This window comes from Notolabrus celidotus, chromosome 11, assembly GCF_009762535.1.
Source record: "Notolabrus celidotus isolate fNotCel1 chromosome 11, fNotCel1.pri, whole genome shotgun sequence".
In the NCBI taxonomy this organism is placed as follows: domain Eukaryota; kingdom Metazoa; phylum Chordata; class Actinopteri; order Labriformes; family Labridae; genus Notolabrus; species Notolabrus celidotus.
The window spans coordinates 20,599,394-20,843,186 of record NC_048282.1 but is presented as its reverse complement, the minus strand read 5'-3'; the positions used below and the strand labels follow the sequence as shown (position 1 = coordinate 20,843,186).

The window sequence follows — 243,793 nt, the reverse complement described above, 5'->3', positions numbered from 1 at the left end:
TAATGAGCCTAAGCTTTCATATTTGTGTGTTTTTTTGTTTACAGTGAATATGATGGATGACTTTCTGCTCCATGATGGATTGCTTTGTTTTCTGCTAGGCTGTTGTTTTGCTGTTTTTGTCACATGATTGATGGGATTAATGAGGATCTTAATTGTCTGCTAGTGTTTATTTTGTATTAGGGGAGTAGAAACAAAAGCCTCTGGATTGTACAGTTAAAACCCAGTATTTTATTGTATTAGAGCCTAATATAAGCCCTGAGAGCAGAGGAGATAGAAGGGGAACAGTATAGCCCTATAACCATGTGTTCATGGTCTGGTTGATGGCGTATTCTGCCTGAACTCACCCAGCACATGTTCATTAATCTGGTGCACATCACAGCACCCACAATACAATTAGTCAATGGTCAGACTAGGCTGCAATTGTCTGTAACCAATCTTCTAGTCCCCTGAATCGTTAATCCTGTATAAATCCAATTCTCTATCAGGACTGATGTGGTTCACACGCTGTTGTTTACATGCAGGACCCATGAATCACGACTGTCTCGCCTTAATGGATTCAGAATCATTCTATGTTCGATAAACTGCCTCCACACTGGAAGAAACTGAGCGCAGCTATTTGGAAAGCAGTTTGTCTCAGCACTTCCTGTTTTCTTTCTCCCTCCTCAAACATGAATCCAGGCCGTAGATGTTGGTTTTACAAAGCCATCTGCAGTGCTGCCTGAATGCTGGTGGCAGGCTTACAAGGGCTGCTGGTGTTTTTAAAATAGAAGCAGAGCTGACCAGATTTGCCCCAAACAGACACCGTCACGCTCCAGTAGCAGGTAAAACATTCACTGTAAGTACACCCCCTGCATACTGCATGAACAGGGATGGTTTTAGCTCCCCCCCTAAAAGAGAACTGTGACGTGTAAATAAATTAAAAAACACACAAAGTGAAAGACAAAGAAGTGCTTTTTTCCCTCCAAACAAAAGAGTTCTAATTAGAGTAAAAGTGCCTGTGTCTTTGAAGTGAAGAGCGATCGCTGTGAGATGGATTATACTATAGAGAGGAGGTGCAAGCTCTTCAGCTTTTCCAATCAGCCTGCCCTTTTATGTGCGTCTCCCCCTGTCAAGCAATTGCTTACATAATCATCTGCTTACTGTAATCTCTGCATCTGTCCCATAATTCTGTGCTCTTTTACACGTCCCCACTTTTCCCTGTTGTACCCCTGTTGTATACCAAAATTCAATGCAGACCCTCTCCTGGTTTTCTCCTTCAGTGCTTTTATCTGACATGCCCACTGGTGCTCTCACCCTCTCCTCTGTTCCTCTTTTCCCACCGGTGAATGGTCATTGATTACTGTGCACGGACTGTATGATGAAATGCCACTCGCCCACCTAACACCCTCTTGTCAGCTGCCCCTGACATCCCACTGCCTCTGTACTGTCTTTGCTCAAAGCTGTAGTGCCTCTCAATGATGTCAACTCACACGAGGGATTATATTTCTGTGTTTAAACTGTGAATCTATAACTACACAAGTGCAATAATATAGTAGAAAACCCTCTTATTGACACTGATAAAAGGGAAGACTGAATCCAGTTTATTCTCTTGAGCTGTAAACTGTGTGCTAATTTAAGTAAATGATGTGGATTACAGTGCAAAACCTGATGACATACTCAGAGCCAGACAGAGCCGCATCCAATTAGTCACCTAATTAGCAAGTGAATGCTGTCTGAAAAAAATCAAAGGTCTTCAATATAATTGGAAAACAAAAGGTTAAACGAGGGCACACACCTCCAATCTTCTGAATTTGGCATCATGATAAAGTGAGAAAAGTTGTTGTTTGTGATTTGTGACACCCAGTACAGAGACACTGAGTGTGTGTGTGTGTGTGTGTGTGTGTGTGTGTGTGTGTGTGTGTGTGTGTGTGTGTGTGTGTGTGTGAGTGTGCGTGTGTGTGTGTGTGTGTGTGTGTGTGTGTGTGTGTGTGTGTGTGTGTGTGTGTGTGTGAGTGTGTGTGTGTGTGTGTGTGTGTGTGTGTGTGAGACAAAGGAGAGGTTGGGATTCATGTTTGACAGAGCCTTGGGCAAGTTGTACAGATCTGTTAACTCACTAAAATGGAGACGCAGAGCTGCACAGTGGGGCTGATTTCTCTCTGCAGGAGTGTGAACAGAACCAAAAGCCTGCGCTTGTAGGCTGACTGCAAACGTCACTAACTTTCCACCGCCGTAGTCAGACATCCCTGCAGGGTCGCAGCGAGAGGTGACACGTGCCCGCATAAACTGTCCAGTCAGGAGGCAGAGAGGATGTAGAGCGGCTGTGGCTCCCTATCTTATTTTAGGAAGATCTTCCCCGAATAGGTTTGCTCCCACAGAGACAAATAATTGGCGTGATATCTTGGGGGCACGAGCATGAGGAGTAGTCTGCATTTTAATGCCAGTACTCCACAGGAAGAACCCAGTTATGCATGCCAGTGGGCACGATCTCTGGAATCTGTGTGTTTAGGGAAGACAGGCTATCAGAGCAGAGCTTGAGACAGGGTATGGAGTGTGAAGATATGCAGGTGATAAAAGTTAAATGTTTGAGGTACTGCTTTAAACATGGTTAGCATACAACATTTTGAGAGCGTTGAATTAATACAGAATAAGTAGCATATGGGCTGCTGATTGTTGTATTCTTCCATGAAATAGGCCACACAGTTGACTGAATATCAGTCAATAACAGCCTCTTAGGGGTGCTGTGGGTGCTGGTCAGTCAGCTACTTCTTTTCAGGTTAAAATATCTCAACAACTGTAATTAAATTTGTGCTGACACCTTTAGGATGACTCCTAATGCATTTGGGCATACCTTAAATTTTTCACTTCCCCCAGTGGGTACATTTTTGCATATAATTTTCAAGAAGTTTATCAAAGATTTAACCAGAAAACTTGAGATTTACATTCCGCTCAGGGGATAATGCTGACAACCCTCAGCATCTCTGTGGTCTTATCTTTACGTAAAAACTGAGTACAACAGCATTCACACATCTAATCTATCAATTTTCCTTATGACAAATATAGAAGAAATAACAACCTGCATACCAGTACTCAAGTCTCAAGTTCTGTGGTTAACACACGCTTTACAGAAAAAATCAGATGTTTCCAAGTTAATACCCTGCTCTTGACTCCTGATGCTCAAGCACTTTCTAACAAGTGTCTAGATGATTGGTTGTCAGATGCATTAAAATCTCATAAAGCATAACATACACCCGACTTCTCATTCCTCTTTAGAGCATGATTGTGTTCTCACTCCTACTCTTTCCAACTACTTGAACTCCAATTTTTAACTCATAAATTAGTCAAATCTTACGGTACCATGCTAATGGCCTATGCATAAAAGGTCATTTCTTCAGCAGCTGAAAAACAAAACCACATTCCCCTGATTCTCTGCTGTATGTTGTATTTAGTGATAATCCATAGATTGTATAAAATATGGACGTAGTATCCGTGACGTCATCCATCTGTTTCTGAAGCACTGTTTTGAGGCCAAACGGCAGCGGCTTGCATATTGCTGCTGTCGGACGATTGTGACGTAAAGAGGTGGGCTTTGAGCCTCCGAGACTCGTAATCTCAATATCTTCAAAATTGCCGCGTTAGAGAAAAATTCACCCCCCTACAGTGTGTGCCGATCGAGAAATGAGCTATCCAGACTACACTCGTCTTTTGGACCAGGCTGTAAACATGTTTATTTTTGCTGTAAAGATCGTCTTTTTTGAGTTTGTGTGTATGTGGTTTCCGGTACTTCTGGAGCCAGCCTCAAGTGGATCCTCAATGAACTGCAGTTTTTAGCACTTCCGCATTGGACTCGTATTTTTAGACTGGAGGTTGCCACTTGGTGCTAACTAGCATATTATTAGCAAGCAAACATGCTGCACTAAAATAGACCACTCATCATGGCAAAAAAAACTGCTGTTTTCGTTCAAAGATAGTTCATTAAATGTGAACATTTACAGAATGTACTTTTTTTGCATTAAAACAAAGGGAAAAAATTTAAGTTTTCATTATTCATAGGTTATTATGTTATGATTTTACTGGTCCGGCCCACTTCAGATCAACTTGGGCTGTATGTGGCCCCTGAACTGAAATGAGTTTGACGCCCCTGAGCTATACTGAGTCGAGCCTTCTGTAGAGCTCCCCCTATTGACTGGCTGCGGTAGGTCCTCAAGCCTGCCTCCTCCAGTATGACAGAAACATGAGTGAAACTAGGAAAGCGAAATTTAAATAATTATTTCTTAAATATGCTTTCTGTCATTGTAGGTAGTGATTATCATGTACGTGTTTATTTTTCAGAGAGATTTAATTGATGATGTTAGAAAGATGATTGATTGACAGCTCTGTTGACAAACGTGAGCTCTTACCAGCAGAGCAGACGAGGAACAGAAAATTTAACAGACACTAACATAAGAGTCATTGAACTCTCAAAACCAACGAGTATCCGCTTTAAATCAACACATGAATCTGTTCTGCTGTGGACTGTACCCCCCTGAGGGATCTTTGATGTCCTATCGGTGAGTTCAAAGCGTGTTTTGGTAGAGGAAGGTGCTGCAGCTGCACCAGACAAGTAGCTTCTGCACGTGCATTGGCTCCAGCATGATATATTAGCACCCATGAAGGATATATTTTAGCTTCACATAGATGGGAGAAAGTGGAGGAGTGCACTGTCCATATCAATAAAATCAATGAGTCTCAGAAACTAGAAGTAAATTCGTCAATTTGCATGTTAGCATGCTGACACTTGAAGTTAGCTCCACCTCAGTCGCCTGCTACCATGGCTGTGGGCTCTATGGCTCTGTGCCTTGATATTATGTCATAGCTTCAATCACCACTTAACTTTTAGTCTGAGTCAATTATTCCAAATATGTATTTTGAATTTGATCACAGAATCATTGGACATCAAAGGTGGCTTTCAGCAGCAACTTGAAACATCAGAAAAACACAGCCACACAGGTACAGGTGATGCTCTCCTGAGAAGCCTTATCTGAGACACAACTTTTTGTCCTGGAACAAGTGCTGAATAGGGAAAGAGTTACGTCAAACAGATTGTTGATGAAAGAATGGACTGACCTGATGAAGCTCATCACAAAGCTTGGCAGCTGATGATGGAACAGCTCTCACCCTCCTCCAAAACACTCTCTCAAATATAGAGTCTATATTATCATACGCTACTCACTGGGAGGCCAGGGACAAAGCAAAGACTGTCCCTCTCTTTTCACTCTCTGCCAACAATGTGTCACGATTTTGTATGGGGGGAAAATGTTGAAAAGAACCAGTTACAAACCTCATTTTGATACATATTTTACTTCAAAAGAGAAACCAACTGCATGCTTTTTATATCAGACAACAGCTCTGCATTTAGACTGATTGAACCGCACAAAGTAAAGAGTACGGACAATGATGGATGGGTTTTGATAGTAATTCATGTTTTTCTTCATCTGGGACATAAAACACAGAGGAAAAGCTTTAATAGCAAATAGCTTTAAGACTTTGTATTTGGACAGACAGTAAAAATCTCTGTAATTGGTTTATTTTGCGTCAACCTAACCAAATCCATCTTTACTTAATGGCTGTTATATATGGTCTACTCATTCCATGAGCCTTTTAGGAAAGGAAGAAGAAAATAATGTTCCACATTAAAGCTGTTAAACTGTCTATTTACTATAATCTTAATATTTTATAATGCACCCAAGCATCTGGCATTCTTCATTTGTCTTAACCAAGGCAGTGTTTGCTTTCAATTTAGTCCAATGGAGTTGTATTATCTTGTTGTATATATTAATCTGATTGCAAGGAACAGATTATGACTTAATGTAACAGCATCACTTCCAGCCAGTTTCATACCAGCTAAAACTCAATACAGGAGCTTTAAGCAAGGCAAGGCAACTGTATTTGTAAAGCACATTTCATACATGAGGGCAACTCAATGTGCTTTACATTAAAACATTAAAAGCATTGGAAACATTCAGACAAGCATAAAGAGCACAATTAAAATGACAAATATAATAAAACATAAAAGAAAAGGAAAATTAGAAAATAAAATTTAAATTTGCACTCAAAACGAGTTAATATAAGCTAAGCTAGGAAGGCAGTGGCAAATAATAAATTCTTAACCTTTGATTTACAAGAGGTGAGAGTTGGAGTGGACCTACAGCTTTCAGGGAGTTTGTTCCAGATATGTGGTGCATAATGACTAAACGCTGCTTCACCATGTTTCGTTCTGACTCTAGGGACTGAATGCAGACCAGTACCTGATGACCTCAGAGGTCCAGATGGTTCATAAAGTAGCAGCAGATCAGCAATGTATTTTGGGCCTAAACCATTCAGTGCTTTATAAACCATCAGCAGGATTTTAAAGTCTATTCTCTGACAGACAGGAAGCCAGTGTAGAGATCTAAGAACTGGAGTGATGTGATCTACTTTGTTGGTCCTTGTTAGGACTTGAGCAGCAGCATTCTGTATGAGCTGCAGCCGTCTGATGGACTTTTTAGGGAGTCCTGTAAAGACGCTGTTACAGTAGCCTAGTCTGCTAAAGATAAATGCATGGACCAGTTTTTCTGCATCCTGCTGAGACATAAGTCCTTTAATCCTTGAAATATTCTTAAGGTGATAGTAGGCTGACTTTGTTATTTTCTTAATGTGGCTGCTGAAATTAAGGTCTGAGTCTAAGACTACACCAAGGTTTCTGGCTTGGTTTGAACATTTCATCGTTACAGATTGAAGCAGAGCAGTAACCTTTAACCTTTCTTCCTTGGCTCCAAAAACAATCATTTCAGTTAACTTAAAAAATTCTGGCACGTGCAGTCATTGATTTGTTCAATGCATCTACTCAGTGTTTGTATGGGACTATAATCCCCTGGTGATATGGTGATGAAAATGTTTCATTTAGTTGTTTTCCATTATCTGACCAAAATCTTTAAGTGAAGATTGTATTGATCCTCAGAGGAAAACCTGGTGTTAAAGCAGCACAGAATCGTGTCTTCTTACACATACTTGTCTCCATTCAGTCATTGGTTTTTGGCTCATGGGAATACAGCCTAATTATCTGTTGGCTGTTTGAGCGGCTTCTAACTAAAGTCTGTTGGAGCACAGGTCACTGACACACATCCAGTCAGGCTTTGCAGGGTATCAAAGCCAATACATGTTGTTGAAGAACAACCATAGGAAGGCTACTACAGGGTTACAGTCCACTACTACTAAACTCTTAGAATTAACACTCTGTCTTGCTTGCTGTAATATGTGGGAAGAACATTGACAGATATCTCAGCTTAGGCTAATGAAAGAGCATGAGCTGAACAAAAATCTACCTATTCATCTCACAACACAACTACTGGCTGTTTGGTGCCCCTTTGGATTTCCACTCTTGGATCAGATGCAGAGTTATTAGTCATGGTCCCATCCAATCAGCCATCCTTAATTCTTGTGCTACTGGGCATTACTGTCGAGAGGACAGATTGTCTTTTATTGTCAGTTTGATTTCAAACTGGAGATTAGTCATATTCATGCTGCTGCTGGTGGCACATGTCCCTATGTGTGTGTGTGTGTGTGTGTGTGTTAGTGTGTGTGTGTGACTCTAGTATTTGCATTTTTGCCTCCAAACATCTGTGCGACTAATTATTCACTTAACCAAATGTTCATGCGTAGTCAAAGCTTCATAAAGGAAAAATTCATCATGAAATGGCACTTTCAAATATTGTATGTATGTTATTAGAACTAACAGTGCAGACACACCTTAGATTGGATGTCATCCATAAAACCCCATAGCTGCTCAACAGACAGTAAATAATGGTGCAGCATAACGGTAACATAGTCATTTTCCTGAGATATGGAGTATGTAGTATGTGGAGCTGCTGTAGTGTTCAACATTATAAAAGGGCTTCTGTTATGTAACCAAAACACAATAGTGGGTTTTTGCCCAGAGGCCACTGACTGAATATGAGCCAGTGGTCATCATAACCATACAATGGTTTCGATATCATCATATAAATAATTTGGTGTCCACATACACAACCTGGAGTACACACTTTGAAAAACTGTGTAATGGACTGCAACAGAGATACTAAGGACAATTGTGTGTGTATGGAGTAAGCTGGTATAGTCATGCTGATGTTCCAAATGGCAATCCTAGAGAGCACCTTTTTAAAATGACAGCATGGCTTGGATATATTCCATTGCAACTGAAAAGAAAGTTTGCCAGAGCACATAAAAGGACTGAACAGGCCCTAGGACATAGAGAATATGAGGCCAGACAGCACCTGTTCTAGCAGGGAGTCAAGTAATAAGCAGCAAAAACATTCACTTATTAATGCAGGTATAACACCCAATAACATTTACTGCAAAGTACTTATTAGCTATATTAACCGTATCGTAAAATTAATTTGTGAAATAAGAGTCACCAACATTGCTGGAAGGTGTGGTACTTGATCAAGGCAACCAGTTAATTTGAAAATAGTTTAAAGTGCACTTTAGTGAACAAATGCAATTTAACACCTGTAATGATTTTAGAAAGGGGACATAAAAGGTAAAACCTCATATTTATCATTTCATTAGCTTCCAACAGCTAATACAGTTGCTTAACATTCAACTGATTCCTAGCTAAGAAATGTTAGGGAGGAGATTTCCTATGAAGCATTAAAAACTTGTTTTCTCTTGATAGCTGGATCATTTTCTAGTGAACAAAACAAAACCATTGTCTGATCACTTGATAGGTCAAACCAGAAATGCTCCAACACCCACAACAATGACATTCTTTAATCCTATTTCAGTTTGTTCTGTAGTTCATTAACTCCAGTTATGAGTTAGTTTGATGACAGAATTTTAATCTTTTTTTTTCTTCTAAATATAGCCAAATAGTTAAGTGAAACAGAGTTTATAGGCTCGTGTTTGGATCTAGAGCAAGGTAGTCTTTTCAGTTCTTTTTTCACTTACAGTATTTCTCATTTGCTAAAACATTAAACCCTATTGTCTGAACCAAATTCTTTAGTGACCTGAACCCATGTATTGAATCAGTCACTCTTTTGGCAAAACCATAAACACTTTTCACCTGTTAGACACAACAAACACATTCTCACTCACTAAAACACATTTTGCACTGTGATGCACTTGTGTTGCATAATGGTAAGCACAGGGAGCAAAAGTTAAACAAATTTGAAGCACAGGTGTCACAGCTTAAACACAACTGCTCAAAATTAGATCACACTTTTGGCTAATGATGTGAGGAAACTAATAGAAGCCTGGATCTGGAATGCCAGGGTTTTTCCCCCCCGTTGACTGGCCAGTGAGAATGTGGCCTGTGATGTGGATGAAGTCCTGTGGCCTGACCCAGCATGTAGACCTGATGCTGTGGCTGAATGATTGTAGATACTGTGAGCACTTCAGTTTGATTTTGTGGATTACACTGTAATGTTCTTCTCATTTATATTTGTATTTATTTTAATTACAAAGAGGATTTTTTTTTATTTGCAAAATTCATTTAGCCTACTGTGAACATTCTTTCTAAAGCTTCATGTCCTGAGCATTGTGTTTTCAGTTTTTTGATGTAGTGTGTAATGACTGCTCAGTATTGCTTTTAATTTGGATTGACTCAGGGTATGATGTGACAAGATTGTTTGGTTTTGCAAGAGGAGTTAGAGGTTTGGTGAATGTAGTTTGAAAATTGAGTTTTGTGCTTATAGTGTTGAAAAAAAGTGGGGTGGATGTCAAGAAATATGTTTTAGAAATTGAGAAATACTGTAAGCTGTAGGACAAAATGAAAATGTGTTTTCTGAATTTTCAAATGAATCATGAAAAGCATTCAGGAGCATCTGATGGAAAGCCCTAAATCAGAGGACAGAACACAAAAATAGTTGTCTGACTTTGACTATTTTTTAAATCCAAAACCCAAATAGTTCGCAATTCTCCAACACCAGATATATTTTTGAATGAATGTTCCCTTTAAAGTCTCACTCCTCTCTCCTTGAATCATCACAGAGCGTCACTCCTCAATAAAACACACTCATACGCGCGCGCATGTTGCGTCTCTGTGCGCATAATGATTCATCAACCACCGTTTGCTCATAAGACCGTGATTTCGGGTCCGATGAGTTCATATTCGGAGCTGAGTGTGTTGTCGTGGGCCCTCAGATGCCCCCACCCCCACCGCCACCGCCACCTCCCTCATCCCACGTCTCGACGGACCAAACGCTGCTGCAGCGGCATCACCGGCAGCCTCCAAACTGCGTTTTCCCTGCCGTGATGGATCCGTGTGTGCGCGCCGGTGAGGTGCTATCAGAGGACCGCTGAACTGTGTGGAGGAGAGCCGAGGAGCGAGGACCGCAGCGAGACTGTGCCATACATCCAAAGGGATAGAAAGACAAACATTAAAAGGCTGTTTCTGGCAATGTTGTAGGACCGTGTTGTTTACCTTCAGACAAACAGCCTGTGACAGTGATATTACGGCCGACATGTAAGAGCTGGATAACTATTCCCGTGTGAACGACACCCATCCGCAGCTGATTACAATAACATGAAAAAGGTAAGCTTGTTGTCACGTCTGGGGGTTTACATCGGGCGTTGCGGGTTTCAGTGAAAAATACTGCCTCGAATTTGGCTCATCAGGCTGCGTTGTTACTCCATCAATACCTTCTCATGAGTTGAAACTGCCTGCTTTAAAATAGGTCGCTTTTCACCTGTCGTTCAGTGAGCATGTGGATAAGATGCTGATGTGACTTGAGAATTTCATGTCAACATGGTTGGTTTTATGACTGGCTGTGGAGCAGAGCTGCCCCCAGACTGCCTGAGCCAAAGTCAGTTTATATAAAACATTTTGCTTTCTGTAAGTGTCATCATGTAGAGTGCAGAATACGTAGGCTATGTGTAGGCTATTTCCTGTGCTGGACAAAGTTATGAAACCTGCTGTAAGGAAAGACTGAGTGGATTTACTGAGTTTTAAGAGGGGGAAAGCACATCTATTGAGAACAATTAGGCAAATCTCTGTCAGCTTTTAGCTCAGTACAGATTTTGTATTAATCAGCACTAAATTACCATTTACTTGTGCCTGGTCTAAAAAATCTCAGATTAAAGCAAAAACCACAGCGGCTTACTCCTTCTATCTTCCCTTTGAAGTTTCATCTCTCTCACTGCTGGATTAGTGAGGAAAATATTGCAGTTTTAAGGATATAAAATGTGAGGAATATGTGAGAAACATACTGTCCTCTGGATTCAGAAGGAGCACCCTTCAGGATTCTCATTTGGACGTAAACCAGCTGGAGGCTGATCGATAACCGCTTTGTATCTGAGGCCTGTGTTTCAGTTGTTGTCCAACAGTAGTCCATACAATTAAAAGCCCATTTTGTTAGTGGAAGGCTGATTAATAATTCAGCCGCAGCTCAACAGGACCACAAATTTGTGGATTGCAAAGTGAGGGATGTCAGTGCAGCAGTGTATAAGCCTTTGCTTGAACAGCCTGGAAGGTTAACACACCATAGGCTGAATGGTAAACACCCCCTTTTTTCCTGCTTTGTGAACCTCTACATGCTTTTAAATGTGTGTTGGAACTGTTTGCTCTGAGAATAAACAGCATGAGAATAAAAGCGTATAGGCTGAGCAGTGAGCGGTACAAACAGAACAGAGTCCAGGAAAAGCTCTGGGTGTCCTGTATGAAACAGCTCTGTTGGTGGTGGACCGCAGGCTCCCACTATAGGTGTCAATGTCATATCTGCTGCCAGGAGGCCAACAGCCGCGATGTTACTGTAGCATAGAGTTTGAAGAAAACCCAGCTGGCTCTGGTCCAGGATGGTGGGTGTTTTTAAAACTGGCTTAGTCAGGGCTACTGCAGGGAGTGATTAGACAAGATGCTGTTCAGTATCACACACATCAGCGTGACGTCGAAGGACACATAGCTTTAAAACTCTGTTCCACTCAGGGACCTTGTGGAGTCCTGCAGTAACTGAACCTGTACTGCACACACATTGATACTGAATACACAAGGTTGACATTCAATTCACTGTCATAAAAATGGTCTGTGTTGAAAATAATTTATTTGTATTTGTATGCAAAGATTCCCGTAGTTGTATTCATTCGGTTGCAAAACGTTCAGTTTCACCACTTTGAGAATGAGTTGGTGAAGTTTCTACTCAAGTACTTTCCTTGAGTACAGATTTATGTTATTTGTAAATTGATTTAATGCCACTTTAAATTTCTATCTCCTATCAGAGGGGGTTTCCAAACGTGTAGTAGTTCTACCTTGTTTCAGTGGCATCTTGTAATTTAGTAAAAGTTGCAGTATCACAGCGTAAAGTGTGTACTTAGTGACGAGTTAGACCTGCATTCAGTCTTTTTGATTATATTGTGTATCAGATTTTTTTTTTAACGCTGCAATTTTGAAGATATTGAGATTAAGAGTCTTCCAATGAGAGGCACAGCTGCCTGCGGGAACACTGTAGCTGTTGGCTAGGAGGCTCAAAGCCCGCCTCTTTACGTCACACTGGCTCGACAGCAGCAATATGGCTGCTGCCGCCGACTGGCCTCAAAACAGCGTTCAGAAACAGATGGGTGATGTCGAAAATATTAAACAGGTGATGTATCAGAGAGCAAGGACATATGTTAGCTAATAGGTATGTAAGCTAACGTTACAAAACAGACTGACTTTAATACACAGCACTGCACAAGCAGACCAGACAGTCAGAGAGAAGAGAGAAGATTGTAGCTACTTTTTTATTCCTGTCACTTCTGCCACACGGTGGGTATCAGACGAGGAGATAATATTGGGACACTGGTGAAAAAGACTTTCACCTTCCTTGACGAATTACTGTGCGTTACATTTCGGTCATGTAAAACAAAGAAGCATGAGATTAATTTTGTCACAAAAACATGACTTTGCTTGAACACAAGCAGGACAAGTTCAGAGAAGAGATAAAGCTGTCTGGTTTGTCTACAGGGGGCACCAAAATCAACACAACCCTGAGCTGTCCTTGAGGCGCTTTAAGTCTGAAAATTAGAGCATGGTGGAATCTGATGGCTGCCTGAGTCATGGGAGAGTGATTGTTATTGACAGGATGTTTTTTATTTTAAAGTGAGGACAGCAACTCCCATGCGAAAATGTTTATTTTATTTAATTTAGAGACCCTTAGCTGCAGAAATGAAATAATTCCCAACACCTCTTGTATTTGACAGGTTTAGTAGCACACTTTTCTGGCAGATTTTCAGTTCATATGAACTAATAAAGGTTTACTCATTGTCTGTTATAGATCAAAGTACTCCTTAATATAAGATTAAGTTTGAACAAGTTCCAGCTCAATAGTCTGCCACAGTTAAAACAGTTAAAGTGATAATGTATAGTGAATTGGTGGTTATGCTAATTAGAATCCTGACAGGGTGAGCAGGAAGCTGATGTGAAGCGAATGGGTCTTGTCTCACCTTGGTCTCATTCTTATCAGTCTCCTTGCAGCACAAATTCACATTAAATTGACAATTAAATTCACAGTCAAAATTAAATCTTCATCCTGCCTATTTGTTATAAATAAAATCAACTGGACATTTCTATTAAAGTAAATGTTAGACAAGGCATTTCTGTCCTCATTCAGCTCTCTATCTTCTCTAGGCTTTGTAGTTGACTCACCTTTAACCCTCCTGTTATGTCGAGGGTCAAATTGACCCATTTTAAATTTCAAAAATCTTTAAAAATTGTTAAGTATTATTTCGAATTTCTAATGTCACAGTGGATGAAAGGCCAGTGATATTAGGTATGCCTTCCAAACCAGCTAAATACAGCATAAAAAACTGGGCAGCATGTGGCAGAAGAGGTGTCTCGTGTTAATTTATCAACATCATTACTTTAAAAATAAGGAATTCAAAATGTAAAATAAAATAAACAAAAATCTAAGTCATGTAAAACTATTGTATTTATATTTAAGGCTTTTCAATGTACATTAAAAAAAAGTGTTTACATGAATTTCATAAAAAACGAGTGAGTTATCCTCATTGAACCATGATCTGTGAGAATTAAAGAACATCATTGCACTAAATATTGATTTAAATGGTTAGCAATGGAGTTTATGAGATTTAAAAAATGTTTACTGGGATTTTTTGGGGTTCTGACACTTGGATCATTAAATATGCCCCGGGTCAAGTTGACCCAGGAACACTATTGCTGTCCTTAAGAAACAAACACAACAGGAGGGTTAAACAATAATGAGGCAAATGTCACAACTTTAAATATTCTTCCTATTATCACTACCGCTTATCGGTACTGCAGAATTAATCTAATCACAGTGGCCATCGGGATGTGAGAAGGTGCAATTACATAACCACTGCATTTTGCAGTTTAAGATAATGTGTGTTTGTAAACGTTACAACCTCTCCTGACTGTTTGGTTACGCCCATCAGCTGCTCTGACTGTTTGTGTGTGTGTGCGTGTATGTGTGTGTGTGTGTGTGTGTGTGTGTGCATGGGCACACGTGGTAAAGCACTTATTTTGGTCCCATTACTATCCAGCTCTCAGAGCATAGAGTGACCAACATGGATGCCAAAAATCACCCCTGTGTCATTTAGAGGTGTGAAAAAATACACTGCACTATTATCATATTATGTTTAGCCTGTACATGTTAGTCATGCCTATTTGTTGTTCTTTTGTATTTATAGCTGATGTTATTGTTATTATTATTATATTTATATTTTTATTTGTATGTCTTATTCTTATGCCTTGTACAAAGAGAGCACAGTTTACCAAGACAAATTCCTTGTTTGTTCAAGCATACCTGGCCAATAAAGCTGATTCTGATTCTAAAAATATCGATACAGCAATATATCGCAATACTTTGACCTCTGATATAATATCCATATTTCAACTCTTAATATCGATTTTTTGTAAAAATAAAAATTCATATTTTAGCCGAGTTGGAACTAAAATAAGACTTCAGTATTTCAAAAAAAATAAAGTGGAAAAGTTGTTTTCAATCAAATAGTTTTGACTTAATTTGTCCTTTCAATTTTGAGTCATATTGTGTGATTTACATATACACCATCTCTATTTTTATCTATCACAATATTGTGATATTGTGATATATCTTGATACTATCGTATCCTGACCCAAGTATTGTGATCCATATTGTATCGTGAGGTTCTTGCCAATTCTCACCCCTATGTCATTTCTGTTTTGGTATTTTCAAAATACAAAATGTATGTTTTAAATTGAGAACCATCAATAATTTCTGCATGATCCTTGATAACCAAGCAAGTAGACTCATAATACCATTTATTATTTCGCAATCCTAAATCGCAGTAATGTCCACAATTTCACTAAATCATGCAGCACACTGTTTATGGTCTAAGTGACTTTGTAGCAAGTAGAAATGTTGTAATCACTTAGAGATGCACTCAGTAGCTCTGCTGTCGTCACCTGGTTTGAAGGACAGGGACTAGCCAGTCCCTCCAGGATTTAGCGGGATTTTTTTGTGATTGTTGCGGCCCAAAAAGCTTGAATTTGCGATAGCTTTTTGAAAAAATTGCGGTGAAAGTTGAGATAATTTTTTTTTCTTTTTTCCTCCAATAACATCTCAGGGGCAAGTAAATACACTAAATTACAGTTGTTTTTAGGAAACATTCTTGATGTGGCCACTGACTGTATTTTGATTGTCTTGATTCACAGAAAAATGCCATGAAAGGACTATATTGCACATTAACAACGGTCCCTGAGTGCACCTCACAGCGACTGAGGCACAGACAGTCAGTTCACGGCACTCTGAAATGAATCTGCATCTTTGATGACTAGGATTGATCAAAACTTACTAAATGTGTCCGATGTTTCACCAAACTGGATTAAATCAAGCTGTAGACGCGGAGCTTTTTACGGTAATGGCTGCAACAACGTCAAACGTCAAATATTAAACAGACGTCCCCCAGTTATGTCTTTGTCACTAACGCACACCGGGAGTAAAAATCATCAACGAAGATGAGACAGATGCATGGAGGAGGGAGAGCTGGTTCATAAAGCACGTGTTCATGATCGTTGCGATCGCGAAATCGCAACTTCCTGGAGGGACTGACTAGCTCTTCTGTTCCCTATCACACATGGTTGGGGTCCAGTATAGCCTCTTGTGCTGCTCCTACATCTCTCAAATCTAGCCTGATATAGAAACAAACAGTTTTGCCACAGTGTCAACAGGCAGTGGTGAAATATGTCGTACTCCTTTCTGCTGATTGTTTTACTAGGACGTGTGTGATCAGGTTATCCTCGGGTTGTGTGTCACTTTTGTTGCTGAAAGTTAGTTCCTGTTGTCTTGGGGTTTGGACCCAAGCATCAGAGCTATAAGATATGTATTAGAAATGAAGAACATGTGCAGGAAGCTGTTAATAAATAAAATCAATGCTAGAGGGGAAACAAGCTATTAAACATGTACATTAAAATATGCTTTTTAAAACACTAGTGAGTGGAGCTTTATTTAGATAGAGATGTGTGGGTGTGGCTCAAAATAGGTCAAATGTATTACTCACTCTTTGCTTTAGCTGACTGAAAAGTTTATTTCAAATGCTTAAGTTAGATTTTTTTAAGTTCTGACACACTTCTAGCTCAGAAAGATCTTGGATGTAGCATTTCACTTGTGTAGGAGTATTTTTACTTTCTACTATCACTCAAGCAAAAAAAAGATTATCACTCCAACCATCAGTCAACACTCCAAGAAGAGTCTTCAGTCTGCAAAAAAGCAGCACAAGCGTTTAAATCTTCTGTGTCCAACCTTTGTGTTTCAGCATCAGCATTATAAAGCTTCGCCAAGTGTGACTGCGCATGCTGGGGCGCATTAGCCGTATCATGAGAAGGGAAAGAGCAGAAATGTCACAAGATATTTTCTTAATTGGCGTTTCGATGAACATGGACAACAGTCTCTGGAGCAAACCGTCTCTTCTCCTCTCTTCTCCCCGAGTCTCCCATTCTGTTTTATTAACTCCCCGGCTTTGCTCTGCCAATCTCTGCTCAGTATCAGCCGTATGTGGTGGGTGTAAGGTCAGCTGACAAACACAACAAGGTAATTACAATATAGTGCGCTCACCAGCCTCTCATGTCACTCATCAAGCTGTTGTATTGAATGATGGATACCCGCGTCAGGATGGATTACTAAGCTTTCTCTGTTCTAATGTCTGCTACAGTAAATACACACTTCTGTGTTTGCAGCCTGTGGGACAAGCTTGGATAAAACAATTCAAATATAGCAGATATATGATTTGAAGCTGTTGTTTTTCTCCATGGAACAAGGTTTTTGGTGTAACTTCAGTTCAGTCTTGTGTACATTTCCTCTTCACCGACGCTGAAGTGTGTCAACGCTCCATCTGATCAACGATTGTCTCACTGCGGCCTCTCAGATCTGAGGATAAGGAGGACTCGAATGGAGAGCAGAGGGAGGGAGAGAGAGATTTTATGACCTTGGTACCGCCGCTCGCTCTCAGTGCGTCTCCTGCAGGAGCTGATGGAGTGTTTGGAGCTGATTAGCGTCGGCCTCCTCTGATGGCGCTCTCTGCTGCTGAGTCGCTGACCTTTCCTGCCATCAGGTCAATCTGCTCAACCATCTCCTCTCCTCCTTCCTCTTCCCCCTTTCCTTGCTTTTCTCTCTTCTACTTTCCTACCCATTTATTACCTTTCATTATTTTTCCTCTTCATCACTTTCCTGGTTTTCCTCCTCCCTCCTCCTCCTCCTGCTCTGTCTCCTGTCATATCGTTTTTCTACTCCCTTCCCTCTATCTCCTCTCCTTACTGTTCTATCATCCTCTATCTCTCTTTTTCCTCTTTCCTCCTCTGCTTCTCCTCTCTTGTCTTTCTTCCCCTTCTTCTCCTTTCCCTTCTCTCTCTCTCTTCCTCCCTTCCATTTCAACGTATTACCTCTCTCTATTGCCTACTCTTTTTTTCAACTCAACTCTGCTCTTTACCTCTTGCTTCCTTTCTCTCCTCCTCCCCTCATCACCTTATTTCTCTTCCTTCCCATTTCTCTTCTCAGCATTCTATTACTCTGCTCCTTTCTCTTCCCCTTCATCCCCCTTTTTCTGTACTATTATTGTTAGCATTTTCTTTTCCTCTCTTCTTCTCTCCTCTACTGTCCTACAATCTTTCACCTCTCCTTATTTCTCCTCCCCATCCTTCACTTTCTTCTCTTTTTTCCCTCTCTTCTCGTCTCGCAGTTCCTCCACTTCTTCTCCTTCTTCTACTGTCATATCATCATATTAGCTCTCCTCTTTTTCTCCTCCCCATCCTTCACTTTCTTCTCCTTTTTTTCCTCTCTTCTCATCTCTTGGTTCCCCCACTTCTTCTCCTTCTACTGTCATATCATCTTATTAGCTCTCCTCTTTTTCTCCTTCCCATCCTTCTTCCCCCCTCTCTTGCTCTGCTCTTTTCTCTCCTCTTTCGTCCTCACTTCTCCTTTCCTATCATCTTGTTACCTCTTTTCATTTATTCTCTCCATTGCTGTCTTCTCTTTATATCTCCACCATTCCTCATCTCCTCCTTCTCCTCACCTCCTCTCCTTTGCACTTTCCTGTCTCATTTCTCCAGTCCTTCTTTCCTTTCCTCACCTTTCCCCCCTTTTTCTTATTCATTTCACCTCCTCTCACTCCCCTGCTTCTTTCCTTTCATCCTGTATCATGACCTCTTCACCTCCTTTCCTTTGGACTCTCCCTTCTCTCCTCCAACCCTTTCATCCCCCTTCCTCTCCTTGTTTCACCCATCCACACTCTTCTCCTACCTCTCTTCTTTACATCAGTCTTTCCTTTCCTCCCTTCTCCTCTCCTTTTATCTTGTGTCAACCCCTCTCCTCTCCTCTGAGTCCTGCTTCCTCTTCTCCTGCCCTTTTCACCCTCTCCTGTCCTGTCCTCCCATCACACATCTCCCCTCCTTTTCAGTCCTTTTTTTTAATCTTTTCCCTTCCTGTTCCTTTATTCTGTGGTCCCCTCCTCTCCTACTCTGATTTTCTCTCATTTCCTCTTTCCTCACTTCCCATTTTCTCCATTCCCAATCCGTTTTATTACTTTTGTCCTTTCCTCTTCCTCCTCCTCCTCCTCCTCCTCCTCCTCCTCCTCCTCCTCCTCCTCCTCCTCCTCCTCCTCCTCCTCCTCCTCTCCTTACCCCCCTCCCTCTTTCCAATTCTTTCATGTCCCTTTGTCTCCTGTCCTTTTCTCCTTGTGTCTCATTTTTCTCCTCTCCTCTCCTACTTCCTCTCCTATGCTCTCTCGCCTCACTTCTCATCACCTCTCGTCTCCTTTTCTAGCCCCCTTCTCCACTTTTTTGGTACCATCTATGTTTTCCTCCTCTCCTATTTCCTCAGTCTTTCTAATGCAGTAAAAAATGAAGGACAGAGCAAATCTAAAGATAACATTCACATATCTCTCTCCCCTCACCTCTCTCCGTATTCGTCAAGTTGTAACCTCTCTCATTTTGCACTTCTTGTATGAGACCTGGAAATAGAAAGAACAGTTTTACAGCGGGCCCCTGACAGGCCTCTTGTTATCTCTCTGCATGTGTCATTTTACAATAAGTCCTTGCCCGGGCGGCGTTCGCTGAACCGATCCTCTGACACAAATTTGCATGTTAAGCTGAACGCTCCTCACCAGGGACACTTAATCAGCACACAGCATTTAATGAGCGTGTGTCTCCTGGTGATTAATGTGTCTCATGTGTCCGACGTGGGAAAAATCCTGGCAACATCTGTTTGTTCAATTTAGTGTTTTAACAGTTCCTATTTCTCTTTTGGAATAATAGCTATCTGGGGGATAGTAGGCTTTAAATTTGACTTTAAATGAATGGAAATTTGAATAAGCACCTAATGAAGTTATTCCGCTCACTGTTTACAATCGAGTGCAGCTTAAAAAAATAATTGTTTTGCACTAGAAATCAAATTGAAAAAGCTGCCTAACATGACTGAGAGGCGTTTTCCATGTGAAAGAGGAGGAAATACAGAAAAGCAGAGCGGATGCTGCGGAAATAATACAGGGTGAGATTCAAAGCTCAAGGATATTTTGTTTTGCGAATACAAAGAGAATTTCTATAACCTTCACTTGAATTTTTCCCAGGCAGTTCTTGGTGATTGTTTCCGTGGGTGGTTGTGTTTGTGTGTATATAGATATATATATTACGACTTTTCTGGACAGGGACACAGCTTACAAGGTTCATTGAAATATCCACTGCCCTTGAATCACAAGCCGGCTTTAATGCCTTTAATGTAAATAAAAGACAAACAGATTTTTGCCTTTTGGTAAACTGCCTCTCTCTGGCAGGTCCAAAACAAATTCATAAATGTATGTACATATTCCAGAGAGCTGCAGGACAACAGAGGACTGCTCTTATGTTGACTCTAATGTGTTTATCACAAAGCATGTGGGAACGCTGTGGTAAACAAACTAAAAAATGCAGAGTAGATGGAGGGAAAATTATACTTTAGAGAGAATTATGCAGAGTTAAAGATCAATTCCTGCCTGCAGCATGGTTCCCTTGCTTTAATCCATGGCTTTATCAGTTGTGTCGTTGTTAATTTAACACATTTTACTCGCTGACTACTCGTTGGTTTTCTTAGCTTAAGCTTTTCTTGTGTCCCTTCACTGCAGAGGCATCACCATGTGCAGATATTAGGCTTGATCGGCAGTCAGAGAGCAGATCTGAGCCCTCTGAAGATTAACTCCATAGGAAGCCGGCCTTCTGGCTCCTGCCAACGCCTACATCCACTCAAACAGAGACCTGACCCCGGGTGTGCCTGTGTCACAGCCCCGGCTGGCCCCTGAGCACCATATGGACCCGGCATCTCGTGTTAACACGCCTGTTGCCATCACTACTTTTCAGTCACGGCACCAGAAGATTGTTGTCACCTCCTGACATGCATGGCTCTACTTAGCTGTATCAGTGCCCGCATCCAAGAGAGATCTGACCAACACTGATGTGGATTTGTGTTTGTGCAAGGAGTTGCATAGTGATAAGTTAGCTTAGTATCAACAAGGGAATGATAGCTAGTTTTACTTTTTGCTATTCAGCCCCATGGCTAGTCAAGATCATGAATCATTACTTGTCATACATCCATTTTCTTTACTTCCAATGCTACATTAAATGTTTTATGTAAGATATAAGCCCTGACTCATTTGGTCAAACCTGCAGTTTCTTTGGTAACAACATGTGTAGTTTAATACTTCAGAAAACATCACCTGAGCAGCTTCTGAGTTACAAAACATCAGAAGAGCAGCTTGTGTTTTTTTGTTTCTTGTGGAACCAAAGCCGCTTGTTTCAGTCAAATATAATTGCGATCAGATTTCATGCTACACACAGCGTGAGCCTAACAGCAGCAGGTCACGGTAAAGTTGGTTACCTGAAGCCAGGACCTAGATTACATGGCTGTGTTGCTTTCCTGTGGATCACTCATGCTGAGGAGGGAGTTCTGACTGAAGCGAGGGAATGGCAGACTCCACCACAACCAGTAAAAAATTATAGAAGTCATATCACATTGATTGAATAAAGCAGGAGAAATCAATGGAGAAGTAAAAGTTTGTTTAGATTTCATGAATATTTTTAGGGTATTATAACCTATAACGGCATGACCTGTCCAGGGTAATTAACCCTGTCTAAGCCCCGCCCCCTTCAGTTCACAGCTGATTAAGTTTGACCCCCAGCAGACTATTAATCATCAAACATTTAACTTCCTCTTCTACTTGGCCACATATTCTATATGCTAGGCTTCTGTAGCTGAAAAATAATCCATATTTTGAAGATGGTAAAAAGATGTACGAGGGTACCTACAAAACTCTGCCAGTGTTCCAGTAATGGAGAATGTTAAATTTAAATGGACAGACCTCAGGTCTTTGTGATTAGCTGTTCCAAACCACTTGAACCAGGAGTATTCGTCATTGTGTTAAAAAAACCAAAACCAAAATCTAGGTCTTTGTGTGCAAAAAGACTGACCTTTTTGATATGTTAATGTGTCTCTGCAGCAGAAACAGTCACCAGGCATGTTACCTACTGCTGAATTATGTTCCTAAAAGATCACACCACACACACACACACACACACACACACACACACACACACACACACACACACACACACACACACACACACACACACACACACACACACAGTGTTTTAGATGAAGAGTAAACACAACGTGCTAATGTCATGTTATGGTTGTGCAAGCAGGAATCAACCTCAATGCTGTCTACATGCACAGGTAAAGCAATGAGTGAAACTGCAGCACTTTCACTGACACATTCATGACATACACACATACTGAATGCAGGGAAGTATTTCAGGAAGGAAAACTGTAGCCCTGTGTGAACTGCAGATTAACCTAAGCTTGAGTCTGAGACTCAGAAATCACACCATGGCTTTGCTTTGACTTAATCCTGCCTGTGCACGGTGTCAAGATCTTGCATAATGACGTCAAGTCAGCGCCATATAGCTTCAGATAACAGGAAAGTTGGAAAGCTGCAGAGATAACGTAACTTTCAACTGTAGTGGGAATTGATTGCAAAACCAAAAACAGCATATGACTTGTGAAGCGGCTAAGATGGAAAGGTGCCGCTGAGACTAAGTGGGCTCGTGTTTGTGACACAAATCAAAATCAAAGTCCATGAAAGGTTTTCTATTTATTAACAGAACACTCAGAATGATTCAATACCAAAAAAGATCTAAATAAACAGTGATAATGACGGTGGTGGTCAACAAAAAATATTCAAACCCACTCACCCTCTTTTTATGCCTCTCGCCACACAAATGAACAGGTAGATAAAAGGTAAACCACACCCATAAACCCAAAACCGGAAATTAAGTCAACCATAAAAAGGAAATAATCATGATTAACCAATGAGACATGAAAATCAACATTATGGCCCCTACAACTTGTGTTAACCCTGTCTCATGGTAATGATACCAGAGCCAGTTGGGAATACATCGCTGGGAAACGGTCACCTTGCGTAATGAACATGGCAAACATGTAGTTCCTTATTTATCCACCATGATGCCAAAGATGAACATATCAGTCATTGAGACGAGTGTGTCCAGCCCACTTGGTTGCACCAATGGGTCTCTACTGAGTTTTCTACAAAATAGAAATAGTTTTTTTGTTAAGCCAGAAAAATTTGCTTTGCACAGACCAAGCGAAGGCCTTGTCTTTGTATCGCAAGTGTTCATGGTGCATGTCTATTTGACTGGCCGTTAGACTAAATCCATTGCTCAGCAGGAGCGTGTTTTTTAGGGATGCACAGATCCGATCCTGGTATTAGATATTGTCCAGATCGAACTCAAAAAGCTAGATCGGATATCGGTGACAAGGGGCCGATATATAGGTCCGATCCATATGGCAGATCTATTCATCTCAGTTCTATGCTTTTCTGTGTTTACAACAGCCATGTGCATTTCCTACGTCATCAGCGCCGGCCGGTGCCCGGTGGATCATGATGGAGGATAACTACAGAGGCTCGGCAGTTTAGCTGCAGGTCACGCTTCTTTTGCTAACAACTCCGCCAGAAACTTGCAACATGTGCAGTGGTAATGCTTCGACGGATGGCAGTCGAGCTGAAAAATATAATGGAAACCCAAAGGAAGAAGTTTACGTCAGCTGTAGCCTACTGCAAATAAACCTTCGTTTAATGGATTCAAAGTGTGAAAAAACTGACAGGATATTGGATTTAATTGGTCCTGATCCTTGAAATTAAGGCATTCCAGCCTCTGGTTTAGCACTTGGAACCCAGGTACAGTTCATCATCAAGTCAGAAAAGACTGAAGTTACCAAAACATGATTCTATCCTCACATTAAGGAATAGAGATTGTTAAATCAATACCAGGATCTGATCGGCTAGTATCGGTATCGGCAGATACCAAAGCCAAGGTATCGATATCGGTATCGGGACCTAGAAAGTAGGATCGGTGCATCCCTAGTGTTTTCCCACAAGACATTGTTAACAATCCTCTGTTGTCTTGCTTTTTGTAGTGTGGTGATTCGAAGAAATTAAAGACATTTTCTTGGACATTTAGATACAAATATAAATAGAGTAGTATAGCGAGAAGAACAGAACCACACAGTACAAATTAAAAACAAATATGAAGACCTGGTCATCTCTGAGAAAAAACATCTTTAGCAACCTTTATTTAAAGAACAATGTATGCAGAAGTTAAAAACATTCTGGGTTAAGCAAAGAAAGATGTCACTTTGATAACAAAGCTTCTTACCAGAAAGGTCTGTGAAGGTTCTCTGTCATCCAGGTCATGGTAATTCAAAGCTTGATCTGAAAAGACAACTGGACTTCTTAAAGATGTTTCACCTCTCCTCCGAAAGGCTCCTTCAGTTCTGAAATCAAACTAACCCCAAAAAACCCAAGTTATGCCCTGTTCTACTCAAGACAAGGTTTGTGTCCTGTTGGTTCAACCATATTATTATAAAGGACTACTTACTCACCTCTGAGCTCTGTTTTTAGTCTCCACCAACTTCGAAGGGAGGCTAAATGCACCACCAAGTTCACCAGATGGTGGAGATCTCTTTCTTCTGTACTGTTTCTGACAATTAGCACATATTTGGTTTTAACAGATGTATGATTGACTCAAACAACGGTGAGAGTGATCTAATAGAAGTAATGTTGACTTTAAAGATATTGCAGAGCATCATAGGCCTGAAGAGGACTTTACAGTCAGATGATAACTGGATGGTGGGTTCCTCTTTTTAAGTTTCCTCTTTGCCCTCTGTGAATAAATGAATTATCTCCACTTTAACTATCATGCTTTTGGAAAATTTGATAAAATAAATTGAATTTAGATGGCAATTTATTTTGCTCAAGAACATTTTGTGCTGCAAACTAAGTTAAAGTTTTTGTGACAGTCTTAAATTTCATTGCATATGAGTTTTTCTCCGTGTGTGAGGTTGGAAGGTTTGTGGTGTGATTAGATTTGAATGTGTTTTTCGTGGCTGTTTTGCTGCCCCCGTGCCTTGTTTATTACTTTGGCAACCAACCTGACCAGCCATGTTTGGTCAGGAGAGACTCTCAGGCGAAAACCCACACAACCCCTTCACTGCCAGGGCCAAAAAGAGTCAAAAACATCATTCAAACCTGAGACATTACATGCCCGCGTCCCCTCTTCCCACACAAATGAAAACACACACACATCTACACACAACATTGACTTCGCTGTAGGGAGTGATGGCGCACTGTGTCATCCTAAGTGGTGAGGCAATTTGAAGCATGTGTCCCTTTTCACAGATAGATTCCACACATCCTCAGGGACTTCTAAACACAAACTCTCATGATCAATAACTCTCACTACAACCTTGAAGCTACATACAACAGTTTACCACTTGACACCTGGTGTGCTACTCAATTATTCTATATACAGAGTCCTCTTTGCACCCCATATGTCTAACTGGGTGTTGTTTACTTATCTATTTAGCTTAAGTGGACATAATGGTTTAAAACTGCTGGATTTGAACATTGAAGAATTAGCCAGAATGCTAACTTGAATTGCTGAGTCGATGTTAGTGTACCATATTCACGTAGCAGCCATCTCCCTGTAACATCACTCTTTTGTACCAGTTTGTGCGTCTGACAAGTTATCATTTACTGCATCCCGGTTAATAAGCAACTAAGGAGACTAGTGTTGTCACAATACCAAAATTTTGACTTTGATATTGCTACTATTGTGGCTGAGAAGGACAGACGATTTGCCATGGCCGGAACAGTATTCTTCAGTAGAAACTAGGGATGTACATTTAAAGTATTTTCTGTGATCCATTTTGGAAATGTTAATGATCAATCATCAATTAATCAATAAAAAAACACATTACTCTTATTATGTCAAAAACAAGGCCAAATTCCTTTTTCCCCCCCTAAATTATATTTTCTACAGCAGCTAAATGCATATAACTGACAGTATTGAATACGGGTACATGTTTAACATGCTGAATATCAACAATCAGGCTCATAAAAATATTCTCCGCAGACTTAAGGCTGATTTATACTTCTGCGTTGAATCAACGGCGTACCCTATGCCTGGGGTCCGCGTAGCTCCTGTACCTACGCCGAGGCCTACGCACGTAGCTGATGTGCACCTCCTCCAAAATGTAACTCCCCATAGAGCCGACGCGGACCGCAAGCCCTGTGATTGGTCCGCTCGGCGGCTTTGTCTTTCCCGCATTTACAGCACTTCCGGGATCCCGGACATCGGCCGCACATTGGCCGTATATTTCATCTCCTCCTCTCTATTCTTCATGTAATCATGTCTGTATGATAAACAGCAACATGTATCAGCTGTAGATTAACATAAAACGCTCTGAATCGCTGTGGAAAAGTAAACAGAGATCGTAGCGGGACCGGAAGCAGGCGACCGGCTATCAGAGAGACCGCACTGCCCTCAAGCGTTTCGGCGGAGAGTTGCTTCGCGAGATGGACACACCGACGCACAAGTATGTGGGGCTCATGTTTGCGTCAGCCCCTGCTGCATAGGGGAGACGCATAAGTATAAATCAGCCTATAGTCTTATAAAGTGAAGGCTCATAATCCTAACAGAAAAGTACTTCAGACTCACAGTGCCTGAGTCTTTCTACCAAAGCCCAGGTATTGATATCGGTATCGGGACCTAAAAATTAGGATCGGTGCATCCCTAATGCATGTTTACAGTAAGGTGCAGGCAGGAGCCGATGGGCTTAACTTCAGCATCATATCTATCATCTATCATCTATTTGTTGATTAGTTTAAGGAAAGTGCCAGAACACAAGAAAGGTTACATGTCCATCCATTTAGCCATCTCTAAAATGTCCCTTTTTTGAATATAGTCTCTGCACACAAATCAACAACACTCAGTTCACTTACAGTTGTATATTTTGTCAACAATAAAGTTATTTTTTTAGCTAAATATCATTTTTTATTTTCTGTCAATCACTGCCTTTTAACTCCTTTAAACTAAGTTGCCACACCACTCAGCGCTCTCTGTATTATCTTAGCGATCAGCATTGAGAGATTTGCATGACAATTCGGTCACATCTTCATACTTAGCAATGAATGCAGCCTGTATGACGTCGCCTCTGCTTCCATGCCTGAGTTTGCTCTATTATATGTATTATTCACGGTGCAGCCATGTGCATTCACACTGGCTGCACAAAGTGGAGCCTGTTCTGTTTTAGTAGCACTCAATGTTGCATGAGTAACAGCCAGCACACACAGTTACATGAGATCTTGTCATACGAATCCCTTTCATCGATTATGTCATGACCAGGTCCTCAAATGTGTCCGGGTATAACAGAATGAATACATGTTTAGAGGAGAAGAAAAACAGACCCAGTAAACAAACACAGAAGTTAATAGACATACTTGTTCCTTGTTCATTAACACGGGCTAATAGGCGTTTGCTCTCTGCGTTTCTCTGGATTTAGAGAGAGGAACCGTGATGTAATGGAAAAAGTTGTGTTGCTCAGTCACTGCGGCAGGATTAGCGAAGCAGGCAAAGAACTGACTTCTGCAATTCCTCTGCTGTGTTCTGTTTGTATGAACCTAAAGTGCACAGTCTCCAGGCTGTCTGTTATGCTTAGATTACTTCAACGTGACTTGTCTCATTGTCATCTTCCTGCGCTGAGTCAACGAGCAGGTCACCCTGAGATGTCTGCTGTACAGACTTATAGCGATTACTGTAAGACAGCAGCTCCTCCCTCTCTACACTGAGGTTATACGTCCATGTTTGTGTTCCTACAGGAAGTGCGCCTTCATTGTAAACACCGCTGTTGCATAATTCACATCAGGAGGGAGGCAGCTGTTCGTGAGGGCTGGCAGGTAATGGGGCGGAGAGATGCTCGGTAGCCTCACAGGAGGCTGGAGGGCAAATCCTGTATCACTCAGAGATGTAATGCAGTTCTGGCCTTTCCCAAAGGGATGCTGTCTGGAAGCATGACTGTGGGTCGTTGATAAAGGAGCTGTATTAGGAGCTGACTAATGATGGGACTAATATTGGGCCCAGATTTTGCCACCTGCATGGAGAGCATCTGTCCGTCATCACAAGGCAATCTCACTCTTTATTAATCTGCTGGGGGTGGTAATGAATTTCATCTGGAGAATTGCAAGGTCTCCCAAAGGTCACTGTTTGCACTTTTGCTTCCTCTATCTCTTCATCACTCCCCTCTAATCCTCCTCTCTTCTATATTAATTTGCAGTAAACACCATCATGTTATGCAAGATGAGAAATCCTTAAAATGTAGCCGTGCTCTTCTTTGTGTTATATGAGAGACAAGTTTTTGTGGCTTACACAAAATGTTTGCATACCAGTGTTAATTACGTCAACGAAATTATGACGATAACTGTTCGTCATCGACTCATTTTTTCATGACGAAAACGAGACTATGACGAGCTTAAGTACATCACTGATAATAAAAACTCTGACGAAAATATGTTTTGATTTTGTTGACGAGACGATGATGAGACGAGAACTTTAGTGGCGGACCGCCGGACATTAAGAATCCATGTTTTCCCCCGCTGTGTGTCTAATCTTTAGAAATAAAAGTGATGACTTCCTGTGACAGGCTGAGTTATTATCTGAGGGGCTCAGTGTTAGCTTGGTCTCTACCTGCAGCAGGTGTGCTTTATGAACCAGCTCTTCCCAGCTCCATGCCAAGACACAACCGGGGGACGTCTGTTTAATATTTACTGTTTGCCGTTTTTGCCGCTCTCACCGTAAAAAGCTCCACGTCTACAGCTTGATTTGTTCCAGTTAGGTGATACATCAGACACATTTAGTAAGTTTTGATCAAATCCTAGTCATCAAAGATGCAGATGCATTTCACAGTACCGTGAGCGGACTGTCTGTCCAGTGCCTTTGTCGCTGCCAGGTGCATTCAAAGACCGTCGCAAATGTGCAATACAGCCCTTTCATGGCATTTTTCTGTGAATCAAGAGAATCAAAATACAGTCACAGTAGTTACATCAAGATTTTAACACTTGGTATAACCCTGATACCAATATCTGATCAGCTACATGAATTATTTAAAGAGTGAACATGTTTCGGCAAAAATCAAAGACTAAAGTGTTTTGAGTTTTCGTCAACTGAAACTAGACTAAAACTATAAAGGGCTGAAAAGACTAAAACGTGACTAAAACTAGCAGGCATTTTCGTCTAAAGACTAAGACTAAGACTAAATCTAAAATGACTGCCAAAATTAACACTGTTGCATAGAGAGAAAATAAAAATGTGCATTAAACTCTAATGAATAGGATTTCAAGTTGCATCTGTTTAGTTAGGCAGCTCAAATGAATGCTCCCATCTCACTGTGCCAGTGCCTCTCTCACACTGTTTTTGCCTTCTTGCCAACACCCTACATAAATTAATACAACATGAACTCACTGTAGTAGCTTGACGAACTTGAATTTGACATAATGTAGACTTCGAGTGTGCTCCTGATAACAGCATTGTTGATGTTGTTGTTTAGATGTCCTGCTGCTGGGGAGTCTGCAATGCGCAGGCTGTCAAAAACATTTTATAGAATAAAGTTAAATCTCCTTTTTCTTTATCTGCTTGTCTTTGTTTGCCTTCATCTATTTATTCTAATCAAATCCTAAAGCAGGCAGTCAGTGCTCAGCTTGCAGCATATTCTGAACCAACTGACCAACACTATTGCTCTCCCCTCAGTAGCATGATTGATGTTTGGTCGTTTGCCGAGGCTGCGTTGTTGTGAATGCTTAGTGTGCAGCGTATTTGTCAGAATATTTCAGAAATGGAGTGGACTGAGATGGAAAAGAGAAAAGAGCAAATAACTTTACCCCCCTGCTGAATGGAGGAGAGGAGGTTTTCCAAGAGGCAATATGCTCTGTGGTAGCTGTGTGATTGTTTCTGCCTGATCCTCCTGCATACGCTCGGTCACTGCGCTGCGTAGAGTCTCATTAGTATGGGTGTCACTACCTCTCCTTCAGCTGAACCTGCCATGCCACTACTGTAGTAGAGCCTGCTTGCCTGCCTGCCTGCCTGCCTGCCTGCCTGCCTGCATGCCGCATTGTCCCTGGATGGCCGATGTGAAGCTGCCAGCTCTGTCTCCTCCAAGGATGACTGAAATGTGGGCGAGCGTCAGAAGCTGAATGTCATGATTCAAGCAAAGGAAGTGTGTGTGTGTGTGTGTGGTGTGTGTGTGTGTGTGTGTGTGTGTGTGTGTGTGTGTGTGTGTGTGTGTGTGTGTGTGTGTGTGTGTGTGTGTGTGTGTGTGTGTGTGTGTGTGTGTGTGTGTGTGTGTTGTGCAGCAAAGAGATGCATGTTTCTATGATGTAAAATTAAATGGGAACATTAAAGAGGCCTTTACGATTATCACTGCTTACCAATGCAAACATGAGGAATGCATTAGAATAAATGACGACCACAGAGGGGCTGTAAAAAATAAGAGGGAGGACGATGGTTCCTTTTTATCAAACTGACTGTATGTATGTGTCATGAAATATAACCTTTGGAGGTTATAGACTTAAACCAAGTCAGCAGGTACAAATAGCCAATCCTGGTGACCTTAGTGTTTCTCAGAGCTGAACCTTTGCTGCATGTAATATTCCTTTTCTTATTCCATCCGTGTTTGGACTTCCAAATGTAAAATAAAGTCAACACGCCATAAAACAACTGTGTTTTTTAAAGCATGACTGACACTCTAGCAATAACTCCCGTGTGTATTTTTTCTTATTTTTACAGCCGTTCCTTAGTTGGAAAAGGATCAACAACTCTCAGATGTATGACACCGACAGCCTAGCATATTTGTTTGTTTACACTGACAGTTTTGGCTGAAGTGCTACAGTATTTTTTAGTAGCATCACAGGTGTTAAAATATGGTACAATCCAAGGACAAAACTGACAGCGAGAAGCAAAGTGAAGACATTTATGAGATCCACACTTTGCCTAAAACTAGCACATGTTCGTGAGGCAGGCCAAGCGTCTGGAAGTGGGAAAAGATGACAAAATAAGCTGGTGAAAAGAAGACCTGAGGAGCATACAAAAAATATAGCAGGCAAGAAAACCTGAAGTTAGGGATCTCAAATCATTGCAGCAGAGCAAACCACAGCATGAAACAGGCCTGTCATAAAATAACAAGTACCTGAAGCCAAAGAAACCTTGTATCCAGACCTTCATTTGGGACAAAGTGGTCATCCAGCTATCCAGTCGTCAATCCTGTCCTTAAAATATTGAGCAGTGGCGCTGGAGGTTACTGTCATAACACCATGAGGCACATTATTACCTGATGTACTCATGACTCGGCACAAACTTCACTGAGTTCCATCAAATGAGGTAGTCACACAGGTTGTAAAATACCGTAGTTGCTACCACAAGTAATGTGATTTATTTCACTCTATCCCAAAATAAGGCTCCAATCAGCCTGCTAGCTTAGTCTAGCATAAAGACAAGAACTGGGGGGAAAGGCTAGCCCAGGGCTATTCAATTTAATATTTGGTCGGGCTGGATTTTCAGACTAAGGACATGAGCTGGGCTGGAAAAACAAATACATAAGATAACAAACACACTGGATGTTTATTAACGTATTACCGCATCCAAAAGCGCATGAACATAATAAAAGAGCAGCACTTAAACTAAACCTATGCTGAAATACTGCTTCTTTAAATTTTACATTACAGTTGCTTTCAGGCCGCATGTGGCCCGCTTGCCGCTAATTGAATAGGGCTAGGGTCTTTTTCTGAAGGTGACAAAACCTGACAAAGTTTGCATTTGACCTCGTTTTAAAAAAAACTTCAGATAGGTTTGTAACAGAACTCTTTGACGGCCACAGAAGTCTCTGAAATGTTTCTTCAGTTCTGAATCTCACAGTGCCACACTTGTTTTACTGGAAACTGGCACTTAGGTTTTCATTCTCTTTTGATATTTAATGGCAGCTAGCAAACAGCTCTCAGGCGAGCTACAGCCGCTGTCTGGTAGGCTGGTAAAAAACATTGGAAAAAGAGATTTTTCAGATGAGAGTACAGTCACTTGAACAATTTGATTATTATTATTATTATTTTTTTTAAGTTTTTGGACATTTTTGCCTTAAATGACAGGACAGCTGAAGAGAAACAGGAAATGTGGGGAGTAGAGAGTGGGGGAAGACATGCAGCAAAATGGTAAACCGGACGGGAGCCGAACTGGCGACCTCTGCGACGAGGACTGTAGCCTCTAAACGTGTGCTGCTTAGACCGCTTGGCCACCAACACCCCTTGATTATTTTTTGAACACATTTTGAAGTATTTGAAAATCCCATCACATACCTCGTACAGCTTAAATTGCCTTTTGAATTGAAGTAAAAATTGGATCATGTGCCTAGCTTCTTTTCTTACCTTTTTTAAAATATATTAAATACACAATATTGAAACCTTCAGGACTGAGGTTTAGAGGAGAAGGCTGCTGGGTATTCTAAACTTTAGACAGCTAGCCAGCCTGCTTCTGCTCATTATGCTAGCTTTCCTTACAGGTTACTAGCTGTTTTTGGGCATTATGAAATATTGTGTCAAACCTCTGATTTGACTGGGGTTGCCAACTGTCCCGTATTAGCCGGGACATCTCGTATATTGGGCTAAGTCGGTTTGTTTCATACGGGACCTCAATTGTCCAGTAATTGAATATTAACTCTTCTAAATACAGCAGACTACACTTTACAGATCCTAGATCAGATAAAACGGCACTGGCAGATCATGTGCCAATCACGCTGCCTGTCACTAATTACAGGGCCCCTCACACGCAGAAGTTGTATACAGCGCAAATGCACCAAGTCCTACAAAAAAGTGTGGAGAGGATTTTCTCTCTGATGGCCATTAAATGGTCAAACTCAAGAAACAGATGCAGCACAGAGCTGATCAAAAATGAATTTCAAACATCTGTAAACTGGGACTTGTCATGTAAGGACTTCTCTCTGGCTTGAGACTGTTTGAGTCAGTCAAGAGCAGCAAAAAGTATCCATGGAAAAAGTAAATTTAGTGAGTCATACTCCTTTTGCATTTAATTTGTCTTTTGCCTGTTTTTTGATGTAAAGAGCCAAATTGTGCTTTCTTTGAGGTTTATTCATATTAGGTTACATAATGATACAATAAGGATTAAAGGGAATAGACACACTTTCTGCATTTCTAGTAGAATCAGAATCAGAATATATGCTTAATTCACACATCATGCTCACTCCACCATGGCACCGTGTACCTGTCCCTTACTTAGTAGTGAGAAAGTTGGCAACCCTAGATTTGACCTTCACCTAAGATTCGAGAAGGGATATTTCTTTATGATGAATCAGTTGAAGTTTCAAGGTTTGACCTCAGAATTATTAAATGTAGTTAAATTAGTGTCACACAGACTTGTCATAGTTATGTGGAAACACTCTTAAATAATCTTTAAAAATCTGCAAAAGGAGCCTTGAAAGCTCTACAGTATCTTGACCAGGACATAACCAACAGAACCTGACACTTACATTTGAAGAAAGTATAATTGCTAGATTTTTTTGTGACTCAGCAGTTTTTAAACTACAGTGTACGTTCTCACAGTTGACTCAGAAGTCAGTACAATTTATTCTAGTCCAGCCTCTTGCTCTGTCACTCTTTTCTCTCCTCAGCCTCCTCTTTCAACATCTTCTTTTTTCTGTATGCTTCTGCTGTGATGTCAGCACCAAAAAAAAAGAGCTATATCACGACCAAACAGGAAAGCTTGGCCTTTACAGCCAAATGATAAAGTGAAAAGTAATTGATCTTCGTATCATTCCACACAAACTACTCACTGAGCAGCTCTCTTCTGAGTTTAAGTGACAAACGGGATAGATTGGTTTTAAACCTCATTTAGACTTTAAACCCACTCTGACAGGCCTCCCAGTTTACCTTCTCCTTTAGCCCAGTGTAAAAAGTATTGTGGTAAAGTGAGGTTTGTGCTGGCAGTGAATAGAAGGAAGGGATAATTGTATAAGCACGGAAAGAGCTGAGCGGAGAGATGTTTATATATTCCCTTTCTGCGCACTTGGAGCCATTGTCCTTTGTCCCTCTTGGAGGCCAGAGGATAAACTCTCCTCTCACTCCCCTGCTGCTATGTCATCACTCCTGGCCTTCATTCAATCAGTTTGACAATAGGATGAAACTGTGCTTGCCTTTGCAAAGTCACCCGTTAATGTAATATTCTGTTTTTTAGCCTTCACAGCACAGTCATCCATTCCTGTAATACTTTATGCTTTAAAACGCCACAGAGCACAAGAAACTGCTCATAAAACGTTGTTATTATCACAGCCTCACTTTGATATCACATAAACTGTTAGAGAATACACGGCTTCGATGTGCTGTGATTGAAGTGGGACCCTGCTGTACGGCTTTCCATTACCAGAGAAATCAAATTCACAACATCATATTTTTGTCGTCATGGTATCTGAGACCCCTCCTCCTCCTCCTCCTCCTCCTCCTCATCACATGCCATAGAAGTGATAGTTTTTTTTTTGCCAGGCAGGATTTGGAGACACTAACGCCCACCAGTTTTGTTCCTCATGTGCTCACAGTGAGACATATTGACATGTTGTCTCGGTGTTTTTGATAATGCATTTGGTCCTGGAAGATAAGAGGCCCATACATCAAACCTGACAGGTCTGTCGAGCTAAAGCCTCACCTCATCACTTATAGTCTCTCATTCATCCTCTACTATATTTTTTTGTCTATGGAACGCCAACGCTTTTCTGTTTACCTACTTTTATATTTTACTCTCCACCGGCATCTTTTCCATCCTAACTGCTCCTTCATCATTTATACTCTCTCTCCTCTTTTTTTTTCTCCAAAGTGTTTCTCCTTGTCTCTGTCCTTGTTACTGTCAGTTCCTTCTATTTAACGTTCTTGCCATCCTGGCACACAGTCTGTCGCACTGACTCACTTTCCAGTTTGACTCAGACTTTCTCCTTTACTCCTCTCTCTTCTCATTGAGGCTTTAATGAATGTTGTTTTTAATAAAGGTTCAATGATACACTCTTTCTCTCACCTTGCTGGTCCCAGCAGCTTGGGAGTAATGGGAAAAGTAAACACCTGCAGAAGATGTATTTAATAAACAGGGAGGTCTGGATTTGAAATTAGCTGCGTTAGTGGGTCCTTGAGGTACACTGGGCAGCACAGGCTCATTCGTCCCAAGCTGAAGCCTTTGAGGAAGAGTAGACTTGGCTGAGCAGGTCTATACCACAGAGGATGTCCGCTCAAATAAAGGTCATTGTGATCTTGTATGGAAGTCTATTGATCTAAATATGCTGCTATTCCTGGAAATTATGTAGCTTAGGTTGTGAAATACACCTATCAATCTCCTTTTAGTATTGGCTGAACCCCTGATTGCTTAGCCACTTGAAACATTTTGGATTATACCACATTTGAGTCAAATTTTCAGTGCAGTTGCTTTATTTTTCATTGAGCTGAGACTGTACAAAGAGCAATACAGGAGCAGCAACATGGCAGGCTTCAATATGCCCCTTCAGTGTTCATCTTTTATGAGTTTAACTATATAAACTAAATTATTAGCAAAGGTCAAGAACTGATACAAACACAGATCAAAGTATAGTTGAGTATTAAATCTGTCTTCTCAGTGCTCAGCGGCACAGGACATCAGCTGGCTGCTAGCTAAAGGCTGATTTATACTTCTGCGTCGAATCGACGTTGTAGCCTACGCCTGGGGTCTGCGTAGCTCCCGTACCTACGCAGTGGTCTACGCACGTAGCTGACGTTCACCTCCTCCAAAATGTAACTACCTGTGGAATCAACGTGGACTGCAAGCCCTGTGATTGGTCCGCTTGGCGGCATTGTGTTTCCCGCATTTACAGCACTTCCGGGATCCCGGACATTGGCCGCACATCGGCCATGTATTTAATTTCCTATTCATTTTTTCTTTTCTTCCCTGTGATCATGTCTGTATGATAAACAGCAACATGTATCAGCTGTAGATTAACATAACACGCTCTGAATCGCTGTGGAAAAGTAAACAGAAATCGTAGCGGGGCTGGAAGCAGGCGACCAGCTATCAAGTATGTGGTGCTCATGTCCGCGTCAGCCCCTGCTGCTTCCTTTGATACATCTTTAACTAAATCATGAAGTCAGAGCTAATGTTTGCATAAGAAGCTAATTAGCTTTAGACGATAAAACTTTTTTTTTTTGTTAAGTAATATTTTTTGGCTTTTTCGCCTTTACTTGACAGGACAGCAGAAGAAAGACAGAAAATGTGGGGAGTGGAGAGAGGGGGAAGACATGCAGTAAATGGTCGACCTGCCGGGAGTCGAACAAGCGACCTCTGGGACGAGTACTATGGCATCTAAACGTGGGGCGCTTAGGCCACGAGCGCCCCAATAGACGATAATACTTATGACAAACTTATTTGCCAACTACATAGGGAGGCCTTCTTTTGTTTGTGTCTTGCTGAAATACATTTTGCTTTTTGATGGAGTGAATGGTCAATTGTTGGATTCTTACTCCTTGATTTTAAAGTTTAGTCATCCCTGTTTTGTTTTTGTAAATGTCAGCATGGGGACTGACCTGGTTGGATTCATGAGACACCTCCTCTATTGATGGCCTCCCCACTGACTCAACATGTGGTCAGGATTTGCATTCAGCATTTTATTATCAGAGACTTTACTGCACCCAAAATGCTGATCCCTGTTCCTGACTGATGTATCCTTGAACAAAGAAACTGTGCCTTTTGCATTATTTATGTATGAGGTGTTTAGTATGCTAATAGTGAACACTATTATTTATTTCTCCAAGACATATGGCTGTTGTTGTACCAGTGGGACGACGTCAGCTGACCGAGACCAGCAGTGCCACATTCAAGGGAAAAAGGACAACTTGTATTGTCCGTCTGATTAGTAAAACCTTCCATTGGTTTTTTAAAATTTTGTATTTATGTAATTTTTGGGGTGTCACCTTAAAAAAAAAAAAACTCTTAAAAGTCATGACTTTCTCTTGGGTTTGACAGTCTTTGTATTTTTTTTATCCATTCTCCAATATGTGCTGTGAAAAACAGCTTAACTAAGTAACCCCTTTATCTTATCAGAAGCCACTCAAGATTACAGATAATACATTAATCCCTCTTATTTCTTAAACCAGCTGCTTATCACTTAATGTATCATCCTCTTGCTCAAATGAATCTGCTTCTCTGCAGACACCTCTCTGCGATATACATAAATTTTAGTTTGCGTCAGAACTACATCTGAATCATCACCCTCTAACTAACCAGCCGGCACAACCAACTGACTCACAGCAGCATGTTGTTTGATGTGATCAACTGGTTGTGCTGATGTCAGGAATTATTCCTTGGAGCCAGACTCTGCAGTTACTGAATCACGAACACTCTCTTCTCTAATGTCTAAAGCTTATTTTATGTGACTCAAACTGATCGAGAAAAACTGTATTTCTTGAAAGCAACATTTAAAATCACACAACTAGATCTCAGTAATGTCTCTTCGTATGGGGTCATTAACATAATCAAGAATTATCAGTCTAAGGGCTTAAAGGATGCACATTTTTATGCTGCCTTTAAATGGCTACATTCTGTGATGCTTGATATAAAAATGCAGAATTACACATAAAGTACCATATATCATCAGGTACAGCACTAAATAGTTAATCTAAATATATATTTCCTCTTTTATATTTCATTAATGCATGTTTCCATACATTATTCATGCACATTGCATGCAATAAAAGATATAAATTAATTATCAAACAGAAGCACATTAAGCTACTGGAAGCAGATATTGGCTTATTGTTCTCCCTCTTTTCGAGGGGTTGTAAACATGGCCGAAGCCAAAGTTAGGAACAACAGCAGCAACAATAGCTGTCAGATTATAAATTTAAACCAATGCCACTTTGAGATCTCAGCACCAAGCCCATTTCCTTTTGTTTGATTATTGGTATTATAGCAATAAAAATGGTTTCTCAACATTCTTTAGTCCTTAATCCCCTTAATGTCAAATCTCAGTTTAAAGTCATGAAAGGCCGAGGCTTACCTTGTGTGGGCTTAATGTCAGACGACAATGCACAGTCCTCCAAAATAAGGTTGTAATTTGATTCCTTCCTCCCACTGATCAGTTTGAACCATGCAAAATTGTTGCCACATAAAGGTATGTCTTGTTGCCCATAAACCGGCTTCTCACAAATCTGTTTTTCAATAGGGGTTTGACCTCTCTGATGCCCCCTGTGATGATTAGTAAACCCATTTATGTAGCAAGAATGCAGTCTAAGCATGGGCCAACCCTCACACGATCCAATATAATGTTGATTCGTTGTTTATAATGGATGAATATGTTTGGTGTTTCACAGTGCCAGTCTCCACTCAAACGCCCAGTCAGTCTCTGAAACTAGGAGGGAAGAAAAAAGTTTACCCTACTACCCAACCACAGACCTCTATTGCACTGGCTTTTTCAAAGAGTACTCCCTGTGATAAAAAGAGACATGGTCCCTTTCCAGACAGTGGGTTTCAAGACATGATTAAAACCCTTGATCCACGATATGTAGTGCCGAGCTACAAGTATTTTAATGAAACAGAAATGCCCAAACTGTACGGCCAGCTCCGAGAGAAAGTTGAAAAAGACCTCTGTGAGTAGTTGTACTGTTTTTATTTAAAATATCAGAAGTGTTATTTGTTCGTTTGCACCATTTTGCACCATAGAGTGCTGAGTTTTAATTTTGAGTTTTGAGATCTGCACAATAAATGTTCTTAAAATTACATTATGTCTGTTTTCTTTTTTGTTTTTTTGTTTTTTTACTTCCTTTTTTTTTTACCAATATAGCTTTGCTAAGGCACTATATAATCCTTTCAGAACTTCCATTATAATTTTTACACTTAAGTTTATATTGTGATATATACTGTTACCGTGAAGGGATTCAATTTATACCACCATATGAATTTTAGGTCATATCGCACAGCACTAGTTCACCTACTAGCTTCTAACTTGATTCATTATAGTTGAAAGAAATGTCCATGAGTGAGAAACTGAACACTTCAACTGCTAAGTACTTTTTAAGTTATGTTGAGTATTTTTGATGAAATCTTTATAATTTTGGCCTTCATTTTTTACAGTTCTTCTGTATGAAATACTAGTACTTTACAATTATTCAAAATCATGTTACCCTTAAAAACCGGACTTATCAGTACAGTTATTGAAGCTCTTCTGTTTGATTTATTTAATTCCACTAATAATGTGATCACAATCAGTTGTTCACTAATGGCACTTCACCAATTATAAACCTAGCAAAGATTTTTTTCCTAACAGCAGCCCGTACTGTAGATAATGCTGGCTGTAACATACGGATGATTTGTATTGATTGCAACATCTGTCACTGTCCAGTCAGTGTTTACAATTCGCTTTCAAAGCTATAACTCAAAATGCAGACAGCAACCCAGCGAGGGAGAACGAGTAGAAGTGAAGCGCCTATGCATCCATTAAGCGATTAAGATTTCTCTCATGACATTTGTCTGTGCCTCTGATGCAGTTGATCTCAGTCCTGACAGTAGCTCTTGGCGTGAAAGGCTTGGTGATAAGCTGTGGTACCCAACGTTCCCCCTGTCTATCTGTCAGTGCATGTGTGTGCGTGTGTGTGTTAAAGTGTGTTTGTGTGAGTGTGTTGAAGCAGCTGCCCTGACAGTAGCATGATGGCTGTGTGTGATGGAGTGCTCACAACAGGCAGACCCCAGTAATGAGTAGTGCTCGGCTGCAGCAGATACTCCATGGTCAGGCTCACCTGAAATGGGTACCCACTGACGCACCCACACAGCCACAACCTCGCCCTCATACAATAAACTTAAAGCGTTTTAGAGGACGCTCATATCACTTCATTTATCTAGCTTTTTTTGACCACCCTGCCTTCATGAGTAAGATTTATGAGTGATACTATCCTGGCTTGAATTGCTTAAGCCCTTCTTCACTTTGTCAGTGATATTGACCGAGGTTTCATAAATGTTGCGCTGAAAATTGACAAGTTTAAGAGAACTGCACCCCAAGGAGATAAATTCTTCTCTATTTATCTTGGCTGTTGTCTTGTCGAAGCTTACATGTAGTTCCTGTGGTCATGGATACGGTCACTCAGGCTCACCATAAGATCAATAACGAGCTCAGAGTCATCTCCTGGGTTGTTTTCCCCCTTTGGCAGACATTTGATCAGAGGAGGTTTGTCTTTAATAGCTACAAGGGCAGATAGGTAGAGGGACAACGGTGGGAGAGTCTATCCAGTAATTAGAGCTTGATGGATCTAGTGTGTGGCCATCAAGTGTTACATGTCCTGTTGAAACAGATGGAACATGCAAGGTTCTGCTTGATTTCAGTTGGGTGGGTACAGGCTCCTGTGACACATAGAGGAGGATCTCGGCTGTGTAAGCTTGAAGGGGAGAATCAAACTGCATTTAAAGGTTTATCCAGATAAAAAAAGAACACAGAGGTTTATGAAACAAGGATTTTGCAGCTCTGGAAAGTTCCCTCATCAGATGGATGTTGATCAGCAAGTCTGGTTTTGCTGGAGGTTATCTGCCTGTGAAAAGGAAGTTTTTGCTTGTTGCTGTTGTCAACTGTGTCTCTGTATCCAGAAGAGTACAGTTAAGACGTGCCCTTGTCTTAAAGTGAAATGAGATAACTCTTGCTATGCTTTAGTACGATAAAAAAATTGTCAATTGGTTAATCATTAACCTGGCTCATCTTTTGTCTTTCATCAGAGCAGACCCAAGGTAAATTTCAAAATGTAGCAATAATGTAATCTACCAGAAATTGAGCATAGCGTTAGTTCAGGCAGGCCACGAAGTCAAGCTCAGCCCACAATACATCGACTGATCTGAACGCCAACCCATATCGGCTGACAGCTCAGCCAATTACCTTCCACGCATCAAATTGGCAAATGTCAAATTGGCTTTCTATTTAAACTGCTTTGGCCTCCCCACGCTTCCTGCTTCCTCTGCAAACTGCTTTGCAACCCACCTCCACCCACACTCCTTCTTTTTCTGCTGTGTCTGATTTTACCAGTGTCATATGTATTGTCACTGGTGCCTGTTCTGTGCCCTTGGGGGTCTTTGCTGCTGCTCTCCCTGCCTTTGCTTTTCATGTATGCACATGAAAGAGAGGGGAAGTCTTATTCTCCCTTCCTCAGACTTTGGTATTCCAAATATGCACATGGAAGGGCTGGGAGCTCGCAGAACAGAACATACCACCAAATATGACTTCTTGCATGCGAATCATATTTCTGTTTGACAAGAATGGTCTTGACTGAAGTGTAGTTATGTCCAACTTTTTCTTGTATGACCTGGCAACGCTTTTGTGGTAGCCCTGCGTATTGTTCGCACAGCTGCTAACTGACTTACCTTTAAGTATTAAAAGCTAAAGTAGATCAGAAACCAGTTGAGTCTACAGGTGTGCTAACGCCTTTTGACATGCTCACAGTGATGTGCTAACATGTCGCTGTTTAGCATGTATCACATAAACCTTGCATACTATAGTAGTTTGACATGTAAGCCTGCTAACATTTGCTGAGTCAGGTAACAATAGATATATGGGTTTAAAGCATAGACTGTGTAAAATATGGATGTAGTATCCGTGACGTCACCAATCTGTTTCTGAAGCGCTGTTTTGAGGCCAATCGTCGGCGGCAGCCATATTGCTGCTGTCGAGTGATTGTGACGTAAAGAGGCGGGCTTTGAGCCTCCTAGCCAACAGCTACAGTGTTCCCGCCTGTCAATCAAGTCAGCTGTGTCTCTCATTGGAAGACTCATAATCTCAATATCTTCAAAATTGCAGCGTTAGAAAAAAATCCCCCCCCCACCCACACAGTGTGTGCCGATCGAGAAATGAGATATCCAGTCTACACTCGTCTTTTGTACCAGGCTGTAAACATGTTTATTTCTGCTGTAAAGATCGTCTTTTTTGAATTGGTGTGTATGTGGTTTCCGGTACTTCCGGAGCCAGCCTCAAGCCGATCCTAGATGAACTGCAGTTTTTAGCACTTCCAAATTGGACTCATATTTTTAGACCGGAGGTTGCCGCTTGGTTTAAAGTTAAAAGTAACCTATGGAAAATAATAAATTGACCTTCGCACACTAAAATGACCCAACTATGACTTTACTGTGAGTAAACAATGCGTTTGTCGTTTCTTCAGGTTCATAAATCATAATCAAATGGAAATTCCCAGCTGTGATAAATGCGCATGGTCACATGACTCATCATCAATGTTTTCACAGATGCTAGCCCTCAGAAAGCATAAACTATTCAAGGCTAAATTACATTTGAAACTAGCTGCCTTGATTACAGCAACATTTTGGCATGCTTAAAAAATGCTAACATTTGATTCCAGAGTGGCCCCCTGGCCCTTAGAGTTCAGTAGAGATTTTTCGCATCTATTTTTTCTTTCTGATACAATTGGCTGATACCAAGTACTTCCACAGAGTAATGTATGAATGAAAGAACACACTGATTGCTGACAATGAATATGGCTTTGATTTACTCTCTGCTAACACTCCATTATATTTGTTTCTCAGAGTTTGATGATAGTAGGCTGTTAAGACCTGTTAATTTTGTAACAGGGTTGAATAATGTGAGGGCTGATGAATTATAACATAAGATCAGTGCATTGAACAGCAAACTTGAGATTTCAGCCAAGTCTTTGTTCATGAGTCAGATCAGCTGCTCTGCCTGGATCCAGATCCTACACCTTGTTGTAAGCGACAGGCTGAGCATTTCCAAAGCACAGTTAAGCTGCGTCTCATTCATTTGGACCAGGAAATGATATTGATGAGCCTTTCTGCTCTGCCAAGTCACTTCTCTATTAATCAAGCTGTCTCTGATCTTTTTTGGTCAGAAAATGTCTATTTGTAGTGTCTGTTGTGCTGTTGCATGTGGTCCAAAGCCTATTAGTGGAACAAGACCATCTTTTTGAAAAGCGGCCCATCTGGTAAAGGGATCCATTGAGATCAAATTAAAAACTAGAGTGAGTTCTCTATCATCCACCCATCCATTCACTCTGTTCACTTTTTTTGGACACTGTCACCAGACTATGACCATATTTAAAGGGCAAGCCTGATGTTATTCAATCTTTTTACTGCTCACAACAGGTGGACTTCTCATCACTATGACTGTACAAATACTAACTTATAAACTGAACAATATGGCGTTCAACATATGATATATATTCAACTACAATTTCACTTATAATGAGGCCTTGTGGTTCAACTATGAGGATCAGGATCACTATCACAAGAAAGATCCAACAAGAATAGAAATAAACACTTTTAGGTAAATGTTGCGTAATAATTGTTTTATGGTGTAAGAAACACTTTACAAACTTGTAAGCTGAGACCCCCAGCCTTGTTGTGTGGGATGCTATGAAAGCCTACCTCAGGGGTCAAATTATTTCATACACTGTCAATATGAAAAGGGAGACCAGAAGAGAACAGGAATATCTAATTAATAATATTGGAGTAATAGATCGATATTATGCATTAGCGAAAGACCCTAAACTTTATAAATTGAAAACTTAACTCCAGACTAAGTATGACCTTTTCTCAACACATCAAGTCGAAAGAAAGTTGAAGATGAGCAAAAGCATGTTTTATATTCACGGCGATAAATCTGGAAAGCTGCTTGCTAGTCAGCTGAGAGGACTTAAAGCCAAACAGTTCATATCAAAAATAAGCATAGAAAACGGGAACATCACCTCACCTCAGTTTCTAAATTATCTAAATATTCCCTTAATCTCTTCTGAAAGTAAAGTTAAATTAGAGGGACCCATATCAAAAGAAACACTTCTGTCTGTTAAAGGTCTAAACAAACAGAGACCTCCATACTTTGTTTAATCACCATTGAACTGTCTATTTGTGTATTTAGTTGATAGTAGCTGTTCATTTATTTACCATTAACTGCATAAGGAAGTTTCTCTTGCCCAAACACAAATAGCCTCTCTACAGGAAATCATTAAGGCTTATTCTCCTGGTCCTTCATATCCTCTTGCATCACACGACTGAGATGAGAACACCACGTCCTCCTCTTATGTAAAACATCTATTCATGCTGTTACACTTCAGACAATTCGGAGAACAATTTCTGTTGTATCCCTCTATTAATAAAAAAACACATCAATGTACTGAAACTTGTTTTGTTAATAAGAATCATAATACTTTTCCATGTCTGCCTGAGACTACCTGCAGTGCTGGGCTCATTGGTTTGTGTTGCAGCTTCCTGTCCTTTTTGAACCGCATAAGTTGGTGCTGTATGATTCTGCTCATGAAGTTACTGATCAGCAGGATGCCTGTGCAGCTCTCTGATGTTGCTAAGCTGTTTGCAGTCTGCTGTCATGTCCTCCAGTGTTGTCTTGTCTTTGCACTCACTCTCTCTCTCTCTCTCTCTCTCTCTCTCTCTCTCTGTCTCTCTCTCTCTCTCTCTCTCTCTCTCTCTCTCTGTCTCTCTCTCTGTCTCTCTCTCTCTCTCTCTCTCTCTCTCTCTCTCTCAGTCTGCTGTCACTGACACTATCCAGTCCTGCTTTAAGATAGCTGAGATAATGAAAGACAGACACACCAGATGTTTAAACATCTGCTGTCCGGATGTCTTTATTTTTCTAAATGTATTTTTATTTACATTTACCAAACTTACTGATTTCACTGCCTCTTGTCCATGTGAGCTAACTACATTTAATTTGATCAGAGATAAGAATGTAATGGAACAGAGAAACGGCCATGTTGTATCACAAAGCAGACTGGATGATTGATCTACTGAAAACTCCATCCATGGACAAACTTCATGTAGCCTAATGCTATTTTTTTTTCTGTTTGTGCTTTTGGCTGAAAAATCGATTAGTGTCCAACTCTGCTTTGGTGTGGCAGTTAAATTGCACTTTCCATGAACAGAAGCTGTAGTCCTTGAAAAGGGTGGGCCAGTTTCCCAGTCTTTGCTGCATGTTATTCCCGACTCTCTCCTCCCAGTTTCCTTCTCTGTCCACTGTCCTATCTCTACAAAAAGGCCCTGAAGCTAAAAAAAATAAACTTTAACAAAAGGAGGAGAGGAGGAGATGAAATGCACAGCCGATGTGCGGGCGATGTCCGGGATCCCGGAAGTGTTGTAAATGCGGGAAATACAAAGCTGCCGAGCGGACCAATCACAGGGCTTGAGGTCCGCGTCGGCTCTACGGGGAGTTACATTTTGGAGGAGGTGCACGTCAGCTACATGCGTAGGCCTCGGCGTAGGTACGGGAGCTACGCGGACCCCCGGCGTAGGTTACGCCGCTGGAAAGTTCTAATGGGTGTGTATTGGACTTTTTTGTACAATAAGCCTTGTTTCCATAGAAATGGCTTGCACAAATTTGAAAATGTTTCAATTCATTCAAAGATGATTTATGCGAGGCGATGCATGAAGCATGTTACTGTGTCTGATTTCTTCAGGCTTTGTGCTATCCTGTGAATTCCCCCCTGAAACATTAACAGTTCAAATTGTGGAATGTGCCTTTAAGACATACTGTGTTGCTAAGTTACTAGGGCTGCAACGTACACAGATTGGCTTTGCCTTTGACCTTGAAGTCACTTTGAGGGTCGCTTTTGCTGGTTTTCATTTGCCTTTCAACTCAACTGTAATGTTAGGATTCACGTGACTCCTGTTTGCTCATGTATGATAAGATAGTGTATGAACAACCAGGCTTTGTGAGGTTCATGTGTAGTTTGTAATAAATGAAGAGGATTGTGGAAACCCCAGACATATATGATTGGACAGTTTTGGCTAGCTTTACTGTCTACAATGCTCTCAAAAGCAAACCGGTTACAAACAGTAGGAAAAGGAGCCATATTTAGTGGGAATCAAAGCTAGTATTACCATAAAGGGATGCACCAAAATGAAAATTCTTGGCCGAAACCAAAAACCAAAAATGAGGAAGCCAAGGCCGAAAACCGTAAAACGGAAATAAATTATTATGCCAATTATTAGTAGGGAGACTGGGGACAGTTTTAACATTTCACTCCTTGGCTTTGAGATTAAGCTATGCATTTTCTGTTTGTGTTGCACAGACATTTTCTAGGCCATTTCTTAGCAGACACTTGAAGCTAGTTTGTATAGCAGTTAAAAGAGCTCAAAGTTATAGACAGAAATGTCAGAAAGGTTGCAACTGTCCACGGTCTCCCCTCCCATTGCATTTATGGCTATGAATGTGAACTAACCTCACTAAAATCAAGGATCTCATTGAACAGATCTAAGAGTGTACTTTTCATTGTTTTCACTCCGTGGTCTTTCTCAACCTCTTTGCTTAGAAGACGCTTTAGTGCTGCAATTAAAGGAATAACGGATGCAGACACGTTGGCCTTTATCCAGACATGCGCGTACTGGCCACAGTTCTCGCTTGCGTCATCACAACATTCTGTTTCGGCCGTTTTGTTTTGGTGATTAAATATTTCGGCGGAAAAACGAAAAATGCACTTTTGGGCCATTTTCGGCCTAACATTTTTGGTAACCGAATTTTCTGTGCAATCCTTATTAGCATGTTAGGCGAACTAGCTGCAACAAATTTATTACTAACTTAACAGTGAACAGCGCAGTGGGTCCTAAGAATAATGTAAGGCTTCTGACTTCTTAAATCACTTATAGCTGATTAAAATGTCTACTTCAACCTGATGATAAACTCAACATCTGTTAGATGATGCTGTATTATTGCAATATATATTATCTTGTGCAAATTTCAAATATAAAGGTTTGCAATTTCTAGTCCTGGCTTACCCCCTAGTCCTGGTGTGAGAGGACAAGTTGTACTGCCATATAGATGAACAAGAGAGGACTTTATAGCTTACTGGCTAACTAGCTATTTTATTCATGACCTTTAAAGCACCTCTGCATCCTTGTTCTTTTTTCATCTTTAACCCTCAACAAACAACATCAAATCCACGATGCAGTTTAAGCTGTTGAAATGTATCCTGTGCTTGTTTTGACGTATCAGACTTTTTGGCTGAGGATTTGAGAGTCTGTTTAAAGGATCAGTCACCCACAGAGAAGATAAAGGAAAAGACTATATTATGCTGACAGAGTTTACATATCTTCATTTTGATGAGGAGGACTCTTAATAGAATAAATGCACACACACACACACAAACACACACACACACACACACACACACACACACACACACACACACACACACACAAAGCAAAGCCTGGTGCATGCTCACATCTGCAAAATTGGGTGTTGCTGCTTAGCACACCGTACCTATTTTCTCTAGAGGGCAGTGCCTATTAGTGCATGATTGACATCAGTAGAATTTGTTATGTAATCCACGGAAAGACAAGGACGTTGTTTTCTTTTCGCTCTCTCTGTCATCTGATTTTAGCAGCCCCCCCCCCCCCCCCCCCTTTCGGTTTAGCTCTGAGGGCCAAATGATTCAGAGAAGCTGTCACATGACACAAGATAATGAGTCGCCCGCACTGCTGCAGGATGGCAGCAAGGAGGTCTGCTCAAATACATTGCAGCAAAGTGTGCCTGAGTGTCCAAGGACAATGCTTTGTCACATAAAACTGCTGTATGCATAGTGTGACATTGACACATTCTGTGTTTGGATTTTGTTTGTGTACTGTTTGTCTACCTGTATAGTGTCTTTGTAAATATGAGAAAGTGTGTGTGCTTCAAGGAAGTATACCATGGCCTTCATACAAAATGCACTTTAAAGGTGACATATTATGCAAAATCGTCTTTTTAATGGTTCTCTACCTGAAATATGTGTCCCTGGCATGTCTACAAACCCCCGAAAATGAAAAAAATCCATACTGCCCCTGTTCTGATTTCTCTACCTTTCTGTAAATGTGTGCTGAAACGAGCCGTTTCAGTTTTCAGTGTTTTTTTTTTACGTCATAACGTGTTCTGGTCTGTAGCGGAAGTCAGAGCTCGGAGCTTGTTCAGCCCAGAGACTGTTTAAAATACAACTCAACCCCTCCTCTGTTTTCATTACCTGCACACGTGTGTGCTAACAAGGAGCTTAGGAGGGAGGCATGCTAGTTGTAGGCTGTCTTAATAAACACAAAGGTCGGTTTTATTTGTCATGGAAAAGTGCTAGCGCTAGTTAGCATAGCCACATAGCTACATGTTCTTCGCTGTGTACCAAGACACACGTCGACATACTGACGAATAAAACAACAAGAAGCACTAAATCTGTGACCAATCCTTCAGAAAGGTCCTGCTGCAGGCGCCTCTCCGTCAGGCTCAGATTCTGGATCAAATTCAGAGGGTTGAAGTAACGCGGGTCTGTGAGCAGCCATGGCTATGCATGCAACATGTAAACATTAGATCAACGTGCTGGAGAGCCGAGGCCGCATCCACTCATTCTCATTTAAAGGCACAGACACAGAAAACAGCCTGTTCTGAGCAGGGCTGAAAAAAGAGGGGTTTACAGGCATGCCAAAATCTGATTTCAAAGTGTTTTTTTGAGCAATAAACTTTACAGACATGTTTTGGGGACCTCTTAGACCAATATGTTTTGATGAAAGAGAGCATAATATGTCACCTTTAATATACCGCTAAGGAGACCTGCCAGAGCAGCTTTCTCTCAGAGTGTCTGTCAGTGTCCTACATCAAGAAGAAGTTGGAAACAAGTTTTGGTTTGTTTGATCTACACACCTTGAAATGGAAAAAGAATGCAATCACACACTTGGATAATTACCTTCCTTTCCAATTTGCACAGGAGTTGCCAGATGTACTGTACACCATGAGCTCTTTAAAACGTCTCATTTTACATGAGGCGGCATGCACTGTACAATGTGTTGTTTTGAGCTCCTCTCTGACAGCCTCGAGGGGAATGATGTTTTCAATAAAAGTTCCTCTCCAGTGGATTATCATTTTGCTGTTACTGACTGTTCATCTGAGACTGCAGAAGTTTAAACGCCTCTACAGTATTGTGTTACAATGAGGTTGCTGCCAGTCCACAATATATAAACTCCTTTCTTTGACAGGCATCAAGTAAAACATTCAATTGCTCGTAATTAAGACAATCTTCACAAAAGGGTTGTGTTTTCAACCAGATAATAGATGACAGCTGCTTAGTCCAAGAGTAATCCAGTATTTAGCTGTAGGACTCGCATTAAATAAATTGAGGGAAAAAATGGTTGAATATAGATGCAGTGTATCTTGTGGTTTACTGACCTTTAGTCTTAAAATTGGGTCAACAGTGACAACACTCTGAATCCGTCATCTGTGAGGCTGTTGTACCACAGGGTTGAGAGTAGAAACTAAAACAGATATTATTCGTTCTGTCAAAGAAGTCAGAAAACCTCCTTCAGAATAAGATTTGAACAACACTGATAATTTAAAAACAAGCCTTAGAACATAGCCGTCCTGAACAGCTGCCTCCTTTATTGTCTCAGTAAGGACAGTTAAAAGAATCAAATATTGCTGTTCTCATTCAATTTTAAGTTTGGTAGTGGCCTTTCACGAACACAGTTTCTTATTAGTTTTAGACTTTCATGAGCACAAAAAAACAATGCTTGACAAAAGAGATGTAATAACAGCGGGGAAAAGGGAGCTGAACCCTGTGCAAGTTTTCAGACTGCAGAGATTACAGCTGAAATATATTGAGAGTATTTAACATTAAACTGTCCTCATTCAGCTCTACTTCTCTGAGCTCTTCGGTTCACACACCTTTAAAAAAAATAAACAAATGTCACAACTTTGAACCCTGCTGCTATCATCTCCACTGCTCATGGTTTAAGTTGCTTTGTAGAGACCAGTAATGTAAAGTTTCTCTCACCTGCTCCGCTGCCGTTGCTAATATTGCTGGACAGGATCCGATATGTAAGCGTCCGTAGCCTGCCGATTTAGCATGCTAACTGAAGCTTATGTTTTATCCAGCAATATGATGCTAACTGAAGCTAATGGTTTCCCCTCACCTTACGGTCTGTGGTGTCAACAAGTAGAAGCTAAGTATGCCGGAACTCTTTTCCGCGGAAGATAAGTAAGGAAGGTGGGTAATAATATGAGATACAAAAGTTGAAAAATTATTATTTGCTAAACGTTTGAAAAGTTATTATAAAATGATAATTAAATAACTTTGACTTGTCTCATAATTTGGACTTTTTGTCAAATTAGTATTACAAACTATCTCAACTTCAACTTCAACTCATAATTATTAGGACTTCTTTTTCTCCTTTCTCATCTTTTGATTTTTGTTGTCCTGCAGTGATAACTTGATATCTTATAATTGTAACTTTTTCACACATGATTTTGATTTTTAACTTAAAGATTAAGACTGATTATCTTACCAGGAGTCTTATTTATGCTCCTTATTGACTCCTAAAGTTGTCAGTGGCTGTAATCTTCGGTCCCATGGACAATTTCTTTTTGTCATTCCTCGGACTCACTCTGTCTTTGGTAAAACTGCTTTTAATGCCTTTGCTCCCTCATCTTGGTTTGAGCTTCAAGGTCACCTGAAACTGGATTCTTTAATTTGATTGGAGGATTTTAAAACTAGGATAAAGGATCATCTAATCAGCATGTGCACATGTTTTAGAGCTTAACACTGCGAACATATAAATCGATGTAATAGTTACTTGTCACTATATGTTTTGTCCTGTTCTATTTGTGAAACATTTTATGCTGCTGTCTTGGCCGGGACTCCCTTGTAAAATAGACTTTGCATCTCAATGGCTCTATTCCTGGTAAAATAAAGGTAAAATAAATAAAATAAAATAAAATCTCATATTTAGGACTATTTATTTCTGAATAATGGCTGAACATTAAGTACTTCTATTCATGAATGCTATGTTTCAGGTTATTATTCATTTATTTATGTACTAATTTATTACTGACAACTTATTACTTAACGAATACAAATATTAAATAAGTATTTAAATCTTAAATTAATTATCCAACATTTTATACATAGTGTAATTGTTAATTATTTGTTTAAATAAGCCTTGTATCATTTATTTATTTATTTATTATTACATGAATACATGCAGATTTTTCCCTGCAATGACCCCACACAGGAAAACCGTATAAGGTCTTTTTATGTTTCCTCTCCTTTACTTTTCCATTGCTTATTTAAAATTTGTGACGTTGTTGCCATCAAATTTCATGCAGCTCAGGTTATTCAAAGAATTATGTAATACCCTTTTAACCCTTTAAATTCTGGTCTATTTTTAGCAGAACACTTTAGCCAAATAATGGACTGAATGTAGCAACACAAACAAGCACCATCACAACAGTAATAATCTATGAACTGAGACTAATACCTGAAGTAGGGTGTAGCACTGGCTCAGCAGTAAAAGGCCACTCGTCACAGTGTTTTTTCTGTGTTCGCTAACGCTCCACTGAGCCTTCAGACAGAGTATCGGCCCGTGTTCTCATAAATGTACTATACATGTCTGTGTTCAGCATCTTAGTCTTTTCCTGAGCAGAAAGAGCGGGGAAAAGATCAGTCTGGCCACTCGTGTATTCAGGCAGAAGGAACAACAGCCGGGTGCTTTCTGTAGCAACTATGGTGACTTCTATCTTCCTCTCCACATTTAGAAAGACCATGCAGAATTAACCTGCCTGCTCAGGAGGTGAGCAAATCTTCTGTTCTCACATTCCTGTGTACACTCGCATCAACAAACGGAACACACACACACATTTATGACACTAACACAGCAGGAGTACAATACAAGGATGCATGCACGCAGCACGTGCACACTGCACACGACCCCATCATGAATATAGATAGTAATGAGCTTTTCCTCTGTATCTGGCTTCATGCTGCTGAGAAGGGATTGTCCCTTATGGCAGCAACAGCACTGTCACCAAATGAAGATATGCAGTTCATCTAAAATTGAATATCACCCTGGCTAGGATCCATAATTCATTATCTAAGTGGAGACGTGACTCTCATGAAGTGGATGAGATTTAAAGGCTCAGAGGGAGTGGAGGATAGAACAACGGCCCACACCAGGTGCCCTCATTCAAACGGCAGCCGAGATCACTCCCTTTGTGTCTCCCGTAAACCTCCGAGAGGTGAAGTTCAAGGCTTGTCATTTCAGGAGGTTATCTCAGTCTTCTAAAGCGCTGCCTCAGTCCCTGCTGTTCACTACTTATGCTAATGAGCATGAGGAAGCACTTAGAAGCTTTTCATTTACGCTGTTTGACACCATGCCATAGGTGATATGTCTAATATAAAAGCAGACAGTCGTAAGCAAGGAGAAGAAACATGCACAGTGTCACAGTTCACTTTATTTGCATTTCTCTAAGCATTTCTCTGAGAATAAAATTAATGCGCCTTTCATGTTTGTTGTACATTTATAAGTCTATAACAGGGTAGTGTTTGACTTGTACACAAGGAAATGTGGTTGTTTTCTACTGCAGTATGTAACAAGTAAGGGTGTAGAGCAATGCCTCAGGCTTTGTAAACCAACTTACTGGGAACTCTAAAATTATGACGAAAGATAAAATAATCCCTGAGAAGAACAAATATGTGCGTACCAAAATCCAGAGTAATCCATCCAATAGCTGTGAAGACATTAAACTTAAACTACATATGGCAACTTCATGGTGGTGCCAGGATACATCATCTGGGATCCATGCATCAAAGTACCAATCCATGTAGCAGATAGAACGACATTTTTACTTAATATCTAAAAGATATGAGCCAATGAAAATGGATGAAATTGATAGATGTAAAAATCCTTGGATTATTGAGGGGATTAGAATGAATCCTCTGAGGACTATGAATATGTGTTAAAATTGTTTTTTTTATATTATAGTGGTGCAAGGATAAATCATCTGGGAACCATAAATGAAAGTATCTATCTATCTATCTATCTATCTATCTATCTATCTATCTATCTATCTATCTATCTATCTATCTATCTATCTATCTATCTATCTATCTATCTATCTATCTATCTATCTATCTATCAGATGTTTAGATATTTGACCACATAATGATCACCATAAACATCTATTAAAACTGTCACAGCAATATCTATTAATGATTTTTAAAAAACTAATGAAACAATTGCTCTGATATTTTTTGGGGACTTGAACCCCATGGTGGTGTCAGGGTACATCATCTATGCACTATCATGACTGCACACGCTGTCTTTTCTTTACTTTACTTTATCTTTATTTCTTTACCTCTTTATTTCTCTACTTCCTTATTTCTTTATGTATCTATTTTGGTGCCTTGGTCCACAGTATCCTGTAACTTCTTGAGTCCTCTGCCTCCCTCCTCCTCCTTCCACCACAGATCAACAATGGACAGAAAAGAACAGCCTAAGCTGTCCCACCAGGCTCAAGAATCACCTTAGCCTGCACACGCCGATCTGTGTTGGGGGGCTAAGAGAAAATCTGGTTGGGGGGGATAGTGTTGACATTTGAAGTCCCTCTCTCTGAACAGATGTTTACTCTGTGACTACCAACAGCAGCTTTGAAACACACCAACAAAACAAACAAACAAAAAACTCTTTAACCCAAAACAACAGGGGACAGGATGCTCACAGATTTAAATTTCTAGTGTATTGGCAGGTCACTTGTCACATATCAACATATCTGGTTATTGACTTTAATGCTCGGAGTTTCAATTATTGGATCATGTTATTAATTAAAACATTGATTTAGTCCAGTAACACAGTACCCATCATTCACTGTACATATAAATCTTTATTCATGACGCATATTGTACATACCAAAATATTGCATCTCATAATTTGCTGGATTGATTTGACATTACTTCACAGTTTCTAAACCCGTTTGTTTTCAGGCTTGAGGGTCATCCAGTGTGTTATAATCTGTGAAGTGTATAGTGTTTGGTGTGCACAGAAACTGATTTAGAAGTATGTCATTAAATATGGAGTGCTGTTGTAGGCTGGAAAGCACTTTCAAAACTGATTTAATCCATGTCTCCGGCTGTTTTTCGGAGCACTATAGTTCATTAAGTATAATTTAACACTGTGGTGAGTTAAATGGAGTAATCTACCTGACTGTTACTGTTACTCTGAGATTTTCTCTCACCCTGTAGTAGCAGCTGCATCCAGTTTACTGCTATGAATAATTCAAACGATACACAAGGCCACATTTAATTTAGATATTCAGAGCTGCTATGTTTACTGCGTCATCCCTTTCACAGTCAGCATTTTTTTTTTCCATTTTGTGTGAAGCTGTGAGCGAGGGGGAGGGTGCAGGGAAGACAATAAGATGAAAGAGGAGGAGAACATGAGGAAGCGTTTATGCAGCAGGGAAGATAAGAGAGCGCGTTGTGAGAGCATCGTGAGCTGCGGCTCTCAGGTAGAATGTTGGGAGATGTGATGCTCTGTACATCTGCTCTCTGTTGTCTCAGTGACATAATGAAACAAACAGGGAAACAGACAGGGTGTAAGCATTCACACTGCTCATGCAATCTACAGCCTCACTGAAACATATCACTGTTGGACAACTTAATTGATAGTCCTGCCCTCAATTAGAACAGTAATTATACCTGCTGTTTTGTTGGAGCAGTTTAACTCTTGGGGGTTACAGGGGAAGTTTTGTCTGTGCTTTTCCCCTTGAAATTAACATAATGATGGCAATTACCTCAATATACAATTGAATAAACACTCATTATCATCTGCATACAACTTTAACTTTTTCCGATAGGTTTAACAGCTTTAATATCTGTTAATTTTTTTCGTCGTTTTCAGATTCTTGCACAAACAGAGGTTAAAAAACGTTAAATTGAGAGTGTCTGAGAAAAAATGGGGTCAACAGAACGAGATTGCAGCAGCCAAAATTGGACACAGACGGACTTCTGCTTCTATGAGCATTCCCCTCTCACTGCAGGACATGTCAGTCTGCACTCACAGCTTTAATTATCCAGAAAGATGTTTTTGCTGCACATCAGGCTCCAGCAGAACAGACAGGCGACGAACACGCAGGGATGCACGCAGGTGATCCAGAAAACATGCAAAGCTAGCCCACCTCCCAACCTCTCAACACGGATCCTGTGTCAACAAAGATCGGCCTGAGAGGGATGATGGGACAAGAGGACTCTGCGGCCTCTTTAGTGATGCCATGCGGCCTCAGTGAGCTACGTATATTTGTTCACGTAATAACTGCCCTGTTTCATTTGGAGCAGGTCTAAAGAAAGCTGGGATGACTCATACTGAGACTGTTGGCACTCAGAGGGAAACCTTAATGGTTGGAGGCTGAGCACTGTGATGGACTTAACCTCCTCTGAATCAGCACTTTTATCAGAGAATATTCCTGACTGTCATTATTTTAGGGAGCATAAAAAAGCCTTTCCTGTCAATAATTTAAAACTGAGTTAAAATAACCTACGTTTATAGTTTGTCTAGAAGACAACACATAGTTAGCTTGATGTTGTCTGAGTAGCCTAACTTAATGCTATCTCGCTATATCAAACAAGAGCTTGGTCTGTGGCCTAACTTGTCAAATTAGGGATCTATAGGCAGCATAATCCATCACATCTGAACACTGATGAGCTCTTACTCATTGATTCGATTTGGGGATAAAGTCATGTGATGTAGCACGAAGAGCACATTTTGAGCAGTGATCACAGATGATGGGGCAAATAAAAACACTGAACTTTAAGCATTGAGACCATAGACGATCCGTGACGTCACCCATCTGTTTCCGAAGAGCTTTTTTGAGGCCAGGCGGCGGCGGCAGCCATATTGCGGCTGTCTGGCGATTGTGACGTGAAGAGGCCAACAGCTACAGTGTTCCCGCCTGTCAATCAAGTCAGCTGTGCCTCTCATTGGAAGACTCGTAATCTCAATATCTTTGAAATTGCTGCATTAGAAAAAAGTTTAACCTCCGTACAGTGTGTGCTGATCGAGAAATGAGCTATCCAGACTACACTCGTCTTTTGTACCAGGCTGTAAACATGTTTATTTCTGCTGTAAAGATCGTCTTTTTTGAATTGGTGTGTATGTGGTTTCCAGTACCTCCGAGGCCAGCCTCAAGCGGATCCTCAATGAACTGCAGTTTTTATCACTTCCGCATTCGACTTGATTGAGACTGAGTTTATCTCCTATTATTCAAATTTAGAATAAGAAACGTTGATTTCTTTTAAAGTTGACTTCTTCTTAAGTTTCTAAACTTTGTCTCTTAAAACCAAAAGAAAGTGTGACATTTTATTTGAATTTTGTACTTCATGTAATGTAACTAGGTTACATGATTTATGTACATAATTTAACACAGTATTTTAGCACAAACCCACTACATTGTCACATCTTTAGCTTGTTTGTGTGAGATTATCTTAAAAGTTATAGACTGGGAAATGTTTTCGGCAAACTCTATTTCTAAAAATTATATTTTTAGTCCTCTACTTATTGCAAACCTGACCACTTCAATCTAAAACTCTGACCAAGTGTTGCAAATGTATTAGTAGGGGGGGCTAAATATGAATATTGCAATACATAGTCATCATGACCTGTGTAATACACTTGCTTTTACACCAGCGCTAGATATTATTATTTTCATTGGAAATACACTGTGCTCTAAGTTTCATCTTTGACCCACCGTGTCACTGCTTCATTACTCAACATGGTGGCGCTAATGACATAAATAAGGGTAATGTGAGCGGGAACCAATTGACCGAAGTAGAAACTGGCATCAGTGAAAATAATTTAAGAGTTAAGTGCTAGCCACATTTGAAACCAAAAAGAGTTTAAAGGAGGTGTTTGCAAATCCAACCATGTCATAAGGAAGGTGCATGGGACATGAAACTATAGCCTTTAAAAGAGCAAATCCTGCAACAATCCAACAGTGATGCCAAGCAAGAGTAGTGTGTGAGATTTTCTCTTTTCAAAACCAAAAAGAGGAAGACAGAGGAAAGAAAGAAAAACCTGTTCCAGCCCTTTATGCTGAGACGAAAAGAATGACGTCTCAAAGTCTGCAGGGAGAGTCTCATTCACCTGTGATGGGTGGACTTCATGGTCTACAGAGTCCTATGTGCCAATTATTACTGCCCATTTTATTGACAATGAGTGGAAAAAGCATTCCTCCATGCTCCAAACGAGCGTGATGCATGAGACTCATACAGCGGTGCTATTGCAGTTTCACTGAGAGCTAAAGGGGAATGGAAGCTGACATATCATGTGGTGAGTCACATGCCAATTCCACCCCATGTCTCATTTGACAGTGGAGTCCTACATGTGCTGGGCTAACACTAGAGTGGTACCAATTTTTCTTTTTTTATTTACAATCTGGGTGTGAGAAAAAAGCACCTTTTAGGGCAGCTCAAGCATTGAAAGATTATTTTACATACTAGAAGAGAGGTTGAACCTGTCTCCTTTTCTTCTGTCTCTTCGTGCGGTATCATACCTTTCGAAATAAAAAAATAAATATTGTCCTTTCCCTGCCAGAGTTCTCATCAAGTAATTTTGGCAAAGCCTTTGGCCCCATAATTAACACCAGCCTAATGTGGAACCAACTTTACCTACAACATGTCAGGCCTGTGCACTCTGGCCTCGCACATTACAGAGCCACTGTGTCAGAGCACATCTCTGTTCACACCCTCTTCTGTCCCTACAAGTCTCATCTCTCTGGCCTGCCCAGGGTGCTGCCAGAGACACTGTTTCCACCAAGTCTCACAAACTGTTAGATCACGATGACGACCGTCAGAATCAATCGCCCTCCTGGGAATATATTGACATGAAATTACAGGCATTACATATCTTTCCTTCATAAAAACTTTACTTTATTTCATCCCCAAAAAACTCCACTATGTTCTTGTTAAAAATGCCACATCCTCCGCTGCCGCACTTCCCTGTGACAGAGTGCCTCTTTAGTATGGAGGTGGGAATGGACAAAAGCGACTTGGGAACCCAGGGCTCAGCAAGATTTGTCACATTTTGACACTCGCTTTGCTCCAGTAACCCGTGTCACACTGGGTCAACGTAATCCACCCCATTTCAGCAGACAGATATTTCCTGAGCAGATGGGATGATAGAGGCGGTTGTGCAGCTGGTGTCTTTATGTGTGAACCAAAGCTGCACAGGTAGCGAGATTTAGCACTTGGGTGAAGTTGCACCTTGTGGGCCAGGCACGTAAATGTTGGGGGAAATCAAAGTAGCTAGGTTTGAACCATGCATCACATCATACTCAGTGCTGTAATGTCTCTTTTGTCTCTATTTGTACTGTCTTCACTTAATGCGATCAGTCTGTCTTAACCCTCCTGTTATGTTTCGGGTCAGATTGACCCATTTCAAAGATGAAAAATGTTTTTTCAGTATGAAACTTATTCTGCTGGGCTTAATTAGCATAATCAACATATAACAATCAAAATGGTTCATTTCACATATTAGCAACCCCCCCTGCATGTTTATATTACATAGACACTATTCGTGGGTCAACTTGACCCGGTAGTCAAAGTGGAGGCTAAAAGGGGTCAGAAGTGTCAAATACTTATTGTTTCTTTGCAACTGTGGGACATATTTCACCCCAATCACAAACACACACATACAAAAACGAGTGAGTTATCCTCATTGAACCATGATCTGTGAGAGTTAAAGAACACTATTGCACTAAATATTGATTTAAATGGTTAGTAATGGAGTTAATAATGAGATTTTAAAAAATTGTATTGGGATTTTTTGGGTTCTGACACTTTTAGATAATTAAATATGCTCCGGGTCAAGTTGACCCAGGAACATTATTGCTATTCCTGGGACAAAACAGTAGGGTTAACTGGTTATTTATTTTAATGAGCTATCCATGCTGCCAGTCAACCAGTCCCTAAAAGACATCTCAAAGTTGTGAATTCAACAAGTCTTTGTGCATTCTCTGCAAACTCCAATCAACAGAACATTTCTGCTATACTGACAAATCATCCCATTTCAATAATTCAAAAGTATTCAACCCATGAGGATGGCCATGCCAAAAAACAACGATCTGAGGTTATGTCTACTGTGTCTTTGATATCTCTGGAATGGTCTTCAGAATTCAGCCTTGAGGTACAGTTTGTTTTCATTAAAAGTGGTAAGCTGTTCACATAGCCACATCATGATGCCTTGGGTTGTGTCTTTGACAAACCAGAGGCTCTGATACCGATGTATGTTTCAGTGCAGTCTGTCTCTAAACAGTTTTATCAGCACAGCAATGGGTATGGCAAAGTGCAATAAATATTTATGCATTATCAATACTGCTTTTCACATTCAGGGTGGTAGGAGGCTGAAGACTAACCCATCTGTCATTTGGCGAGGGGCACGGTACACCAAGGCCAGGTCGCCAGCCTCTCAATTGTCTAGCATGTAGAAACAAATAATCATTCACACACACACACCTATGGACAATTGGAGTTACTAATTAACCTGATTAGCATGTCTTTGGACTGGGGGAGGAAGCCAGAGTATACATGGAGAACCAATGCATGCATGGGGATAACATTCAAACTCCACATAGAAAGGCACCTGTCTTTCTGAAGAGTTGAACCAGGAACCTTCTTGCTGTGAGGCAACAGCACAAATCACTGCATTACCATGCAGCCTTAATGCAATAAATACAACCTAAATATTCATTTGTGCACATGGACAGTGTTGTTAAGCACATGTACAGTGCAAACTGAGCAATTACCGGCTGTTAAATTATGTTTTTACACTTTTTATTTGGCTTTTAGACATTGACCTAGAGTGATGCCAGAAGACAAATGTCTGACCAAGCATAATGTGTTGCACCAAAAAAAAGCTTTTAAAAATCGTAACTTTCATTGCAATCTTTCAAAAAGCTGCCACAAAATCCGGTATTAATGTCCCAGCAATCTCAGAGAAAGCCTGAGAAATCCAGCTCACACATCCACACCTGGACGGCACGCACAGTGAGCTGCAAAGCCCAAAAAGTAACTTTGAGAAGCGGGCTCAACTGGCGTTATCACCTCCCCCTGGGATGCTCTGATTAACTATTCCTAACCACAGAGATTTATGTGCTGCTTCTTTTACATAATTCTTTATCTCTGCCGCTATGAATAATTCATGTGAAACTGGAGAAGTGAGAAGGCATTGTGCTGGAGAGAGCTGCGTGACGAGCCAGGACATCGCGCAGGGTCTTTGTTGTAAGTTTGTGACCTGAGGTAAATACTGGGTTTATAATTAGACAGCTTTTCTGGGAGGACTGGGGATAAAAAGCAGCTCTGGGATGAAATCATGTCACTTCAGCTTTAGGGATAAATAAACTGTATCGCTGTTTAGTAACACACTTGTATGTGCTGTCATATACAGATTCTTTGATTTAAGGAAGTGTAATCATGCTCAAAATAAGGGTAACCGTGACAGCAAATGGGCACCAAGGCATCATTTTACCATGTCTCTGCTTCAGTGACTCAGGTCACAGTCACATGTCCCCTTTTACTCCTCTTCGCACCATGCATGGCTAAACTTTCATTGAACTGCATTTGCATTTTGTGCTTGTATTTGCACAAAATTTCAGTGGTGCCCTTGAGCAAGGCACTGAACTCTCATTGCCCACTGAGCACAGTCTGAAACAAACCTTCTATGATATTTTGCATTTTGCCTTCATGTTTTTTTCCTCGATTTGTGTGACTGTGACATGACCCAAATATGTAATGAGGCTGAATGACAACAAGTGGCCTTATATTGGGGGAGGATTGTGAGTCCTGTCAGAGTTAAAAGCTTTTACTGATGGCTACCTTCAGGGGTTTGGCGCTCATTGTTTATTGGATAACGATACAACCTATGGTCCACATGATATGTTTACCTTATCAAAATACACACTGTTAGCTGTTAAAGGGGAATACTAAGGGAGCTGATGTGTGTGCTGCAGGCAAAGGAACATGTATTCGCAGCATCCAAGGATAGTGCATAATTGAATGGGCGCTCTCTGGCAAAGTAAAGCACTGACAAATTTCCAAATAATAATAATAAATAATAATAACTGATATTTATATAGCGCCTTTCAAGATACCTAAGGTCGCTTCACAGGGTCAGGTAGGGGGTCTGGGGGGTAGGTGGGGATATCTAATGGGGAAAGGCCTTGAGAAAAAGATGCATTTTGACTGCCTTCTTAGTCCGGGGGATGGAGAGGAGACCAAGGTCCGAAGACCGTAGGTCAGCCAGGTATTGGGGGGGCAAGGGCATGCAGGGATTTGTCGGTGAGGAGGAGGAGTTTATAAGAGATGCGGTACTTAACAGGGAGCCAGTGGCGGTGCATGAGAGGAGGGGTGATGTGCTGCCAGGGCTTGGTGTACGTGAGAACCCTGGCAGCTGAGTTCTGCATGCATTGGAGCCTGTCCTGGGCATTGCTGGGTACCCCGAACAGGACTCCATTGCAGTAATCCAGCCGGGAGGTTATGAATGCATGGACGAGGGTCTCGGCAACTGAATCGGAGAGAGGAGGATGCAGCCGGGAGAAGTTCTTCAGGTGGTAGAAGGCAGACTTTGTGACAGATTTGATGTGTGACCAGAATGAGAGGGTGGAGTCAAGAATAACATCCAGATTGCGGACTTCAGGAGATGGGGAGATGGAACAGCCATCCACATGGAGGAGGAGATCTCCAACCTTCCTGAGCAGTGGCTCGGGGGCCACAACCATGAGCTCCGTCTTTTTACTGTTGAGTTTGGGTAGTTTAGTTGTCATCCAGGTTTTTATGGCGTGGAGGCAGTTGACCAGAGACTGAGGGGGAAGCTGGGTGGATGGTGAGGTGCTGAGATAGAGCTGAGGATCATCAGTGTAACAGTGGGAATTGAGACCGAAGTGCCTAACGATCTGACCGCAGTGTAAATACAGCATACACTTATTCTGATATTAGTGTTTGGGTTGTAGTCTCTCAGAATTAGATAAATAACATAGTAGAGTTTGTTCCTGTCTGCGGTGGTTGATAGCCTAGCTTCTGTCCCGGTTCTCTGGTCAGTTTCTCAACATAGTGACAGAGCTTGTAAATGCACGCACTATTGACAAGTACCTTATTCAACCACACTTCAAAATACTGAACTATCCTGTTAAGGAGTATTACATTAGTGCTCTAAGGGTGGGTCATTTCAAAACATGTTCACATTCATCAAACATTTTCTGCAGAAGAAAATCACTGTTGAGGACATAAACCTTTTTAAAGATCTATTTAATGGGTCATATAAAGAAGATAATGACACGAGGATCCTAGGATTTTCCTGGTGTGTGACCTTTGACCCCCCCTTGTAGTTTTTAGCTGCTTTTCAGTACATTTCCTTTTGCTTTTGAAAGCACTAGAGGACACATCTCCTATAGAAACTTTCTTTATGGGATGTGTATCAGAAATTCTCAGAGCTGGCAGAGCTTTGGTCTCCTGGGAATACTTCATATAGACATTCTTCATGTTATAGCCACAGGAGATGGTCTTGCGTCTCCTGAACCGTACTGATTCAAATATGCCTCCTTACATTTTGTAATGTATTCAGAAGAGTTTTGGTGAAGGCTTTTTTTTTCTTCCTTGAAATAGATTCAGAGTCCTGGCTGTCAGTGAAATAGCCAAATGTTTTTGGGTTGGAGCTAAGCCTTCTTTTGCCTTTATGAATCTCCACCTCTAAATCTTTCACACACACACACACTTCTTTTCTCTCAGTCTGCCTGGCTCTGTATTCTCTGCCTGCTTTATTTTCCCTTTTGCTATTTTTCTCCTGCCTCAAAAGTCATTGACTCAGCCAGCTACCAGAGAAAATGTCATGGTTAAAAGACATGAAGGGTTGGTGGAGACCTTGAAGGCCTATTCATACATCAACAATGACAGAAGGTTTGCTAAGTTCCCTCCGTTTAATGTGTGTGTATTCAATCTTCTCCGTTTATGCACAGTAGCTTTAAAGTTTTGTGCCTGTCTTTGCAATTTGGTTTTGTGCCATTAGAAATTTAAAGATGTGGGGTGCTGGCTGGGTTGATTGAGTGGTTGAATCTTGCACCATATTTACAGGCCGTTGTCCTCAAAGTGGGCTGCTGGAATTCCAACCACGGCTCCTTATTGAATTTAATTTCCCACTCTCTCTTCCCAGCTTCCTTTCCTATCCACTTTCCTACCTCACTATTTAATAAAGGCCTAAAAAAGCACCAAAATAAACCTTTAAAAACTGCAGATTAACTATAATTGATGCACAATTACAAACTTAAACTCCTTGGGGATTACTGTAGAAGTGTATCAGGAGAAGTGTATCAAAGCCTTGTTTTTGTTTAGTAGCTTTAAACCTTACAGAGGGATCCAAACAGCTTTGTGATTACTCTAAGTTTCCTAAATCATTGTAGGATTAAGTTAAATTAGTGAAACAACTTGGGTTTTTATCTGCCACTTTACTTAGAAGCATAAAACCTTGACATATACAAATATATTACACGGTTGAAGTCGACAATTCTTCAGCAGTGAAGCGAGGCTAAGTAAAAAGACACATTTTTCTTCCTTCTTGATGATGTTTTTAACCTCTGTCTGTGTTAGGACTGTGGATTGACTCCGAAATGCGTTGAGAGAGAGTGGAGATGACGTGTAGCAAAGGGCTTGGGGCTGGAGATGAGCCAGGGGTAGATGTGTGGAGGACTGAGCCTGTGTTCATGGGGTGTGAGCTTCAGCTTGCAGAGCCGATCCGACACTTATACCAGGACTGTTCCCATGAGTGAAAAATGTGTCTTCTAGTCTTTGAATGTACGTCGATGCTCACTAAAATGGGTTTTACACTTCTGTCACATTGACAGTAGATGTGGTTTGAATCCCAAGACACTGACACCATGCAGAGGGGTCTCGTTATAAATCACATTGAGCTTTACTGTTTCATTTATGGCAAAGACAAAGCATGAGCGTTTTCCGTTGGCAGTAACAGATGCAGAATAAAACAGCAGCACCTGTACAAGGTCTTGCTCCTCCTTACTTTTATGTTGGCATTTTCTTCTCACTCATCCAGCTCTGTAACACTGCCAAAGACTGTACCGTGTTGCAGTTTGTTTTGGGGTTGGCTCTGTCTGTTTTCTTTAATTTGGTTAATGTCTCATTCTGCCCTTTCTACATGTTCCTGCATTTGTACAGAGCTAGACTGTCAGTTAACACCATAGACTGTATAAAATATGGACGTAGGATCCGTGATGTCACCCATCTGTTTCTGAAGCGCTGTTTGAGACCAATCGGCGGCGGCAGCCATATTGCTGCTGTCGAGCCAGTGTGACATAAAGAGGCGAGCTTTGAGCCTCCGAGCCAACAGCTATAGTGTTCCTGCAGTCAGCTGTGCCTCTCATTGGAAGACTCGTAATCTCAATATCTTCGAAATTGCCGTGTTGAAAAAAAATTCACCCCCTGTACAGTGTGTGCCGATCGAGAAATGAACTATCCAGACTACACTCTTCTTTTGTACCAGGCTGTAAACATGTTTATTTTTGCTGTAAAGATTGGCTTTTTCCCATTCATGAGTATGTGAGTTCCAGTACTTCCAGAGCCAGCCTCAAGCGGATCCTCGATTAACTGTAGTTTTTAGCACTTCTGCATTGGACTCATATTGTTAGACTGGAGGTTGCCGCTTGGTTAAAACTTGAAAGTCCTCCAATAGATACACAAGGTTCAACTTTTCTTGTTTTTTATTGAAGTTTCTCTTACTTTTGATTCTTTGTAAAACTGCAAAATTACACTGCTGTTACTGTTAGCAAGACCTAAACAAAAAAAACATGTTGCTAAAACAAAATGAAAACCCCTATTTCAAATGTTCTTTGTATGTTTCTTTTTCATTAGTGTTCTGCTGACTGGTTATGTTCTTTGGATTTTGGACCATTAGAAATGCTGATCTTCAGTAGCTGCCTGCTCTGGGTAGCTTCATATTTACCGCAAATGCATGAGTGAGTGGTGTGTTCTCATCAAACCCTAAGCAGACACAAGGTCTTAACCACACACAACCACACATTTGACTCTTTGGTAAAATAACTGGTTGTGTTTCAGCCAAAGCCTTTTTTGAGAACCAATTATATTGGTTTCTTTGATCAGTAGAAATTACTTTTCGGTAAAAATGTTCTCTGATGTGCTGGTTAACTGGGTCTTTTTTAAAAGACATGCTGATGTTGATTTCTCCCCTTGAAAAATGTGTTTTTGTTGTTTGGTTTACCAATGCATGAATGAATAATTCATCAGTGCTGCTTCAAGAGAGTTCCCACATGTCTGAGTAGATCTTTTTAAATATTAAGGTTAAAATGTGAGATGTGGTTGTGTTGTTCTTCAAACCATAAATCATAGCGTAAGCAGTAGACATTTCACGCATTCATCACAAAGATGTCTGTGCAGTACGAAGATCTTTTTTACAATCTTGAAGAGTCATTAAAAACATGATTATATATTTGTACTGTATATTTACATAAATGACTATTATGGGGACATAAAGTACTTTTCCTTATCTAACTGCTCACTGTGTGAAACCTTCTTTTGGCACTCTGGTTGAGCTTCAAGTCATCTCAGTATATAAAAAGTACAGACACATATGCAGGCCTTCATTTACATTAAGCTCATCCCAGGGAGATTAAAGTGAAGGCAGCTATCTCCAGATCTTAGTGTCATTTTAAGTGTGATGAAGAGACAAAACCGCTTGACCTGTGACCCTTTAACCCAGGGGCACTAAATGAGATACAGCTGGAGAGGATGTGAGATCTGTAGCTATGTTTAAGCTAAAGGTCTCGGCTCCACGGAGGGCTGGAGATCTGTACTTATTGAATGCTTAAGTCTCCTTCCACCACACTGACAGAAGGTTTTCTTCGAACTGATTGGCAGAGAGGTCGAGTTGATGGAGCTGTCCAGGGTCCTGACCTTTGGTGCTGCTGAGGAGGAGAGCATCTCTGAGCTTTTTACAAGTCTTTATAAGCTGAGCAGCGCAAAGCTCACAGCTGTTGCAATGGTTTATTCTGAGTGGAGTAAGATTAAGTTAAAGTATGTTCGCATACATGGTGTTTCCTCCAGTATTTGTTGAACTTTAAATAGATGCACAGCTCTTCAATACACTACCATGCTTTGTGTTCTAGACTATGGCTGTTTTCGAAACTGCCTACTGTACTAGCAGTACGTACAGATTTGGCCAAAATTCAGTAGGTAGTAAGTAGTATGCGAACAAGAGCAAAATCTGCAGTATGCCAAAACTCCCCGGATGTCTACTGATTTGGGAAAATTTCACAGTATGCCTTGCGTACTGCTTCCCACGATGCACAGTGTTCATTACGCTTTTCTTTTCCCTTCTTATTTTGACGGGGATCTCAGTTTTTAGGTGCTGTGAAAATTATTAAATTCCATATAAACCACTTCCTAGCCTTTTGAATGATAAGTGGACGCTAAAGAAGCAGTTTCTCTATCAGCTTGGCCATTGTTTACTTCCGCTTTCCAAAACTTGAAATTCAGTGAAGTCTGGCCCACTGCATAGGAATGGGAATCGAAAACTGGATCTGACATAGAACCGGTTCCAATTAATCAATTCCATCGGAAATGTACACCTCAAATGTTATCGATTCTTCTTAACGATTCATTTCCCAGCACAACGGCGCGTCACTGCGCGGTACGTTACACACTCTGCGACGCAGAACTCCTTCACCCACGAGGAAAACACTTTTCCTCTACAAATTCAAAGTGTTTTCCTCCAGGCTCCAGGACGTCCAGGGCGCATGTCCAGACTCACGCGGCCGAAAATGAGGCACCGAGAGAGGGTAAAATACCTCGGCGATGACCCCCAGAGGAAAAGCGTTTTTCCTCTCCAAAATTCAAAGTCTTTTCATCCAGGCTCGAGGGTCTACGTCGGACTCACGCGGCCGAGAATGAGGTCAACCTATTGTTCAGTATGTTCAAGTTGAATATGTGTATGTTCAGTCTTGTGCAGACATAATTTTGGAAAAAATATAAATGATGCGGAAGACTGTGTACCTTTTTTCCCCTCAAAAAATACTCAGGAATAGTTAGGAGAATTGATAAGGAATTGGATAGATAAGCAGAATCGACAATGGCATTAACACTGATAAAATCTTATCAATTCCCACCCCTAGTACTACAACACAGATCTAACAGAACAGTCTTACTACACTAAATTCAAATGCAGTAGTAGGCAGTTCTTACTGCCTACTACATTAGTAGGTAGTATGTAGCAGGCCATTTCGAAAACAGCCTATATTCTTTCTGAGGCTTTATGGTTTTCTAGTTTATAGTAATTCATCATTCATTCTAATTAAACACCATTGTTATCATTCCAAATCATATTAGCAGACCATGATATATTTCAAAATGTAATCCATGCTACATTTAATCAAGTTTAATTTTGTTTTGTCTTTCCGTTGTAATGAACTAGCCATGAGTAATGTTGGTTAAACATACTAAATTACGATGGCTAACATTACACCTGATCAACTGCATTATCATTCTCACACTAGCATGAAGCTCATCTGTGCTCAATCACACCTTATAGAGCTGTTAGCCTGTCTGTAGATTTCTACTTGTTTAAGTAGCACATGAAAACAAGTCCCATGACTAATAAATGAGCTGAAAGTTAGTGAAGCATGGAGAGCTGCAGAGAAGAGTTGTGCTACATGTTTAAATTCTGAAGGCTTTCATAGGCACACTCTGGTCTGCTCTTCCCCGTGTGCATTCTGAACGCTAAGAATTATTAGCCCCAATGTGTCTTGTTTCTCTGCTCTGCTGTTCAGCTTGAATTAGCACCCCTGCTCTAGGCCATAGTGCTGTTGTTCTTCACATTAGCTGTATATTTGAATTTGTATGGAAGCAACAAAGCAGGGCACTCCTAGCAGAGCTGCGGCGCCACAGATCTTATGAGAGCAGCCTCAGTGTTGCTGCCTCCTTGGAGCATTGTTCCTATTAATCAGAAAGCCATTTGTGATGCCGCATTAAACCCTCGGATGTCTAAAATGTGACAAATGATGATTACCTGGGGGAAATCGATGATGATCACTGCACTATTAATGGTCCCTCTGTGGGAACAGCATCCATCCACGCACAATTCTGGCAAGACTCACAGGCAGAGAAGAAGCTTTAATTCAAAACTAGCTTTGTGTCAGGTGATTCATTTAATCACAGGGGTTTGAGAAAGGGGGCTCGGGCTACTTCATGCCTCTCCAGACATCAAACAGATTAAACAAAAAAGGAAACAAAAACCTGCATTGTCTTAGCCAGACGGTGTGAACACAATCGTGTTGTTCTCTGTGTGAGCAGCTGGTGAGTCAGACAGTGTCGTATTCAGCTGCAGATACAGACACAGAGAGAGGGGAGGGGAGGGGAGGGGAGAGAAATGCTTGATAGTGTATGGATGCTGTATTATAGTGAGTGTCTTCAGGGTCAAAAACACACTCACTCATCACTTATTGCCCTTGGTCTCCCTCAGGTCAGCAACAGGCAATGAGCTCAGTGGCATTGAGTGGCGTGTCGATGCAGCTGTGTGTTCATATGCACATCACTTTTTCTCCCGGGGATAAAATCCATATGTCACCTGTAATTTATGGTCTGCTTCTTACATGATCCCACACATGAATAAGTTATCATATGAGAGTGACTAGCACTTTCAGTCGGTTAGATAAGGCTTCAGCGTGTGTTTGTGTGTCTGTATGTGTGTGTCTGTGTGTGTGCAGGATCAGGTGTGTTTAGCACCCAAGGGCCAGAGGGGTTGGCTTTTATTTATGCATGAAGCATTGCTTTTTTGTTTCTTTTTTGCAGCTGATCACTGATTTGATTTGTCAAGTGCAATCGCTCTTGAGGTCTTTTCCCACAGCAAAAATTGGTGCTGAAAAAAAAAGACACAACACCAGTTAAAACATGTACTTGTGTGTTTTAAACATCAGAATACATTTACACCTCATTTTATTTGTTCACACTTAACAAAAATATTTGTTTGTTTGCTCAAGAATGTTTGTTCTTTTTAGTTTTGTTTAAATTGAGTCAGCTGTTGTTCTGACCTCCAGGATTTCTTATGTGTATGTGGAATGGGAGGTGGGCATTTTGCAATGTTAAGTTGTTATAAAGCTGATGTACATACAGTAGATGCTGGTGTGTGAATCCAGATCATAGACTATATAAAACATGGACGTGGACCTAACTTCACCCATTGGTTTCTGAAGCAGGAGTTTGAAGCTTATCAATGACAGTTCCACAATGATAACGCTGACTCAACCTAACTTTCAGTCGACCTAGCAAGAGGCATAGAGGTGGAGTTGAGGCGGGCCTTTAGCCTCCTCACTAACAGCTACAGTGTGCCCACTTGTCAGACAAGTCAGCCATGCCCTTAATTATGCAAAACTCATAAATATAATATCTTCAAAACCAATTAGTCATTCAAAAAAATCACAAAATGTTACTTTCTGCTGCTTGAAATCTACTGTAACACTTTTCTTTGGTATATTTGGGACAGCTTAAACCAGCTAAGAACAAAAACTCAACACAGGTTTAAGTTCAGTTTGTTAAGTTCGCAAAAAGTTGCTTATTTACAAATACATACAAAGACATTAGAATTATTTGATGATGATTGAAGTGCCATAAGCTTTATAGTCAATCCAGTCCTTTTAGCTCAGAATTTGGTCTCCACCATGTCAGGGCTGTGTTATGTTCATGCTGGGTAGGGGATTTTGAAATTTGCAGTGTAATTTTATCCTTTTAGGTAAATATATCAACTACTGCTGAAAGGATTAGCTAATGTAATAAGTAATGATGTGGATTTGGAGACTTCTTGGATTTGACAAGTTTGAAAGTTTGTTTGTCAGCTGCATTCATTTGCTTTTTTGGCCTAACTGAGGCAACACGTTGGTATGCAAACTTGACAGCATATTAGTATTCCTTTGCATTAATGTTAAGGTGAAGGGATGTATGTAAGTTCAACATCCCCTACATTTACGCTTGGTTTTTGATAGATATCTAAAACTTTAGGCCGTTAAATTCCCCACTATGGTCACCAGCTGTTTGCTGACTGGGTTGTTTTGCTGTTTAATAGTCTGAGGAGTAAAGGGGATTTAGGCGGTTTTCTTTCAATTCTACTCACCAGACTATATTATGTATATCCCTGAGGTTTCACAAATGTTCACCAGGAGAAAAAGGAGTGTGTTGAAACTGCAAAGCTGCACACATTTTGAAAACCTGAACTGTTAATACCCATGTTTACCTGCTAAAGTTTTGCTCTTTACTTTCTTAGCTTTTGCATAATTGTAAATCTTGGTGCATAAGAGGCCGTTTTTATAGATTGAAAACACTGGCAGGTTGTGCATTGAAAAAGCAAACACTGCTAGCTGTCCAAAACTTCATAGGAAGAAAAAGAATGAACTGGTAAATCAAGACTGAAAACTATTGTTTGTTTCTGTCTTAATTAAAACGCTTGGTGTGATGGTTGATTGAAATTTGCCTGTGCGTGTTTGATCTTCATTGCTTATTGCTGTTGTTGCTAAACACCAATAAGGTAGAAGAGGAGGTCTTCAGGAGATGAAGGAAAAGTCTGCAGAGCAATCGAGCCACAAGATTGTATATGTGTGTGTGTGTATGTGCAAATAGAAGAGAACGGACAGAGGGAGAGAGGGGTGTGCGTGAATGTACAGTGCGTTTGTGTGAGAGAGAGAGAGAGAGAGAGAGAGAGAGAGAGAGAGAGAGAGAGAGAGAGAGAGAGAGAGAGAGAGAGAGAGAGAGAGAGAGAGAGAGAGAGAGAGAGAGAGAGAGAGAGAGAGAGAGAGAGAGAGAGAGCTGGAAACAGAAAGGACGGAGGAGATAAAGAGGGAAATAGGTATAAAAGAGAGGGAGGAGATGAAGGAACGGTGGGAAAGTAGGAAGAGAGGTGGCAGGCAATAAAGCGCCCCATCAATCTGCTAAATGAGTGTCCTTCCAGCAGAGGGGACTCTGAGAAATGCAGCTCACTCTGTGTTCATCAGTCACAGGTTCAGCTCTCATCTGCGCTATCTCAGCCTCCGCTCGAACAGTTCCTTATTGTAGATAACTGAGCAAATGCATGGTTTGAGGGTCAGCTGGCGATGAGACCTTATTTACTAATAGTATGAACCTGAACAGGCACTGCATCGTTGGCTCATAACAGTGTTAGTGAGGTTTTGAAAGAACTATCTCTCCTTTAAAGGGTCATTTCCACTAACATCAAGGCTAAAAACATGCTGCCTAGGCATGTTGTTCTTGTTTAAGTGCTGCTTCTTGTCCAAATTTGCAATTTCACATTTTTTTGTAAGGGTTGTTTGTAGGTCAAGCCAGTGTTAATGAAGCTGCTACATTAATCAATATTTTTATTAAGATGAGATCACTATGTGTGAAGTCAAATGCAGGTTGCTCATAGAAACAAACCCCCAAATGTTTTAATAATAATAATGATAATAATAATAATAGCTGGTATTTATATAGCGCCTTTCAAGAAACCCAAGGTCGCTTCACAGGGTCAGGTAGGGGGTCAGGGGGGAAACACTATCTAATGGGGAAAGGCCTTGAGGAAAAGGTGCGTTTTCACTGCTGTTTTAAAACTGTCAATGGTTGGGGCACTGCGGATGTCAGGAGGAGGCCCAGATCTGAAGACCGTAGGTTCCGGGATGGAGTGTGTTGGTGGACAAGGTCAGCCAGGTATTGTGTGTGTGGGGGGGGGTTCAGGGCATTACTGCATACCCCAAACAGGACTCCATTGCAATAATCCAGCAGGGAGGTAATGAAAGCATGGATGAAGGTTTCGGCAACTGAATTTTAGTGTCTTTCAGCCTATTATTTGAGTTTAAATGTCTGAGACTTGGCTGAGTACCTAACCACCTTCTTTCACAATCACTTTTAGCCACAACAGACAGATTGTTTTCAGGGTCTGCTACCTGCTCTGCACAAAACAGTCAAAACACCAAGTTAGCAACAATTTTGTGCGACTTTGGTAGTTTAATGAAGATATTTTCTTTAGGTATTGGAAGAGATCAAACTAGATGCCAAACATTTCTGTTGTTCCTCCATACAGTCTCAGTCCAGTTGGCAGAGTTGATATCAGAAGTCACACCTCTACTTTATTCTGATTGGTCGATGATCAAAAAGTCACATTGACCAGTGCAGTGGTGTTCCAAAAGTTGAACTGTTGTCAATTGAGAGTGCTGAGAGTGCAGCAACTTAAATTAGCTGACACAGAGGACGTTTTGCACCGAGGACGCTGAGGATGCTGAGTACTGAATGTCATTTAGTTTAAATAGAAAATAGACGCTGCCAGCGCAAAAATCAGGGTCAGTCAACGCAGCCCCTAATATATGGGTTATCTATAGTTTCAATCACAGGGTATGTTACTCATCATATTATCTGCATTACAATACAGTTTATGATGAATAACCCTCACTTTGAACACAATGTATATTCATTTAAAGGCAATACGATGGCCAAAGGATTGTTTATACACAATGTGCGAATTAGGGGGTTGGACATTATTTTCCCTGACTCTCATACAGTGCTTGTGTGTGTGCTTATGTGCGGATCTCTGCCGTGCGCGATACAGAGAACGCACAGCAGAGTGCGGCCATGTAGAAATGTAGAAAACAGAAATGCCAATCACGTCATGTAAATAAGATAAATAACATGAGAATTTAGTCTTAGTAAATGAACAAATGAAACAAGCCAACCATCGTATGGCGAAATATATATTTCCATATGAAGAACAGTTAAAACAAACGTGAACGTGGAAATAAAGGGTCTTTACCAGCTCAGAGATCTTGGTTGAGTTTTGATTGTTGTATGCGTCAACACAAAACAACTATGAGGAGAACTGTTGTAGCCACAGAAGGATAACTTCTATAAAAACTGAAATCTCTGAGGAGCCTTGGATGCATATTTGGAGAGTTTTTAGGGGCATTCTTTGCTAAATAAAACATTCTGCATATTTGAAAGCTTTTGAAATGTATTTTTGTTCAGAGTGAAGCAGAATGCCATTGTCAAGGCTGAGCTTTGTTGGTGGAATAGCTTAGTGATGATTTGATGCTCGGAGCCAAAGCAAGCCGGGCGTTTGTCATTGTTGTCACGAGTATTGTGACTTGACCACACAATCCCATAGGCGTTGGCGGTGGTGATAATGTGGAAATCAGTATTACACTTGTGAGAAGACTCCATTCTGTGCTCACACAATGATGATGAGTGTCAGTCTTACAGTCATAGAGAAAGAAATTAAGCACAGTTCAGAGTTTAATGAATGGGGAACATTGCTGTTATATCTTAATTTGTATGTGTTTTATTATCCTCTTTCTGTATTTTAATAAATCTAAACACACTTGGGGGTCTAGTGTTGGTAATAATATTTGTCTCAACGTTTCAGCTGCTATATTTTGTCTTTTGTACTACCACTGATGTAGAAAACAATGCAGTGTATTTATCAGGGCACACAAATTAAATGAATTTGTCAAAAATCAAATTTTCTCTCTCCTGAAATATTACTTAATTAGTTTCCCTCTGGGGTTTTAACTGAATAGCAAGAGATCTGATCATCACAAATATAATATATCATCCTCTCTGTTCAAGAATGAGCTGGACTGCCCCCAAAGCAGTAAATAAAGACGCAACAAAAGGCAATATGTTCTCTATTTATTTCTTAATTTGTTGTTTATATTTGTGTAACTTCTTTAAAAATTAAAACAAATGGCTGTTTAACAAGTGAAAATGGTATTAGCTGTGGTTGCACCTACATCCTTGAATAACCACAAATAAGAGCCCAGTGTTAGGTTTAACTTGCACTTAACACAAGTATGCCCAGAATCTGATTATATTGAACTCCACAACGCACTTCCCCAACAATTTGTATGCCTAACAAAAAATATAATGACACACCAAAGAATAGCACCACAACTACCTTTATTATCCATTCGAAGATTGTCAGTACTAGATTGTGTACTTGTGTTGTTCTTGTTCTCGTATGTACGTCGCTTTGGATAAAAGCGTCTGCTAAATGACATTGTAACATAGATAAAAAATATAATAATAAATTGATAAGAAATAATCTTAATGAAATAATATTCCCAGGTAGACAGAACAAAAATGATATTTTACACAAATTTGACAAAAAATCAACGAAAAAATTAAGATCGATGTATTTCACATTCCCTATACCACCGAAAGCAAAAGATACACACTTAAAAATTGTGAAAAATATCTATCCTTCTAAAGAATTACTCTGTGCACGCTTTAAATTTGAAGACAATTTATGCCCCCTTTGTGAAAATGATGCTCATGCTAAATTGTGAAAACCTTCTGGACTGATACCCATAAATGGTTAAAAATTCAAATTAAATCCATTCAAAGTTCCCTTTCAATAAATGACATAACTTTCGGTTTGATATTAAAAAATAAAAGTGATGAAATCTGCTGTAATATAATCCTATGCCTCTCAAAATTCTTCATTCATAAAAACAGGACTATGAAATCTCCCCCTAAGTTTGTTGTTTTTCTAAATGAATTCCAAATATACCTGAAATCATTGAAAATAATGAAAGGTCCAAAAGCACTTAAAATATATGATTCCCTAAAATAATTCCCCACTGAACTCTAAAATTATTCCCTCTCCTTACTGAACTTATTTTATTGTTTATTTTCTATGTATGTATAATTGTATCATTTACCTTAAATTCACAACTCAAGATGTATTGTTTCTATGTACTTAATGATTGTTTACGTATGATGCTCTTTCTAAAACACCCATTGTTTGTTATGTACATCTGAAAAACAAAACAAAAAAAAAACCTTAACACAAGTACGAGCACAAGGCCTCCCATAGCCCATCATTTTACCTACATAAACCTAAAACTTGTACAACAAAATGCCCATGACAAACATTTTAATCTGGAAACCTTGCTATTATTTTTTCATCATGGAATTAACCTTCACCATCTGCATCTTTCACTGTAAAAGATGTGAACTGAAAATGGCCCCAGCAAGAGCGCTACCTAACAGTCTTTACACTGACCTATAAAGGTCACACTGACTGATGTTCAGTCATGTTCAACAGAGATCAAACAAAACTTCTTCTATCACTTCGTGATGTCAGCTCATGCAGATGTCTGCGCTTGTTATTTATAAATGTTTCACTGATAACAGTAATTTACCCGATGCTGTGATTGCCTTTAGTAATTACTGTGTTACTGTTGCCCACACACCTATCCACAGCACACTGCTCTATATCTGTGCCCATCAGTACAGCCGGCTATTGGAGAGAAGAGAACCCAGGAGACGAGCCCTGCTCAACCCGGCTCTGTCCTGCAGAGTTTAACAGTCCCACAGGGGACGACTCACTTCACTCTGCTTTTCTTTTAAAAGGAGTTGTTCTGGGCCATCTGGCTGTAGATGACGCAGGAGGAACCTGTCCTCTGCTATGGTCTGTTTCCCCTTCAGCTTCTGTCATTTCTTTAAGTTCAAGTTAAATTAATTGACTGCTAAACCATACAGCTTATGTTATCTCTGTAAATAACCTTCACGTAATCTCCTTAAATAACAAAAAACAGGAAGAAGGACATTCATATATGTGCATGAAACTGATGGACTATAGTCAGTCAACATAAAGGAAGATTATTTTTTAAATACAGCTTATAAAAACTTTACATACAGAGCAGGAATATTGCGTTTCTGTTAGCCTGACCGACACACAGCATTTACAAGTGAAAAGCTATATTCAGTATGCTCGATAGCTCATTAGCCTCTCAGCTGCAGCACATTAAACAGCATTAAATGTGAACTCTTCTGTTAATATTATTTTTGTGCATTGCCTTTACACTGCTTGGCAGTACCTGCACCCAAATTGACTTGAAGCACTTTGTTACTCTTACTGATCTTGTTTCCTCTTGTCTAGATCTTTGCTTGTGTTGTTCTTGTTCTCGTATGTACGTCGCTTTGGATAAAAGCGTCTGCTAAATGACATTGTAACATTGTAACATTGTAATATAGCTGAAGTCTCTACATTTGCTTCTCAGGATGGGTCCTCACCCTTTAAAACCACTGCGAACACACAAAAGCGTCTGCCTATGGCCTGAAAACAACAGCACAAGTTTGTCTCCTTTTGTTGTCTGCCCCAACATTGCTCAGCCTGCTAGCTAGTGCCAGTCAAACACAGACACGCCCTTCACACCAGCTGAGTCCTAAAGGAGCATTAAATATATTCCCAAGGACCTCTTTTACTTCAACTTTAAGAAGGGCATATCTATTGAAGATATTAAAAGACGTGTGCAGTTTTTGTGTTGTTTCTTATTGAGGCTAGCTAGCTCACTCACTGCCATCCTCTTACTCATGCTCTTATTCTTTTATTTTTTTTATTTGCATTGTTCAAGATTGTTACATACTGTTAGTCATACGAACAAAGAAGAAAAGGAAATAAACAAGACAGATGGATAAAGTAATATACAACAACCAATGAAAAGGATAATAATATGATAATAATGATAATATTAAATAAAAGTAAAATGATAATAATACATTTTCAATAAGATTGCAAATTACATTGAAATCAGAGTTACATTGAATTTTGATTGACTTCTTACACTTGTAAAGTATGGGGATTTATTACCATTATTAGTGGGAGTGACATCCAAGGGGGCTTAAGCATTGCTACTTGTGTATCTCTCCCATTTCTCCCATGTTGTTTTAAAAACATAGAGCTGATTTCTGGTTTTCATCGTCATTTTTTCCATTCCATAGATTTCATTTACAAGGTCCTTCCATTTTGCCTTTACGAAACTGTCGTTTTTCAGCCAATGTCTTGTAATTTGTTTCCTTATTGCTGCTCTAAAAACTAAGAATAAGTAAGAATCGCTCTCTTTTTATCTCTCCTGGTAATTTTCCTAGAAGGAGGACATGTGGGCTATGATTCAGAGAGATGCCCAGAATGTTTGAGATTTCTTGAAGGCCGTTATCCCAAAATTCCCTTATAAATTTACATGACCAGAATATATGGCCGTGGTTTGCCATTTTCTCCCCACATTCTCTCCAACATATTGATTACTCCTGCTCTTAATACTCACTGAAGGCTTCACTAACCCAACATCAGTTAAACTAAACTCTTGGACTTATCTTTAGTGGTTGTTTTACTTTCTTAAACTACATTTTTAATGATTTCAGCCAGGCTGCAATGTGTGGCTGCCTACGGTGGCAGAATCTCTGAACTTATTGCTTGAGTGGAGAATTTGTTAGCTGGAATAATTTTGCGCCTTTGGCCTATGAGCTTTTGCTGTAGTTACAGCCCATAGGCTTGTATGCTATAATGTAATTAGAAATATAAATCTAACTGAAATACTTTTTTTTTTGTTCAGAAACATAGTCAGAATACAATTATATTCCCTGTATCGTATATATGTGTGATGTGGTTCGAGTAATCAAACATCCTCTGGTGCTGCTCAGCTGAAGACACATGCTCTACTTCTGCTGCTTCGTGCAAATACTTGTTAAGCCCTGATGCAGTTATGCAATATTACATTATACATGTATTTACAATGTCCAAGTATTTCAAGCTTGTATCACACATGAGTTGTGCCATAGTTTGACAATATGTTTTGGACTTTCAGACTTTTTTTATATGAAGTTTAAAAAGCTAAAACACATTTTAGCTACTTTTCCCAAAGCAAATTTCCACTACAGTAAATATTATCTTTTCTAAGCTAGTAATAATTCCATAATCGTTGCAGCATGATCACTTCATGGTTTTACAATGAGAAAAAATAATTGCAGTACTTTTTGTTGTTGGATGGATTCAAGATGCTTTATTATTTAAGAAGAAAAAATGAAACCAGAATCATTATTTTATGCCTTTTCTCCATTCTATTCCCTTTTATTCCTAAGGCCTTGACTATAAAAGTCCTTTTCTTCTATAATGAAACAGCTCTTTCATCACTTGGGAAGTTAATATGTAAATGCTCTACTGTACTATAACCCAAGTGTGTTGGCGAGCACATCATGAGCTGTGAAAAGATACAGTATATATAAAAGAGAGGATGAAGATGAGTCAATCTGGCGTGTGACAGAGTTGGGATCACTCTGGCAGGCTTATTTTCTGCTTCTACCAAAGCAATGTGTCTGTTAATTGAAATCTGCAACACAGCAGGTAAAAACAATGGCACCTTCTCCCTGTAGGTTATGGTGAGAAAGAAGGAAGACATTCTGAAAAAGCGTCTTTGTACCACCACAGCCTTCAACTCCAGCTGTAGGAAGCTTTAAATACAGCCTCTAAACTCTAAGAAACGTGTTCTATTTTCATTTTACCCTCTGCTCAGGCTTAGCCACTCATCTCAGTAGCAAGATGACAGCATAGTCAAGGATAAATTAGTCTGACACTGCATTGGCTAAACACTGCCCATCATGCCCCATCTTGGTCGCTGCCTTGATCCACATTTACTCTGCTTCATGTCCTTTGGTGTCAAGAGCGCATTGGATCACAGTCCAGCTGGAGAGCACTGACTGATGAGCTTTGTCAGCACCGAGACGGCAGCAGCAGAAATGGCAGTACTTCCAGCACTCCCCAAAGATGGCACCACTCTTTCCTAGCAAACTTCCGGTCCTTTGTCACTTCTCAAACTGCCCGCTAACTGGTTTTAAGGTCATGAAAAGTGTAGAAAACAATAGCTGGAGCTCCTGCTGAAAAGGGATCCTATTGTGGAATTTGATCAAACACAATCAAAGCTAATCTTTTTGCTAAGACTTTGATCCATTGTGATCTTGTGCTGGAATCACACTTGACATCACTTAAGTTAGTCTGGACACTTCCATTGTTCAACCCAAGGAAAGTACAGATCCTAGAAAATCCAGAAAACCCCAAAACCTACCAGCATCAAAGTTTCTTTTTAAAGCTGCATCCTCTAACTTCTTCTTGGCCAGAGGATAAGACACAGTGTCACTGCCTATGAGGAGAGATAAGTGTAGAACCATGGCATTAGTTATTGTGCCTCTCTCTAGCCTCCAACCTTGCCCAGTCCCGGCCCAGCTGGCAGATCTACTCTGCCCTGTGACCAATGCTCCCCCTGCTGAAGCTCCAGCGCCCTGAGGCTCCTTCAGCATCACCAGCCTGTTCGCACAGCTGACAAAGAGAGGGCCTGTCTCATCCCCCAGCAGCACTGACTGTTCAAAAACATCTTTTGAAGGCGTCTGATGTTGAGGAAACTTTTTTTTTCTTTTACATTATATTTCATTAAATATCTATGGCCATTTTTGGGCCACAAAGGCTGGAAAATATCCTGCAGTTTTGTCCACAAACTGTAGGTCCTTTGTTGACTTTTTTGACTGCAGAGATTCACAGTGAGTGATACCTTTGACTGTTAAAGGAGAGCAGAATTAGAATCTTTGACAGGATAAACTTCCTGGACTTGCACAAGATAAAAACAGCAAAGATATAAGAGCTACTACTTTGTCCACAGGGGACAAAAGTTCCTGATTGGAGCTTTAGAGATCCTGGGAAGAACTTTTGACTTGCATAGATTTCATCAACCCATGTAGACAAACTAATACTTGTCATCTCTTTGCTGTTTTTTTCCTGAACATGTGAAAGAAGTGTTTTATTCTTTGAATCGCCTGGCCTCCTTCTGGCAGTCAAAAGTATCGCTCATCAAGAACATCTGCATTGAAAATCTGGCAGCATGCAGTTAGTCTCTTTGTTTGGCACTTACCTGCAGGAACAGTTTCAAGCATTACAAAATTATAGAGATAGCCAATCTTTACACTGATGGTCTTGTTTGCTTTTGTATGCAATGATTGATGTATGATTTTCAGTCTGTTTCACAGTCAGCTAAAAACTCCTCATTGGAGCTTTAAGCAGCATTTTCAGTTAAGATATTCTGAATTAGGCCTTGTATAGAATCTGTATTTTTCAGATAAACACAAGTAACATATCTCTGAAATAGCTCAGGTTTTAGGAACATTCTCAGGACATGTATACCTGTACAATCCAATCTCCATGAGTGTCTATAGTTGCTAATTCACTCTGACACACTGCCCCTTGCTTGCTTGGTGTCAGCTCAGTGTATTCTCAACAAACCAGCTCACTGACAGTTGTAGTGTTCATTGTTTGGAAGACTCACAGCCAGATGTTCACAGGTATATTAGCAGAATACTCTTCTTTTTAAGTTAATTATGACTTTTTATTAGGGATAGACGATTCGGCAGCGATATTCGGCAGCGATATTCGGCAGCGATATTCGGCAGCGATATTCGGCAGCGATATTCGGCAGCGATATTCGGCAGCGATATTCGGCAGCGATATTCGGCAGCGATATTCGGCAGCGATATCCGGCAGCGATATCCGGCAGCGATATCCGGCAGCGATATCCGGCACCGATATTCGGCACCGATATTCGGCACCGATATACACCCATATGTTCCATTTCCCCCTGCAGTTTCTCATTGCAGGGGCTGAGCTGAGCAGCATCCGTTGTGTCTAGTACAATTACTAGTGATTTAAAACTCATACAACCCCACTTCAAAAAAATTGAAATACTCCCCATAAAACCAAGATAAGTGAAAGATTAACTTCAGTTATATTGAAATTTTGGAAAACTTTATTTACTGTAGAAAACTTTAGGGAGATATGTATTTGTTTAAGTTTTCATTTAACTTTATAAGACATGCTGCTGAGCCTGGGAGCTCCCTGTACTTTGTTAGAATTTTAAAACAAAGATGTCTCTTGTCTAAGATAAAAAAAATAAACATACGCTTAAAGGCATTTAAACGAAGTTAAGTGTTGGAATTTGTATTATTCAAAATGTTGACGCAAATATTTTCCCTTTTACTGCAAATGAATATCAGCTCCAGATATCGGTTATCAGCCTCCCTAACTACTAATAATTGGTATCGATATTGGCCGTGAAAAAACCTATCGGTCTATCTCTACTTTTTATGCCTTTATTCAGAGACAGGACAGTGGATTGAGTTCAAAAGGGAGTGAGAGAAAGGGGAATGGCATATGGTAAAAGGCTGCAAATCAGATTTAAACCCAGGACTGTAGCCTCTAGTACAGCCCCTGTAGTATATGGGGCTCACAATTTAACCACTGAGCCAGTCTTGCACCCCTGAACTACTCTTTTTTATTAGCCATGTAAACAGCTTAGTAGGAATACTGCAACATTTTTTTTTGGATAAGGAAAAGATGTTATATTTTATGCATGATGTATACCAAAGTTGTCTTTGTCTGCATCTCTGCTGGCACTTTGCTTGTCCACTTGGATTACATGAAGAAAATCCCCGAGATTCACCTCCTGATTAGTCATGCACCACTTACATTTACCCAACACTAAATTACCCAAAGAGAGACTTTCCCTTTTGTAGTAGCCTGACAATAAAATTTCACTTTGTAGCCCCAAAGCATTGCACATTTACATTCAGACTTTTCAGTCCACCTTTAATGACACAGAGAGGAAAAATGAGAGACCTTTGGAATGGGATATCATTATCTTACTGAACATGCTTTGTGTGTAAACGGACAATATGATGTATTTGCAGAGAGAGAAGCCATTTTCTTCTTGTAACCCTGCCAACAGATAATTTATTGTTTCTACCTAGCTTTACAATTTTGAAGAGCTGCATAGGCGGGGGTTGGAGCACAGTCCTATTATCTTGCAATTGGAAAGAGGTGGAGGGATCATTAGGTAGCTGGATGGTCTTCAGTTAGAGCTAGGTGGTCAGAGTTTGAGCAGCACAATAAGGCAGAAATTGAGTCAAAGACTTACGTACATATTTTTATATGGCTCATAGGTTTAAAGGGGTACTTTGCACTATATTTGCTGAACTCAGGGACTCATAAAGAGCCCTGTGTTATGGTTTTGTCATGTTAAGACATAACACTGCTATATACTCTCAACTAATCGTAATGACTGTGATCCTGTGGCTTCTCCTGATCCTGTTACTTTTGTTGCTTGCTTAACAAGCTTTGATGCTTGCTCTAATTAGACCACTTTGCAGCACTTTTTAGAAGAAGAAAAAAATTCTGCGCATACTTAATATGACCTTGGTGTAATCCTCACTACAGCCCCTTCTTTATTTAAGTGTGCCTCTTAATGGACTGATATTCTCCTCCTCCTCCTGCAGCCCTTTGCTCTACAGCCTCTGTCTGACCATGCTTGCTGCTCTGCCTGGTCATGTGCGGTACACACTGAATCCTACATCCTAATACTGTTGCATGCTCTAATCCCCTCACATTACAGAGAGCAAAACAGCATATTAATTTCATTTTGCTTTTTAGTGCCAGGGCCAATTTGAGCAGCCAGGGACAGCTGCTGTGCGGCTGGCCTGATCTTGCCTCCCATAGGATTTATGTGGGACTATCTCTGAGAAATCCGTTTAATATGACACCCCAGGCTAGCATATGATGCAGCTGGAGCCGTTGTGGTCTATGGTAATGTGAGCGCAAACCCCCCTGGTGAAGCAATATGTTGTTGTTTATATTAAAATAATTATGCAATAGGTCAAATTCAGCGCACATTTTTAAAACAAACCTTTTTCATATAGTGTTAACCAGACTGCTATCATGTTCATCCTAATCAAGAATGAATCTCATTATTACGTATAAAAAAATAGCAGAAAATGCATAAAGTGAGCAGAGGTGAGCTGCATTAAGCTGTTTTGTTTATGTGCTCATGATTTGATGATTTGTGGTCTCCGTCCTACTAAAAATTGGAGAAAGTCCAGGTCCACTCTGACTGTAAGCTGTGTGTGGTTTATCTCTTTGAATGCTAGCTGACCCCCAGAAGGATAGATTTAATCCAGCCTGTAAAGAATTAACCCCAATAGTTTGAAAATGGGTTAGCAATGCAAAGATACAGTTGTGCCAGACAGCAGATTAGTTCAAAACTCAAACAAAGCTCGAACAAAGAATCTGTGCCACTTCCTATGGTGCAGTATTGTCTCTTTTGCCTTTTCTGTTTCCAGAGTAGACTGAAGCGTTTCCTCTCTAAGCCTGAGCCCCCGGGACTATTAAAGCTCTGACAGCATTCTAAACGAGCCCTGGTGGAGGATTCACCCTGGCAGCTACTAACCAAAAGCATGCAATAACTCCCGAGGGCAAAGGGACAGGGCTCCATGTATGGAAAACGTGTTTTTAGCTGTGTAGACGCTGGGCTGTGTGTGCTTAGCATGCATGACACAACAGCACATGACTGTGGAGGTTAATGTGTAGCACGCAGCTTATCGGGTGCTTTATGTCTTGTTTTGCCTGAGACCAGTACAGTGTCAAAGTCATTTTGTCAGGAGGGAAGTTCACAGCTCTCATCGCTTGCCCACAGCTCCTGCTGCAGCTCTGCTTTACGACGACACAAAGAGAGATGCACATGTTCAAATCAATGACGTTTCTTTTCTAACTTACAATTAGCTTTTTGCTGCAGTCTGCTATTTTAACTAGTGAGTGATGGAAATGGTTTACACTTCCCCACATTCATTCTTTATTGCATGGCTATCCAATAAGGCAATATTAAGATTACAGCCTTGTTCTTTTTTAAATTAAACTCATAAATGTTGACCCTTCTTCCCAGCACCGTGACATGCATTCAATCCTGTAAAGTCACTGAACTGGATCGCCATGGTCAGGCAGCACTAACACAAGATGTTACCAGATGAACACATGCAGAGAGAAACCAGCAGCAGTACAGTGAGGATGGTAAATGGCCCAGGGGAAATGTGCATCCTCCCCTTCTAATTACACTTCAGTGCGTGCACTAGTGAACGAGGGAGAGCGCTGCACCGGGATGCTTTAATGGGCAAAGCACTGATGAGAATCCTATGAACACCGAATGCTCCTACTTCTGAATATTTCAGCAGGCTTCACATTTTGAAAGCAGCATCCCCCCCCCCTGTGTTTAACAATGTGAGAGGGAGATGCTTTCGATTTTTGGAAGGCGTGCGTGCATGCCGTTAACAAAGTTCCCTCAGTTTCCTGACAAGCCAGTTTCTGAATGAGATGAGCAGGTGTTTTGGAAAGCGTCTACCTACAGTAAATACATGGGAGAGGTGAGAAAGCTGTCAGCTGTTCAAGCTTGTGCTGTAAAGTGAAGTCCCCCATCTGCTTGACAATCTGGCTTTCCCATACACTTAACAGACTAACTACAGTGTACTCAAAAGACCTGAAAGGCTCACATTATTAACAATCTGCTCTTCATGTCAAATGTGCCATCAACCTCAAACATGGACGATGTTTTCAAATATAAAAGTGCTGATTATAGAAGTCAAACAAAACAGTGTTTTCTAAAAAAGCTCTAACAGAAACTGCAAACAACTGCAGGTTGAAGCGGCATCAAGTCTCATTACCCATTGTGTTAAGGAGAGCAGTTTCCCAGGCTGTTGTTGATTCTTTCTTCTCACCATTTTAACAACCTCTGCCTCTTTCCTTAATGTGATTGACCAACATTTGGCGGTTAGATCCCTACTGCAGAGAAAAATGTCTTAATGAAACAGCCTGCTGGGTGTTCGAAAGCTGTTTGAATCAATGGTTTGTTGGAAATGTACAGCTGCACTGTCACACTCACTCTATTAGATCTTTAGTGTCTTAGCTTCCAGCTTATTTAACACTCAGTAGAACTTAAGCTGAACTCCAAAAACTTAAATACAAAAAACAATTGAGTCAAGACTTCTTTGTGCATCAGTTACAATGTTTATCCCTCTATGAGAGAGGGGAGAGAAGAAGGAATTGTGTTTTTGGTGTAAAGGATGTTTATTTCTTCACTGTTTTTGTCATTAATGGAGTTGCTGTAAATATTTCCAAACATGAATTTATATTTCATCTCACAGAGTTGAAGAAGGAGATAAAACCACTGTCACGTCTGTCAGGCAAATATTTATTTATTTACTTGCTCATTGGGACAAATAAATTAAATATTGCTTCATAAGGAACACCAAGTAGATAGATGCATCCCCTGTCCCTGGTTCGGCTTTACAAATTATAACAGAAATTACAGAATATTGAATTTAAGATACGAAAACCCTTATAACATACAATAGGATACAATACAATGTAGGCATTTAACAAAGATGGAGACCAACATAGCAAACAGAGACAATAAAACAGTTCACTAGCAAGGACCACACCAACAACAGAAAGAGATTTGAAAGATAGTTTATTGATTACGGATTTTTGTATTGATCGATTTTGAACTCGTAGTCGCTTTGGGGAAGCTTCATAGGGGATCTGCTGTAGCACCCGGGCACGACGAACACCCTCGGGGCCCTATGGATAAGAAGGAGAGGAGCAGAAGGAGAAAGGGAAGGGAGGGAGGGATGCGGAAACGAGAGCGAGAAAGGAGGAAATGGTCAGGTTTGAATTTATGTGAAAACGGAAGAGGCGCGGTTGAAGTGTGGCCTGCTCCTGAAATTTTGCTATTATCACCACTTACACAATGACCACATGTTTAGATATGCACAAGTTGTGCATATATGTTTGTATGTGATCTGTGATTTCAAACTGTGGAGTTAGTGTTCACAGAGTTGCTTCAGTTTCCACAAGTTATTTGTATGTGTTAAAACCCTTAAGCTCTGTCAGTTTCTTAATTTCAGATGGTAATATATTCAATAGCTTTAAACCTCTCACTCAGAAGGATGATTGACCAAATGTTCTTCTATGTTTTGCTGCCAAAAAGTTTCTACTTACTTCACCTCTCGTTCTGATTCCACTACTTTGTTTATTTGCCAGTTGACAGTGTTTCTGGTGCAAAGTTGTTCACACACTTAAGAGTTAGTTTTATGAATGAAACATTAACATTATCGTCAAATGTGTATGTGAGCAGTGTCTAGTTGAAATGGCACAGAAAGTAAAAATAAAGATGATGTGGTTGTTAAATAACCTTCAACACAAAGTTATTATCCTCAGGTTCATAACACATGCAAGGAAGGTATTGTGCTTTTTGTGCTAGTTAGCTCCATTGTCTACACAAATTAGTCTCAAATATTTTACTTTCCCAAGGCAGTGAAGAACAGCATTTGCAACAGTGAAGAACAACACTTGCTGTATCCACAGGAAGCCCTGATGACATAACTTTGTGACAGAAACAAGCTATTAGTAGATTCTCACCAGACAGTGGGGATAACGGATAGCGTTGGCTCATCCAAAGTGTTAATATTGTGAACTTGGACGTTGTACTTGTTGTAGCTCTGAGGAACATTTTCACTGGTTATGAAACCGTAGAATGGTCTCATTTGAAATGAGTACACTTATTTCATTGGTAAATCTGTGTCAAAGAAACTGGGATAAAAACAGGTCTGAGGATTTAGAAAAGTGTGAAGTGAATGTATGCAAGCATTCATTGTTGTAGACTGTAGTGTAATGTAAGTGTGCCTGACAGAGAGTGGATGAACGCGAGAAGCAATGAGAAAGAAGGCGATTATTGGAGGAGACTGCAAAAGCCAATACCCAGCAGCTATATATTCACCCTTAGAACAAGGAGCGAGACCCAGATCGATATTCTCTCTCTTTCTTCGGCATCCCTCCCCCTCCCCCCCCTCCCTCTGCTCCTCACCCAAGGCTGTAGGGGAAGTGCACAGCTACAGGAGACATCTATTACAGGCCCAAGCAGTGGCTCTGTAGCATCCCCTGGTTCAGCTTGTTAGCAGGCCCCGTGTAGATCTAACAGGGGTTGTATGTCAGCAGCACAGGGGCTGCGTGACATCACCTCCCATTGGGCCGATGATGGGGGGATTTGACAAAGTTAGAGCAATTTCATGGACCCCGAGAGGAAGATTGTTTTGTCAAAGCGCAGTTTTGTTCAAGGTTGCCTCTCCATTTGTTGGTGTAAAAGCGATCTCAACATATATGAAACATATTTCCTTCATGTTTGCTGCCTTTCTTTTTTTTATTTGCCAACAAACTAGTATCCAAGAAAAAAGCCAAAAAGGTGCAAAAAATAAAGCTTAGTGTTTTTCGGGATGCAGAGGTGAAAAGGTGATTCCTCATTTTGATAATAACAGACTCAAACTTTGGGTTACTTGTTTATAGCTGGGGGGTTTTGTGTGTGTTTTGTAACCCATACAATATATATAACACAACTAGAGAAAATCTCTAGAACAGGAACAAAATGCAAAGTACCAAATGAACAACTCAAATACATTTAATCAATATTAATGAGGAATCAACCTAATTGATGCAAAAAACAGCGGCAACCTTGAATTTTCTCTGTCCAAATCATCACAAAGAAGAATCATTGGATTCACAAAATACTAGGTGTGAGCAAAAATAATCATAACACTAAAGAGTAAACATCTGTTCAGAGAGAGGGACTTGAATGTCAACACTATCCCCCCCAACCAGATTTCCTCTTAGCCCCCCAACACATATCAGCGTACAGTCATGATAGTGACGGACTCATAACCAATCAGAGGACGTAGTAGGGGCCACCCCTTAACCAATCAGGACAGAGAATTGGAGATTAGCTATGATTGGTCCGTCATAACGGGAACGAGGGGAATAATAACATTGCTTGATACAAAGGCATTGGAAAACACAGAGATTTCACAATGGTCTCAAATTACTCCACTTACCGATGAGTACTGATGAGCATTATGATCTTTTCTCCAAACCCAGCAGAAAAAAGGAACTTTTTTTACACCATTCCTACCAGAATTCATCCATAATAAGAATGCAGAGACAGATGTTGAGACAGTCCTCTACTTCATCGTCCACTTTGACATTCTAGTCCTCGTCCTCTGTATCCTCTAGCCACCTTTAATAAGTTAATATACCTTTCCATCCCTTATCTTTACCGCTTATCCCGTTCGGGGTCATGGGGGGCTGGAGCCAACTTCGAGCGGAAGGCAGGTCGCCAACCTATCACAGGGCAAACATGGAGAGACAGACAACCAATCAAGCACAAACTTACACCCACAGGTAATTTAGAGTGATCAATCAACCTGGTGATCATTTTTGGACTGTAGGAGGAAGCCAGAGTACCCGGAGAGAACCCAAGCATGCACTGGGAGAACGTGCAAACTCCACACAGAAAGTCACCCGCCCGACGGGAGACTTGAAGCAGGAACCTTCTCGCTGTGAGGCAACAGCGCTACCCACTGCAACACTGTGCAGCCCAAGTTAATATATCATTATTGAAATCATCGAATCTCATTAAGTAACACAATCCATAATCAGCTCATCGGTCAAAAGACACACACCAAAATGTCTGTGTATTTTACCAAATCAGTTTGACATGTGTGGTAACTGCCAGGCAATAAAACTGTTACAGCAACTTGCACTGCAGGACAGCATATAATTAATAGTATACAGCACTGCAATCTGACTCAGGTCAGTAATTATCAGCATTCATGTCTCTGAATCATCATTATGCAAATAACAATGAGTATTGATCTTTTTAATATTACTATTATCAGTACAATGAATGTGTGTATATATATTACACTTTTTACAATTCATATTTCCTCACACTGCTGTTGCCTGCAGTTATATCTCATTTACCATCTGTATATGATTATGTGTTTCTGTTGGTGGTTTGCAGCTGTAGATCCATTTTTATTGATAATTCACAGTATTTAGAATAATAATATAATAGACAATTTTTGCGTATAGTTAACCAGAAACATCCTAATTATCAAAAATATCTCCACCTTATAGTATTTCCCCACTGGGATTTTTTTGTGTCGTAGCAGGCTCCATATTACATAACCAAAAGCGACTTGGAAAGTCTTCGTCTTTTTCCAATAATGAAATGATTCCACTTGCAAAGCTGTATCTGCAGTTAACATTTGTGCTTGTTTGTTGTTTGTCGTCTGGGTCTTACTTTCCTACATCATAACGCGTGGCAGCAGCGTTGTGTAGGAGCCAACTCAGAAGTCCCAGATCTTACACAGGCACACACAGACCATAAAAAAGTGCTACTTCACTGAATAAATGAGTGGGTAATTGGAGCATTAAAATACCCCTAAATGATTAAAATTTCAGTTTGAAGACATGAAACATTTCTTTCAAAGGAGTAATGAGTTAGTAGATAATGTTACACCAGACAGAAAAATGAATGATCGACCTTTATGTATATCTTTTTGAATGTATTAACCACTTTTATCTCAGGATACCGCATTTCATTGAGTAATAAGAAGAAGGGGTGAGAGTGAATTCATAATGAGCTAATTTACAACAGTGTGGTGGACTACATCTTTACTGAAGCTTGTAATAAGCACCTAATGTTACTGTGTTGAAGGTGCAACCAAGTGTGACTTTGTCAGCCCCTGTGAGTTATGTGGGGTGAAAGACTTGATGGAGGAGTTGTGACCAAATCTGAAAAAATCTGCACTCATCAGCAACAGGGATGTAAATTTGATAGATGGAAAAACTGAAGTAACTGAGAATCATCAATTAGCTTTGTAGTTCCCTTTTGAGGGCCTTTCAGCGAAGTGTCCAGGGGTCTCATTTACAAAAGAGTGCGTAGAATCCCTACTAAAAGTATAGGTACTCCGAAAACCCGGAAATGGCGTGCGCCCAAAAAAAATCTGATTTATAAAACCATTCACACACCAACTTTACGCAATGTTCACAAACCACCTGGAGATATGCGCACATATAGTTCAGCCTCGTAATCCACCCTTTTCACGCCCATTCAACCATATACGGTCAATGCAAAGCACTTTATGAATGAACATGCATACAAATGAGCCGGAAGATCAAAGGTTCTCACAGTGAATCACGGTAACAACAGAGAGGAAGACGGAGAAAATAAAGTTACTGACACACAAACCGTGGTCCTCATGAAGCAGAGGTCAGAGAGAACTTACTGTTTGGTTCTTACAACAGAAGGGACACAATAAAGATATAAAATAAAATAGAAACATGGAGTGATTCCACGTCACTGCAGCATTCATGTATCCGTCACCAGAGCCAGAGCATCCATCATTCATCATTACGCACGGGTCTCACTGCATTGTTTCATGTTAACAGGACACACACTTTTTATTTCACATTACGGAGAGCTCACATCCATCAGAGAACACCTCTCTGATATTATCTGACATAAGTCTGATCTGTGAATATAAGTTTTAATGTGTTGGTTTCATCACTGGCAGCTTGACCTGCGCTCTGACTGATCATGATGATATGTAGGATAAGAAGAGAACTGGGCATGGCTTTACTTCCACACTTCTCTCAACACAGTAAACAAGTGCAGGTGAGGAAGATTTGATGAATGTGAGGTAGCCGTCGCTGTGTCTCTGAGAGTCCGAACATTTGACTAAGACTAAAACCTTAGAATGTATAATCAACATAGTGATTGGGTAAGGAAAAGAAATAGCCTATTTGGTCATTCACTGCATGTACAGTGTGCTGAATGATGCACTGAGACACATGTTAGTTCACTATATCAAAAATGTATTTTCTTTCATGAGCTGGATTCTAAACATAAGTACAGCTTGTAACCCAATACCCCCTCTTTTTGGCCTGCTCTGACTCTCTTTGATAAAGGAAGTTTCCCTTGTTACATATGTTAAAGCTTGAGACATCACAAGGCTTTTTAAAGGCCCTGGTGGATCAGCTATCATGTTTTGTTCTTAAGACTTCATTAGCACTGTGCCGTACTGTGGGGAGACAGGCAGCGCTTCCTTTATCTGCTCTGGCTTTTAAGAAGACATTATTTGTAATGTGATTTGACAGAGAGAATTTTGTTCCACACTTAAGTCAGAATTTTAACTGTAAAATGAAAGACCAGGTTGTAGTTATTATGTAAGGGATAATGTAACGTGAGTGGGTGAGCAAGACCCATAGGGGAGCCTGGGTCTGGGACAGGTTCTTGCCCCCCTTTTCCCTTAGATGGTTGGGGCCCAGTAGCTCCTCAGGCTGCTCCCACATCTGTGCTTGGAAACTGTTATTTTCTACCACTGAAGACCAACGTAAGACAGAAACTAACGTTTTTCCCACAATGTTCACCGGTTTCGTATGCTAACAGAAACTACTGATTTTGCCACAGTGTCAACAGGCAGATGGAATGTGCTATAATTCCTTTCTGTTAATTGATTTGATCTGACATTTTAGATCAGGTCATCTCTATACTATTTAGAATTAATCACTGTAGTTACGAGGTTTTCACCAATCAGGATCAAGTATTTTTTCACAGACAGGTAGTCATTACAATTCATTCATTCATTCATTCATAAGAATTTTATTTGCTCACTTCAGTGTTTGACAACACAACATATTCGTTACACATCTTCACAAAATAGAGTATACACTGTCCATGAACAAACAGGAGCAGGAAGAAGAAAAACTTATAGTACCTGCCACTCCCCTTAATCACAACATGATCTACCACTAAACCAGACGGCTAACAGCTTGATACTCACCTTCTCTTACCACCAAACATCAAATGTAACAATTTGACAACTTAGACAACTTAACCACAACAAGGTTACTTCTGTTAAATCTCTTTCTCATTACCTTTAATGGGGTTTGTGCTTCATCTTCATGCACCAATCAGCCAAATGCTTGTACAAGTTTCACTCCTCAGAATGACCTTAACAGGAGCGAAATAAACAACCTATCATAAGATCACTTTGTGTTACATAACCAGTGTACGGTTATGTCTTACACCATGTATAGAGTTGATGATGTTTGTGAATGTATGCTCTTGAAGCTGCTGGTAAAAGAGACGTAACGCTGTCACTGTCACTGTCACTCAGTGAATGTGAGACATCCCTCTGTGTGAAGCAGAAAGATACTCGACATCACACACAGTCCAAGGATCTATTCACCTTGTAAAATACACAGGAGCCTTCTGGCCACCATCACACACACACAAACACACACACACACACACACACACACACACACACACACACACACACACACACACACACACACACACACACACACACACACACACACACACACACTTTTATGACCTTTGAACATTATTTCTTTCTAGTCTTGCCCCTGCGATGCTCAACACTTGACAGGTTTCTGTTAGTGATGTTGGATGTGTGGGTTAGGCGGTCAGCACGTTAACGTGTGTGTCAGTGTGTGTTGGTGTGCCAGTATGTAGGTGTGTGTCAGTTTGTCAGCAGTGGCGCCTACAGGACATAAACACGTGGGTCCACAGTCAGCTCGGGTGGATGAATTACAACAGGCGGCATGGTTGTAAAAAAAAAAAAAAAAGAAGAAAAGAAAACGCTGGTGTATTCGTCAGCACACCGCTGTGCCCATCCAGGAACACTGAGTCAGATTAGTGGCTGCTCTCACACTGTACAGTGTGTATGGGAGGTCAGAAAGACGTATGAAGTGGCAAGCCAACACAGTGGAATGAAAATGTGTTGAGTTAACGCTCCACATTCAGCTCCCAGGCAGGATTTCATGCCTGCTGTGGGAGAGGGCTCTTACTGATCATTGAGTCACTCCAGTGTGATACACACAGCATCTGTTAGAGTGAATTTAATGCAGCATGGGTTTGTGCTGTGTGAATTATGAGTTCTCATAACCTTGATGTGATATTACTGTCTGCTCAGAGTGAGCTTTGAGAACAAGTTGGCAAGTGACAGAAAAGACAATCATCTCTTCTTTGTTTCCTCTGCATGGTGTGAGTGTTTATTTACTTGTTTGATCGCCATGTTTGCCTCTATAGTAGAAATGTATCACAAACTGTAAGACTTACTGTGACAAGGACGCCACTTAGATTCAGCTGTATCCCAGGAGAGCAGCGAGGATGACGATTAGCTATACATCAAAACTGCAACCCTCTGCCAGCTCTGGACTGATCTGTTTTCAGAAACCTCACTGAAGAGCGTTTCCTACAAAACAACATAAAAGAGCCTTTAGATAATAACAGGACAGTTAGCTGCAAAAAAAATGCATCCCTACTTGATCCTCATATTAATACCTCTGAAATTCATCAGTGAAATATTTTCTGTTGCCCCAAAAATCTTCCTTTCTTCCTGAGCATTAAGGAAGGTGTATTGTTCCCAGTTTAAGTGGATTCAAGAGTATGGCAAAGTACCAAAGAAGATTTGTGAGGGAAACGAGGTTTCATTTCTCCGGAATAAATAGTGCTCCTTAAATATAAAGCTCATTTACATGTATGAGTCACAAAATCGCTCTCCTATGCATTGTCAGCAGAGTGACTGCAGGCCTTACATCACTGTGGATCCTTAGACTGGGCTCTGGTTGTCTTGTTTCCTGCTGTACTGAAGCTGTTCAACACTCTACCAAAAAGGCTGTTCTTTTCAGTTAGAATAATATGTGATTTAGTCTCTTTGTCTTGTAATTTTTTTTTTCACTCTCATTGTTTTTATGCCAGAATGGTGGAGAAAGAAGAACGCTTGTAATCATGTGTATTGTTCAGCATTTAAAAATCAAAACAACATAGTTATTCCATTGCTAATCATGCAGTATTGTTTTAATGTTACACACACTTATGATTTATAGAATACAGACGGACATAATTCAAACACAAGCACAGTGTTCATCTCAGTGTTCCCTTCTCTTCCTTCTTGCTGCTGCTGCTCCACCTGGTGGCCGTCTGTGTTAGGAGACATTATACAGAACTTACAGTGGAGGATAATAGCTCTGTTCTCCACATTATAGGCTGTGTTATGATTCTGCAGAGGCAGTCTATTAAGTCTTTTTTAGCACAGTAACTGATCTGTAAAGTCAAGGACACACTGAGATGAACTCTCCTAAATGGGCTGTAACTGATGTTTCATTAACTTTAAGTATTGACGTGGAGAACTTCCCCCTCTGAGTCTTGTTTCATCAAATGGCTGTTTTACTGTAATGCACTGTTAAGTATAATCTCTATAAAGGGACAAACACTATTACAGAGCATACCTGAGAGAATGTGTCACAAAACTGGAATAAAAATTGTAGTTAATCAGAGAAATGAGGCAGAGATAAGCCCAGAGGTGATGTTAGATTTTAAATGTTATACATTGGTATGCTCACTCACATCTATAAGAATGCATTACTTTAAAGAATCAGAGACTTACTTCAATGCTTAGTTGATCATTTCTGTGTCTTCTCATTGCAGGATGAGCCCTTCAGGTCAGTAGACCCATTCTGATTGGAGACATGTTCTAAGGTCGACCTCTCAGCCGCCATGAAAGGGTTAGGAGCCAACCGCAGCCGTCACCTGTCCGACTCATGTGAACCAGCAGGCTGCACCCAGAAGCCTCTCTGTCCCTTAACCTCGGACCCTCACAGCTCCTTCCTGTTGAGCCCAACCATCAATCACTATGGCACCCTGGACCCCCATCTCCACCAGTACCCTCCCACCAGCCCCACCTCCCTGACCCCAGACTGCCTGCTGCCTTTCAGCCAAATCTCCAGCAGCAGCACCTTCCCTCGTCTGCACTACACCTCCCAGGCTGATCAGGCGGACTGCTCCCAGGCATGTATGGCAGGTGGTGTTGGTGGAGTCGGACAGGGCGGCAGAGCGAACGCACTGTCCACCTCCTTGTCTATGGGTATGGGCTTGGGTTTGGGCCTTACTGGAGCGCCCATGATCACCAGCGGATCAGCCACCATCTCCTCTGCAGCAGCCGCCAAGATGAACCGGCTACCCGCCAACATCCTGGATCAGCTGGAGAGGCACCTTCCCCTGCAGCGAGACGGTTTCAGCACGCTGCAGTTTCACAGGGGACGTATGTCCAAACAACGCAGCGAGAGTCCAGGACGCATTCGCCACCTGATGCACTCTGTTCAGAAGCTATTCGCAAAGTCCCAGTCTCTGGAAAACTCTGCGATCAAAGGCAGCTTAAACGGGCGTACTGCAGGAGCAATCACAGGAGGAGGTGAGGACGGAGGAAGACCAACGCGTAGGAGTAAGAGTAAAGATAGGGCTAAAACTGAGGGACCAAAGCAGAGACCCAGGCCAAATGCACTAGGCCTGTGGGGCTCAGACGACGCCCTAGACACTGACATCACCAAAGCTGGCACTATTGCTGTCGGTTACCGCAACCCGCTGACCATGATGACTCTGGGCAGAGCGGTGTCGGACAGCCAGGCCAGACACATCCCACAGGGCTACCACACCATTTCTGCACACACTCTCAAGACCTCGAAAAGCAGCAGTGACCTCAAGTTTCTGGCGGTGTGCCCAGCTACGCAGGGAGGATGCAAGGACGAGGAGGGAAGGAGCAGAGGTAGCAAGGATGACACGCTGGTGAAGAGGGGCTCCTGGTCCACTCTCACCCTCAGCCAGGCCAGGCAAGTGTTGCAGAAGGGCTCTGCTACGGTCAACAGGACGCTGCTTAAATCAAAGTCATGCCATCAAGATTTGGGGCAACAGTTTCTTCAGGTAAGAAGGACAGTGAGTATTTATTTCATCATCATTCTTTGTAAGTTTGCATGTTTTTTTTTTTATAATTTCTCTGAGGTTTGTTGGTTTAGTTGATCACTTTGCAGCTCTGGAACTCACTTTATAATTCAGTTTAACTTATAATTTGAGTAAATTGATCCTTATTCTTTAGTTTTATCACATATGCTTTACCCTTTATCATTTAACCTATTTATATAAGCTCACATTAATACATTTTTTTCATAAATCACAACTTCTTCAAAGTCATATTTTCTTTAAAGCACATGTTCAGAATCACAATGTTTATAAGTATCTCAAAATCTGAACAAAACTGTGCATAAATAATAATATACAATACCCCTGAACTATCAGCATTACATGATAATATAACAGTCTCACATCAGTATGTTTGCGACATAATCCAGGTCCCAGGGGAAAGAGCAGCAACTCTGGGTCGTGGCCGGGCCAAAGGAACAGAAATCCCCTGCCGGAGGATGCGCAGCGGTAGCTATGTGAAAGCCATGGGAGACCTAGAAGACAGCGAGGACTCAGAGGGAAGCCCCAAACCTTCCCCCAAGTCTGCCGCCCGCCGCCACAGCTACCTGAAAGCTACCCAGCACTCCCTGAGTGAGCAGCAGCCACCTCCTCCTCCTCGCAAGTGAGTCCCACTGAGAATCAAATTCATTACGCTGTAATTGTAACCTTGATTGCCATGCTCATTGTTTTGCCATAGTGGTCTTTCTGTCTTTTGCTTTGCATTCATTGAAACAGCAACAGGCCCTGAAGGGGAAATTGTTATTAAATCTGTGGGAGGATATTTTTCCTACTGGCCCCAAAGGTAGTCAGCAGGTGGCAGCATCTAGTCATAAATAGTGATCTGGAGTTGTAGCAGCACTTAAGAACAGGCTCATGAAGCTAAATATGGAGCTAGAGATACAGATTAAAGAAACCAGGGAAATTATTTTCCTTCTAATCTTTTTTTTAAAGTATGGAAGCAGTAGCGGATGAAATTTTGCCATGTTTTTTTACCCCTCGACCACACATGCAGGCCTCGTTGCTACGCTCTCATGCGGGAGGATTATCTGTGGTCTCCACTGCAGAGTGCATGCTCTATGCAGCATCTGAGGTCAGTGTCATCCTAAGGCAGGCAGTATAGCCCTCCACCCACCCACCATCACCTCCCCCAGTGCCACAACCTACCACCTATTTTTTGCCTAACCCTGCCAGTACTTTTCCCCTCTGCCTCCTTGTTCCATTGCCTACCCTCAGTGGTGTGTTACTACCTTCACCTGCTTCCTCAAAGCCCTGATTCCATAACATGCAAATTTCCCATGGAAATCACTCCAACACACCCTGCTGCTCAGTGCACACACCTTTCCACTAACACCAGGTACAAAAAAGGCTTCCCAGAACAGAGGAAACGTTTGGAAAAAATACCTGCATCAGTGTATGAAAGCATACTCAGCAGTGTTACTGTTATTGTTTCCTCTGTGCTGGTATTTCAAAGAGTATCCACACATATCACTTTTTATACATCTCAGCCATATTTAATTTCAAAACACCCAGGGGAATTAATCAGAGTGTAATTAAATGTTACCCCTGGATATCATCTATTAAACACAACCCTTACTTATTCTGCTCTCTAACTTCTGAGAGGCTGATCACTACGTTCACATCTGCAGCTCCCTGCCGTCCCTGAAAGAGCTGTCGACAAACCGCAGCCTCGATAACTTGGACTGTCTGGTGAGCCCGCTGGAGGCCCCGCCGCGCCACAGGAACAATGATTACAGCCAATGTGCCAGCACACTGGGCAGAGTCTCGGGCACTCCGGTATGTGTATATTTTCACCAAATGTGTACCTGTTACTGTCCCATTTAATATTGCTGAGCCGAAATGCCACTGTCTCTGATGTTGTTTATTATAATCACAATCAACTGACATCTTAGAACTTTTTTATGTACTTTAAAATTTCATGCCATTTTTCAGGTCCCTGAAAAATTAGCTCATTAGATTATTTTGGATCAATTCCAGTAGCACCAAAATAAGAATAAATGTGATCCAAGTCAGAATCAGCCAGGGAAACAGCTTAATTCTTACACACATTGACATGGCTCCTGAGATCTGAAGTTACTATGATAGGATATAAGAGTGTTTGTAACGTCTGCTGGGATGGTATATAGATGAGCCAGCTTGGAATAAAAGAGATATCTGAACATGTTTGCAAAGTGGGACTTATACCTCAGTGTAAACCTGAGGGAGCTTGTTGTAAATCTTTATCGGCAGGATTGCTCTGGGACGCAGAATCACACAAGACTAATGCAAACATTCTTTAATGAAGAAGCATCAGTCCCTCACATGGGAGCTTCTATATTTATCAGCCAATGACTGAGAGATTCAATTACCTTTACTGCGACAGTAGACTCAATCAGAATACAAAAACTGTGCAGGTTCAACTAGAACAGCTGATTTCAAGGTATTATTATTCACGTTTATGTTCCACCTACACTAGACTCAGACTTGCTACTTAAATGTCAAATAGAAAGTACTTCTAATGGTTGATTCTTCATCTTTCTATGCCGCTTGCTGAAACGTTTAAGACAGCGCCGACTGACATTGCTTATTCCCATCATACTATGTCAACACAAGTCCATGCAGCAAAGACTGAAAAGGCATACCTATCCTCAATTTAACACAAACTACTTATATCAGCAGTTATATATATTTTGGGGGGAAACGTTCTACACATATTTGAAACTCCAAAGTGACTGCAGCTTGAATCCCAGATACAGACAGTGGTGGAAAGAAACTCAGTACATTTACTCAAATAAGGAGAGTAAATTGAATGTAACAAACAGACATTTACATACTAATACTTCCAGAGTCTGAATAGTTTCATCTGTTCTCTACTTTTTTCCTGTATAGTGTTTATATACAGAGAGAAATGATTGTTATATAATCCACAGCAGTAATCTCACCGCTATAAGTACTTTCTAGAATGAGATTTAACTATTAACACAATTATAAGTATATTAAATAGCATGTATTGTTTAAGATTAAGTCAGTAGTTTGAAACCTCTTTAACTAATGACAACTCACACAAAAGTAGTATAGTCTGCTGTCAGGTTTGAGGCTTGTTTCAGATCCAAACAAATCAAAATACCCCAAATTAATCAGATAAACCCTCCAGAAGGGTTTTCAAACTTTACAATATAAACATGGATTAGAGAATAGTACAATCTAAGCAGAAATTTGATTATTTGGATAATGACAAACTGAAGTTTGTGAGTCATCAAACCTGCCATTATATCCAATAAAGTTGGCCCAAGCCCCAATTATGTTATTTTATAGAAAGTGTTGAAAACTTATCTCAAGCAGGTGTAGAAAACTGCTACTTGCACATCTGTGAATCAGGAGTTAAAGAGATAATTGTTATGAGCAGTTATAAATCACTCACAGGGATCATTTTTCTGTGGAATAAATATTTTATTCTGACAGGCATTTGTAGATAACTTACTTGCATTTGAGTTAACGTATGTCCTATTTACATCATTGCCATGGCACTTCAACTTAAATAAAGGATTTGAGTGCATCTGTCTATTTGAAGTGCAAAGTAAGTAAGTGCATGTTTTACAGTCTGCCCTCTGTCCTTAGCGTGTGAGTATGCACACGTTCTTTCAGGTATGCGGGCAGGGCTTTGGGCACGCAGTACCTTACTGTGAGGGGGAATCGCAGGCAGTGGAGGCTCTGGATCTGCCTGCGCCTACGTGCTTCCGGTCACGCAGCCACAGCTACCTGCGGGCCATCCAGGCTGGCTGCTCCCAGGATGAAGATACAGCCTCTGTGGACTCAGACTCACCAACCCCAACCATAACAGGATACAGCTCCAAAACACGTGAGTAACAGAGAGGACAGAGAGATGCTGAAGGTAGTCTTTTGTTTTAGAAAAGGTATCAGCTGAAATGGACCAGTTGAAAAGCCAACCACCAATACATTAACCTCAGTAAGAAATGAAATTCCCCTCCAAGGCAAAAAGGACATTTGATGGACTTCTAATTACAATGTAAAGCACATTTTCCTTATGTAGTAAATTTACAGACAGTAACATTCTGCGGATTTTTTTCACTATTGGTGCAATTATGTACCCAAGGTGTTTTTTCTCTCTTAGCTGTGGCTTTATCAGTGAAAGTCCTCGACAATCCATTCATACACCAACAGAGAAGCAGAGGTGGGCTCAATCCGCCCTCCTCTGAATAGATGAGTCAATTAAACTAGGAGAAAACTGAGAACTTTTCAATTAATCATAATGAACAGTTGAACTTCAAGGTTTTATTTCATTCAGCCCTTAGATATCATTATTCAGTGTTTGATTTATGACACATGCACTGAGTTTTGATAAAAAGACTCCATATTCTGTGAGTTAAATTGAATTTCTATCATTACTCTTTTTCAAATTGATCTGTTTTCAAGGCTGCCTCTGTAATAATGTCTCCTTTCAGAATCTCTAATGTGGTAGATTATATGAAGCATTTCGAAAGAATGTCAAATGCTGTTACTTGAAATAAAATGAATCATATTTTTTGTTTGGGGTTTGATAAAAAGTCAGAGATGTCCTGATGACTAACTACCACATTTAAGGCATACAGTCCATGTACTGTGATGGGTCAAAATGGGGAGAACGTGCCTCAAGTAACCTCAATACATGCAACGAGTGTACCTGTAGGTGCATTTACTAATTGTAAATGTACAAATTCATTGCAGATGTGTTGGATGTGAAGTAAATTATTATTATTGTTTCTAAGCAAATTTTTCAGATCAGATCATTCCCTGCGCTCTTTCCAGGTGTGGATGTGTTTTTCTAAAAAAAAAAGAAAAAGAATGAAGCAAAGATTATTGCAACAACTTCAATCACTTGATTTTATATGATCAACACCAAGGGAAGTAGTACCCTGAATCTATCATTTACAGTTTACGATGCAGATAATTGGATGTTGTTGGGGTTTTTTTTAGCTATGACATAAAATGTAACCAAATATACCAAATGCCAAACTTTTAGGTAGACATCAATGAAATATATTTATATTATTGGATATAAACCATAGACTGTATAAAATATGGACGTAGTATCCGTGACGTCACCCATCTGTTTCTGAAGCTCTGTTTTGAGGCCAGTCGTAGGCAGCCATAGTGAAAATTCACCCCTCTGTAGTGTGTGCTGATCGAGAAATGAGCTATTCAGACTACACTCGTCTTTTGTACCAGGCAGTAAACATGTTTATTTCTGATGTTAAGATCGTCTTTTTTGAATTGGTGTGTATGTGGTTTCTGGTACTTCTGGAGCCAGACTCAAGCGGATCCTTGATTAACTGCAGTTTTTAACACTTCTCCATTGGACTCATTTTTAGACCAGAGGTTGCTGCTTAATATAAACATAATTGCAATGAAACCAAATTATAGAAACACAAGTAAACAAATACAGCTGTAGTTTAACTAGTGATAAATAATACTTCATATGTTTCAGAAAGTTTAAAAAAATAATAATAGTTTATTATAGTCCCATACTGACATTGGACTTGTGCCTTCGCTTATTGCACATTTTCTGCTATAAATCATCTTCAACAAATGGTATCAAAAGCTCGACCTAATTGAATATAACAGCAGAAGGCTGTGAACTAGTTGACTGACAACATTTAAATAAATTATTTATATATTCAATTTGATGCTTGCCAACACAAAAAAAGGGGAGGGACGGAGTTTACCTCCTTTATATAGAGCAGGGGTTCCCAAAGTGTGGGTCGGGACCCCCTGGGGGTGTCGCAAGACTCAAATGGGGGCTCGTAAGATGTCTTCCAGTATTTATTTATTTTTTTAAAGTTATCTAAAATTATTTTACCCATTACAATAAAAAAAGTATCGCCAAAAATAGTAGCTTGCCTTGAATTATTACCCGGCTTTCTTACTGATCTTCCGTTTGTGTAAGAAGCTTGATTCTGATTGGTCAAAACCCCTTGAAAGCGGTTATTAACATTCACTAACACGAGCAACAACAGAATTAAACTGATCACATGCATTCATGTCAAAACAATCCACTGAAAAGAGTTCCGTCACATTTAACAGGCAGATAAGGATCCATCGCCATGGAACGCTAACTGACGTGGAATCACTGGGATTTTTTTTTTTTAAACTGTTAACATAAATCATTTTAAATCAATAAAATAATATTTTAATCAATGTTTTTGACAACGTGTTTGTATGTTAATTTAGTGGCCGGGTAATAAGCAGGATAATGTATGGTTAGCATGTTGTAATGGGAAAAAGAATCCCGACAGGGTGAGACAAGACACCAAACCATACATTATCCCTTACATAAAACCTTGAAAATAGAAAATGTAATGAGTTTTCTGCCTTTCTTTTTGTCAGATGACTCCTAAGTTTAGAGTTAGTGAACAAGTAGTAGCTTGTTCAGTGACAGACTTCTTCACCCGCTGTGTCTCACGGAGAGATATCGCAGGTCTTTTCTTCCTGCAGTGGTCAGACAATATAACCAATAATATATATATATATATATATATATATATATATATATATATATATATATATATGTATATATATATATATATATATATATATATATATATATATGTATATATATATATATATATATATATATATATATATATATATGTTGTAGATATGCTTATTTTTTTTACCTCTTCAATGTTAATTTTAATTGCTAATAACTTTTTAATAATTGTTACTTTATAGGCTCTTGTTTGCTTTATATTATTAATTTTTGCACTGTCTACTTTGCTACTGTGACACTTGAATTTCCCTGTTGTGGGACGAGTAAAGAACTTTCTTATCTTATCTTATCTTATCTTATCTTATCTTATCTAATCTTAACTTATCTTATCTTAATTCATAACAGCACAGGAAACACAGCCACATGCTCATATAGAGTGGGGCAAAAAAGTATTTAGTCGCTACTGATTTTGCAAGTTCTCCCACTTAGAAAGATGAGAGAGGTCTGTAATTTTCATCAGAGGTTCACTTCAACTATGAGAGACAAAATGAGAAAAAAAAAATCAGGAAATCACATTGTAGGATTTTTATAGAATTTAATTGTAAATTATGGTGGAAAATAAGTATTTGGTCACCCACAAACAAGCAAGATTTCTGGCTCTCACAGACCTGTAACTTCTTCTTTAAGAAGCTCTTCTGTCCTCCACTCGTTACCTGTATTAATGGCACCTGTTTGAACTCGTTATCTGTATAAAAGACACCTGTCCACAGCCTCAATCAGTCAGACTCCAAACTCAAACATGGCCAAGACCAAAGAGCTGTCAAAGGACACCAGGAAGAAAATTGTGGACATGCACCAGGCTGGGAAGAGTGAATCTACAATAGGCAAGCAGGTTGGTGGGAATAAATCAACTGTGGGAGCAATTGTAAGAAAATGGAAGACATACAAGACCATTGATAATCTCCCTCGATCTGGGGCCCCACGCAGGATCTCATCCTGTGGGCTCAAAATGATCATGAGAACGGTGAGCAAAAATCCCAGAACTACACGGAGGGACCTGATGAATGACTTGCAGAGAGCTGGGACCAAAGTAACAAAGGCAACCATCAGTAACATACTATGCCGAAAGGGGCTCAAATCCTGCAGTGCCAGGCGTGTCCCCCTGCTTAAGCCAGTACATGTCCAGGCCCGTCTGAAGTTTGCCAGAGAGCATATGGATGATCCAGAAGAGGATTGGGAGAATATCATGTGGTCAGATTAAACCAAAATAGAACTTTTTGTTAAAAACTCAACTCGTCGTGTTTGGAGGAAGAAGAATGCTGAGTTGCATTCCAAGAACACCATACCTACTGTGAAGCATGGGGGTGGAAACCTCATGCTTTGGGGCTGTTTTTCTGCAAAGGGGACAGGACGAATGATCCATGTTAAGGGAAGAATGAACGGGGCCATGTATCATGAGATTTTAAGCCAAAACCTCCTTCCATCAGTGAGAGCATTGAAGATGGAACGTGGCTGGGTCTTCCAGCATGACAATGATCCCAAACACACCGCTCGGGCAACGAAGGAGTGGCTCCGTAAAAAGCATTTCAAGGTCCTGGAGTGGCCTAGCCAGTCTCCAGACCTCAACCCCATAGAAAATGTGTGGAGGGAGTTGATAGTCCGTGTTGCCCAGCGACAGCCCCAAAACATCACTGCTCTAGAGGAGATCTGCATGGAGGAATGGGCCAAAATACCAGCTACAGTGTGTGCAAACCTGGTGAAGACTTACAGGAAACGTTTGACCTCTGTCATTGCATACAATGGTTATGTTACAAAGTATTGAGTTGAACTTTTGTTATTGACCAAATACTTATTTTCCACCATAATTTACAAATACATTCTTTAAAAATCCTACAATGTGATTTCCTGGATTTTTTTTCTCATTTTGTCTCTTATAGTTGAAGTTTACCTCTGATGAAAATTACAGACCTCTCTCATCTTTCTAAGTGGGAGAACCATTTTATACAGTCTATGGGGAGAACTTCAAAATCAGTGACTGACTAAATACTTTTTTGCCCCACTGTAGGTAGGCAAATTTTCTGCAGACCAGCTAAATGAAGCCACACTAAATCCCTCTTGAGTGACAGTGGGGGTCGCGAGTCTTTGGCACCTTATATTTTGGGGGTAGCGGGCTGAAAAGTTTAGTAACCCCTGATTATAGAGCGCTATTGTTCAGACCACAATGGATCGAATATGTATGAGCTTTATGTCTGTTTCCCGCGGCGTCAGACAACAAATGAAACGCACCAATCACGAACGCAGACACCAATGACGCTATAAAGACGTGAGAACCAATCAGCTTCTAGTTCGATGAGCTCGCGGACAAGAGCTAACCAAACAGCGGCAGAGAAACTGTTACGAGCAGAAACGTGGACTCCAATCCTCGTCGTCAAGGGCGTGTACTACAAATCTTTTCTTCACAGCGTCGCTCCTTCTGTGTATCTCACGGCAGGACTCCGTCTGTATCTCCTCTGCCTCTCGTGAATGACTCGAAGATAAGGATTGTCCAGTCAACCATCACATAGTAAGATATTTGTCGCTCTTTTCCCTTTTTGTGAATTCTTCCACTGACAGTGTAGTGTCGGTACTAGCAACAGCGAGCTAACGTGAGCTAATGGTGTGTTGGGTAAGCTAGCAAGAAGAAAGGGGATGAAACCCGGACGGCTTGATAGAGAGCAGGCGAGGCTCACAGACAGTATCGCGGTTAGTGTGGTGATAACGAGGGGAAAAAATACTAGTAGCAGCGTGTCTCTGTTGGCTCGCTCCCATCTCAGCCTTTTAACTGCCCCGGGCTAACGTTTCTCAGCGTTAAACACCCCGTGTGATCTCACGCCTTGATGAGCCTTTACTACCACAAGCTAACAGCAGCCGTGTATGGACATCTCGGTTAACCGGCCAGTCTGGCTATTCATCCACGTTTGTCACATCATTAGCTAACACTGGGCTCAGCAGTGTGTAAAAACAGGAGCCTTTTAAATATGCCAAACATTATTTGTGTATAGACATTGAAGGCGGGTCATTCATAAAAAGGGAAACTATAATCCTAGGTTTCCTCTGTGAAGTGAAGTCACATTGATTCAGCATGTGTTGATTGAGTATTTATCTATTTAGGTTGATCTATAGCAGGGGAGTCAAACTCATTTCAGTTCAGGGGCCACATACAGCCCAAGTTGATCTAAATACATAATTTTGATTTGATTTAATGACTTTATTTCGGAAGTGTAAAAGTAAAAATACAATTAAAAAAAAAGCAGAAAATAAGAGCGTTATACAGACATACAAGAAAAATAAATAAAAAGAAACAGTTTTACAAATGAAACAAAATCAATATTAGCAAGCAGTGAAACAATTTACTTTACATGTGTGAAACGGAGTAGGAAGAAGTTAAAACTTATCTAATTCTACCCCTCTATTCACTATTTTCTGCCATTATACAAGTGCAATCCCACACGTCAAATATTCATATATTATCTTCATATTTACGCCAACAAACAAAAGTAAACCCCTCGTGATTCTCAACACTAGTCTTCCTCCTTGTACCTCATGAAAATAATTTCTTTGTACTTCTTGAATTGAATTATGATCAGACATTGCTGTAGCTCCATATTGAGACTGTTCCACAGTTTAACATCACAGACTGAAATACAAAAGCTTTTCCTTGTGGTCCGAACACTCATCATCTTTAATCTCAACTTCCCTCTGAAGTTATAACCCCCCTCTCTTTCACAGAATAATCTTTGAATATTTCCTGGAAGGAGATTTTTTCATTTTTTAATAACCTTTAAATAACGACAAATCTACATTTTCCCCTTTTTGTTTTAGTGCAAAAAAGTACAAGTGCATTCTGAAAATGTTCGCATTTAATGAACTATCTTTCTACAAAAACATCTGTTGTATTTTTTGCCATGATAAGTCTCATAGTGGGCAGAATATTTTACTCTTTAAGCCCTGAAACCTGCTGCGAACACACCAAACAGATGTTACCCATTTGCCTGACACAGAGTGTAATGTTTACTGCAAAAGAACAGATAGATTATAATAATGAAGAAGGTAAAGATGATTATTCTGGACCCCTCAGCTCCAGCATTAACAGTCTGCTTGATGGACAGTGTTTTGTGCAGGGGTGCAGTGTTAGTTGTTAGTAGATCATCTTATAGTGCTCTAAAAAGTCTTCATGAATCTGAACTGGATTATGCAAACAGCAAGTAATCTATTTTCTCACTTTGAGAAAAAAAAAGCGCTGTTTAGGTGTACAATGAGTGAGGACAAATTTGAAATAGTAGTTACTTTTATTGAAAAATTGCAGTTGGGGTCTTCTCTGTAATTTTTTCACTTTGCAAAGTCGTTCCGCTGGGCGGATTGGAACCTCTGGCGGGCTGGTTTTGGCCCGTTGGCTGCATGTTTGACACCTCTGATCTATAGGATTAACATCCCCTATTAAAATAAGCTAAGTAAGGTAAGGTTAACAGGTACTGCTCTCTCGTGACAGATTCAACATGTGACGGTAAAGTGAGCTCAGAGGCTGATTAATAAACTATTAATCATGATCAGTTTTATGTATCAATTCATTAGCAGAGCTTAATCTGACACTTCTTGTGTCCTAATGCTAAAGGTGAACTATATCAATGTAGGGATCTCTCTTAACCAGGTTCAGGTACCACTGAACAAAGTTCAGCACGTTTATAATTAATGCTAGATAATACTGTCTTCATTATTTCTATGTGGACTGACGTGGTTTGAATGGATCTAGTTATCTTTGTACCCTTTCTACACAGGATTTTTGTAGACCATATTGTTATGTGCCATTTTTTACTCAGTAGCTTGTTCCATGTGTTAAGAGACCTGAGGACACAATCTATTATTTATTAGCTTCCTGCCCTGCATAGTGCTTTGCAGTTCAGCAGTAAGTACACTTAACTTGGGGTTTGAACAAGAGAAAGAAGTGCACACAAAGAGAATACAGCACCAGTAACATGATCTACCTTCATTTTCAATACTTAAAAACAGTTGTTTGTCGTACTAGTATGATAATTTTTTTATTTCATCTGAAGTATGAGAAGTGCTATAAAAATACTGCTTTACAGGCTCCTGGGTAACATCAAAAAACACTGGCTTTGAGGCTTCATTGTAGTGACAGGGCGTGTTCATTGTATCCAGCACCATATTACACAACACATGGTGAGTCTGTATATCACCATGGATAGACAGTGAGTCATCTGTCACCGTATTACACGCTCTTCCTCCTCTCACCCTCATTGATGAGGTAATCTCTTTACTGAATGGGCGAAGCAACTGAAGTTTCACAGTCAGGTCAACAGCCAAGAGGCTTCCTGATCTGTGTGGAGCAACTTGTTGAAATGGTTAGACGGTAACTGGACGCCAAAACATTTCATGTCATGATCATAGAACTAGTTTGACATAGATGTAGAACCTGGTTTTGCACCCATAACAGTTGTGGCACCAGCTGGGGAAACATATTTGTACATCAGCTTGTTGTGCGTGTATCACATATTGATATACAGTCTTTGTGTTACATAGTTAAGTATGGTATGTCCCAATAGTTAGGATTTGAGTTTCACATCCTAAAGGCTTTGACCTCAGAGGCACTTGCCACGTGTCTTTACATCAGCTGATAAGGATGTAACCCAGAATGTTGCTCCAGGTCAGCAGGTCAGAGTAAGGCCTACAGGAGGCCTTTAGGGAGTTCACACTTAACAGCAGAATGCACAAACCAACTCTACATATGAGTAAAGGGTGGACTCAAGTTTTGGGATCTAGTCTCAGTTGCAATGGCTCTTCCAAAGGCAATCTACTCTCTTCTTTTTCATTGGATAATATCAGCTGCAGGAGTCATTCATGAAACAAATGTGCTTAATGTTAAAGAAAACGTAGCTGCGGCTGTATTCCACCTTTTGTTAAGGGTGTTGTCGCTCCACTGCCAGTGTGTCTGTGTTCTCTAAAACGAAATAGGCAGCCTGCCTGTCTTTCTGTCTCACCAGAGAAGGCTGGCTTTTCATGAAGTGTGTGCACCCTACCTACCTTTGGGCTCGTTTCTCTTATTCATGAAGCTATTTTGGGAAAATGGCACAGATTCCATGTCGGAGTGTTGAAACTCTGTCACAGAATGAATACAAATCCTGTAAAGCGGTAAAATAACAATCAGTATCAGCAGAAAGAGAACCCCAATAATGTCAGCTAGTTATTTTTATAGTGACTCTCTTTTAGTAAACAGGATGCCCAGCAAGGCATCTCATTTAGTTCACTCTCTTCTAAACAAGATTTGGCCTTTGTCGGACTTGTGCTAACACTGTTAACCCTTTTTCACCGAGGCAGTTTCAGGGCCGGTTTGGAGCTGTTGCTCAATTGAGAACCAATTTTTGTGTATCAACTGCGAGAGAACCGGCTCCCAGCCAGGAAAACAGGTTCCAGAGCGGCTCTAACTTTTTGCTGGTCTAGAACTGCAGACCGCGAACCACGAGTTTCCGCCATTTTCCTGCAGTGAAAAAAATAACTAAGACGAAGCTGGATAAGTTCTCTTTGGGACCTTATGTGATAATGAAAAGCCAGGAGCAACACCAGCAAGCATGCTGCGTTGTCCCCCATCGTTGTTATTGCTGGTGCTGCTGGGAAAAGCGGTCACGTAGAAGTGACGTTATGGCGTGGCTCTTCCACGGGCTCGAGTGGTTGGAAAAACAAACTGGTGGCGAGTTGGTTTGCAAGTTCAACCAGCTTGAGCACCGGCCCGGAACTAGAACCTGGTTTGCGTTGGTTGGAAAAGGGGTATTTCAAATCTAAGTCTGGGCCCACTTCAGCTTTTACTATACTGACAATGGAACAACACTTGATAAAGAGTTCACAGAGCCTACTGTGGAGGAGAGGACGGTTAACGAGGCTAATGCTAACGTTTCTTTACAGCTGGCAAAGTGCCACTTTGCGAACTGCTCCAAAAACGAAAGTGAAAGTTAAAAGTTGCACTCGCAGCGGTGAACTTTAAGTGACCCAGTAACATGCTGTCTATCGTTGGCATGGAGACAAGTCGCGGTATACACGCGCTGACCAGATCAAAACATATAGTGAAGCAATAACAGTTTGGGGGCCACAAATAGGCGGCCGGCAGGCCGGGTTCGGCCCAGGGGCGCCTGTTGAGGGCCTCTGATAGTTACAAAGTATCTACTGCACATATGGTCTAAGACTTAGACCATATGTGCAGTAGATACTTTGTTTTACTTGTCAGTCGTTCATGTGAAATTGATTGACAATGTGTTGTAATTCCTCTGAAATGGATTCAGTGTTGTCAATAAATTCTGAATTTCTTCAGTGACACAGATATCGTGATGTATAGTGGATGATATTTCTTGCGATATAACGATATCGCAGAATCGCTGTATCGTGATAGTATCATTATCGTGGGCAAAATATCGTGATAATATCGTATCGCCAGGGACCTGGTGATAGCTGGCCACGGCTTCAGCTTTAGAACACACCGAGCCAGATTTCAGCAAAAATAACTGTTTTACGGCAGCTACGCCAACTCTCTAGGAACATATTATTCAACCGAAAGCAAAAGCACAACAAATACAAAACTGTCTGCGACACCTGCGGCATGTCAGTTAAAAAAGTGAAGTCTGGAACTACTCCGAAAAAAACAATGAAGTTAATGTGCAGGACAAGATATGTGGTGTTAAACTTGCATACCATAGAAATACTAGTTTGATGCTTAACCACATGCGCTTAAAGCACAAGGAGAAGACAGCGGAGACGGATAACAGGCAGTCTCACATCACGTCTTTTGCTCGCCCCGTTAGCACGTCGTTGTGATGAAACCAGAGCAGAGAAGAATAGCCTGCTAATAATCTAAATTAACTTTTATTTATTTATTTTTGTTTACGGTTAAAAAAATAAAACGATTGCAAGTACTCGAGTAATCGTTCATTAGGTAATTCATGTTATCGAGTACAAGGATTACTGTAAATTCCCATCCCTAATATGAGATCAAGGTTTTATACCTCTAATGCTTAATTTTATACACCGATAGATTAACGTGTCGGTTTGTAGTTTTCCCAATGAAATCTAAATTATATTGTTTTTTCAGCCTACATGAAATGACGTCTTGTACCAAGACTAGCATTATATTGTGCATTGATTTTGACCAGATTTAAATGGTATTTTGATGAATGTAACACCCTATGTGCCTAATCTGTTAGTCTGAAGTCATGCTTAGCGGCGTGTCCTGGTCTAGTCTTTCAGTCTGTAATTCCCTCTGCCTGTCAGCCTGCCATACTTACACTATGGCTGCTAATCTTTGACGGAGCTCCTGCCACCACCTCTTTTCACGCTCGTTGGCTTGTACCCAGACGTCTGGTGGGTTTGTTTTTTGCTTGTATTTGAGCGTGGCTCTTCACTACAAACTAATGTTGTTCTTCAGTCTCTCCTCTCACAAAGAATCTCCCTCTGCTGCCTAATGAACACACTTAATTAAGAGGCTTTAAGATCGCTCAACAAAGGAGCTCAGCAGTAATCAAGACTCCTCAAATCCCCAAACCAGGCAACTGAACAGGCTCGCCCAAGATGTGAAAGAAGCTGCTTCTGCTTTATGTTAAACCAGGCCTTGAAATAGTCCGTCATACACACTCCAACTTTGTCCTGCCATAGAGAGCCCATTAGTGGTCATCGGATAGCTCTCAGACAAACCTGATGATGGAGCCAGACCATATCCTGGGTGAGAGACTGCGTGTCTTTCGTAAGTGATGCGATTTAGGGATCAGAGTGGTGTTGACAGCGTTGTAATTGATCCAAATTGTTTTTGCGGGGCCCCTGAAAGAAGTGAGTCATAGACAGCTACTGTCCACAGAAGTTGTCAAAGTAAAGGTGTAGAACCATGAGGATTTCTCTTTCTATCTCTCATACAGCTTGGCCGAGAGTGTACCCTTCATGTTCGGACTTCATCTACTATGAATCAAAACTTGAATCCATTTCCTGCAAGTGTGCAAATGATGAGTTGTTCAAATTTTACACAACAGAAAGGAGACGTTTGATGAATGATTTATTTACACAGATGATATTTCCTGTTTTTGAAGTAAAGTCAGATCTCTTTCAGAAGTCCAATCAATGATCAGTTATACTTCTGCTCTAGCTCTGCCTGTTGAAAAAAAGACTACAAAAAGCATGAGATGAAACATAGCCTGGACGGCCGGCGTTGTGTGAAATCCCATGGCGCCTTAGTAGGTGGTTGGATAGATTTGTCGTATTGCCGTGGTACTTTACTTGACCTTTACATATCCTACAAACAGAGAGCAACTTATTTAGAACATCTCCGTCTTTGCTAAAGTGTTTCCACCAAGCGGCAACCTCCGGTTTCAAGCGATGAAGCCCATGCGGAAGTATCATAAACTGCAATACATCGAGAATCTGCTTGAGGCTGACGTGACGCCTGGTCGGTAACACATAGCTGTTGGCTAGGAGGCTCACACTACGTCACACTCTACCTGGTTGAGTTCCGCATTTCCAATATGGCTGCCGTTGCCGATTGGCTTCAAAACAGCGCTCAGGAACAGATGGGTGATGCCACGGATACTACGTCCATTTTTTAATACAGTCTATGGTTTCCACACACTGGACCGCAATGGTGGCTTGATCATTTCTTGCTCGCCGGCTTCTCCTCTGCCAAGCAGCCATGCTATGTTTTATTGTCTGCTGGGACGTGGTGAAGACATCACAGACAGGCAGCCTGAATTGAGTAACGTCTAAGGTCTTATCATTAAAAGTGCCAAAAAACATATCCATATAAAGTCTGCCGTGCTTAAATCCAATGAGTTATTTCCTAGTATCGATACAATCGATTTATTACCTTTTTAAAACGATGTTAGATTGATATATGTCATCTGGAAGGCCTACTTGCCGAGCACAGATCGATGTAGTCGGATCATAGGAATATAAATTGGTACATCGATGTAGTAGATGAATCGTTACACCCCCAACTAATTTCATTCAAGCAAAGGGTGTTTATGCATACAGGTAAAGATAAATGAAAGACTGACTGTCTCAAGATCCTTAAAATAATCTTACTGCTCATTGTAGGATGAAAGGAGTAGTTGCTAAAAGTTGGACACTTAAGTAAAGATAATGTGATATTGCAAATGGCACAAAAGCCACGACTTTAACTATGCCAAAAAAAGTCAAATCAGTTGTACCATCACCCCCTCTGCTGACCCGCCACAAGCTTGTGATGGATGATGTTTCTAAATGAGTACGATAGAAGTGTTCAGCTGATAGCTATTAGCATGCCCGTCCTCAGAGATCCAGGATCTGGGCAGCTTATCCTTCTCTTAATCACCTCTTGGCAGCCTGCCCCTTCTGTAGGTAGGTGATGTTGAGCCAGCCGTCACACTATATGTTGCATTAAGGTGTGAATAATCTGCATTTAGCCCACTTTACCATGACTGGATGCTCATAAACATTATTTAGTCCACTTGCTGTATCCTAGATCTCTTGTGGAGCTGAGTGAAACTTGGACGTGTGTCATTAAAGGGTGTTTAGCATAGATTAGATGATCTATTACACAGTAGTAATGTTTATAATCAACTTAATAGCTTTAGTGTGTGAGTAAGAGATGCAGAGGAGGCTTGTATTGAGACTCAGGGTGTTGCTGCCTGGTTTCAGTAATTAACCCGGGGAATGTCATGAATCTCTGCTATGAGGACGACAACCGGTACGTCGGTCCGTGGGAATAAATGTCCTGTTGTTGGTTTGATGACGAGATTGTCACTGAATGCCAAGGCTGCATGAGTGATGTATGAACTCCACAGCCATGTTTTGTGTATGTTGGTGGGATTTAATAAGGGCTTCACTGGTGCTGTGTGAGTCACAGGCAGCTGACGGAAGTGCAGCACCCTCCCAATTACAGGGTGTTAGGCTGCTATTCAAAATTAACCCACTACTAGAGTGAAATAAATACTACAATTCATCACTAATCCAGATTGGTGAGCTTTAAATTACCTCTCCGGTCAGACAGTTTTGATGGCATGTCCCATCAATCGTTTGAGAGCGTGGAAATATTTGTCTGCTTTTTGTATTCCTTCAGTCGCATGGTAATAGTCAACCAGCTGTGTAAATAGCATCTACACAAAATCCCCTCCATTCCTGCAGAAAGCCTGTGTTTTCCCTGGTTTCTCATGTTGTTGTAGTGCTGTGGTTAACTCTGTATTATCCACCACAACCCTGTACTCAGGACTGATGACAGGGAAAGAGGCACCAGCCCCCGTTCCTTGTGCCTGAGTCAGTCTGTCTCGGCCCGTTGGTTATCCGCTCTCAGACCTTATTCCAGTTTCAGTGGAAAGAGTCTGTGAACAGACGGTTCACGTGTGACTCAGAGTTACAGTGTGACGCTTAAGTAGTCTATTTTATGGGGACTTGATCTGCTCTGGTTTAAATGAACGGATACAAATGTTACAAGGTATTATTTTATTACTTTGCCAAGCTTCTCCGCGTCTGATCTTGTGACAATATTAATCAGCAGCACATTTTATAAAGACGTCCAAATGACACAACTCGCGTTTCTGTAATCTTTTACTCGATACTTTGTAGGGATGTACATTTAAAGTATTTTCCTTGATCAATTTTTGGAAATGTTACCAATCAATTATCGATTAATTAATGAAAAAAACATTATTCTTACGTCAAAAACAATGCCAAATACATTTTTTTTCAAGCGGCAACTCCAGTCTAAAAATGAGTCCAATGTGGAAGTGCTGAAAACTGCAGTTCATCGAGGATCTGCTTGAGGCTGGCTCCGGAAGTACCGGAAATCACATACACACCAATTCAAAAAAGCTGATCTTTACATCAGAAATAAACATGTTTACAGCCTGGTACAAAAGACAAGTGTAGTCTGAATAGCTCATTTCTCATTCGGCACACACTGTGAATTTTTTCTAACGCAGCAATTTTGAAGATATTGAGATTACGAGTCTTCCAATGAGAGGCACAGGTGACTTGATTGACAGGGTGAAACACTAGCTGTTGGCTAGGAGGCTCGAAGCCCGCCTCTTTACGTCACAATCACTCGACAGCACTAATATGGCTGCTGCCAACAATTGGCCTCAAAACAGCGCTTCAGAAACAGATAGGTGACGTCACGGATACTACATCCATATTTTATACAGTGAAAAAGTGAAGTGAAGGCTCATAATACTAACAGAAAAGTGCTTCAGACTCACAGTGTCCAGTTTCTGTCTACACGTTCTTATTGAGAAAAATAAACGTGTATGTTGTCAGGTGTCAGCCGGGAGTGCAACCGGGTCATAATCAGTCCAGCGGCAGAAAAGCCCAAACGGCTCTGATGTTGTTGGTCTGCAAACATAGCGTACTAGCAATTCCCAACACTCTGTTGTCTTTGTATCCAAAGGTGGGAAATGTCCTGTTCAAAGTTGTCAACCTTTGTGTCTATGTCTTTGTTGGCAGCAGTTGCATATTGATCCTCTTCAAAAAGTGCATGTGGAGATCTGACGCGCAGCCGCCAGCCACCAGCTGAGCGTCTCCGCTGTGCGCAACACCTTTAACAGCTGATTCACATTGAAACATGCTTTAAACTTAAAACACCTCCCTGATAGCTGAGTGTAATATGAGACCACATGATGTTTGTTCCACGTGACGGAAAATTGAAAATAAAAATGCGTGTTTCGAGTAATTTCTTAACAATCAATTAATTGCGTACATCCCTAATACTCTGTCATCACAACAGGAGATCTGCGCGTGAACGAGGCGCGTTCATGTCGAAGCTTTCAGTAACGATCCAAAACTAAGATAGTGCAGAATGATAAAACAATCATAACATCCACTTAGTGCTGCTCCCTAAAAGTCAATAATTTAGATAATCAGTCCAGGAACCCTCAGTGAGGAATGTCATTTTACCTGTCAATCATCACACTATGTTTTTAAAGAGCAATACAGCAGACAGAGCAGCTCAGGATGCATGGCTGATCATCACTGTAACAATCAGAGTCTAAAAGCTATCAAACAACAAATAATTCATTATTAATGGAGATTGAAATAAAGTGCAACACAACACCGGGCACAGACTTTCATTTCCTTTAGTTTTATGATCCACTCGGCTCTGCTGCTAACAGTCAGCAAGGAGGACTGAAGAACCAGTATTTCTAGAGGGAGACTCGTACAACTTCTTTTTATGCCGTCAGCAACCACACCAGAATGATGTCATGCTCTGTTTAATGCCTGACTAGTGACGAGGTAAAGCTTGAGATTTGATGCTTGATTTGTCACTTCACAAACAGTGGGACATAGTTAACATGAGAATTAAATTCAGACACTACCTGAAACATTTGACCCAATGATTAAATCAAAAGCTCAATGGGATATCTCCTTTGTTGTTTGCCTGATTCTCATGGTTCTTGCAAACAATAAGAGCAAATGGGATTTTTTTTTATTTTCTGGGGCTCAGTATGTTCTTGAAGGCAGTGTTGCCTTGTGTGAACGTCACCAAAGCAAAAGGACTGTGAAGGTGTTGCATGTTAAGGAAGATCCCTAGAGACACACTGACTTCAAAGAAACACAACCAACAGCAGGTTGATAGGAAACAAAGGTGTAGCTTGACAAACAGGCTGATGGAGGCAGCAATAAGGGCAAAGTGCAGGTTTGTTTATGGTTTTATGTTCTAGCTTTGATAAGCAGCAGGTGACTTTGTCAAGAAGCAAAGTTTACTTTTACTTTTGCTCTTTTAATGTGAAGGTTATAAGGTTTTAAGCTCAGTATTCACCCCTTTTTTTTCTATCTCCCTTCTCCATCAGAAGTCAGCAATAGGAGAGCTCCGCCTCCTGTCCCACCCCGCACCACATCCAAACCTCTCATCTCAGTGACGCTGCAGAGCAGCACAGAGTCGGCCCAAGACATATACCTTGACCAGCAGGACCGGGGCAGCGAGGCTAACAGCCAATCAGGACGAAGCAACTCCTCTGACAGTCTCTGTAGCATCCGCACGGGCAGTCTGGCTAGGGTGCCCAGGCCTCTACCAGTCCCTATCCCTGTCCCTGTTGTAACCCCTGCACCTGCTGCAGCCACTGTACCTCCTGTTCCAGCCCCTCGTGACCTCCACTCCACCACGCCCACCCCAACCACCACAACTATCTCCGCTAGCACTATTTCTACATCATCCCAGCCCCAACATGACACCCTGAGCTTTGGTGCCACCCTAGAGCAGCCCCCTACTGCACCCAGGAGGAAACTGTCCTCTATTGGAATTCAGGTAAGAACCATCTAACCTCCATTTGTGTTCACTTACAATTTTACTTCTCAAAGTGATATTTGACTGTATTTTTGTTGTCTGTGGTGCTTCAGGTGGATTGCATTTTGCCAGTCTTAAGAGAGGAACCACTACCACTGACTGTACCCCTCAAGTTTCAGTCTATTGGAGTTCAAGTGGAGAACGGCAGGCCGTGAGTATACTCACATTTTTGTCGCAGTGAATGATAGTCACAAGTGATCTGGTGGTTTATATCTGAAGCTGTCTGCACAGGGTTTACAAAAAGACAGGATGTACTTTAGAGGATGTTAGAAGAAAAGATATAAAGTCATACATGCACCATGTATACTAGTTATAAGACATTATCCAAGCAGGTTCAAAGAAGTTGGTCTTTACAGCAGAAATAAACATGTTTACAGCCTGGTATAAAAAAGGTTTTGTCCAAATAGATAATTTTTCTATTAACACACACTGAACAGGGTGGATTTTTCCTAACGCTGCAGTTTAGAAGATATTAAGATTACAAGTTTTGCATAGTTAGAGTTACAACTGACTTGACTGACAGGTGGGAACACTGTAGCTGTTGGCGAGGGTCAAAGCCCGCCTCAACGCCGCCTCTTTACCTCACACTAGATCGACAGAAATTAGGTTGAGTTCAGCATTTTTCAATATGGCTGCTACCTGCGATAGGCTTCAAAACAGCGCTTCAGAAACAGATGGGTGATGTCACGGATACTACGTCCATATTTTGTACAGTCACTGGTGACTTTACAAAGGCTTTTTAATCAACAGAGGCTAAATGACTTCATTAAAGAGGGACAGCAATGTCTCCCCATTTTTGCCGTCACCAAACAACCCCCCCCCCCCCCCCCCGAAAAATCAACTGGTTTCAACGACAAACAGTGTTGCCTATTATCCCTCCAACATGCTTATGTATTTCACAAGACTAGATGAGACGAGAAGCATGCTTTCTCCTCTATAGCTGCACACATTCACTGTTATTAATAGTAAATCTGAAGCCTGTGCAGCAGTCTTTTCTAAGGTCATCAGCAGTCAGTCTGGCAGCAGCACAGCAGCCCAGGGCACTGATTGATGTCCTTTTAATCTTGTTTTGACTGTAGAGAGCTGAACATGCAGAGAAAATTGTCATTTAAACTTTGTGGTGCATTGTAATTTCCCTTAATCACATTTGTTTGACAGCCCACCTCCTTTATTCCCCCATGCTAATTTTCTCTGAAGCAAGCAGTCCACCCTCTTTTATGTTGCATCCTCCCCCCCGCATACATCTCTCATTCTGTATGTTTTGCGACTCTTTGTGCTCCTTTGCAAACAATCATACTGCCCCATCAGCTGACATCACATCCTGTCAGTTAAATGCACTGACCTCAATCTGTTACTGTGGGACATGTTTGACACACCACTTCACTGTCTGTCAGAAGCTGATGTTTATGCATGTTTCTGCAGTCTCAGCCGGGACAGCAGCATGGCCTCCAGACAAAACACAGAGGCCGAGCCTCAGGAGCCCCAGGATGCCGCACCCACAGAAAACAACACAGCCAACTGCACCAACAGTAAAACAGAGAATACCAGCGCGCCCAGCAGACAGGATAAAGCCATGGAACAGCAGCTCCTTAAGCAGAGCTCAGTCTCATCCAGGATACCGACATCGCCCCCGGAGACTCTGGACCCGGCTTTAGACCCCTCCTCGCTGCCACCGCCTGATCCCAGCCTGGAGACCGGAAACTATGGTGATGCTGTCCAGTCCAGCACGCCAGCTTGCCCCAGAGATGGGAACTGGTTTCTGAAGCTGCTGCAGGCGGAAACAGGCCGCATGGAGGGCTGGTGTCAACAGATGGAGCAGGAGACCAAAGACAACAAGCTGTCAGAGGAGGGTGAGTGAGTTACATGAAGTGACAATGGAAGGAAAGTCACATGGGCAAAAGTTTGGTGTGAAGTTGAAAGTCAAATGTGATTAAAAACAGAAGTACAGATTAGTTTGTGAGTTAATAACTTTGAGGTTAACCAGGGCTCGGTCTCCTCTAAGCATGATGGGAAATAGCTTCAGCCTTTTTATATGTTCTGTATGATGCAGGGACGTATATGTGAAATTGAAATTAAAAGGAAGCTCTTTAAATTTAACCTGGAATGTATTCTGACAGACACTTACATTTCCCAGTGTTAGCTTCATTGATTTTCCCTCGAAATTTCAATGTAAGAGCTGAATTCTCTGTTCTTGAGAGAATAAGGATTACTTTCAAATCCCCTACAAGTAGGACGATATTTCAATAACGATAATTATCGCGATATAATGTTTCTCGGTTATAAATATAAAACATTTTCGATAAAAATAAACATGTAATTACACCCCCCGGCCACTTAAAATGGAGGGGGCGCTAATCAGCCTGAAACGCTAGTTGCCGCCCAACATTTGACAGAAGAAGAGGCATTGAACAGCCAATCATGTCGCGGGGTGAGAAGGGTGGCTTAAAGACGTTCAGAGCTGAATGTTAACACAACTGAGACAAGGGACAGCGAGTGGTTACTGTCTGACACTGTGTTGACTCTGCGTTAACTATTAACTTAATACACTTCATTAAATATACTTTCAGGATGTGGGTAAAGGAAGAGCACATAGACAACTTCTGCTGTGCATTTCTAACATGTTTAATGTCCACCGCGACCGTAGGACAATGGAGCACCGAACGAGCGTGATGCATTCACTGTAGTGTGGGAAACAATATTACTCTGCCTGTAACCTTTAGTAATCTTAAAGGGGAGAGCACTACTCAAAACAATACTCCACTTAACTGGTACACAGTACACAATTTTATATATGTTTGTTGTAAATTTAAATCAAATTATGAAAATAACCTCAATCTGAGAAAAATAAGAATCTACAAACTAAAACTTTGCAAAAATCTAATTTTACACAAAAGACCTGCTTCTTGTTAGCACCGTCCGAGATGATGGATTCAAGAAGTTTATCAGAAAACTAAATCCAGATACAAACTGTCTGGTTTCTTTAACATTCACTCAGGACCAATAATCTGCATTTAAATTTAAATGAAAGAATGATTTGATATTTATCGTGATACTTATCGATATCGACTGATGTGAAATATTTTATTGTGAAAACATAATTTTCCATATCGCCCAGCACTACCTACAATACTAAAGAAAATAGATCCTCATTATAGAATCATAATACAAAAGATAAGTAGCCCATCAAACATGAAGTCCATCGCTGTCTGTGTTGGTGAGGTTCACAGACAGGTTATTGGGTCAGACCTCGTCCACATTGACTGCAGACAACAGTCGGACACAGTCATTACAGCCATTGACTCTCTGTAACGCTGCTCATTAGAGTGGGAGGAAGCTTTGTTTTAGCTGTAACACAGCCGCCGAAGAGTCATTCCACTTTCCCATCTCCCAGAATCCCACTCAGGCTTTTAGGCCGATCCATCTCTGCAGTGTCTTAAATATGAATGAGCAAGGAGCCGTCCAGCTGTAGAGGCTCCATCCGATTATCATTCCTCCTGCTCTCTGTGGGCCTGAATTATGAATTTCCATTTACATGCAAATAAACTGCAGAAAATAGCTGCATAAGGATAATTTGTTATCCTCCCTGAGATTGAGTTACTTCTAAGGAAATCATTTACCGTCACAGAGTGTTAAACTGCGAATGTTAACATGAATATTTCATTACGAGACAACAGCAATAACTCTACAGTCATCTTCAAACAGCTCTCTAACCCTTTTATGTACTGTGTCTGTAAAGTGCTTTAGGATCCTTCTCTGGAACTCAGAGGAAGTGTTTTTATATCCTTTTTGTTTCACGTCTACATCCTCTGATACCTCCTCTCTAAGTGTCAACAGTGTAATGATGATTTCTTCTCTTTTGTAGTTTTGGGGACGATCCGCACTGCAGTGGGCAGCGCTCAGCTCCTCATAGCTCAAAAGTTTGAGCAGTTCAGAGGACTCTGTAATGAGAACTTGGTGAGTGGCACCCTGACATCCTCTGAATCTTTCATTTTCCCCCTCCCCTATTTCTAGGTTTTGGTTTGCCTCTCAAGTCTTCTACTGACCCAATTTATACTCATCCTTCTTCTGCTAACTACATTTGTTCTACACACACACACACACACACTGGCATGCAGAAAACTTCTCATTAAATCACATTCATAACTGGCATATATCCTGTTGAGCAGACACATTACATTTCTGATTTGTTTATGTGACACAATTATCCCAGTTCCTTCTGGGTAGATTTATTCTGTCACATGTCAGTTATGATGTAAATTTGATCTGCTGAGATGTTGATTGGTGTCCAGTGATGAGTGGAACACTGAGAGATTTATACATGAGGAAGAATACAATACCTTCTCTCTGTGTTTTTTTTTTTTTTGTATAAAATATTACGTGAAGGGACTATCCCTGATCATTTCAAGTCTTATTTCAAATTAAATTCACAGGTCCACTCTTACTCACCTCGTCAAACTTTATTTCTTCGTCCTCCTAAATGTTTACTGTTTAAAACTGTTTATCTTTAAAATGTTATAAAGGATGCTTGAAAAAACTTTTAACCACTGTTACTTAATTATACTCATCATGCTCAACCACATACTCATAAACAGGTGTCCATACACATTATATTCCTATTTTGTACTTTTGAATTCTGTTAATGTAATAACTGTATTTATATAAATTGTTAATTTTGTTTATTCTGATGGTTTTTTTTTTTTTAGTATTAACTATTGTCTTTTTGTGTCAATTTAGTATTTTTTAATTAATTTTTGATATTAAGATAAGATAAGATATACTTTATTGGTACCCCATTGGGGGAAATTCTTTTGTTATACAGCAGCTTACAACAGGGGAAAACAACAATGTACTAACAAAGTTAAAAAATATAATAATAATAATAGTAATGAAAAAGGTAAAATAAAATAGAACAAAGTGAAATATGACAACTATTACAGATGTATACACACTATGTACACTTCTATTAGAACACTATTTGGGTGGAGTCTTCAAATAAGCTATCTGAGTTTTCTGCCTCTTCCTGCATAGTATATTACTTATCTTTTTTGTGTGTATTTTCTTTTAATTGTGCAAATAAATAAACAGAAACAGAAACATTATGACCGAAGCTTTTCGTGCCTCACCTCTCCTCTCTCTGATTGTCCTCCGACTAGAACTTGAATGCTAACCCAAGGCCGACGGCGCAGGACCTGGCGGGGTTCTGGGATCTGCTGCAGCTTACAATAGGAGACATCAGCATGAAGTTTGATGAGCTCTACCAGCTAAAAGCAAACAACTGGCAGCTTCCCGAGAAACCAGAGAAGAAGGTGATGCCTGGTGCCAGAGAGTCTTATTACTGAGTGTACTGCTGTAGAATAATACGCCCTAATAGAGTTGTTCTGAATATTTATGCGATTATGTTGCCAGGCTTTAAATTTAGGGTTGTCAAGCTGGCTCATGGAAAAACTCTGTTTACTTAAAAAAGCCTTTAAGCTGTCAAACATCTGTGGCTAAACAGGAACTAACTACAGCATATCTATATTATTTAACCATACATACTATATTATATTATGTCTTTGTCCTTCCTCTACTTTAATGATTATTTTAACATACAAGAACAGACGATTAAGACTAGTCGGTAAAGTTTCCTGCATAACTCGACTTTTCACTCAAGCTCACTGTGCTGATCAGATTTTATTTACATGGTATTTAAAAGAAGAAATAATGGGGTAAAGACATGGAAACTTAAATATATCTCTGTACTTTTTCCTCTTTCCATACATATCCAACCTGGAAATGACTGAAATCAAATCCATAATTTCCTATACTCATAGGATTCATGACATTGACATAGTGCTGGTGTCTGTGTCCCCACCTTGTACCACACTGTACCTCATTCCTCTCCCTTCTTGACATGATTCCCTTCAGGAGGAAAACAAGCAGCTTCCATCATCTGTGCCAAAGAAGCAGTCCAAACCCAAGCTGTCGGCAGGGAAGGACAGGAGCGTGGACTCAGCTGTGGACAAGCAGCGGCAAGAAGCCAGGAAACGGCTGATGGCGGCAAAGCGTGCGGCGTCAGTACGACAGAACTCTGCCACAGAAAGCGCAGACAGCATTGAAATTTACGTCCCCGAGGCCCAGACCCGCCTCTGAGAGCGAACCAGCACTGATCATCGAGCAAAAACCCTGACTCACTTCAGACGTTCATTGACACAAACACACAAACAAATCTGAGACAAACACACAGATGTACTACGGATGCACAGAGGCCTGATCCCTGATGATGGGAGGGGATCACAAGGCACAGAAAAACAACCCAAAATAATGCAGATCATCACCCTGCTGCCATGGGACTGAAATAATCTTGACAGATGTTTAAAACTATTGTTATTGTTATTATTGACATTATAATAATTATTATCTCCTAAAGTATATCAGGACTGTCTTAAATGTGCAAGTATCTTGGAGTAAGGACATCCTGTACCTTGTGAGCTGAAGAAATCTTATCCCAGAAGTTTACTCTCAAAAAAAACCCTTCACTGCTGAGTCTACCGGCACGTCACGGCTGCCTGGTTTACGAGCTGAGCTACCATCCACACACACTCAGGACACACACATGCAGGTGTACTCATTGTCAACAGAGTCTTCCTGTTCTCTATTTGTATTAGGCTGCCACTCGTCGGGTGTGGTGTGTACGCTTTACTGTGTAAGAAAAATTTAAGGCAATGTTAATGTACTCAGAGGTTTAAAAATGCAGAGAACCAGAGGAAGGCAGTAGCATATATATTCTAAAGTATCACACTATTACAATGTTCATTTTGTAAATGTTGTATACCAGATTATTTGTTAGAAAGAGGTCAGTGTTCAGTACCAAGGTAGTTTTTTATAGATCGAGTACATGTGCTGTCATGATATATTAGCACTTGATGCAATCACTCACTCCGCCTCTCTCTCTCTCTCTCCTCTCTTCTCTCACAAACGCACACTACACAGTCTGTGTCTGTGAATATTCCCCATCGTTAAAGTCTTACATTTGTTTGTTTTTGTGAAGGGATGCGAGGGAATGACTTCCCAGCCAGTGAGCTACAGAGGAATGTATGAAACGTTAATGCATTGACGGATCATGTCGACTTGATCGCTGCACTTTTCCACTCACCTCAGATCAAGTTTGCCCCCCCCCCCCCCCCCTTATTTTGTTTGACTCATCATTCTGACTTTCACTGCATCCTCATGTGATGTAGGGGACCAAGACACTCACCACTTGATCTAGCATTCCCATTCAACCAGACTATGTGTGATAGGGTGGGGGTTTGCTTGCTTCTGGAATGGAAATGGAATAGCATAGCAATAATGAAGTCGTATCAGTGCAAGCAATGCAGTAGGCACCCAGTCTTAGATTATTTACGTCAACATTTCCAATAAGACTTTCCTTTCTTGAAGGACGAATGTTTTTAATGAACTGACTAAAGAATCTCAGGTTGAACCATTAAAAGTGAACAGTAAAAACCACTATGGAGGGATTATTTATTATATAACAACATATGAATCGGCCAAATGCTCAGAATCAATGCCAGATATCTCAATTCCAGACCTACTCAGTGTTCTAAAATAAGAGAAACGTTTGGCAAGGTTTGAATCAGAGTGGACCAGGCTTAATATGACTGCTAAAATCAGCAGTTTGCTTCACTCCCCCTTCTAGCAGCTTGAACTCCCACCCCCGTTTGTTGAGAATGAAAAACTGTGGTACATTTTTTTATTTAATTTTTTTTTTGTCTTTCATCCAAAACTAGGTCAAGCTTGACTTCTGTAATTATAATAATTAATGGTGCTGCGTGGGACTTCACATTGTGCCAAGACAGCAATGATCATCAACATTTCAGTGTCACTGATGCAGCTTTTATTTAAAGTGACTTTTTATTTAACCTGCTCATGAATTCAGCTGTCTGTGTTCGCGCATTCTCAGCAATGTTTGTTTGGTTTTTGCATCAGCTCACTCCAGATACACTATGCCCGGTCGCAGTCTAAACTCATGACACCCTGATAATGGAGCTGGTGTTTCTCATGTCACAGTTTTTCAAATGGAAACACAAGTGCCAAGGACACATGAGAGAAACTGGGCATAGCTGATACTCATGCACAAATGTAGGTTCACCCACTTCTTTTGTTTCTTTGTAAGAGCTGGCTCTCCCCCTACTGGTCAGTCCTTGCGTGACACTCCAGACATCTTTTTCTGCTCCATTTTGAGTCTCCAGTTAACATTAAACTAGAAATAAAGTTGAACTGGGAATGCTGACACAACACCAAGTTGTTGATTTTCTTATTCTCTCTTATTTGTATTGCATCAACTATGGACATGTGCATTTCATTGTCCAAAGAAATCATTAAACATCCCTTTGCTACATGTCCTGGTATCATTCTTGCTCTCTTTTTATCGCACTCATCCATAAAACTAATGTAATATTAGCTGCTGAGTTAATATTACACACAATTAGACCATAAGAATTAGATTAGACTTTCTATTGTTACTGTGTAATCTCTAAAAGCATGGCCTTCTCACATATAAAGATATACAAAGATCCTCACCAGTGGATTTTCAGTACTCCTTTAACTGGGTCTTGCACAGTGATCTGTAACTTTTGTAAGGCATTCAGGGTACGTACTGTGCGTAAGAGTTTATAACTGTGACACAATGGTGGAAACTCCTCTCTTTTTCATATGATTTGAGAGCTGGATCCCTTTATTTGCCCACACACTGAACTTTAAAGAGAGCATGACCTGATCAGGGATCTTCAGACAGTTTGTTTACCAGTACTTCCTGAGTTTTAAAGGGCTACAAAATGGACAAACTATGACCAGAAGATGCAACTCTGGAGGCAGACAATGCAGACGTGCTATTCAACCACCATGTGGGCGAGGCAATTTTCTCTGTGTTAAGTGATTTCTAAAATTTACAGAATTGCCTGAGAAGAGCTTTGTCAGTTGTTATGAATATGTTTTGGGTAATAATGGGGGTCATTGTGTGTGTTTGATGGACAGAAACAGAAGCCCATTCTGACCTTAGTGCAGTCATCTCTCTCTCTCTGGCTACATATCTACTGACCTCTCAGAGGTCAAGCTAGCAAAACGAGCAAAAACGATGTAGTTCCAGGACAACTTGTACTGAAGAACATAACTATGAAATAAGCACATATCTTACAGACGAAGGGTTGTTTAATGTTATGGTGTTATAGTTAGACACTGTGAGGCTAGTTTCTTTTAAGACAATAAATTATTGTGATTGCAACAACTTACGTGGCATCTTTTCTGTGTGAAATAAGCTGTAGAATTAAAGGGGAATGCCACTCGTTTTTTGAATGCATGTATACTTCATTTCCTTTAATATATGTTTAAAACAATTTACCTCAACCCACTTCATTGTTGTGCTTAGATCCGGAGTAGGTTATTAGTGTAAAAAAAGATAAGTCTTTGTGAACCCCAAAGCCACATTTTGGTTATTTTTTGTGCTCAGTTGTTTTAATTGTTTTAAAGCTTACAATAAAACAAGGGACAGCAAAAACACTCTCATTTGGTCCACTTATGTGGTCATAAAAAAAGGACTCTGAAGTTTCACAGGACTTTTCAAAAATACAGTCATGCATACTGTCCACACTGTGCTTTTTTTTATATATATACTTTTTATTTAGTAATTTTCACACAAAATAACAACAGCAACAACAAGGAAACAAAACAAGACAAATATATAAGACTATCTTCTGTGAGTAAACAGCTAATTTTTAACTCATCCTTGATCCACACTGTGCTTTTGGTCTCTGGATGTTCCCAAAATCATGATGACTGCCTTCCAAACCATAGATGTATGTGTTTTATTTATATTTCCTCAGCTGTGTGGAGGATGAAGGATCTTTATTCCCATGGTTTAGCATGAATTGTCAAAGAATTATATAAAAACTGGATGTTGCGGCCTCCACATTCTCTCAGTAACACAGTGAGGACAGCAATAGGAAAAACAACACACAGAAATCATACTGAGAGAAATAAACAGCTATTCAGACTTGCAGTGTGTGCAGTAGTGATTCCGTTCGTAGGCTATTTCTTTATCCATAATGTTGTGATAATATACACTACCAGTCAAAAGTTTGGACACACCTTCTCATTCAATGGTTTTTATTTATTTTTTATTATTTTCAACATTGCAGATTAATACTGAAGACATCAAAACTATGAAATAATCTGGTTTTGCCATAATCTGGATTGCAACAGCAGTCAAATAAGGCTATCCATTGTGTACTAACCCTATCTCTGAACAACACAACTGATGGTCTCAAACACATTAAGAAGGCAAGTCATTCTACAAATGAACTCTTGACAAGGCTCATGTTAATTAGAAACCATTCCAGGAGACCACTTCATGAAGCAGACTGAGAGAATACCGAGAGTGTGCAAAGCTGTCATGAAGGCAAAAGCGGGCTACTTCACAGAATCTAAAATATAAAACGTATTCTGCTTTATTTAACACATTTTTGTTAATTCAATAATTCCATCTAGTTTCTTTCTTAGTTTTGATGTCTTTGGTATTAATCCACAGTGTTTCAAATAATTAAAATAAATACAAACCCTTGAATGAGAAGGTGTTTTCAAACTTTTGACCAGTATTGTAATTACCAGCTCACACCAGTGACTAACGTAAATAATCTACTTGCTATGAGACTCCACTCTAGCACTAAATACTTCAGCCAACAATACATGTACTTTCTAGATTTAGTGGCATTCTCCTTTACTTTACTGAATACTCGATAGGGTGCTATCACGAGCATCCCCATATGTCACTACTGGTGACGATGGCGCCTCCCACAGGCGAACCGATGAGAGAGCTGCAAGCATACTTGAGCAGCTGCGTCAAGTTACCGGAAATGAACTGAAACTAAGGCTACCTTAAAAAATAAAAGCATGTCCTTGTTTTAAAAATAATGAAACTAGTCAGAGATTATTCAAAATGACAAGAAAATATATATATATTATCTATTTTTATTATAAAAAGGTTGATAATTTCTTCCACAATCAGTCGAAATTCAAACTTTTAATAAAAAAACATATGCAATGTTTGAAACACAAGTTTCCTTGCTGGCTACAAAGAGGACCTACATTTAAAATTCTGTTAAATAGTTTGAAAAAGAACCGGTTCAAAACTATATTCTAATGAAGGTATCATTTATTCCGAAGGATATTATAAATATAAATTAGCCCTGGGCCTGTACAATACGGTTTCTGAATACTGTATAGTAGTGTATGTAAGTATGTGATTGTTTGTCAAAGCTTTGTGCTTGATTACTGTTTTGAGGTACATGTTTTGAACTTAAGAAGTTCCATGTTATGCAAAAGTCCTTTGGTCCTTGACTGAAATTTCTAGGCATATTTGTTTTTTAATTCAAGTTAATTCACAGCAACATTCACCCCTCATTAAATCAAATCAAACTTCATTTACATAGCACTTTGCATACAACACAGTTGAACCAAAGGGTTTTACAACAGAAAATGAGGAAAATAAAGAGAAAAAAAAAATAAAAAACACACAAACAGAGGAAGAGAGAGGTAAAGAAGAGTGGTAAGAGAGCAATATAATTAAAAATGAAATTAACAGTAATAATAACAACAGTAATGACAAGAAATACAATTAACAGTGTAGTGAGTATCTGAGCCAGTGTGGTTAGGGGCAGTTAAGAGCTAATAAATAAAAGTTTGTTTTGCGACAACTTTTAAAATTCTCAACAGAGGGAGAGAATCCGATGGTGGGGGCAAGAGAATTCCACAGTTTTGGGGCACAGATGGAGGAGGCCCTGTCCCAATATCTCTTTGTCCTTGATGTTCAGACAGTTTTACATGTGTCGGATAAAGATATAAATGCTAAATTATTTTACTTAACATGATACGACAGTATCCCAAATCACTACACATGAGCAATTCTAAATTGTTTGTACATTGATGTACCAGCAATAATAATAATTTAGTAATATGTTTGAGAAATTATAAGACAGGGGTTCCCAAACTTTTCAGCCTGCAACTCCAAAAATATAGGTGCCAAAGACTCATGACCCCCACTGTCCCTCAAGATGATGTAATGTGGCTTCATTTAGCTAGTCTGCCGAAAATTAGCCTACCTATAAGAGCATGTGGCTGTGTTTCCTGTGCCGTTATGAATTAACCTGCAGCTACTGATGCTTTTGATAATTAACTGTTCACTAACTCTAAACTTATGAGTCATCTGGCAACAAAGAAAGGCAGAAAACTCATTAATTTTCTATTTCCAAGGTTTCATTGCAAGTTTAGCCACTATTTTTGTCAATATTTTTTTATGATAATGGGTAAAATGTACTATTTTAGATAACTTACAAAAAAAACATTCTGGAAGACATCTCACGACCCCCCCCCCCCCCCCCCCCCCCCCATTTGTGTCTCACAACCAGGGGTGCATCCGGCTCGGCTGGTGGTGAAGCTTTCAGCGGAGTGTCTGCCCCCTGGTGGCTGGCTGCAGTATAGGTAAAAAAATCTGTCTCCCCCATTCATTTGAATGGGGAGCAGTCAAACTTTAAAAAATAAATACACGTCGTACGAATGATTCTCACATCTGTATGCTGTGGTGATATGTAGTTAGTATTTGACTGTTTTGTGTTAAAGGCCTCTTTTTCCTGAAAAGTTTCTTTTTCGTTAGTTATTAGAGTTTAAAAAACAGGGTTTTACTTCCGGGTTTGCTTTGATTCACAGCCGCCGTAGAGTGAAACTTCAAAGGACACACAGCGTCTTGTGACGCTACGCTGTATGGCTGAACTCGTTACAGTGGCTTTGCAGGCTCTGGCTGCACAATGGCTGCGCCCATGAGAGGGATTTTTTGGCTTCAGAACCGTACAACGGGAAGAGGCGGAGCAACGCTGTCCATTTTTAGTTACAGTCTATGCTCGCGACCCCCCAGGGGTTCCCGACCCCATCTGTGAGACGCTTTGGGAACCCCTGCAACAAGACATGACATTTCAAAATCTTAATGCTGCCACAAACCATTTACCATATTTATTTGCATCAATTGGTTATCCACTGATTACATTTAAATTAGTCAGTCTTAAAATCAAACAACATATTTTTCTCTAAATAGGCCTACTTGACATAAATTCCAGTTTGTAAACCTTTACATTTATTTTATTTTGGAGTATATAACCGGAAGCTGTAGGCATTTTGTTAATATCCGGAAGCACCAGACAGCAGAGAAGAGGGCGGAGCTTAAATCATCCGAGCAGAAGAAGAAGAAGTCCCCGGCGGCGAAGGAACCGAATTGATGGCAGCATCGTAACAAAAGGGAAACAACGTATCAATTCATTCACCTGCTAAATGTTGGTGAGTACATGAGTTTCGGTTTATATTCATGTTTCCACACTGATGTGATCTTGTCTTTCTAGACGGCGCTTGTCTTTAAAATTAAAGAAGTTAACTTTGCAGGCCAGGAGAGTGCTGTACATACAGTGTTCCTGTACCAGGTAGCTCTACTGTAAAATGTTCTTACAGTATGACTCAGTGAAACAATTTATGCTCGGGTGGTGTTACATTTTAATTAGATATTAGGAGTACTACACTTTCCTATAACTCCTTTAACAGAATGATACTAAACTGGTTAAGTCATTGCTTGTCCTTTGACAAAGCATCTCTCATCATACCGGCCACTGTACAAGGCAGGTGGAGATTATACTTGTTAATCAGAAGTGGGTTAAGAAATGTGAACTCACAGACTTAGACCAGAAAAATGATATTAATACATTTGATGAAGTTCTTCAGGTTGCTGCCTACAACAATTATATGATTTCCTTATGCAAATATTCATATTAATATTCTTGGTCCAACTTGCACTGTGAATATCTGCTGCATGTCATCCAGTCCCCAGATGTTATACTGAATTGTTTTATAGACTAAATAGATATTATAAGTTATCTGAGGCTCTAGGAAATGTTAATGAAAACGTATAAACTAGTTTATTTCAGGTCACGGATCAAACTGAATTAATTGAGGAAAAACACAAATAATTAACTGATGACATATTTAGGATATTCAATGGATAGAGTCAACACATCCTCACTTCAATCATTCAAAAACCACATCAAGACCTACCTGTTTTAAAAAGGCATACAACACATGACCTCTACCCCGTCCCACCTCTGTCCTTGTTTTGTTTTATTTACCTGTTTTATTTTTACTTTAAAGCAACCTTGAGTATTAAGAAAATCGCTATATAAATCCTATGAATTATTGATTATTATTGGAAGTGGCAGCTCAAGAAACATGTGTTTCCAGTTTGGCTTGTTTTTTTCATATTAAGCACTGCAAGAGTATCACAATTAAAAGAGAAGAATATCCCTCAGCCAGTGCCCTCCAATGATCTCTATACCCTTCTCAATGTCTGAGAATATAATAATGTACTGCATTGATTTCTTTCTATCAAAACCCTCTTTCTCACTCAGAGAGATGCTGACCTCATCTTACCAGTGACCACAGTTCACCTTCACCAGACCAGCTGAGCCAGGACAGCCGGACTCATTCTAGACCAGTCATGGCCGCCAGACATCAGAAACCTGCTGCAGAGGGCTCAATGGAGGCCAAAAGGACCGACCTCAGGGCCAACGAGAAGAAGTGCTGTGAGTGCTTTGTTTTCCCTCTATGTGCTCTGACTGATAAACTACTCTGTATTAACCATTGGACCCTGAGCACTTTAACTGTGATATGTTTAACTTAATCCAGTCACACTGTGCTGGGATTTGTTCTCTTATCACATTTGTTGTGCATGTGTACATAAAGATCAGCAGGCACTAAGTGGAACGTTGATGCACCTTCTGTCAGTATTAGTATACTGTGTATGGTATACAGGGGAGTGTTTTCTGTATTAACATACTTTAAAAGCATGTTAATACAGAAACGAATAGATCCTTGGCTTCATTTTAATCCAGAGTCAGACTCTCAGGAAGCCTAGATCAGGAATGTGAGATGGATCTTAACAGATTTCATCAAAATATGAATGCAGAACTATCCTACATACTGTTCCCTTCCTCTTATACATGCTGCAGACCTCTGCCAGGAGAATCTCCAGTCAAGTCTAGTCCTGCCTGGGTTTTGTTTGGACATTTCTTTGCAGAACTGAGGATTAACTTCCACTTGTACTGACGAAACAGAGAGAGAAAGTCAAGTTAGAGCACTTTCCATTTCATTTCCCAGCCTACAGGGTTAGAGTTGGTTAGAGAGCTGTGTTGATGAGCTGCAGGACTCAGAGAAACATTAACCAGAAGTTAAGAAATGAGACTGGTATGACGGAAACGCTTCATTAAACTTTAGCCAGGCGGTTGATCTCAACTTCAGAGGTGACTTTGTATTACACAACTCTGCCTCTCTTTCCCTGTCATTAGCACACACACAGTATGCTCCCTTTTATTACATATGCAACATTACAAATGCACAAATTGATTTTTGCATAAATGTCTTTGCATACTTTGTGACTGACATCTCTGCTACTGTTTATGTGTGCATGCTTGTTGTGTGCGCAAACTGCAGCATGGGCCTCCTACATGACCAACTCTCCGACTGTGATAGTGATGATTGGTTTGCCCGCGAGGGGGAAAACCTACATGTCCAAGAAGCTGACCCGCTACCTCAACTGGATCGGAGTGCCAACCAAGGGTAAGTAGAGAAGCAACACATGTGTGATGCACTTTGTAACACTTGATTTGACCACCATGGGATAAAAGAATGATAATAAAGCAGTTCAAGATTAGATGTGAGCGCTGAGGTAGTGAGATATTTAATTTTAGGAGGTGAACTATAAATGATTAGGGTTTCCCCGTGACACATTCTTTCTTTTATGTAGACCCAAATTGCATTCCCGTAGAGATATTACTTCACGCTGCTCAGGGCTACACTGTTTTAGTGTTGTTGTATATACCTCAACACCCCTGATTTACTAGCTCTGTTTGTAGTCGTGCGTTCATGGCTTCACCTGAATGGAACGTAGAACCTGAAGAACCAGTTTGTCAGATGTAGGTCACTGCTCTCATACAACATATAGCAATCCTTTTAACTGCCTTTCTATGTCTCTCTCTCTGATTGTCTCCTTTGTAGTGTTTAACCTTGGGGTTTATAGAAGGGAAATGGTGAAATCCTACAAGTCCTATGACTTCTTCAGACACGACAACAAAGAAGCCATGGAGATAAGAAAGTGAGTAAAAGTCCCCTCCTCGCATGAATCGCGTTCATCCTTTTCTTTCAAATTCCTTTTTGACTGCATGCTTTGATTAACAAATACACTTATCACAGCATAGTTTGTCCTGAAGATACATTTCAAAGACTACTGCTTTGATTTCTGGATCCATTTCCTCTTCTTCTTTTTTCACAGACAGTGTGCTCTGGTGGCTCTGGAGGATGTCAAAGCCTATCTGAATGAAGAAGGAGGCCAGATCGCTGTAAGCACATGAAAAAGATGAAGTTTGCATTTGTTGTGATATTTCATGAAAGAATGTCTCACAGATGGAGATCTCAAGATGTACGCACAAGCAAACATTTCTCCGTAGAAGCTTTGTGTGTGTACAGAAGAAGTGAAGATGTCTGCTCAGAGTGTAGTGTATGAGATTTGAAAGGCAACTGAAGGAGTCCAGAGTGAATCATTAGTTTGGGTGACAATGATGAACTTTGCCCAGTGGTTTGTCATACAGTAAATTCAAACTGTGACCACCTAATCTGTAAAAAGAGAAGACAGGAAGACCACACTTTTGTGGCACCGATCTCCTTTGTCTGTTTATTGTTAAGCACAACATTTAAAAGGATCCTCCACAACAACAAATACACATCATTCAGACTCATTCTCGAAGCCTAAGCTGGCCAGGGTTTCTTTTGCAGAAGTTAAGAACTGCTTTATAAATGATCCTCTGATGCCATCCTGAGGAATGTGACATAAACAGCAGCTTATCCCAGTTGATGAGCAGCCTTTACTCATCAAAAATCAGATATAAAAAGTAGTGATCATACATCAATATTAACCCTCCTGTTATCGTTGCGGGTCAAATTAACCCTTTTTAAAGTCTATTTTAAACAATATATGCCTTCCAAACCAGCTAAATGCAGCAAAAAAATCTGGGCAGCATGTGACAGAAGAGGTGTCATGTTAATTTATCAACATCACTTCATAAAAAAAAAAAAAAAATGAAGTTGTAAAATAAAATAAACAAAAATCTGTCATGTAAAACTATTGTATTTATATTTAGGGCTTTCCAATGTACATTAAAAAAGTTTTAACATGAATTTGAATGAAAAACGAGTTATCCTCAATGAACCATGATCTGTGAGAATTAAAAAACACTGATGTACTAGATCTTGATTTAAATGGTTAGTAATGGAGTTAATAATCAGATTAAAATAAATGTGTATTTGGATTTTTGGGGGTTCTGACACTTTTGGATAATTGAATATGCCCCAGGTCAAATTGACCCAGGAACATTATTGCTGTTCCAGAGAAATGAACATAACAGGAGGGTTAAAAGAACATCTGAGTTCTTCCACTAAAGATTTCATTTGGCTGCACTATTGCACAGCAGAGGTGCTTGATGTAATCATCTTTGCTGATAAGCTAAAAAAAACCCCGATATGACCTCAATCAAAATCCTCAGCAGTGCTGTCAGCATCCTCATCCTGTCATTAAGACAGAATCTGTAACTGGATATGAGTACACTGTTCTATTAGATCAATAACAATCTGATCAAAACAGAAGACTCAGTCTGGCTGAGATGGGAGTTTTGTGTTGGTGCTGAACTGTCTGTGATTGTCAAGCACCTGTGATGGACAGCAACATCATCATTTTCCTTGCCATTTCATACACAACACTCTGTCGTCAAATGACAAAAAAATCAAGCACAAATACGATACAATGAGGCTATATATGTGAGCTTAAGATGATGAAATGCATGTAAAGTATTTGGGAATCGAAGCTGTTGAGGAAAATCCCATCTGTGCATTTATTTTCCATCTTTATGGCTCTGTTAATAAAATCATCTTGGTTTTGTCAAACAAGATTTAGCTTAAAATCCCAGCAGTGGTATGAGACTTTTGTATCTTGTTTTTTTGACATCATGTCCTGTCTTTAATCTGGATGCTGAAATAGGGTTTTAGTTGTTATCTCTTTATAGATGGATTGTACTGTGGTTTGATCTGAATATTATGTCGTCCGTTAGGTTTTTGATGCCACCAACACTACCAGAGAGAGGCGGGAACTCATCCTGAATTTTGCCAAAGATCATGCCTACAAGGTCAGTGATACACCAACTCTTATACTATAGTTTATCTTTCAATTAAGATGTGGATTTTTAATGATCATTATCTTTCATCAGGTGTTTTTTGTCGAGTCGGTATGTGACGATCCGGATGTCATCGCTACAAATATTCTGGTAACTTCACATTCACCTTTAAGCTCGTTAGGTCCTGCAGACTTTTATATTTCCTGGTGACTCATTTCTTATGAATATCTTTTCCACACAGGACGTGAAGGTGTCGAGTCCAGATTACCCTGAGAGGGACAGAGAAAGTGTCATGGAGGATTTTCTGAAGAGAATAGAGTGCTACAAAGTGACATACCAACCTTTAGATCCGGACGAACACGACAAGTGAGAGGCTGTTTTCTTTTTTTATTATAGGGTTCAGCTTTAAGGTGAAGGTTTCATATTTACCCAATCAAATGAGAGCTATTCGGACTTCACTGTCAAAGCATTCTGCTGTGTGTTTATACTGTCTGAGGATTGTTTCTTGTACAAACATGCAGTTGCAAAGAGCATCCAGCAGGGGGAACCAGGGGCTCATTTGGTGTACAGATTTTCTCTGGCTTTTTCATTTGTGAAGCTTACAAATCCAAACCAAGCTCTAATTATTATTTTATAAATTCAGGCCATGTGGGCTTAATTTTGAATCATGTTTTGTTGTAAGGAGATAGAGTGGTTGATCTCCTTGAACTTCCCCTCATACATCTGAGATAAAACAACAGGATATTTAGACTAAACTGAAAGTACAAGATATCCCTCTCTTATCTTCGTGTCACTCCTCGGCATCTTAAGTTATGTCTAAATAACCCACTCACTTTTTGCACACGCAGGAACCTCTCATTCATCCAGGTCATCAATGTTGGCCGTCGTTTCTTGGTCAACAGAGTGCAGGACTACATCCAGAGCAAAATAGTCTACTACCTCATGAACATCCACGTCCACTCCCACTCCATCTACCTCTGCCGGCACGGAGAGAGCCACCACAACATGGAGGCTCGCATCGGGGGGGACTCTGAGCTGTCAGAGAGAGGGAAACAGGTGCTTTAACCAGTCAGATTGCTCTCACAGATCTAGATTTTATAAAGAAAACAACATCTCCAAAAGTGTTTTACGACACAAAAGACACATCCAACTGCAGCAAACAGCTCAGCACGAAGACTAGTCACAGGGGGATGCAGCTGGTATGGCTCTACTGTTGGTCCTTGGTATTGATTTAAACATCACTTATCAAGCTTTACAAAGCTTTTATGTTATTTTGTAACTAAGAACACGTACAACAAAGTCAAAGTAACACGTATTAATGTCAGTTTTTCAAGCATAAATCAGTTTAGGACAAAAATGGCAGCCATTGAAACCCATTCAAAACACGTTTTTTGATTCTGTAATTACTACATCAGAAAATAAAGTTCTGAGTTACTCATTGATGTGAACCAAACCACAGGGACCTAAAATTGTGATTTTTACCATTGAGCACCAGTTAGCACCATTTCCTCAGTTTTCATCCTTTTGCCAAATTCATGCTACTCTCCTTTTGTCCACTAGGGGCACGAATCCTGCTCTATGAGTAACAAATGGGTTCAGCCTTTTTTGTGTTCACTGCATACCTTGAGATGTCTAGAAGTGGTGTATGTGTGTTTAGTGAAATTTGTGTGTGTGCGTGTGTGTGTGTGTGTGTGTGTGTGTGTGTGTGTGTGTGTGTGTGTGTGTGTGTGTGTAGACAAAATTGGAGAAATGAATTCCTTATGGGAAAAATGCCCTGATTAAATCCCCATCAAAAAGCACAAAACACTCAAAGTTTGAATCCCATTACTGTGTAGAAAAAAATCCTCCTTTTTTTCAAAACAGCTTTGTTATTGTAGGTTTGTCTTCAAAATCTATGATGTTTAGAGTTTTCAGCTGATTGAACCGCTTTTCATGTTTCCACTGTGGGCCAAACTTCATGTAGGTTTTGATAATCAGTGTTCTGGCTCTTTTAGGAATTTTAGCTATAGTTTTAAATTTTGGAGCCTTCCATGCAATTTAGAATTTACATTCAACCAACAAAGGTCTCTGTGTGTTGATATCGATACCCCAGAGTGGTGTATGTATATGTGCATGGTGAGAGTAATGTGTGTGTCTGTGTGTGTGTGTGTGTGTGTGTGTAGGGGCGAAAAGCTAATTCGCTTTTCATGGTTTTTTTCAAAACAAAGGACATCAGTCAAAAACTGGCATACAAAAAGGTTAAACTTTTGAAAATATAATTTGTTTCTATTCATGGTGATGAATGACTTTCATTGAAAGACTTTTTTTCAAAATTTGAAAAAATATATTATTGTATGGCATATTTATAACAGTTTAGAGACAGCCCACTTTTGGTCAAGTTAAGGCCAAAATCGTTACTTTAAAAAAAAAATCTGACTTTGCAAAAAAGAATACAGTCATACAATTACTGTTGCTCTAAGTCATCAACATATGTCAAAATTTGTTGACTCTTTTTCTCCAGCTTTCATTATATTATGCAGGAGATAATCAAGTTTCAGTGTTTTTTATCCCCTAAATTCCTCTCTCTGGCACTTTAACACGTGGTAATTAAAGGGTTAATTATAATATTAGTGAATACTCGGTATGTCTCACTAATACTGAAGCTGATTAAAATATTTGAATCAAATTTTAATTTTTCATTACTATATGACATATTTATATCAGGTTAAAGCAATTCCCATTTGATCACCTTAAGGCCTTTAATGTGAGTTTTTTTTAAGAATATGACATTGCATGAAAAATAGTCAGGACATGAAAATCATTGTTGTTGTAAGTTATCAACATATTTCAAAATGTGTTGTCTCAAAAAAAAATCCAGTTTTCGTTGTGTTATTCAGGAGATAATCAATTTTTAGTGTTTTTTTATCCCCTAAATTCCCCTCTCTGGAACTGTAACTAGTGGTAATTAAAGGGTTAATTATAATATTAGTGAATACTCAGTATGTCTCATTAATACTGAACTTAATTAAAATATTTTAAAAAAAATTGGATCAATTGATCAATATATGACATTTTTACATCAGGTTAGAGCAATTCACATTTTTTGTTCGCCTTAAGGCCTTTAACATGACTTTTCTTAAAGCTTAAAGAGGGTTAAGTCCATCTGTTGACCTGCTCAGCTCTACATTCTCTGTAACATGTTGTCTTTGTCAGTTCGCAGCAGCGTTAAAAGGTTTCGTTGAGGAGCATCGTCTGTCAGACCTGAAGGTTTGGACGAGCCAGCTGAGACGCACCATCCAGACAGCAGAGGAACTGGGAGTCCCGTACGAGCAGTGGAAGATCCTCAATGAAATCGATGCTGTACGTCATCTTATAGATCACATAAGTCACACACACAGGGTTAGAGCAAGAGTTGGATTTGAAGAATCTTTATTTCTTTGTGTTTCAGGGAGTGTGTGAAGAGATGTCGTACAAGATGATAGAGGAGACGTATCCAGAGGAGTTTGCCTTGAGGGACCAGGACAAGTACAACTACCGCTACCCTGGAGGAGAGGTAAAAGCTTTCTCTTTTTCTCTCGTGTTTCTGATTGGGGGCGGCTGTAGCTCAGTGGTAGAGTGGGTCGTCTCTCAATGGGAAGGTTTAGGGTTTGATCCCAGCTTTTCGCTGTCACATGCCGAAGTGTCCTTGGGCTGGACACTGAACCCTAAATTGCTCCCAGGGACAAAGTCATGAATGGGGTTAGTTAAAACTGATGGTTTCGGGGTGCTTATGAGCAAGCGATTGCCTCGGGGGCCTCGAGTGGCTCAGGTGACCCTGCAACAGCAGCCCAAACAGCGGGGAGCTCAACTGAAATTATGGCCTTCAAGGAGGAGCTGCTGTCGTCGCTACGGGCAGATTTTGCGTATGTTTTCAAGGTCGAAATTCGGTCTGTGCTTGAGAGTGAAATGTCTGCTATCAAGTCAGAAATTGTAGCTACCAAGACAGAGATCTTTAACTTTAAAACTGCTGTAAAAAACAAGATGTCAGTAATTGAAAGCACAATAAAAGAGATGGAGAAGGGACTTTCAGGTTGTTCGGATGACGTCACAGACTTACAGCACAGTGCAGCATCTTTCAACCCAGGTAGCTTCCTTGGAGGACAAATGTGAGGATTTGGAGGGAAGGTCCAGGTGCAATAATATCCACGTACTGGGCATAACTGAAGGCCCAGGTAGCTGCAGCACAGCTGCCGTTTCTGCATTGCTGAAAGAAGCTTTCCAGCTTGAAAAGGCTCCTTTATCCGGACAGAGCACACCAGACCCTACAGCCACTGCCGAAACAAGGAGCCGCTCCGCAGGCCATAGTAGCCTATCTTCATTACTTCCATGACTGCTCTGACATCTTGCACCTTGCCAGAGAACAGAGGTGAGTCAAGGTGAATGATTTGACCATCTCTGTCTACCCGGACTACACGGCAAAAGTCACTTGCACGCGAGCAGCATACAATACATCAGACAGCAGCTGTGTGAGATCGAGGGGCTCCGCTTCGGCATGACTCCGTATTACCTAAAAAAAATCATGAATAAACTTTGTTTAAAAAAAACAAGCTGATGGTACCCAACAATAGCACCCTCTGCTGTCAGTGTGTGAATGTGATGGGATGTGTAAAAACGCTTTGAGTGGTCAGAAAGACTAGAAAAGCATTCAATAAGTACAAGACTGTTAAAATATGGTATCCTCTCTTCGTCTCCAGTCGTACCAGGACCTGGTTCAGCGGCTGGAGCCAGTAATCATGGAGCTGGAGCGGCAGGGGAACGTCTTGGTCATCTGTCATCAGGCTGTCATGCGCTGCCTGCTTGCCTATTTCCTGGACAAAAGTGCAGGTAACATGCACAAAGACACAAAATGCATATCTTAACCAACTCATGCAGATGATGACACGAGACTGCTACAAAATGTTAACTTAGAATGCAGGGTTCTTTTGCTGTTGAAACTTGGGTTATTCAAAGTCTGTATAATCCTAACACATGGAACTCGATTTGACAAAGTGTTATAGCATGGTAGTGGGTCTTGTATCATACATACAGTGTATGTCCGGTGTACAACTTTTCATACGCTCTAGAAAATAGATCTGTTTTGAGTTTAGTTTTAAAAGTTTAGGCTGTTGTGATGGACCTCAGGTCAGCAGGCAGTTTGTTCCAGCAAGAGGGACCACAGTAACTAAAAGCCCCTCCACTAGACTTTGATCTGACTCTGGGTACTGTTAAAAGACTTCCACATGATGGCCTAAGGATGAACTTTATGTGACTGCAGGATAAAAGTTGTAACTATGAGAGCCACATTTTAAATGGGATAATCAGGAAACATGTTTAAAGAAGGAATTAATTGTCATTTGACATATGCAACCACAAGGGGGCAGCAAAGTTTGCACTTTTCTAAATCAACACACGATGGCTTTAACAAAACATGCCACAGAATGTGATTATCATGGTGCTGATATGACAATAAGCTTGGCACGAACTGACAAAAAAAGCACCTTCAAAAATCCTTCTTTACAAACTTTCTTTCAGCCGAAAATAAAAAATGAATGAACTGTTAGTCCTCGAGGTGTAGGTGAAAAATGTGAGCTTGACTTTAAAAACATGATATGAAACATGCAAAGTACGGTCAATTTATTGTAAAAACATGAATAATAACGGAGTGGTCAGAGTGGGAAATGTGGCTCAAATCCAAATCCATAATTAGTTCTGGGCAGACGCAGGGTTTCGTCAGGCCGCAGAGGAAGTGTTTAGTGCTGCAGTGTGTGTTTTAACCCTCCTACTATCCTTGGGGTCAATTGGACCCCATTCAATGTTTATCGTCTCTAAATTAGTGACTAACATAATTTTTTTGGCTTCATATTTCATGAATGTTCCTAATTTAATGGGGACAGCTGGAAAATGATGTTATTTTCGAACTTCCTTAAACAAAAAAAGGAAGCATCGGTGTTCCTTGGGGTCAATTTGACCCCAGGCTGTTTTAGCTGTATATAACAGAAGAAATATCAACATTTTACTCACACATTTGTTTTGGTTGTTTTGGATGATATTGAAGTCACTATAACCAAGGACACTTCCGCATGTAACTGCAGGACCTGGGATCGAACCGCCAACCTTTAGATCGAGATATAATATTTCCAGCCACCATGTCTCTAAAGACATTCAATGATGTGCCCTGTGTCATACATTTTGATAACATAGAAACAAGGCAGAGCCGACAAGAGCATGACAAACTCACAGCAGTTTGATGTTCTGTTTTACAAATAAAGTCCTTCTGAATGCTATACATTGTGTTTATGCTTGAAATATATTTTATTTAAAGGGTGTTAAGGTAGTCAACAAAGAAACATAAAGTACCTGACACACAAACCTGGGTTACAATCAGTTTCTGGAGGTTTAACTTTCTGGGGTCAAATTGACCCCACGGATAAAAGATGTTAGCAAATTGGAGGGTAACAGGAGGGTGAAATCTTTAACCACAGCCAATCCAGCCAGTGTGGGTGCAGCTCTGATTGTCATTTTATCCCACTGTACCCACCCCAGCAAACATGTTGCACTGCAATCCACAGCAGTCATCTTCTAGTTTAAGAGCACAGCATGAGCCTGAGAGAAAAATCCACAATCATTTAGGAAGGAACACAAACATGAGTGGAAATAACCACACCTTAAAGCATCTGAAGTTTGTCTCATTGTTATCTGCACAGATGATCTGCCCTACTTGAAGTGTCCCCTGCACACCGTCCTGAAACTCACCCCTGTGGCTTATGGTGAGTCTCTCCACTGGTCCAATTCTACAAGAAAAACAACAACTTATTCCTCTGTTTTTATGTGACATCATTCCCCATGTGTCATTCTTCCAGGTTGTAAAGTGGACATGTTTGACCTGAAGGTGGAGGCTGTCAACACTCACAGAGACAGACCATTAGTAAGCTCCTGGCCTTTTCATTATGTTCTGTTTATTATAGTCTTATGAAATGTGTCTGAACTTCTTACCGTCCGCCCGATTCAGTCTAGTCCATGTCGTGATTACACAAACATGATAGAGAATCCTGTTGTGAATTTAAAGACGTTGATGTTTCTTATCCAGCTTTCAGGAGCCACACAGCCAGTCCCCTTTAAAAGTCCTGACACCAGATGCATCAAACTCAATGTAGGTTCCTGGTTCAACTGTGTAAGACAAATATGGACATCTGTTTTTTTGTACATATATTTTCATGCTTTTACTTTAAGTTACACAAGTCTTAATCATTCTACAAGTGGAAGTAAATGAAGAAAACGTAATATACACGTCTGTCTGAACTAAAAACAATACAACCATGGTTAAAACGTCATGTGACATATCAGAAGAGATGTTTTTTAACAGTAAGTTGGTAAAGAAGATTGATACCACTCTAATATCTGTCCATCAGGCAGTGCAACACTTTTTTATTTTAGTCATTTTTCACAACATACACATATACATACTTACACACATATAAATGCATATGTGAGAACTCAGCTGTAACTTCTAGAAAGACGACCGGACATCACTTTGCATGTTTACTTCATCTTTACTGGGAACTTTGCAGCGTTTCATCGACAATGCATTGCATGAACAACTTCGTTTTCTGACTCGTGCTCTTTCTTTCATTCTAAGGTAACTTCTTCATTTTTACATCTCTGTTTTACGTTCCTTCTTTACGGCACTTGAACAGCAACATAAACATGGGGAATACTACCATCTGGTGGACTGCATAAGGAACTGTTTTTACCATCAGTTAACATTAAGATAAGATAAGATAAGATAAGATAAGACATACTTTATTGGTCCCCCATTGGGGGAAATTCTTTTGTTACAGCAGCTTACAACACAGGACAAGGGAATACAACAATGCACTAACATAGTTAAAAATATTATAACAATAATAATAGTGATGATAAAGGTAAAATAGAAAAAAATAAAATAAAACAAAATAAAATAGAATAAAATATCGCAACTATTATAGATGTATACACACTATGTACACTTCTATCTGATAAATAGATAGGGTAAGTTATTGCACGGATAAAATTGCACCAGGTTATTTAAAACAAACATACACAGTATGTAGAACAGTGTGATTCAGATGGATACAATAGTTATTTGTGAATGTGCCAAGTCACACAGTAACTTCCATGTAGTGGAATGGAAGATGAGAACAGATGATTAACGGGACACAGCAGTGCTGGTGTTAAACAGTCTGATTGCAGATGGGATGAAGGACATGCGGTAGCTCTCCGTCCTGCAGGGTGGGAGTCTCAGTCTGCTGCTAAAGGAGCTGCTCAGGGACCCCACAGTGTCATGGAGGGGGTGAGAGGGATTGTCCGTGATGGATGTCAGCTTGGCTAACATCCTAACTGGAGTTATTATCTGTGACCAACCATATACCTTGTCACTACGTAAAGTAAATAATATTATATCGCATCAATTAACTAAAGATACAACAGCATACATTGAAAACCACAAGAACATGAGGTGAACAAGGAGGCACAGATTTAAGTAAGATAATCACACAAGTACATACCTGATCATACATAGTCACGACAGATCTTTGTCCCTAGCTAAATAAATACACAATTTCTCCCCTCGTTTTTCTCCTAGTTCTTTTTAGAGCCGTATGAAAAAGCTCATTTCCTCTAAAAGACGTGTTTCTATAACAATATAAGCCATCAGCTTTCTGTCTCACAGCTATCAGTCATTTTAGCTCCGTTGAAATACAGCCAATCTGACGTCACAGCACCTCTTTTTCTTTTTTTTGACAGGGTCTTATCACCACAAGGTGGTGACACATGCTTCCAAGACAAGACTCAGTTATCAATCATAAACTACAGTAATCAAACACGTTCAAGAGCAAGAAATAAGATTAAGATGTGCTAGTACACAGATTTGTTTACCTTCTACAGAACACTTAGCAAGGGTGAGATACAAAAAAAATGAAAAACAGGCCTTGCATATGAATACAAGATCAACAATTTGAGCTTCCTGCATATGGAAACAACCCTGAAGACTCTAAAACATTCTGTCAAACTGAGGGGAGTCAGCGTTAACTTTTAGCAACCCCTTTCACACTCATCAGTTGATCCTCTGTTAGTATAAAGGTAATGATTAGTTATTGTATTGACTGAATCTCCACAGACACAGTGTTACCTTCTTTCTTCAGTCCCTCATCAGCTTCCTTCAGATCTGTTCCTTGTTGTAAAGTTTGTGCTGATTACTGCTGAGGATGGAAATTAAGATTCCCAGACGGAGTGGGCGTTAACACATCAACACATTTACAGAAAAAGCTTTTGTTTAATGGTGTGAGAAATGTCCTGCATGCTGGGAACACCAAAAATGACTGCTTTTTCATTTGCTACTGTTTTTCTCTGTAGTTTCTTGTCTTTCCTCTTAGAAGTAGCTAACAAGAGACCCACACTAACACAGGTTTGATTGGTATGACAGAAAAATCTCTTATACGTCCATCTTGTCTGTTTGTCCTTCACACACCAGAGTAAAGTCAGAGCAGACACCGTGCCTCCAGCTTTCCACCGACGCAACAGCTTCACTCCGCTCTCCAGCCAGGATCAGATTAAGCGGCCTCGTCTGTACAGCGCAGGAAACCCTCAGCAGGTCCGCACGTCCCAGGCGCCCAATTTACCTAGCATGCAATTCTCTGAGGTATCTGAGGGGCAGGAGCTGCTACACAGTGAGGTAAGTGCTTTTTGTATTAAAAGTTTAATGATGACTGGAATGCAGGAAAAGTGAAAAATTGTGAGGGGAGTTTTTTTTCATCAGTATGTAACAGAAATATTCAAAAATGTCATTCAAGTGCAGAGAAAATGTTAAACAAATACTGTAGATTCACTTCAGGTTTTTCATCGGAAGTCTACAAAACGTAAAACAAGTTATCCATCTGAAAAGATTTCTTGGGGGTGTCACTTGTTGGCGTACCCCATGCACTGAGGCTTTTGTCCACATCACAGTGGTTGCTAGTTCAACCCTTGGCCATGCCCATGTGTTGCATGTCATCCACCACTCTAATCCCCACGTTTCTCTACGGCTGTCTTAATTCCCCAAAAATGAATATCCAAATATCTGATAAAACAACTTAAAAATAATAACAGTAAAATGTCCTGCAATAAGATACAAGTTGAGTGAATAATACTTAGAAGACTGTGTCTAGCTAGATTTATTCTAAACTCTACAAGCACAATATTTATCATAGCCATAGTCTCTTATCGTTAGCTTGTGAAAGCTAATGATAATCTATTAAAGCTAAAGTTGCAAATACAAAACATCATTGGCGGTTCGATCCCAGCTCCGGCAGTCACATGCCGAAGTGTCCTTGAGCAAGACACTGAACCCTGAATTGCTCCGTCTGTTGTTCAGAGGTGTGTGAATGTGAATGAATGAGATTAGCTACTACTGATGGTCCCTTACTGTAGAAGCCTCTACCATCAGTGAGTAAATGGGTGTGAATGGGTGAACGTGACGAGTAGTGTAAAAGCGCTTTGATTGGTCAGAAAGACTAGAAAAGCGCTATTTAAGTACAAGTCCATTTACCATTTACAAGCTACTGAATATTATTACTATATTATTGCATGCTCTGTTCAAGTTCTTCTAACAGTAGCTACAGCCCACAGCAAGCTAATACTAACAATGTTAGCGAGAGAAGGCCAGCACATTCTCTAGTGTCTGCTCAAGGGTGTGGTCACTACTGAAGTTTAAAAAAAACAACCAACTTATTGACATTAAAGCATTAGAGGAGTGTGAAAAATAATTCATGTAAATAAATGTATGTGTCATTCTGTAGACTCATTTGAAACTAAAAAACTTAGTCTGAATGTTTTTGAATCCTCAGAATAAAATAAACATTATTTTTTACTTCAATCTGACTTGGTTTTGGTGCACTAGAGCAGGAATTCCCAAACTTTTCAACCCGCGACCCCCAAAATATAGGTGCCAGAGACACCCAGCCCCCCCTGTCCCTCAGTGATTAAAGTGATTTAATGTGGCTTTATTTAGCTGGTCTGCAGAAAATTAGCCTACCTATATGAGCATGTGTCTGTGTTTCCTGTTCCTTTATGAATTAATCTACTGCTGCTACTGATGCTTTTGATAATTAACTGTTCACTAACCCTAAACTTAGGAGTCATCTGGCAAAAAGAAAGGCAGAAAACTCTTTACATTTTCTATTTCCAAGGTTTTATTTCAAGTTAAGCTACCATTTTTGTCAATATTTTTTACTATAAGGGGTAAAATGTACTATTTTTAGATAACTCTAAAAAAAAACATTCTAGAAGACATCTCACGACCCCCCATTTGTGTCTCGCGACCCTCAAGGGGTCCTGATCCACACTAGATATTCAACGCTAACCCCTGCACTAGATATTGCAGCTTTATCAAAAAAATCTCACCGGTGATTCATGTTCTCCGCGCTTGTTCTGTTAGTGTTTGAAACAAACGACAAACAAACAAACATAACCTTCACAGGCATCGTGGACATGAGTGGATAAATCTTTCAGCATGTTGTTGCCCACAAAGTGACCTTAAATTCATTGCACGTCAAAATGTTGAGAGAAGCTGAGAGGGAGTGTTTCACTCTGGCTGGTGAGCTCAGATTTAAATATTAGCCTGAGTTCTGTCAGTGCCGGTCAAAACAAACAGCTCATTTCTCTTTTGACTGGATGTTTTCTTCCTTGCTGTAAACTTTCTCTCCTTTCGTTTTACATCCTGCAGGACTCTGTCAACGGCTTCAGTGCAGCAGACACAGACGACTGTGTTCAGAGCAAGAAAAGCTAAAGAAAAAAGAGGTATTTTCAGTCTTATTCTATCTGTTATGTAGAACATCTGCACTTTCCTCCTCAAATATCTAATTCCTGTGTTTTGCTCGTGTTTCCTAGGATGCTCAGCAAACGGATGTTTCAGCAGATATGAAGACCAGCATTTTAACCCCAACCATCTTCAGCCATTACAATATTAACTTCTGTATTACACACCGTATCTGTGTTACCATATGTAAGACATCACTTTGGTTTGTGTTTGAAAGGTTGTGTGTTAGTCTGAGTTTGCACCTACAAATAAGAACTCAACTCCTTCTTTACTGCAGCCTTAAAATTCATGGTAACATCTGCAGTAAAAAGAAAAAGGCATCCATTAGCTCCTCCTCCTCCTGTTGTAGTCTACAGTCGTTTCATGCTGTTTTAGTTTTAGAACATGATTGTGAACTGTATACCTCATTGAAGAGCATCGCCTTGAAGGAAGCCATGCACAACCCTAGCTTCTCTTCAGATGCTCCATTTGTTAGTGACTTACTTAAACATTCCCTGATATAATCCATCCTTTTACATGCAACAGACTGTCAAAATGTTAGTCATGATGTCATTCTGAAGTGTAATGATACATGTATTGTAATTGGTTTTCAGTGAGCAGACATATGCTTTTAAGGAAGGAAAAGTTCAGCCTAGCCTAAAACATTGCGAGTTTTCTGTGTGCAAATAATATTGTTTTTATTACCGGAAGCCTTCCTGCATATGTTTCCTGTCACTCAATAAACAGCTGTGATGTATTCAGCTGGATTAATGTAAAGCTGATCACATCTGAACTCATTATAACTGATGCATAAATACAAAGTGCTCAAGTATTTAAAAATTGATGGAATTCAGAGTTAGAAAGTACTTCTGATCCAACAAACATACTATAAGATAAATTCAATCTTCTTGTTATTTAAATGGGTAACATCCATATACATTGAGCCATGTGATAATCTGTAAAAGTGCCTCTTTTAAAGGACTGTAAGGCTCAGAAAATCATTTGAAAGTATTTAAAATATTGTAGAGAAATATGAATGAATGAACTGCAAAGGAATGTTTCATGTTCTGAAAGGCTTTGGACATTGTAAAGAAGCTTTAATGTAAGTGCACAGTGTCATTCATGCTGCATTAAATAAGATCAGTTTTACTTTGTTTGTTCTTTGGAATTATTTTGACCATAGAGAAGCCTGTAGTGTGTAGAACACATTTTTGTGATATCACTGGGAGAGTTCCTCCTGTTCAGTAAACGTGTCCCAAAAGAGCAGGGGGCAGTTTTAGAATAAAAATAGAGAACATGAAATTGCAGAGCTATATTTCCCCATGACATCTTAAATCCTGAGCAGACAGAACAGTACAATACAATAAGCAAGGGTGCCATCTAGTGACAACATTTAACAGTAGGCTAAGCCCTATTCGCATGGGACTAGTATTACCTGGGGATCTCTAGTAATTTGTAATACATGCGGAGGTCGTCTTTGATCTTAATCCCGTGCAAATCTGTCACGTCCGTAATTTTTTTAATAAGAACACAATCCACCATCGTTGTAAAATGTACTCCAAAATTAATTTGAAGCTGAAATGAGGCTTCAGCAGTCAGAGCAAGCTAAATCGAGGCGTATTTTACTATAGGCCTATTGAGTAGGCCTATAGTAAAAGTGAGGCTCCTCATGTTTTCACTGACAGCATTTTCTTGCTCAGCTACTTAGCAAGAAAATTAAGAAATGCTGTGGCAAAAAGGAATATATTTATATTATATTATATTTTATTATGTTAAACCTCCCTCATATGCTTCAGCTGAGCTTTTGAATGCACTTAGCACAAATGAGTTCATGTTGTCCTCCATCACTAATTAGAATTTATTAGAATCCCTTCACAGTCATCATGGAGAGAAATAGTGACTGAGGTATCAACTCTTTCAAGGAACATATAAGCATGTGATATTTGGAACGATGTTTGAGGACTAAATGTTAATAGTTGCTTATTTTTTCAAGAGGGAGCTGCAGGAAGTTGCTCATCTTTGGAACTGCAACATACTTTGCAAAGATAATCTTAACCCTAACCCTAACCCTAATCATAACCCTAACCGTATTCATAACCCTAACCCCAACCCTAACCCTAACCCCTAACCCTAACCCTAATCATAACTCTAACCCTAACCCCTAACCCTAATCATAACTCTAACCCTAACCCTAACCCCAACCCTAACCCCAACCCTAACCCCAACGCTAACTCTAACCCTAACCCCTAACCCTAATCATAACCCTAACCATAATCATAACCCTAATCCCAACCCTAACCCTAACCCTAATAATAACCTTAACCCCAACCCCAACCCTAACCCTAACCCATACCATAACCCTAACCGTAACCCCTAATCCCAAACCTAACACTAACCCCGAACCCTTACCCTTATCATATCCCTGACCCTAACCCTAACCCTAATCATAACCCTAACCCTACCTCTAATCATAACACTTACCCCAACGCTAACCCTAACCCCAATCCTGAACCCAGCCCTAAAACTAATCCCTAACCCTAACCCTAATAATAACCCTAACCCCAACCCTAACCCTAACCCCTAACGCTTATCATAACTCTAAGCCTAATCATAGCCCCAACCCCAACCCTAACCCCAACACTAACCGTAAACCTAAACCTTTATCCCTAACCCTAACCATAACCCTTACCTTAACCCTAACCGTAACCCCTAACCCAAACCCTAACACTAACCCCGAACCCTTACCCTTATCATATCCCTAACCTTAACCCTAATCATAACCCTTACCCCAACCCTAACCCCCAACCCTAACCCTAATCATAACCCTAACCCCAACCCTAACCCTAACCCTAATCCTAACCCTGACCCTGAAATTTATCATAACACTAACCCCTAACCCCAACCCAAACCCCTAACCCCAACCCAAACCCTAACCCCAACCCAAACCCTAACCCCTAACCCTAATCATAACCCTAAGCCTAATCATAGCCCTAACCCTAACCCCAAACCTAATCATAACCCTAACCATAACCCTTAACCCCTAACCCAAATCCTAACCCTAAACCCTAACCCTAACTCTGACCCTAATCATAACCCTAATCATAACCCTAACCCTAACTCTAACCCTAACCCGAACCCTAATCCTAACCCTAACCCTAACCACCAACCCAAACCCCTAACCCCTAACCCTAATCATAACTCTAAGCCTAATAATAGCCCTAACCCCAACCCTTACCCCAACGCTAACCCTAACACTAATTGTAACCCTAACTCCAACCCTAACACTAACCCTAACCTTAACCCTAACCCTAACCCCCAACCCTAACCCTAAACCCCTAACCCCAACCCAAACCATACACCCTAACCCTAACCCTAATCATAACCCTAACCCCAACCCTAACCCTAACCCTAATCCTAACCCTAACCCCCAACCCTAATCCCAATCCTAATCATAACCCTAACCATAACCCTTAACCCCTAACGCAAACCCTAACCCTAAACCCTAACCCTGACCCTAACCCCAACCTAATCATAACGCTAACCGTAATCATAACCCTAACCCCAACCTAATTATAACGCTAACCGCAATCATAACCCTAACCCTTAACTCTAACCTACACCCTAACATTAACCCTAACCGCTAACCCTAACCCCTAACCCTAGCCCTAATCATAACCCTAACCATAATCATAACCCTAACCTTTCCTAACCCTAACCTTTCCTAACCCTAACCCTAACCCTAATGATAACCCTTACCGTAATCATAACCCTAACCCCGACCCTAACCCTAGCCCTAATCCTAACCTTAACATTAACCCTAACCCTAATGATCGCCCTAATCCTAATCCTAACCCTAATCATAACCCTAGTCTTAACCCTAACCTTAATCATAACCTTAACCAGTCCCTCCAGGATTTCGCGGGATTTTTTTGTGATTGTTGTGGCCCAAATAGCCTGAATTTGCGACAGCTTTTTGAAAAAATTGCTGTGAAAGTTGCAACTTTTAATTTTTGCTTTTTTCCCCCCAATAACATCTCAGGGGCAAGTAAATACGCTAAATTACAGATGTTTTTAGAAAACATTCTTGATGTGGCCACTGACTGTATTTTGATTCTCTTGATTCACAGAAAAATGCCATGAAAGGTCTGTATTGCACATTTACGACGGTCCCTGAATGTACCTCGCAGTGACAGAGGCACTTGACAGGCAGTTCACGCACTCTGAAGTGAATCTGCATCTTTGATGACTTGGAGTTGATCAAAACTTACTAAAGGTGTCTGATGTATCACCACACCGGATTAAATCAAGCTGTAGACGCGGAGCTTTTTACGGTGAGAGCGGCAACAAGTGTCAAACCTCAAACAGTAAACAGACGTCCCCCGGGTGTGTCTCTGTCACTAACGCACACCGGGGGTAAAAATCATCAATGAAGATGAGACAGATGCATGGAGGTGAGGAGAGCTGGTTCATAAAGCACACCTGCTGCAGGTAGGTGACCAAGCTAACACCGAGCCCCTCAATCTATAAATATCATGGTCACTTGTCCTGCCTGCTGTCCTCTTTTCACCCGTTCTCTGTGCGTGTTTTGTTGTTGAAAAGTGCCGATCAAGTGAGGACTTACGTTTATGTTCCTAGGAAGTGAAATTGATGACAAAACCGATGACGTACAGGGGCTGAGGTTAAGGTAATTGGTCAAAGTTGCGGGAAAGTTGCGGTGATTGTATAAAATTGCAAGGCCGCGAAAAAATCGCGCTGATTTGTTGAATTTGCGTTGATAGATGCGATCGCGAAATCGCAACTTCCTGGAGGGACTGCTTAACCCTCGCAGTATCCCTAACCCTAATCCTAACCCATAACAGGTGATTTTTTTGTGTGTTATTCATGCCAGAAGTGAATTTTTGACGTTTTTCATGATTTACTTGTTTGACATATCCCTAACTGTTATTTGTGTTTCACATCAGGAATAAATTAATTTTCATTTTTCCTTGTTGATGTATCAAAAGATAAAAAAAAATGTTTTGTATGTTATTCATGTCAAAATGTTTTATGTGTCTGATGTGAATTTTTCTCTTTTTTCCTGTTTTTGGGGTCAAAGTGAAATGTTTCCCTTTTTTCATGTCAGAAGTGACATTTTTGTTATTTTCATGTTTTTCACATTTGAGGTGAAATTTTCACTTCATGTGTTTTCAGTTCTACGGCAAAATTTTCACTTTTTTCTTGTTCTTCAACTCTGAAAGTAATTTTGGATTTTTTTCATGTTTAAGGTTTTTGAATTCAAATTTCCACTTTATTGTGTGTTTTTCACGTCAGAAGCACAGTTTAATTTTTTCGCGTTTTTCACTTCAGTACAGCATTTTTATGTGTTTGAAGTGAAATTTTAAATTTTTCATGTTTTTTGCGTCAGTAGTGAAACTTTCACTTTTCCCTGTTTTTTGAATCAGGAATTATTTTTTCATGTTTTTCATGGTTTAGCTGTCAAAAGTGAATTTTTGACTTTTCATGTTTTTGGTGTCAAACTTGAAATTTTGTATTTTTTCAGGTTTTTGCATCACAGGTGATTGTGTTTGTCAAGGGAAATTTTCACTCTTTTCGTGTTTTTCACATTAGTAGTGAATTTTTGACTTTTTTCATGTTGTTTCGCTTCAGAAGCAAAATATTTACTTCTTCGTGTTTTTTGTGTCAAAAGTGAATATTTATTTATTTTCTTGTTTTTTCACACTTTTTTTTTTGCTTCTAAAGTGAAAATTTCACTTTTTCAACTTTTTTTTCGTATCAGAAGCAACAATCTTACTTCTCTTTTTTTTCTCATAACTGAACAAAAATTCTCACTTTTTCAAAATTACTTTGCATCATAATCTGGCTTTTGAAACAAAAACAATGAGCTAAAGGAGAAGGAACTGGATATTGTAATAGTTCTCTGTATCTTTTTTACTATCAGATTGCTCTTTTATATTTCAAATTTCCTACGGTTTACAGACTTAGTAATAATAAATCAAATATGTAATAAAAAATGTTTTGATTGTCAGCTTTAAAGCTAAAATGTGAACAGCAATGCTTTCTCAAACGGACACAAGAAAACAGGCAAGTACTGAGGTGTTTAATAAATAACAGCATGAACAACACAACAATAATAACAACAACAACATTAAAGCTTGATTTCATTTATATATATACACATATTGTATATATTTTCATATTTGCCTGTATAAACTATAAATATGACATGCAGTCCTCATAAGTTAACACAACTAGGACTTCTCAGACTGAGGTAGGGTCAGGGGGACCAGGGTGATGGATTGATGGAACTGTATGTGTATGTTTGCGGGTGTGTTTTGGTGTGTATGTAAGTACATGTGTGTGTGTGTGTGTGTGTGTGTGTGTGTGTGTGTGTGTGTGTGTGTGTGTGTGTGTGTGTGTGTGTGTGTGTGTGTGGATTGCTATTGTCAGTATCGATATGTCTGGAGGTGGGGAGGTGGATTACAGTATTGGCAATAAAGCTGCAGTGGCTGTTTAGTAGAAATGTGTGTGCTGGGTTCATAGTTCAGTGGTCAGGGTCAGTGCCTCAGTCGTCCTGCCCAAGACTTCCGGCTGAGAACACACACACAGGCAGCATTGATGCGGATGAAACGCCAGGCTGTCAGTTCCTTGTGGATGGTCAGGGCGCTTACAAATATGTGTGTGTTGGTGCAGTAGGAGTTCCAGTGGCGGCTGTCGATGCCGAGACAGCCTGAGTTGCCTGATTTGGAGCCTTGTTTACCACCTCGTCCCCCTGGCCTCCCTCCAATTGCAGTCCCAGAGCCTCTGTGTGTGGGGGAGCGGCAGGTGGTCTCATAGAAGAACTGTTTCTTCACCACATTGTTGATTGTAACATTGGGCAGCACTGTCACCTCGTTCCCACCTATGTCCGTGGCTTTTGTCAGGTTGCCGAGCCAGGTATTTATGCTGTCACATACTGAGTACTCTCCTCGGTGCATGGTGTGTGACCCTGCTCTGCGCCTTACCCTCACTCCCCTCACCCCTTCAATGTCATATCCCTCACCCTCCAGTGCGTCATGAGATGGAGTCTCCTCGCTGAAGACAACTCGAGGCGAGGAGCGGTAACGCCTTTTGGAGAAGAGCTTGGGGTCCACCACTGGGATGGAGGGGTCAGGTGAGGAATCTGATGTAGAATGCCCAACAACAGGACTCCTATCTTGGGTGTGTGAAGCTGCCCGATGGAGCCTCTTGGTCCTGTGGTGGCTGGTCCTGCGATGCTCCTGTGAAGTATGGTGTACAGTAATGTGGTCCCCTGCTGCTGTTTGCTGCTGTCCTGCTCTGTGATTGGCTGCCGTCTGCTGTCCTACTCTGTGGTTGGCTGCCCCGGCGCTCCAGGCCAATCCACCTGACATGTTCAGTACAGCCTGGACGCCGATCAGGAGGAGCAGGACCAGCGGTGACGACCTCATGGGCACACGTCCTGAGCCCAAAGGGATCAAGGAAAATACAAGGAAAACACAATTTAGATAATATCATGCATGTAAATCAGATGATGTACAGGTTAGACATTTTTTTAACTTCTGACAGAGTAAAAATAAATAATGCACTTTAAAAGATTTGCTCAAAGAATACAAATCTTTCAAAGTTGAAATAAAAGATTAGCTGTTCAACTTTGACTCTTACTCAAACAATAAGCAATTTGTGTGCATTTCTTGAAACTCTGAAAACCTGAAACTGGCATTTAAACAAACCGTGGAGCATTTTTATTTTTTGCATTTCCCCCATTAATGATTGGCTTATTTACGCCATGTGATTAGAAATGTCCAATTATATTCATGCAGGTGTACAGCGCTTCTGTTTTTATGCCCCTAAGCTATGGAACTCTGCCTCTGGACATCAAAATGGCGAGCTCTCTGGGTGTTTTTAAAAGTAAACTTAAGACTTACCTTTTTGATCTAGCTTTTAATTTGGAGTAATTTATTTTTAGCCATGGACTGCATTATTCTTTTTATTTTTATTATTATTTTAATCATTATTATTTTAATCATTATTATTTTGATCATTGTTTTTACATTTATTTATCTTATTTATAAAAGATAAGTATTTATCTATCTATTCTGATCTTTTTAACACTACCTTATTTTTAACTTTTCTTTCCACTATTACTTATTTTATTTACTTATTACTGTGTTGATTTTCTTTTATTTTGAAGTATTTTATTTATAATCATGGCTTTTATAATTTTACCATTGCTGTTGTTTTCTGTCTCTCTGTTATTCTGTGAAGCACTTTGGGCTAACATGTTTTTATGTATGAAAGGTGCTATATAAATAAAGTTGAGTTGAGTTGAGTTGAGTTGAGTTGAGCGCTGAAATAAAGACTCATCGTTCTTCAGTCTGTGCTAAAGTCACACAAAGCCTGTGGATGTTTTGATTAAACTATTGAATAGTGTTTATGAAGTAAAAAAATGATGTATAGATAAGGCAGGTTCAACGTTTTGTTGCTCACTCATTTTGGGAATGAGTGAACAACTAACCGGAATTGGGTTTATCTTTAAATTATCTAAGGTGTTCTTCTAAGCTGTTCTTCTTGTGCTTTTTCACGCCCTGCGATTTAAAAGAGTTCGTCTCAGAATGCTATAGTTTGTTTACTTACTGTGCTGAGACGACTTGCCAATAAGTTGTCTACTTACTAATTAGTAAGGCCTACTTGTTTGCTGAGGCTCCAATGTTTGTTGGCTGTTTCTTGGTGAAGCATTGCTGATGTGTTGTTGGGGGTAATGCTTGTATGTGATGTTGCCCTGCTTACTGTTTAGTCAGAAGCTCCAGTGATGCATAAGTATGATTTGTTAAGTTCTTACCATCCTCCTATGTAGTTGTAAGATAACAAAACCCAAATTATTTTTGTATTCAGGTGGCTAATTTAAACATACTTAAGAATATTGTATTACATTTCCACCAAGTCTGTTCTGCTAAATGTCACTAATTTCTACTCACTGCACATTTTAAGCATGTTTTTTCCTTTTCCAATATCGCAGAACCATCTTTGGTCCTTGAACTCGGATGTGTCTCGCTTTAAGTGTAGCGGTGCAGAGTGATCATGTGTACCTGTGGAATGTGTCCAGTTGAAGTTGGAGCCCCTGTGGACTCTAGAGCCAGACTCCAGTGCAGGCCGGGCCCCTCATGCCTGCCATCTGGACCCCCTGAACCACAGCTCTGTAACACACATACAGGCAAAGTACTTAACTTAGATATACAAATTCACCCAGTTGTGATGTTTAATGTTTTAGATAAGGAATACTTTAAATTTAAAGTAATGTCTGCATTCTTAATTGAAGACTGAACTTCAATTTAAGTGCAATACTCAAACTACCACTATGCATTTAATATAACATGAATGCAAAGGATTACTTAGGCTTCAAAAACACACCTCATCTCACAAAAAATAAAAATAAAATCCAAAAGAAAAACAGCTGACATTTCAACATTATCAGCATAATCTCAGTTGAGAAATGGTTGTACCCCAGTTTCTCAATAAGTAAACATACAACAAATAGAACAAATTTTCCATGCTCAAGAACACCTCAGACTTATCAGGATTTCCCCTCTGGCTTGCGTCCTGTCCAGTTTCAACAAATATAAAATGATGCAAGAAGTAAAAATAATATGTCAAGAATGAAGTTAAATAATTTCAGACAGAGAGTTTTGGAGAACTGCAAAACCCGTATTTCTCCCCTCAGACCACCTTCACTCTCCCATGCATACACAATTTACCATTATCTGAGCTTATCTCCTACCAAGAACATACACACACTCACCGTGTTTGACTCTTACAGCTAAGACTTGCCATACGTTGGAATGTTTGGCATTTCACACCTCATTAGATGTGACATATTGAACCAAGACACTTCAACATGCAATTATCAATATGGGATGTGTAACCACTAATGTGCAAAAACATTTTTTTTCCAAAAGCAGAAGGAGTCTCCATCAGTCACACATGCTCATGAAAGAATGCATGTGAGGGTGTTTTTATGAATGCCTGGATGCATATAACCCACACCCCCTCCAACACAAACACTCAAAAGGTTACTGAGGTTGACTGGAAACTGGCTTGTCAGTATTTTAGATTTATCCGCAGTGTTCTGTGGAATCCAGCTTTGTTGACTTGAAAAATGTTTATTAGAGTTGGAAATGTTTAGCTTTACATTTAAAATATTAGAAGTTGCTACGTCTCCAAAAATAAAACAAGTTTTAGTTAGTCTTTTGTGGAACATAGGTCTTTGAGATAAATGACTCCCTTCAAATCCTCTCTATGTGGCACATAATGACCAGAAGAGGTCAGTGTTGTCTGCATGCCTATTTATACTATATTTGAAAGACAACGTCAAGCAGCTGAGAAATAGCAAAATCAGACTGACTCTGTTCCCACAAGAAGAACAAGAATTATGCTTGAGAAGTTTTCTTTTTATTTGTTTAGGGAGGGGGCATGTTTTAAGTATTTGTTTGTCTCCAGGGCAACTATGGAGCACAACATGAGTACTAGAGCTGTTTTTAGTACAAAAAAGAAAAAGTGAAATGATAACTTCTATTTCCTGCTATTTTATTCTTCATTTTGACTACCTCTGGAACTTGTAAACCTACATTAACCTCATTGGATTTCTCAGACAGGCCTTGGCTTTAAAATGTGATGATTTGCAGTTGAATAATGACCTAAAAGAAAGACCTAAAGAAGTTGGTGCTAGAGGCCACAACTTAAGGTTTGCTTTTTCAGTTTTTCCATGGAAAAATCTACAAAAGTGTCTGCTCAACAGAATAAGAATTTTATACAAATAAATCTAATGCAGTTTTACTTTGGTAAAATCTTGAAATGCAGGACTTTAAGACATAATAAAGTACTTTAAAATTGTCCCGTTGGTCTTTTTACTTGAATAAAATAATGCATTATTCATCAACTGCCTTAGGATCAGTTTGGTATTATATCTGTAAAACAACCAAGTATTCTTATTGATGGACTTTTGTTTGAGACTTCTGAGAAACTGACCCAACACTGATATCACTCACACATGGAGCTGGTCCAAACAGGCAGCAGGGTTGATTGATCCCGGCTGACGGGCAGAGGACTATTTACATGGCCCAGGGTGAGCAGGGAGGATCCTAATGTTAAAAATATGTGGCTTGTGTTTAATGCCAGAGGAGCCAGCGTAAACATTGCCGCGCTAGAGCACAGAGGTCAGGGCAGTTTACAGAGTACCTCTGATTTACCGGATTACTTCAACCCTGGATCAGAATCTGTCTGGGGATACTGCCAACCCCCTCACATATGCATCCACATGCACGGCCCTGGAGCTTGCGAGATGCTACTGCTGGGGTTTTCCTGTTACTCAGTGAATAGACTCTGGATGCTCTCCCAATGCCGTTTTTGTTTTATAGTAATGTTGATACAAACTTGTGCACTGCTTCAGAAAATTGTGTTCTTGTTTCACTGGAAAGCTCTAAATATTTTAGCCACATTTGGGGGTAGCTGACCTGGCCCATAGCAAAAGATGTGTAAGTCAATGGATTTACATGCTACATACATCCTACAACAACAGTTGAGATCCACATGATACTGATAAAGCAGGAACTCTCAAAGTGCTGTTGGAGGCTTCTTGTGCTTTTAAGTGCACAAGACAGTGAGCGCCTTTCCTCTTCAGTATCCAGGCAATAAAATCAAAGTACACAAACACACATGGGAGATGCCCTTAAGAATTCAAGAGCAAGTTCTGCACACATGTGCCAGCCAAATAATGACAAAGGTATTCCAAAACAGTTACAGCAAACACCAGAGAAATGACAGCTACAGTATGGTTCAAATTTGCAGACACTCAACATACTGTATTAATACACACTGGAATAAACAATGCAGCTATTTGATATGCCTTTATGATTCATGCTTTGTACATTTTGCACTAAGGAGGATGTTTGTTGCAACATACTTTGTAAATTAGCCTCATGTGGATGCTTTGAGGAGGTTCCCTCTTACAAAAGGCAGATTCTGCCAAACTGTAAATCAGTACTATTTTTGTTGTGTCATCCATTGCTTTCAGTTGGCCCAAGTGCACACAGTGCCACATGGCACTACCTGGTCGAACTGGATTGCCAAAGATGATGAAAGGATGTGGAAAGAAGACATAAGTCAAGCAGCTGCTAAGGCTGCGACCTTGGAAACTAATCATTAGGAAGCATGAGAGTTAAACACTTCAGACGGAGACTAATTGTTTAGCCCAAGGCAGCGGAGCAACAGTAACTCATTTACTGGAAGTATTAGCTTGTAACACATTCTCATTTAGCCTGCTAGCATACAATATGCTCATTTGATCTGATTTTAGTACATACAAACTTCTTCCTCCAAATTTCTACAATTGGTTCCAGTGCAGTGTGATACAATGGTGACAAGGCAGGTGGGGCAAAAACGTGTGCCATTTAGGAGAGCATGTCCTGCCATCAGTCCAAGGTTAGTTTACATTCAGTGAGGGGCTTCTTCCTATCTGTGCGAGACATTAGTCATTAGATACCAGTTCTTGTTAAAGACATGCAGGGGTGGCATGTCAACAGTTCTCTCCAACAGACACACACCTCTTTCTTGCAGTGATGACAGCTGCATGACATTATGAGCGGGTGAGAGGGAGAGAGACAGACAGCTTGCACAGATGGAGAGAAAAGAGATGGGGAGAGGGTGATGCGGGGAAAAACAGGAAGGTAAACAGTTTTTCTGTGTCTCTCATCATGTCAGTGTAGTGCAGTTCCTCTTGCTGTCATCTGCTGGAAATAATTACCAGGAGAGAGGACTGCCAGGTCAACTTGCTTGCTTTTCACTTTTACATGCACCCAAATAGTGAAATAATTTAGCTGTTACATATTTCTACATAAATGGCACGTAATGCCTGTCAATGCTTGATAAACTGAAATGAAAATCTTCAGTTAGGATAAGTCTCTGCAGAATCGTGCAAACATGCATCAAATGCCTTTTACCCTGCAGAGCTATAGTCACAATTACATGCCTCCATACTGCTTTGTTCGATCCTAATCAAAGCATGTCATCTACAGGAAGACAATCTGCTCGTCACAGCTGAGACAAGCCGCCTTGTCAGTAGGATACAGCAGCCAAGAGTCTGCCATGAATCAAGTCATGAATCAAGTTTTTGTCACGCAAAATGATGTCATGCAGTAACTGCTAAAAGCCCAATGAAGCTGCACTCTACATACATTCTTGAGAGGCTGTCAGGGATCTGGCTAAACTTGGAAACACTTTAAAAGTATTGTATATGGACTATACTGGATGGACGCTCAGACAGCCAGAAAAAGTCACTTTATAAAGTAAACAGTTTAGAATACAAGAATTTTTGTAAGCTAGAAAATCAGTTGAAAACATTTATTAATGAAAAATGACAGATACTTCTGTAGTTAAGCATAAAAATAAGTTAATAAGTGGATCTTTTCAGGGCTTTTTTTTTCTCAAGCCACAATGTTCTTGCAGATCTGAAACTGCACATCAGAGGAGATGAGAGAGAGCAGCTTCTTCCCTGTCCTCTCCCCTCCCACTCACGTTTAAAGACGTGCTGGGGGAATAAAGGCACCTGTTGTACATCAGGGATACTTCAAAAAGTAGACTGTGCAGCTTCAGCCACAGGAAGACCGAGACAGGCAGTGTCAAACTGACAGACACAAGCAACCTGTGAAAGCACTTGACTCCTCAAGGCAATGACAAATGATGCAAGAGGTGCAGAACAAAAGGACATGCAGAGTACAAAATAGCTTGACCTGACCAACAGCTACAATATGAAGAGAGACCACATTAGCTTGTATTAAGCTTGATGGGTTCATGGGGTGCAGCAATAAAAATAAATCTGGCATGTACAATGTATAGCTAACTTTATTTACAGCGTTTTACTTTTTTTTTTATTTCTGTAAAAACAAAAAGCCCTCATAAGACTGACCTCTTTGTTTAATAGTTGGCTGATAATTGCAAAACCCTCAGTCGTCCAGTGAGCAGTTTTCTAGCTCAGTAACATCGTGCCAGTAAGGCCTCTGAATATATTCACCACTAGTAAAACCACTAAAGAGCATGGTGCCAAGAAGTGAGAGCACAGACATCAAGAAATAATAGACATGTTTGGCGCCTTTAAGCTGTAGTATACTACAATGTTGCGCCCCCCTCCAGCCTAGTGTTGGCTGATAAAATAAAAGTCTTGATTGACAGAGTTTTCATTTGTATAGTTTCTGGAAATATTGCCTAAAGCCTCTTTCAGAAGCTGCTGCTTGTCTATTATCTGTGCATTTGTTATATCTATCTCTAGTATCACTGTCTGAGTCGTCCCTCTGATGCTTCCAAAACACGTTTAGATCATTGAATATATTTGTGCAATGACTGGTCAGAGAAGTTGACTATTAGTTTAAATAATGACCATTTGTCGACCTGGAAAAATCCTTAGTCCAAGGCAGCTTGAATGTATGATATAAAACCAACGTTTTCCACTGCAGTTCCTGTTCAGCAGGGGTCAAATAAAAGCTTTTCACTCAGTTCAGGGTATCTAGAGAATATCAAGGAAGCAGGGAGCAAAGGTATGAGTACTAAAAAGGATCAGACCTTACTTAGGTTTGTGACTTGTTCTGCTTCTATCCTTCTTTTCATTAGTCAGTCTGATCTTCATTGATTCATCTTCTCCCTCTCTGCACCTAGACTGTGACCTTACATGTGTCTTTTGTCTCATGGTTCGAAGACAGCTGTGACTTCCTGGATACATGGTCATTTTTGTAACTGACAGCAATACAAGATTTCAACACTGTACAAGCAAATGTGTGCAGGTGCAGACAGCTGCTCTTGTGGATCTTTATCATTTCCCTGTGTTGAATGAAAAATACACAATCATTTTCTGATTATGTCCATAAACCAACTCTCTGGGGAGCTAATCCTGTTGTCTCTTTTCCAACTGGGCCATCTCCAAGCCAGTCTGTGTTTTTTTTTGTTTATTATTTTGCTATGTGGGATAAAGATAAATGTCTACTGCTTCAGAAGCTGGATTGGGATTTCTGTCATGAAATGCCCAAACCACAGACAATAGGATTTCACTAGTTCACTCATAGTGGAAGGAATTTCTCTTGAAACTGGGATAATTAAAATAGTTTGACTCGTGTCTGCATGTGGCTCCACTTTGACTTCTACAAGAAAAGATGTTTGCAGGTTGAATCAAGAGAGGAATATGTGTCAGTGCAACTGAACAAAATGTGAATACCTACTAGTTCATTTTAATCCCGCATACCAGGTAGTAAGTGTAATCCATTAGCATAATCCTTTCTCTTTCATGTACAAAAACCTCAAAAAGACTGACATTAACAAGTCACACATTCCCATTCGAGATAACAGAACACATTTCCAGGAACCCAAGGCCTCAAGTTTGGCGCTGACAGTGTCTCTCTGGCCCAAAGAATATAATTATATCTGTTTTCAGCCCACATTGTCCAACAGTAAGCAGGACAAAGATTCGTCATAAAGCGAAGATTGAAATGAGTCAAAAAAACATTTTTATTTAAAAGAAATTCAACAGCAGTTATGTTGAGGAGACCAGTAAAGAAGAGCAAAGCAGGGCTTTGTACAAGACAGACTATCATGTACTTTTAATCTTACAGTATGGTTTCTGCTTTTTTCCATAGAAGAAGAAAAGAGGTTGTGAAAGTTAAACCATGTTAAGCAACACAAAGGTTTCTTGATGTTCTTAAACATGTGGACGTCGTGGCAGTCTGTCTCCCTATTGACTGTCCTTTATGGCAGGATAGAGGAGTGGGCCTACCTCGATAGATGGCCAGTGGTTGATTTAGAGAGGGATTGCTGAAGTGATTACCTTGACAAAGGTGTACGAGAGGCCACACAGACAAAAATGAACTAGTTTATGTTCATAGTTCACAGTCCAAAAAATAGACATGTTCACGTTCCCTTTTTTCTTTAGCTGCACCTTCATTTTTGTTAAGTAGAGCCTCTTATGCTTCAATCTTTAGACCTTTAGACATTTCCTAAACTAAATGAATTACTGTATTATACCAGAGAGTCATAGACAGATCTTAAGTTTAAAAGCCAAGAAAATCCCAATTAAACATTTAGGAAAAACATCAGCAGCATGACAATTTAGAGACATCATATACCAGGAAAGAACTATAACCTGTAGGATGTATATTTTGCTAAACTTTCAGACCTTAACGCCCATATCCAGACGGAATTCCTGCTGCAGAAAAATAATAGGGGTCAGATAGTTTCACCTAAAATAACAAAACTAAGGGTAAAGGAACACTGAGCAAACACAAAAAAATGAATTATTCTCCATTCCTAAAAAGAGACCTCTTTAAAGCCTTACAAATTTCAAGCACATTGAAATCTGTCCTGATTTGTTCTAAAACCTCTTAAAATGTTACCAAGTCCTGGCTTCATCATAACTACACCTGAAGTGACAGCAACAAAAACCATGCCTGCTCTATGCCATGAATCCAACTTTGGCTGATTTAAAACATAGTGCTTGGTAACTCTTGGCAACTCTTGGTACCTCACTGATCCAACCAGAATGTGAACAGTCATTCATGGTCTCCAGAGTAAACTACGCTCACGTTCTTGTTCATGAGATGCATATTGAGCCACTGTTAGCCAAAATACATTTCCCCTTCAGTGAATGCGTTCATTTCAGCATGTTCACACACAACATTGGCCATTGCATTACAAAGTTCAAGTTATTGTCCATGTCTGAATTTTAGAAAAAGGACTGTCAGCAAAAGCACAGAGCATCAGACAGGCATTCATATGGATTAATATGCATGTGCAGTAGAGCCCCTGGAAGACCTTGACAAGAGCTAGCATACATTTTCCTAATGTTGTGTTTGCTATGACATTGACTTTTGAAGACAGTTGGAAGTATTTGTTTAAAGGCACAATGTCAACATGAAAGAGCTCGTTTATTTATCAAATGGAACTGGCTTCGGATCATTTGTATTTAGCATCTTACAAACAAAGACTCTTTAATAAACCAAAGCTGCATTGACACTAAAGAAAAATAGGGATGCTCTGAAGTGAAAAATGTATCAGTTATTTAAACAGAAATATAAATTCTGTCTGACCAACTAATCCTAGGTAAGATAACCTTGGAAAACATTCAAAGTTGAGTTAAACTATGCCAGTTCAACAAGACACAGCTTACATTCAACTTTACCCCAATATTCTGGTCCAAAATAAAGCCAATATGAGACAATATGAGATGCAATCTGTCATCTGTGCTTATTCACATCTGAGGAGTGGAGTATAGTGGCTGTAGCCATTGACTAGGGTTGTAATCCTGGCCAGTGGTGGGTGGCTGTAAGATAAGATAAGATAAGATAAGATAAGATAAGATACTCCTTATTCATCTCACAACGGGGAAATTCATGGAGTTACAGCAGCAAACAAGAAGGTGTACAGTACAAGAATTTCAACAAGAATATAGATATATATATATATAGATATATATATAGATAGATAGATAGATAGATATATAGATAGATAGATAGATAGATATATAGATAGATAGATAGATAGATAGATAGATAGATAGATAGATAGATAGATAGATAGATAGATAGATAGATAGATAGATAGATAGATAGATAGATAGATATAGATAGATAGATAGATAGATAGAAAAGGTAATTTGGTAATTATTTTCACCAACTGATAATTCTGGTTCCAACTAACTGACATTAAATCATCTAGTTGACTAAATGTGCACATCTCAAAACAAGGTAATGTGAGGTCCATTCTGTTTGATGAAGTATTTACTGCTGTTGGACTTCCTGATGTGTTGAACATCACCACATTAGCTTCAATGCTAAGTTAAAAGCTTGGTAACTCTGAAAGACACAATGGATATTTCTTTAAACACTCTGTATTGGCAATAGCTCTCAAGTATTTTGCTGAGTGAATATATTCGGCCTTGTTTCACAAATTTTGTTGACAGTTGACATTACTGCGAATCAACTTGGTACTTTTGGTGAAATAACTGCTGTACGACTTTTTTAAGGTCAATGAACTTCATTGTCATGATATTGTATGATGTCCTTATAATGAACTTCCGGCTGCTGTCTAAGATCCCTGTAGAACTTGAGGCATGAGGTTATTTTGGCAATGAGGCAAATCCACAACCGGACTCCCATGCCTGTGTTATTGAAAGTTCTTGTCCCTTTTTTTTCCTCCTCCCTGCAACATGGTCCCTCCTTAGTCAACCCAACCTCTCCCTGTACCGGACCAGCACATGTGGGAGGCCGGTCCTCCAGGCCTTGAAGGCAGGATGAACACAATGATCAACATGTTTTCCAGACCCCTAGTTTTTATGACCTTGACATTCAACAATCTTCTCATGACACGTGGTTAATCTTTTGGCATGAACGAGGTAATAACTCCCCCTTGCTTGTGAGAATCTATGATCCCAGAGCGGGGCATTGAGAGGAGGAGGAGGACCAGAGGCCGGAATGCCTGTCTGGCCACGGAGAGAGATGTAGACAGAGGGATGGAGAGGAAACAAGCAGACATCAAGGGACAAGGAGAGGCAGCAAGTAATGGTGGGTGGGATACAGATGGGCAATGGGATGTCTTGGGAATTTAGAAAAAAGGCCTATGTCATAGAAAAATAGCAGAGCAAAAAAGGAAGAGGTTGTTGGGGAGCAGAAATGGAGACAAAGGAGTGTTCAAGGACAAAGAAGGAAGGAGGATGAATGCTACAGGGAGTTCCTTAGAGTTTGGGATTAAAGAGATACACAAGAGTTTCATTGCTAAGGTTTTTTTTTCCTATGGCTTGACCAAGACAATCGACAGAAAACCCACTACCTAGAGGGTGTAGCTCATGCAGCTTATTTGCTGTGAGGGAATTGACTACAGGCCTCAAGAAGCATCAAAGTTGTTAAATGAAAAGGTTAATATTCTTGCTTACAAACACCCTTGGGCTAGTAAAACTATATTGGCTAAAAGACATTGGGTAAAATAGACCTCAGCCAATTTACTGATAAGGATCACTGACTAATTAGTCATTCAAGCCCGATTTGACTCATCTGACAGTATGAAATCTGTGCTCTGAATACAACGTTTACAGCTTGTATACCTCAACAGAAATTGAGCATATAGATTTGCATGTGACACTTTGACTACATGCTGGAGCAAACAAAACAGCAGAGGAGATCGTGAATGAGTCACCCAGGTAAATTTGCTGTGGAACACAGCGACACGTGGGCGTTTAGAGACAGACTGGCTCACTCAGAAACCCAAAATTTCCATGACGCCCCATTAGTGATGCGGTCTCTCATGATGCCATAAGCATGGGTGTGGACCCATAGACACCAATCGGGTATATGATGTGTCAGACATTAGAATATGCATGCGCGGTTGTTCGTTTATTGTTCTCACTTGAATGCTGTTATAAAAAGTGTGTGCGACATGGTTAATATTAATATTCTCCACCTGTGAAGATATCTAGGGATGACAGTCAACCAGTAAGTAAAACATTTCTGGGCAAGGCCTCTCCAGGAATATTATGATTAAAAGCTACATTCATATTAAGCAGTAGACAGTGTTATAGAAGCTGGTACAGTACAGGTAAAGTACTTTGCCTGTGAGCTATTGTTGAGTTCGGCCTTCCATCTCATTTTTGTGTGACATGGATTCCATTTTTAAATGTCATTTAAATGTCTTTTGTTGTTTTGGGGTGAAGGTCAACCACCCAATGCGGGACATATAATCTATGAACCCATTACTTTACTCCAGAATACTGGAGGAAATTGACAAAGACCTAACTACATAAATCACCCCTGCTGTCAGGTAACCCAAACAGCTATCAAATAGAAACATCATTTTGCAGTTATGTGGAATACTAATTCTGTTAGTTGATAATTCATCATGCTTTTTTTGTCATTGAAACTATAATTTTTCAAAAACTTTAAGTTCATAGCAATACAATTATATTCAGCATTACAAACAAAACACATCTTTGGTACTTTTTAGCTCTTTTAAATACTCATTTTTAGATGTAAGGTTTAAAGAGCAAACAGCCCTCTCCACTTTAAGTGCTCAGTGTAGTTGCAGAATCATACAAAAGAGGCTGCATTACTGTTATGAAAGGCCTCTTCAGAGCTGTTCTGAATCCTCCAAAGACAGAAAATATGATGCTGTCTTCACTCCCGCTACAATTTGATTGCAGCCTACCTTCTCCAAAAAGACTTGACCTGGCCGTTTTTCTGTTCTGTGTGGTCTCCACGTCTTTCTGTCTCATCTCTCCTGCTTCCCTCTTTCTCCTCCCTTAGTCCATATCTCCCTCCCCTTCTTCTCTTCACACCCCTCTAGCTGATGTCAACCACCTGTCTGCATGGGACCTCCCAGCCCATCTTCTGTCTATTAGCAGCATGCCATGCACAGCGTGTAAGCAGAGCAATGGTGAAAGAGATAAGAGTGGCTACTTTCCAGAACGTCTGCATGTTTGTGTTTGTGTGTGTATATATATTTGACCCGCAGCAAGGATTTAGATGAGTTAATATTTACTAAAGAGCTTAATGCCCTGGCTTAACATAGAATCCAGAAAAGAGAAATTACCTCCCAAAGTATTGAAAGTTCTCATGAGAAACCATCAATCCTTAAAAACAAAACGTAATGAAAGATAAAGAGTGCGCTATTTTTCGAAGGCAGAGGTGGAGAGCAGTTAAAGAAGAATTACAATTCATACATTTCTGCTTATTGTGTGGGCGACCAAATTCAACAACCAGCCAGTGGCTCATCCTCCTGCATACTGCGCATTCCCTATTCACATAATCCGAATAAGTGCATAATAAGCGGCCTCACTTGTATCCTTGGGGCTAAGGCGTGTTTGAGTGTTTGATGAGTATCCAACACAAACACACAAACACATATACATACATGCGAATTACTCATATGCACGTTCAAACCACATCCATCCAATGCTGGCCATGTCTGTCTTCATCTTTCCTCTGTAATTTTTTTAAAAGAGGAAACTTTGTATAACTTTGGAAGAACCAATTAAAAACATAGTCAGAGGATCTCTTGATTTTTTTTAAATTCAAATTTTGATCATATTTTCAAGGCTTTTGAGAATTTGAAAATATTAAGTTTTCTTGTTCTGTTGATGGCAACGAGGGAGAGTGTCATGTCAAAACAAGCCTCCAAATCGGGATAAAGGGAAAGGAAAGTGAGAGTGAGATGGTGTCATCGCATTAATCCAATTGCACACACGCACAGAAAGATAAAAAGGGGTTGTGGTGAAACAATTCAAAACATCAGATGTGCACTTTGTCAATAGATTAAGACCACAACACTGTTATTCTTGCAGTAAGCAAAGCCCAGGTAATTCAATGATTTATCAGCTACTGTGTGTTTGGGCTGCATGCACATGCATGAGAGGGAACCATAGCTGAAAGTCAAAGAGGCATTTAATGTGGAATGAGCAGGCATGTCGGCACATTCAGATGTCATTCTTACAGCATATAGAGCACACACTCGTGCACAGACATAGAAACAGAAACAAGCAGACACAGGCAAACACTACACCTTTTGATGAAGCACCTGTCGAAATCAGATCTCCAACAGTCAAACACAAAAGCCAACTTGCATTGACAGAGCTGGATTTACTTTTCAATGTATAGAAAAGTCCAAACACAGGAGTGTATTATTCTTGATTCAGTGCCGTGCAGAAGGTCTAAAACCAGGTCCATATGGGGAAAAAAGGTGCTGGATAAAACAGTCCCGCCAAAGTCTGACAACAATTCTGTTGAGATCAAGAAAGTTTCAACTGTCAAACAAAGTTAACTTGATTTCTATTGAATACATTTCTCCTAAACATTGTGAGATGTTGTTTGTAAAAGAAATGTCAACAAAGATTACTGCAGAAAGAAACTTGCATGGTGATGTTGAGTTTCCATATTCTCCTCTCCTCCCTGTGTCACACGTTTCAAGATCCTGACCTGCGCTGACCTCCAGTTTTCCTTCTTAAACACAGACGTCACCTCAGGCCAAAACTCTGACCTCTTACCTCCCGACTGAACACTTAAGCTGGTTCACTTTACACCAGATGTTCCTGCCCCATTCTGTGCTCTGACCTGTACCAGACTGCTGCTCTAGAGAGCTAGAAGACATTGAAAGCAGGTTCTGGGCTTACTTTTTCACCCATTAATTATCTTGGACAGGAAATCATTGTTCTGAAATCTTAAACAGCTTATTCACACCAAATAGACTGAAAGGGATCAGGTTCTGTTCATTTGGTAGTTTTTTTTTGTGATGTGTGTTATGTCTGGAAGTTATTTTGAATTGAGCTGTAGCTAAATTATGTGCTTTTATTTTTGAACATTTTGAAAAAAAAGGTCAGCTTTCTTTTTAATGCTTACATTCAGATCAATGTTATTGAAAGTAGAGAAGAAGGATGTGAAATCTTCTAATAGTTGACTTGTACATGACTTTAAGTCCTTGTTGGAGTTGCAACTACTGGGTGTGCATTGGACCTTGACACTTTTACTGCTTGCAGGAAGTAGACATACAGTTACTCACAGTTGCAAATTTCCAACAGATAATCCATGCAGTGGTTTCATCGTAATTCAGGGATCATAAAGAACATTTTACATGGACATTGAGTCACAAGGAATGGGACTTTGCTTTGTTAAGATTAATCCTAATATAATGGAGCAATCTGAGTTTAAAAGGTAGGTTTAAAAAAGTGGAAAAAGATCATCTTCATATCCACATCTTTTTATTAGTAGTTTACAATCTTAAAGTTGCAAGTCCTTGTCTCCAACATGAAAATAATAATGTATGTAATATTGCTTCATATACAAAATGATTGTGTTTATGTCATACACTGTATAAAACATGGACACCTAAAGGCAGATTTATACTTCTGCGTCTCCCCTACGTAGCAGGGGCTGACGTGGACAAGAGCACCACATACTTCTGCGTCGATGTGTCCGTGACGCGCAGCAATTCTCCGACAAAACGCTTGAGGGCAATGTGGTCTTCTTTGATAGGCCGGTCGCCTGCTTCCGGCCCGCTATGATCTCTGTTGACTTTTCCACAGCGATTCAGAGCGTGTTATATTAATCTAGAGCTGGTACATGTTGCTGTTTATCATGCAGACATGATTACATAAAGAATAGAGAGGAGGAGATGAAATATACGGCTGATGTGCGGCCGATGAGCCGGAAGTACTGTAAATAGGAGCTGAGGGGACAAATCACAGGGCTTGCGGTCCGTGTTGATTCGACGTGTAGTTCCATTTTGGAGGATGTGCATGCCAGCTACATGCACAGGCCTCTGTTTAGGTATGGGAGTTACGTGGACCTCCGGCGTAGGCTACGCCGTCGATTCGACGCAGAAGTATAAATCAGCCTTAACTTTCAATCAATCTAGAAACTGGCAAAGAGGTGGAGTCAAGACAAGCTTTTAGCCTCCTGGCAAACAGGTACAACAACGTGCCCATATGTCCATGAACACAGACATGTCCTTTATACCACCCTTAGCCTTACATTATCTTAACAGATGTGTTTATAAAGAAGTTCATCCCTCATACAGAACAGTGAAAGAATAAATAAATGAGCTTGAGACCAAAGTCCCTTTTTTGAACCTTATTAATTATGATGTCAAAATGTCCATTTTAACTTGTGACCAAGTTGAGATTCCTTGGCTTTTGCAGCCAACCTCCAAAAGACACTTGAGGAACTGCACTTTTTTTCCACTATCATATTGGCTTTGTTTTTTCACTCTTGAGGTTGCTGCTTGGTTTAAGATCTGTACAGTGCACGATGGCTTGAATTTAGTAATATTTGTGAAACATTTTATGTAGAAGTCAAGGACAAACTGTTTTACGATGATGTCTTTTTAATTTGTTGTCAAGGAGTTGGTGTGGTCAGTTTCAGGCCCTAAGGTTAAAACAACATAATTAAACTATCAGCCCAGGTGTGTTGCACAGGTGTTACAACACTGCAGTCTAGACAGCTCAAACTTTTACATCCTTTTTTAAGACTGGATGCTCACTCTGACATAATTTAAGTTGAAAAGATTACAGGACATGCATGCCTGCTTAAAAGTTAGCACAATGTCAAGTCTACAAAGAAACAGAGAAAACAATAGCAAAAGAGTAACTACTGTGCATTTTTTTTAACATACAAGAAAACTTTTTATTGTATGTTTGCAATTGCATAACAGAAACATTTTTGAATACACACAATTACAGCTTCAGTGCAATCTTAACATGTAAATAAAATGCCTAAATGAATGTCATGAACTTGAAGAATTTGGGCAAAATGCACAAGAACACTATCAGCTGCTCACAGCTGACAGGCATGAAGCATTGATGAACATGATAATGTAGATGAGCTAGATATATTTCTTGTAAATGTACTCTTTCGCTGGCCTGCCTCTACATACCACTCAGAAGCTTCATCAAACTTGAAGACATGGTTATCTACTAAACCTCATAGTTAAGATAATGCTTTTCCCCTTACAGTTGAGCTTGCTTAACATATTTACCAAATTATACCTACTGAAATTTTATTTTTACCTCCTTTCCTCTTTTTCTGTTACTCTCTCCTCCTGTCTTTCTCTCTTTCACTCACACACATACACGCCGTACACATACATACATTCATGCACACACAGGTGCTAACATTGGGGAAAGCTGTAATTCAGCTTCAAAGGGAAACCTGAGAGGGTCATGAATAATCACAGACATCTTTGTCTGTGGGGGGAAAACAGCACTGTCCATCTGCCCTCCATACACATACGTATATACACACCAGTTCATGAGGCCATAAGCTTTTTTTAGCCCTTAAGTATGGTCAGCCTTTGAGTTTGAGGAATATATAACAACCGTTTTCCATTTGAAGCTCAAAACCAAACTCTTATTAATACTGGTAAAACTGATTTAAAATGTTTTTTTCTGTGTACTTTAGCCAAAAAGAGAGCCAAACAACATGGCAAGCGGACAGGCTAAAAGCCAAGCCAAAGGACAGGTGCTTGGTGCTTGGTTGAGTGTTAGCAGTGATATTACAGCAATCGACTTGCTCTGCGTGGGTTATAATCTTGACCTAGAGAAATTAAAGCTGTCAAGTTTACTTATTTTCTATTCTGCAGATGATTTGCGCAATACTTATAGTTGACATCATTGTGTTTAAGTTTTTCAGCTAAAGTTGTCTACTTCTCATAGCCTTGTTGTCGGTACAGCACCATACCAGCTTCCTGGAACCAAAAGGCGACAATGATCTTTTTTTCTTTGGCCAGAAGCATATTTTGAGCTTAATGCTCAGATATATGCATAAAGCAAGTGGGTGCTGTCCTGTGACAAAGGACAGCACATTTACAAATCTGGTATATACTGTACAGTAGAAGGTCTCTGAAACATTTGCATATTGACTTCTTTAGGAGGATTTGCTCTGTGTTTATCAAATGGACCGGGTGCAGTATCTGTTGAGATGTCATGTAAGATATACAGCCAGGCTGCTGTAGCTTTCTCTTCCCACTTCCTCTGTGGACCAACAGAGAGGTGATGAAAACACACTCGGCTCCCCTACGGCACATGCTGGCAGAAAAAGTGAAGCTCGTAAACAATTTGGACAATCTAGTTTTGTACAGAGCGTAGCACATTTCTCCTGAGAGAGCTTTACTCGCCGACCTACGCTGAAAGTTTCAATACGTGTTCTTATCTAACACAGATGTACATGCACAACGCTGCAGAAAGAGACTATGTTCACGTGTGTGTGTGTGTGTGTGTGTGTGTGTGTGTGTGTGTGTGTGTGTGTGTGTGTGTAGGTGTATTTTAACATAAATAGAGGTCAAAGTTAGCTGAGCAACTTGGGGCCTCGGTTAAGGCCTTCTAAGTGTGATGTTTGTTTGTGTGTGTAAATGTTGGTACGTGGTGACATTCCTCTCCTGTCAAAGCCTCGAAAGGAATTCCCTGGTAGGAGTGGCAGGCATGAGTGTGTGTATGCAACACATGTTGCATACACACACTCATAATTACATCCAAATATACATTTTAAAGTTTATAATATTGATCAGCTGCAAACCCACCCAGACATAGACAAGGATAAGGTCAACAGCAAACTTCATGTTGGACATTGGAGATCATCACCATCTACAGGTCCTTTAAGGGGTTGTGTAACATGAGCACAGAGAAAGACAGATAGAAAAAGAGGGGGAGAGAGGAAGAGAGACAGATAGGAAGGAGAGAGAGAGAGAGAGGGAGAAAAAGAAGGTAACTTGATGTCCCAGGAGATCTTTGAACAGTGAGCTGGTTCACATTGAAGTTTAGAGAACCCCTTTTTTGTTAACCTCACCTATAGTCCCCCTTTTTCTTTCCTTCCTTTATTCTCTCTCTCTCCATCCATTTACACCTGAAAACCACTGTAACTGAAGGAAAACTTGTAAAGACCAAACTTTACATTCATCACTCAACTGAACCTTTCAAATATCTTTTGTGAGTGCTAGTTTGTTGCAGGGAGAAAATTCAGAACTCTGACAGACTCCTCAATTCAGATACTCCACTTTCACTTAATGACAGGTATGAAGAAACTTTTGGTGTGAATCTTCTGAGAGAGCCTGTTTCTTGATTTTTCTGTGCGATACACACCTTAAATATTTACACAGGGTTAAATCAGAGTTTTAAAAGAACAATGTAGTACTCACCCTCGCCCTGTTAATGCTCTTCTTCTCTTCCCACTAAGTGACAACTTCCAAAATTAAATCTTGTTATATTCCACCTCACTCTCTCTTCAGACCAAGGGCAGAATTATCCCAAACTCCAAAAATCCCGCTCCTGCTTTTAAAGCTGTGAATCCAGGTCTCGGGCCATCCACTTCTGTCTGTCTCCCTCCCACACTCTTTGGGAAATGGATTGTTCCAAAAGTTTAGTAGAGGAGTCCCAGAGCTGCTCCCTCCCTCCCTCCCTCCCTCCCTCTCTCCCTCCCTGTGTGGCTCACTGCAGGTCCTAGTGCCTACCCTTTCCATGTGCTGCGTGAAGGAAAAAAAAAATAGCACAGCTGCTCGTAAATTTCACCTAGCCACTGTTATTCATTCTGTTTTTCCAGCCTACATTTCTTCCACTTTTGTCTCTATTGCGCAAGTCTGTGGAAATACACTTTCACTCTGGGATGATTCAGCTTCTTTTCACTTGAGGTTTGACATCATCTTATGGTGAGGTCAGACTCCAGCACCTCATTCATTGCTAGCCTGGCACAGATACCCTTGGATATGGAGTTTGGGTGCAATATGCCTCTGCCATGCATGTAATCTCTTTTTTCATTTTATTGGCAAGGTTCACACTATCAGAACCATTAGTTTCTGTTTGCAGTCCAAATTGCATCTTTTACTAGAGTGTCTGTGAGGAGCAATGGAGTTTAAATAATTGCCCTAAATGCTGCAAAGTGCTTCATAAAGTCTTGCCTGTTAGATGGCACTGGATCAATGTCAGAAACTTGTGAGATTGAAGACGCTGAGCACAGTATGAAGAAAAAGACAGCAAAACTCAGATCTTGGGTCTAATATAACAGAGTACAGTAAACCGGCTCTTTTTGGAAAGCAAAATCTGGTCATAGAGATCAGTCAGATGGTAGAAAAATGACGAGCACAGGGAAACAGAAAACTGGAGAATGGAGAATTAGAGTGTATACCATCTTGACGGCTTCAGACAATAGCCAATGGTTGCCCTTTCAATTGGGATTGCTTAGCATGAGCTCCAACTCCAAACATCCTTCATGATGGGCGAGGTAAAATAAGTGGAATAGCTCACCAACCATTTTAGAAACATGCAACACAAACATTTTATCTTTCTACACTGGAAGGCCTGGCCTTTTTACTGAGAATTACTATTGTGTTGACATTTTAAGACAATAGAAGATGGTTTTGCAGATAGCCATGCATGAAGTCAAATACCATCATCCTCATGTAGAGGAGGACTGTGGAGGGAGGATCAGCTTCTCATCCACTACAGGAAACATCTTTTGAGGGCTTATATCGGACATATCGCGCATTCTTTTCAAGTCAAACGTTCAAAGGACCATTAGTCAGATGAAAATCCTAGACTTGCAAGAATAGATCTTTGATGGTCTGTTGCAACCAGGAATTCATCTCTGCTACTTGTCAGAGAGAAAAAGTGAAATAGAGTGAACCATGCAGCTATGATACCCCTCACCCTGCTAGAAATCAGCCACACCCTGCATTCAGCAGGGCCTCCAGGCTCCAGTGTCACAACACTCTCTCTCTCTTGACATTTTTCTCCCTCATTTGTTTATGCATCTTTATTTTCCTGTCTTGCCTTTTCACTTTTTTTTCGGGCTCTATGCATTTCTCTCTTTCACAGCTTCTCTCTGACCTGAACCGTATCGTTGTCAGAGCCCCTGGCATTGAGCAGACAGACTTCCCACCCCTCTTCTCCTACAGACAGAGAGAGGGGGTAAAGAAAGCGAGAGAAATAAGAGAAAGAAAGGATTGTATATCAGTGTCATCTCTCGTCTACTCTTACTGGGAAAAAGTGAAAATTCCTTCCCTTTGCTCAAGGTTTGAACTCTGATGGTGTTTCAGTGTTAATGAGCAAACGCTATTGGGTGTAAATGGGCCCTGCAGAAAAAAACACAGGCTAAAACTCAAGGAGGGGTCTTGCGCTGCACAGGAACCTTGACCCTGAATGATGAGTTCATACCCTGAGTGGGCATTCCCCCAGTGCTGGCTCTTTTTGTTGCTCAGTGTGTGACATTTACTGATGTGTGTGTACAAGCTTGTTTCCCTGTCAAAACTGCCTTGGTCCTCATTATCCAGACTGAGTTTGAAAGGGGAAACCCCAGTCAATGAACTATAACCCTGCACCCCACATGGGGGTTGGTGAGAAATGCTTAGGAAGGGTGAGCACTTTGGACTGGGAGGGTGTAGAGGAGGTCAGTAGTGCAACAATATTCTCATATTTCAGGCATTTAAACGCAGACTACTTCAGGATCTCTCTCTCTGTGTGTGTGTGTGTGTGTGTGTGTGTGTGTGTGTGTGTGTGTGTGTGTGTGTGTGTGTGTGTGTGTGTGTGTGCACGCGCGTGCGTGCGTGTTTGTGCATGTGTGTGACCTTGTTTTAGGCCTACACCCAAACACAAGTGATTATTACATTGTTTATCGGGTTTCTTCACCTTTGGCTATTTTCTCAAATGTACATTTTGGGGATCTGAAAGTCACTGAATCTTAATCAAATATCATTACTTAAGATGTTTGGCTATTGAAATACACTTATTTCTGTACTTTGTTAAAGACACCTGTTTATAAGTGAAAAAGTCCAATACTCAATGCATTTGTCTGTGTTTATTTAAAAAATAATGATAAACTCAACACACCCGTCCCATTGACATTGAAACAATGTTTTTCAAAGTTTTGTTAGGGTTTGGTGCTGTTAATCATTGCAGTGCACGCGTGTGTCTGTCTGTGTGTGTTATAATAACTGGAATGGCTTATAAATCCAGCTTTTATGTGTGGTCTTCGATTTACAGCTCTATAAATTCCAGTAAATGCCTGCAAAGACTTGAAGTCTTGTTCTGACATTACCACAGTGCATAATTATTAAGATGCGATCTGCACAATACCACATAATCTCTCAAAGAATATGTGGGTTAATTCTTTTCTGCTCTGCAGCCGTAGGGCACCAGTGCAGTGCACCAGCACAAAATCCACATCCAAATACCCTCAATGTTTCCTTCCAAGCACTTAACAACAGGCTAATCCTAAGCCACGCTCAATGTGTCTCAATAACATCAGAGGGAAGCGGTCAGACAGGTTTCTTGCTTGTACATGACACTGCCCAGGGACACACAGGCCTGCTGAAACAAACACACACACACACACACACACACACACACACACACACACACACACACACACACACACACACACACACACACACACACACACACACACGTGTTGAAGCACACATCTCAATTCATCTCAAATCATTCAAACTATGATGTCATACTTAATATAAGAATCATATGTCTGCACTGATGAAGATCCTCAGTGATCCAGGTGAGTTAGACAACTTAAAGGGTCAATTCATCCAAAATACACAAAGGGGTTTCCTGTACCCCAGGAGTTATAAAGCTTTGCAGTTTTAATTCTATGATACAAGGACTTTATATACCGTATATTTTTCTGGAATGAAGGGTTCGAATGCTTAGGTTACTCAAAACATTAAAAAATAACATTCATATGAAAGAAGCAACAACACTTCAACCACTTACACAGCTACAGAAAAAGTAGTTATTTAAAAAGGTGTTACAGTTTTTTTTTGATTGCTTCAACACGATTTTGAAAACACGGCCTATTTTGTCAAAACACTACACACGTAGTGTGTCCCAGTTTTCATGCTCCTAAAGTAGTGTGCATAACATTGTAAACTCAGCAAATATCAGACAAACATAAAATACTGTATCCAGTTGCAGGTGAACTCACCTGCTGCATTTGTATAGTGCTTAAACCTGATTGGTGTGTCTACAATTAAGTAATCATGTGTTTGCGCACCTGATGGCTGTGTTTAACCAATTAGCTCATAGGTGTGGTAATGTGACAGTCAGTGATTTGGAATTGCAAGGAAGTTACATCAGGATATACTTCTTTGTCAGATGTTTACAAGTGTGTTTAGTGTTTTACAAATCACTGTGTGTATTGTTTAGCAGAAAGTGTGAGGCTGACATTGTGCTTATAGTGGTGCAGATCTGGGCCAGTGTTTTGCTCCTTGAGTGTAAGGTTTTGATAATTGTGTAAAACTTTTGATTTTAGGGTTTATTCAGTCGTAAAAAAAATGTAAAAATGAATTAGTGACTTTTCCAAAGATATAAGGACATCTTAGAAATGATTCAACTTACTAAACTCTTGGAATGAAAAAGACGTACTGACCTTTGAAGTGAAGCTAAAGACTTCTGTACCAGTCACAACCTGTAACATAAAGTTCTGAATGACATTAAAGGTCACTTTGTTTTCCTTTGCCCTCTAAATGAATAGTTATAATCCTTAATTCATGAAACCTTAATATGAGTCTTATATAATTGCACAAGCCACCTATGAATCACAACTCTATAAATGATCCAGTATGAGACACTAAAAGCATATCTTTAATGAAAGCACAAATAAACCTATTAAACTCTTTTTTAACCTAATAATCTGACACAATGCGTTATCCTTGCTTCTCCATCCTTATTAAGAATTAAAAGATCATTCACAAAGCACCTCACATTACGCACCTTTTCCTTTTCTACTCAGAAGTCGATGACACATCTTTTCTAACATTTCCCTTAGCATTCATTTTCTCTTTTCCTTGACAGCCAGTGAAAACCTAAACCAAATAATCATTCACAGACTGAGTCTGGCCCACCTATATGTGGGCCAGACTCAGTCTGTGAGAAAAGGTGGATAATTGGCTTAATTTCCCTTTAACCTTCTGTGGGCTGTGTGTGCCTATGGTTGTATGCGTGTCATCCTGCGAGGCAACTTGAATGGCTGTTCCTCTGCGCATTGTTTTGTTGAGTCTTCGTCTGTCCTCCCACACTCTCATCATGGCCTTGCACTGACGCATCCCAGAAGCCTCTTCACTCATTGACTCCTCTGTCCCCTTCCTCCCACGGCCTGGCTTGGCAGAATCCTGCTATTGTCCCACTATGTCGAATACACAGGCTAGCAAACAGCCAGGCTTACACTCATACCCAGCATGCACAGCCGGTGTAGATTGATTCAAAGCAACAGCAAAGGCTACCTGGATCTATAGAAAACATACTGTACATGACTTACATAAAATTAAGAGATTTTTTACAAGCTGAAAGTTTTCCAGTTGTTCCCACAGTTTGCCCCCAACCCTAATCTCCCCTTAGTGGAAGCGGAGCACTTCATTAAACCCAAAGTCCCTGTGTGTGTATTTATGTGTGCCTGTGTCTGTTACTGTGGTTCTGTGTGCTGGGTATTGAAGTGTATTAACCTTTAGCCTCTCTCACCATTGTTTCTGCGGCATGCCCCGCTGCTACTGAAACCCGTTCCCAGAGATTCTGGTAAAATGTTGAATCTACCAACATCTTGGTTTAATTTTGCATCTGGGTCTACGCCAGAGTGAGGGGATGAGAGCAAAGTCTTCACATAGTATCCAAGCCTTGAGATCATATCAGAGTCCCACAGCTGAACTCTGTAAGACTCCTTGGTGTAACCATATGAACAGAGAAATCACAAATATTAAAGAAAAGACTAGTCATATTTTTGACTTGAATTAAAAACTTTACTGCACAGTCAGCATTTTGATAGCAAATATTCTTGCATACTGCCATTTAAAAATGGGATAGCTACACTCCACACACTGTTACACCTCATCTGCAATGTAAAACACACAGCGGCATAATGGTGGGGCAAAGTCGTTCCACATCATATCCTCCCTCTGTGGTACCGATGTGTTACGGCTGAGCAGGCAGGGAGAGTGTGCATTTCTGAGTGTGTGTGTGTGTGTGTGTGGGCAAGTGGCGCTCCCACTGTGTGTTTAAAAGCTGTGCCTCTCATGCTTCCGCAACGCCATGCAATGGGATGTGAAATCACACAGTGGGACACCAATAGTATACCTTTGTGTCTTTGAAGTTATACAATGAACCAAGCAGTAATGGCAGAATTTTAATCCGTTGTTGTTGCGGAATTGCAATGTGTAAGAGGCCAAATGTTTCTCAACTCCCAACTAAACGGCAAAGAGCCATTGTCTTCACATGGATACCATTTTCCTCTGGTATCAAATTCAGGTAAACTATGCTTATAATGAAGAGAACTGCTGTGTTCTAGGTTGTTGAGCTTAAATGTTTATAATCTGACAAATAGTTATCATTTTTTGATAAGATACTGATAATGAAAGGTAAAACTGAAGTGGCACCAAGGGGTATTTTTCAAGATAAATCAGTATAACAGAACTCCATAGCTAGCATGTAGATTTGCAGAGTAAAGGATGGATAAAGTGTTTGATATAGTGCAGCATTTTAATTAGTTCGGTGCCTCATGACGGACAACATGAATCATGAACGGATGGTACCTATTCAGTTATTATTACATTTTTTTTGTTTTTTCTTCAAATAAAAGACTTCTATCCCATATATTTTACAAAACACACAAAATCAAATTTTCAGATTCCTAGTGCAGTTTGCATTTTGGAACCAAGCGGCAACCTCCGGTCTAAAAATATGAGTCCAATACGGAAGTGCTAAAAACTGCAGTCCATCAAGAAACTGCTTACGGTTGGCTCCGGAAGTACTGGAAACCACATACACACCAATTCAAAAAAGACGATCTTTACAGCAGAAATAAACATGTTTACAGCCTGGTACAAAAGACGAGTGTAGTCTGGATAGCTCATTTCTCGATCGGCACACACCATAGGGGCGGTGATTTTTTTCATAACGCGGCAATTTCGAAGATATTGAGATTACGAGTCTTTCAATGAGAGGCACAGCTGACTTGATTGACAGGCGGGAACACTGTAGCTGCTGGCTAGGAGGCTCAAAGCCCACCTCTTTACGTCACAATCGCTGGACAGCAGCAATATCGACAATCGACAATTGGCCTCAAAACAGCGCTTCAGAAACAGATGGGTGATGTCACAGATACTATGTCCATATTTTATACAGTCTGTGCTTGGAACACAGCTATACAACACATTACCATTAGTTGAGATTCCCACCCTTTGTGTGACATGTGAAGACAATTGCAACTGTATGGACATGGAGAAATCTGTGCCTTTAAAGTTCTTCAAATCAAACCAGAAAATGATTTTATAGACTTAATATATGGCTGATTTGGCGCCTGAAAAGTTTAAAAGAAACAACACTTGACATTCTTTAAGTAGCCAATTCTGTGACTTATGTATCCAAATAACTAAAATCTATAGCAAAGTTGTTTAGCGGCTTGCTATTTCTCACACACATAGGGCATTGTGTACTGTAATGGAGGCCTGGCCTCAGGGTATGTTGCTACACAGCTTGCAAGTCTGACATGTAGGCTCAGATCTCTTCCTCAGAATACATTGTCGCGGCTGGACATCATCCTGAAGTGCCGTCTGCATATTACCCATACAGTCTGATATAAGTAGTCACTGACAAGAGCCAGTTGTGGTTTTCATAAAGTCACAGAGGACTTGGAACAAACCCAGAATGCATGGAGCTACATTCAAAACATCTCACATGAGGAATAAGTGCAAAACTATGGAGGCAACTATGAGCATTATATCACTTTGCTCGAAGGCACCCACATAGCAATTTATTGCTGTTGTCAACTTCACAGAAGCAATCATACAGGAAAGATAGCTAGGGGACTTATTAATAATCCAATTTCCATAATTTTTATTTTTTTTATTTCAAATTTTTTTGCACATATAAAAGAACAAAACAAAACATTGCTGTTCAATAACACGAGTTAAGATATGATAGGTACATTCAATAATAAAACTAACCATAATGTGCAGGAGGAGCCAAAAAAACCCTAACAGGCTTGTCGAGTGGCCCTCCTGAAGAAAACAATCAACACAAAGACAAAGCATCAATGTAGAACAGAATATCTACATATAACAAATAAAAACAAAACAAAAAAGATTAATAAGAGGGATTCATATTTAAAACATGTCTTCCCACAATCTCCATCCCTTTTTTTAACCAAAATTCCATAGATGTGAGTCTCCATAGTCACCACTTTTTCTCCTAAATGTGGAACGTCTGTGACTCACAACCTACTTCCTCACATGTCAGAACTTGTCCTCTAATGTCTACACATAACGTGCTACTCTGCTAATTATTTCCTTTCAATTTGTCTGAGAATTTTTTCCCCATTCGCTTTTGCTCCTTGTATGTGGTCGTTGACTCCTCGCAACTCCTGACTGGCTGCACGTACCCGTTCCCTTTGTGCTGTAACCACAAAACTACTAACATGTGACAGCTGCTGAAACTATATTTAAAATGACACACTGCAGATGTGTTCATTCATGTCTCGACATATCTCTGCTGTTTTCACGCTAATCAACGCGGGACAGTTAGCGACTAGCTGCAAAGAATAGTGCAGCATAAGGCAACTAAAAAGCCACGTATTTCCCTCAGGAGTTGGTGGAGACCAAAAGTAGAGCTAGAAAACAGTAACACTACTTTAAATGCTAATTTTGCTTCAATAATCTAGATTTTAAAACAGGAAAATGTTTTTGAATGTAATGCTTGTGGCAAATGAACACAGAGTAAATTGAATGGCAAAACAACATAAAAACATAGAAGCTACTTTTTCATCACCAACAACTTTGGTACCACAAAAAATGTTCAATTGAACAGTTTCTGTGAAACAATGTTATGGCAAATTCACAAAAAGCTTATATCTGAATGAGTGCCTTAATTTCATGTAATATTCATGTATGACACTTTAAACATTATTAAAACTAACAGATTAACATGAAGTCTCCAAAAAATAAAATACAAACATTTAATATTGAGTGTTCAATATTAAGTTCCCCAGCATGTCTGAATTGAAGCACTGTCACTTTAATCTAGGTAACCCAAGTCTGGTGTAAGGTGGTCATAATCAACAATACTTTGGTCATCAAGCTGTTGATGTTTTAATTCAAAGAACTGAGACAATGGGAACGTTTCTGACCTTGAGCAAAACTTTCATGATTTTATTCAGAATTTTAAAATTGTAACTCTGACAATGGTTTGATATGATGTTTGGTTTAAGGCTAGGGTTATTCTGTTAACCCTCCTGTTATGTTGTGGGTCAAATCGACCCTTTTTAAAGTCTATTTAAGGCAATATATGCCCTCCAAACCAGCTAAATGCAGCATAAAAATCTGAGCAGCATGTGAGAGAAGAGGTGTCTCGTGTTAATTTATCAACATCACTTCATAAAAAAAAAAAAGTAAAATAAAATAAACAAAAATCTATGTATTGTATTTATATTTAGGGCAATGTACATTTAAAAAAAAGTTTTAACATTAATTTTAATTAAAAACGAGTGAGAACCATGATCTGTGAGAATTAAAGAACACAAATGGACTAAATCTTAATTTAAATGGTTAGTAATGGAGTTAAAAATGTGATTAAAAAAATGTGTATTGGGATTTTTTGGGTTCTGACACTTTTGGATAATTGAATATGCCCCGGGTCAAATTGACCCAGGAACATTATTGCTGTTCCAGAGAAATGAACATAATAGGAAGGTTAAGAACTTTGCTTTGTTACAAACACCTATGCGTGGTCTGTCACTCAAGATTGATTAACTTCTTCAACAGTATAGCTGATTACATAATGGCGATCGTCTAACACACTTAATAGTTTTTGCTGCCAGATCAGTATTGCTGAAAGTTTTGATTTAATGGAGTGCAATTAAGTCATCCTGGCGAAACTCATGTTACACTACCTAAATGTTTGTGATACAGTTCTTAATGAAATCTTGCTGATCTGCAATCAAGGGGACAAAGCCATTAACATGGTATGGCAGACCTTTTAAAAAAAATAACCCACTTTTTACTACAACAGTATTTATAATCTGAATCAGTTCTTTGACTTCAAGTTGTAAAAATAATTTATACTGTTAGTAAAATTACACAGTCTTATATGATAATAATACTGACATTTGCAGCGTTTGGAAACAGCTTAATTTTGAGTAGTTATGTTACTTCTGCAAAAGTGCCATACATAATCGTTCAAAAGCTTAATATTTTTGTGTGATCAGGAATAAATAAACTACATTTTGAGATTAAGACTAAAGGAATTGTTGGAAGCAGCTTTGCCACAGATGATGGAGTGTTGGTTGGCCAAGTTTGTGAAAGTTAAATGATTGTAGGGGAGGAAAAACTTGAAGCTTGATTTGGAGGTGAATGGAGGGTGAGCACTTGTACTGGATTGTAAACGGTGAGGAGGGGAGGAGAGAGGAGGAAAGGAGGGGAAGCAGACTTAGTTGTGAGGGGTGAGTTAAAAGAGACACCTGGGAGAGGAACAAAGCAGCAGCTGGCCTGGCTTTTCTCCCCACTGAGTCGTTTAAAGGGTTAAACTGGGTCAGCATGCACACATCTGCATTATCACAGGTTCAGACACAACCTGCATAGTGAGAGGTCTCGTTCCTTATGTCGGAATTAGACAAGTTTGTTATATATCTGTCTCCAGGATACATTACTGTGCTAGTCTTAACAGGCTGTCTTTATTGGAGATGCTCTACAGTATCTGACAAACTTTTTATTAGTGCCATAGTAATTGACCATAATAATTGTATGTTATCTCAATATTTTTTCCCCCAGTAATCACAGGTTACATACAAATCTCGTACAGATCAGACAGCTATTAATATTTAGGAAACTAACAGTTTAATCATAAAGCCGTCTTTTCATTTTTTTCCTCCTACAAATAAAAAGTTATTTAATGACAACCTTATGACATCATGGAGATCCCTTGGTGTTTCCACCTCTGACTAATCTGAATTGTTTTCCAACCAGGTGAAAGCCGTGTGAGAACCCTGAGGGTGATTACCACACATGGTTGGAATGCATTGAAGGGAAATTAAGATTGGTATGCTTGTTACAGATCACACTCTTGAGGAAACGCTCCATTACCGCCCCCACAAACCTTAAGGCATGACCCCCCCACACCTCTAACCAACACTCAAAACACACCCAGTCTGTTAAGTCATGTGATTTGACACGCCCTCTCCAATCTCAGTGGGAACAAATCCAAGGTATTTTGCAAACCAGACAAGTCTGCAAGCTCCCATTTGGGTGCTTTTTCTGGTCTGCTTAGTTTTCCGGGTTCCTTTCCCATTTATACAGATTTCCAGCTGACCTTAACTTGGTCTTACCAATCACAACTTTTACCCAGTATATGTTCATATTATTATTATATTGGCAATAATATGCCTTGGTTTAGTGTATGGATATGAACTTAAATAGTAACACGTGTAGCCATGATACTTTATCATCTATGTTTTTACCATGAAAACAATTTACCTCCAATGAGAATTGTGAACTCCTAATGTCATCTTGTATTATTAAGTATCAGTATTATAGATGATAGAGAAAATTAGATCAGGCATAAAATGGACATTGGCCACAGTTACATGATGGAATTAAAGTATTGTCCTTCGCGTTTACATGGAAATAGTCATTCCAAATTGAGGTTTACATGGAAAACACATCTTTATTCAATTCCGCTTAAGGTCTGGGGGTTGGGAAGGGTTCTGATTGGACAGGGGCGGGCGTGACGTATTTACGTCTACCGGAAGAAAACAGACTCCAGTTCCTGATTCTTTTATTTTTGGTTACAACATGGAAGACCACACAGTAAGTACAACTTTCACTTTGATTTTGATTCTAGTTTTGAATTAGCAGCTCGACACAAACATACTGCTTCACTTTCGTCAGCTGAGGAGGAGAAGAGAGATAAAGGACCGGAGAAGGAAGGCGGAAGACCATACTTTGGCAAATCAAAGTTGGTTAGTGCAACAGCTGCTCTACCTCAGCCCCCTGCCACATCCTGCTCGCAAGGCCAGTGTCACGGCACACTGTCTCCCTATTGGCTGATCACCATGGCTGTCAGGCTAGGGGGTGGGCTTACCTAGTCAGCACGGCTGGAAATTAGGAGGAAGAGTTGATTACGGGAGTCAGAACATGTGTGAGATGCCAAGAGAGCAGCAGCCGATCTAATGAGAGTCAAGGGAGAATTGAAGAGTCGCCGAAGACCCCCTTTCCGTTGTTTTTTTTTTAGTTTTTGTCTTATAATAAATGAACTGGTGTCGTGGCTGGCCGAAGCCAACTGGGTCGAAGCCGGAGGTGATACGCTGAGAGGGTGAGCCCACTATTACCTTTTCTCTAAGCTGGCAGCCAAATGTGTGCCCGGGCATCCCAGCCTCAGAAGCCCTAGACGCACAGTAAATACCTGGGGTGGTGGTGCCGTGACACCAGACAGCATGGGTGAAAGTGCGAAGCAAGGAATAATAAATAAATAGTCTCGGCTCGAGTCTAATGCTTGCTTCGGATGGCCATCCTGGAATATGTTCCCGCCAGCGCGGAATATGTGCGTCATCGCGACAGGACAAGGGAACGAGCATGCGCAGAACGACCGGAATTAATTTAAAGCGGAATGGACGTAGACATGATCAAGGAATTATTCGATTCAGATTTAAAGTTAGAATAAACCAGACACTTACTTCAGATTTAAGTTTAATTCGGAATGTTCATTTTCATTCGGAATTAGGTGTTTACATGGTCATCTTTAATCTTTTTAAATAGGATTTCATTTTTATTCTGAATTAAAAGTCTCATGGAAACGCGGCCATTAAGAGTTTCTTGGAGATTCTATCTGAGGCTTTCTGTCAAAACATTGTATTAAAAGAAGATCGGCATCGACCAGGACCTATTTTAACTGGTCATACATATACTTGGGACTTTCTTTAGGTAATTAGAAATAAGACAGGTAGACTGTCGACTGTTTGACTAATACACTTGGCAGTCAGGATGTTAGTAGGGAAGTGCTCTGTAAATTTTTAGTGTTGACAACATATCAGTCAACTTTGGTTTATGCAGGAAAAACAGTCTGTAAGGAAGCGGAACACAAGCCACCTAAATGACATCCAGGCTCCCTTTGCTGATAATCTGAAGACAATTTATCAGTGTTCACATCCTCAAGTACAGCTTACAGCCCTTCTAGATAAATTACTTTCCTGAGTAAAATATTTACTGGATGCAATGTTGAAAAAGCCAACTAGCTTTTAAATTACTTGCTACCCTGTAATGCAACAGAAATAAACAATCCACCCTCCATATCACAAACAAACATTTACAAGTACAGAGAAGTTGGCCATTTCCCAGAGGCATATATCCTCATCAGAGAATAGTGTTAGGTTCCAAAACTGATTTTGCTCTCAACAACTATCAAACATTTAAATTAGCCACACAGTATTAATAGCTGATATCTACCTTGTTATGCAGAATATGAACTACAAGTTATCTAACAACTTATAACCTGAAGCTTAAACCTCAATATCAGGCCAGTTTAAGAAATAGAATAACACACTTTTCATCTTGGAACAAAAGTAGAAAATATCACTATTCTTCAACAGTTTGGCACATCTTGACCCTAAAAGCTCTTCTTCCATGGGTGGGATAATAACACATGAAACCTGAAAGAAGAAAAACCAACCTAACACTGAAAGTTCACGCGATGATCCTGGGAAGGAAAGACATTGCACAACAGTTGGACATGATGAGGGTCCAAAATGGGCTTCGTCACTCGCACAAACATATTAAAAATGAACTGTGTTTGATCTCAAGGTTTTATGGGCTTTTAGACTCATTCCTCTGTCCTGCGCCATCCTTTGTAAGCCTCGTCAAAAAGAGATCAGACTGTCAGACTGAGTCTGCAATAGGATTAGAAAGGAAATACCAGCATAACACACAACAAGTAATATAAATGTGCACATAAGCTTGCTATGGAGCCACTAAACAGACTGGGATAAACTTTTAGAGAAGACATATCATTCACATATACACCAACACAGGTAATGAAGAGGAACACAAACCAAAGCTTACATGCTAAAGCTTCAAGACCATTTTGGTCATTTGTTTAGATGTAGCCAAAGCACAGAGTTTACTGGAAAGGTCCTGGCCATTGTGAATTAAGTGTGGTGAGTAGAATTGCTGTTGCTTTGGTTGCCTTAGAAGCATGTACTCCAGATAACTGTTAAATATCTCCAAACAAACAGGGGAGAGGTTTTCATATTGCTAGAGTCTTTCACTGAAATCACAAGAAAGGGTTTTCACCCTCTACCACTGAGGCTGAGAATGAGATATACCGACAAGTAGCTCTAAGTGGACAGACTGTCCGAGACTAAATGCTGAAGTTCTAAATTGAATCTCTATTCCTGTGCATAAATAAAGCGGCAACCTCCAGTCTCAAAATATGAAGCCCATGCGGAAGTGTTATAAACTGCAATTCATCGTGCATCCGCTTGAGGCTGGCTGCAGAAACACTGGAAACCACATACACACCAATTAAAGAAAGACCAACTTTACAGCAGAAATAAACATGTTTACAGCCTGGTTCAAAAAACGGCTTGGGTTCAGAAGATTTTAAGATTACGATTTTTGCCCATTTAAGGACATGACTGACTTGACTGACAGGCGGGAACACTGTAGCTGTTGGTTAGGAGGCTCAAAGCCCGCCTCTTTACCTCACACTAAGTTTGGTTGAGTTCAGCATTTCAAATATGACTCCTGCTGAGTCGACGACTGGCTTCAAAGCAGCGTTTAGAAACAGATGGGTGACGTCTCAGATAATACATCCATTATCTATACAGTCTATGGCATAAATGCATGATTTGAAAAAATTTAAAGATCATAGCTTTAACAGCGTAACAACTACAAATGTGTGTGTTTGTTTTTGATGCAAAAATGTTTTATTGGTAGCTTTCAGTTCTGTGAGATCATTTTGAATGCATACTGAAGTGACAGGTGAAACCCTTGGCCTCTGAAGGAAAGGACACATTTCGAAAAATTAAAGAACCACTTGCGTGAATTTGGAAATAGGTTTCTGTAATGTTCGTTGTAAGCACAGAAGCATTTACTGGACTGCTTGTGCAAAACCACCAGTTAGGCTGTTTAAGCTCCCTGAATCCTCTGTGTGTGGTGGCTACAGCACAGATACCTGACAGACAGCAGGGCTGGTACAGGACTACAGGGCTTAGTTACAGTCATAAACAAAAATCAGAGAACAGGATACATCCTCTGTCACACAGTAGCTACTATCTGCATCTGCTAAAGCCATTCAGATCCAGAGCAAAGGATGGACAGAATGAGAGGAGGTGAAGAGGGGACAGAAGGAAGTGTGGAGAGAGCAATGAGCAGATAACTTTCAATGACAAGGTCTGTCACAAAGGAATGTCTGAACCATAAGCACAACTGCAAAAAATGTATTGTGTATTTCATTGGACATTAGGCAGATGTTGAGGTGCTGTTGAGCTTTATTTAGGTCAGGGATTCTTCACTCATAGACTTTCACAATATGTCTGCCAAAACATATTACAAAAGACTGCAGACTGGCTGTGACAGAAGGTAGAGCAAGGACACATATTGTTGCATAGGCTAGTAAAATCAGCATAATTCATGAAAAAGGAAAGTTTAGGCTGGTATGGTTAAATTGTTGGATTAATAGATGAATATTAATTTCTAAAGGTCTAGAGTCCAATAAATGTCTAACATTTTACAGAATATGTTATACAGCCAGCCTGCTAGCCAGCTGCGTAGGTGGGGTAAACAAATATTTCTGGGTTTATGGATTGTTTTCTTTTGCAATCCTAGTGATGTGACTTATTAGATTACAGTGGTTATGTTGTTAGTTAGTCAACCATTCTGCTTGCACACTCCACTGGGATAGTAAACAGGCTAAACAATATCATGTTATAGCATTTAGCTCCTAGCATCACATTTGTCTAAGTACTGATCAACGTTTGCATCATTGAAGACAGACATTACACAGTAGGGATCCATTAGTGTTACTTAACTAGTCATATCCTGTTTTAGTCATTGTAATTTCAAATACATCCCCATCTTTGGAAGCTATGGAACTACTCACCCATATTGGCAACATGATCCATCAGTGTTAGTAGTGTGTCATAGATTTGATTTACAGTTGTTATCACTTTGGCTATCATTTCTATCTGTATTGAATTAATCTGTTTGACTAGTTGACTGAATTCGGACCACTTGTGGTTTTATCCCTGGTGGACTTCAGTGTATTGATATGACCATGTTTCCTGTTCTCATTAATTACTCTGGTGGATCACCACTTTCCACAGCTGTACTGGATTGAAATGGAGTGAAGGAATGTTTTGTGTCAGAACAAAATGTCTAAATACTAACCTTGAATGAATTTTGAAATGTTGTCCCTCGAGCCGTCATTCACTTCTATGTCCAAATGCAGTTTGAAGTAATACTGAATACCTCTCTTTCTTTGTTCTCCAAAAAGACTCTTACCTTCTGGCCTAGAGTGGGCTTGGGATCCCACTTGCACACTTAGCCAATAAATACTCTCAGAACATCCAAAGATACTTTCTCCAGGGGCAAAGTTTGAGAGGCCTTCTGAGAGGCAATTGGTATCTAATTGCCTTATTGGAGGGACCCTCATGTACAAAAAGCCCAGTGATAAGTTAAAAGGATTATTTCTCTAAGAAAACATCTTTCTTTGAGTTTCATTGCACTTGGCACCTCTTTTGACACTTGGATATCTCTGGACAGATGTTCCTCTCAAACACATCTGTCTGTTCTTTTCCTGGGATATTTGATGCACTTCTCGTCTGGTGGGAGAGGAAGGGTCAGACACTCCTGAGGATTTTATACGCTAAAGGCTGTGGTACGTGGGGTGGCTGAAAACACTGTAATGGTGAAACAAAGACAGAAAAAATAATTTTCAATCATCACTGCTCTAGGATATTGGATATATACAGGAGGGAGTCCCACAGCTGGTCAATACAATCTGCTTTGTGCTGCAGAAAATACTGATCATGTCTTTATTGCTACAAACTTTTTACAAGATGCTTCTCAGCCCATGAATCCTACGTAGAGTGAGGGAAACATCAGCAGAATGGAATGAAGAATCTAATTGATCCTAAATGATGGGAAATGATGTGGAAACCAGTCTCAGTCTGATCTGGTTACTGTTTTAGGTGCGATTTCCCAAAATTCAGGGTGTAGTTCTGCTTTCAGGAAGTCAGATTTAACTTGTCTGCAAAAACAGATAAAAAGAATAGGTTTGCAATGAATTTCATTGTGTGTGTGTCTGTGCAACACTTTTCTTGGGTGGTTAGAGCTTGGCAGACACACCCTGCCTCTGTGCCAGACACTTCTCCAATCACAGGTCATTGGAGAAACATGGCTGCTCACTAAGCCACTTTAACTGGGAAAAGATGTCATGGCCTCACCCTCAGTGCTCCATCACATCACTAAAAACGATAGTTACTGTTTTATAATCATTTCATTATGGACTCAAAAGAGATTCCAATATGCTTCCTGTGCCCATGTGATGAGGCAGAGCTGCTTACCGTGTTACGCTGAATGTTGTGGTAAGCATTTCCAGCCTGCGTTTATGGCTGAGCTTTACCCTTGCTGTAATTGCTGCTGTTTTTTTCCACTCGCTCTTTGCCATAGAAAACATTCTTAGTCATAAGCTTGATTTTCTGTGATAGGAGGTATTACGGTAACTTTTGTCCTTCAAAGTTTACTGAAAGAGCTCAGCTTACTTTTAAGCAATGGCTGCTCTTTCATAATTTATCCCTCTCAAAGTCTACTGAAAATGGAATCCTCTCTAAAGGAAGGAGGCCACGTGTTCACATGCATGCACACATACACAGTTAAGTCCAGACAGTCTGCTGAATCAAGCTCTCCTGGTGTTTAGTGTTGTCTAGAGGTGGGAGAGAGGGCCTCACGGCCATAAAGATGTCTCTTCCACTATATTCATAAACCTCTGACTAACTCCATCCTAACCCTGTGGGACCACACAAGACCACTTCTCAAACACCCTCTGCCACACTCTACCATACCCACTCCTCTGCCTACAAAGATTTATTTTATACTTTTAATATCAACCATACTAACTTCACAGAAAGTTTTTCACAGTTTTGGTTTCAATTTTTCTCTACAGATGTGATCTGTTGTTCAGCCAGCAATATTTGCGTCAACAATTAATGTATGTAAACGAACATTGTTGCAATGCTTCACATGTCAGTAGATCAGTCTGTAACTCGACTCTCCAGTCATCTAGAGTTCACTGTGAGTTAGTTTCTTGTCTGAAGACAGCTACTGTTTGAGGTCTGTGCAGATAAGCAGAGAACACACCAAGCAATCTGTTTAAGAATGTATCCTCGTGCATGTAACTCCGGAGTTGAGCCTGTTTGTGCCTGATTTACAGATTTTTTTACCAACTTCCTGTGCTTTTATCTACGCAATCTTCACAAGCATGGAGAGCTGAATGTTTGAAAAATTACATCACCAAAAACCAAACCACATATAACACATACCTGTTTGTAACAGCATCATTATTATTTTAATCATTAATAATTTAATCATTGCTTTAACACTGATTTATCTTATTTATAAAAAATGTTTATTTATAAAGTGTAATTATTAATTTATGTATTTATTTCTTGTGTTCATCTGATCTTGTTAACTCTACCTTATTTTTAACCTTTCTTTCCACTCTTACTTATTTTATTGTGTTGATTTTATTTTATTTTTAAGTATTTTATTTATAATCCTGCCTTTTATAACTTTACCATTGCTGTTGTTTTCTGTTTCTCTGTTATTCTGTGACGCATTTTGGGCTGCATGTTTTATGTATGAAAGGTGCTATATAAAAAAAGTTGAGTTGAGTATACTATGTACGTGCCAATGTGCCTGTGTGTGTTTATATCTGAGTGACAAAGAAGGATGGAAATAAGAGGTGCATGGATCAATACTGATGTACAGGTGTGAGTCATGTATTTATATGACATCATCATCATAATTAGGCTGTTGAACAAAGACAAGTGGACAAACCTGAAGACTTTTGTGACCTACTTTCATCAAATGACCTACAAACTCAAACAATAGTGGATGAGGATTTTGCTTCTGTCAGATGAAAAACAGCTCTTGGCTTGTGGTTTTAAATTATTTTTCTTTTGTTTTTTCAATGTTTGGGAATTCAGAGCACATACAGGGTCAGCTTTTCAGCAGCAACCCAGGCATAAATGAATTACTCTGTTGTTCAAGCGCACCTCAGTTTGCCAAATCTTTCAGTCCAATCCAGGATCTCCCTTGAAGAGAGATAAAGAAAGGATCTCAAGCGAAAGTAACTGTGGCCGTAAAAGATGTAGTTTGAAATGTGTGATCCCCTTGAGTTACAGGCAGTGCTGTGAACAGAGAAATCCACTGTGTCGAAAGGAAATATATAGGGCCTGTGAACACCAACACCTGTGCATTTTTTTTTGTTCAAAACCATCACAGTTCAGCATTTTTAACACTAAGCATTGACTGCTTATTCAGCACTCTCAGTTAAAATTAGTTCAACTTTCAGAGGACCTCCAAACTTGTCTGTCAACTGACTAATCAAAGTCAATAAGGAGCAGGACTTTCAAGATAAACTTTTTTAACAACTATTGCGAAGGAAACATGCATCCTGCCAAACCAGACTTATTTTTTGAGGGTACAATTTCCTGGTCATGAGCTGCAGCAAATGCCAGGCCACGCTTCCTTTCCATTGGTCTATTGTTGTTACTTTGTAAGACTTCTTGACTGGAGGGAAAATAACAATCACACAGAGCAATTTAAAACAGACTTCACAGTAACTACCAAGGGAGGCCTAAGTGCTGTTAGACAACTTTTGTTGCCTCAAGCCTTAGCAACATAAATCAGCAGTGAGAAGTTCTCTGAAATTGAGGTTGTGGGCACTTCCAGTCTAAGAATTGCTGTTAGTGGACACAGGCCCTTAAAGCTAATTGATGTATTGTTCCCAGTTGAACATCTGGCCACTTAATCAGAGAGGTCGAACAATCTTATACTGTTGTATGTAAACCAAGAGTGTACAGATATAAACATCTTAATCTGGTGAAAAATATGGGCTGTTCTTCAAGCAAGCGATGCAATAGCCCCAAATGAAATAAATTAGTGAATGAAGTTTAGCCCACATCAACCTGATAAAACAGTGTCTGAATGATAAATGTCCTGTTTGCATTATGTCCTGCAACTCGCTGATGATGTCACATGTTCCTGCTGCCACATCGAGAGTCTGCAGTGTGTCCACCATATGCCGAGGAGGGGAATACAGTGAACAGCCTTGGCTTTCACACATATATTCCTTTGTTTGTAATGCAGTGCTCACTGTAGCAACAAATGCTTCCTTGGTGCCAGCTCTGGTTTCTATCTTGAAAAGGAAAAAAAGAATAGAGTTGGAAGAGAGGGGAAGAATTAGGGACAGTAAAGGAGGGAGAGTGAGAAACTGAAGACAGACAAAAAGTGGGAAACACTTAAGGGAAGAATGACATGGCACAGAGACAAGATGGCCATTAAAACCAGCTGAGAATCCTGCTGAATGATGTGCCATCAGATTTGGCACCGTCTCCGTCTGGCTGAACGCAGTAAGTACTGCAGGATTAAACACAGGGATTGACAGCTATTTTCAGCATTGACTACCAACCACTCTTGAAACTGTACCTGCTGCTGAATGTTTGTATGCAAACAAATATAAGATTAGGATTCTGCATTATCAAGCAGTTTAAAAAGAATAATTTTAGTTATACTCTAAAAAGGTCTAGGTAAAAATGACAACTAATTAGCATTGCTTTAGTGTGTTGAAGTTGTGGTTGCTGTTGAAACCATTTAGGCTCTACTGGCACCTGTCCTACCTCACAAGCACTTCTGCTATCACGAGCTGTATAAAGAAATATGCTACTCAAAGAGACCATCTTTGTTTTCTTTGTCTTTGACTTACTCCAGCTTACACTCAGACATTGATACATAGAGGGGGCCCAGGATGGCAGGAAATTGCTGGAGTTGTTTGGATCAACCCCTCAGTTGCTATCTTTTGTTCCACTGCCGGCTCTTGTCAGTGTCAATCTGCTGGCTTGCTCTTGAAATGGCTAGTTTGAAAACGAAAATCCTGAAGAATTCCACATGTACATGTCTGTGTGAGTGTGTGCGTCTGTGTGTGTGTCTTTGTAGACATCTGCACTTGATTACCTGGGCTCAACAGTGTGTCATGGCAGCAGATACCATAGTCTGTGACATTAGCAATGCTTCCTGACTTACAGTTCTTGTGTACTATGTAGAGAAGGTCTGATATCATTTTTCTCTTCCTGATACTGACTTTGTTGTCTGATAACTTTACATGATTAACCTGAACCACTTTTTCTTTTCAGTGGGTGGGTGCGCTGATAAATTATATTAGGGAATCTGTGCATCTGTGCATACTTGCCCCTACCCAATAACACATTTTTGATAAATATTAAGACTAGTACTGGCATCCAAATTACCCCAGTACTATGTCAGAGGTTTGATCAGGAAGCTTTATGCCCAGTTTTTTTTTACTTTAAGCTTTGAGTTTTCCCCAACATTGTAATTCATATTAGGCCATTAAATTAAGTTTCTTAGCAGAAATATATGTGGTTTCTTTAAAGCTGGTATGACAAAGTAACCACATCTGTCATGGCCGGGTGCATGTGTCTGAGGTAAATCCCAGAAATGAATAAATGGGATAAAAACATTTTCAGGCTCATTAAATATGTGGTTGCATCACACCTTTTCAGCTCCAACTGTCTCCTCCTTTCTGCCTTGCCAATCCCTCCATGAGCCTTTTCCACCGAGTTAAAGACACAATGATTTTAACCCCTGGCCCTGACTGATTGTGACCAGGTGGTCTCCATCCCCAGTCTGCAGGAGGGCCTGTCTGCGTGCGTATGTATGTGTGTGAGAGAGAGAGCGCTTGCACACATGGAGATGACTCACAAGGAATATCCTGCAAAGAATAATCACATGGAAAACCACCAACTTGCACTATGTACACCAACTCTGACAGACACTGATGTGATTGGGAAAGTTTGGATGAGGGACATATGTATATGTGTGTGTGAAAGGGAGAGAGTTACTGAGAAAGAGGCCCTACGCTGAGGTATTCACAGGTGTCTATGGCCATTAACATGTGTTTATAGTTCTGCCTCACACTCACAAGTATGGACTCTTATTCCTGATGTCTACAGTTGGGTAGACAGCAGTCTCTGAATAGTCGGACTGCTCAGAGATGATCCGTCAAACAAAGATTGGTACATGTGGGTAACCTGTGATTTATGTTATGTGTCAGTGCCTAGACAGATTTAGCCATAAGAGGCCCAAATTGACCTTATTAAAAAAGCAAAGGTGTCTATTGATGGGCTTATAGTAGAGATGATCTGCAGCCATTTTTCATCCTCATGATACTTTCATTACGTAGACTTAGGTGTTGGCCAATACCAAGTTTCAGGCAACTAAAAATATTAATTTATTTATTATTGTCACATGATACTCACCAACAACATGTGGTGAATTAATACACACTCAATTGTTTATAATTGACCACTCCATACACAGTTCAGAGAGCACTGTTTACAATCACTGCTTGCTCAAGAAGACGCTCATAACCATAGATTGTATAAAATATGGACGTAGTATCTGTGACGTCACTCATCTGTTCCTGAGCGCTGTTTTGAAGCCAATCGACAGCGGCAGCCATATTGGAAATGCGGAACTCAACCAGGCAGAGTGTAACGTAAGGGGGCGGAGTTTGAGCCTCCTAGCCAACAGCTATGTGTTCCCTTTTGGGAGTCAAGTCAGTCATGTCCTTGTTTGAGCAAAAACTCGTAATCTTGATATCTTCTGAACCGTCGCATTAGAAAAAAATTCACCCCCCCGTACAGTGTGTGCTGATAAAGAGATTAGCTACTGTAACCAAGCTGTTTTTTGAACCAGGCTGTAAACATGTTTATTAATGCTGCAAAGATAGTCTTTTTCCCATTCATGTCTATGTGGTTTCTGGTGTTTCTGCAGCCAGCCTCATGCCGATTCTCAATGTATTGCAGTTTATAACACTTCCGCATTGGCTTCATAGTTTGCCGCTTGATCATAACGCATGCACACAATGTTCTTCTATGGTGTTTGACATGACAGACTGATTACACAATTTTGCCACCTACTGGCCTGGTATAGTTATGTGAGCGTTTTCAACCGCTTGTATATGGTCATGGGGACAGAGAAATATTCAGAAACACCTCTGGTGTGGACACGATTTGTTCTGAAAATGAAGAGAAAAAAAGAACAATTTTTAAAAATATCTGGTGATGTTGGGACATAGCCTAAAGCTTTGGGTTACAACTGAGCCATGGAAATGATTGTATCATTTTGTGAAATTGCTGGCATGCTTGACCCATAGACTGTATAATAAATGGATGTCGTATTGTAACCTGTCTGTTTCTGAAGCCTATCGTCCGTGGGTGCCATATTGGAAAAACTGAACTCAACCTAACTTCTCTGAAACTAGTGTGAGGTAAAGAGGCGGGCTTTGAGCCTCCTCGCCAACAGAAACTGCAGCATTATGCAGGATTTCACCCCCTGTACAGTGTGTCCCGAGAGAGAAATTAGCTGTTCAGACTAAAATTATTTTTTGTACCAGGCTGTAAACATGTTTGAGACTTTTTCAATTTGTGTGTGTGTGGTTTCCGGTACCCCCAGAGCCAGCCTCAAGCGGACACTCAAGGAACTATAGTTTCTATTCTCAGTTTCAATTCTCACAGCTGGAGGTTGCCGCTTGGCTGGACCCCTAAGATGTTGTTTGAACTGTGAAGTTTTATCATACCTGGTAAAAGCACTCTGGTCTTTGTATATGCAGAATAAATGCTGAGTGGAAAACTTCTGGATAACTCATAGATATGTCTACTTTTGATAGCAAATAATTTTTTATGAGTCTTTTCACTAGAACTGCACTACCTGGCTCCAGTTTACATTCTTCCAGATAGTACCAAACATTGTGTGGAAAATAAAATTTGAAGCATTAACAAGTGTTGACATTTGAAGGTACCAAAGATGTATACAGAACATCCAGGGATCCAACAATAATGGTTTTCCAGTGTCCACTGCTTAGCTAGATGCAGAAACCTTGAGTGTGCCAAAAAATAAGCACAGTGCAAACACACTGAGAATCAACTCGACTAAAGAAAGTGGAACTGCAGTGAGTAAAAGAGCAGGTTCATGGATGAAATATTAAATGGTTATAAAAGAGGAAGAGCAGGAAAAGAGATTCCCAACACACTTACAGAGATATATTTCCAGAGAGAATCATCCATCAAAGTTGGTTTAAAATTGGATGGTGGGATAAACAAAGATCAGAGTTAATGTAACCGAGAGATTCGTCTATGAGTGGCATTTTGGCCAGAGAGCACAGCTTTCAAACCAGAGACTTTTTTTCCTCTGCTCACTGGTGGATTCCTGCCCTGAATGCAAGGGTCAACATGTTCGTGAAAAATGTGCTTGTAAAACATATTTATGACTTGGTTACATCTTGAATTAGTTTTATTTATGTTCTCGAAAGAAAGACAAAGATTTTAAATGCTCTCAGTTGATCTGCAGTATATACTCAGATGTCACACTAATCCAGACATCAACCCTTAAAAGCAAAATTCCACTCGTGAAATTTGCTAACTATAATAATTTTACTTATGATCCAGTAAGTCTATACAGAAGGTCTTCCAACAGTCGGCCAAAGCTAAACTCTCCTGCAGACCGTGTGCAGCTGAGCATGGACTCTAATAGGTGGTAATTGTCATGTTCCACCCTTTATTTTTAATGATGTCAGGGTTATTACAAGAGAGCCATCCAGGTCCCTGGTTTTATGTTGCATCTGTGTGTCTTCTTGTTCAGATGAGTGTGACCAGGGGCAGTGACATCTGCTAAATAAAATATCATCCACATATGAATACACAGAAACACACTCGCACAAAAGCAATGTGGCCTATGCCAGTTTGGGCTGCAGTAGTCTGCCAAAGTTCACCAATCACATTTGTAATAGACTGTTGATTAGTGTTCCTTGATGCTCTTTTAAACACATGGTTACATGCCCTCATGACTGACATTTGCACACACACACATACACAACCACTTTGACACATGCTAAATAAAACATTGGACTCTAGTAAACTAATCCTGGCCACATATGCTGTGCACAGCATGGGCAGCACACTGCATTGTTCTGCTGTATGACATTCTGCAGGCTTGAGTTTCAATTTGGAAACCATAACACAGGTCGGAGTGGTGCAAGAAACTTCCTGCTTTAATATGAATCACCTGGATTTTTGTCGCTGTTGATCTTCCTGCCAGCGACATCATTCTTTATCCACGAAACCTATTTGACTCAAGGGTCCGATAACATGGAGAAAACTGTATCTTTTGATTTGCCAGGTGATGTGCTGAAGTTGCACAAGAACTTGGAGTGCTAACTGGAACACACCCTGTCCCATCTGGTGGAATGTGGCTGGAGATGATGGGGAGACGCTGAGGGCTTTGCAAGGCAAAAGTAAAATAAACATTCTCCATAATGATAAATTATGAGATTAGTTTTGGAAAAGCCCCAACCTGCTCGTTGTTCTGCGTACCTCGTTACCTTATAATTGGATAAATAAACTGTTTACAAGGCATGATTATGTCACACCATAAAATCGAAAAGAGAGACAGTGCTGTTAGCCCTTATTGCAGACAATAATTTAATAAACCCTCACTCTGGACAAATGGTTTAAACACTGCTTTAACAAATGCACAGGCTGTCATGCTCTACCTTAAGGCTTTCAGCCATGACGAGCTGTGACATGGTACACTACAATGCTAATGACACAGTGGGGGTCTAGTAAAGTTAAGGCGTTCGGCTGCTCAGCCACAGTTATGTCATTACTGCTTCCATTTAGCTAAACAAGCACAACCGCGTCAAACCACATGCGTTGTGGATTCTGCATTTGGAATTGCATCAGAAACCAGAAGGCCTGAACACAAAGAAAAGAATGAGATGTTAATGTCATTAGTTGAAAAAAAATGGAAATGATGTAATTGCTTAGTGGGAGTTAAGGGTAATTATTGTAACATTATATTTCCACTGTGAGGAATTTCTCACAGCGTAATCACAGATAATGGCTTAACCTTTTATGAAACACGCTGTGCGCATTTGTGTGCGTGAGTGAATGCATGTTGGAGTGAATGCATACTGTACAAATGTAAGTAGCCAGTTGCTGCTGGCTTAACCAATGTTGTAAAGGTCTCGCATAATGAGCTGCTGTGCGTGTCTTTAATTCACCTCATAAACAGAAGGAAACAGACCACCTTGGATCCTTGCATGAGTAAGCTCTATGAACCATTATCTAACTTGGCTTTTAAGCTTCTTGTTGGAAGAATTTGAAGTGTAAAGCTGACTTTTCTTCTGCATAAATATTGCCAGATATTAAAAATAGGAGAGGAAAATCCACTTTAGCAGGTTTTGCAGATTACAGGCACAGCTCTAGACACAGGTGTGTGTTTGGCGTCTCTGACTCTGTGACATAGTGGTGCAACCTGCCCCAGAGACACCTCTGGGGTCTGCCCCGGCATGTATTACCTTTTGAACACACACACATGTGTGCACCGCAAACACATACAGACACATGTGCACACTGGATCTTACCTCCAAAGTTTTCCATTTGATTGTGGTCCAGAATTTTTATGGACGCATGGCTGATTTAAGACTCCACAGGAATCATAATAAGATTCTCAGGATCCTTTTGTAGCATGCAGTCCAAACTGACGATTAAAACTAAAGTATGGGGGTGTATATAGACCTGTATTATGTTCTTTGATTCTTTAACTGAAATAAACATTGGAAGACTTTCTGCAGATTGTTTGAAACTGAAAAGTACAAATCAAAGACTTTTATGGACAACTTGTTTCAGTTATTTAAAGACCACTTAGGTCATAGTTTATTAGAAAGGTAAGCTATACACTGTTGGACTGGCCTTTAATGTTTTGTTAAGTGATCAGGTTTCTCTATTGCGTTGTAGGGAATGGAAAAAAACTTTGTATATTGTTCATGAATAAGTTTATAAGTGAATCAAATGAAGGATTAAGTAGTGTATGAGATAAACATTTTATTTTTTTCCATTAAAAACACCTCAGGTTAAAACTGTCCTTGTTTAGTTTTGACAGGATGGTCCTCTGAATGGCTTTACCTGGTGTCATAACAATGTAGGAAACAACCTCTTCCTCGCCTGCTGTAAAGGATATGTTTCACTGTATGCTGTATGATTGCACACCATTTGTTTTTGTGTCTGAACAAACAAGTGTTAATCATCTGTTTACATGTCAGAGACATGAAGCCAGTACTTCAGATTACTGCAATCATGGCCAAGGTGGCCCTTGCACATTCATAAAGCTCTAAGTGTAACAGCAGCATCCACTGGCAGAAATTCCACCTTCTTGGAAGGCGATTGGGCCTGTTTTGAAACTGTAAAAATTCCTGCCATTGCTGCAGAACACATAAGGCCCCTAGGATCCACGTACATAACACGTCCAACCTGACCTCACTCTGACTCAAGAATTTCATTAAAAACACTATCCACACGCAAAGAGAAAATGCTAAATAAGAAAAAAAAATGCATAAAATCAAAAGAAAGGAGAGCCAGTCAGAAAAAGGAATGAAATAACTACAATGAGAAAATAAACACTGAGATAAATGCCTTGATGATTCTTCACCTAATCAAAGGGTCCCATTAAAAAATCTTGCATGGACCAAGTTTTTATTCTGCATGCCTGGTGTATGGTTTTAGCCTACACATACCTTTACACAAAGAGCAATAATAACTTACACCAAATGTATTTCTAACTGCATCTGCATGATGTAATGTAGGCTAAATTAAGGAAGCCCAAAAAATGACACATAACTTCTAAACTGAGAGATTCAAGCCTTAACATTATACTTTTTTGTCTAAATATCAAACTGAGAGAGATTAAGAAGACATATTACCCACAGTGAGATTGTGATGGGGCTTAGTGTTATTCTTCTGAGGGGATGTATTTTGTAGGAATCACTTTGATGTGACCAAGTGGCAACCTCCGGTCTCAAACTATGAAGCCCATGCTGAAGTGTTATAAACTGCAATTCATGGAGAATCTGCTTGAGGCTGGCTGCAGAAACACTGGAAACCACATACACACCAATTTAAAAAAGACAATCTTTGCAGTATTAATAAACATGTTTACAGCCTGGTTCAAAAAACACCTTGGCTACAGTAGCTAATTTCTCTATTGGCACACACTGTACGGGGGGTGATTTGTTTTCTAATGTGACGGTTCAGACGATATTAAGAGTACAAGTTTTTGCCCAAATAAGGACATGACTGACTTGACTCTCGGTCGGGAACACATAGCTGTTGGCTCGGAGGCTCAAACTCCTCCCCTTTACGTCACACTCTGCCTGGTTGAGTTACGCATTTCCAATATGGCTGCCTCTGTCTATTGGCTTCTAAACAGCGTTCAGGAACAGATGGGTGACATCACAGATACTACGTCCATATTTTATATAGTCTATGGATGTGACCCATCCAAATCTACATTGATCAGGGAATCATACCACTGAAAACTCCCTTTCACCTTTGCATTAGGATTTTAATTGTCAGTTGTGACAGTATACACAAGCAGCCTCACTTTGACCAGATGCTGATTCAATGTTGCTAAATACTGATCGATGCACACTCCACAGAAAGTTAACACAACCCAGCTACAGTACAAATTGAAATCTCTGATATGAATAAATCATACAAAATGTGTTCCTACTTTTGGGAGAAAAGTGTCTATGTAAGATCATGACCCTGTTCTAGAAAAGCTAATTGAGAAAATGTTTTCAGGGAATTTAAAAACGATGACAAAAAGAGACATTGAGCCCAGTCCCACAAATAACCAAAATTCACAATGAAGGAATTTCCTTGTTTTTGAAATGAACTGTTGGTCCTTTCATTTCAGAGAAAGAAACCAGAAACTGTTGGATCAGTTTCTGGTTTCAGTTCCAACTGTGGCCTTGGATCATGCCAAGCCACGGTTGTGCCGGAGCCACAAAATTCAAACAAAAACAAATCTTGAGAGTTTGTATTTGGAATTTGGAAATCAAATTTTAGCATGATTAAATTTCTCTTGCACCAAGATGCATTCAAACTAGAAGTACATATGCCTCAAGCACAAGGACTTAGCAAAAATATCAAGCATAACACTGGGTACACATATTGTTAACACTCAACACAAGATAAATAAAGCCTCTGATGTAGAAGATTTGTCTAAAAGACCTCCAGCTCAACCCAAACCCACCTGACCACCCGTCCATCTTTACCTGTCTGTTGAAACAAGATCCCACAGAGAGAGGGGACCACAATCCTGCCTATACCCATCTACTACAATCATTGTATTCCTGCCCAATGTCCTCCCCCATAACCCCTCCTCACCCACCTCACCCTGGGCCAGGATCAGGTATCTCCCTTTGAAATCGAGGATGGGATCAAACAGAACGCAGGCACTGGATGGGGCAGCCCCTCTGCCACAAGGACCCTTAATGGAGGAGTAGGATGGCTGGGAGCTGGGCCAAACAGTGTGTGTGAAGAGAAGAATGAGAGCGAGAGGGGAAATTTACAACCATAAGCCATGCAGTGGGTTTTCTGGTGTGTGCTTGGAGTGTTGGTGGTTTGTTTCAGACATCATAGAAGATACAAGAAGGCTTTCTGAGCTAAAGATTTGATGATCGACTTGCAGGCATGCTTTTGGACACATCAGCAAGTCCCATATCTTGCAATAGAGAGTGATCCTAGACATGCATTGAAAAACAAACCAACCAAAGGCAATTATGCAAATTTGCAAAAGTAGAAATTGCCCTCTTACCAAGGAATTGCAATGAAAATTGATTGTAATATATTCCTTGAAACCTAAGTACCCACTGAAAACCCTGAAGTCTTTTTAACCAGCCTGATCATTTCAACCAAATCTGTTTTACTTTTCTTGCAGTTATAGATGTAGGTCATCAGGGAATATAGGTGGTGTGGACAGTGGCCAAAAAACTACATAAACATATATTAAAATGCATCTTGTTTCTGTTCCAGTCACTGCTGCCCCCAGTAATTGTTTTCAGCTTGGTGTTCTTGTCTTTTCCAATATTTCTGCTGAACTAATGGTTCTGCTAGTCTATGTTATACTTTAGTTATTGTTTTGTGGTCAATTACAGTGGCATGGTACATTCAAAATTACAGCTGAGGAAAGATCAAGAGATTCAGACGGATCGTATTATGTTTGAGTTTTATCAGAGCCCATGTAATTTTAAGCAGCAGGAGTTGTACTCTGTGGAAAGAGAAACATTTACAGTATGTGTTACATTTATTTAGCGGTGTACTTCCAAATCATCATTTGTATCCATAGTCCATTGATGATGTGTTATGTGTGGCTCTTTTAAGCCCAGTATGCATGCTCAAACTATGATTGATGAAAACAATAAGTTCACCTAAAGACCCTTTTCCTGTCCTCATATGGAAAGCAAGTCCCTACATGAGGCATTATGAATAGATCCCTACAACCTTGTTTATAAAAATCTCCTATTTTCATGTTGACTTATTTGCATTTTAGACTCTAAAAGTACGACAACAAAAATAAACAGACCTAAAGCCAGATCTTTACCCTTGTAGACTAAGGTCTTGTCCCCATATGGTACGCGTCTGCACATGTGATTATGTGAGCAGTTTCTGTCCCCATAACATAATATATCACACACCTACACGGCCCTTTTAAAAGTGCTATGGCAGGTTGCCAGATAACCTAAAGGTGTTACTTTTCTTTACCTCCTGTTTCCAGACCAAGTCATATTTTTCAGTGTTCAACACTCTTTTTAAACATGTAAATTCTTATGTTGATTGAATTTGAACTATAAAAAAAACTTTAGTGTTTTGATTGTCACTGGTGCTTTAGGTCCAAATAAGGTCCATGTGGTCACCCAGAGCAACAAAAGCATTTGTAACAACAAGAAAGATAAACGTTAAGGGTTTAGACTGCTCACAAGCATTCACACATGCACAGACCATAATAGTGCTTTGGACTGCACACACAGTGCAAGTCAAGTTCTCACATTTCCCAAATGCTTACATTCCACTCGCTAGCTTGTTTCTGCCCTGGTCTTAGTGTCAGTCTCTTGAGTTTACACAGATAGACAACCAAGCGGGAGGATGACAAGGTGACATCTAAGGCTTTACAGCTCTGACGGATGCACACACAGAGATGAAACGGGTGGTATTTGTGTCTCTGGACAAGCACTTGTAAAGCTTGGACTGTAAAGCTTTTAAAGACATACACCTTTAGGGAACAGAGAGGAGGGAGAAATGAGAAAGTCACATGGTTGGGCTGACTTCACTAAAGGTCAGATTATCTTCGGCAAGCAACTAGTGTAGCTGTTGAATCTTTCATCATTTCCCAGCGAGCAGGGTCGACTGCCCTCAGACCTGTTGCATAAAGATGACAGCTCTCTAACTCACTGTGTATACATACAGAGAGTACACATGTATGATACAGTAAATCCATCCTCACCTTGCTATTAACCTGTAATTTTTTTCCCGCTGTGTTCTTTCAGCCTGTCAGATTAGGCAAAATATACTGTTTACATTCTACAGGTTGTTTATCTATTAAAGAGGAAGAGGAAGTTGTGGCTCAGTGTGTGTGTGCTATTGCGTGTGTCATCTGTTCATCATCTTTTCATTTGTTCCCTTTTAACCCCGGCATGTTTACATTGGTATTCCCGGTATCGTCCCGTGCACAATGACAATGAAGAGAGTCCATTTCCATCCACGTGTCCTAAATGCTGAAATTTTGATCTTACAATATGGAAGTTTTGTCAAGAACACAAGCTGAACTGGAGGCCTGATTGTCGCTCACTGTGGCTGGGTTGCAGGTATTTTTTAATTTATAACACATCTGCAGTAGAATCAAAGTGTATCTCCACATTAAGAGAGCTAGAGTGTGAATTTAAACCATAGACTGTATAAATAATGGACGTAGTATCCGTGACGTCACCCGTCTGTTCCTGTGAGCTGTTATGAAGCAAATCAACAGCGGCAGCCATATTGGAAATGCAGAACTCAACCAGTCAAAGTGTGACGTAAAGGGGCGGAGTTTGAGCCTCCGAGCCAACAGCTATGTGTTCCTGACCGAGAGTCAAGTCAGTCATGTCCTTATTTGGGCAAAAACTTGTAATCTTAATATCTTCTGAACCGTCACATTAGAAAAAAATTCACCCCCCGTACAGTGTTTGCCAATAGAGAAATTAGCTACTGTAGCCAAGGTGTTTTTTGAACCAGGCTGTAAACATGTTTATTAATGCTGCAAAGATCATCTTTTTTTAATTGGTGTCTATGTGGTTTCTGGTGTTTCTGCAGCCAGCCTCAAGCGGATTCTCAATGAATTGCAGTTTGTAACACTTCCGCATGGGCTTCATAGTTTGAGACTGGAGGTTATCGCTTGATTTAAACACGATGCAAAGCACGAACAGGATTTCTCAGAATCAAATATGAATAAATGAAATTTGCAGTGAATGCCTTAATATGGAGTTAAACAGCATTAGAGAATATAAATTCTCGGGTGGGGATCTGGCCGAAACTCAGACTCAATTAATGGGGACTCTTACTTAGATTCTTCTCTAGTGACTCAAGACTACTTGGACCAGAGGTTTGGTGACTCCACTAAAACACAAAATGTTGTGCTAACTACAACCATAACTGCATTGTATTTCAGTGGAAAACTGTGTTTTATCTCTACCACATTTGCATGAGATCTTACTGCAGATTAAAGTTTTACCTAGAGTACATGTGATGAAGTTTTAAAGCAGCCTCAAACATACAGAATTAAGAAGCGTTATGCTACAAAAGGCCATAAACAGATTATTGCATCAATGATGAAAATATATTTTTTGCCCAAAGTGAATCCTTTATTTTACTTTTTTTGTGTACTAGTTTTACTTATAGAGTATTTTTACATTTTAATGTTGTTCCTTCAAGATCAATTCACTGTGTCTCAATATATGGGTTTTATTGTGATGTTCATTGAAATTTGAAGGAATGGGTGAAACTATTGGTTCTCACAAGTATATAACTGACTGTATGCACATATTAGTATGCTATCCTGTGGTGGCAAGTCAGTAAATAATCCATCATTATGACAAGCCAATTTTGAGTCTGTTGCTGAGAAAGGTTCTTTTCATGTCAGAGTTGTTTGCTTCCCCCAGGTGGCCAATCATATTACTGCAGAGACAAGTAAACTGAAAACACAGTCCAGCTGGAAACATATGAAAGAGAAGAAATAACACACAGGTTATCTTTTACAGGCCTCAACATATCCAATCATAATCACTGTTAATCTCATATTATCACAATCCACTGGGTGACTTGTACTCCCTGTGTGATAGTTGGAGCCTGTTGGCTGTTAGCCGCTATCTAGATCAAGCTCCCCTGTCTTCATTGATACCCAGCACCCCTGCTCTGCTCTCCTGGGCCCTGCTGTGGTGCACTTGTAATGGGCAGCTCTGGAAACCCAAACCCTCATTACTGCCTTCATTACTCCCTTCTGCACAATGGGGACCTGTTTCCCGGCTTTCACCCCTTCCCTAGATAAAACACTCACACACACCCACACAGACACACACGTACACTCAAATGCACCTCATGCCCTCGTCCGTCTCTCCCTTTATTCCTGCAGGCTTTCTCTCCCTGGTCCAAGACCTTGGTGATCAGGTGTCCACGGTTCTTTGTCTGCTATTTTGTGCTTCGCTACAAAGGCAGGCTGTCCCTCTCTACAGCTTCTTTTTCCTCTTAAATCTCCTTTCATTTTTCCATCTCTAGTGAAAATACCATAACATATTTTTTCCTTATTTTTTGTCTTTTAATGATGGGGAATACTTTCAGCACTTCTTAAACATGTCAACTTTTGGCAAACTTCACCTTGCTCAGTTCCCCCTTTTGGCCACTAGGGGGCAGCAGTGGTTCTTATGTCTGAGGGGAAAATGGTGACTCTTTTTGTCTGCCAGTCTGAGCCCTTGTGGTTAATGTAGCCTTGGATTGGGCTACCTAATCTTTAAGGATAATTGCTAATCTCTGCTCCTCTGTTTTATTGTTTTGCCACATTTGCCCTGCAGGTTTTGTGGTTGTTTACCTCTCAAGAGTCTCTTAAAGAAACTGTGCCGAGTTAATGTGTTCAAGTTCAGAATGCATGTGTGCATACCTGTGTGTATACTTGTGCCAGTCCATCTTCATGGGGGTCACTCAGTCCCCTTTGTGAAACCGCAGCTCACTCACAATAATGGGCACATTAGGCATGTCTATGCTCCGACCGTCAAAACATGGCCTCCACTAATGGAGCTTCTTATCTCTTTATTCATGACAATCTCCTAAGAGAAGATGCACAAACCTGCACAGGCTGCTACAATGTGAGCAAACACATCAGTATGTTTCCCAACATAAGAGCACAGGTATTCCTGTGTGTTAGCTCTGTGTTAGAGAGTGCAGGGACAGTTAATAGAATAATGAGCATGCTGCTGTGGCCTCACAAACCAACTCATCTGATTAAGGGTCTCTTTGTCTTACATACTGTCTCCTCTGCTCACAGGTTAATGTCTTGAGATGCTTTGTGAGTCATGGCTTAGAGGGTTTCTAAGATGCTGAAGTCATAAAGGTAAAGTGCATTTTTATTAATATCACATGTGCTCCTCAAGGAAATAAAGATATGAGACTGTAAGGCCAAATCCATCTTTGGACTTAAAGACAAGGTGTTTGTAAGATCTTTTTAATATCTATTTTCCGCAAGGATCAAATCATGTTTATTATGGAGTCTATTATAAATGTTGCCTAAAAAGCAGACGACTTGTTATTTTCCAGCTGTGTTTTTGATCAGTCAAGCAAGGGTATTATAATTATTGACAAAAAAGTTCTGCCAGGGATAACAGGAACCCATACATCAAAACAAATTGGTCTGCAGAAAGGCACGTCTGGCATGTGACACCATGGCTAGGGTTGCAAAGGGGTGGAACATTTCTGGTAAATTTCCAGAAAGTTTCCAGTAAATTTCCATGGGAAGTTAAGCTGGGGAATTTTGGAAATATTCCAAATTGGAAACTTTTCATGGGAATTTGGGAATTTATGGGACTTATAGTGATCTCACATGGATGAAGAGGTTTTATTTTTTGTTAAAGGAATAATCTGAGGGATAGAAAGTCAAGAGATGCAATTTTTAACTTCTTGACGTGTTTTTGCTCTTACATAAACTAAATAAATTTTCTTTGGATACACGGTTTCCGTTATTAATAGATGACTATGTTTTAATGCAAACACATTCAAACATCTTGCCTTGTTTCCTCTCGTCATTAATCCTTTTATTTGATTTAGACTATCTTTTTTGTCAGAAATGTATTCAATCAAGCACTGCTTGATGATAAATAAATAAACTGTGGACTTTGAGAGAGAACTTGATTGCATAGCTCTCATACAGAGACTACATCTGGTTGCCTGAGGTATTGTTCCACCGTGTGTAATTATGACAAAAACAAGGATCAGCAGCGTCTTTTCACAATCAACATATGCAAAAAATATAAACTATCTCTTTCTATCTTCTACACGCAAGCACGCACGCACGCACGCACGCACACGCACACACACACACACACACACACACACACACACACACACACACACACACACACACACACACACTCTCTCTCTAACACCCCACATGTGTGAGAGGAAGTCTCATCAAACAGTGTTTCATCACAGAGGGCCGTCAACAATCCTGGAAAACCAGTAAACTGGCTAATGAAAGGAAGACCACTGCTGCACATGTGAAACGGTGTGTTTTCACACACATGCTGAGTCAGAGGTCAACGTAGAGCTAAACAGAAATGTTATAAATCTAATCAACCAGGGCTACAATTTCTGCTTTCTTTGATTATTTATAACACAATTGTATTGGTTGTCAATGGGTATTCAGTGAATACATAACTTTAAGTGCCATTCATATGCACTTCTGAAAATAAATGAAAAGCAAAAAATGACTTCCAAAGCCTCTTTGAAATTTGGCTTTAAGCATCAACACAAATCTGTTTGGTAATAAAATGTGCAAACTTTAAGTGAACCTAGTTCAAAACAATTTATTTAGCCTTTTCTCAAAACCATGTGGCTCACTTATCATGTTTTCATTGACTTCTGACAGGCTCCACACACAATGATGGCAGCACTCAGTGTTATCTTTATGTTTGGGTTTTCTGAGTCAGATTCAGAGGAGGGAGCAGCGGCACTGCTTTTTTATTTATTTTGTTCACTAAATGGTGAGTTACAAATTGCTGTGCTATCGTGCCAATGTTGGTGGTAAGCATACACTTGCATCGTTAGCATTACAAGAGTTGCATTGTTCTCAAAGCTATAAACACTATGCTAAATAGAAGATCTATCATTGGCTAGTGCCCTTTAAGACCAAGTAGATCGATAGCTGCCTTCTCAACACCCTGGCTGCCACAACCACTGACACACAAATCCTCTGGTGTTAATCACCTTTATAAGGACTGTGAGGAACTTCCATATTGGGTTGATTCTGGTTCCCCTTTTGGACAAAACCGGTACTTTCTTTCTGAGATGAGGACTGCTATTCCACTACCACCATCACCCACTGTCTTTAAGATGTAGATGCCATATAAATCCGCACAAAGTTTAACTGTTTTGTTCTCAAAGAGCAGTGAAGCATTCACACGCTGTCATTAACATTAAATTAGTGTTCATTGCCATTTTGCTCTTTTACCTTGCAAAGCCCTGGTTAAAGAGTTTCTCTGTCTAAACCAACCTAGGCAAGGCAAGTTTATTTATAAAGCACCATTCATACAAAGAGCAATTCAAAGTGCTTTACAGAGTTAAAAAACAAAACAAGAACCAGAACAGTAACAATAAACAAAAAACATACAGCAAACACTTTAAACATTAAAATTGTATATGCAGCCAGTTATGTTTGATCTACTCTCTCTTAATGCACATAGTAAATAGGGTTGTGTCTTATTATTTATTTAAATTAGAAGGGATTATTCTAAATAATCAGCCTCCTTCACTGCTCTGAGGTCTGTAACTTGCTGAGTCTTACTTTCCCACCGGACACAGAATCCCAACTTATCTTGTCTGAACTGAAATGAACCTTTAATCTTTCGATTCATCTCAGAACTTCTTCCCAATGATTAAGACTCATAGAGAAAACATGTATTTTTTAAAAACCCATGAGTACAAAACAAGATGAAAAACAAAACTCTTCAGTTTAAGAGTGACACTATTTCAAAATCAGTCAAGTGCCTTTAAAGCCCTCTCTGGGTGTAAATAGCCAAATAGCGTAGCTGCTGTGCTGCAATTCTTAATATTGATTTGTTGAATAAATTGGTAATTTTTGTTACAGATATCCAAGCATTACCACTCCAAAAACTAGCCAACGATCAGGACTACTTACAGCATTTACAACATGGACTGAAACGTATTAGTGATACTACTTAGATACTTAGCATCATGCACAGGCTGCCCCAAAATATATGGTCAAAAAGTTGGTGTGATTTTTTTGTTCCACTGTCTTCAAGAAGTCATAGGTATACAAATAGGACAATTTCCAGAATATTTGCCATTTAGAATTTTTGGGGGATTATTTAAGTAATAAAACGCCAGTGTGTGTGTGTGTGTGTGTGTGTGTGTGTGTGTGTGTGTGTGTGTGTGTGTGTGTGTGTGTGTGAGTGTGTGTGTGTGTGTGCGTGTGTGTGTGTGCGTGTGCGTGTGCGCACGCGCGTGTGTGTGTGTGTCTGTCTGTCTTGAGTGCATGCACGTGTAAACGATTATGTGGCACATTTCCTTTTGTGCCACAGGCTTCTATAATTACCGGCTTCTTTCCATCCCTGCATTGCCTTTGCTAGTAAGAAGTGATCATATAAAGGCTAAATTTACACATGAGCCCAATGTATTTACGTCGCTAATTGCCTCTTAAGGAATACAGGTTTTGCCAGGATCCATTGAGTTTTAATCATTGCTAGTTGAAGAGGCAGGAAGTTGGATTGTGTGTGAAGAAGGGGGGACAGACGGGGAGAGAGCAGACAGAAAAGAAAATGTCGTAGAATTTGTGACAGATTCAAATATAGCACATCTTTCGTGCGTTTTAGCACTTTTATGTTCTTTTGGGAGTATGATTCTTTGAGAGAACATTCTCTGTAACACACACGCACCATGCCTTTCGCATGAATGACTGTGTCATGTGTCATTGTCCTTTCCAGTGTTTGCAGCTGCTCATCTGAGATCTGCATTCCTGTTGGTGACTACGAGGTGACAGGATTATAAATGCCTCCTGTGTGGCCCTTTGTTAATTTCCACCTCTGAGTTATCATCATTGCTCACAGCTTTTAGAACATGCAAAGAGAAAAACACTGAGAACTGTTATGGGCAGTCAAGTAAAGGTTAACAGAGGTGAGTCAGTGTGTGTTATCGTCAATGCTGGCGCTGAACAACAGGTTTTAACACAGAGAGCGATAAAAAAGCAGCGTACTGTGTTCCAGCTGAGCGCAACTTCACAGTGAGGTTTCCTCTCTTTCAACGAGACTCTTATTTTATCTCGAGCCGTTTGAATCGAGCCGCAGCCCTCCTGCTCTCCCCTTTCAACTCCCGAGTTACGTAACAAGCGAATACCTTTCTTTCTTTCTTCCCCTCATCTGTCCTGTCTCTCTCTTTCCTCCTCTTCCAGTCACATTGCTGTCTTTTGTCACGCTCTCCACACCTTTGTCAGACTCTTTTCCTTGCTCCCTCTCCCTATACTAATCAGTGCCAGTAGTGAATAATTCACTCAGTGCAGTGGGGACTGAAGCTCTTTGATTGGCAGCTTTATTCTCCGGTCTAGTACATTATTAACATGCCTCTATTGGTCATTGTTGCTATGGTAAAGGCCACAGCAGGCCAGAGGAGAGTCAGAAGTTTAATAGAAAGACTACCCCCTCCCCAAACTCACACCCTTCATCCCTTTCTCCTCTTATCCCTTCATCCTTGATTCCATGTGGGTATCATTTCTCTCCCCCTTCAGGTTGGTAAGTCCCTCTAAAGGTCAATGCTTGGTAGTGGCACAGAGGGCGGTACAAATCAGTCTTAAGTGGCCTTTTGATGCATCTTCAGTTAGCCTGACTACTAGACTTCTAACAACTCTACTACTGCCTGTTTAGTTCATGGCCTCCAACTTTGCTGTTTTGGTTCAATCTCACTGCATTTTTGGATCACCACTGGCTGCTGTTTCAGGTGAAAGGGCATGGGAATGGGAAATTAACACCACTGTTTGATACCTTCCTACGTGAAAAAAGACAGAAAGTCAGAGCCACATGAGTAATCACAAGACACTTCAACAATTCAAATCACCAGACCTGTGTGTGGCCTTTTGGTATCCATTAGGGATGCAGGATATTGTTTTTTTTGCCGAAATCCAATATGTCGATATTTTACACTTCATTTAGCCGATTACCGACAGATTTGTTATGTAATATTGATTTCTTGTGCAAAATAAGAAAATACTTAATACTTAAAGCTGCATATTTATTTATGACAATTGCTTTCAAACTAAACTCATACAAAAAAGATACATCCTACTTAAAACTTGAATGATGATCTCCCTGAGACAATCATAACAAAACCCACAACCAGGGCAAATTTGACCAATTTCACATTTGACACAGTAAGTAAACCTAACCTCTGTTCACAGGGAACATGTGAAAAGTGAAACTGTACAGCAATTAAACCCAAATTAAATAAAATAGTTTACTCTTTGACAGTGAATGTGCCTGAATTAGTCAACTACATGTACCTTGCAGACTGCTGCTTAAATTCAAATTTAACTGGCTTCCTGTCTGTCAGAGAATAGACTTTAAAATCCTGTTGATGGTTTATAAAGCACTGAATGGTTTAGGCCCAAAATACATTACTGATCTGCTGTTACTGTGTGAACCATCTCGACCTCTGAGGTCATCAGGTACTGGTCTGCTTTCAGTCCCTAGAGTCAGAACGAAACATGGTGAAGCAGCGTTTAGTCATTATGCACCACATATCTGGAACACACTCCCTGAAAGCTGTAGGTCTGCTCCAACTCTCACCTCTTTTAAATCAAAGACTAAGACCTTTTTATTTGCCACTGCCTTCCTATCTTAGCTCATTTTAACTCACTTTAAATGCTAATTTTAATTTAATTTTTGATATATTTCTAATGTTCCTTTTCTTTTCTGTTTTATTATATTTGTCTGAATGTTACCAATGCTTTTAATCTTTTAATGTAAAGCACATTGAGTTGCCCTCGTGTATGAAATGCGCTATACAAATAAAGCTGCCTTACCTTAAAACATGAGCCCAACATGTGTGCAGCAGTCCATTATTTTATCGGTTAATTATATCAGCGGATATCAGCATGTTGGCCGATGTCTGATAGTTCATGTTTAAGCCAATATCGGCTGATACCGATAATGTGCCGATAATATCATAATATTGTGCATCCCTAGTATCCATTATACCCAATCACTGTCATGGCCTGCAGGTATCAAAAATTCATATAGTGAGGACTTGGCTTCTTCCTTTCAGACTCTGAATTTGAGAGTACTTAATTAATGGCACTTAAAAAATGCCAGGTTTATTTGGTGATTTGAATGATTGTGATTGTTTTAAATATTTTAATTATTCTTAATTTTTTCTCTGCTCACGTCTCTGTTGATATCACTGTCTGCACCTTTGCCTGTTGATTAGAGTTACTACTTATACTACTTTTTATTACTTGATGGTCGCCCCGATGATATTTCATAAAATAAACATTAAGACAACATTCGTTTGTACATTATGATGGAAACATATGTGCAAATGCTTCATAATTTTATCAGTGAATGCAAAACATGTGAGAAATTATGCCAAATAGGGCAGGGGATATAATTAAATGGATTTTAAGGGATTTTAAACCAGTCGTCCAAATAGAAGTCAAGGCTGGACGGTTGCCCCACATGATGTTTTGACACTTCAGATAGAAAAATGACCAATAACCAAAATGTTTGGAGAAGTAAGAGTGGGTCTGTATATGGGGAAGGAATAAGACATACATGTTATCTTTTTATGTATTTTGAGTTTTTTTCAATGGAAAAAATTCAGTTGGACAGAAAAAGTAGGCGTCACGTCATTGACCCATTAGCTTTCCTTGTTAATGTAGTCGAGTTTTCTCTTTGGTTATCTTTGCCTAGACACCACTATTTGATGTGTTTCCCCAAAATGTTGATTAAAAAATTAATGATGATGATGGTTCACAAAATACAACGCCCCATTCGCCAAAAAATACAACAAGGGCTCCTTCCAGAGGATGAGGATTCACCTCAGCAGTGAACAGTAGACCTGTTGGGCTCCTTTCTCCCAGGTGTGCTTTCCCCTATATTACCCTTGAGATCAGCGCTGGAACCCTTAAGCTACAGTGTCCTTATGTAAATGAGGTCAGGCAGAGATATGAAAGTGAGAATCACAACCTTGAGGCCTCCGTTCTGCTTCATGCATCTGAAATTACTTCCCAGAGAACAATCATGGTTCCTCCAGCTTCACTTCCTCTGTGCTGCAGATTGCTTTTTTAATGCGACTGATATCACTCTCCCCTTTAGACACTAATAAACACGTACATGTATGTACACATGACATGTAATCAAAAGGAGGAAGCAAATATATGCATGCTCACATGCATGGCACATATAGGATAAGCCGGCAATGAGGGAAGAGCAGATGAGTGATGTGTAAGTAGACAAGTGAAGGAGACTGAGGGTGAGATATGAAGGATGGATTGAGAGCGTGAATGGAGGACAAAATGACGCTGGTCTCACCGGGATTGAGGCCACTGTGGCTTCAATTTTTGTGCCAATGTCATTCATTCTGTGTCTAAGTAGTGTGCGTGTGTGTGTGTGAGTGTGTGTTTGTGTGTGTGTGTGTGTGTGTGTGTGTGTGTGTGTGTGTGTGTGTGTGTGTGTGTGTGTGTGTGTGTGTGTGTGTGTGTGTGTGTGTGTGTGTGTGTGATTGTACACTTCTATGCATTAGTGTGCGTGAGCATGTTTCTTTTTTTTTTCCAAGATTCAATTCACACTGTGTCACATCCCCTGGATGCCTGAGGAAGTCATCTGTCAGAGCTGGGAAATGGGGAGGTCTGTGGTGAGTGAGCATGTGTCTCCACAGCATCTATGTCTATGTGTGTTTCATTGTGCGACACTTTTTGTTTGCTCCCATTCCTTCAGTCGCTCCGGCCATCCGCAGTCTCAATGCTATTAGCCCTTTGCCCTGCTCTGGAGGAGAAGACAGAACAGAGATACTTTATGTACTCACTAACATTTGTCTTCTATCCCTCATTTTTTTCTAAACTCCTCCTTATCCTCTCTTCTTTTCCTCCTTTTCTTGATAGAAATAGCATTAGGTTCCTGGACAGAGGCCTTTAGTCCACTAGAACTGACTTTGTAATCTCAATGTCTTACCTCTCACTAAAATAGTATGCTGGACTCCTTTACTGTTCTTTAAGTTCTTCGACTTTCTTGAAAGCATAACATTTTTAAATAATCTCTCTGCTCTTCTATGTTTGTTTGAGGAAAGTCTTGAATCAGAGTCTTGTACATCATGGTGCATTTCGACCAAGAGTTCTGGGGTCTTTCAGCCCCCAGAACTACTTTACACTGAACTAAAAGGTTCTGTGCCCCCGTGTTGTCTGCAAGCCCGGGTAGATTGTGCAAATCAGGCCAGTGACGTATGGTGGGGAATAAAAAGTAAAGGCAGTACACCACCAGACCAGTAGAGGACAGTAAGTCAATGACAAATGCCATTCATCACTGATGACACCATAGAAGCAGACGGGCCGGCAGGTGTCACAACAGTTAGCCTGTTAGCATGAAGAGACTCAGCTCGCGGTGTTTTAGATGGTGCTATATTTCATCACAGATGGATTCACTGAATCAACACGTGAGAGGAGATAAGAACGAGAAGCAAAGACGGTTCAACACGGCTTTAAAATCCTTTTTAACTCAAAAAGCCGTGGCAGAGATCGCCCAGTGTTTCGGTTTAAACAGCGACCCTGTTACCCGATGACTTTCAGCCAGATACATCCCTCATAAACGTCTTTAGACGATCATTAAATATCTGATGAGGATATTGAATCTTAAAACTCCCTATGTGTTTCAACAGCTGTGTAAACTCCACAAACACTGTTACATTCAGTTGAAGGTCTCCAGTTTACAGGGTCACTTTTAAAACCATAACAACGGGAGAGACGCATTTGCCGTGGGCTGAGAGAAGACTACTGTTACAAGCTGCTAAATCAAGTGAATCGCGGCGTCTTCTTTTTTTGGTGGGTACACACACGTACAAAAAAGATAGAACAAATGAAAGAAAGAGAAATCAAATGAATCACAGATGTGTGTGATGTTATTGTTGGTGACGGGTGGAATAAAAGCACTGCGGTTAATCTACCAATCAGACACATTAAGCATTGCAGGCCCTGCCCCCCGAAAGCCCCGGGGCTTTTTGAAAAGTACTACCCCCCTAGCAGGGGATTTTTAAGGGGGAGATTATCTACCCCTGAACTAAAGTTAGACCCTAGTTCCACCGGTCGAAACGCACGTAGTTCTGGGGTAAAGTTCCTCCGGTCACAATGCCCTACCTGAGTCTCACAAGAGACCTTGTTTATATTTTATCATCAGAAATATAAGAATTGAAATCCAAGAGCTGACAGTAATCTGTGTATTCACAAATGTGTGGATGGAGTGTATGCCTCTTGAGGATGAGCTGAAATAAAAAATATGATACACTAGATTGACTTATTGATCGTCGCTGGAGGAAAATCCATTTGTAGCACAGCTGAAGAGTCAAAGGAGATGGCGAAAAACAATGATAGTAATTAAAGTAATGATAATGAAGATAAACATAATAATAACCAGGCTAATATGTTGTGTATGTTTGTAATGATAACCATATCAGGAACCATCTATTGAAAACTGTGGGAAACTGGGTTACTCATTTCACATCATTGTCCTCTCTAATACTTGGAACATAAAGCTTGTTGTGTGTCTAGTTAACAGGCACAAAACAGATCACCAATACCCAAATGACAGAAGAGAGTTGAAAAAGAGCTGTGATGAGAATTTCAAAACTATCTGTGAGGATGATCTTTCCCACTGCCTTTGGACATGTTTTTTTGTTGCAAACAAGCAAAGGCGGTGAAAAGTTTCACACTTGGCTTTGTGGTGATGAAGTTGAGGGTGATGGAAAGACCTCCAGATAATTACAGATGAGTTATTCTCCAGTAAAACTCACTCGCATGAACAGCTGTGTGAGGTAGGAATTAACAGTGCAGATTCTCCCCCCTTGAAAGAATTCAAGTGAAATACAATTGCCTCCAATATTCTGGTTTAACTGTAATTATTGCCAGGCCTTCCTGTCCTTTTAATTCCATTGAATTAACCAGGAATTGCTCTTCATTAGGTTACTGTAGTTAAAAGGGCTTCTCTTGTTATGCAGTTTGGTAGAGCATTTCATTATGAAACATTAAGAAAAGGAGAAAAAATTGCATTTTACAAGTAAGAAACACATTTATTCATACTTGAAAAAATGTGAAATCGTACAGGAACCAATGGTCTTCTTAAATGTGCCGTCCTTTTCCTGCTTTTGAAAAGGTTTCTTATGGTCCACTTATGTAATGTCTTTTCAATCGAGCCAATGTACATTCTTATCTTCTACACTCATCAAATAATACTTCTTTTCAGAATGGGCAGACAGCAAGATTTTGAGACCTTGAATGTCAACATTTTCCACATAAGCTTATTTGGGTAAATGGTTCTGATGTCATTTAATCATCAAGATTAGATAGAATTAATGCATTCACTATAGACTGTATAATAAATGATGTATTATCGTGACTAGGGTTGCAAAGGGGTTGGAAAATTCGAGTAAATTTCCATGTGAAGTTAAGCTGGGGAACTTTAGAAATATTCCAAATTGGAAACTTCCATTGGAATTTATGGGAATTACTGGAATCGAGGGTAATTTAATGGAAAGGTATCATATCCAAGCATATATATTTGTTTGTTATAAGCGACATCCATCCAAAATATTACAATTAAAAACAGATTTATTTGTAAGCAGAACTTTATCAAGTGTTAAATATTTTATGAACAATAAATTATTTCATTGAAGAACACAACCATAAATGTTGAGTTAAATATTAATCATCCCCCCGACCCAACCCATTCAAAATTAACAAAAATGCAATCCCAACAAGTCCCATTCAAATGTTAAATGAAAAGAGCCGCTCTCCCCTCCAAAGAAGTCCTATTAAAAAGTGCATGTAGGGGGCGTGGTCTCAATAGTCCTACAGTAAGCAGTGTGCTATGTGCATGTGTTCGAGGAATAGCATAGATATTCAACTGTACTTGCATAAAATCTGGTGTGTTTTAGTCAGGAGTTATACTAAAATATATTTCCCTGACTATATTTAAGTTCTCTATTAAGAGCGAACCTTCAATTTAGTAAATTCCTGGTTTATTCCCGTTTATTCCCATAAATTCCCCGTTTAGTTCCATGGAAAGTTTCTAACTTTGAAAATCCACGGAAATTGCAACCCTATTAGTGACGTCAAGCTCTGTTCCTGACGCTGTTTTGAAGCCAATCGTTAGGCGTGCCTTATTGGAAATGCTGAACACAACCAAACTTCGTCCAAGATAGTGTGAAGCAAAGAGGCGGGCCTTTAGCCTGTTCATTAACAGCTACAGGGTTCCCGCCTGTCACTCAAGTCAGCCACGTCCATGTTTGGGTAAAACTCGTTAGTTTAATATCTTCGAAAATACCGGCTTATAAAAAAAATTCACCCTCCCATACATGTGTGCCGATGGAGAAATTAGCTCCTGAGACCTAAACCGTTGAACCAGGGTCGTCGACATGTTTATTATTGCTGCAAAGAATCGTTTCTTAATGGGTGTGTATGTGTTTCTGGTGCAGCCGCCTCAAGCAGATGCTTGATGAATTGCAGTTCTTAGCACTTCCAAATGGGCTTCATATTTTAAGATCAGAGGTTGCCGCTTGGTATACTGTACACCCTGATGGGTTACTATTGTGATATTCTTTTCTTAGTCAAACAAGACTGCTTTTGTTTGGTTATCCAAAAACTCACTGGCTACTGATTCTTTTGAATACGCGTTATTTCACTCTGGACCCCATGAAAGTGGTTAACAGGATCAATTTCTTTATTGACAACTCTGCCAGATGTAGAGGTCACAAAGAGGGATCCAAATGTTGTTTTCAAATAAATGCTGCTTTCTCTGTATGGACATTTTTAATTCTCTAATAAGCAGATGTAATTAAGTGACTAGGCACACGCATCTAAATTATATTTTGAAACAACCAGAAATTAGTCGCTTAGAGCAGGGGTTCTCAAACTTTTTGAAGCCAGGGACCACTTACAGGTGAGAAAATTGTCCAAGGACCCCCTCATAATTGTAACACAGATTAAACACATTAGTGATGCGTCATGATCAAAAGCTGCGGCTCTGAGAGCCGATGCCTGAAAGTGAATCAGAAGAGCCGGCTTGCATCAAGAGAGAGCCGGCTCCCAGTTTTTTCCTTTCGCTGCTTAGCTCTCTCAGTGCTCAGCCCCAGCTCAGCTCACAGCAGAACTTTGTTTTGATTGGTCAGCATGGCGGCCATGCGGCCAATCACATGTGAGAATATAGATAAAGGTGATGGATGGGAGGCTAGGTATCGTGGCTTCATCTGTTCTTTCTGAGAGGGTTAGGGTTCTTCTCAAAGACAGGGAAATTCTCACTGAGAGGAGAAATCGGTTCAGCCCATCCAAGCTGAGGCATCTGATTTTTCTCAGATGTCAACCTGCACTGAGGACATTAATAATGTTTGCTCCAGTTTGGTTCTGGTTCTGTTAGCTTGAAGTTTGGTTGTGGTTCTGTTTGCTTTAGTTTGGTCCTGGCTCGGTTTGCTTGAGTTTGGTTCTGGTTCTGGTCTGTTAGCTTGAGTTTTGTTCTGGCTCTTTTTGCCTTGAGTTTGGTTCTGGCTCTATTTGCTTGAGTTGGTTCTGGTTCTGTTTGCATGAGTTTGGTTCTGGTTCTGTTTGCTTGACTTGGTTCTGGTTCTGTTTGCTTGAGTTGGTTCTGGTTCTGTTTGCTTGAGTTTGGTTCTGGTTCTGTTTGCTTTTTTTTTTTTTTTTGGTTCTGTTTACTTGACTTTGTTCTGGTTCTGTTTGCTAAAGTTCGATCTGGTTCGGTTCTGGTTCGGTTCTGGTTAAGTTCTGTTCACTTTGTGGTTCGATTCTGGTTCGGTTCTGGTTTGGTTTGCTTGAGGTTGTTTTGGTTCTGTTTGCTTGAGTTCGGTTCTGGGCCTGGTTTGGTTCTGGTTCGGTTCTGGTTAAACAGAGGGTAATTTCATTCCTTGTGGACTCACATGACAGCATTTATACTTTTCAAGTAATTGATCTTAAAAAGCTTTCAGAAAATTAACAGTAGCAGACTCATATGTCCCTTCGAGCCACCAAATGGTATCATAACAATGGTGTATATGCTGTTTTGTAATGACACAGCACAATTTTAATAATTTATTAGAAATGTATTCAAATTATTTCACTGACCCCCCGTTATGTTTCGCGGACCCCCAGGGGTCCCAGGACCCCACTTTGATAAACCACTGGCTTAGAACATCCCTTTTATATATATAACTATAGAGCTAGTCTTAACTTGATGTTTGTGTTCAGATATCTTCTGATGAACCAGCCTTTCATGCATCATGCTGCTCAGGCAAAGAATGAAATCCACTGTTTATTATTGTTTATCTCGTATTGATCCAGTCTCACTTATACATATAATTCTCTCACTTTGTAAAGCCTTTTTAATTCTCAATTTGAAAGATGCAAACTGCCAATTATTTAGCAAAGCCACCAGAGTGCCACAAATGTATTTGGCAGGATAACAGAATGTAGCACAGAGCAGTTTAGGAGAGGATGCATCACAGACTGAGGGCAGGGTTTTTATGACACACACATTAAAACGTGTGTTCTCTGTTCACAAGGGCAGAGATCTCTAAATGCCACAGCTGAATAATTCATCAAGGCAACACCTCTCAGAGAAGTCGGTGATGGAGAATGAAGACAGATGGAGAGAAGATGAGTCTGATGAATGAGTGAGCAGTGGTCAAGAAGAGAGAAAGCACGATGTAGGAGAAAACAACAGTGGACATACACATACACACAGGAAGGATGGTACCTGACTGTCAGTGTGTATATGTGTACGTGTGAATGCCCATTCATTCAACTCTGAAGAGGAGCTGTTATTGAAGTAGGTCAATCCTGACACACAGGTTAATATGAGGCTGTTGAAAAGGACTCACTGTGGGCAGACATACAGCAGTCGCACCTTTCACTTGTACTATTTATTTATTTCAGAGGTGCATAGATTGCATGGTGTGTTTAATGTCAAAGAGAAAAGACAGATGCTACCACACTAAACAAAAGTTGTGGGTGTGTAATTAAAGGTTAATTTAAAAGAATTATGCAGAGACGTCAAATTGTGACAAAGGAAAGTTACAGACACTAAACAGGGTATATTCATTAAACACATTTATAACTGTAAACAGTATTTTCTTCTTGTATTCTTCCAGATTTGGGAATAGTCTGAATGTTTAATCTGAAATTACCCTTATTTACACATAGTCCTGATACGAGGGTATGGGGTCATTTATAACCTATGGCCAACCCATTTAGTGTCTCAAGTCTTCTAAGTATACAGATGACTGATCTACACTCAGCTAGTGTGTTCCTTGAGCTAGCACCATAGACTGTATAAAATATGGGACGTAGTATCCGTGACGTCACCCATCTGTTTCTGAAGCGCTGTTTTGAGGCCAATCGTCGGCGACAGCCATATTGCTGCTGTCGAGTGACTGTGAGGTAAAGAGGCGGGCTTTGAGCCTCCTATCCGACAGCTACAGTGTTCCCCCTGTCAATCAAGTCAGCTGTGCCTCTCATTGGAAGACTCGTAATCTCAATATCTTCGAAATTGCCACGTAAGAAAAAAATTCCACCCCCGTACAGTGTGTGCCGATTGAGAAATGAGCTATCCAGACTACACTCCTCTTTTGTGCCAGCTGTAAACAATGTTATTTTCTGCTGTAAACATCGTCTTTTTTGAATTGGTTTGTATGTGGTTTCCGGTACTTCAAGCCTCAAGCGATCCTCTTTGAACTGCAGTTTTTAGCACTTCTGCATTGGACTCATATTTTAGACTGGAGGTTGCTGCTTGGCTAGCCCAAATAAGTGGTGATAGTGAGTAAAATAGTAAGCACATATATTGGCCTACAACATTTCAACATCTTGAATACTGTATAGCTGCTCTCTTATGGTATTGTAAAAGACAGAAACTTTCCTCCTGGCAAGTGTCAGGCACCAAACCTGCTTACTATTGCAAGGCAAAGCAAGAGAGGTCATTTGCTGGGCAGCAGCTACATTTTTCAAATTACAAAGAGCAGAAAATCATAAATCTAAATCTAACCACATGACTAATAAGATAGCTATGCTGCGATGAACTGTACAGTAGTTAGTTATAAAATGTGATCAGGCTGACTCATCATCTTACTACAAGTTGTAAATCATGTAAAGCTGTCCACACCTCGGCCAGAAATGTAATAGAGTAGAGTGATAAATGTTTCAACAGCTAAAAAGCAGCGTAGCTATTAAAGGTGATACATCGTTATTGTCACCAACAACAACCAAAGCTTCTACATTTCACTATTCTGGTAAGTGACCTTAAAAGATCCCTAACCTGCCTTGGAGTTAGACAGCTCCTGTGAAGAATTCTCAGTTTGTGTTGATTTTAGCGCCCCTTGTGGATAAAGCGGTTAGCAGTATGATCTCTTTGCCTATTATGTCCTTCTACTTTCTTTTCAAAGCAAAACCCATCACTCATCATCAGTGTTGAGAGTAACACATTACTAGGTAACAAATTACGGCAATTACTCTGAGCAGCAGGGGCGTGTCCAAAACTTTTTGAACATGGCCCAACTGAGGCTCTCACATAGGCAGGGGTGGCCAGTGCATTTACAAATATATGACATTTACCCTTTCTGTCTTCACAACCTACTTTCATTAAAGTATTTACAGTTGTTATATTACTTTTGACTTAAGAAAAAAAAACATGACAAGTGGCATAAATCTTCTAAGCCTAATTCTTTAAGGTCTGACAAAAGATGTTTTTTCAAAGTCACATTTGAGGGCACTAATAAAGAAATCTACTGTCAGCCTTGTAACTCGTCCCAAATTATAGATTTTAACATAAACTCCACCTCTGACAAGGTAAACAGCCAACCATAGTTTAGGATTTTGGGGTGGCCCCTGGGGTGGCCAATTGGATTTCAAGAGGTGACAGTGCCACCCTTGGCCACCCCTCTGGACACGCCACTGCTTAGCAGTAGCTAGTACAGTATCTACTTGTCTAATTCAATAATTCTCACCACCAGCAGACTGAATTGTGTATCTTTAGTGTGAAAAAATTTCATAGTATAGGCTTCAGGATTTAAAACCCTAAACTATATCACTGAAAGCCTGCAGTAGCAACCACCTCACCACAGGCCTGCCTGGCAGTGCTTATCTTTTAGGTGTTTTCATTTTAACATTTTACTTTAAAAGCCTATGCTAGACAGTCTGTAATGTTGATGCGTTCTGTCGTGTGTGTTCTGAATTGTTGTTGTGTTTTACCCTTCAGGCCACCGTAAAAAAACAGATTGCTGATCCTGCATTATTACCTGTGGGATCCTTTGCATGAGGAGATTAACAATCACTGCAGGGGTTACTCATAAGTCTTTTCAGCAAAAGTTTATGCATGTCAGTGTGAGTAGAGGACAAGATCTACTGCAGAGGTCTGATAACTCAGGAGGTAATGGTGACTGTAAAAATAGATGACACAGGATTAATATATGCAGGTGTGAAGAGGTGATCAGAGGTAAAATTCTCCCTACAGTTGCTGTGGGCAAATACAGGCTGGCCCACTTAATAAGGATGTAAGAGAGAGTACATGAAGGTCACAGAGTCCACCAAGGAGCTCCAGCCCCAAACAGTGTGTGTTTAGTGTGCGTGCGTGTGTCTACTTCATTCTGTTAATGACTTATTGCCTTTGCTGCTGTGGAGTCCAGGCAGACTTTGAGAAGGTATTGGACCTCCCATGGTAGCATCACTCAAGCACACACTCACAGAAACACACACACACATCCCGGGGCTTATACACCTTAATTTTCCCCTTTCATCTATCTGTAAAACACACAGCGGGGGGAATGCCACCAAAGGGAAGTATGGAAATTGGGCCAATGGGTGGTTGGCTCACAGTGGAAACCAGCCCCTACCATGACTTTATACTACAGTGAGCCTGAATTTATCCCATACTGTATTGTATCAAGTAACCTTTCACCTACTTCTGTTGTTACCGTGCAAAACAGGCTTGGTGAAATGAGGACATCTAGAAAATATTCTTACATGTCTGTTGTATTGGATGTAGCAGAGTGTGTGTTTTTTAGCCATCCTAACTGTATGGCTTCATGCAGGTCTGACATTTGTCTCTTGTACTGCCATGACATGTGTGTTCTCGTGGTCCCAAGAGGATGAATCCAGCAGGTAAAAACATGTTGACTTACCCAATGAAATCTCAATATTTGCTTGTTAGATTTGCATACCTCTGCAAACATTAATTGTCCCCAGAGGATGGAACCTAAAGCCTTTAGTAAGCCTCCAATTATTCCTCCAAAATTTGCAGGTAAATGGCTGCATTTCAGGTATTTTATCCCAAGCTGTTGTCCAATTTTTTCCCTTTCATTATTTACACCTCATACACTGTTGTGAGGAGTAGGCCAAGCAATTAGCAGGTCTTATATTTCGGAGCTTTCTCAAGAATACCTTGTTCTCTGTTGGAGGCATATAGTGTTAACTTGTCTTTTGCTGAAATGAACAAAGAGCTAGGTTAGAGTTAGGCCACAATGAGTGTTTTTTTTGCAGCACATACCTTCCCTGTGCCACCTTTTTATACTTTATATTGGAGGGGTGCAGAGCAGATAAACCTTGTCTTCTAATCTGCGGTCAGTCTGCATTGCGCATATGCATCCTTTTCTTTGGAGCGTAACGTTGTTGCATTGTTTTACCCGGATACAGTGATGCTATTTTTTGATTGGCTGACGGGGTAGCTATATTCCTTACTTTCTTTTTGATTAGCTGGTGCGTGGAAAAAATCCTTCTGAAGGAAAAGCGGCGCAACTTGGTGGCCGTTGTCCTAGTAATGATTGTGCGTGAGAAATACAAAGTGTGGCGTGTGAGCATGTGAACAGGTTGAAATGCGTGTCTCACGTCCAATGCCTGAGACTTGAGAGCCCTGCTCCGGTCACAACTGTTCCTGTTAATACTTAGCTTTGCTTACTAGCTTGCGAGCATGGAGCCATTTCTAAATCAGTTTACATTGTCAAGTGGTGCTAAGCCCAAGCTAGCTAAATTAAGACAATATGACGACAGTATATAGAGTTTAGTTTTATTGAGAACAGTGACGGGAGACCAAAATGCGTCATGTGTCTTCAGATGCTAGCGAACAAAGCTATGAAGCCAGCCATGCTAAAGCGACATCTAATCACCCGGAATATAAGGACACAAATAAAGACTTTTTCCAGGTAAAGAGCGAGGGATACATCTGCCAGAAAACACAGATGGTGAAGTGTTTTCTGTTTATCACTGTGGAACAGGTCTGAAGTATTTAGATTGATAAGTTTTACAATACAAATCATTCCAAAGGCATCTAAGAGGGCAAATGGTAGTAAGCATATGTGCTTAATCTGTTACAATTATGAGGGGGTCCTTCGAAAATATTCTCACCTGTAAGGGTCCCTGGCCCCAAAACGTTTGAGAGCCCCTGCTGTAGAGCACTTTGAGTTGCTCTATGTACTGTATAAGTGGTGCTTTATAAACAAACGTGCCTGCCTTGCTAAGCTCTATGTACAGTATAAGTGGTGCTTTATAACAAGTGCCTGCCTTGCCAAGCATTCAGTGGGTATTGCATTGCTTGTGTGTTTTTAGATTCTTAATGCAAACCCATTTTAAAGCTTCAGATGCATCTTCAGAGTTTGGTGTCCCCATTTGGAAGTCAAAGATAGCATTTAAATTTTTCTGACATCATTAACTGGAGGTCATTAAACATTGTTTTCTCACAGAGAAATGCAGACTCAGTGGCATTGAGATAAGCTGCTTGATTTGCCTTGACCCCAATTTGGTTTGGGAAGGGTTTATTATTATTATCATTATGACTACAAACAAAATGAATTTTATTCTTTGTATCATGTTTCAGGAAACAAATTTTTTTTTGACCCATTTGCCATGAGAAAAATATCAATAAACTGGCAAACATTTTAAACTATGTTTATTTAATTAGAGTCAGGAATAGATTCATGGTGTGGCTGAGAAAATACACTGACTCTGGAGGACTGGAGGCCTTGGTGGATTCACCTTGAGCATACAGTATTTTCGCTGCGTGTACCAACAACCATCTGGACCAACTGGGATACGGTGGCCCTCCTGTGCTGAGACTTAGTGGATTAATAGAGTCAGACAGCAGGGCAGAGAGGAACGTGCAAAAGAAAGGTAAACCCCGAAACACAGATGGGTACAAATAGTTCTATTAATAACTACATTTGGGAAAAAAGGAATAGATAAATAGGCAGTGAAACCATTCAACTATGGGAGACTGAAAAAAATATGTATATCCTTATTTTTAGACATACAGCAGGTATTTAGATGTATTGGAGATTTTCCTCTGAGGAGAGTAGAGAATGTTAAAAAGTGAGGCAGATGAGGCAAAGATTAAAAGGTGTGGAAAAGGATGAGTGGAGGTGAGAGACAATGATTGGGAGAAGGTGATGTTTGAACTTTAAGTGTGAGCAATGCCAACATGTAGTGGAGGAGGGATGCGGTGAGGCTTTCAGTTTCTTCTTTTTTTGATCATGTGACTCCCAAGAATATGTCTTCTCCAGCTCTTAACTACCAGCTCTGCCACCATGGGAAAGACTACGCACTCTGCTTTATATTTAATAGGCTGACATATGGAGCTGCTGCCGCGTATTGCAGTTATTCAGCAGCTGTTCTCGTGGTTGTATTCCTTTCTCCCGTCTGAGAAATATTTGGTTTATATGTATGAACTAAGTAGGGCAGAACACAGAGACAAACACTTTAATAATAGATATTACAAGGCTGTATTATTCATCAAAGTGCTGCATAGTCTCCAGGGCTTCCAGTAGGATAACACATTAGATTTCTCAGCTCAATCAACTTCAGCCTGGCTGTATTTCCTCCTTCTAATGTGGGAGTTTATTTCTGTTAATGGAGCTGATGGTTGTGAGAAGCAGGGAAGACCTTTTCTCCTCCTGCTCTGGCTGATGTTGCTCTGGGGAGGATTGTATCTATTATGCATAGATATCGCCTGCAGCTAGATCTACATATTTGTGACACTCCAGCCATGCAGGAACTCTCCAGAAACCCTTCCTTGATCCAGTGCAACCTGAAAAGCATATTCTTTCAAGTGGAAAGGCAGCTTCAAGTGGACAGTGGAAAAACTGCGACCATGCTGTGAATTTGTGTTCATTCTATATTTTTTTGACAGCATATGTTGGTGACCTCATGTATTCTTAAGTAGCCTGTGGACCTCTGAGCCTATGACACCAGATTATTTAGTGGATGACCTCTATTTATTTGATAAACACAGACCTTCCTTGTAATTTCACTGCCCACTTAGGTTATGTATAAAATTAATATGAGCATTGCAAGTTAGTTATCTGTATTTTTAAGGCTGGCAGCAGTCTTCCATGCCAGATCAATGAATTCATAGATGAACAGATGGTGACCCTAGACTGTACACAATGGACAGAACAACAGCTCCCAAGTGAGGCCAGTTTTTTGGGTCTGACGGTCAAAAAAAAAAAAAAAAAAAAAGCCCTCTCCATATAAACAGATGGAACATGGGTCAAACTTGATAAATTTACATACAACGTTTTCGCCCTCAGTGCCAACAAGCAGAAGCAAAATGTGCAATAACTTTTTTCTGCAACCCGATATGATGTTATGCAGAATCAATCTTGGTTGTCAAGGGGTTTTCACCAATCGGAATCAAGTATTTAACACAGCCAGGTAACTAGTAAGATAGCCAGGTGAAAAAGAGAGAAGAAAGAGGGCAATAGATATCCAGGAGGGCCTCTGAAGTACAAAACATGTAAATTCCAATGTCTGATTATGACCCTGTTACACACATGGCCTATTTGTGTTTGTAAAATTGTCTCAGACCTAAAAAAGAATTGACAGGGGAAAGTGCAACCACACTGTAAATTCATGTTCAATAAGTGTTTGTGTAACACCTCGTTAAGGTCCACAAATATTGCTTAATAGGCATTTTAAGAAATTAGTCTCCACCCTAAAATACAAAAGGCTTGAAATGGCAGTGTGCTGCTGTAATTCAATGATTGTTCCATGTTTGTGCAACAGTGTGGTGGTGGTGGTTGTGGTGGTGGTCATCATGGATGCTTTGCCTGAATGGCCTTGTTAGTCTTTGTCTCCACCCGGATAACACATTCCTTTGAGTGGCACAATCAGCTTTAAGATGGTGGAAAAAGTGCAACGACTGTTTTAAATCTTGTTTATGCTGTATTCGTCCACCAGCGTGGGGGTGATGGTCCACATGCGTTCTCTGCCTGTACGACATCTATTTGTTAATCTCCTTTTTATCCCCGAAACGGAGTCCTTAAAGCACTATAGTCAACTTCAAAACAGAGGAAAAAGCAGCCACTTGTTTATTTTGTTTGTGCAACAGCGTGGCTGTGGTACACATGCATGCTTTAACTGTACAGCCCCTATTTGTTTATCTGTTTGTCTCCACTCAGCGTGTAGATATGATCATCCAACTAAAACAATAACAGAAGCCACAGCCAGCCGAGTCTCATCCCTCAACCTTTCTCCTCCGTCCCTCTCTCTATTTCTGTTGCCGGGGTTACAGGAGGACCTGGTGCAGCTCCTGGCCAGTCAGGCTTTGTTCCACAGATGGGCCCTGTCATCTCTCGCTCTGTGCTTCTCCTCCTGTTAGCCTCCCCTGTGTCTCTGTCATGTGCAGCTGCACTCTGGCCCTGATATCTATAGTTATGCTAATATGAGCAGTCGATTAATTAGCGTGCACACACACAGGTGCTTTGTCCATATGGGCCTCCTCTTCATTGTGAATATTCAGATTACAGCACCCTGTGTGCTTTTACTGTTACGTGCATGTGGAGAGGAAGAGGATGTGGGATGGCTGAGGCATATGACTTGCTGAGTAACAGGAAGATACTGCTTGTAAAGAGCAGTGATTAAAACCCAGATAGAGTACCAGTGGCTTTAATGAGTGTCTGTGGGATCATTACAAAGACTTACGATGGTTGTCATTGCATCTCCCACCAGCACAGGATGCATCAGCAAGGCCAATGTTTTACTGATAAAAATAAAGCTTCAAAGAAACTTTTAGACACATTTTTACAGAGAAATCCCCTTTACAAATTTGGATTTCTATTCAAATCCTACAGAGCATGACTCAGTCTTCATATAAATTAGCCCCCTACCACTGTTCTCTTGTGCATTAAAGATATCTGTCGGTCTGCCTGTCTCTCTCTCTTCCTCTGACATTAACCATCCTGTCATCCCTAAGGTCTCTCCCGGGGAATATAACCAGAGAAGCACTTAAACTTTCTCCCACAGCTCAAGGGAGATGTGATCAGCTGACATTTATTTTCAGAGGTACACTGACAGGATGTCTCGGCACCATCCAGTCACTACTATCAAAACGATTCCCCATCAAACATGAAGCTTATCTATTCGATTTTTACTTCACAAACCTCAGTCATGTCATACCTTGCTGTGACCATCAATACAAAACGATTAAAAAGTAGCAGCACTTTTTAAGCCATGCAATTGGAATAACACTGTGACAAAAAAAAGCTTATATTATATATTTTATAAATATCGGGTTTACAGTAATTCAGTAATGTTCTTGGCTGATGTAGGATTTTAGATGGACCATGGAAATGATAGCAAAACGCCGAGGAAGGAAAAATGTAACTTCTGTCATTCAGTTTCCGTTAGTCCTTTTGAATACTTCACTGTTGTCATAAGTTTTTTTGGTTTTCTTTGTACCAAAAATGATAGCCCACCCATATTTGTGATAGCCTTCATATAAAGCTATTTCTGCCTACGCCACTGCAGCAAGTACAACTGGTTGAAAGGGTAATTAGAACCAATATTAGATGCTTTGTAAGACCTGAAGGATTTGAAGGATTGAAAGGATTGGCAGTAGCTTTGCTGAAAATATAGAATGACATCACAAAGTCAACACCATACAACAAAAACTGTTCCAGTACAGCAATAGGGGGCTAAAAATGATGGTTGGTAGTTTGGGGAATATATATAATATTTCCTTATGAAAATCCCTTAAAATCGAACGCTTTTGAGAGAAACTAATGCACTTAGGCTTAGAGTTCACTTTTGAAGTCAAGCTCATAACCACACAAGTATTCTGACAAGTTAACAGTGGGACAGGCTGCCAGGTACGTGATCCTTAATCTTAGTCATCTAGACATAGATGACATAATCTTCTCCAGGAACTGCGTACATAAATGCTGCTGTACATCCCTCGAAGATCCAAACCAGCGCATTTTCTCAAGTGCAACCAGATGTCCATGACCTCAGCCAGCTGAGCTGTGCTTCCTGTAGAATGCCCCCCCCCCCCCACATGCTCTTTGGGCCTGTTTCAATGCCTTTCAGTCAGCCACATTCCACTTTGAGGCATTCAAGTACGATGTGCAAGGTAGCCTCATTTCGTAGGTTAATAAGAGAGTTGGGGTGGTACTATATTTAACACGAAGAGTGGAAACCACATTAAAAGGCCTGATGGCTGTCCCTGAGCCTCTCTCCCTGTGGACCAACTGGCCCTTTTAATACATGACAGCTTCAATGTGGCCTCAATAGGAAAACAGGCTCTGCACTGAATGTACCAGAGTCACAGTCATTATCACTCACTGCCATTATCTTTGAACAGCAAAGGTGTATAAGTGTCAAAACCTGTCATATTTGACCCTGAACAGAAATCTTAAGCACTTGGATGAAAACACTTCAGTTCACTTACATTTAATTTTCTGAATCAGTGTCTGGCCTGTTAGAGAGATATTCAATAGAGAGGTTATTTACAAAGGCGAAGAAAGGTTTAAGCTCTTTCACTTGGAAGTACCAATGCTACAATGTCAAAAATATTCCTATTACAAGCATTCCTGCAGATGAAGCTGTTTTCAATGAAAGTTTGAACAAATTATCTCAAAATGCCCTTAGTAATAGTAACGATTGTGAAGCAGAGTGCCTTCTATCAGGGTAAATTATCCTTTATTTTAATATGTCTGCGTTATGCATGCATATGGTAGATTGGTTGGGTAAAGTGAAGTAAAAAAACAACTACAACTGTTGAGTCTTTAAAATAATTCCATATTATAATGGGATGAAAAGAAAACACTGTAGCAGAAAATCAAGAATTACAATGGCAGTAACTCGGGAGGTAAATGAAGAGCAACAAGTTTAACTTGCAGACGTTTTGTTAAAACTCTCTCTCTCTCTCTCTCTCTCTCTCTCTCTCTCTCTTTCTCTCTCTCTCTTTCTCTCTGTCTCTCTCTCTCTCTGTGTACCCACCACACATACACACTCCTGGAACTAAATGCTGGCCCCTAGTAGGTTGAATCACTTTGTTAACTGCTCCTTTATTCTCCTTTCCCCTCTGTTGGTTAAACTTCTACCTCTGCCCTCTAGTGGTAATTCTAAATCCTGGGCGAGTTCCACATTTTCCTTTGGGGTCAGGACCTGAGTCAGTCTTTCTACACTTGTGATTAATGCATTGAGAGTTAGTGCAATGTGTGGTACAGACTTGGTCCAGTCAAGTTATCTTTTGTGGGTTTGTGATGGTGGGGCTACTTGTACCAAGTTGAGTGTTTCCTCATGATATTCAGATTGATGGGAGATTTCTCAGGTTACTCCAGTCATCTGATGTTCATTTAATCTAATCTGGAGGAAGCAGCTGTTTAATGAGCAGCGAACAAAGTCATCCCTCACAATTAGCACAATGTTTCTTCCATCCTCTCCTCCTTTAGATAGTGCATCCTACCACTTGTTGATAAGTTGTGTTTGCATTCATAACTGTGGGGTACAGAGTATCAGTCTGTTTAAAAAACACCAGAGCAGCAGACTAGAAGAAAGCTGCTGAAAGGCTTTATACCACACTTAATATTTCTTTGTTGAGCATATTCAGTTTAGTAAGCAGTCAACTTTGCATGCTTTCCGTCTCTCTTTCTATTCTCAGCTTACATACACCACCACCTCCCACACACCTACACCGTCCCACACACACAGGAGAGAAACACAAGTGTTTGGCATTGGCAGGATTACAGAAATCTTCAACTGACACACATCCCTGAACGCAGAGCAACTCTTTGTAAAGTGAAGTGAAGAACAGCAAAATGTCTTCACCTTGTCCTCATTTCTTCTAATCCTTGGAGAACGTATTGTGTAAGTGTTGGGCAAAAAAAATGCTCTCCACATGCTGTGCATACATGTGATCTTGCTCATATTTGGTAATATCTGTTTATGAAACAGTGAGCAAGAGCATCTTTTAACCTTATTTCAAAATCCCATCAACAACAAAAAGTCCAAATCAGTGTATTACTATTATTTTAGGTCACCTTGAATACTTAGCTGTTGATTACATCTTTTGGCTTTAGACTTCTCTGATGTGCTTTCTTTGCCACTAAGCTTTGCCATTGTTGTTGTAGTAATTAGGCTCCTCCCTTTTAGCTGGACTCAATCATTGTCATTGAGTCTATAACTGCAGGTTAGGTCTTGCTTAGAAAAAGGTCAAAGAAAAATATAAAATCTTGGATCCTGACATCTTTTCACTTATTTTTTCATTTCAGCACCTTGGACAGCAGCACCCTAGGGGCGTTAAAATCTGAAACATTCAAGGTAGAAACTTGGAGCTATAAATCTTAAGACTGAGGATGTCTTTTGTGGTCAGTTTGTTGATTTGAAGTACCAAAAACCTACAATATGTACTAGTGGTCATTCACTGGCAAAAGCTCTGTATTCATGTATAAATACTCATATTTATTACAATGATAAAATGTTTTATGGTATTTTACTTTTATTAAATGCTTCTAAGAGCAGGAACGTTTTATAAAAACATCAAAGAACAATTTGATAAATACATAAATATGGAGCAACATTGAGCAACATTTTGATCAAGAATACCTAACATGGAAATAAAAACTGTTCAAATACTTGCAGAATTTAGAAAATAGATTTTTTTATATGCATATATACTTTATACATATATATCACCACCTCCCCCACAAAATCTCCCACAGGACCAACGTGCACTATTGCTGACCCTTTGACAATCGCTTCACCTAATAAATATTGCATGGAGCTGCTGTGTTTATGTTATAGAATTGTGTTTCCCTCGACGTCAGTGCTCACTAGTTTTCATCTTGAATGTAGTTTTAATAATATACAGCACTATGATACTGTATTTTTCCAAATATGCTGCATGTCATATTTGATATTCGTTTAGCTATTTCTGCAACAACGTGATTTGGCTCCCATCGACCTGTTCGACCTCTCTTTCTTCCTCACACGCCCTCCTCGTTTACTCCTCTTTACTTTAACTCATAACATGGCCACTTCGGGCGGTAGACATCAATTCGACTTCAGATTGCATACTGGATAGGTCCATCCATCGTTTCTCTGTGCGTAATTATGTAGACCAACGAGAGCAGAAATATGTATAATGTTTAAAATTCAAATGCAGTTAATTTAACCACGACCAAACCGGCTCTTTGTGTGAAGAAAGGTGTGGTCACGCTTGATGATGCTTCTTCTCATTGATCAGTTCTGGAAAAAAGGAGGCTCAGATATGACATGCATTGCCTATTTTGAAATGTCCTATCTGTGAGCAATGACCTTGGTTAAAAGAAGACTCTTTGGACTCGCATAGTGAGAGTGCCTGTGTGTGTATGTCTGAGCGCGTGTCTAAGAGACTGGGGGGGCAGCAGGAGGCGGGCCAGCCCAAACCCTGAATGACGCCCGTCTCTTGCTTCTTGTGTACATCAATGTGTCCTGCGATTGGCGGAGGGCAGTGTAAGGTACCCTCCGCTGGCGCGCCGTGGGCGGGTGGCTGGCCTGTTTATAAACCCAGATCTCTCCCCGTGGGCGGGAACAGCAACAGTAGAGAGTGAAAGTAAAGCGCCAGGAGAGGGTGAGGGAGACGGTGGAGGAGAAAGGCTGTGGCGGCGGCTGAGGTTGACCCGGGGCTCGCAGAGGGGGCGAGGCGGCCGCCCCTGTATGCGTCTTCAACCGCGCATGGATGACCACCTCAGCCTTCTGCAATCACCCCCGCCGAGCGCGACTAAAACCCGGGGCGACAATCTGGTGAACCACGGATACACCGAGACAGAAGCCGACGTGATGACGGTGGTGGCGTGTGACAACATGTTGGAAGAGTCGGCGGCTCTCCCGGGTCACCACTCTCTGGACCGATATGAACCGGATCACGAATGCTGTGAGAGAGTGGTCATCAACATATCAGGGTTACGCTTCGAGACGCAACTCAAGACTCTGTCCCAGTTTCCAGAGACCCTTCTGGGTGACCCCAAGAAGAGGATGAGGTACTTTGATCCTCTCAGGAACGAGTACTTTTTTGACAGGAACAGACCCAGCTTTGATGCAATCTTGTATTACTACCAGTCTGGGGGGCGCATCAGAAGACCCGTAAATGTGCCCATTGACATTTTCTCTGAGGAGATTCGCTTCTATGAGCTGGGTGAGGAGGCTATGGAAAAGTTCAGGGAGGATGAGGGCTTCATAAAGGAGGAGGAGCGGCCGCTGCCTGAGAATGAATTTCAGAGACAGGTGTGGCTGCTGTTCGAGTACCCGGAGAGCTCGGGTCCCGCGCGGGGCATCGCCATAGTGTCCGTCCTGGTCATTCTCATCTCCATTGTTATCTTCTGCTTAGAAACATTGCCAGAGTTCAGGGACGAGTACAAGGACCCGATCACTACTGCCTCTGTAATAAATGGCACGCTCCCGTATTTCACTAGCCCATTCTCAGACCCATTCTTTGTGGTGGAGACGCTGTGTATCATCTGGTTCTCCTTTGAGCTCCTGGTGCGTTTCTTCGCTTGCCCGAGCAAAGCCACGTTCTCCAAAAACATCATGAATATTATTGACATTGTTGCCATCATCCCCTACTTCATCACGCTTGGCACAGAGCTAGCAGAGAGGCAGGGGAACGGACAGCAGGCTATGTCATTAGCCATTTGCGCGTAATTCGGCTCGTTCGGGTGTTCCGTATTTTCAAACTTTCACGTCACTCAAAGGGGCTTCAGATTTTAGGACAAACTCTAAAGGCCAGCATGCGCGAGCTGGGTCTGCTCATCTTTTTCTTGTTCATTGGTGTCATCCTTTTCTCCAGCGCGGTCTACTTTGCAGAAGCAGACGACCCAGATTCGGGTTTCAACAGCATCCCGGACGCATTCTGGTGGGCTGTGGTAACCATGACAACAGTGGGCTACGGGGACATGCATCCAGTGACAATCGGAGGGAAGATAGTGGGGTCACTGTGTGCCATCGCCGGTGTGCTGACCATCGCTTTACCTGTACCTGTCATCGTCTCCAACTTCAACTACTTCTACCACAGAGAGACGGAGGGTGAGGAGCAGGCTCAGTACCTGCACGTGGGCAGCTGTCAACCTCTGGCTGACACAGAGGAGCTGAGGAAGACTCGCTCCTCTTCATCCCTCAGTAAAAGCGAGTACATGGTGATAGAGGAGCACGGGATCAACAGCGCGTTCAAACAGCAGCCGAACTTCCCCACCACGACCAACATCAACACCACGCAGCAAAACAACTCTCAGAACTGTGTAAACATAAATAAAAAGATTTTCACAGACGTGTAGCCCGTTTAAATGTCATGGCCCTGAACACAAGAAGAGGTTATGTGTCAACACACAGCTGTTGCGCACGAGCGTGTGGAAGCAGCAGGAAAGCAGATGAGGGGAAAAGGAAAAGGGAGAAAATGGGCAAAAACCTGTGTTCAGAGAAGCTGCTTTGTGCTCCATTCAAAGAATCAGAATTTTTCATTTAAGTGATATGAATCCATAATTCTGTGTGGCTCCATTCGCGCTTGGAGAGAGAGAGAGAGAGAGGGAGAGAGAGAGAGAGAGAGAGAGAGAGAGAGAGAGAGAGAGAGAGAGAGAGCTCGTTAAAGTATTAGGCCTATATTATTCCTGTCTGAGCGAAGCAATCGACCTGTTGTGCATCGTGCAATAGTAAAACTATGATCACAACAGGTAGAAATAGAAGCTTTATAACTGTAAAAGATGAGTACATATGTTAGGACACTCACATTGTATTATCATGCGTTATGAGTCGTGATTCGTCAACCATAGCCTATGTATAATATTCAGAATCATTAAAATATGTGTGTGTGTTTAAACACATGTTTGAAGAATACACTTTTGCATATATTATTCCATTAGACCGTCCTGTGCTCTGCCTTTACTGTGCGTTCAACTCTAGTCCAAATGCTTCCGTCTTACAAAAATAACCCCCCATAATTCCTCAATATAAACCTGTCCTCGTGGGCTATTAACTGCGTAAACAGCGCCGTGTAAACATAAGGGGCCAGCCTGCCCTGTCTGTCTCATTATCGGTGCGAGACACACGCGCGAGAGGAGAAACGCGGCGCTCTCCCACGTGCACAAACAGCAATCAAAGATGAAGCGTGCCTCTCCCTGGATGCCTAAAATATAGCCCGCTGTGATGCAGTCTCCATGGTGACGGTCGTTTCCTCGGTAACCCCGGTCACCGTTGCCATGGCGCCCTCGTTTCCACAGTAACCTCCCATATGGCATGAAAGCAATATTTGAGATTTCCATCTTAAAACGCGTATCCTCGGTGTCTGATTAGACTGCCGCGTGCGTAAAAATGCAAGCCCAGACATGCCCAGCGCCGTCTGCCGCGATTAGACACAGGCTCAGTCAGAGACTTCTGCATTGACACAAATCAAATTGAGGCAAATGATGTGCTGAACTTACAAGCATGAACTGCCCCTTGTGACTGTATCAAGCCGTATAAGATAAACCAGGGAGAAGTGGAAGGAGAGGGAGCGCGTGAAGAATTATGAATGGACTGGGGAGCACGTTGTGTCTGGCTGTCTGGATTGCAATACTGTGACTGGCCGACAGAGGTCGCTGTTCCCTCATTGATGGAACTGGTAAGTTTTTAGCACTGACTCTCGTCTGTGTACATTATTCCTCTACCTTAACCTATTACACCAGCATTTCACTGTTTGCAAATTTACACACGTGTTGTATAACCTTGTCGATCCAGGCAGGGTAGTTCAATCTGGAGACTTACCCTGAGAAAAATGAAAGGCACATTATGAAAATTATACATCTCATCATGGGCTTGTCAAAAACCATCCCTTACCTTTTTTTTTTATAGTATATTTTTTAAACCATCATTTTGTAATAAATATATCATAACAGAGTGAGAGGGTGTTCTGTTATTTGGTTTTGTCATTGTTTTGTCAATGCTCAACAGTAAAGTGGAATTTCACCAGTTTGCCTTTAGACACCTCTAGTGTGAGCATTTCTATTTTTTAATAAAGGTCATGATGCTCCTGCAGTGTTCCCAGGCTGTCTATAACCTTCAGCTGACTTTGTCTATAAAATGCATAAGGGCACCAAAAGCATTCCCACCCAGTTTGTCTCAGTGCTGCCCCCCAGTGGCCATCAACAGGCTTTTAAAAAACAGGTGTCTCCTACCTGCTTAGTGACCTCATTCTTTGTTGTCATTTGAAATTAAAAACACAGTGAATCAAGAAAACACCCTGTGAAGTTTCTCATTAAGGGTTGGATGAGCACAAGGTTTTTTCTCTTGTGCAGAGTTTCTACTTTATTTGCTAAAATCAGAATTATCATACATACAAAAGTAGATAATGTATGATGTATGCTCTCACACTGAGGTTACAACATACACTATTTACTGTTTGGGCATTCCTTTAGCTACAACATGAGCCACTGCTTTTCTTTTGTTCTTGTGCCGTTTCCTTTGAATCGCTGCCCTGCCCTCCCTGCAGATTTATGTCTAGATTTATGTTCAGTGTCCTCCCAGTCTGTGGTTACTCTAACTGACACAGAGAGGGAAATATAATTCAAAAAAGCAGTCTGAGGGGATCTATCAAACATGCTCTATGAGGCTGTGTGTGTTCATGTGTGTGTGGTAGTACTCTTTTTCTATGTATACCCCTGCAGCCATGGTTGAGTGATAATCAGGGCAGTCTCATCAGCTGGTTTTACCCTTAAGGCGAAATGGGAGGCCCCACAGGATGACCTTTTATTATTGATTATTCCTCTCCGTTTTGACCCCTGACCTGGACTTCATATTTTTTCAGTAATAGCAGTGTATTTGACATCAGTTAAATGGGCTGCTCATTTCTGAGGTCACATTAAAGCTCCAGTGGGGAAAAACCCTGGTATAATGATCAGCAAGTAAGATATACCATGAAGGAGACTGGGGCTCTTTCAGTGGTTAGTCTGGATGTTATTCATATGGGAACAGGCAGGATGAATGGTTAGAGTCACAGAAAACAGACCTAATATAGTACTATACCATGCATGCTAATGTTTTCAATTATTACTCTATCTGCTTCTGCTAATATGTGTCTCTGCAGCTCACCCGAGCTTACATTAGTTTATGTCAGGCTCTAATTACCTCTCCTCATCCCACACTCATCTTTTTTTGAGTTAACCACAATGTACACCATTTGGTTGAGGGTTTTATACACAGCAACAGATTCACTTTATTACGTTTCATTTTGTATTCTGTTTCTTCTTCCATAAAAATTACATCAGAAGAATACAACTTTGATTACATGAGAATCTTTGGAATAATTACTTTTAACCCACTTGAGACTAAGATAGTGGCATTCTTCATGCAGAGTATTAAATGTATGGTTATATCAGTGAATTCATAATTAATGTGTAATATTTATTTTTCTATCAATTTTCAAGACATACAAAACGTAGCTGATCAGGTGGCAAGGCATCTCTAAGCATTCGTTAATTTTATTTAAAGTATTATTCTATTCATAAGTCGCATCCATCACATATTTTAATGAATCTCAAAGGAAACAGTGACTAACAATGACTCACAGCCACACACTGCAAATCTTAAAACTTACAGAGTGTATTTGACAAATTTTGTCAAATTATTGTAGCACACTCATTACACCTGTCAAGTTCAGATTTAATATGTATCTTAAAATTACAGGCTGAAAATAAGGAATGAATGGATTGTAATGTATAAAAGTGGTAAAAGTTTCTTGAAGCAAGATGTAAAATTTAATCCAAGAAATGTATCAAGTAAAATGTGCTTGCTGCATTGGCAGTCATTTTTATACATTAAAATGAAGTCCTTCATTTTGGGTTGCAATGCCTGTGAATAAGATTTATACCTGGACTTGTCAGGTTAGTGTAGCTTATATAAAGTGTAGCAAGATCTGTTAAATCAAATTAGGCAAATGTAATTTTTTTTCAAAGTACAATACGAGAATACAATACCATGTGATGTGATTGGATCTAGGGATGCACCGATCCTACTTTTTAGGTCCCTATACCGATGCTGATACCTGGGCTTTGGTATCTGCCGATACCGATACCGAACCGATCCGATCCCTGTATTGATTTAACAATCTCTATTCCTTAATGTGAGGATAGAATCATGTTTTTGGTAACTTCAGGCTTTCTGACTTTGAAAACCACAATGAAATTAACATTTTTAAACTGACAGTATCATTATTCAAGAGATTATAAATGTGTACCAGCAGTTTGGTGAGTAAATCTTCATAACCGACAGATATTACAATTCAGCTGTACCTCAGCAGTCAATACGAGGAATTAAATATTCTGTATAGAAAAACAGCTTCAAATGAGAAAATAAAAAACAGATCAACGTAGTGTTTTCATATTGTTTCCAACAGAATGACCTGTACCCGTGGCAGGGAGGAGGGATATTAAAATCAGCACTATATATCGGCCCCTTGTCGCCAATATCTGATCTAGCTTTTTGAGTCCGATCTGGCTGATATCCGATTCCAGGATCGGATCATGCATCCGTAATTGGATCAATAAAACACATTTAATTTTCCAATTGGGTAATATACAAACATGATATGGCTTACAGCTTTTTAATGGAACAAGAAAGATGAAGAAAACAAATAAACAATATGAGAATAAAAATCAACATGGTGTTAGTAACAGGTATACATATGTACAGGGAGTAGTGTTCAGGGTAGCTTCAAGGAATTGTGCGCAAATAAACAATCGACAAAGGCAGAATATTTGTCATCAACACAACCAATGAGTCTCAGCCCATGTTTCATAAGACAGGTTCAAGTTTGGTCAGATGAGTGTTGGCCAAACCATATCCCAATAACTAATATACACTAAGTATAACCCTTTGAATAATAAAATATAGTGGCTGCATCAGCGTCAATTAAATGACGTGTTTCATATGTTTTTTTATGAGGTTTCCAAGATTAGGACTGTGTAGGACACATATTACACTGCTGCTCCACCCAGAGACAGCTGAATAAAACATGTGGCTGTATTAAGGGACAGTTAAAAGGAATATTTACAGGCAAGTCTGTCTGATCCAAAAGTTGCCTCATTTCCTCCTGAACAATGATTTTGGTTTGATCTTTGCATGAGTGCTAATGAGACAGTGGGGAGAGGAGGAGCAGCCTTGCATTGTTAATAAAACCAGTGAGCTGTAAGTTGGGTCTGACTAAATTTTTGCAGATCTAACGATTTTGCTTTTTTTTCCCTCTCCTCTTTCCCCCTCTTTGTTTTTTTTCCTCTCAAGTGGAAGTTGTTCCATTTTTCTGCACAGACCTCCTGGAACCGGCAATGACGCAAAACAGACCGCCTCCCATTGAGGTAAAAGGACATTGTGAAATAAAAAGGAGAGTATGATGAGGGTGAACTTAAACTAACATTCACCAATAATTACTCAAAAAGGCTTTCTCATTTCAGAGCTGTATATATTACCCATGAACCCATGGTGACCCTGTTTTCTGTTTTTTCCCTCTAGGGATGCAATGACTTTGGTCTTCCTGTTGGGCCTGATGGGCCAAAGTTGAGACAGAACTCCCTCTGGATCAGTTTATCTCCCCTCTCTTGACTGGTTTCTTCAAACCATGACTTCTATCTAACGGTGCCTAGCAGGTTGCCCCCTCCAGCAGATCACCTCTGAACCCAAAATGCCATCACAAGAATGACATATAACAGTAACATACTGTAAAATATTCCACGTACAGTTTTGTAGCTCAGTGTGATAGGCTGTGACAGAACACAGCTGGAGCTATGTTCTGGACATTTCTACTTACTGCTTTCTAGATAAAATTCAAAAGTACAGATTCAGGAAACAGACAGATATTTTGCTAAGCACATTAGTCTCCTGGACTCTACATGGATTTTCAACAGACAATAATTAACAGCTCTTGCTTCGGGTGGCGAAAACTGAGGCCAACATGATTAACTGAAACGAAACTGTGACACAAATCAAAGACTGTTAGCCATATGCCTTTCATAGCTCTGTGTGCCCTGTGTTGCTAATACGTGGCGCACACACACGTGTGTATGTGTGCTGGTTGCAGCTTTTCCCCTGACCAGAGAACAACAACAAACACGTGCACATCCATAGACACAACATACACGCACACATGTATACACATGCCTGTACACGGCTGTCTTTTATCCCAGAGTTTTTGGGGATGGGGCGGGGTGCTTTTTTTTCAGGGGAAGGCTGTGTATACCAGTATTTGTTCTGTGTTCTTCTGTGCTGTCTTCAACATGACCTATAAACAGATTATGAGCTGTACTGTCTTTATTTGAGATGATTCAAGCTGCATGTAGGCTGCTTTCACTCAATTACTGAAACAATGATGCTCATTTATGTCAGGGGGAAAAGTCAAAGTCTAATTACTGGCCTTATTACCTTTAATGAGTATGTATAGTGCATTTATATTATGGCATATATGACTACAGGCAATTAGAAACAAACAGTGACTTCTCTGTTTGGGTGCTTCTGTAGATGTAATCTGCTTCATTCACTCTTATATGCAGGCTTTTTATTAGCTGGACTGACCTAGTAAATTTGTACAATTCTTTACACTAGAAAAAATTGAAAACAAGGCAAAATGATACCACACAAATATAGAACACTATATACAAGTGGCTAAATCAGGTGGCTAAAGTATGTCTAAACTATTAAATAAGGTATTTGTATGATAACTAAATATTGACCTATTTTAATGGTTTAATCAATCAGTGTTGTCACAGTTAATAGCGGCCTCAAACCTGATGATAACACACACCAAGTGTCACAGTTTAATCAATTTTTCGAAGAGCCTCATTAAGTCTTTGAAGGGTTTCAAGGAAAAGTTCTTATTTTTGTATGAGACAGCTGGTTCCAGAAAAACATTCTCACACAGCACAAGTATCCTGTGTAGCACTGCTGGACAGACAGGACAGGGTGACTCCTCTGTAACTGGGTGGCTGGGCCAGTCCTTCATGAGAAACTACTGCACCCTTTTGTCAATATTAGTAAAACAGAACATTTATTGAAAGTAGCTGACACTATTTTACTGAAGAAGTAGCTTCAGAAACACCAGGAATTTTTAGTTGTTTTAGAAGATATCATGGTTCCAGATTTTAAGAGAACAGTGGGTGCTCATGATGGGACATTACAGAGAACTGAACTGTGCATGAGCTGAGTGGAAAACTGCATATCATCCCTGTGCCGAGGAGGTAAATATTAACATTCTGCTCAAGGTTCACAGCCATCACGCTGTCATCCTGTGTATGAGCAAGTGTGCTTTATTGCTTTACGGAGCCCACCAGCTCGCTAATAACTCTGCCATCTCTCCAGGCTATTGTGTGTTCACAAGTATTACACCGCCTTCCTGTAAGGCAGATTGGAAATTACGTGATCATTCCAGACTAAATACTGCCTCTGTTTATCAGAGCAGCACAATAATGTACAGAGCCACCTCCTCTCTTTTGACTGTTTGTCATTGTCTGTCTCTTTGTCTGGCATTATTACTCAACATCTTTGTGCCTTGAAGATCCCAAAAATACCCATGACATCATCAAACTCACTATCTGCCATGGTACTACAGCAGGAAGTCTCCATGGCAACAAGGGAGGGTTGTTTCCAAGATAAAGAGAAAAGCCATAAAGAACAGCTTCAGCCCTCTGCAGGTGCATTGAAGGGATCACAGCTTAAGTTTTACTGTTAGCAACTGTTGCAGTGACTGTGTGTACATGACCTGGTTGGCAGTGTGTCCCTCTGTGTTTGAGGGTATTTTAGGTGTGTGTGTGTGTGTGTGTGTGTGTGTGTGCTTTTAAGTGTGTGTCTGGCAGAGAATCAGTGTCTGTACTCCAAAGGGAGATAAGGTCCCTCCATGTAGGGACTCCATTTGTAGAGCAGGTCTAAGAGGAGTTAAGACAATGCCAACACCTTTATGATCCAGTATCAGCCTCTGTGATGCACATATGTAAACAATGAGGATTACTTTACTCCAACATAAAAATATACTCCAACATCTTTATGAAGATGGATGACTTGAAACAACCTCTAACCTGTTTTTATCTCATTGAAGATGTATAAAAAGTTATCACGACTTTTAGGTTATATAAGTTAACATTTATTATGTACAAATCCAGCAGTTTTTATGCAGCATTATCATTTATTAAGAGTTCTATCTATGTCCACCTAGTAACTCATGTATCCTCTCTATGTTTTGCTCTATTTTTGTATCCTTGGTTTCTACCCTCTCTGAAGAGAAATATGTGGTTGATCAGCTGCTTTATTTTCAGCTATGTTCATAACTAGCTAACCACATTTGTCCTCTTTTTGTTGCTAACAATCTTTCTGTTTTTTAAAATAGTTTTTCCACCTAAAACAGCAGCTTGTTTGGTCTGAAAACTGTGTTATGAAAGCAGTATAAAATTATGGACAGGACTG

General features: G+C 40.3%; 4 protein-coding genes across 9 annotated transcripts; 3 read left to right on the top strand and 1 right to left on the bottom strand.

Annotated features, from left to right (window-relative positions):
* Nucleotides 1-4,256: 4,256 nt before the first annotated feature.
* On the top strand, nt 4,257-124,214 carry dlgap4a (discs, large (Drosophila) homolog-associated protein 4a). Of its 3 annotated transcripts, XM_034695813.1 has the most exons (12): nt 4,257-4,526; nt 93,711-94,979; nt 95,405-95,637; nt 96,028-96,105; nt 96,662-96,809; nt 98,631-98,871; nt 115,341-115,795; nt 115,888-115,985; nt 117,257-117,684; nt 119,697-119,788; nt 120,988-121,140; nt 121,742-124,214. In XM_034695813.1, the coding sequence occupies exons 2-12, from the start codon at nt 93,780-93,782 to the stop codon at nt 121,964-121,966; spliced, it is 3,351 nt and encodes a 1,116-aa protein (XP_034551704.1). In that variant the 5' UTR covers nt 4,257-4,526; nt 93,711-93,779; the 3' UTR covers nt 121,967-124,214. The 3 variants fall into 3 exon arrangements, with proteins under 3 accessions (XP_034551704.1, XP_034551706.1, XP_034551705.1); XM_034695815.1 differs by lacking the exons at nt 4,257-4,526; nt 96,028-96,105 and adding an exon at nt 10,003-10,525; XM_034695814.1 differs by lacking the exons at nt 4,257-4,526; nt 96,028-96,105 and adding an exon at nt 10,190-10,525 and having other exon boundaries at nt 93,711-94,991.
* Nucleotides 124,215-129,037: 4,823 nt separating this feature from the next.
* On the top strand, nt 129,038-147,073 carry LOC117821786 (6-phosphofructo-2-kinase/fructose-2,6-bisphosphatase 2-like). Of its 3 annotated transcripts, XM_034696287.1 has the most exons (18): nt 129,039-129,193; nt 130,309-130,482; nt 131,390-131,515; nt 131,954-132,050; nt 132,228-132,294; nt 134,056-134,130; nt 134,212-134,268; nt 134,360-134,484; nt 134,967-135,174; nt 137,311-137,457; nt 137,546-137,650; nt 138,831-138,960; nt 140,820-140,882; nt 140,976-141,040; nt 141,203-141,265; nt 143,624-143,824; nt 145,853-145,926; nt 146,017-147,073. In XM_034696287.1, the coding sequence occupies exons 2-17, from the start codon at nt 130,398-130,400 to the stop codon at nt 145,913-145,915; spliced, it is 1,677 nt and encodes a 558-aa protein (XP_034552178.1). In that variant the 5' UTR covers nt 129,039-129,193; nt 130,309-130,397; the 3' UTR covers nt 145,916-145,926; nt 146,017-147,073. The 3 variants fall into 3 exon arrangements, with proteins under 3 accessions (XP_034552180.1, XP_034552178.1, XP_034552179.1); XM_034696289.1 differs by lacking the exon at nt 143,624-143,824 and having other exon boundaries at nt 129,038-129,193; XM_034696288.1 differs by lacking the exon at nt 141,203-141,265.
* A 4,934-nt stretch (nt 147,074-152,007) lies between these two features.
* On the bottom strand, nt 152,008-172,823 carry ngfa (nerve growth factor a (beta polypeptide)). Of its 2 annotated transcripts, none has more exons than XM_034695028.1 (3): nt 172,619-172,823; nt 155,008-155,115; nt 152,008-153,380 (listed from the first exon to the last, which is right to left on the bottom strand). In XM_034695028.1, the coding sequence occupies exon 3, from the start codon at nt 153,367-153,369 to the stop codon at nt 152,479-152,481; it is 891 nt and encodes a 296-aa protein (XP_034550919.1). In that variant the 5' UTR covers nt 153,370-153,380; nt 155,008-155,115; nt 172,619-172,823; the 3' UTR covers nt 152,008-152,478. The 2 variants fall into 2 exon arrangements, with proteins under 2 accessions (XP_034550919.1, XP_034550920.1); XM_034695029.1 differs by having other exon boundaries at nt 152,008-153,386; nt 172,619-172,803.
* Nucleotides 172,824-233,658: 60,835 nt separating this feature from the next.
* Nucleotides 233,659-241,636, top strand: LOC117820888 (potassium voltage-gated channel subfamily A member 3). The gene is given in 4 exon segments (XM_034694820.1): nt 233,659-235,013; nt 235,016-236,975; nt 240,629-240,702; nt 240,857-241,636. Coding segments are annotated over 2 exon segments (1,611 nt in total). The 5' UTR covers nt 233,659-234,043; the 3' UTR covers nt 235,657-236,975; nt 240,629-240,702; nt 240,857-241,636.
* Nucleotides 241,637-243,793: the final 2,157 nt, after the last annotated feature.

What these genes read in the sequence shown, in the direction of transcription:
- ngfa (XM_034695028.1), bottom strand. Translation starts at nt 153,369, where the DNA reads ATGAGGTCGTCACCGCTGGTCCTGCTCCTCCTGATCGGCGTCCAGGCT.
- dlgap4a (XM_034695813.1), top strand. Translation starts at nt 93,780, where the DNA reads ATGAAAGGGTTAGGAGCCAACCGCAGCCGTCACCTGTCCGACTCATGT. An exon ending in TGTCCTCTATTGGAATTCAG is followed by an intron (nt 115,796 to 115,887) that starts GTAAGAACCATC and finishes GTGGTGCTTCAG; the next exon opens with GTGGATTGCATTTTGCCAGT. An exon ending in CCGAGAAACCAGAGAAGAAG is followed by an intron (nt 121,141 to 121,741) that starts GTGATGCCTGGT and finishes GATTCCCTTCAG; the next exon opens with GAGGAAAACAAGCAGCTTCC.
- LOC117821786 (XM_034696287.1), top strand. Translation starts at nt 130,398, where the DNA reads ATGGCCGCCAGACATCAGAAACCTGCTGCAGAGGGCTCAATGGAGGCC. An exon ending in AAGAAGGAGGCCAGATCGCT is followed by an intron (nt 132,295 to 134,055) that starts GTAAGCACATGA and finishes GTCGTCCGTTAG; the next exon opens with GTTTTTGATGCCACCAACAC. An exon ending in CCAAAGATCATGCCTACAAG is followed by an intron (nt 134,131 to 134,211) that starts GTCAGTGATACA and finishes ATCTTTCATCAG; the next exon opens with GTGTTTTTTGTCGAGTCGGT.